Genomic DNA, 241,467 nt, shown 5'->3' with positions numbered 1-241,467 from the left:
ATGGCAATTCAAATATGTTCAAGTAATAACCTGAAGAGTAAAGTTGAGCTGATTTTTATATGTTTCATTTCCAATTAGAAATGTCTTAGGTACACGACATTAAGCTGACGAATAGGCAAAGAAAGGCCTACGTTGTGTATATAATAAAAAGAAGTTGACATTCATGGTGTTCTGTCTTAGTCTAGGCGATATTGTATGGTTTAACCTATCACCATTAAAAATGTGAAAAATGAAACAAAACATTTCATAAGGAGCCTGAGAATTACATCAGAATACATACCTAATCCAGCAATAACCCAGCAATATGACGATAGCGTGTGTTTTAATGGAATCAGGAGCAGAGAATCCACTGATGATGACATGGTGCACATCCATGTGTTAGTCTTACAGTTGACTGACCTTTGTGGCGGTTAGGTGCCTGACGCTGAGGGTATTGGTTCCAATCCCGGACGGGACTCAACCCAACTACAAAAAGAGTCTAGAATCTATAATTTAATAAGAAAGTGTAATCTCAAATATAACATGTTACAGTTAGCAGCCTCTTAAATGGCATTGTGTATTCTTACTTGAAGTCGTAAAGATCGTTTTGAAAATGTAACATTCCCGTATCTTATTTCATTCAACTGACTATTTAAGAACTATTAAGAAATCTGAATATACACAATCTTACGTTTTCCATTCCATATGAGATTGAATAAATATGTAATTTACAATTAGAAAACCTGCATCATGTTGCTACTCAAGCATTCCTACTCATATTTTACACTATGGTTAAAAGTCTCCTCTAACAAAATAAAGAGAACAGTAACAAAAGTAACAGTACTGCAAGATACTATTTATTACTACAGCGACAACCCATCTTACTTGTTCATTTCTAATTCGTTTCAGGGATACAGATACAAAATAACCAGGTACATATGCGACCAGGTATTTCACGGACATATGTATGGAACTTGCAGCGACATGAGTTGGCTCAAGAGAAAACTGTGCCAAGCTTTCGCTATGCTGTATTACAAAGCCGTCAAACGGTTCGGCCTAAGGCGGTATCGCGAGCCATCTAGCTGGTATTGTCATCACCCGTGGGTTCACAAGTGTCTGCCTTTCATCCGTACTTAACACTTGGTTCACACGTGTCTGCTTGTCATCAGTGCTTAACACGTGGCCCACAAGTGTGTGCCTGTCACCAGTACTTAATACTTGGTTCACAGCTGTGTGCCTGTAATCAGTAGTAAACAACTGTATGACTGTCCTCCGTACGTAACACGTGCCTACCTGTCTACCTGTCATCAGTGCTTAACACGTGGCTCTCAAGTGTCTTTACCTGTCATCAGTACTTAAGACGTGGCTCTCAAGTGTCTGCCTTTCGTCAGTACTTAACACGTGGCTCTCAAGGCTCCACTTGTCAAATATAAACACCAAGAAAGAATTTGTTATGAATTTACCAGAGCTGGAAACGTGTATTTTCTCAGGTGGGGAAACATTTGCAAAGTTTAAAAATTCTCTGTTGATCACAGCTGACGGCTGCATGTCCTGTGGAACAATGCAGCTAACGACAGTAGTGCTAACATGGTAGTTTACATCTGGGCCAGGGTGGTCAATATTTCAGGACTGCCAATGTATTGCTGACCTTCATCAGCCGATGAAGATAGTGATTCAGTTCCATGATGCGCTAAGTATTGTCAATTCATAACTTGATAGCATGTCTGACAAGGTTCTTATGCGAAATACTGAAATTGGGAAATGAAACGACAGATGGTGTGGCAGTATTCGAGTGGGCGAGGTCACTCCCTGCTATCAATATGACCTCAAGGTCTTCCGCACAAAATGTAAATCTAATGCATCTAACGTGTCTGCCAACGTCCATACTAACTTCTGTGCATGTATTGAATAGCTCATAGTGATTATATATACATGTAAATGCAACTTGTACTGTGATTTGTGTAGAGTCCTGTTGATACTGGCGACATACACTCTGCTATTTATAACAGCGTTGGGATAGATCTGCCATCCACATCATAAGAATGGCTAAACATTTATACACATTAATCATTCCTACAACTTTACAAATATGGTGGGCAAGTAAAACAATCTGGGTGGAAATTGCTGAACAGCAATTCCGCTTGTCGTAAGAAGGAAATAATGTCATACTTTTTCCGAACGTTCATAGTACTGACAAAATGTTCGTTTATAATTCATATTGTGCAGGGATATCTTTCAGTTGTCCATAAATGTAAGCACTTAATCTTTTGTATTTAAAACAAAATGTTTCTGTTGTAATATGTCTTCATCAAATATTCCTCTGTGATACAGTTGCAAATAAATCAACATTAAATCTTCCCCATGGCTTCAAGCAAATAGTTGTCCTCGCTGATGTACGTTGTCCAGTTTAATGAGCTGTGGCTCGCTCATAGACAGTAACGTGTTAGCGATCGCCTACAAATATAAAACTAGTTAAATGACCGTATAGTTACAATGTATTTAGTTTGCACTGATTATGCATTCATGTCCATACATAGTTTTGAAAGGAAATACAATGCCACACAGCTCTCATGCATGACGGTGTGTATGTAAGTAGATCACGCGTATAGATGCAACTGGATCTCATATGTACGGAACGTGTGCATACCATTTGGATTATACGTTTTACGGATGTGTTTCTGCTTTCTTAAACCACTTGATAAATATCGAATTTGGGGAGAATCCATTTAAGATATTTCTAAAAGATATACACAATACATGATTTAGGTTCTAGTTATGACTTTTATGATCTCTCTATGAAATACAGAAGTATATTTAAACCCAATCTGAATTCGGATATCAAAGTGTCTGCTTCGTAATATCTCATGAAATGTATCTCATTCACATTCACAAGTTCTTTGGATGTCCTTACATACGAAAATCCAGTTTCAAACAATAACATATCAGCAAGAGTTACCCGGTTAAGTGTTCCATCCAAATCAGTCCAACTGGTGTGTGTACACATGGAACTGTCATTCATTTGGTTTGGTGTCGCTACACCTTGGCATGTACAGCACAATACTCCTGTCAAGACACTGGAGGGGTAAGAACACTGATGTAAAGGTGTGGATGTCTTCAACATTTCCACCCACTCCCATACGAAGCATAACTTTGAGAAAATTGTCTACTGACATGCATGTGCATTATCATCAACACCGGCGCCTTATTCCCGTTCGTAGGCACAGGAATTCTCATCTTTGATCCAGTGTGTTAACGGTGGGCTTGAGAAGTTCGTAGGGCTACGAACGTCTCGAGAATAGGTCGCCAGAGCTGTTCCAAACGTCAGAAAATGGGTTTGAAGTACGACTGACTTATCATGTAAAATGGAGACATTTATCACTTTTCATTCACGGTTTATCAAGCTACACAGTCACATTTAGATTCAATTTAGACGTTATTGACGTAGCTGGAAAAATATGACATTACATTTTAGATGCTACTTTTCAATTTGCTCTAACACCTCCTATCATGCTGAATTGTCAGTCGTCATTTTCACGAGAAAACACTGCTTGTATGTGAAAAGGTGCTCTGTGTAAAATAGGAGCTTTGGATGTTTGTAAAACTCGAATGGAACTCAGACTTAGTCTGGTGTGACGGAACACTTTATACAAATATAACACATACAACTTTCATGACGTATCAAAGCCTCAGGTGCTGACGATATATTACCGAACCACAAAACTAAATTATATTTGTCATCATGATAATATTTTAATAATCCATTTACCTATGACCTCGCATTCAGGAGGGTATGGTATACAGAACAAATCAACACAATTTCAAAGCTTTGTAAACTTGTGTCATAACGGCTCACCATTTACAATTATTTTTTTAGAAATATACGTAAATGGTTATATCTATACACATTACAATATTGAGAAAAGCTTTACTCGTCAATAAATTATACTTAACATGTAAGTCCTTGATCAATACAATGACTTCCTGTCGTCATTTTAATCTCAGCACGGTAGTATGTCTTTGTGTATACGAAACGAAACAAGATATAGGGTGTTTTGGCATTTGTTTTGAAAGTATAGCATTGTGCCTACATTGGGACTACCCATTCGGAAATCGGAACTCATAACGCAATGGGTGGTATCGGGCTTCAAGGATTTCTTATCTATGTAGAGTTGTATATAATGATGTATTGATGTATATAATGATCTCACAAAGTAGAGCTGTCCGCTACTAACAAACAACTCGACATGTTACATGAGTATCGTTATGAACAAAACACAACGTGGGTTCTATGTCCGTGAGTGAATTTAGTTTTACGCAGCTATTCAGTCATTTCATCGACGGTGGACACCGGGAAGGCATTCGTCACCACTTGCCCCTTTCCCTAACCTGCTAGAAGGCTCGTGAAGGTCCCGGGATAGAATAGACCTTCAGCAACCCATGCTTGCCAAGGCGACTATGCTTGTCGTAAGAGGTGACTAACGGGATCGGGTGGTCAAGCTCGCTGACTTGATTGACACATGTCATCGGTTCCCAATTGCGCAGATCGATGCTCTTGTTGTTGATCACTGGGTCGACTGGTCCAGACTCGATTATTTACAGTCCGCCGCCATATAGCTGGAATATTGCTGAGTGTGGCGTAAAACTAAACTCACTCACTCACTAGAAGGCTCGCCCCGCTCTCGATGCTTGTTATGAGTGAAAATACGACATACCAATCAGATCGCGGGGAATGGTTGTGGTGCTTTGATAAAAATAATGCTAGGTAATTAAATCGTTTATGGCATTATGTCATTGTTTAATATATTATGAAAACAAATTAAAATAAATGGTCATATTGAAAGTACCAAAAAACCTATTTGAAAGAATTGTGTGTCTGACGATCTTGTGGCTTGTTTTGGAGATTTTACGTGCGCTTCCAAAGAATTTTATGAAATACATGCAAAATTATAGATCGCTACGAATCTCAAAACGACAATATCCATATAACAACTAGTCAGCTTTGATCTTTAATGCTGGGCCTTCATTTCACATCTACACATATGCAAGTGCTTCAGTGATATCGAGTACCACCAGACTCAAACAGCGATAGAGTTATCGTTCCTGTTTGAAGCAGTTCTGATGTTATTGCGCTGAAATGAAAACCTTCGAGAGGTACGTGTCGCTATTCGGTTTGTCCCAGAATAACACGAGTGGCTCACGGATGTAGAAATGGGCTTCGCACATTGTACCAATGTGGGGACTCGTACCCGTGTCTTCGGCGTTACGAGTGGACGCATTAACCACTGGGCTACCCCACCTCGCTGACTTGGTTGACACATGTCATCGTATCCCAGTTGTGTAGATCCATGCTCATGCTGTTGATCACGAGATTGTCCGTTCCAGACTCGATAATTTACAGACCACCGCCTTGTAGTTGGAATATTGCGGAATGCGGGGTAAAACTGAACTCAATCGCTAAGCATGGGTTCCTGAAAATCAATTCCAACTTGGACCTTCACGGGTGGAATGTGTTAAAAACTATCGATACAAAACTTGTTAGTGAACTTGTACATTTATATCCAAGCATCCTATTCTTTAAAACAGAAAAATAATACATTTGCAATTTCAAATTCAATTACTGACTGTGTTGGAACATATTATCTTTCATTTCAGTGTATTGCATGACAATGGAAGGATTCAGCCAGTTCCTGTTAAACTGTTAACAACATCACCAGCAACAACATATGCCCATACAAATAGTAAACATAAAACTAGGGTAAACAATAATCGTATTTACTACATTGAGTTTTACAGCTTGCATAATGTTATCAGTCAACATACCAGGACACAGATAGCATGTCGAGGGGGCCTCGTTATCAGTCCTACATTTAGGTGCGGTAACACAAACATTATGGCCTCCTCTCTCACACCCCACCGGAAGCTGGACATAAGTACACCAGAGGATACAAACCGATCGGACCCCTTTGATGTCATAGTGCTAAATGTCTCGGACATCACCACAGTCGTTGTCTCCGACTACAACAACTCCAGCGTCAAGTCCTTCTTTACACGACACGACAACGACGGTTATAGTGTACTCAAGCTTAGTAACTTCCCATGGCAACTGGCAAAAGTGAGTAACAAAATACTAGCTGTGACCGTCCCGGGGTCAAGGACAATTGTGATTTTTGAGGTGTCCCCTGAACTTGACGAGCAACTCACTTTCCACACGAGTGAGATGTACTGGGGGCTAACCGCTCTGGGGTCGACAACGCTGATAGCTGGAGCGGATTATTCCTCTCGTGTGGATATTCTGGACCTGGAGGGACACGTACTCAGGTCAATTCTGGCTGAAGACATTGGCATGGACCTGCTCCAGGAACCAGACATCCTGTCTTCAACCAGGGACGGCAACATCCTTGTGGTGGATTCCGGCTCCAAATCTTTAATCTGCATGACTCCCGATGGAGCCATTATGTTTGTATACTCCCGTTCTACCGTCACCAACAGGGACAGACCCAGGGGAGTGACGGTCACCGCGTCCGGGATCATCTTCTTTGTAGATGACGAAACTCATACACTGGTTCAGCTGTCAGAGAAAGGAGAGACTGTCATGGAAACAGACATACCAAGTGACCCGAAGGACAACTACTTTGGCCTGTGCTGCAGCGAGGAATATTTCTATATCGCTATTCGCGACAAACATATCCAGGTGTACACCTCTGCTTAGAACATGTGACCTAGCAGTGGACACTGCTGGTAACTGAAACTTTCATGGACAAATAATTGATTGATGCATTGATTCGTAGTTATATTAAACTTGCGTTTCGTGGAATCGGGTTCTGGTCAATGGATGGCACTTGGTGTATATGGTTCGAATCCCGAATATTACAATGTTACTAATCATTTGTCACAACCACCTGTAGGATTTTATTGTATCTAGTATCAAGAAGCACGGATAATGCACCATGACGTGACAGGATTTCAGGTCTATCACTTGATGGTCTGGTCTGATCACGTGCCGTCGTCCCAGGCGTTCTACTGAGCGCTGCACATACTTTTCAAGGAACTTCAGGTGGAAAGCATGGTAGGGCACGACCTGTAGACCCTTTTCGAGAATACCTCCTTTCATCACTGATTTTCACCGCTCTGTGGTCTTCAACGACTGGATAGTCTGGATAGTCTTTGGGTTCGATGTTTAACGGTCAACCAAGCTGGTGATTGATAAAAACAAAATGTAACGGCCCTGATATCATTTGTTTGTCACACATTTATTAATGAAAGATAAATAACTACTTTGTATAACAAATAAGGAGTGTCTTTATTTTTACTGATTACTGAGTTTTTTCTGATTTCTGAGAATGTCGTCATCACGCTGAAGCCACGTTAGACCTGAATATTTCAAGAGGTCATACACAACAGGCTTTACAGGAACAGATCATATGCATCAGTATGTAGGTATATACTCTAAACAGACCATACATATAGGTCATACATCAACAGACGGTCTAGACCATATGGGTGAGTGAGTGAGTGAGTTAACATTTAACGTCACATCTCCAATACTGCAGCCATATAGTGATGAGGAATGTTGTAGATACACAATAACTATGGGTAAGTAAAGAACCAGTCATCGAGGAGTTCAAAATAACTAGAGTGTCACAAATAGAGTTAAAACTAACTAGAATGTATTTTTAAAAGCAGAAAACTTTGTTGGACAATACCATGTAGAAATGGGCTATTGACCACCAACAACTGAAGGTAGATCACCATACTTCAATACCATATAGATTCGACTGCATAAGAAGAGAGAACAGAACAAGGATATCGAAAGTACAGTTAACCCACATCATCATATCTGAATTTACAAGATACATACGCATGATGTCAATCACTGGATTGTCTGTTTCAGACAGGAGGAATTACACATTGCATGCTTATGGCTTATTTCTGAGTGCAGTTTTAAAAAAACAAACAAACACCGGCCTTTATTGTTTGTGGTTTCCAACGTTAATCAGAAAGTCATCTCAACTGACGCGGAAACTGTGTATGTACGCAAAGAGAGCTATGGTACAACATTCATTAATGTGATCACCTTTTTAAACATTATTTGTCATCTGGTAGCAGATGCATATTTAGTGAACGCTTAGCCAGTGAAACGAATGTGAAAGAATGATGTAACAACACAAGTGTAGGGTCAAGTACACATGAGTCATTCGATGGCGAGTCTGTGTATCACATGGTTAAAATGGCACATACATGGTCTGTATCACGTGTTCAAGTACACAGAAGTCATTGGGTGATACATGATACATGGTACTTCCCGTTATTGTGCCTGGTACAGATACACCCCAAGTCGGTTTGTATACTAGGTACATAAAGGCACTGGGCACTGTGCATACAAGAATTTAAAATCTAAATTTACCGAGCCTGTGTAGAGACATAAGGATTAGTGATACGTATCCAACATGCATACACGTGCCACGTTCCGTGACGTGCTATACGATGTTGCACGTGCATTCCGGGAAAGAGAAACACAGCAAATGAATGTCAAGTAATACTGTCACTTTGGAAAGCTCAACCCCTGCCCTTGCGATTGTTCAAAAAATGATATGGCTATTGAAACGCATAGCATGACCAAAGCTGACATCTGCACAACGTCATGAGGCCATTGGGATTGTCCTTGGGGCAATGTCTCAACGACAAGTGGCTGCACATTTCTGCTGCCACCGGAACACCGCCTAGACAAGACAGATGGATAAGGGTGACGCATCTTCGCCACAGGCTTCAGACTGCAGTGATGACTGCCCGGACCATCCCAGAACTTCGTCGTATTCACCCCAACACAGTTCGACAATGTGTACGTCATCATGGGATCAAACCACGACGTTACACCATACGACCTATCCTGACACAACGCCATCGACAAGTTCGCCCAATGTGGTGCCGAAACCATGTCCGCAGACCTTTGTTTTGGTGGAGAACTGTTGCTTTTATAGATGAGTCCAGGTTTAACGCTTCCCATAGTAATGGACGTCACGTTATGCACAGGCCTGTGTCTTGGACAGGAATCGCTTTGGTGGCGATTCCGTGATGATTGGGAAGGGAATAACAGCACGCCGAAGAGTGAGTGAGTGAGATTAGTTTTATGCCGCACTCAGCAATATTCCAGCTATATGGCGGCGGTCTGTAAATAATCGAGTCTGGACCAGACAATCCAGTGATCAACAACACGAGCAACGATCTGCGCAATTGGGAACCGATGACATGTGTCAACCAAGTCAGCGAGCCTGACCACCCGATCCCGTTAGTCACCTCTTACGACAAGCTGAGTCGACTTTTATGGCAAGCATGGGTTGCTGAAGGCCTATTCTACCCCGGGACCTTCACGGGTCGGTGATTGTTCAGCTTTGGGCAACTAAACTATTGTGGGCTAAAAGGATCAGATTCGTCTACCTGTGGCCATTCCCTTTCTGCAACGTCTTGGCTCTGGGTTAACATTCCAACAGGACAATGCCTGCCCTCATACGCCAAAATGTTGCTATGGATTACTACAACGTTGACTTACTGCTTTGGCCTGCTAATTCGCCGGATCTCTAGAGCATGGATCCGATTACTACGCCGTCTTCCCCATCCGCCAGATATCGTCCTTGACCTTGCAATAGAACTTAAGAGAATCTGGCGTGAAATCCCACAAGCCTTCCTTGCACGTTTGATAGGCTCTATGCGTCGTCGATGCTTTGCTGTTCTCAATGCCGATGGTGGACATACCTGTTATGAAATTGTGACATGGTCGTTTGACCCCTGTCCCGCTTGTAGACTCATGACGTCATTGTGATTGACTTTTCAATTGAAATTCCACCGACTTAATTTGGTCTCATAATCCCTCCATTAAAGTTTATACGCACCTTTGACGTTGTTATCGTACTTATCAACTTGGATAACATTTTGACAATGCACAGTTTCTTTATGTGGCTAGCATATGTATTCTCCAGAGAGTCTCGCCATGACAAGAAGGCCTGCCGGAATGACCCGAGTAGTTACGAATGGTCTATGTGGTCTGATTGCACGACTACGCATGGCACTGCTCTATCTGTCAAGAATGCGAAAGACACACTCATTTCTCCAGTGTTCGAAGGCATGAAAATATCTAACCTTCCACGTATCAACAAACGTTCCGTCTTTCTCAACTTTCCCAACTCTTTATCTTAATCACACCTGTCTCTTTTTTGCCAATGATCTCTCGTCATGATCGGATGCTTTTTCATCCTTTCCCTTTTCTTCTAGTTGTCCATGCAGACTGGACCCTAACGACCAGGTTAGGTGCACCGCGGCCAATCGTGCAACCTTCGGCTTTCATTCCGTCCAAAATCACGCGATCGCTTGCAATCCCAATATTGCCGTCACTATCGGCACTCTTCTACGGCAGCTGACGGTTACAGAAAACCAAACAGTACCCAAAACCTCTATAAAAACAGTAAGAAAGATCATCCAAGCTATCAACGGTCATTCCATGTATACATGGGTACAGTCTGGCTGTAATAAAAACTATAATAGAAACACAAATTCCGGTTTAACATAACCTCTTTTCCGAGCAAAGGAAGCCGAAGACATCAACCCCAGTTCCGCACCAAATGTCACCTACTTGAAAATATCTCTGCACACATTCAGCATAGGTATTCGCGTTTAAAACGGCCCCACAATATAGTGAAAATGTCAGTTTTAATTACTTAATGGATGACTTTTTAAGAACATAATTATCATACACAATATCATCAAATCACAGCTGTCACGTGATTCCATCATAATTGAAGTTTACACACGAAACTTACGTACTGATTACTCTCTAGTGTAGCAGAACCTATAGCGTTGATGTCACTACCTGGTTACAAGGGAAATAAAAATAAATAAAAATAATATTTTTACAAGGGTTATAAGTCTTGTCGACGAATTAGATAAGCCATCCATGTCTATTATTCCACCTTCCCGTAGCCAGGTGTGTATTCATGAGGTCCGTGGAAGTGTATAGGATGAATATCTCATAAATATTTGTGGTGATTGCACTAATATGTCTGTGAGTGAAACATCAAAAATCGATAATCAGATCATTTTTTTGTCTTCATGGCAACAACATATACCATATGAAAAACGTAACGGCGCTTAACATAAAACGAAATTAAACTATAAGTTATTTGAAAGACTAGAACAAAATCATGTAACAAAATATTTTGCATGGCATCTGATGGCAGGTGCACAATGAGGTTTTTGACACCTGAAATCTACAGACCTGAAAATGAAATCTGAAGAACGGTTGATCATTCTCGAGTCTCTAAATTTATGGAAACATGATGATTCCAGCCTGAACAGTGCGTACGTCAGGCCGCGACTTACAGTCGAGCAGTGCCTCCGTGCTGTGGGTATGCAAGAGGTTGGAAAGGCCTAAAATAAAGTGACCAGACATTCTATGGTGTCCATGGAAACACGACAACACGATGGAACACGCAAGACTTGCCTCGGCTACGCGTGACGACACGTCAGCAAGACAACCGCATTCGTTAGATCGAAGTCGATTACAGACTGCCAGTTTGCTCGGACCATTCCGACCAGTTCCAGGACATCGTTCCTCAAAATGGTAGCGCTACGGCAATCGTAAGTCTATGCTAAGGTATGGGAGTTACGATCATCTTAGCGCTGCAATCGCTTTGAGGAACGAGGCCAAGGACTGTACGAAACTGACTGAGAAAGCATACCATCCGACCCCGACTGTTCATAGCGCGTCCAATTTCGCTCCAGCGTTACCAACACGACCAACGTCGTGTCTACTGAAGACAGCACCTACAGATGAGAAGATTAGAATCGTGTTTTGTTCACTGACGAGGCGAGATTCCATCTGGACAGCTCAGATGGAAGGTTAAGGGTGTACAGTTGGCAAGGTGAACGATATGCTGACGCATGTGTTTCTGAACGTCGACAGTTTGGTTGCTGAAGCGTTTCAGTATGGGGAACGCAACTTGTCATCGTTGGTCTGACAGGTCTGTGATACAGTGGTGGGATTATTGGATCTAATGTGCAGCCGTTAATTCGGGGACGTAAGTTTACGCTTCAGCAAGATAAAGTCCGTCACTCGGGTTGTCACAGAATTCCTGAGACAGCAGTACATTCCGTTACTCCCTTGACCATTTGTTTCTCCGGATCCCTCCTCTGTGAAGAGCGTTTGAAATGAAATGGGGCAACGTTTACGTCAAGCTCCGAATCAGTCATTGACGTCAACATTCCCCAAGTTTCTTCAGTCACTTAGTGTCGCTTATGAGTCGACGATGTCATCTTGCAATTGGTTTTAATGTACCTTTGACAGTCGGTGCAATCATACGCTACAAGATGCACGTCTCGTTTTTTCTTTCCGGGTATGTAGCTAACACCCCCCAAAATATAACCGGGTAAAAACAGGCTGGAACCCACAAAAGGCACCTGGTATTAGCAAAGGGACATAACTGTGCAGAACGAATTGCACGACTTTAACCACAGCTTCATATGAAATTAAGACACGGAACATGTCGTTAGATATATACCAATGCCACATAATTTATTGAAGAATAACAAAATTGCTAATATCTAAACACAACAAACAGATATGGCTATATATTTAACAATGAGAAACAAATAACATTAACACAAAAATGTAGTCATATATCCTGCAACAACAACAGATGTATTCACCTCGACACAGACTGCTTTTATTCTGGTCTGAAGGAGAACCTTGCAGTGAGCATAATGGACGAATTCAGAGGTCAGATGCTAAGGTGGTTTTCTGTCCGTTTCTAATCGTACATTTGATATAAATTCTCAACAGTATCACATGTAATCTATATCAAGAAATACTAAATAGATCTAATGCATTAATCTTACCTCAATTTCATGCAGGACGCACTTATCCTTTTCCCGAAAACCTGGTGTCACATAATTTTCAAAGCTTGTTTCTCCTTTACAACAAAGAGAATTTATAGCTGGGTTTCGTCAAGACAGAGTATTCTTTTGCACTGATGTTCTGTATTATATGAACTATAGAACATTGCACCCTTACGTGTACAGAATATTAAAATTGCTACTGACTGGCTACTGAAATAATGCAATGTGTGATAGGACGTGTTAGAGTATTTGCATTCCACGCGGTGAATTGTAGAAATGCTATCCAAAGGATTAGATTCATATTAAGAGGTCATGTGACCTTCATGCCACATAGACCTAAGACTTTTCAGCCTCCGGATTTTTATATCAGTACTGAGAGATTGAATGATAATCTGTTTACACAACAAATTGTTGTGAAACTGACACCTATCGCACGTGTTTTCTGTTGATAACAAAGTAATTCAGGCAAGTTCATAGTGGCTTAGCAAGCGTAGATTTCTTCAGTTTGAAGCTGTGCTGAATCTGGTTCCTCGCTATCAGATCTAACCATATACTGAACAGCAAAAGAAACACATAAACATGGACGCTTACTTTTCAGATATAACTTGCGCCTCTTTGCCGTTCAGTGTGTAATGTACAAAATGTCTCGTTGCATGATTTCGTGTGAGAGATTAAACAACGTCCGCATTTCAATTTTCATATCAGAACATTTAACCAACACGGCTTCTGAATCTGGAATTAATTTCACTATGACCAAGTGAATCTGAAAACGACATTGGTAATGCCTATTCAAATTTTGGTTATTCTTGCGTGTTGACTTAAAATTGAAACAATAAATTAACTACGATATATTTGCACAAAAAAGCTCAGTGTGGAACAAATAAACAGCAATTAATGTTATATAGTTAACAGTTGTAGTATGAAATAAACATGGTTTACAACTCAATACACATTACAGCAAAGTAATTGCAGTGACACTACACAATGTAGCAGTGCAACTATGAGTGTAGTACAATACCAACGTACTATTACAATGGAGTTATAAAATATAATGGCAGTGCTAAAGGCAGTAAAGCCTGTGATATTCACCTGGTACCAAATGTTGTCTAAGCCTCCAAAATGTGCCTTGGCTGGATTCACCTACACAATCAGTAGCAATCGTTACCACGCGTCTCTTTCCGTGACCTACAAGAAGACTCGTACCCGTCTCGTACGTCGTCACTGCCAAGAATCGTGGCAAACGAATTAAATCGCGCGTAGTAAAACGCTTTTCAAAACATGATCATGGCAGAACCGTTGAACTTTGCTAAACTATTCAAAGCACAATTTAGTCACGGACTTTGAGCTAAAGGATGAACAACTTTCAACGCTGAAACATATTTGCAAAGGGAATGACAGTATTGCTTTTTTGCTCAAAGGATGTAGGATATTCTCAGAGCCATGTTTGAAAATTCAGAGTTATCAAGTCCTTGATAACAGTGCTAGACTATTTCATCTCCATGCCCGTTTGCGCGTACACAGGGCCCATGTCCACGAGAGGGGTACGAGACGCTATCCGGCTTGCCGGAATGACCAATGTAGTTACGAAAGAAACAGTAGTTTGGATGCAATATGAGATGAAAGATACAATCGTTTTCCCAGTCATAGCCTAAAGCAGCTTCTGGAATATTGTACACCAAGCTGGGTTCATCTGCAGCTGTTCGGACAGATTGCTGATAACAAATGACTTCAAACGCATCAACATATAGTAACTGCCACATAACTGCTAACCTTAAGAAGAGGCACATTCCTGGCAACTAATGATACAGACGTCAAATGATTGTTAACAGAAACACTTACAACAGTGCCAAATAATACATTTCACTACCGTGAATGACACGATTCATATAATTAAAACCGAGTTTGCTTTCATAAAAAAAACCTGGAAATGAAACTACCATCGAAATACTAACAATGTGTTTCATAGTCTAATGCCAGTTGAAAGGTAAATAGTTGATATTAGTCACTGATTGTTTCATGTGATGACTAGAGGATATGCCGAAAATACCTGTAGTTCCCTGTGAGATTTCATTCACGTTTTCCTCTTTCCTAAACTCAGAGAACCTGGGATTTAAATACTTTATTTCGTCAGTTGATTATTAAATGAAACCAAAGTTTCATCGCTTAGTTTCTGTTGGAGTTTTGAAAATATATCGTAGGTTTTCTGAGAAGGTTCGCTTATTGCGAAGAAGGGCTTCCTTGTGTCTTGTTGTAAGTGAATCTTCCGCTGGACGCCATTGCAAGTTTGGTCGGAAGGACAACATCAGTCTCTGGAAAAGTATGTTGTATTTAACTAATTACTTAGGATAGTTAGAATAATGTTATGATCGGTTTCTCCTTCAATGCGTTAGATCCGTGAGAACGCCCCCTGTGGCATTTACCAGTTGACGTGTCTTATGTGTAAAAGTAAAACGTCTTGTATTATGTGTTCTTTTTTACCTGCTGTAATGAGCCACGCTGTTTAAACAAAGCCGTTGTCATGACAATGACCACTGGAGTAATTGGCTGGAGGGCAACCATCCACCCGATCACAGTGGCCACCTCAGGGTAGGTGTACTTCCCGTAGGTAGGAGACTCGTACTGGGAGATTGTCGCAATGAACACAATCTATAGTGAATAAAAGCAAAACTGAAAAATATAATCCTCTTTCTTGTACCTTGTTCTGAAAGATTGTTGCAAATTTGTGAATTGAAAACACCATTCTCACTGAAAGGGGACTCGATTCGGGTCCCAACAAGTCTGACAATGAACGAATAAAACAAATTATGCAACGAATACACAAATCAAACAAAAGACATTCTCTGCCAAGTCTGAAAGCAAATTGGAGTGTCCATGGAAGATATCTAGGTTTTGTGTTTTTGAATTAATGACGATAGGGGAGGAAATGCCGTATATCGCTTCACCGACATACATGCAAAGGTAAGTTGGAATGAATAGACGCAGGAGCATATAGCAACGGAGCAAACAATAAACCAACTATAAAAGGTTTTAAAACCTTTACTTATAACTAACTGACTCTTAGAATAGGGTAGAATTGGTCTTCAGCAACCCATGCTTGCCACAAGAGGCGACCATGCCTGTCGTAAGCGGCGACCAACGCTATCGGCTGGTCAGGCTCGCTGACTTGATTGACACATATGATCGGTTCCCAGTTGCGCAGATTGATGCTCATGCTGTTGATCACAGGAGTGTCTGGACCAGAGTCCATTACTGACAAATTCTTTACAGCGGCGTAAAACTATGCTCACTCACTCACCTTTGACACACACAGGACTGGTAAATCTACTCAGTCAGAGATCAAAAGTTCCGCTTTAACAGTATGTGTGACAGTTCACAAATGTACGAATGTGAATGGAACTTTAAGGAGCCAAAGACATGATTACACAGTGTCGTTGAAAAAAAGCAAAAGTCAAACCCGAAAGCAAGACATTGATCATAGCATCACTGCAAAATAGTAGTAATGCTGTTAAAGATACACTATTATCACTACAACATACTACCTATCCACGTGATATACAATATTATACTTTGAGCCAAGCTCTCTAAAACCAAAAGATTCAAAAGCATTCTGTTTTCAAACTGAATTAGAGTCATTGCACGATCAGGTCTGAACGTCTCTGGCTGTTTCAGAGCAAATAGGAGCAGTTAAGTCGTGTTGACAGGTGATGACACCAAAATGTTGTGTTCTTCATGATAAAGAAGCTGGCATCCATAAAAACCCTTTTCTTTATGAGTATCACATCTAAATACGCATTTAATATATGCCATAAATTGATGTAGCAACAAACAAAACGTGAGTGTTTTGGGTCGAAAATATTACATAGACATTTTTTTATTGGTGCTATCTATTAACGATGGAAACACCACTCTAACACTTGGAGACTTTACATACAACCAGTATTGCTGGGGTGACGATGCCCCACAGGACTTTGACCAGGACAGGAAGAGGACGTCCACTCATCATACCAATGTCCTCATTCAGCTGCTCGATACCTTAAATAAACAATGCCATCTTGTGATGAAGAACACTGAAACGTTATTCTGTTCCCATTGGCATACATAATTTAATCACGGCTTGATAAACATGGATATTCCGAAAGATATAGCGCCTGAAAGGTAGACTTTACGAACTTACGAAGGTGAACAGATCAACACACACACACGTGCACGCACGCACTCAATAACGAAATGGTTGTTTGAAGTACAAAGTCAGGTAAACACTGTATGTGTTTCATTGTGTCGAAGCTATTCATGTCATCAATCACTGATTTATATGACATGCAGTCACATAGTGATGGCGTTATTTTATTTAAACATTAAGAGCATAGCAAGAAATATTCCAGTGTCTAAACCATATGTTCTCATGCCAGGACATCTCTCCTGATTGTCCCGCTGGCAACACACTCATATTTCCTCCTTCAGCTAACGATTTACAAAACACATTACTGCACAGTGCACTTTGTCTTACCGTAAAGCCAGACAGCAGCCACACACTCCACGGTACAGAAGAGGAACAGTGACAGTGCTGCCAGGTACCAGTCCAGCAACTGCATGATGTACGGACCACCCTGGAAATGTTGACCGGAGTGGCATGGAAAGAAGAATTTATCAAAGTGTCAAAATGAAAAAAAAATCCCTTCCTTCGACTGTAAGAAAGGACACATGACTTCAAATTGCTTCTTTTCCAATGTCGCTTTGATTAATATTCCAAACAATATTTCAACGTTTTAATCCCATTTAAACAACTTATGTGGTAGAATGCAGCATGCTCGTTCAACAAACGTTTTCATCATGCGTCTCTTGTTGAAACCTTGTTCGACTCGGCCTACAATACTCCAACACCCAAGGCCTTAGTAAAGTCTTGACACTGGTTTCTGTCAAAGATGCGGAAGATAAGACAATTTTGATACAAAAGACTTCTGCTTTCATTCAACAGAGAAACAAAATATGCTTTGATCCATGAGTAACTGAAAACATACTGAAACAACAGTACCCGTTTCGAAGCAAATTTTATTTTCAGTGCATCATGAGTCTCAAATACATATCTTACCTGTGTACATATGATGATACCTGCAGCAAAGGCGAGGACACATGTCACCAGCGTGACCCAGCCTCGTCTATGTCTGAGTGTTGCGGGGAACTTGTCTATGATCGTTGTTGTCAGAAGCTCAACAAACATAAACTGAAATTGAATAAAACAGAAAAGATGAACAAAGCATTACGAGAATGAAGATTTTAATGGATATCAACTTCTTTATGAGAGAACACAACGTTTCGGAGTTAATGCTTACTCCTTCATCAGGTGATGAAATCTTCATTCTTATGTATTTTCACTTCTAAATGACATTCAAAGACTTGAAGCATTACGAGGCCTCCGTGTACAAGCATCTTCAGGAGCAGGCGAGCCATTGATGTCTCTTTTGTTTGGGTCTTTTATTTTGGACACATACTCTAATGCCATTGTTATGTTAGCAGGCGGTTTTAAAAACATATATCCTCACCTGAGAGTCTAGTCCTACAGTCAGTAACATCAGGAAAAACAGGAAGGACCACAGCTGTGGAAGAGGAAGATGTGACAGGGCTTCTGGGTAGGCAACGAAACCTAATCCTGGTCCTTTGAAAAAGTGATGTTATACTTGTCATTCACAATTACACTGTGTATGTAACCATATTCACCCTTTATGTAGCCTCAGTTAGCACAATGCGAATATTCTTTGTGCAGGCATTTGCATTGTATGGGCATGCAGGCTGGGATTTCCTTGTTACACTTCTCAATACTCTCACCTGATGACACGACTTCAGATATCGGGACCCCGACCCTTTCAGCCATAACACCCAGGATGGCAAACGTGACGAATCCAGCGAATATGCTTGTTCCTTCTGATACAGTACACAGAAAAACAGCATCCCTGAAAACAGGAGAAAATGCTTGGTAAAAAGGCTTACCACACATGTACATGGTAGGTTAGGCATGATTAGGCAGTTAGGCATCACCTTAAAGTGGGCTCCCGGAACTTGTTGTAGCTGGAAGCTGTCATGATAATCCCCCATCCTGGGCCAAGACTGTAAAACACCTGGATACACGCCTCCGACCACACCTGTGTCAATATAGCAGCAACTTTGAATAATTCAGACATGCCTTTGTATTTGTGGCTTGAACCTGTGTTTTCCGATTTTTTTAAGTGCGAGTTCTGATTGTTTTATCTTGCGACCTGTACTCTCATGACAGTGTTTTAAGCAACTTGGCGCATTAAAAGTAAATGCCGCAAAGCGTGCATGGTTAGGTGCAAGAGATTCCAACTCTTCGAAAATGTAACATACATAAACTGAGGGAATGTCGTAGATCCAGCTAGGGCCCATGCAGGCGGCAAATGTACTGTAAGCCCCATTGCTATAAAGGTAACGCTATTTTTCAGGGCATTATCATTTGCAGAAGTCCGAGGCCTTTCTTTAATTGCCCGACGAAGGAGGCTGAGCTACTTGACGTCACCTAACAACGGGTTTGATAATGGCCCGTCGTCAAGCATTTTGCGTGCATTATCAAGTTACAGTGGCCCGCACATTTCTGATAACGTGCGGTCGTTTTAATGATAATTCTATCCATTTTAGCTATAACAGTACGGTAATCTACCGTCAGGTAAGAGGAATATATGGCTTCTTGTATACATTGTATTGTCTTCTATACTATATAGTTATAGATCTACACACCAGTGGTATATTCGTATCTGGCATATTCTAGCTGTTTTACTGTTCTTCTCTGACAGGTTTATATAATTTACCTTTATTTTATTATAACATCATGACTTGGTTTTAATCATGGTATGTCTGAAATACTGCCGATGTGACTTAAAATCTGACTCAGTCGCCTAACAGACATAAGCGTCAAATTTACAGTCATGAGCGACACATCCCTGGTGGGTAACACGCTTCACATTCATGTGGGCAGTGTTCTGGCAAATCCTTTCAAACCGAAAGCGTAATCAAGCAAAAAATAACAAGATTTCCAGATTTCCGGAAACCTATATGAAAGTGGGTAAATGTCAGAATCATATAAATTTCCGTTCACGGAAACTATTATTATTGGTTTCTGGCAGACGTGGAAACTGACAGGAAAATATCATTGTTAGTTTCCATTGCATAAAACAACTGGAAAACATTCTCGATGGTGTCCATTTCCTGAGATCTTGAATTAAACGAGCGTAGAAAAATAGGTATGCATATGTACAGAAGCCTTTGAATTAACCTACATTAAAGCGCCTATGTGCTATGTTCAACTTAGTGATCTCAGTGTTTTTGTACACCGAATTAAAATAGAGGATACTGTCACATAAAATAATTTTAATTTTAGGACAACGGAAACCTACTTGAAAGAATATGGAAACTTAAGATTTTACTCAGTCTCTTTTAGGCTTTCTTTCAGACACTTAAGGAAATCTTAAACTGATGAATTACTGTGTAAGGTTCCACTGGATTTCAGTTTCACCGTATCTAAGTTTATGCCGTGGTGGTTTGCATCATCTATTGTTACTGACTGGTAGCGTTCGGAAAGAAAAGATTCAAACTAGTCTAAAGCTGTGCTGCTTGTTCCCCTCCTTGATTCCAGTAATAGAAGCAAAGTGGAATGATCGATAGTGTCAAAAGCAGGAGACTGATCTAGTAAATCCAATATTGCATCACTCTGTGAATCCACAGCATTTAGAAAGTCTTTCTGATAAGAGCACTGATTCAGTCCTGTATCTGCATTTGTAATGAGACTGCAATGCTTCACCTAAGTTACTGTGCTTCATGTGATCGCTGAGCCTTGGTGCGACAACTCTTTCAATGATCTTGGACGGGAATGACAGACTGGGCACTGGGTGGTAATGCCTTAGATTCACAAGGTCTAAGTTTGGCGTTTTCAGTAAGGAAGGACTAAAGCGTGCCTCCATTCCGAAGCACTTAGAGACTGATTCACAGTCCGTGTAATAACGTGCACTGCCTGAGCCTTGCAGGTTTTCAGCAGCCGAGTGGGAAGAGGATCCAAGGAACATGATTTTGTGGGCGACCTAAGAATAAGTTTGGACCACGTTAGATTACATGTTGTGAGAGGTTGTGTCAAAGTCTGAGATTCACTGACGCTGTGACTGCTGTGATGAGTATCATTAACATCTGTTCCAAGTGAACCTCTGATGGCGATATAAGCATTGAAACTTTCGGCCAGTCGTGTGAAGGCCGATAATTCTTCTTCTTGAAGAGCAAGGCGTTGCAGACCCTGTACATGTCCCACTGTGATTTAGCTTCACCGATGGCTTGTTTGAAATGAGATGTCTTTGCTTCAGCTATCAGTTTATTGACGCAGTCACGTTAATCTGAATGCAAATTGCCAATGTATCGTCAGACCAGTCTTTCCCAATTTTGTCTTTAAACCTGCGGCGATGTTTTTTAGCGTCCCGATTCTGGCCAGAATACCAAGCGGTCTGATGGCGTACGGTCACAGCGCCGTCCTTAGATGGAGCACATTTCTCAAGAACAACAGTGAGTTGTGTGTTAAATAGGTTCACACTGTCAGAAATGTCAGATGTGCAAGCATCGTTGTTTGAAAATGCAGATTCGATGTTTTGGAATCATTGTCGAGTAATCTGAATGGTGTTACCACTTATCATAACTGTTATAAACTTATAAATTTGACTATCAAGTGAATAATCACAAATAAACAGGTGTAGGTTTATGTCACCAAGCACGTGTTAAAGCAATAAAACAGTGATCGCTGTGTTGCATGCAGTTTTAATTGCCTGTCGACGCTGTTTGAGGATATGAACAGAACTTCATTGTTGAATAAGTGAGTAAGTTAATATTTAATATCACATTGGCAATATTTCAAAGGACAGTAAAACAACTAGAATATCACAGTTACAATTAAAACTAGTGTGGAAAGTTAAAACTAGTATAATAATACTCATATAAAATACGGGTTATTGATCATTAACAACTGAAGGTTGATCACCATACTAGGGACCATGGGGATTGTTGCATATGTAACACAGCATGTGCTGCATAGTAAAGTTAAAGTGTGTGTGTACCTAAATGCCTTTTCATCGCCAGTAAATTTTGCAATGGCAAAGTGGGGGTGATGTAGTTTACGGATTCCTATGTATAACATATTGCAGGTATCAGTGGTTCTCTAAAATGGTGAAGGGTAAGCAGACTAGTGGCATGCTAGAATTTTAAAAAGTAATTGAGCACCCATCAGTCTTTGTTTGAAATACCGCCATCTTTGTTCAAACGTACAAGCGCCAGATTGGAAAAACCTCCGTACAATTTTCTTGAGACATGGCAACATATTTCAAAACTCAGGATCTGGGAACTTGAGCGATCGCAACATACACGCAGTGCAGAGAAGCTAAAAGTACCCAGTCGTTGTCCTGTAGGTTTCAGATGAAAGTGGAATTCAGTTTGTATCGCGTGAAACGTTTTCGGTAGTTTCGCTTATTTTGCATGGCTCGCATTTCGACTTGGCTCAGGGTTATTAATGGAGGTATTGCATTTTGGTACGTTGACTCTGAAATGGTAACAATACTAATATGCAGGAAAGCAAGAGGTGAAAAATTGATGAAATAACTAGTTCATGATAATTAGGTGGAAAATATTACCAATCGACATATGTTCACAAGCCAAATGTTTGCCTCTTTTTCTTTCATGTTTTAGGATGTCGTGAGAAGAATCATGGAAAAGTGCTACATATGGACAGATGATATACAGATATTATATCAATATTATGATAATAAACATATGTAGATCAAGAGAACTATGACATCAGGTAAATATGGATACATTTAAATTCATCAAAGTATTTGGAAGAGAGGCACCCATTTATGATTCAAGTGTTCTATTATATTTATCTATTTTGCATATTTGGTTTTCGACAAAAATGTTTCTTTGAAGGTTTTCATAAAGAAAGTCATGATGCATATCCTAATACTATATATGTAAATGTGATATAGTAGTACCAAACCAAACTGTATGTTCTGATAAGTGGAAAAGGCTGAAGTGATAAATTGTTGAGCCAAATTTGTAATTTTTTCCCAGAATTTTTTTTGTGTCAACTGACATTCCCACTGTACTACACATGACACACACTCTCATTTAGATCATTGCAGAAAAAAACGCATACTGCTATCAACGATTTTTTCTTTTAATATCTAGTAGAATTGACATAGCACGTCACAGCTTTGTGTAGTGCATAATTTCTACTTAATCATGTTGATAATCTTAATTATAATAGAAAACTTGTGTTACCCTTTCAGTAATGCATATACCATAATTACTTGATTTGATACATAAATGAATTTGAAAATAATCCAAATAAGGGTTGTGTGATTGTAATAATATATGTTTTTGGACAAATCCGAAAGTACGTCTTTGCTTTTCTTAACAGAAGCTTTCTAGGCAATATGGAGGACCATCGACATGGCAGAATGCAGAAAAGAATGAAAATCAGACGGGGGATGTTGTTTAAAAGAAACAAAAGAATCCGATCTTTACGTTCCTGAAACTGGAATATATAATTCCACTTGTACCGGTTTACATACACTTCCTGACACCAGGGTTTGAAACACCTCGTGCCATTGCTAGGCATCGTCAGATTACAACATAACTAATAAAATAACATTTCTTATCTCAAGTCATTACCCATCATCGCAATTTGCCATTATCTAATTAGACCCAGCACCGCTCCCTATAATAAATGTTGGACATCGCTTGCAAAATGCATGAGTTGTGTTTTATTCCCAGAAACTCCAACAAAGCATGAAGAATCTAGCTACAATTAGAAACTGAGAAAGAAGACAGATGGTGGCTGCAGTCGTAACCACAGAATTGACATCGGCTGTGGAGTTTGACAAAAAGGATTATAACCTGGTCAACTCTGTTGGAGTTTCATGGGAAAGCGAGGAGTTGTTACACTACAAGACTACCAGAATATGAACGGATGGCTTTAGCCTTCTTCTGAGCCAGGGCAAAAATGAAGTCCTTGCCACGCCACCCAAAAAGTTGCATTCAACCTCTGCCACCTGAAGATCTTCCAACCTGGTCATTGTGGGTGGGTGGGTGAGTATTTAACGTCACATCGGCAATATTTCAGCCATATCGTGACGAGAACATTTAATAACGAAAAGGACTATATGTATATTATAAAACTTATCAACGAAGGGGAGGAAGACAACCAGAATATCACAAGTAGCATTAAAACTAGCACGGAAAGTTAAAACTGATATCACTATATGGACAGTACAATATAAAAACAGGCTATAGATCGCCTACAACTGAAGGTAGATCACCATGCTAGGGACCATAGAGACTTACAGTACCTCTGCTACCTGCATGGTCCCTAGCTGGATTTACAACATCCTCTCAGCTGCTGGCGACTGTATGCAAAATTAGCCACACATTACAATGACACATATTGTACAGATAAAAAAGCGGAAGATTAAGTCTGATTCCAAATGTTTTGGTACTTACGTACCCTCTGAGGAGGACAATAATTTTACGGTACTTCAACCCCCTTCGAGGATACAGTCACTAACAATGTTATCTGCTAATTCAACTTCCAATCATAAAATATTTATTTATTTACAAGTCCTGAAAGAGATCTAATTCTCGTATCCTCTCAGGAGGACAATAATTTTACAATACTTCAACCCCCTTTGAGGGTACAGCCACTAACAATTCAAGTTACTAATCTAAACTACCAATAATTAAAATACATCTATTTACAGAACATAGTGCTCACAATTCAACAAAAATTGAATAAATTTCTTCTAAAAAACCAATGAGAACTAACGATGGTAAAAAGATCCTTAACAGTTTTGACAATGAAATATTTATGCCTTGTGATGGAGAATTCAACGTCGCATGATGACCTCTTCAAATCTGGACTGACAAACCAACTAGGTACAACCAATGCAGGGTTTTATTTCATGTAGTTTATTGATACCTACTTGGGGGTCCCACTTCTGCATAAGATCACGGATATAAGATCTAATGGTAGCGTTATAATCAGTGTATGGAATAAGAAGTGGTGTCACAGATTTGTTGAGTGCTGCCTTAGCATCAAGATCGGCGATTGTGTTACCAGAAATGCCTACGTGGCTGGGTAACCAACAAAAGACGATGTCGTATTGGCCAGTAGTGAGATAATTATTGTCATTATTAAAAGTGGATGTTTACAAGAAATATTTTTCAGCTGTAAAAGTAGAGCTGTTATCCGGTAATCTAGAAGATATTGTTCTGGATCCAATGACAGTGGCACAAACCACTGCGCCACCGTCCTTGGATCAATCTGTAAATAAGGATTATAAATGCTATATTTATTTTTTTTGTTGATTATGTTTTTTTATATTGTAATTCATTCGTTTCTGATTTTTTAAATGTAGTTAATGATAGGTCCACTTGGGGCTTAACCATTTGCCAAGAAGGAGAAGAAAGAAGTCGGGAAAGAGCTATATTTTCCAGCTCAATCGAAGAAGCAGCAAGAAATGGCTTCATTCTGAGCCCAAGAGGCAGAACAGGGGAAGACCTTTTGATATACAAATCCTCATCAAGAGGATTATAGACACAATTAAATGGAGGATTAGAAGCTAATTTTGTAATGTATTGTAAAGATATTTTATACGTCGTTGGTTGAGAGAAGGCTCATCAGCTTCGACGTAAAGACTGTCGATAGGAGAGGTTCTAAAAGAACCAAGACCGAGTCTTAGGCCTTGGTGGTACACAGAAGTCACTTCAAAAATGACTTGGTTTCCAGAAACATGGAAACCATCCGTACTGTGGATAATTGCGGAATCCAGTTGGTTTCCGTTCCCTGAAATTCACTGAGTTTCCAACTAGATTCCATTTTGGAATCTGTGATTTTGATATTTCTGTAAATGAAAACCAAAATGAAGCTTAGTTCAGGGGTTTCTTGTTGGTTTTTATATCTGGAATGTGCAATTCTCAGATCTCACTAATGGAAACCAACATAAAAGCACAAAATGTAGTTTCATGTTGGTTTCCATTGCACTGTTTATGTTACTTATTTCAATTGTTTGCCATCCTGACATTAAGATGGTATCCATTCAGTGAAACTGGGTGACCAAGTTTCCAAATAGAATCCATAATGGATACTCTAAGCTCCGAGGACGGAAACTGACACAAAGCTATGGTCATGTGTATACTGTTGGTTTCCATTCCTGACTGAAACCTAGCTTTCACGACGTGTTATAATTCAATCTGAATGTGGCTGGGGAAGGAACAGCAGATTCATATCATTGCTTAGATGACCAAGACAACAAAAGTAAATTCTTGATGCATCATTCGGTGGATATCACAATATTAAATGTGGCTTCAAACTGATGATACAAGAGCAAACGATACTCTTTTTTCCTTCACATTCTTGTTTATTCATGATGTAATGAAGCATCATATTCCACCTACCATGTACACAAACTTCACAATAACCCGACTAAACATGCAAATGGTGAAGTAAAGGACGAATGGCTATAAACGGCCTTTGTCCAGCTACGGGCGCGAGAAACCAGGTTGAAACCTTCAATAAACTCGTACATGGAAACCAACTGGATCCCGCTTGGAGGAGTGGGTAATGAAACTAACTGGAAACCAGCCTCAAATGGTGCAGTTTCAGTTGCATGGAAACCACAAGGAAACTATATGAAACTCCCTGGAAACCAATTGGAAATGTTGGTTTCCATGACGTTTCTTCTCGGTTTCAGTGTTCCGGAAACCAGCTTATTTTTGTAGTGAGTAGTTTTAGGTTGCTTTGACAAGCTCTACCATATACGATGGAGCCGTAGTCAAGTTTAGATCGCAACAGTGATCTATATAAGTGAAGAAGGGTAGTTTGATCCCCTCCCCATTTTGAATTAGAAACAACCTTTAATAAATCGAGTGCCTTCAGGCATTTGGCTTTAAGGGATTTAATATGCGGCAAAAAAGTCAAATGTGAGTCGAAAATAAGTCCCAACACCTTGGCCTCCTTGACCACTTTGAGTGGGGTACCACTTAGAAACAGTTCTGGGTCTTCATGAGGTTTGTATTTACGACAGGTTTTTGATTTAGAAAATTTGAAACCGTTTTCAAGACACCATTTATTTATTTTGTTTAAACAAAGCTGCAGTTGCCGTTCAATGGTATGCATATTTTTACCACGACAAGAAATATTAAAATCATCCACAAATAACGATCCATCAATTGAATCGTTTAAAACTTTTGATAAACTATTTATCTTGATGCTAAAAAGTGTGACAGACAGAATACTGCCTTGTGGAACACCCTGATCCTGATTATAATGATCAGACAGGGTAGAACCCACTCGAAATTGAAACTGTCTGTCATTTAAAAAGTTGGCTATAAATTGAGGTAAACGATCTCGCAAGCCGAAGTCATGTAAGTCTCGTAAAATACCATATTTCCAGGTTGTGTCATATGCTTTTTCGAGATCAAAAAAGATAGACACAGCATGTTGTTTATTAATTAGTGCGTTTTTAACAAATGATTCTAAACGCACTAAATGATCGACAGTACTTCTGTTTTTGCGGAAACCACACTGTATATCAGTTATAAGGTTATTTGTTTCCAAGTACCAAACAAGTCGATTATTTATCATGCGTTCCATGGTTTCGAAAACACAGCTATTTAGTGAAATTGGTAGACTGCGTGATCTTGCAAAATAAAGCTCTTCCTTCTGAAATTTCTAAAATATAACATTTTGTGGAATCACAATGCGAGCTAATTAAGAGGTACTTGAATACGCCTTGACTGTACATTACACTCACTCTAGTCAATCTGACTGCTAAATGAATCGCAGGAAATGTACAACCCATACCTGCCCTGTGAGGAGTTTGCTAAAGTCGGGTTTAAGGTAGTACAGAATCCCATCAACAGCTCCTGGCAGCGAACAGGTTCTGATGAAGATCGCTAGCAGCAATATGTAAGGAAGCAATGCTGTCACATATACAACCTATAACAGAGCAGATGCAATTTGTTTACATAATTTCATATCTTGATATCTATGCAGATATATGACAGATATATGACTGTTGCAACAAGAATATTTTTTAAATCAATTTTGATACCTTTTACATAAGGGATTACACCAAAACGGCAATGATGATCATTATTCTCGTATGTAGACCGATCGAACGAGTCGGAATAACTCGGGCATGCTGCGAAATGTACCTGACTGTCTAAGTAAACTTAGCCCCAGTGTTATTCTTTACACTCCTACACTGGGTCTAACAGCCCCAGTGTTATTCTTTACACTCCTACACTGGGTCTAACAAAACCTAGTAAGAGGTCGCGTCAGGTAACCTTTGAGACTGACCAATCAGAGCACAGCTTACCAAATCGCGAAAGTGGACATTCGCATCTACCTCTTGAACTTTCACTCACGCAAAGGTTTGTACCCGAGCGACTCCGAATGCTGTTTTCACTACGATCGCTTTTGGGTGATGCAGACCGAACACGCCACAACAGCTGCAGTGAATAAACAGTCGCTGAAAATAGCGTTTTAGTTAATGGTAACAATGTCAACAGAAACCAAAAGGCGTATATACTGCCAGTCAAATATTAGTGTTATATGCAGATTTTCGTTTGTTGAGAGATCATTGTCAGTGACCGGTGTATTTTTTAAGTGCCACGAAACTTAAACAGTAGCCGTTGACTGATTGGCTGAATCCGTTTGGTCGTCTCGTATTTGATTGGACGGTCATAGGTCGCTCAAAGGATATCTGACGCCACCTCCTGCCAGGTTTTGTTAGACCTTTACTACGACTGTTAGACCTTTACTAAGACTGCGTCAACTGCGCCACCTGAAATATGAGGATCTTGCAGTTTACAATATGTTTGAGATAAATTTACCACGTGAAGACCACGTGGTGCATGGCATGTTTCAGTTTTATTTATTTGGTGACGATAAGATGTGTTGGGGTACATTTACCGTGTAAAGATCTTGCGGTTCTAGATTGAGACAAATTTATCAGATAAAGATCATGCAATATAATGTATGTTTGAGATACATTTACAATGTGAAGATTCTTTCGTTCAAGGTGTGCTTCATATGTATATATATATATATATATATATATATATATATATATATATATATATATATATATATATATACACACACACATATATATATACAATTTAGTCACATCTCTCTCTCTCTCTCTCTCTCTATATATATATATATATAATATACATTCCAATAGATTGCATGATCTTCACCACACACACATACATACATACATTCATACATACACACACACACGCACACACACACACACACATATATATATATATATATGTATGTGTGTGTGTGTGGTGAAGATCATGCAATTTATTGGAATGTGTGAGTTACATTTACCTTGTAACTCGTTGTACGAATGTGTTGTGAAGATACAGGGAAAATGCCACGTGAACGTCCATTATGTTGTCTTACCTTCCCACTGGCTTTAATTCCAGGAAACAAACTCAGAAAAATCAACACATACGACGCAAATAAACACCCGACGATATGCCACTGAATAGATCCGATTTCGTGTATTCCGCTTGATATATTGAGGACGTTGTACCTGAAAGGGGGCATGTGCGACTCGCGCCATTATTTCGTATTTGAGTCAGTCTTAAATGGAAAGAGCTCTTTGAATACACAACTGTGTTCTATATGCTCTTGAAATATGATAGGTGTCGAAGTCTCCATCATGATTTTGTTGCTAAATGCATCGTAAAACTAAATTCGCTCACTCTCTCTCTTGAAATATGATACACAGCTACTGTTATTTGACAGCTCCAGTTACTTGAAATTACCATTTCGTCTTGTCCCAAACATAGGAAAAGAATTAATATTACGTTTAAAAGTCAAATCAATACACACATCGCGAGTTTCGCAATCATCAATAAGTCCTGCGACAGACTTCCATAAACGTTAGATAAATTCATGGATTGAACACACATAGATTAGTAGTAGGCCGCATGTACATTACATGCTTCAACAGATTGAGATTCTACAGAAAATTAATACACCCACTTTGGGATAATTAGATACCACAGACGTGCACTCAATGGTTCTCTGGGAAATTTACTGAACATGCATACAGTCATTAGCATATATGGTGTATCCCAAACAAATTCAACGCTGCATACTCACTGATAGAACTCCTCTACAGCTGTGTGTGACAAGGTCTTGTTCCTCCACAGTACAGCAACGTCGGTGTCAGTGTCATTGATCCCTGGAGCATCCGTATAGTTCAGGACGTGTGTAGAGTTCATAGAATGTCTTTTTAAAGTAGAGATGTCCTCGACACATAGATCTGTGTTCCACCAGTTAGCACAGGTTGTCCAGGGCAGGACACTTGAACAGGACTTCACCATGTAGTAGATTGGCCAGGCCAGAAGGATTTGATAATATGGCTGGCAAATTGCAACTTGGATGACCGTTCCAATACCAATACCTATAAAGGTGAGTAATCTAGTTGTGAGAATGTTGCAAAACAACTACTGATCAATGAACATTTTAGTGACACCATTACTGACCACGAGTTCAGAAACAGAGATACACTAACACAAATACGTGGTTATTTTGGTGGTTATAAAGATGTAGTTAGTCTCACGTATTCTGCCAATACAATCATATGGCATTGCTCTGCTTGAAAGTAAAACATGAAGATGTACTTTGGGCATCCGCAAACCTCTTTAAACTTTGAGGTACTAATTTTGTAGTTATAGTGGGGCAGACATACAAACCTTTGAGGAGAGGGCAGAAATTCCAGGTTTGTACAGCGCCTTTGCCTGAGAACTGAGCCAGAGAGGCCTCAAGATAAAACACGGGCAAGGCGGCTATAACGATGAACACCAAGAAGGGGATCAGGAAAGCACCTGAAAAGCGTCATGGTTTAAAAAATATACATAATGTTGACACAAGTGTCATCAGGTACTATTTTAGAATTATGCTGTCCACAGCTTGCCAAAGATCTTATTTAGCGATTAGATAGAGACGTTGGTAAAAGTAGGCCACTGAGAATGAAATGATAATAGAGCTTGGTAAATATTAAGAACTGTTACGTTTGTTTTTGTGTGTATTTGCTGTTACGGGAAAGGTGTGATATGAAGTCTGTTGTTAAAGCGTCATCTGGTGTTAAAGAACTGAAATATGTCCCCACTGACATCAATATCCGGTTAGTTTAACAGTTCGTACTAGTAACATGTTTGTGGAACTGTTCATGTGGCAGTGATAAGCAAGATGTGAAACATGTTGCTGCAACTGATGATGTGCCAGTGATAATCAGTATTTGAAACATGTTGCTGCAACTGATGATGTGCCAGTGATAATCAGTATTTGAAACATGTTCTTGTAAATGTTCGTGTGCCATTTATAATCAGTACGTAGTCTCTTTTCGTCACTTTGTCTCAGACGTGAGATGAGATGATGAATTTCAAGTTCCAGACACTAAACACTGTTTTGCTCAGAGTTCGCTCAATATTCTTCGCCATACCCGTCTCACCTCTAGCCTCATGTAAAGGGCATTTTCCTAATAAATGCCAAAATACCTTTATTATTAATAGTAATAATGCAGGTAAATGGATTTTGTAGCATAGATTACAAAGTTATTGAAATCAATGTTTGCCATGTTTGTAAGCAGTGGAAAACATCAGTTTTTTTTATGTTGACAGTCGATTCTGAAATGTACCTTTCATTTTTCGTTGTGGGACATGAGGTCTTACCTCCACCGTTTCTGTTGCAGAGGTAAGGGAATCTCCACAGATTACCAAATCCCACACAGTAGCCTATCATAGACATGATGTAGTCCCATCGAGATGACCAGTGTTCTCTCTTGTGTCTCTCATCGTCACCGGAAGTATCCTCGGCCATCTCCACCAGTCCTACAGCGATGGCTGATGGTGAAGCATCTTTGGGGCCAATATCAGTGAGATCAGAATATGACATCATCTGTAGGTAATATTATTCAGAAATCAGTGAGTGAGTTAATATTTAACTTCACATTCAATTTCAGCCATATCGTGACGAGAACAAAACACCGAAATGGAACATATGTGTATTATAAAAACATGTCGACAAAGGACAGTAAAACAACTACAGTATCACAATTTGAATTACACTAGCATGAAGAGTTAAAACTAATATCAATATGTAGACAATACAATATAAAAAAACAGGCTATAAATCGCCAACAACAGAAGGTAGATCACCATACTAGGGACCATGGGAACTTACAGTACCTTTGCTACCTACATGGACTCTAGTTGGATTTACATCATCCCTTCAGCCGCTGGCAATATCGCAGCCATATCGTGGCGAGAACATACGTGACAAAAAAGAACATCTATGCATATTATGAAGACCCTGTCGACCAAGGACAGTAAAACCACCAAACTATCACAGTTAGTATTAAAACTAGCGTGGAAACTAAAAAAATGATAGTATCACTATTTGTACAGTACAATATTAATACAGGCCATAGATCGCCAACAACAGAGGGTATATCACCATACCAGGGTCCATGGGGACTTACAGTACCTCTGCTACCTGCATGGCCCCTGGTTGGATTTACACCATTCCCTCAGCTGTTGGCGACTGTATGCAGGATTAGCCACAAACTAAAATGACACATATTCTACGATTAAATAAGTGGAAGATTAAATCTGACTTAAACCGTTTTGGGACTTACGTACCCTCTCAGGAGGACAATAATTTTACGGTACCTCAACCCCCTTCGAGGATACAGTCACTAACAATCTTAGCTGCTAATTCAACTTCCAATCATAAAATATTAATCTATTTACAAGTCATGTAATAGGTCTAATTCTTTTAAAAACGCAATGATTAAATGAGCACTAACATTACTAAAAAGATCCTTCATAGTTCTTGATTTTAAATAGCTATCTCTTGTGATGGAATAAGCAACACAGTCAACCAAGACATGCTTGACTGTGATTCTTTCATCACAAGGGATACAAAATGGAGGATCTTCGCCTTTAAACAAATGTTCATGTGTATATCTTGTGTGGCCAATGCGACATCTTCGCATGATGACCTCTTCAAATCTTGACTGACAACCCAAGTAAGTGTAACCAATGTAGGGTTTTATTTCATGTAATCTATTAAAACCTACTTGGGTGTCCCACTTCTTTTGCATCAGAACACGGATGTAAGTTCTAATGCTAGCTTTGTAATCAGTGTATGGTATAAGAAGTGGTGTCACAGATTGTTTGAGAGCTGCCTTAGCAGCAAGGTCAGCCAGTGTAATCCCAGAAATGCCTACGTGGCTGGGTAAGCAACAAAAAACGATGTCGTATTGGCCAGTAGCAAGATCATTATACAATTCAATAATTTCTATTAACTCATTAAGCCCTGGAGCCGCTCCACTGCCCAACACCTGGCACCCCTCGCTGACTGCCTGATTGCTGCGACGAGGTTAATTAGTGCTAATCATGCCTGATTTCCCTGGCAGGTCTCGGATATGACAGGAAACTGTCTAGTCTCACAAACAAGTACTGATTATTTAATTGTGTCGTAAAGATGTAAATAGGAAAGAGGCCGATGTGAATACATATATTACAGCATTTCATGTAATTTATTACCTGTATCTCTCATACCCCTTTGCCAGTGTGTGCTGTATTTTTATCAACACCTACGCGGTGTTTGTACGTACGAGATGAACAAACATACAAATTCCTCCTGTCTCTCTCATCGTATGGACTGAATTATAATATATTATTTGTAATAGTGTTTGAAAAGAGGGGGGGCTTGCATTATAATCGTCTAGATTTTTTGCCAATACATTGCTCGTGCTTACTGACTATTTCAAGGAAAGTATCAATAGGTGTGTAAGTAACATGGAACATATAGAGATTTATAGTTTGTCACTTTGTTCATCTTAACTTAACGCTGCAAACATACATCACCATTCATACACATATATAGTGCATGATACATTTATCAGTACTCGATGCTAAACAAAGCTCCCCGTCACGTGAAGGGATAAAATATCCCGAATGTAACGCATTATATCTCAGTTACTCATTATATTGGCTGATATTTTGACCAATCGTATCGTGAGAACCTGTCACATAGGAAGGGCAAGGTGATGGGGCGTGGCCTAAATTGCTGAAGAGCACGTTTGGACACTCAAAGTGATAGGGTAGAGATTGATTATTGGCTTTATCGTTGACCAATGACTATGTTGTGTTTCGGCTGTATCAACTATCATGCAACAATTTGTGTATTGTAAACATAACATCAGTTACTGTAATGATGCATGAAAGAAACACATAAGACATATGGGAGTAGACTGACACTATGATGAGTGTATTCGTTCTCAGATGGTGAACACACATGTCTTAGTTTTTTGGAAATGTAAAAGAATGACGACTGAAATGCAACAATTGAAGAGAATGAGTGAATTTAGTTTTACAGCGATTTTAGCTATATTCCAGCAGTATCGTGCGGGCTTAACACATTGTGCCTAACAACTGACAAGAATGGTATACGGTACTATTTGTACAACACAACTAGTGCATAAAGCGTTATCGTCCTTGGAACAAGTCTTTATGGTAGACCTCAAAACAGTCAACGCACAAAAACACATCACAGCTTGAACATCTGCATTTGATGTCTCGACGTTTGCCAGTCCGTTTCATTGTATGTAAGACATACTTAAACCAAATGATGTCCCTCTCATATCATTGTGAGAGATTAAATTGTTCAAAACATCTATGTCAATGGCAGTAAAGACGAATTTACGCACATGCCTAATAATCTATGCAAGAAGCGTTTTCGCTGATACATAGCTAGTGTATACTGAATATTTTAAGGAAAGTACTAATAAGCTAGTCTGTGACTTACATATAACAGATTCACAGTTTGTCGCTTTGGTTCATCTAGATTTAACGCAGAAAATATACGAACATACATGCATACATGTTGTATAATGCTATTCCTTGCACATACATAAGACAAAGGGTCATGGGATGGGCGTCATCAAAGTTCCCGAATAGAACTTTTTGTATCTTAACTGTTCAATATCGTCCCTGATTTGTTATCTATGACCAATCGTATCATGAGATACCTGTCACACTGGAAATGACAGGTGATGGGGCGTGGGCTAAATTTCTGAAGAGTACGTTCGGTCACTAGACAGCTTGGATACAGATTGACTATTGGTTAGATCGTTGACCAATCGATATGCTAGATTTCGGCTTTATCAACTCTAGCTATCATGAAAAACTTTGTGTATCGTGAACATACATAATCGTAAGGATGCCTGAAATGTACACGTAGGACTAACAAGCACTTTGACGAGTTTATTTTTTTTCTAAGCGCTCAAAGCGCTACAATCCGACTATTTTTACCCCGGATAACCCAATGCAATCATTGAGTAGAGATAGTATTTATTTGCATATATTTTTTGCGCACACTGCTTGTACATCAAACATAATGGCTTGCTGAACATTTCAATATAATCTGTACATTGTTATGAATAAATATCATAATTCAAGTACATGTATTATAGAATTCAAAAAAGTAACACGATACTGATTTATTGTGATGTATACACTTGTAGTTGAATCTCCCCAAATATTTATGAAGATGGGCATACTTATACTTGTTTTGAAAGGAAACGAGGTTCAGAAGATTGGCAATGGGCGTGACTCCACAAAACAGGTTGTCCAATGATGTAAGAGCGCATAAGTTTGTTTTACATTTGTCACCGGACAAAAGTTTACCTGGACATGCTTTCGACCAGAGGCTAGCGCTGTTATTTTGAGGTTGAAGGAGGTGTTCATATATTTAGTGTTGTCTGATTGATGATTATACGCATCAAATCCATAACTGATATATTCTCCTTTTATTGACGATGGATCTGATACACGTGATCATTACACAGGATAAGATAATTACAGAGATCAAATACAAACGTTTCTTACACAATGCTTATGTAAATTGCATTGAAAAATCACATTTCAAATAAGTATGAAACAGCTTGAACAAAATACCCCAGTTACCTTTGTATGGTTTATGTGTACTATATGTGTGTATTATGAGTAGATGCAAGAGTTATCACTTCATATTCGATTGTGTATTATTCTCAACTTTAAAAATCAATAGTCGCAAATGAATTAGGTCTAAATTAGTAACTTGGTTTATTTCAAATACGATTCATTATATGAACTATTACAATGAATGAATGATTTAATTTAGAAGGTTTCGTAACCTTGTCACCGTTAATTCAATCAATGTGCAAACAGAGTATCTTAGTATTCACTCCCAATGACGAGTAACAAACACGTACCTCCTGTAACAACATCTCATAATCCCTTTTCCCGCAGACATGTGTTCATTTGCCTGTATAAGCCCCCGACATTGCAAGCAATTGTTATCAAAACACATTATAATTAATAGTTCCTCTGATTAACACAGAAAGTAATCTCTCTCGTAAGAAAGGCTAATCTTTGATCATTACTGCTAAATTGATTGAAATTATAGATACAGTACGAATTTAAAATGCAAAACCCCAATACGCGGCTCTCGCTGAATGAGAGGTCCTTTTCATAACCCCCAATATGCGGCTCTCGCTGAATAAGAGGTGCTTTATATTACCCCCAATACGCGGCTCTCGCTGTGAGAAGCTAATTAATTTGCCGCATATATGCGGCTCTCGGCCTTAATGAGTTAAAAGTGGATGTTTGCAAGAAATATTTTAAATAGCCTGAAGGCAAGAAAGAGAGTCTGAATAGATTATATATTGTTTACGTTTGGGGTGTCTTTGAATTGAGTGAGTGAGTTAATTTTTAACGTCACATCGGCAATATTTCAGCCATATCGTGACGGGAACAAACCACTGAAAAGGAATATATGTGTGTTATAAAACCTGTCGACAAAGGACAGTAAAACAACTACAGTATCACAATTTGAATTAAAACTAGCTTGGAAAGTTAAAACTAATATCAATATTCAGACAATACAATATAAAAAACAGGCTATAGATCGCCAGCAACAGAAGGTAGATCACCATACTAGTGACCATGGGGACTTACAGTACCTTTGCTACCTGCATGGGCCCTAGTTGGATTTACAACATCCCTTCAGCCGCTGGCGAGTGTACAATATGCTAGCCAAAATTAAAACAACAGGAATACTACGATTAAAAGCCTGGTAGACTTAAATTTACTATGAATGTTTTTGGACTTACGTACCCTCTCAGGAGGACAATATTTTTACAATACTTCAACCCCCTTTGAGGGTACAGCCACTAACAATTCTAGTTACGAATCCAAACTACCAATTATTAAAATACATCTTTTTACAGAAACATATTGCTCACAATTCAATCAAAAAATCAATTTCTTTTAAAAAACCAATAATTAAATGAAAACTAACGCTGGTAAAAAGATCCTTCATCGTTTTAACTGTAAAATACATATCCTTTGTGATGGAGAATTCGACACAGTCAAGCAGAATATGCTTGACCGTGACTCTCTCATCACAAGGGATACAAAATGGAGGATCCTCACCTTTTAACAGGTATGCATGGGTATATCTAGTGTGGCCAATACGACATCGTCGTAGTATGACCTCTTCAAATCTGGACTGACAACCCAAGTGGGTATAACCAATGTAAGGTTTTATCTCATGTAATTTATTTATACGAACTTGGGTGTCCCACTTCTTCTGCATCAGATCACGGATGTAAGATCTAATTGTAGCTTTATAATCAGTATAGGGAATATGAAGTGGTGTCACAGATTTGTGTAGCGCTGCCTTAGCAGCAAGGTCAGCCAAAGTGTTACCTGAGATTCCAACATGGCTGGGTAACCAACAGAAGACGATGTCGTATTGGCCAGTCGCAAGATAGTTATAAAGTTCAATAATTTCTATTAAAAGTGGATGTTTTCATGCTAGGTGTTTAATAGCCTGAAGGCAAGAAAGAGAGTCTGAATAGATTATGTATTGTTTATGTTTAGGATGTCTTTGGATATATTTAAGAGCTGTTAATATGGCGTTAGCTTCTGCTGTAAAAATAAAACTATTATCTGGTAATCTAGACGATATTGTTCTGGATCCAATTACAGTGGCACAAGCCACTGCGCCACCGTCCTTGGATCCATCTGTAAATAAGGATTTATAATTGCTATATTTATGTTTCAATTGATCATATTCTTGTTTGTATTGTAATTCATTAGTTTCTGATTTTTTAAAGGTAGTTAATGTTAGGTCGACTTGTGGCCTAACCAACTGCCAAGGAGGAGAAGAAAGAAGACGGGAAGGAGCTATGTTTTCCAGCTCAATGCCAGCCGAAGAAAGAAAGGGTTTAATTCGGTGCCCGAGAGGTGGAACAAGAGAAGACTTTTTGTTGTACAAGTCCTCGTAGAGAGGATTGAAAACACAGTTACATGCAGGGTTAGATTCGTTAGAGTATAGCTTTGTTATGTATTGTAAAGATAATTTTATACGGCGTTGTGTAAGAGATGGTTCATCGGCTTCACCATACAGACTGTCAACAGGAGAGGTTCTAAAGGACCCAAGACAAAGTCTTAAACCTTGATGATGAACAGAATCTAATAATTTTAAGTTGCTGTTGCAGGCTCCACCATATACGATGGAGCCATAATCAAGTTTAGAACGCACAAGTGATCGATATAGATGGAGGAGGGTAGTTTGATCACCTCCCCATTTAGAATTTGATACCACTTTCAACAAATCAAGGGCTTTCAGGCATTTAGTTTTCAGAGATCTAATATGAGGCAGAAACGTTAGGTGTGAGTCAAAAATTAATCCCAAGAACTTGGCCTCCTTGACAACTTTAATGGGAGTGCCATCTAGAGATAGTTCAGGGTCTTTATGTGGTTTATATTTACGACAAAAATGTATGCAATTAGTTTTGGATTTAGAAAATTTAAAACCGTTTTCAAGACACCATTTATTTATTTGGTTTAAACACAACTGCAACTGCCGCTCTATGGTATTCATATGTTTACCACGACAAGAAATATTAAAATCATCCACAAATAACCAACCATCAATAGAATCATTTAAAACTTTCGATAAACTATTTATCTTTATACTAAAGAGTGTGACAGACAAAATACTGCCTTGTGGAACACCCTGATCCTGATTGTAATGATCAGACAGGGTAGAGCCCACTCGGACTTGAAATTGTCTATCATTTAAAAAGTTGGCTATGAATTGCGGCAAACGACCTCGCAAACCGAAGTCATGTAAGTCTCTTAAAATACCATGTTTCCAAGTTGTGTCATATGCTTTTTCTAAATCAAAAAAGATAGACACAGCGTGTTGTTTTTTAATTAGTGCGTTTTTAACAAATGATTCTAAACGCACTAGGTGATCGACAGTACTTCTATTTTTACGGAAACCACATTGTATATCAGTGATAAGGTTATTAGTTTCCAAGTACCAAACAAGTCGATTATTTATCATGCGTTCCATGGTCTTGCAAATACAGCTAGTTAGTGAAATAGGTCGATAATTGGACGGATCGGTATGATCACGTCCAGGTTTAGGTATTGGTACTACTATAGCATCACGCCATGAAGACGGAAATTTCCCGGAAGTCCAAATATCATCAAAAATAGAAAAGAGTGCCTCTAAACAGGACTCTGGTAAGTGCTTCAGGAGCTGATAATGAATGTTATCAGCTCCTGTAGCAGTGTCATGAGCTTGGTCAAGAGCAGTATGGAGTTCATGAATAGAAAATGTTTCATTATAATCTTCCCCATTATCTGAGTTGAAATTAATACTTCTTTTCTCTTGTTGTCTTTGATACTGTTGGAATTTAGGTACATAATCAGAAGAGGAATATTGTTTAGCAAGGGTTTCACCCAGTTTATTAGCAATATCTGATTTATCAGTAAGCAATTGGTTTCCATGTCTAAGATGATGGACAGTAGATTTAGTACCTTTACCCTTAATTTTCTGGACCATGTGCCATACCTTGGACATGGGTGTCCGAGAATGTATTTTGGATACATAATTTTGCCAAAATTGGCGTTTGTTCTGTTTAAAAGTACGCCGTGCTTTAGCATTTAAAATTTTAAATTTATTTAAATTATGAACCATAGGATGGCGACGGAAATAATGTTCTGCCTTTTTCCTTGCCTTCCTAGCTTGTTTGCATTCATCACTGAACCATGGTTTTCGGATATGTGGAACTGCAGAGGACTTTGGTATACATTCATCAGCTATGGAGTTCAGTTCATCAGAAAAGCATTTAATAGCATCTGGAACGTCAATGAAAAGTTCAGGTTTAAGGTTTTCAGCACACAGTGTTTCATATAAAGCCCAGTTAGCCTTTTAAAATTCCGCCTTGATGATGGAGGAACATCACATGGAGTTACAGATTTTAGTATAGTAGGAAAATGGTCACTTCCACAGAGGTCATCGTGGACTGACCATTCGAATTCATTTAATAGTTCTGAATTTGTGACTGACAAGTCGAGAGCAGAATAAGTTCCTGTACCAGGATGTAAATATGTATTGGAGCCATCATTATAAATACATAAATCATTATCTGAGCAAAATTCCTCCAGTACTTTACCTTTACCATTTATTGTTGCACTACCCCAGAGTGGGTTGTGTCCATTTAAATCGCCCATAATAATGCAGGGCTATGGGAGTTGATCATATAGAGCTTGAAGATCGAGTTTGTGAAACGTTGAAGACGGAGAAACATACAGAGAACACAATGTAAACGCAACGTGCAAAGTTAGTCGCACTGCAACAGCCTGAAGATTAGTAGTAAGTGTAACTGGGCTATGGATAACGTTCTGTTTAACTAGAATGGAAGACCCTCTAGTGGCCCTGTCACCCTTAGGCGAAAAACAATGGTATGCACTGAACGAACGTAGGTTAAGAACATCTGTCTCTTTCAAATATGTCTCCTGCAGACAAAACGCTGAGGGTGATAAATCTTGGATTAAAAGTTGTAATTCATCGAAATTATTCCTTAGTCCCCTACAGTTCCATTGTATAATAGGATTATGATAATCTATCGCTTGGGAGGATTTATTGGGGATCTTCCCCGTACCTTTTTGGCGGGCGACAAGCTGTGTGCCCTGGAGCGGACGTTTTCAGTCACGTCCATGTCCTCAAGGGATCCATATTTGTTGTATAAATTGATTTTATTGTCTGACCCTTTGGGGGCTCTACCACTAAGTTTTTTCAAAGAATCTGGCTTTGTAACCTTTGCCTTTAGAGAGTTGTTTAGACTTGTAGGCTGAGATGATGCGTTAAGATCAGAGGATGTTTCACATTGGCTTTGAGATGTACTAGGGACTGATTCTGTTGTTTGGGTAGATATTGCAGGTGAGAATATCAGAGGAGATTCCGTTTTAACCCAGGTCAGGTTTGTCTGACAGCATACAGATGACGTTGTTGTTTTAGCGGTTACTGCTTCTGACGATGTTCTGGTGATAGAAGCATAGCTCTCCTTATGTTCTGAGCTTTGAACTAGCTTTTTAGCTTCCGCAAAACTAACGTTTTGAGTGAATTTGATCCTATTTATCTCCATTTGATGTTTCCAAACAGGACAACTTTTAGAGTAGGAGGAGTGGTCACCCGCACAGTTTGTACATTTTTTAACATTACTGTCACAATCTTCTGTTGTATGTGTCTTTTCGCCACAGTGAGCACATACAACAGACAATGTGCAAGTATTGACGCCATGACCGAACTTTTGACATTTAAAACACCGCAAAGGGTTTGGAATGTACATGTCCACATTGATGTTACAATAACCTGCTTTAAGAGATTTTGGAGCAGTTGGTGAGGAAAAGGAGAACAGGTAAGTATTGGTGTTATAGTTACAACATCATTCTTCCGGATTGTGAAACGTTTTACATTGAGTTCACCCTGATCTTTCATCTCAGAGATGATGTCATATCCGCAAACAATCGGTCACGATCTCTGATGATTCCCTTGCTCGTATTGAGTGTTTTATGAGCCGTAACCGTGACTGGAACGCCGACAAACAATTCTGTGCTCATAAGGTTTGTGGCTTGTTGCCTTTTCCCACATTCAACCAACAAAGCACCGGAACGCAAACGTCTAATATTCTTGACATCACCTGCAAGGCCCTGTATACCCTTGGATATGGCAAAAGGGTTAAACTTTAATGGAGTCTTGTCAACAGTTTCAATTACAAGAAATCGTGGCCAGTATTCAATTGACGTGGGCAGTCTTTGATCAGTATCAATTGGGTCAGTGTCTAGTTGTCGTTTGGTTTTTTTAGGAGGGTTTTCATAAGCCATGGTTAATTTCCAATAGTTCGTCATCCGAGCTCCCCACCCACCACGGAGTATCACAAGGACAATGCTAAAAACAAGTGGGTCTCCAACTTGCAGCACCAAGGATACTCGGATGATATACTCCAGCAGAAGAGTCATTAATAACACATCTACCAGATTGGCCCATGAGCCACCGCCTTCTGGCATAAGATTCTAGGCAAAGTGCAAAACATCATACATCAAAATCATAAACATGTTTAGAGAATAATTCTGCCAAGACCACAAGTAACACATTTTCCAAACAGATTAGTGTATTGACAAAAAATTGAGTCCATACACAGGGCTTGGCGTGACCAGCCGATTGATAGAATCGGGCCGATTCAACCACCCGTCTAGGTGAAGTAAGGGCCAAAGTGGTGTGTTGGGCACATGGAACGCAGTTTAAAGCCCAACTGCCCTCAACCACCAGGATCCCGTCCTCCACCGACACGGGACGCAACCCACGGCAAACAGGTTGCCCAATTTAGTCGCCTCTTACGACAAGCAATGGGGTGCTGTGGACACATTCTGCCCCGGGTCCACACGGGAGAAGAGCACTTAGCGTTACCCAGCACCCACCACGAGGAGGTGGCTCTTCATGGGTGCCTTTCGATTTAGAAAATTTAAAGCCGTTTTAAAAAAACCAAAAAAGATAGACACAGCATGTTGTTGATTAATCAGCGCATTTTTCACAAATGATTCTAAACGCACAAAGTGATCGACAGTACTTCTGTTTTTTCGGAAACCACATTGTATGTCTGTGATAAGGTTATTTGTTTCGAAGTACCAAACAAGTCGATTATTTATCATGCGTTCCATGGTCTTGCAAACACAGCTTGTTAGTGAAATAGGTCGATAATTGGACGGATCCGTATGATCACGTCCAGGTTTAGGTATTGGTACTACACGCCATGACGGAGGAAAGTTATTCGATGTCCAAATATCATCAAAAATATTGAGATGAGTTTCTAGGCAGGATTCTGGTAAGTGCTTCAGGAGTTGATAATGAATGTTATCAGCTCCTGTAGCAGTATCATGAGCTTGATCAAGAGCAGTGTGGAGCTCGTGAATAGAACGTTTCATTATAATCTTCTCCATTATCTGAGTTGAAATTAATAGTTTTCTTTTCATGTTCTTGTTGATACTGCTGGAATTTAGGTAAATAATTAGAAGAGGAAGAGTGTCTAGCGAGAGTTTCGCCCAGTTTATTTGCGATATCTGATTTATCAGTAAGTAACTGATCTCTATGTTTAAGATGATGGACAGTAGGTCTAGTACCTTTACCTTTAATTTTTTGGACCATGTTCCATACCTTGGACATGGGTGTCCGAGAATTTATTTTGGATACATAATTTTGCCAAGATTGGCGTTTGTTCTGTTTAAACGTACGCCGGGCTTTAGCATTTAAAATTTATTTAAATTATGCACCATAGGATGGCGACGGAAATAATGTTCTGCTTTTTTCCTTGCCTTCCTAGTTTGTTTGCTCCCATCGTTGAACCATGGTTTTCTTATGTGTGGAACTGCAGAGGACTTTGGTATACATTCATCAGCTATGGAATTCAGTTCATCAGAAAAGCATTTAATAGCATCAGGAACGTCAATAAAACCTTCAGGTTTAAGGTTTTCAGCACACAGTGTTTCATATAAAGCCCAGTTAGCCTTTTAAAATTTCGTTTTGATGATGGAGGAACATCGGATGGAGTTACAGCTTTTAATACAGTAGGAAAATGGTCACTTCCACAGAGGTCATCGTGGACTGACCATTCAAATTCATTCAGTAGTTCTGAATTTGTCAATGACAAGTCAAGAGCAGAACTGGTACCTGACCCAGGGTGTAAATATATGTTGGAACCATCATTATAAATACATAAATCATTGTCAGAACAAAAGTCCTCCAACAATTTCCCTTTAGTGTTTGTAGTTACACTCCCCCTGAGTGGGTTGTGCCCATTTAGATCTCCCATTATAATACAGGGCTTCGGGGTTGGTCATATAGAGCTTGAAGATCAGTTTCGGCAAACAACGAAGACGGTGAAATATAAAGAGAGCATAGCGTAAACGCTACATGTAAAGTAATTCTCACGGCAACAGCCTGTATATTAGTATTAAGTGGAACAGGGCTTTGAATAACGTTTTATCTGACTAGAATGGATGATCCGCCAGTGGCCTTATCACCTGGAGGTGAAAAACAATGATATGCATTAAAATGACGAAGGTCAAATGTATCTGTTTGTTTTAAATATGTCTCTTGGAGACGTAACGCTGAAGGTGCAAAAGCTTGGACTAATAGCTGTAATTCATGTAAATTAGTCCTCAATCCTCTGCAGTTTCACTGTATAATATTATTGGAATAAATGTTTGGGGGATTTATTGGGGATCTACCCCGCACTCTTTAGGAGGGCGACAAGCTATGTGCCCTAGAATGGACGTTTTCAGAAACGTCCATATCTTCAAGAGACCCATATTTATTGAACAATTGAATTTTGTTCTGTGACCCTTTAGGAGCTCTGCCACTTTGTTGTTTTGAAGCATCAGGCTTTAGCTTCGGTTTACTTTTTACCGTTTGTTGACTATCAGCTGTCGATTGAGACTTTGAGTGTGACTGAGATGATGATTTGTTATCACAAGAAGACTTTGATGTACTAGGAAGTGATTCCTCAGTCTGAGATGACATAGTAGGGGATAAAAGCTGTGGAGAATCGCAGTTGACCCAAGTCAAGGTAGTTTGGCAGCCTCTAGATGATTTTGTTATTTTAGATCTGGACTCAGATGGTGGTTTTGCGACTGCAGCATAGCTTTCTGTAAGGTCAGATCTCTTCACCAGTTTTTTTGCTTCAGAAAAAGAGATGTTTTGGGTATACTTTATTCTGTTTATTTCCATTTGCTCTTTCCATATTGGACACTGTTTCGAAGAAGCAGAATGGTCGCCTGAGCAGTTGGTGCATTTTTTAAAGTCACTGTCACAATCTTCTGTTGTGTGTGTCTTCTCACCATATTTCTGGCATTTAAAACACCTGAGCGGGTTGGGGATGTAGGTATCAACCTGAATATTACAGTAGCCTGCCTTCACTGATTTGGGTGCATTTGGAGAGGAAAAAGTAAACAGATACGTATTGGTTTTGATGGTTTCGTTGTTTCTCCGGGTTGAAAAGGGCTTGACGTAGAGTACACCTTCATCCTTCATTTCAGATCCTATATCAAGTTCCGGTATATCATCATCAAACAATCGGTCTCGATCCCTAACAATACCTTTGCTTGTGTTCAGGGTTTTGTGAGCAGACACCGTGACGGGAATGAGTGAGTGAGTGAGTGAGTTAATACTTAACGTCACATTGGCAATATTTCAGCCATATCGTGACGAGAACATTTTGATACTGAAATGAAATATGTATACATTATAAAATCCTGTCGTCAAAGGACAGTAAAACCACTAGAGCATCACATTTACAATTAAAACTAGTGTGGAGAGTTAAAACAATTACCACTATTCGGACAATACAACATAAAATACGGGCTGTAGATCGCCAACAACTGAAGGTAGATCACCATACAAGGGACCATGGGGACTTACAGTACTTCTGCTACCTGCATGGACCCCAGATGGATTTACACCATCCCTTCAGCCGTTGGCGATTATACTGAAAGTTAGCCATTATTAAAAACAACAAATATACTACGATTAAAAGTTTGGTCGTACTAAATTTACATAGAATGTTTTAGACTTACGTACCCTCTCAGGAGGACAATAATTTTACAATACTTCAACCCCCCTCGAGGGCACAGCCACTAACAATCTCAGTTATTAATCTAGACTACCAATAATAAAATATTTATCTATTTACAATTCTGATAACAAATCTAATTCTTTTAAGAAGGCAATAATTAAATGAGAGCTGGTATGAGTAAAAAGATCAATCATATTTCGTGAATTAAAATACTGATCCCTTGTGACGGAATACTCTACACAGTCAAGCAGGATATGCTTGACTGATTCTTTCATCACAAGGGATGCAGAACGGAGGATCCTCACCTTTCAAAAGGTGTTCATGAGTATATCGTGTATGGCCAATACGACATCGCCGCAAAATGACCTCTTCAAATCTGGACTGACAACCCAAGTGGGTATACCCAATATATGGTTTAATTCCATGTAATTTATTTACACCCACTTGGGTGTCCCACTTCTTCTGCATCAGATCACGGGTATAAGATCTAATGGTAGCTTTGTAATCAGTGTAGGGAATAAGAAGTGGTGTCACAGATTTGTTGAGTGCTGCCTTAGCAGCAAGATCGGCCATTGCGTTACCAGAAATGCCTACGTGACTGGGTAACCAACAAAAGACGATGTCGCATTGGCCAGTAGCAAGATTATTATACAATTCAATAATATCAATTAAAAGTGGATGTTTACAAGATAGGTTTTTAATAGCCTGAAGGCAAGAAAGAGAATCTGAATAAATTATATATTGTTTATGTTTAGTGTGTCTTTGAATATGTTTGAGAGCCGATAATATGGCGTTTGCTTCTGCTGTAAAAATAGAACTATTATCTGGTAATCTAGAAGATATTGTTCTGGATCCAATGACAGTGGCACAAGCCACTGCACCACCGTCCTTGGACCCATCTGTAAATAAGGATTTATAATTGCTATATCTATGCTTCAATTGATTAAATTCTTGTTTATATTGTAATTCAGTAGTTTCTGATTTTTTAAATGTGGCTAGTGTTAGGTTGACTTGTGGCCTAACTAACTGCCAAGGAGGAGAAGAAAGAAGACGGGAAGGTGCTATATTGTCCAGCTCAATGCCGGCAGCAGAAATAAACGATTTAATTCTGTGGCCTAAAGGCGGAACAAGAGAAGTTTTTCTGTTGTACCGTTCCTCAAAAAGGGGATTAAAGATGCAGTTATAGGCAGGGTTTGACTGATTGGAATGTAGTTTTGTCACGTACTGTAAGGCTAATTTTAAACGGCGTTGGTCAAGGGATGGCTCATCAGCCTCGACGAAGAGGCTCTCAATGGGTGACGTTCGAAAGGAGCCAAGACAAAGTCTTAGACCTTGATGATGGACTGAATCTAAAAGTTTAAGGTTACTTTTGCAGGCTCCACCATATACAATTGAGCCATAGTCAAGTTTAGAGCGGACAAGTGATCTATGTAAGTGAAGGAGAGTAGTCTGATCCCCTCCCCACTTTGAAATGGATACAACTTTTAACAAATCGAGCGCCTTGAGGCATTTAGCTTTAAGAGATTTAATATGTGGCAGAAATGTTAAATGGGAATCAAAAATTAAGCCCAAGAACTTGGCCTCCTTTACCACCTTGATGGGAGAGCCATTTAAGGTTAGCTCTGGGTCCTTATGAGGTTTATATTTTCTACAGAAGTGTATACAATTAGTTTTGGATTTAGAAAATTTAAATCCGTTTTCAAGACACCAGTTATTTATTTTATTTAAACACAACTGTAATTGCCGTTCAATGGTGCGCATATTTTTACCACGACAAGAGATATTAAAATCATCCACGAATAATGATCCATCAATTGAATCATTTAAAACCTTTGATAAACTGTTGATCTTAATACTAAATAATGTGACAGACAAAATACTGCCTTGAGGGACACCCTGATCCTGATTGTAATGATCAGACAGGGTAGAACCCACTCGGACTTGAAATTGCCTGTCTTGTAAAAACTGTGATATAAAAAGAGGTAAACGACCTCTCAAACCAAAATCATGTAAATCCTTTAAAATGCCATGCTTCCACGTGGTATCATAAGCTTTCTCGAGATCAAAGAAAATTGATACAGCATGTTGTTTATTTACTATAGCATTTTTCACAAAGGATTCTAAACGTACCAAATGATCAATGGTACTGCGATTTTTCCTGAAACCACATTGAATATTTGTAATAAGGTTGTTGGTTTCAAGATACCATGTTAATCTATTATTTACCATTCGCTCCATGGTTTTACATACACAACTCGTTAAGGAGATTGGTCTGTAATTAGATGGATCAGTATGATCTCGACCAGGCTTTGGTATTGGGACTACAATGGCATTACGCCAGGAAGTTGGAAAATTGCCTGTAGTCCAGATATTATCAAATATATTAAGCAGCGTTTCCAAACATGTTTTGGGCAAATGCTTCAGGAGCTGATAATGGATACCATCAGCCCCTGTAGCTGTATCATGAGCCTGTTCAAGGGCGGTATAGAGCTCATGCAGTGAAAATAATTCATTATAATCTTCACCATTGTCCGAGTTAAAATTGATTGTTTTCTTCTCCTGTTGTTTCTGGTGCTTTTGAAATTCAGGGACATAATTGGATGAAGATGAGTGCCTGGCGAGAGTTTCACCAAGCTTATTGGCAATGCCAGCCTTATCCGTTAATAAATTATCACCATCCTTTAAATGTTGAACGGTAGATTTGGAACCTTTGCCCTTTATTCTTTGTATCATATTCCACACCTTTGAAATAGGTGTGCGTGAATTGATCTTGGAAACATATTTTCTCCAAGACTGACGTTTATTCTGCTTAAATGTGCGTCGAGCCTTGGCATTTAAAATTGTAACTTTATCTAAATTGTGAACAGTAGGGTGTCGGCGAAAATAGTCTTCTGCTTTCTTCCTACTTTTCCTGGCCTGTTTACATTCGTTATCAAACCATGGCTTACGAATGTGTGGATTTACAGAGGACTTAGGAATAGTATCATCAGCAATTTGTTTCAGTGTCTCCGAAAATGACTAGATTGCATCATGAGCGTCCATGAAAAATTCTGGTTTTAAGTTTTTAGTACAACTAGTCTGAAATAAAGGCCAATTAGCTTTAGAAAAATTCCATCTTGACGTCGACAGATCATCAGTTGGATTTATAGCAGTGATTACTGTCGGAAAATGGTCACTACCACACAGGTCACCGTGGACTGACCATGAAAATTCATTAAGTATGGTTGGATCTGTGATTGACAAATCTAGTACTGAATATGTACCCGTTGCTGGATGTAGATATGTGTTCGAACCGTCGTTAAATATGCACAAGTCATTATTAGAAACAAAATCTTCAAGAATTTTACCTTTATTGTTCGTATCGTTGCTTCCCCATAGAGGATTATGACCGTTGAGATCTCCCGTTATAACACAGGGTCCAGGCAATTGGGAATGTAAATCCCGAAGTTCTGATAGCTGAAGAGTCGAGGATGGTGGTATGTACAACGAACAGAGTGTGATCGTGACGTGTAAGGTTAGTCGGACAGCAACAGCCTGAAGTTTAGTTGTAAGAGGAACAGGGCTGTGAATGATACCCTGTCTCACCAAAATGGAAGCACCCCCGGTTGCTTTATCCCCCGGAGGTGAAAAACAGTGATACGAGTTGTACTGACGCATTTCAAACTTATCATCACGTTTAAGAAATGTTTCCTGTAGACTAAATGCTGATGGGTTTAAATCTTGAGCTAATAATTGGACTTCGTGAAAATTATTCCTAAGCCCTCTGCAATTCCACTGTACTACATTTGTAGCGTTACTCATGGCGGTTCTATTGGAGACCTCTCACGTGTACGAGAGGAGGGTGTACCGTTATTTCGGTATTGTGAACATGGCGTATCATCCATCTCCAAAGGCTCAAACAAATTGTGAACCTCTACAGGAGTATCAGCAGGAGATTTCTTTGATCTACGATTTAGACGCTTTCTTTGCGATTTTGACATTTCACCTTTTGACGTTTCAACATCTATAGCTGTTTGAACAACTTCACCTGATACATGACTAATAGTCTGAGAGGCAGACGTTGTAAAAAAGCCCTGACTGCCAGAAGTGCTATTCACATGAACAGGTTTCTTAGAAGCCATCCAGGTCAAATCCGTTTGACACGAAGTAGAGATTGTTTCTGGTCGTCGTGAGACTGCAGCAGAGTATGTCACAGTGGGAGAGGGATTATGTTGATTCTGGCTAAGGACTTTGTTTTTAGCCTCCATGAAGGACATATTTGTTTCATACTTTAATTTAAGTATCTTAGATTGCATTTGCCATTCAGGACAACATTTAGAAGAGGAAAGATGACTGCTTCCACAATTGGCACATTTAATATCATTGCTGCAGTCAGAGTCCTGATGATGTTCACTACAACGATGACAACGAGGAGTGTTTCGACAGGACTTAGACCCGTGTCCAAACTTCTGACAGGAATAGCAGCGGAGTGGAGTGGGGATATACACCTCCACTCCGATATTGAAATAGCCGGCTTTGATTGACTTTGGCAGAGTGCACGATGAAAAGGTAAACATGTAAGTGTGGCTAGGTACAATGCTACCATCCTGCTTCTTAACAGGAAAGCGTTTGACGGAAGTTACATTCTGATCCTTAAGTTCAGCCACTATTTCATCCTCGGACATGTCCGCCAGACAATGGGCTCTATCTCTAACAATGCCTCTACTTGAGTTCAGAGTTCTATGAGCTGAGACAGCAACATTGACGTTGGCAAATTGATGTTGTTGCAATAAATTTATGGATTGCTGTCGTCGCGCACACTCAACAAGAAGTGTACCTCCTCTGAGACGTGAAACGTTCTTAACCTCTCCACAAATAGATTGTATTGTCTTTGATACTAGAAATGGATTGATCTTGAGTGGTTCACCATTGGTAGATTCAATAACTATGAATCTTGGCCAAGGTTCTTGGTGTGTTGGACCTGAAACATCTTCATTGCAAGAAAGATCATCAGCCTCTAAACGTCTTTTTTTGTCGTTTCTCGTGGAACCAGAAAGGGTGATTGACATGGTGATGATAATAGATTCAGTACTCCCGCTCCCCACCCGCCACCGAGTGTCAACGAGGACAGTGTTGTACTGCAGTGGAACTCCAGCCTGCAAACACTAAGGATACAGGAGTGGTATACTCCAGTAAATACGACATGAGTAGCTACATTTGTCTACCAATTCAAATGCTAGGCTGGTTCGGCTATTAGCAAGAAATTGGAGACATATAGAACTCAGAGGTCGACATCACCAGATTGGCCCATGAGCCACCGCCTTCTGGCATAGGACTCTAGGCAAGTAGATATAGCAAAAAGGTATTACACACTAGACGTCAAAAATGACCAATGCCCAATAAATCAAACGTGCGAAAATACTTTCTATGCACAGGGCATGGCGTGACCAGCCGATTGATAGAATCGGGCCGATTCTACCACCCGTCTAGGTGAAGTAAGGGCCGAAGTGGTGTGTTGAGCAATAGGAGCAAAATGGTTCAGTCCCCTACTGCCCTCAACCACCAGGATCCCGTCCTCCACCGACACGGGACGCAACCCACGGCAAACAGGTTGCCCAATTTAGTCGCCTCTTACGACAAGCAATGGTGTGCTGTGGACACATTCTGTCCCGGGTCCACACGGGACGTGACGGGAATGCCCACGAAAGATTTCATGTTCATCAGGTTGGTGGATTGTTGGTTTTTACTACATTCAACTAACAGTGCACCCGAACGTAATCGTCTAATGTTTTTCACATCTCCAGCAATACCTTGAATACCTTTGGAGACAGCAAAGGGGATAAGCTTTAAGGGTGTCTTATCAGGAGTCTCAATCACAACGAAACGCGGCCAATACTCAATCAATGCAGACGGTCTATGGTCAGTATCATCAGGGTCAGTTTCAAGTAAACGTTTAGTTTTTTTGGGTGGAATTTCATAAGCCATGGTTAGTTTAATTTGGTTGATCATGCGAGCTCCCCACCCACCAAGGAGTATCACAAGGACAATGCTAAAGCAAGCGGGCCTCCAACCTGCAGCACCAAGGATACCCGGATGATATACTCCAGTAGACGAATTATAAGAAATTAATCTACCAGATTGGCCCTTGAGTCATCGCCTTCTGGCACAAGACTCTAGGCAAAGTTCATATGATTATAATTCACAATACTAAAATCTACAGATTACCAGTAGTGCCAAGACCAAACTTCAAAATAATTCGAAATCAGATTTCTGCAATGACACATATGTAGTCTATTCACAGGGCTTGGCATGACCAGCCGATTGGTTGAATCGGGCCCATTCAACCACCCGTCTAGGTGAAGTAAGGGCCAAAGTGGTATGTTGGGCAAATGGAACGCAGTTAAAAGCCCAACTGCCCTCAACCACCAGACTACCGTCCTCCACCGACACGGGACGCAACCCACGGCAAACAGGTTGCCCAATTTAGTCGCCTCTTACGACAAGCAATGGTGTGCTGTGGACACATTCTGTCCCGGGTCCACACGGGAGAAGAGCACTTCGCGTTACCCAGCACCCACCACGAGGAGGTGGCTCTTCATGGGTGCCTCTACCCTTTGAACCTCACTCTTGTACATGCTTGTTATTTTATAGATGTGAGTGCCGTTCAATTTCACTGTGACTTGATGTATTAAAGTATAATGCAATATATCACAACACCCGTACTTACCAAACCTTCTTTGAGCTGCCAGGTAGAGCGTGCGAGTGAGAGTCACAGCGTACAGCCTGTTAATTCACTCGTTGCCTGTGAATGCACGACCTCATGAGTTATCATTGATAACTTAATGCCTGAGGAATCTAAACGAAATGAATTGCATTCATCAGTGATGACTATCAGTGCATTTCCAGATCGCCTGAAACACAGTAACATCTGGAAAACAACCCTTGCGAATACATATCTCACAAATGTCAAAGGGAAGTCTGTACTAAATGGCATCATGACAAAATCAACGGCAGTCCATTTTATCCCAGGTGTTTTCTTTGGGTGTCTGATCAAAAGATCTTGTGGGTCAAGCATAACGTAAAACATTTTTCTGATAAGGGTAGTGATGAACAAGTAGAGAAACGAGTGGGCTGAGATGTTTGTATTTAAGCGCCACGTACTTTTGCGAAAATGGTGAAGCAGCCAGATCACGTCTTCGTGCCTGACAGCATTCTTATTCCCCTCAGATATAGTCACTGACGTCATGGCGTCAGCTGCTCTCCCATCCCAGATCATAACAGCCTCTACCTTTGGAAAAACGATTCCCTTACAGAACACATGCGAACTTTCGCGTATTCTGTCAACAGCTCGGTGAAGAGGGAACCGGGAGTCACCGGTGAAAAGACCTCGCGTCCCTTCAAGTGCTCTCTATCACAGTTGTTGTCTGTTCCATTTGAGACAACGACGTTGATGTTCTGAATAAGAATTCATTGTTTTGCATGGATGTCATAGACGCATACGCATTACCGGGTATGAAACTGGCTGTAACAGTGTGAGGAACGTGTCGAACATATTCCAAGACGATGAATACAGGTGGTTTTATTTCCTTTCTACCTTTTAAGTAGAAAGATGACTTTGAGTTAAATGGTTCGCATATCGTGCATTCAAAACTACACCTCTTTGTGTGAGTTTCTTCGGCCATTTTAACACACCGTTTCCTTCTTCAAATTAAAAAATAAAATAAAAATTTTAAATTACCAATGAAAACACGCACTTTTGATCATCAGTATATTTTATTTTGCAAATACTTGGTGTCATCACTGAAAATCATAAACGCATGCTGATGACATATATTTAGTTGGGGTCATAAATCGAGCGATATCCTTTGATTGTTGGAATGGGGTTGTATCGTCGTACTGATGTTGTATCATGTCCAAAACTATGGTCACTCAGGCAATGTCTGTGGTCCAACATACACAAAGTCCTCATAAAACGTTCACTGTTCAATCCTAAGCCAACAGTAATGGTGACATAGGTATTTGTTGTATCCTCTCCTCGTGCTGGAAACCAAACGCCGAATGCACATCATTGGAATCCTCTGCCATTCTTCATGAAGAGCCTGGGCTAACTCCTGTACATTTTGAACAGGTGGATCCCTTACTTGAACGTGATGCCCCAGATGGTATAACAAATGCTCAGTTGGATAGAGATCAGGACTTCTCGCAGACCATGGTAATCTGTAAACTGCGTTGTCCTGCAACTACGCGATAACAGCTCTGGAACGATGGGGCCTAGCATTATCTTCCATAAATACTGGCCGACTGGCGAGAGGGTGGTTATCAAAACGCGGGACAACAGCAGCTTCCAGTACTTATTGTTGGTATCCTTGCTCATTGAGTGTCCCTTGAATGGTGAAAACATTCAGCTTACAGTCATAGAGATGCACCCCCACAGCATTACAGATCCACTGCCAAAGGGTTCAGCTGCATGGATCATCCGCTGTTGATAACCCTCATTACTCCTTCTCCAAACTAGTCAGCGGCCATCAGTAACAGGAAAAAGAAAACTGCTTTCATCGGCCCAATGGCGCCTTTTCCTCCGATTCTGGTTTTGCCATTGATTACACCACACCAAACGTTGAGCCTTGTGTCTATAAGTGAGTAAGGGACGTCTGATTGGACGACGTGCATGGAGTCCAGCGGACCTGAGTCTCCTTCGGATGGTGTTGGCTGAGAGACGAACACCCACTCTTCATTGTTCTCTGAGAGTGGTCTTTCTCGGCATTCCTGATCGTGGACGTACCTTGACGTAACCAGTGGCTACATGTTTCCTTACCGGGCGACTGATGACAGAGTGATTGATATTGAATCTGGACCCAATGCTGCGCCGGGACAAATCAGCTTCATGCATACCAGTAATCTGCCACCTGGTATTTTCAGAAGCCTACGCCTTGGCATGTCCCAAAAAAAGTTCAATTCCAGTACTGTTCACTTACTGATGCGTCAATAAGAAAGCAATGAAAATGCCTCACGTAACCTTTTTATACCCCTCAGTCGCATGTAAGATGATAGCACTTTAGCATGAAAGGTATGCATTTGAGTCGACACGTGAATTTCATGCTAACTGCATGTATTTAGCTATAACTGGTTGACTTTTCTGTTTTGATCCCTTTTTGTTACAATCGACATTTATTTTTGGTGGTGCTTAATTATTCCTCATGTGTATATATTCAGTGTGAGTGTTCGATACCGTAACAGTTGTTTGTACCATATATTTAGTTAGTCATAAATGACATCAGGACAATTAAATCGGCGCAGTTTCTGCAGGAGGTTACCTTATTTACCATGTGATAATGATCCATAAACACGGGCTATGAGAGGCGATTTTTTCAAGTATTTTCCTTGTTTTTGTATAATATCAGACGTTACCTTGCTCCTGTTCACGGTCGGTTGAATGTTCATTGTTGTGTGAATTATTACATTTGAAAACATTTGTACATATATTTTCATACTGCATCAGGCTGTAAATTTCTTTAGCATCTACAGCGATCATGTCAGGAACAGAGTATGCTGAATGCAATATGCAGTGTTAACAACCCAAGACTGGTTCAGCTTCATCTTCATTCTATGAACATTTAAAATATATCACGGAATTGTTTTTGTGACACAAATGCGAAATTAGGTCATAGCTTCCAGAATTCTCCGCACCAGCATCCTGAGTGAACGAGTGAGTGAGTGACTGACTGAGTGTTTAGTTTTACGCTGCACTCGGCAATATTCCAGCTACATGACTGCGGTCTGTAAACAATCAAGTCTGGACCAAATTACAGAATTATTGCATTGTATTGCATCTCGATGACAATCGGTTATATGACAAACCCGTTATACCCGGGATATAACCCGTCAATGTAAACACATGTAAAAACGAGAGTTGTGTAGTCGACACACGCCACTGGATGTCATCCACCATTTTGAAGTTGAATGACATGACATATTTCATCATTCTTCTCTTTCCAGGAACTTCTCAAACTTCTTCACTTAACTTCTGAGGTTGGTGAATCCACTGTCCAACTTTCCGATCAATCGTGCAGATTTGTAGTAATCTTTGAGGGAACAACGTTATCCTAGAAACACAGTGGCCTGATCAGCTTCGACTTACCCGAGGTACATTGGAAAATGCCTTTCCACTGGAACCACAAAGTTACTTGCCCACGGCTATGATATCTAGGATAGAGTGCTATTACGTTATGCTGGTTCACGGTGTATCTGCTATCATCCATCTGTAGTGTGTGTACAACAATAAACCAAATCCACAGAACACACCACACCAGTACTACAGTCTCCATTGGTCGTCAGTCAGTCAGCGGATAAGGTTCAAGCTGCTCAACATCTGTTTCAACGCCATTCACGAACCTCAGTACCCACAGTATCTTCAATCTCTGCTTTCATTTCACAAGCCAAGTTACAACCTAAGAATGAAGATTTTTATGGATATCAACTTCTTTATGAGAGAACACAACGTTTCGGAGTTAATGCTTACTCCTTCATCAGGTGATTGAGAAAGGGATACAGAGGTGTATTTATATGTACAGGTAAAACAATAACAAAGTAACAAGTGGAATGAGTTGACGAAAGCTGATAGGAAGCCGATAGTTAAGATAACAATGATGGAAGCCAATGGTGATTGGATATGTTTACATAACACAGATACGGGGTAAGTACGATGTACTTTCACTTCTAAATGACATTCAAAGACAAGTTACAACCTGTGTTCTACCGATCAAAGGTAGTAATCTCTACTAGACACTCAAACAAAATTAGATGAAAGATCTTTCACAGTCACTTTCACACTATATGGAACTCATTACCTCTTTTCATTAGAAACAGCCGTCAACAAACTATGAAATCTTCCACGCTTCACTAAAATACCTCTCAAGAGCAGTCACCTCTACACAATGAAGCTGTATTTAGTTTACTTATTGAGTGCATATACCAGTTTTAAACATGACACGAATGGTCAGTTACAGTTGTTTCAAGAGTGATCATTCGCAAGATCTCGGTAATTTCCGAATGCATCGGGAAAACTTGCCACTACAAGTTTTTGTTTCTACAAACAGGCACCCATGAAGAGCCACCTCCTCGTGGTGGTTGCTGGGTAACGCGAAGTGCTCTTCTCCCGTGTGGACCCGGGACAGAATGTGTCCACAGCACACCATTGCTTGTCGTAAGAGGCGACTAAATTGGGCAACCTGTTTGCCGTGGGTTGCGTCCCGTGTCGGTGGAGGACGGTAGTCTGGTGGTTGAGGGCAGTTGGGCTTTTAACTGCGTTCCATTTGCCCAACACACCACTTCGGCCCTTACTTCACCTAGACTGGTGGTTGAATGGGCCCGATTCAACCAATCGGCTGGTCATACCAAGCCCTGTGTATAGACGACATATGTGTCATTGCAGAAATCTGATTTCGAATTATTTTGAAGTTTGGTCTTGGCACTACTGGTAATCTGTAGATTTTAGTATTGTGAATTATAATCATATGAACTTTGCCTAGAGTCTTGTGCCAGAAGGCGATGACTCAAGGGCCAATCTGGTAGATTAATTTCTTATAATTCTTCTACTGAAGTATATCATCCGGGTATCCTTGGTGCTGCAGGTTGGAGGCCCGCTTGCTTTAGCATTGTCCTTGTGATACTCCTTGGTGGGTGGGGCGCTTGGATGATCAACCAAATTAAACTAACCATGGCTTATGAAATTCCACCCAAAAAAACTAAACGTTTACTTGAAACTGACCCTGATGATACTGACCATAGACCGTCTGCATTGATTGAGTATTGGCCGCGTTTCATTGTGATTGAGACTCCTGACAAGACACCCTTAAAGCTTAACCCCTTTGCTGTCTCCAAAGGTATTCAAGGTATTGCTGGAGATGTGAAAAACATTAGACGATTACGTTCGGGTGCACTGTTAGTTGAATGTAGTAAAAACCAACAATCCACCAACCTGATGAACATGAAATCTTTCGTGGTCATTCCCGTCACGGTGCTGCCAAAACCCTGAACACAAGCAAAGGTATCGTTAGGGATCGAGACCGATTGTTGGACGATATGTCGGAACTTGATATAGGATCTGAAATGAAGGATGAAGGTGTACTCTACGTCAAGCCCTTTTCAACCCGGAGAAACAACGAAACCATCAAAACCAATACGTATCTGTTTACTTTTCCCTCTCCAAATGCACCCAAATCAGTGAAGGCAGGCTACTGTAATATTCAGGTTGATACCTACATCCCCAACCCGCTCAGGTGTTTTAAATGCCAGAAATATGGACACGGTGTATCTACCTGCACATTGTGGTGAGAAGACACACACAACAGAAGATTGTGACAGTGACTTTAAAAAATGCACCAACTGCTCAGGCGACCATTCATCTTCGTCAAAACAGTGTCCAATATGGAAAGAGCAAATGGAAATAAACAGAATAAAGTATACCCAAAACATCTCTTTTTCTGAAGCAAAAAAAAACTGGTGAAGAGATCTGACCTTACAGAAAGTTATGCTGCAGTCGCAAAACCACCATCTGAGTCCAGATCTAAAATAACAAAATCATCTACAGGCTGCCACACTACCTTGACTTGGGTCAACTGCGATTCTCCACAGCTTTTATCCCCTACTATGTCATCTCAGACTGAGGAATCACTTCCTAGTACATCAAAGTCTTCTTCTGATAACAAATCATCATCTCAGACACACTCAAAGTCTCAATCGACAGCTGATAGTCAACAAAGGGTGAAAAGTAAACCGAAGCCTAACCCTGATGCTTCAAAACAACAAAGTAGCAGAGCTCCTAAAGGGTCACAGAACAAAATTCAATTGTTCAATAAATATGGGTCTCTTGAAGACATGGACGTTTCTGAAAACGTCCATTCTAGGGCACATAGCTTGTCGTCCTCCAAAAGAGTGCGGGGTACATCCCCAGTAAATCCCCCCAAAAGATAGTGTATTCCAATAGTATTGTACTGTGGAACTGCTGAGGATTGAGGACTAAATTACATGAATTACAGCTATTAGTCCAAGATTTTGCACCTTCAGCGATATGTCTCCAGGAGACATATCTAAAACAAACAGATACATTTGACCTTCGTCATTTTAATGCATGTCATTCTTTTTCACCTCCGGGTGATAGGGCCACTGGCGGATCATCCATTCCAGTCAAACAAAACGTTATTCAAATCCCTGTTTCACTTAATACTAATATGCAGGCTGTTGCAGTGAGAATTACTTTACATGTAGCGTTTACGCTATGCTCTCTTTATATTTCTACATCTTCAACGTTTGCCGAAACAGATCTTCAAGCTCTATATGACCAACTCCCGAAGCCCTGTATTATAATGGGAGATCTAAATGGGCACAACCCACTCAGGGGGAGTGTAACTACAAACACTAAAGGGAAATTGTTGGAGGACTTTTGTTCTGACAATGATTTATGTATTTATAATGATGGTTCCAGCACATATTTACACCCTGGGTCAGGGACCTATTCTGCTCTTGATTTGTCATTGACAAATTCAGAACTACTAAATGAATTTGAATGGTCAGTCCACGATGACCTCTGTGGAAGTGACCATCATTTTCCTACTGTATTAAAAGCTGTAACTCCATCCGATGTTCCTCCATCATCAAGGCGAAATTTGTAAAAGGCTAACTGGGCTTTATATGAGACATTGTGTGCTGAAAACCTTAAACCTGAAGGTTTTATTGACGTTCCTGATGCTATTAAATGTTTTTCTGATGAACTGAATTCCATAGCTGATGTGTGTATCCCAAAGTCCTCTGCAGTTCCACACATAAGAAAACCATGGTTCAACGATGGGAGCAAACAAACTAAGAAGGCAAGGAAAAAAGCAGAACATTATTTCCGTCGCCATCCTATGGTGCATAATTTAAATAAATTTAATATTTTAAATGCTAAAGCCCGGCGTACGTTTAAACAGAACAAACGCCAATCTTGGCAAAATTATGTATCCAAAACAATCCCGGACACCCATGTCCAAGGTATGGAACATGGTCCAGAAAATTAAAGGTAAAGGTTCTAAATCTACTGTCCATCATCTTAAACATAGAGATCAATTGCTTACTGATAAATCAGATATTGCTAATAAACTGGGTGATACCCTTGCTAAACACTCTTCCTCTTTAAATTATGTACCAAAATTCCAACAATATCAAAAGCAAGAAGAAAAGAAAACTATTAATTTCAATTCTGATAATGGGGAATATTATAATGAAACGTTCTCTATTCATGAACTCCATACTGCTCTTGATCAAGCTCATGACACTGCTACTGGAGCTGATAACATACAGCTCCTGAAGCACTTACCAGAATCCTGCCTAGAAACTCTCCTAAATATTTTTGATGATATTTGGACATCGGGTAACTTTCCTCCCTCATGGCGTGACGCCATAGTAGTACCAATACCTAAACCTGGACGTGATCATACGGATCCATCCAAATATCGTCCGAACTAGCTGTGTTTGCAAGACCATGGAACACATGATAAATAATCGACTAGTTTGGTACTTGGAAACAAATAATCTTATAACTGATATACAGTGTGGTTTCCGAAAAAACAGAAGTACTGTCGATCACTTAGTGCGTTTAGAATCATTTGTTAAGAATGCACTAATTAATAAACAGCATGCTGTGTCTATCTTTTTTGATCTTGAGAAAGCATATGACACTACTTGGAAATATGGCATTTTAAGAGATTTACATGACTTCGTGTTGCGAGGTCGTTTGCCTGAATTTATTGCCAAGTTTTTAAATAACAGACAATTCCAGGTCCATGTGGGTTCTACCCTGTCTGATCATTACAATCAGGATCAGGGTGTTCCACAAGGCAGTATTTTGTCTGTCACTCTTTTTAGCATCAAGATCAACAGTTTATCTAAAGTTTTAAACGATTCAATTGATGGATCGTTGTTTGTGGATGATTTTAATATTTCTTGTCGTGGTAAAAATATGCATACCATTGAACGACAATTGCAGTTGTGTTTAAACAAGATAAATATATTGTCTTTTTAAAACGGCTTTAAATTTTCTAAATCGAAAACTAACTGCATACATTTCTGTCGTACATATAAACAACATAAAGACCCTGAAATGTCTCTAGATGGCGCGCCGATTAAAGTTGTGAAGGAAGCCAAGTTCTTGGGCCTAATCTTTGAATCACACTCACACTCACTTAAAACTAAATGCCTGAAAGCACTTGACTTATTGAAAGTGGTGTCAAATTCTAAATGGGGAGGGGATCAAGCTACCCTTCTCCATCTATATCGATCTCTCGTACGTTCTAAACTTGATTATGGCTCCATCGTCTATGGTGGAGTCTGCAAAAGCAACCTTAAACTTCTTGATTCTGTCCACCACCAAGGTTTAAGACTTTGTCTTTGGTCTTTCCGAACTTCACCTATTGACAGTCTTTACGTTGAGGCCGATGAACCATCTCTTGAGCAACGCCGTATCAAATTATCTTTACAATATATCACAAAACTTACTCCAACGAATCTAACCCTGTATTTAACTGTGTCTTCAATCCTCTTTACGAGGATTTGTATAGCAAAAGCCTTCTCTTGTTCCACCTCTTGGGCTCAGAATAAAGCCGCTTGTTGTTGCTGCTGGTACGAGGGTTGGCTGAAAAGTTCTCAGCCTGAGTGGTTTTTCCCCACCAGGCAGAAACAGGTGTTTCCCACCAATGAGGACAATCAATTAGTGAATCATAGACACAAGAACTACAAACGTACTAATAGTTTTATGTCAACTACAGCTCTTTTGGTAAACCTACCCTCTGAAATCATCAGAAATGGACAAAACTGAATACAGGGCAGTCATCAAGAACTTGCAAAAGAAAGGGATGTCCCCAACACAGATACGTGCTGACATGGTCTCCACTCTAGGGGATGATGCTCATTCATTTTCCACAGTAAAGAAGTGGGCTGCAGAATTTAAGCTTGGCAGACAAAGCCTTGATGATGACCCACGCTCAGGAAGGCCTTCAACAGCAACCACTCCAGAAAACATCACGCGAGTGCTCGATATGTTGATGGATGATCGACGATTGACTACACGACATATTGCTAGTGTAGTGGGCATCTCTCATGAGAGGGTTGAGCATATTATCACCAACGAATTAGGAATGACGAAAGTTTCTGCAAGATGGGTGCCAAAGCTCTTGACAGCAGAACAGAAACGTGTCAGGTTCCAGACGTCCCTTGACAATTTGCGTCGTTTTGAAGCAGATCCCGATGATTTTGTGGCATGATTTGTAACCATGGATGACACCTGGATACATCACTTTCAACCAGAAACAAAACTACAGTCAAAACAGTGGAAGCATCCTGATTCACCAGCTGCGAAGAAAGCCAAGTGTGTTCCTTCAGCTGGAAAAGGTGATGGCATCAGTCTTTTGGGATTCCAGGGGTATTCTGCTCATTGATTATCTTGAAAAAGGTCAAACTATCAACGGCAGATACTATGCTGATCTACTGAACCAGTTGCGAGAAGCAATCAAAGCCAAACGACGAGGGATGATCGCTAAAGGTGTCCTCTTCCACCAAGACAATGCGCCTGTTCACAAATCGGTGGTGGCCATGTCAACAATCCGCGAGTGTGGCTTTGAACTCATTGACCATCCTCCTTATTCACCTGATTTGGCTCCTTCTGACTTCCACCTGTTCCCCAAAATGAAAAAGGAACTCGCCGGTCGCCATTTTGCAAGTAATGATGACGTCATTTCCGCTGTGACTGATTTTTTAGGGTAGCTGAAGAAGATTTCTTCCTGACCGGGATTCGGGCCTTGCAGCATCGCTGGCAAAAGTGTGTGAACTTGGAAGGGGACTATGTAGAAAAATACATTACAAACGTGGACTTTGTAACTTTTTTTCACAGTGAGGCTTAGAACTTTTCAGCCAACCCTCGTATTGAGCTGGAAAATATAGCTCCTTTCCGTCTTCTTCCCTCTCCCCCTTGGCAGTTGGTTAGGCCACAGGTTGACCTAACATGAACTACTTTTAAAAAAACTGAAACGAATGAATTGCATTATAAGCAAGAATATAATCAATTGAAACATACATATAACAATTACAAATCCTTATTTACAGATGGGTCCAAGGATGGTGGCGCAGTTGCTTGTGCTACTGTCATTGGATCCAGAACAATATCTTCTAGACTACCAGACAATAGTTCTATTTTTACAGCAGAACTTAACGCCATATCAACAGCTCTTAAATATATTCAAAGAGACCCTAAACGTAAACAGTATACAATCTAGTCCGACTTTCTTTCTTGCCTTCAAACCTGTGAAGGTCCCGGGGTAGAATAGGCCTTCAGCAACCCATGCTTGCCAGAAAAGGCGACTCAGCTTGTCGTAAGAGGCGACTAACGGGATCGGGTGGTCAGACTCGCTGACTTGGTTGACGCATGTCATCGGTTCCCAATTGCGCAGATCGATGCTCATGTTGTTGATCACTGGATTGTCTGGTCCAGACTCGATTATTTACAGACCGCCACCATATAGCTGTAATATTGCTGAGTGTGGCGTAAAACTCAACTCATTCACTCACTCTTGTCTTCAGGCTATTAAAAATATTTCTTGTAAACATCCACTTTTAATTGAAATTCTTGAATTGTATAATAATCTTGCTACTGGCCAGTGCGACATCGTCTTTTGTTGGTTACCCAGCCATGTTGGAATCTCTGGTAATACTTTGGCTGACCTTGCTGCTACAGCAGTGCTCACAAAAATCTGTATCACCAGTTCTTATTCCTTACAGTGATTATAAAGCCACCATTAGATGTTACATCCGTGATCTGATGCAGAAGAAGTGGGACACCCAAGTAGGTATCAATAAATTACATGCAATAAAACCATTTGTTGGTTACACCTACTTGAGATGTCGGTCCAGATTTGAAGAGGTCATTATACGACGATGTCGTATTGGCCACACTAGGTATACGCATGAATATCTCTTAAAATGTGAGGATCCTCCGTTCTGCATCCCTTGTGATGAAATGATCACGGTCAAGCATGTCTTGGTTGACTGTGTTGAATATTCCATCACAAGGGACAATTATTTTGAATCAAGAACTATGAAGGACCTTTTTAGTAACGTAAGTTCTCATTTAATTATTGCATTTTAAAAAGAATTGAATTTATTGACTGACATGTAAATAGATAAGTATTTGATGATTGGAAGTGAATTAGCAGCTAAGATTGTTAGTGGCTGTATCCTCGGAGGGGGTTGAAGTACCGTAAAATTATTGTCCTCTTGAGAGGGTACGTAAGTCCCAAAACGATTTAAGTCAAATTGAATCTTCCACTTTTTAATCGTAGAATATGTGTCATTTTAATTTGTGGCTAATTTTGCATACAGTCGCCAACAGCTGAGGGGATTGTGTAAATCCAGCCAGGGACCATGCAGGTAGCAGAGGTACTGTAAGTCCCCATGGTCCCTGGTGTGGTGATCTACCCTCTGTTGTTGGCGATCCATGGCCTGTTTTTTTTATTGTATTGTCCAAATAGTCATACTATATTTTTTTTAAGTTTCCACGCTAGTTTTAATACTAACTGTGATAGTCTACTGGTTTTACTGTCCTTCGTAGACAGGGTCTTCATAATATGCATATATACTGTATTCTTTTTTGTCATGTTTGTTCTCGTCACGATATGGCTGCAATATTGCCGATGTGACGTTAAATATTAACTCACTCACTCATTCTACAAACACATCATGGCGATTGATCCCTGCACTCTCTATTGCCAGTTTCTGATTTTCAGTAAACATGAAATACCGAATGTTTCCTTCGCACGTTGACGAACCAACTCCATGGGACCCACCATATTGGAGTTAAGTCTATTTAACGCTTGTTCTGATTTGATAGTAACAAGGGAGATAATTCGTGTTGCGATTTTTTTGCCGCAAGGGGATTTCTCGTTGTCCGGGAAATATGGCCGTATTAGGACAGAAGTTACGTAGGAAGATATGACAGGAGTAACCTCTGTGGGAAGAGAATGCATTGTTGCATATATTAGGCAATTTCTTTGAGGTGAAGGTCGGTTGAACAGGAGTAATGAGGATCTTATCATTCCGATTACACTTTCAGTATTGTTCACATGTACTTTTCATGAAACTAACTTTAGTATCTACATTAGCCTTGTTCAACATCATATTATACGTGCATATTGGGTATGCGTTTTTATTCTTTGAACTGATTGTTTGAATAGCATTTACATAAGAAACTGACACATTTAGTGTAGTATGCCACATTCTACGCCTTTACACAAGTGTTAGAAGACTGCACGTAGCCATTACTGCAACGTGTGCTTTAGTTCCTGTGATGTACAATATTCAATACGTTGGGACTAACATTTCAGTTCCATGTGAACAGGCCAATGAACAGTGAATTATTTTAACCTTATAAGTTAAACTGATAATATTAATGAAAATGATTTATACATTTTATGTAATGTATGGACAGACACATTTAAAGGAATTGTATTGATCATTGAAATAATTTGTGTCGTTTTATAGACAAAACAATTATGAATATCGATTGACTAGGAGCGAGTGTGTCAAAAACGTTTTCAACGTTTTCGATAATATATACAATCTGTTCAAATTTAATTATAAACACATTGTGATGGCAGGACATTTAAGTCAAACAATATTATACGAAAATTGGTTTAAAATATATAAACCAAGTCATGTCTTAATTTAGACATTCTAAGAAAGCGATGCTACATAATAAAAAGAAGGAAAACGTATATACTAAATCAATATTCACTGAGTATTCAGGTGCTGTGAAATATTTTTCATTTGCGTTAAAAATATTCCAAACAGGTGCGTGTGTTGCTCACAATAACATACGCATCAAACGTCTAATTGTTGATATATTCAGGACACTATTTCAATAGTAAAACCATTATTTTTATGTTTTGTGAAAAGAGTGTGGAATTCTACCATAGCAGCCGGGACCCTTAAACAGTTGATAGGAATTAATAGGAATTAACAGGAGAATATGGGAATCTAAGAACTAAATTATGTATCGGATAGGGTCATCCAAATCGCTATTACTTGCTTTTCCTTATGTAGTGCATTGGCATTTTTTCACTTTTCTTATAAATAACCAAAGGTAACACGGGGGAATTTGTACTGGAACAGTTTGGTTCACCGTGAACAATACACTACGAAAACATAGTGTCCGTATCCACAACAAATTCTCTCCATGTGATCTGAGTTACCTTAAGCTTGGCTTAGTGTTAAGTACATCGGAGTTACACCCCCTTATCGTTCTGTACACATGCATGGCCTCTCTGTCGACTTTTGACGTCATTGATAAAAATCCATTTTTGACACTCATCGAGGGTAATTTTTGATGTTGTGCGTATAACGTTATGCATTAGCACATGAATCCACTTCATTTACACGTACGTTGTTCAGATATAAGGCTGCTCACCCTTTCCGTAAAGATGCCAAATTGTTGCAGAGTGCTTTTATCGGTGCACGATAAAAAACGGAGAAATTTACTGTTTTTCAACGCATACATAATTTTGGGACAGCATTTAGCAGGGTCTGTTTCTCAAAGCGCTGAGGTAGGCGCACTTATATTTATACCAACATAGAAGAAATTTAATATTCTACATTCAATACTCAAAGACGAATTTCAGTCAATTACAAGTCAAAATGACGACAGGTGGCTCAACAGTGCGATCTGAACATTAATAAAGTATGTGGCCTCCTTGAGCTTTAGCAAAAGTGCTGCATTGTCTGTACATGGAGTGGATGAGACGGTTTATGAAGACCATAGGAACTTCTTCTGAATCTCGTCCCACAAGTGTTCTATCGAGTTTCAGTCTGGACTGAGGCAATGCCATTAAAAGGTTTGTATGCCGGTGATGACGGAGAAAGTCTCTTGTTGCTCTGGCAGTATTGGCACGCGCGTTGTCCTGCTGGAAGACGTGGTTCTCATGACGACCAAACGGTGCCACGACGAAGGGTCTCTGCGCCTGAATAACGTAACGGGCAGATGTTAAACCATTTCCTCTACCAGGAGCAATACTATGACACAACTATGTCGAACAGACGGGATAAGACCCCGGTAAGACTGCGACATCTGACATTTCTCTGCCTAAAACGCCTCCTCGCTGTGTCGGCCCTGTAAGGTCTCTGGTGACTGCCAATGGTAGTCTGTGCAATTTCCGTAGACCTTGCGAAACGATTTGACAGGTGATGACGCACAGTCTGCCGACTTTGCCTCAACATTGTCACACTCTTCCACTGCTAGGACGGTCGGCGGTGCTTCCACTGCTACGACTGTCGGCGGTCCTTCCACTGCCAGGACGGTCGGCGGTCCTTCCACTGCCAGGACGGTCGGCGGTCCTTCCACTGCTACGACTGTCGGCGGTGCTTCCACTGCTAGGACTGTCGGCGGTGCTTCCACTGCTAGGACGGTCGGCGGTCCTTCCACTGCTAGGACGGTCGGCGGTGCTTCCACTGCTAGGACTGTCGGCGGTCCTTCCACTGCTAGGACGGTCGGCGGTGCTTCCACTGCTAGGACTGTCGGCGGTCCTTCCACTGCTAGGACGGTCGGCGGTGCTTCCACTGCTAGGACTGTCGGCGGTCCTTCCACTGCTAGGACGGTCGGCGGTTCTTCCACTGCTAGGACGGTCGGCGGTGCTTCCACTGCTAGGACGGTCGGCGGTGCTTCCACTGCTAGGACGGTCGGCGGTCCTTCCACTGCTAGGACGGTCGGCGGTTCTTCCACTGCTAGGACGGTCGGCGGTGCTTCCACTGCTAGGACGGTCGGCGGTCCTTCCACTGCTACGACTGTCGGCGGTGCTTCCACGGGCTTAGACTCGTTGCTTCAGACGGTAAATTCAGATGTTAGATTTTATTCATACTTTTTATGATATTCCCAGTTTACTCATTTTCTTTTTTTCATTTGTTTTATTCATTATGTGTGGCCTCCAGCTCATATACAGATGATACAGCAGCAGGTTGGACGTTGTATGTTACACACCTGGATATCTCAGACATAGTGCGTAGTAAACATGATGTTCTAGCTTAATAATAACGTTTGTGTTTATATGTTTATATCATGGGGTTTGTAGGCAAACGGTATCGTTTGAGATCATACATGAAGTTCATCTTCAATAATGGCTAGCTTACAAACTTTCCACACGTGTGGTGCTCTTATTACATTACAATACCACCCATATACAGATGACATAACCAGCAGGTTGAGATTTGCATGTTACAACGACTGACATCTAAGACGTAGTGCATGGTGTACATAAAGTTGAAGCTTTATAATAACGCTTGTGTCACTAGATGCCATTAAGTTAATAAAACTAGATTTTATATGTTACAAACAAACGGTGGGTATTTAGATGTTAAGCTTTCATAAGCTAGGCATATCAAAACAAAATGGAGTTCACCTTCACCCCTGACTAAGTTACACATTTTACACAGACGCAGTGTTCTCATTACGTTATGATATTGCCCATGTTCAACTTGTAAACTAGCCATGCCAATACGCACTTCCGTCAAGTCGCGATGATGTAAGGAACAGTCACCATGTGTTACATACACTTCCGGTTGTAAGTTCAATTGGAAAAAAGCATAAGTTGCTACACTGAAAACTAGATTTCCATTGCTGAGTTGATATCTCAGTAACGCGTTCTCTGAATTCTGATCAAAATACTTCAACACTGCCAACACCCTGAAACACCAGAACGTAACCAAATCCGTAACTATATATGACTTACCTCACCAATGATGCGCATGTATGGCGATCGACATTATCCAATGAATACAGCATTTCATAGGCTTTACATGAATACCTATGAAAGGCATACGTGTAACTCTCAGCCAGAATTTGACACATTTCAACAGAGATGACAAATAAACTGTCAATCTGCCACATTCGTCCATAACATTCGGAGCCTTTGCGCTAATGTTAAGAGACCGTTTGATCGCTAAATGGTGTGTTCTTTCTAAACACTGTAGACGCTGACGCCCCACAACTCGGAACCGTATAACAACATTGGCATGATCTGGGAGTCAAACATTGTAAAGAAATCCTTGTAGGTAAATTGCCGTCGGGAATACATCGTTCTCAAAACTTCAAAAAAGGCTTTCTTGGCCTTTATAGCAAGGACACTGCAGCTCTGTGAAAAACGTAATTGGATTGTAAGAACTAAGCCCAATAGTTATAGTTATAAACTACATCCACATTAATACCACGGTAGGTCTACTTTTCCACACGTGATAGTTTTCCATCTTCTCTGAAAACCATCATTTTAGTTTTAGACATATGAACCGTCTTGCATTTAGTCTTCCTAAAGATTGTTCACCCTGTTCCCTTGATAATCGTGGATTGTCACTACTGTCAAACAGCGAATGGTTCGGTGCATGTTCGGTAGTTCTTCTTTTGAGGATGGCACCTTATACGGATGCACGTGCATTGTCATTTTCATGAAATACGCAAAAACAAACAAAACATTGTCCCATCATAGATTACTAACTGTGTGTAACTGACGTGTTTTGGGGGGGTTTTTTTGCCGCACATACAGAATCTGAAACGATATTTCTTGAACGTAAGCTACGGACCAGGTCTAGCTATCATAGAAAATGTGAAAAAATAGTTACATTAAGATTAATTATTTCTAGCAAACTTTTCGGTAGGGTGACGTTTACGTTTTTATTGCGGTTCAATATAGTCTGTATACACGCGAACGTCCCTTAGTACGTTTGAGAAGAAACAGAGACAAACTGAGAACACCCCCATCTTGCCCGCAACCATCTCATTTGTTGTCTGTACTATTGCAGACGTTGCCCAGTGACGGCAAGATGTTACCTAAAACTAGTCTTCTGGGAAAAGTTTTGCTTCCCGTACCCGATCGCCCTCTGTCTGGTCGGAGAATCGGCGCAGGGATCTGACTTGTCGTTGATGTTGCGGTCGTGGTATGTGAAAGAAGATGTCTCAACCGATGTCGTCATCCTGAGAGGCGGTATTTGACCTTAGCTTTGTCCTTCTTTAACATCCCCAGTGTTGGTGAAAAGGCTCCAAAGGTTTGAGATGGTCTCTCTGGACACGCCGAAGTGCTTTGTACCCTCATGCTGTGATGTCCCTGCTTTTCAACGGCCGATATTGTGTCGTTGAACTTTCAGTCTTGCCATTCTTTTGTCGTCTATAATGACTTATTGCACTGCATGTGGAATACCGGTGATGTGGATTTGTAAAGCTTACAGTCATAGACTTTAGCTTGGAGTAATGTACAGTTTCATGGTGCTCGTGCATTTCACGCTGTGTGCGTTTTAGCGATTCTCAACAAACGTGACTGTGACGTTACGTTTGTGTTCAATGTTTCTTTTTGCAAACGTTTTGTCTTTGGCTACCATTCCCCCACATATTGATATTCAGCATGGACAGGTTTGTGTCCAATATGTTTCTTAAATGCAAATGGTTTCTATGTTAAGTTTATGTTATTACGATGATTTTTGCTTACCCTTGCTGGCAGTGGGGTAGCCTAGTGGTTAAAGCGTTGGCTAGTCATGACGAAGACCCGGGTTCGAATCCCCATGTGGGAACAATGTGTGAAGCTTTCTTCAGATGTCCCCAGCCGTGATGTTGCTGGAATGTTGCTGGAATATTGCTGCAAGTGGAGTAAAAGCAAACTTAGTCAGCCTGCTCGAACATGAAAAGTGGAATGTTGTCTGTTGTAAGCACTGTAACTGTTAATCATTGGTAATCTACCTTCTATATACAAAGCATGAACTGGTCACATAAATATATTTTATATTCACGTTCACTGAAGATTTATCTATCAATAAATATATAACACGCACTCTACATCTACATCATCGCATGCTGATCATGTGCAAAATGACAGAAACAGATGACATTGTAACAGTAGGTGCCATGAATCAGAATAGTGATAATATGAAACAGTTCCATGTATTCATAACAGAATGAATGCATTTAATGTACTTAGTTACATACAAGTTGGATTTAGAAATCGAAATGGTTGTGCGTCAACTCTTGGTTTGAAAGTTAAACATACAGCGTTATTACTTACAAATAATTAAACATCTGTTGGTTTGGGGATGTTGATATATAACCTGAGTTCTAGACGTCTGAAATATATTGACAATGTTAGTATACAATGTAATTTGATGGTATACCACTGTGCCAAATGAATTTCCAAGTGGTGATAGGGGAAAAGTGGAAACTTTAAGGAATTGAAGCTTTGGATTAACAATTGTTTCCTTCCATTGGACATAATAAAAGTAAAACTTATCACGCACCACCTGGGCAGGATATGATCACCTCTTCGCGAACACCTTGTATCATAACTTATTCATACTGATTCATAAACACATGTGCTGTCAACGTCTCGCATGGTGACAATCACTGGATCGTCTGGTTCACACTTGATTTGTTTAAAAACAACATCATAAACCCTCAGTACTCCATGCGTGTCGTAAGAGGCGACTAGCGGGATCGGGTTGTCAGACTCGCTGACTTGGTTGACACATGTGATCGGTTCCCAATTACACAGGTCGATGCTCATGCTCTTGATCGCTGGATTGTCTGGTCCAGGCTCGATTACTTACAGAACACCGTCATATAGCTGAAATATTGCTTAGTGCGGTTTAAAAGTTAAATCACTCAGTCGGGACCTGGGTGGGGATTTCTAAAGGCTATGCCCACATTTGACGTGCCAGTTACAGAACTGTGAGATGAAATTCTCCTTTGTGAGTTGAACGAGTATTTTTTTCGGGTACACAATGGTACCGTGTCGTCACTGTTGGCAAAATCGTCTTTCATGGGAGGTTGGAAGCGTGCAGTTTGGTAGATATTTATTATAATTTATTAGGAGTTGAACTACACTTGTAAGTATATTCAGTACACAATTAGCTTGCCATGGCCTGCGTTTGTCCAGGCGTCGCCTGGTCAACTCGGCCTCCCTCGAGCACCCATGTCATCACTCTGTGAAGGTGGTTCGGCACTCGAGAAGAGCCACCTCCACGTGGTGGGTGGTGGGTGATGGGTAACGCTAAAAGCTCGTCAAAGCCTCGTTGTGGAGCCGGCAGCATATTTAGTCCACCAACCAACACGTACGTCACTCAAGTAACAACAACACAGTATTTCTTTGGATTCCTATTCACACAAATATTACAGGAAACGACATAACCATCAAACTCATACATCACCAAACTACTTCTTAAATCACATATTAGAACACCAATAAACAACACACATTAACACTAACGAATAAATTCACCCACTCCGGACAAATACAGATACATCACCAGAATCAGTAAAGGTCAAACAAACCTCAATCACAACCTTCATGAACATGTTGATCTTCCCAATACAGTGCAAACGCCAGATTTTACTGCCATGATCTTATACACAGGCCCGCAAGTTGCTCTACAGCCAGGAACTTCTGCTCAGGCCCGTACGTCGCTCTACAACCAGGATCTGATTACACAGGCCCGCAAGTCGCTCTACAGCCAGGATCTGATACACAGACACGTAAGTCGCTTCACCCTGCCCCCTTTGCCCTGGATCACTCAGCCAAACCTTATAAATATTAGTTACATGGTCAAACCCGTTGATATTCTCTACTTACTCTGTAGTCTTATAATACACTAAACTACCCTCTCTACCCTCACACTTGCGTGAATAAAATTTACATATAAATAGCAACTCGAACAAATACACACACCATTTAGGACCTTCCATGATTATATTAGAATCCTTTGTCTGACCAGAAATTCCGTAAACCTGTCGATCTTCCTGCACAAGAAACCGGGGCTCGATGATGCACGACATCCATGCATGAAAAGCAGTTGAATATGAGAGAACTTGACTCTGAGATCACCCATGCAAGATATTCACTGTCGCTGAGGGGAAGGTAAAATGCTAGCTGCCTATCACGATGAGATAAATCAGATCTTTGTTTTAACATGGGAAGGTACACCTCACTGCACTGACCAGCCATTCTGGTAAATGATGACACTCACTGAAACCCAAATCATCTACGTAATAATATCATTCACTCCTGGAGGCCAAGGTTAAATCATGACTCTCTGCCAGGAAATAGAATTTTTTCAAAGAACCTTATTAAAATTCATGAATGTGCATTGGAGAACAAACCTAATTTTCATAGAGACTCAAAGGCAAATGGCCCAAGCCACGCTATTACCGGAGAGTGCCAAAGGTGTAAGGTGACAAAAACAAATTGCTGCTTTTTCATCCTGTTTCTGGATATATCTAAATGAATGTAAATATCGGTTACAACATGGATATAGACTCATTGATAAATCACATATACAACGTTTTGAACCCATGAAGATTTGCAATTCGAATTCCTGAATTCGTGAGTGTCAATTCGAGAGCAGAATAGGTCCCTGTACCAGGGTGCAAATGTGTCCTGGAACCGTCATTATAAATACATAAATCATTATGATTTGTTTGATTGGCATTACTAGAAGCTGGTAAGTGATAAGAGGGTAAGATTCTTTATGGATAACAATTTCTTTATTGCATATGATGCGTATGATTGCATATGTCAAATCAAAGAACACTTATCATCTACAACCAAATCAGATCGGAAATCTGCTATATCCGACCACATCATCAAATGTCCCAATCACAGCATAATTTGGGACAGTGTAGAGATATTATCCAAAACCCACAAGGACTTCACCCAAAGAAAACTGGCAGAGGCAGTTCAAATCAGGAGACACAAGCCCTCAATCAACAGAGATCAGGGATATCTCATCCCAACTGCATACAATGAACTCATAAAAATAACAGATTAGAGCTCACCAATTACCCTATCAGCCATGCATACTTTGTCACAGCTACAACCACTATTGGCTTCCTCTTATTGTCTCATCATTACTACCACCCATTGTTGTTGTTGTTAATCCCCCGCCTTTGATTCATACCTACGTGTTGTTATTACTTTATCCCTGTCCATGTATATAAGTCTGTTCTGTGATGTATTACCCCACTCTTGCTTGACAACGGTATAAGGATCCATACCGAAACGTCGCATAATATGCAATAAAGAACTTGTTATCCATAAAGAATCTTACCCTCTTACATCAATCATTGTCAGAACAAAAGTGAGTGAGTGAGTGAGTTAAATGTTTACATCGCATCGGCAATATTACAGCCATATAGCGATGAAAACAAGGTAATCAATCTAAAATATCCGTCGACAAAGGACAGTAAAACTAACTAGATTATCACAGATATATTGATGTTAAAACTAGTCATGAAATCTAAAACACTTAAACTAGAGAGGACGATACAGAGAATAAAAACAGGCTATAGGTCGCCAACAACTGAAGGTAGGTCACCATACTAGGGACCATGGGGACTCACAGTACTTTTGCTACCTGCACGAGCCCTAGCTGGATTTATATCATCCCTTCAGCTGCAAGCGATGAAGTGAATTTTAGCCAAAATTAAAATGACAGGGATACTACAATTAAAATAGACGGTCAATATAAATTACCTTTGAATGCCTTGGGACTTACGCACCTTCTCAGGAGGACAATAATTTTACTCTACTTCAACCCCCCCTTGAAAGTACAGCCACTAACAATCCCAGTTACTAATCCAAATGACCACTTATAAAATATTTATCTATTCACAAATCGGATAACAAATCTAATTCTTTTAAATATGCGATAATTAAATGATGATTAACATTACTAAAAAGATCCTTCATGGTTCGTGTTTTGAAATACTTATCCCTTGTGATGGAATATTCAACACAGTCAAGCAAGACATGCTTGACTGTGATTCTTTCATCACAAGGGATACAAAACGGAGGATCCTCATCTTTCAATAGATATTCATGAGTATATCTAGTGTGGCCAATACGACATCGCCTTATGATGACCTCATCAAATCTAGACTGACAACCCAAGTAGGTGTAACCAATGTGGGGTTTAATTTCATGTAATTTATTGATACCTACTTGGGTGTCCCACTTTTTCTGCATAAGATCCCGGATGTAAGATCGGGTGACATCTTTATAATCAGAGTATGGAATAAGAAGTGGTGTCATAGATTTGGTGAGTGCTGCTTTGGCAGCAAAATCGGCAAGTGTGTTCCCAGAAATGCCAACGTGGCTGGGTAACCAACAAAAGACGACGTCGTATTGGCCAGTAGCAAGATCATTGTACAATTCAATAATCTCTCCTAAAAGTGGATGTTTGGTAGAAAGACCCTTAATAGCTTGAAGGCACGAAAGAGAGTCTGAAAAGATTATATACTGCTTATATTTGGAATGCTTATTGATATATTTCAAGGCTGTTAGTATAGCTGTGAAAATTGAGGTATGATCTGGCAGTCGAGAAGATACTGTTTTGAATCCAACGACAGTGGCACAAGCCACTGCCCCACCATACTTGGACCCATCTGTAAATATGGATTTATTTGTGTTATACTTACTTTGTAATTGATTATATTCTTGTTTATATTGTAACTCATTCGTTTCTGATTTCTTAAATATAGTCAAGGTTAGGTGGACTTGTGGCCTAACCAATTGCCAAGGAGGAGAAGACAGCAGACGAGAAGGAGAAATAGTTTCTAGGTCAATGCCAGCAGCAGAAAGGAAAGGGTTAATCCTTATCCCTAGAGGTGGAACAAGAGAAGATTTTTTGTTGTACAGATCCTCATTGAGGGGATGGAATACACAGTTATATGCAGGGTTCGTCTGATTCGAATATAGTTTAGTAGTGTACTGTAAAGCTGATTTAATACGTCTTTGGGTTAAAGAAGGCTCATCAGCTTCAACATAAATGCTGTCAATAGGAGAAGTGCGGAAAGATCCAAGACAAAGTCTTAAACCCTGGTGATGGATAGAATCAAGCAGTTTCAAGCTGCTTCGACAGGCCCCGCCATACACGATGGAACCATAATCAAGCTTTGATCGGATGAGTGATCTGTACAAATGAAGGAGGGTAGTTTGATACCCTCCCCACTTTAAATTGGACACCACTTTTAGGAGATCTAATGCTTTCAGGCATTTGGTCTTCAAATACTTAATATGTGGTAAAAAGGCCAATGTTTGTCGAAAATCAGTCCAAGGAACTTGGCTTCCATTACAACGGTAATTGGAGAGCCATCTAAAAACAGTTCAGGATCTTTATGAGGCTTATATTTCCGACAAAAATGTATACATTTGGTTTTTATCTGTGAAAACTTAAATCCATTCTCAAGTGACCATTTATGAATTTTATTTAAACACATCTGTAATTGTCTCTCAATGGTATGCATATTTTTTTATGAAACATTAAAATCATCCACAAACAATGACTATTGATTTTTATGCTAAACAAAGTAACAGACAAAATACTGCCTTGTGGAACCCCCTGATCCTGATTATAATGGTCAGACAGGGATGATCCGACACGAACTTGAAATTGTCTGCCTGCTAAAAATTGTGATATAAAATGAGGCAAACGGCCTCTCAAACCAAAATCATGTAAATCTCTTAAGATACCATATTTCCATGTTGTATCATAAGCTTTTTCAAGGTCGAAAAAGATTGATACAGCATGCTGGTTATGGACAATGGAATTTTTAACAAATGATTCTAGTCGAACCAAATGGTCAATAGTGCTTCTATTTTTGCGAAAAACATTGGATATTAGTAATAAGATTATTGGATTCTCAAAACCACACTAATCTATTATTGACCATGCGTTCCATGGTCTTGCAAACGCAGTTAGTTAGTGAAATAGGTCTGTAGTTTGATGGATCTGTATGATCCCGACCAGGCTTAGGTATAGGTACAACAATGGCTTGACGCCACGACGGAGGAAAATGGCCTGTTGTCCAAATATGATAAAAAATGTTCAGAAGAGTTTCAAGACATGTATTAGGTAAATGTTTCACGAGCTGATAGTGGATATTATCAGCACCTGTTGCCGTATCGTGAGCTTGCGATAGGGCAGTATTCAGCTCATGTAGTGAAAAGAGTTCATTATAATCTTCACCATTATCAGAATGAAAGTTATTTTTTCGTTTTTCTTGTTGATCTTTATATTTCTGAAACTTTGTACTATAGTTTGAGGAAGAAGAATGCCTAGCTAAAGTTTCACCCAACTTGTTTGCAATGTCAATTTTATCTGTTAAAACCTCGGGTCCATCTTTTAGATGATGAACACTAGAATTTCTACCTTTACCCTTGATTCTCTGTACCATGTTCCACACCTTTGTCATTGTTGTACGTGAATTAATATTTGATACAAAGGTCTTCCAAGACTGACGTTTACTTTGTTTAAAAGTACGTCGAGCCTTAGCATTATTTACTTTGAAATGATTAAAATTGTGAACAGTAGGATGGCGGCGAAAGTATTTCTCTGCCTTTTTCCTACACTTTCTAGCTTGTTTGCAATCATCAGTAAACCACGGTTTTTTTCAGAGAACAACTGAATCGGATCTGGGTCATTGAGAAAAGAGTCAGGTTGTAAGTTGTCAGCACACAGTGTCTGGAATAATGGCCAGTTAGCTTTATCAAAATTCCACCTTGTTGCAGGGGGTTCATCATTCGGATTTATAGCTGCAAGTATTGTGGGAAAATGGTCACTTCCACAAAGATCGTCGTGGACAGATCATTCGAATTCGTTATATATGTTTGCATCTGTGAGCGACAGATCGAGTGCAGAATAGGTTCCAAAACCAGGGTTTAAATATGTGACAGATCCATCATTAAATATGCACAAATTATTATTTGCAATGAAATCTTCAAGAATGTTACCTTTATCGTTCGTATCGGCACTTCCCCACAAAGGGTTATGGGCATTAAGATCACCCATGATTATGCATGGTTTAGGAAGCTGGTCGAATAGATCCTGAAGATCGGACTGCTAAAGAGCTGAAGAAGGAGAGATGTATAAAGAACAAAGCGTAAAGGTTATCTGCAAAGTAAGCCGGACCGCAACAGCCTGAAGGTTACTTTTAAGGGGAACTGAGCTATGGATTACATCATGCCTCACAAGAATAGAAGCACCGCCAGTGGCTTTATCACCTTCAGGTGAGAATGAATGAAATGAATTATACTGGTGCAATTCAAATTTATCAGTACTTTTCAGATAAGTCTCTTGTAAACTAAACGCCGATGGTGTATAATCTTGTGATAATAATTGTAGGTCGTTAAAATTGTTCCTAAGGCCTCTGCTATTCCATTGTACTAATGTCATAAAAATATCTAGGGAGGTTCAACTGGAGACCGTGCGTGTTTGGTAGCGCCACTCCTGCACCCTGTTTTTGAAGGAGTGATCTCCATGTCAAGCGCTTCAAACTGATTTTGAACCGTCACTGATGGTGACTCTTCTAAATGTTGAAGAGCTCTGGTCTCTATGATCAACGCCTTTTGTCGCCTGTGTTGAATTCATGGCTTCTGGCTGAGATTCTGTCTGGGACGATGAGGAGCGTTGAGACTCATGTGATATTGGAGGATTGTCATCCAAGGTTATCGGAGTTGCATTCACCCAAGATATTAAAGTTTGACAGGATGTTGAAACTGATTTCTTACCAGATGTTGGAGCAGACGAAGAAACTGTAGCTGAATATGTTTGACCAGTAGAAGATTTAGATGGAGTATTTACTAATTTCTTTGCCTCAAAAAAAGAGATGTTATTTGTGTATTTGATTTTTAGAACTTGGCTTTCATATTCAAACTTTGGGCAAGATTTAGACGAAGCCAGATGTTCACCACTGCAGTTGGCGCACTTGATGGTATCAGTGCAATCAGTACTCTCATGAAGTCCACTGCAACGTGAGCATACAGACTGGCCTGTGCAAGATCTTGCACCGTGTCCAAACTTTTGGCATTTGTAACACCGGAGTGGATTTGGTACATAGACTTCCACTCCGATATTACAGTATCCTGGTTTAACAGATTTAGGGAGTACTGTCATACAAAAAGTGAAAAGGTAGGTGTTAGTTTTGACCACATTTGAATCCTGTTTCCTGATGAAACGCTTCACAGAAGTAACACCTTGGTCTTTCAACTCGGCCACAATTTCTTCTTCCGACATGTCTGACAAACAATGAGACCTGTCTCTAACAATGCCTTTACAAGTATTCAGTGTCTTATGAACGGAGACAACAACCTGTTTGTTAACAAAATGCTGCAAGCCCAGCAGAGTGACAGATTGTTGTCGTCGTATACATTCTACCAAGAGGGAACCATTTCTGAGGCGAGTGACATTCTTTACCTCTCCGCGGACACCCTGGATGCCCTTGGAAACAGCAAAAGGGTTTATATTAAGTGGACTCCCATCATCAGTTGCAATAACCAAAAACCTTGGCCAAGAATCATTCACTGAAGGGGATACCTCCTCATCGGATGACGAAGAAAGATGTCTCCGCTTGTACGTCTTTGATGAACCAGAATACATATTTTGAGCCATGGTATTAGAATATTATTCGACAACCCTGCTCCCCACCCGCCATCGAGTGTCAACATGGACGATGCTGCAGCGGAAACCAGACTGCAACACCAGGGTTACAGGGATGTTATACTCCAGAAATAAGGACATAAATAGCTAAGAAATCTAAAAGATCAAATGCCAGGCTGGTTCGGCCCATGACATAAGAATATGAGAAAAGAAACTCAGAATTTAGAGGTCCATACCACCAGATTGACCCATGAGCCACCGCCCTCTGGCATTAGACTCTAGGCAATTAAATGTAACAAAGATTTTTATATTGAAATTGATAATCACAAGAACCAATACCCAATATGTTGAATGTGCAAAAAGTGAGCTATGAACAGGGCTTGGCATGACCAGCCGATTGATAGAACCGGGCCCATTCTACCACCCGTCTAGGTGAAGTCAGGGCCAAAGTGGTGTGTTAGGCAATAGGAACACGGTTCCAGGCCCCTATTGCCCTCAACCACCAGGATCCCATTCTCCGCCGACACAGGGCCGCAACCCACGGCTAACAGGTTGGTGGACCAAATATACCCCGGGTCCACAACGGGGGTGTTGGCTCGCCACGGGTGCCGTCAGAACAAAAGTCCTCCAACAATTTACCTTTAGTGTTTGTAGTTACACTACCCCAGAGTGGGTTGTGTCCGTTTAAATCTCCCATTATAATACAGGGCTTGGAAAAGATCAGCTTGAAGATCAGTTTTGGCAAACGTCGAAGACGGCGAAATGTAAAGAGAGCATAGTGTAAACGCTACATGTAAAGTAATTCTCACTGCAACAGCCTGCATATTAGTAATAAGTGAACAAGGGCTTTGAACAACGTTTTGTCTGACTAGAATGGATGATCCGCCAGTGGCTCTATGAACCGGAGGTGAAAAACAATGATATGCATTAAAATGACGAAGGTCAAATGTATCTGTTTGTTTTAAATATGTCTCTTCGAGACATATCGCTGAAGGTGTAAATTCTTGGACTAATAGCTGCAATTTATATAAATTAGTCCTCAATCCTCTGCAGTTCCACTGTACAAGATTATTGGAATAAATTATCTTTTGTCGGGATTCATTGGGATCTACCCCTTGCCTTTCTAGAGGGCGACATGCTATGTGCCCTTTGGGGGATTTTTTCGGACACATCATGTCCTCCAACGATCCAAATTTGTTAAACAGCTGGATTTTGTTTATTGAACCTTTCGATTCTCTGCCACTTTGACATTTTTGTGATGAAGATACATTTCTTGATTTCACCTGGTGTTTTGCAATGTCTTTCACATTTATTTGAGAATCAGATTTAGATTGTGAGTGGGATTTAGATGCCTTAGATACAGATGCACCGTGAATACGGGATGAGTCTGGAAGTACTTCCGCAGTCTGAGTGGATATTTCAGGTGACAGAATCTGAGGGGAATCAGTATTTATCCATGTCCAGTTGGTTTGACAGCTTATAGCTATTTTGGTTATTTTGGCTGTATCAGACGGTGATCGAGCTACGGAAGCATAAGTTTCAGATTTTTGCACTTGTTTTTTGGCTTCAGGAAAACTAATGTCTTATGTAAATTTTATTTTGTTGATTTCCATTTGCTGTTTCCAAATGGGACACTCCTTTGAGAAAGATGAACGATTTCCTTCACAACTAGTACATTTTTTGAAAGTGCTGTTGCAGTCATCCGTCGTGTGAGTTGTTTCGCTACAGTGAGCACATGTAACAGCTGATTTACATGTATTGACACAATGGCCGTATCTTTGGCATTTAAAGCATCTTAAAGGATTAGGAATGTAAGTATCCACATTGATGTTACAGTAGCCAGCCTTTATTGATTTTGGAGCAATTGCACACGAAAAGGAAAACAGGTATGTGTTTGTCGTAAGGGTTTCATTATTTCTACGAGTTTTGAATCGCTTAACAAAAGTGTCTCCTTGATCCTTCATCTCTGCCGCGATATCAAATTCTGTCATATCAGCAAACAAGTGATCACGGTCTTGCACTATTCCTTTACTGGTGTTCAAGGTTCTGTGTGCTGAGACCAACACAGGAATGTTCACAAACGATTCAGTCGCCATCAGCTTCGTGGCTTGCTGCCGTTTACTACATTCAACAAGTAAAGCACCTGAACGTAAGCGTATGATGTTTTTGACTTCACTCGCAATTCCTTGCATTCCCTTGGATACCGCAAAAAAGTTCAATTTCAATGGTGTCTTATCCAGAGTCTCAATTACGATAAAGCGAGGCCAGTAGTCAAATGCTGTCGTGGATCTGTGTTTAGTATTATCAAGATCAATGTCAAGTGGACCTTTTGTCTCTTTGGTAGGGGTTTGGTATTCCATGGTTAGTATATATTGGTTCATCACCCGAGCTCCCCACCCTCCACGGAGTATCACAAGGACAATGCTAAAAACAACATCTCCAGCTTGCAGCACCAAGGATACCCGGATGATATACTCCAGCAGAAAAATTAAAGTTTAATCATTCCACCAGATTGGCCCATAAGCCACCGCCTTCTGGGCATAGGACTCTAGGCAAAAACATGAAAGTGTATATTTGAAATTACGAGGGTGAAAAATTCGGCAAAACTTACAAGGATAAAATTTTCAAATGTTTACATTACATAATGTAACACTCAGAGCTTGGCGTGACTGGCCGATTGGTTGAACCGGGCCCATTCAACCACCCATCTAGGTGAATTAAGGGTCGAAGGGGTGTGCTGACCAAAGGGAACGCAGTCACAGGTCCCAAGTGCCCTCAACCCCCAGACTCCAGTCCTCCACCGACACAGGGCCGCAACCCACTGCAAACGGGTTGGTGGACCAAATATCCCCCGGGTCCACAAACGGCTCTCAGCGTTACCCAGCACCCACCACGAGGAGGTGGCCGTTCACGGGTGCCCCCTATGGGGAATCAAACCCGGATCTTCAGCACGACGAACAGAAACATTAACCATTAGACTACCCCACCGGTTCGCATTAGGAGGACGAAACAAAGACCAGTCCTCTCAGAGTCAATGTAATGTATGTACATTCTGCTAGCATTATCAAAGTTGCATTTGTACACACAGCATCAGAATCAGGTTGGTGGCTTAACACTTGACGTGTGTTTCATTGTTATGACCATATATTATCACGAAGAGGACGGTGGGGTAGCATAGTGGCTGAAACGTTTTCTCGTCACGCTGAAGGGGGGAATATTACAAAAATGAGTTTTTTTCACAAAATGCATTCTAATAATTGATTTGAAGGCTCATTAATTAGTTGGAGGCACAGGAAGACTTTAACTTTGAAAAACTGCATTGTGTTTTTCTGCATTAGCTGTTTTCTACACTTTCTAATTGCCAATTGCTTCACGAAGGTTTTCTTGCTTTAATAGTTAAAAAATGACCCATATTTATGTTACAGCTATACATAAAGCATGAAAAAAACTTTGAGATGGTTTATTGCAGTCTGGGTGCAGGGGATTTCTCTAGCCTCATTTACAGTGTTTGTGACTTGACCATATATATTGTTATTTGAAAGGAAAGTCAGCGATTTTGACATGCAGCGAAGAAAGGCAGATGATCCAGCTAGTCATTCAGATACAGAATTCACAAGTCAGGAGAAGTTCCAAGGTGGACGGGATGGTTGTCAAGTGTGAGTCAGAATGTCGACAAGAAGCAGTCAGTTGTGGATTACAGGGCATCAGTGAAAGCTCCAGTTACTGACAATGCAACAGTTCTCCTGGAAATATCTCAAAAAGCAAGCGGCCAACTTAATCAAAGCTACACTATTGGTACCTTTGATCTTACAGTTGCAAAGAAAGCTCTGTCCTTAGTCTGGCAAAATAGATGCTTTGAGAATGTTATAGTACGACTTTGAGTCTTTCATATCATTTGTGCTAGAGAGTGGAAAGGAGTGGATTTTGGCAAAACAACATAATTTGTATTGCTTATCATCTGGGATTCCAGCTCCTGAGCCTGTAGCACAAGATATAATGATGGCTGACCAGCTCGTACAAGAAGTCATGGATGAGTTTGTGTAAGAGGGACTTGTTGAGAAAAAGAAGAGTTTCCATGTAGCAATCCATCGACAGAAATTGAAAAACATTTCCATCAATATCAGAAACAAAGAAAATTAAGAGTTCTCACAAGAGACTCATTCAAGTGAAAGCTGAGAGAAATGTAAATGCTCAAATGGTTCTCTTGAGTGAGCAACTGTGTTGAGTATTCCATCACAAGGGATCAGTATTTTAATTCACAAACTATGAAGGATCTTTTTAGCAATATTAGCCCTCATTTAAGTATTGCATTTTTAAAGGGATTAGATTTATTAATTGAAGTGTAAATAGATAAATATTTTAAAATTGGAAGATTAAATTAGTAGCTCAAATCGTTTGTGGCTGTACCCTCAAAGGGGGTTGAAGTACCGTAAAATAATTGTCCTCCTGAGAGGGTACATAAGTCCAAAAACATTTGAGGTAAAGTTCAGTTTTCCAGGTTTTTAATCGTAGAATAAGTGTGTTTTTACTTTATGGCTAGATTTGTCTAAATTACTAACAGCTGAGGGGATGATGTAAATCCAACTAAGGTCCATGCAGGAAGCAAATGTAACGTAAGTCCCCATGGTCCTTAGTATGGTGATCTACCTTCAGTTGTTGGCAACCTATAGCTCATTTGTATATTGTACTGTCCTCTATAGATACATTGTTTTAGGTCTATTCACTAGTTTTACATTCTACTCTGTGATATCCTAGTTAGTTTTACTGTTCTTCGTCGACAGGGTTTTACAATGTATGTGCTATTAATTCATTTGTATTATCATAATTACTCTTTCTCGTCACGATATGGCTGCAATATTGCCGATGTGACGTTAAATATTAACTCACCCACTAACTCACTCACTTACTTGAGTGAGCAACATGACATTGCTCTAAAAAGAGCAATGTCATTCCCATTATCACCTGTTCCATGGGCCTTAGCAACAGCTGATGGCTATCCAGTGAATACCGACAAAGCCAAACTTCTGCACTACTTGGAGACTGATGCAAAGAAGCATGATAGTATCGCTGATGATGCTGTGCATATAGTAGATGGTAATGCCCTACTCCGGTCCCTCACTAGCATCCCTGATACGTTTGAGGAGCTAGCTGTGAGGGTTTTTGTGATATTTCCACGCTCAGCAAGAGTGGACTTTGTTACAGATTCATACCATGAAGACTCTATCAAAAGGATTGGAGAGACAGAAAAGGATAGAGAATATTTGGGTCTGGGTCCAAAAACTAAAACCCCATCTGACTGGAAGTCTTTCATGTCCAATTCAAAGAACAAAAGGCAATTGATACAACTGATCTTTGATGAATGGTGTACTTACAAATACATAATTTGACTTCAGGGAAGAAAAGTCTTGTTTGTGAAAGGTAAAGAATGTTTGTTGTTGACGGCCACAGATGGTGAATCAGTATCTGCCACTTCAGAGAATGCTTTGTGTTCGTCACGGGAAGAAGCAGACACAAGAATCACTCTTCGTATTTTGCATGTTGATGCTTAGAATACTTCTCCAGGACAAGTTGTGATACGATCACCTGATACAGATGTGTTGATTCTCTTCTGAAGTTAGTTCGAAAGCTGAAAGCGTCAGTCGTCTGTTCTGTTTGACACAGGCACTGGTGACAAACGAAGACTTTCGGATGTATAAAGTGTTATTGATCTGAAAGGGTCCACTCTTTGCAATGTCTTTCCAGCCCCTGGACTATAACCTACAACAACTTGACTCTGTTCATCATCAAGGACTAAGACTTTGTCTTGGATCCTTCAAAATCTCACTTTCTGGCAGTCTCTATGGTGAGGCCCATGAGCCATCCCTTCATCAACGTCGTATAACATTATCCTTGCAGCATCTGACAAAACTATATTCTAACGAATCAAGAACAATATGTTCCAGAATACCTGATCATAACTGAATTTGTACAGTCGGAGCAAACGCAATATTAACTGCTTTAAATTATGTTAATAAACACCTCAAATATAAACAGTATATAATTTGCTCAGATTCTCTTTCGGGTCTTCAGATCATTGAAATCTTTCTTACAAACATCCAATTTTAATACAAGATATTGTACAGTCAAGTATTTATAATTAAATTACATGAAATCAACCCCGTATTGGGTTATCAGTCTAGAGCTTTGAAGAAGTCATGCGACGATGTCGTATTGGCCATACAGGATATACTCATGTATGCTTGTTGAAAAGTGAGGATCCTCCGTTCAGCGTCCCTTGTGATTACAGAATCACGGTCACACATGTCTTGCTTGACTCTGTTGAATATTTCATAACAAGGGATAACTATTTTCAATACAAACAGTGAGGGATCTTCTTACTAAAGCTAGTTCTCATTTAATTATTGCATTTTGTAAAATGATTAGATCTATTTAATGATTTGTAAATAGATAAATGTAATAATTTTATGCTTGGAAGTTTGCATTAGTGACTAAGTATGTTAGTGGCTGTATCCTCGAATGGAGTTAAAGCATTGTAAAATTATTTTCCTCATGAGAGGATATGTAAGTCCCCAAACTTTCAAGTTAAATTTACGCATATCAGGTGTGTAGAGGTAGCATTTCCGATCTTTTATACCTCAACTAAGTTATTCCTCCAATCGCCAGCAGCTGAAGGAATGGTGTCATTTCATCTAGGGTCCATGCAGGTGGTAAAGGCACCGAAAGGGTGCCAAGTATGGTGATCTACTGTCAGTCGTTGCCTTGTCATATCTGGTTAAACTTTATTGCTAGTTTTACAATTATATATGCGATATATGTGATAGTTTAGTTGTTTTACTGTTCTTTGTTGACAGGTTCCATACTTTACCTATGATTATTGTTCATATATACATTGATGCAGTCACGACATGGCTGAAATACTGCCAACAGAACTTAAAATTTTATCTCACGTCAAGAGTTATCTCCCTTGTCGTAGGTGACGGCTTCCTGTGCTGGCATGGCTGATTTGGCAGCAGGAGAGGAAAGAAAGCTGGTGATTTTGAAAGGGGTGTGACTAATGCAAAAAGAGATAGTTGGTAGAAATGACATGCCTGTCTACAATATAGAGAATATGAAGTGGGATATCATCACGTGGAGTGACACCATTGTGTATGTATTTTCATAAACTTTGATGAAGGAACGATATGTCGAAATCTTATGTGGTCATCTCCGCCGTACAGCTTGAACGCAGTGTGAAGATGTTTTTGTATGACCAACTCCCAAAGCCCTGTATTATAATGGGAGATGTAAATTGGGCACAACCCACTCTGGGGTAGTGTAACTACAAACACTAAAGGCAAATTGTTGGAGGACTTTTGTTCTGACAATGATTTATGTATATATAATGATGGTTCCAGCACATATTTACACCCTGGTACAGGGACCTATTCGGCTACTTGACTTGTCATTGACAAATTCTGAACTACTAAATGAATTTGAATGGTCAGTCCACGATGACCCCTGTGGAAGTGACCATTTTCCTACTGTATTAAAAGCTGTAACTCCATCTGATGTTCCTCCATCATCAAGACGAAATTTTAAAAAGGCTAACTGGGTTTTTTATGAAACACTGTGTACGGAGAAACCTAAGCCTGAAGGTTTTATTGACGTTCCAGATGCTGTTAAATGCTTTTCTGATGAACTGAACTCCATAGCTGATGAGTGTATACCAAATTCCTCTGCAGGTGAACACATAAGAAAACCATGGTTCAGCGATGAGTGCAAACAAGCTAGGAAGGCAAGGAAAAAGGCAGAACATTATTTCCGTCGCCATCCCATGGTGCATAATTTAAATAAATTTAAAATTTTAAATGCTAAAGCACGGCGTACTTTTAAACAGAACAAACGCCAATTTTGGCAAAATTATGTATCCAAAATAAATTCTCGGACACCCATGTCCAAGGTATGAAACATGGTCCAGAAAATTAAAAGTAAAGGTACTAAATCTACTGTCCATCATCTTAAACATGGAGATCAATTGCTTACTGATAAATCAATTATTGCGAATAAACTAAGTGAAGCCCTTGCTAAACACTCTTCCTCTTCTAATTATGTACCAAAATTCCAGCAATACCAAAAACAAGAAGAAAAGAAAACTATTAATTTCAGTTCTGATAATGGGGAAGATTATAATAAACGTTTTCTATTCATGAACTCCATACTGCTCTTGATCAAGCTCACGTACATTATCAACTCCTGAAGCACTTACCACAATTCTGCATAGAAACTCTTCTGAATATTTTTGATGATATTTGGACATCGGGTAACTTTCCTCCTTCATGGCGTGACGCCATAGTAGTACCCATACCTAAACCTGGACGTGATCATACGGATCCATCCAATTATCGGCCGATTTCGTTAACTAGCTGTGTTTGCAAAACCATGGAACGCATGATAAATAATCGACTAGTTTGGTACTTGGAAACAAATAACCTTTAACTGATATACAGTGTGGTTTCCGTAAAAACAGAAGTACTGTCGATCACTTAGTGCGTTTAGAATCATTTGTTAAAAATGCACTAATTAATAAACAACATGCTGTTTCTATCTTTTTTGATCTAGAAAAAGCATATGACACAACCTGGAAATATGTTATTTTATTAAGAGACTTACATAACTTCGGCTTGCGAGGTCGTTTACCTCAATTTATTGCCAACTTTTTAAATGACAGACAGTTTCAAGTTCGAGTGGGCTCTACCCTGTCTGATCATTACAATCAGGATCAGGGTGTTCCACAAGGCAATATTTTGTCTGTCACTCTTTTTAGCATAAAGATAAATAGTTTATCAAAGTTTTAAACGATTCAATTGATGGATCCTTATTTGTGGATGATTTCTTGTCGTGGGAAAAATATGCATACTATTGAAGGGCAACTGCAGCTTTGTTTAAACAAAATAGATAAATGGTGTCTTGAAAACGGCTTTAAATTTTCTAAATACAAAACTAATTGTAAACATTTTTGCAGAAAATATAAACCACATAAGGACCCTGAACTATCTCTAGATGGCACTCCCATCAAAGTTGTAAAGGAGGCCAAGTTCTTGGGCCTAATCTTTGACTCACATATAACACTTCTGCCTCATATCAAGTCCCTTAAAACTAAATGCCTGAAGGCTCTTGACTTGTTGAAAGTTGTTTCCAACTCAAAGTGGGGAGGGGATCAAGCAACCCTTACACCTATATCGATCACTGGTCCGTTCTAAACTTGATTATGGCTCCATCGTATATGGTGGAGCCTGCAAAAGCAACCTTAACCTTCTTGATTCTGTCCACCATCAAGGCTTAAGACTTTGTGTTGGGTCTTTCAGAACTTCACCTATTGATAGTCTCTACGCTGGGGCCGATGAACCATCTCTTACTCAAGGTCGTATAAAATTGTCTTTACAATACATTACTAAATTATATTCTAATGAATCTAACCCTGCCTATAACTGTGTGTCCAATCCCCTTTATGAGGATTTGTATAACAAAAAGGCTTCTCTTGTTCCACCTCTTGGGCACAGAATTAAACCATTTATTTCTTCTGCCGGTATTGAGCTGGAACCTATATCGCCTTCCCGTCTTCTTTCTTCTCCTCCTTGGGAATTGGTTAGGCTACAAGTTGACTTAACATTAACATCATTTAAAAAATCAGAAATAAACGACTTACAATATAAACAAGAATATCATCAATTAAAACATAAATAGAGCAATTACAAACCCTTATTTACAGATGGGTCCAAGGACGGTGGCTTTTGCTTGTGCCACTGTCATTGAAACCAGAACAATATCTTCCAGATTACCAGATAATAGTTCTATTTTTACAGCAGAAGCTAACGCCATATTAACAGCTCTCAAATATATTCAAAGACACCCTAAACGTAAACAATATATAATCTATTCCGATTCTCTTTCTTGCTTTCAGGCTATTAAAAATAGTTCTTGCAAACATCCACTTTTAATAGAAATTATTGAATTGTATAATGATCTTGCAACTGGCCAATACGAAATCGTCTTCTGTTGGTTACCCAGCCATGTAGGGATCTCTGGTAACACATTGGCTGACCTTGCTGCTAAAGCAGCACTCAACAAATCTGTGACAGCACTGCTTATTCCTTACAGTGATTACAAAGCGAGCATTAGATCTTATATCCGTGATCTGATGCAGAAGAAGTGGGACACCCAAGTGGGTATAAATAAATTACATGAGATAAAACCTTACATTGGTTATACCCACTTGGGTTGTCAGTCCAGATTTGAAGAGGTTATTCTACGACGATGTCGTATTGGTCACACTAGATATACTCATGCATACCTGTTTAAAGGTGAGGATCCTCCATTTTGTATCCCTTGTGATGAGAGAGTCACAGTTAAGCATATTCTGCTTGACTGTGTTGAATTCTCCATCACAAGGGATAAGTATTTTACAGTTAAATCAATGAAGGATCTTTTTACCACGTTAGTTTTCATTTAATTATTGGTTTTTGAGCAATATGTTCCTGTAAAAAGATGTATATTCATAATTGGTAGTTTGGATTCGTAACTAGAATTACTAGAATGGCTGTACCCTCAAAGGGGATTGAAGTATTGTAAAATTATTGTCCTCCTGAGAGGGTACGTAAGTCCAAAAACATTCAAAGTAAATTTAAGTCTACCAGGCTTTTAATCGTAGTATTCCTGTTGTTTTAATTTTGGCTAGCTCGCCAGCAGCTGAAGGGATGGTGTAAATCCAACTAGGGTCCATGCAGGTAGCAAAGGTACTGTAAGTCCCCATGGTCCCTAGTATGGTGATCTACCTTCTGTTGTTGGCGATCTATAGCCTGTTTTTATGTTGTATTGTCTAAATATTGCTATTAGTTTTAACTCTTCATGCTAGTTTTAATTGAAATTGTGATACTGTAGTTGTTTTACTGTCCTTTGTCGACAGGTTTTCATAACACTCATATATGCCATTTCAGTGTTTTGTTCCCGTCACGATATGGCTGAAATATTGCCGATGTGACGTTAAATATTAACTCACTCACTCACTCACTCATTCCCATGAGCTTGTAAGCGTGGAGTCCGGCAGCTGTCTGTTATGCAAATGCTTTCGTTAACTGCTGAGAATGAGACAATGTGACCAGACATGCCAAATCAAATTCATGGAAATGTGTCACTGCCCCTACCCCTACCCCGACGTCACTGTGCTCTACCAACCATGCAGCAAAAACAGTATTTGATGTGCAGTAGAGCCATTTAATATGACTATCTTTGGATGTTCGATCACCTCATCTTTAACAGAAACTTTTAAGATGAGAGAAGCGGCAGGAACAGACGGGCGAGGCTATGAGCATTATAAAAATATGACTGCATCTGTAACCAAGACTACTAGCCAGGAATTATCTTGGCATGAATAGTAAGGTAGATGGTAAGCACAATCACACGGAATTGTTTTGTCACCTCTATACTTCATGAACGAATGCCGATGATACAGTCGCAGTCATAAACCGAGCTATTGCTTTTTGAATATAGAAACCATCTTGAAGTTTTTATTTTCGTACTGACATTGGTCTACAAGTACTCCAATTCCATAAGAATTTATTCGATTTCAATTATTGTTGAATAAATACTCTGAAAGATAATTGGTCTTAGTGGTCTTTAGTGTAAATTGGTCTTTCCAGTATGAATATATGATACTGCAACAGTTGCTCGTACCATATATTTTGTTATTCATAATACGCTGATGGTATAAACGGAATCATAGATATTGAAGCAAGGTTGTCGCTTATATTTGTGTACTGCCATTGATGTACACTTGCTTGTTCCATTTGAATTTACCCGTCTTCTATTACACAACTGACCCTAACTAAAAACATTCAGAATGAGTAGGAACAGTTAATCTAATATGTGACATCACTGTCAGTAACAGGCAATCCTTTTTTTCTTCATCGGAGAAAAGAAGACGTCATTTCTTTCGATATCACTGAAACAATATTCAGCACAGTTATTTCCGACTCTAATACTTTTTATTCAAAGGTAGGCATGTAAATGATATTAGTACAAAATCAAAAAGGCTTATCAATACGTGATGCCTAATGAAATATGCTGATACGAGGATAGACTAAGTGATTATGAAAGATAAAATAATATGTTTTAGATATTTCGGAAAGCATTGGGTGCCGGTTTCAGTGCAGTCGGAACTGCCAATGGGATTTGAAAACGATTGTCTCTGCTGAAGTCACTATCAAGGTTCACGTTTAATCCAGGCCTTAGTATACAACTGATGCATAAACACGTTTGGTCATCGTATCGCAAGGTGACAATCACTGGATGGTCCGGTCCAGACTCGTTTTGTTTACAAACAACATCATTCAGCTGTAATGATGTTAAAAACAAATATATACTAATGAAATATTCAATAGTATAAGAGACTTTGCATTTAACAGAAATTTCTGTGTTTGTGTTTAAACATATTTTATTCGGAAATGAAATGGACTGGGCACAAGTTATCCAAATTAGGAACGCCCTGTCAAAGAAGTTGCATATGTCATGTTTACAATATAAAAACATTGACAGGAGGGATTTGTTGCAATAATATATACAAGAATAAACTACAAAAATCTTTCAGTTAGCTTAATACATCTATGTGCATGTTCAACTAATAATTCGTGTTCATGAAGTGACAGTGTAGCATGACCAAACAACAATAAATCTAAATTAATGGGTATGCGGTGGTATTCACATTTACAATCAATCTTTACGCTGTGTTGTATATAAAGAACATTCTAAAATGTAATGCCATCAGTTTTCACAAGAACAGCCACAAGTACAAGAAGCATCTGATCTTAAAATAATTCTGAATGAATCGTAATTTAGCGGACTTCTATTGTACCTTAGTTTTGTGTGGAGAATGTTCAGTTTCCTTGAACGAGACGAAAAGAAACATAGGGCTACAGTTATTTTACACTGAATTTTGAGTTTAAAGCCTGTTAAAGAGCCTATTTGTCTTATTTCTATGGTAATATTGTTCCACATTCGTGTCGTGGAAGGAAAAAAAGATGATGAGGAAAGCATCATTAATGTGATGAGACCAGCCTCCATTTGAAGATAATATTACACCAAGATGTTTATGAAAAGGTACAGTTTCAATGTTACAGCCGTCAAGAAGTAAATTGTCTAGCTTGTCACTTACTATTGTCGAGAACAATACAGCTTCAGTCTTATCAGGGTTATATTTGAGTAATCACTTGTTTGTCCAATCATTTAACGCGCTTAAGTTTTCGTTCATAGTTATCTGTAATGACTGCATGTTATTGGAAGGTGCACCGAGTGATGTATTCTTGTTGAATACATCAGCTATTTCGATCACATACACAATGAAAAGAAAGGGACCCAAGACTGAACCCTGTGGGACTCCGGTTTGTAGTGTTCTCGAATGAGATAATGTGCCATTCACAAAAACATATTTCGTACGTGTGCTTATGTAACTAGCAAGCCAAGCTAGTAAGTCACCTTTATCATCATACATATCCAATTTCAATTTTGGCCCTCTATGCCAGACACGATCAAAAGCTTTAGAAAGATCACAAAATACCATACAGTAGTTTTCTTTGTTATCAAGTGATGTACATACATTGTGGTAAATTTCTATAAGTTGGTGTACAGTAGAGTGACCATGCTGAAATCCAAACTGATATTTGTGCAATAATTGTCAAGAAAGTAGTTATTTAGATGTTTAAATACAACCCTTTCAAACATTTTGCCGACACAACTGATGAGTGATATTGGCCTATAATTAAATATATCTAAATAGCGGCATAACGTTTGGGAAAGTAGTCGATCGAAGAGAAAGATTGAGTAACAAACAGAGAACTCTACTAATGGAGTTGACAGTCGACTATCTTCAACAATTTATGACTAATTTTCTCTGGCCCGGTTGCTTTCTTGGAAGGAATTAAATTAATGATATCAGCGATTTTTCCCACTTTCATAGTTATCATATCAATTGATGCATTAGTTCTTTGACAAAATTTAGGAAGTTCTATGCATTCATCATTTAGGTTTGAAATTGACTGAAAATAATCATTGAGCTTGTTAGCTTTACCCAAATCAGAAAAAATAGATGGGTGCTAACCTTTATTGTTCTCTTTTAAACCTGGAATGTTTGAACAGGAACCGGAAGATTTCACAATGTAACGTAAAGCTTTCTAATAAGAAGATTTACTTTCTGCATACATTTCAAATAACAGTTCATCCAAGTTTGAGTAAAATATTTCTTTGGCATAGGTTTTCATGTTATTAACTTTGTTACGTTGCTTCCTATATTTTGTAAAGTGAACAACTTTCCTTGTTCGTAAAGCTTTTTCTCTTAATCTATCTCTTTTCCTGCTTTCCCTTCTTAATTTTGAATCATACCAGATTTTATCATCAGGGCTGATGGTTACCATCTTTGTTGGGATGCATTGTTTTGTGATAAAACTAAAACGTTAAAACGTCGCTTCGTTTATATCACTGCATTTATAAAACATGGAAAACCAGTCTTGTGAATTTATCAGTTGATTTAATTTCTCTTTCTAATAGCACCATACGTCTCTAGTGTAAGTCAGTATATGAGCATTGATACTAACGTAGGTACCATTATGATCACTAATGTTTCTACCGTAATCTATTACGTCTATATGAAGCCTATGACTTCACCATCATCGCTGACAATAACAGGATCTAATAAAAAGTTGACTTGTTCTGTAACTCTAGTCGGTTCACTAATAACATTTAGCATATTTTCCCTACCCAGAATGTCATGGACAGCATGAGTCATGTCAGACAACATGTTTACATTTATGTCACCAGTAACAATAACTGTACTAGATATGTCTGGGGCGGCTTCGATAGAGTTGGCAAGTCTACCCCAAACCGTTCTTTATTATATTCTGGTCTCTAGATTGCACACATAATTAATGGTTTCTTGGGAAGAAATACTTCAATCCAGATTGATTCGTCGTTTATATTTTCTAGTTCAACAAGTCTTTTAAAGTTAACATTGTTTCTAACGTATATCATAACACCGCCACCGAAAGCATTTCTATTGTTTGTAATAGGTTATGAAAATCATCCCATATTAGATTTTCATCAGAAACAGATTCATCAAGGTGAGTTTCAGTCAAACATACAACATCGTAATATGACAACATTTCAGACAAATACCTTTGCTTGAGACTTCTAACATTTAAGTGAAATATAGTGATTGATTGATCTGGGCTTACACTGGGAGGTCCGGGGTGCGACTCGATATCACCGGCAAGCTCAAGTAACATTAGGATAATCACCGCAGCATATAGATTGTTGAAACTTGATTGAAGTAAGCACAGAACAAGAATGACATTGCATGTTTTCCATTCAATAAGTAACAATTCGAAAGCTAGTTGAATTTCTTGTGAAGGTATATGTCTCCAGTTGTGTCAAATCGTAGAAAGTAGGTCAGGTCTGATTTCAAAGTGTCTATGTTTGTAGTAACAACGCACACCTTGATATAACCCGATAGGCGCACGATACTGTGTTATCTCATTACCCACATGGTTGATTGAGTTTACTTAAGAAATGAAAGAAAAAGATAAAGCGGATACATGATCGGACTTGTCTGATGTTATTCACAGTACTTTCATAATCTAACAATTTGGATGCCACGTGTGTTCTGAGCTTGTACTTTTGAATAAGTTTGAACATGGAAAGGTTTACAGTAAAACAGTTCGATAGAATATTTATGCACATAGCTTGGATAATAGTGAGTATATACACAGTGAATAGATGCAAACAAAAACATGAATTAACAGGTATCTTGAATAGTATGAAAGCGTAGTGTATATAATACCATACGTATAACAGTATAAGGCATGCATACTCACTGACTGGTGTAGATGTAACTGAACGATTAATAAGGACACATATTATATCTCAAGTCTTAACACATTTTAGCGACAGTACTTGTCCAGATCCGAATCGGCATGAATTACTCTGATTCGTCCATCACGAGTCCATGCCGAGTAGATTCGTCCTTGACGTTTCAGATCTCTTACCATCTTGGATAATCGGTTACGATGCCGAGTTAGATCCTCGTTTATGAAAACTGGTGTTCTCTTGTGTTGTAACTTTCTCCTGTTAGTAATCACTTTGTTACGACCCCAGTAACTGACAAACTTACCAATGATCCCCCTATTTTTACCTGGAGATGGTGGACCCACACGATAACACCTACCGATTTCAGTACTTGATATATCTGGGTGCACATCCTTAAGAACATCAATGACAGTATCTTCAATATTCTCTTTCTCTTCTCCCTGTCGTTCCTTAATTCCCGTGATCCTAACTGAGTTGCGTCGGCTATACTGTTCCAGTTCGTCAGTCTTGAGCTGCAGTTGATTCTTCAACTCGCTGAACTAATGTTTCAGTGGTATCACAATTTCCTGAATAACGTCGCTCACCGCTTCCTTGGCAACAGTAATAAACGACTTCCTGAATTTTCTTTGTAGATCTGGTAACATTAGAGCAGCAGATAACTTAGTGGTTATCAGATCCATTGAAGCTTCGTTGATGAAATCGAACAGCGTTGATGGGAAAGACTTGTCTGGGGTGGTGGCCTTGTTGTCTGGCTGACTGGCCGCCATCTTGTCATTTGTCTTTTCCTGTGTAGATGACGAGTTTGGAGTACTGCAAGATCCAAATGTGAAGACATCAGGTAACTCCATATTCAGGGTGGACTGTACCAAGGGCTTTAATGTTTTCGGTGGCACTGAATCAAGTTGCGATCCGGACGGCTTCCGCTTTTCACTGCTGCTTCTGGGTGTTGGTACATGGCTGATTGAACTCTTCTTTCTTCTTTTCTCACGGGACGGCATTTTGGCGATAAACTCTCAATTTTTGGATCACGAAAATGCTTACACACGTTGTTGCTGTATAGTGTGTATGTGGCTGTCCTATTTCAGCCTTGCATTAAGATAAGTTGCTACACTACGCGGGAGCTGTGTCGCTCATGTCTTACCCCTGTCGCCATCTTGAATCTGACCAAATTTCTTATGTGAGTTTTAAAGGTTCTGTGAATGAAGCAGGGAAGAGTGAGTGAGTGAGTGAGTTAATATGTAACGTCACATCGGCAATATTTCAGCTATATCGTGACGAGAAATTTTCATACTGAAATGAAATATGTATACATTATAAACAGCTGTCGTCAAAGGACAGTAAAACAACTAGAATATCACAGTTACAATTAAAACTAGTGGAGAGTTAAAACAAATACCACTGTTTGGACAATACAGTATATAATACGGGCTGTAGATCGCCAACAACCGAAGGCAGATCACCATACTAGGGAGCATGGGGACTTACATTACTTTTGCTACCTGCATGGGCCCTAGCTGGATTTACACCATCCCCTCAGCCGTTGGTGATTGTAGGAAAATGTAGCCGAAATTTAAAATGACAAAAATATTACGTTTAAACAATTGGTCAGTTTAGATTTCACTTTGAAAGTTTGGGGACTTACGTATCCTCTCAGGGGGACAATAATTTTACGCTAATTTAACCCCCTTTGAGGACACAGCCACTAACAATCGCAGTTGACAATTCTTACCACCATGGTTAAAATATCAACTTTCTATTTGCAAAACATATTATTCAAAATTCATCTAATAATTCTATTTCCTTTAAAAATTCAATGATTAAATGATAATTAACATTAAAAAGATCCTTCATTGTTTTGACATTAAAATATTTCTCCCTTGTGATGGCAAAATCAATACAGTCAAGCAAGATATGCTTGACCGTGATTCCTTCATCACAAGGGATACAAAACGGAGGATCCTCACCTTTAAGTATATATTCGTGAGTGTATCTAGTATGGCCAATACGACATCGTCGCATAACAACCTCCTCATATCTGGACTGACAACCCAAGTAGGTGTAACCAATATAGGGTTTTATTTCATGTAATCTATTAATACTCACTTCGGGGTCCCACTTCTTCTGCATTAAATCTCGGATATAAGATCTAATTGTAGCTTTATAGTCTGAGTATGGATCAGAAGTGGTGTCACAGATTTGTTGAGTGCTGCCTTAGCAGAAAGATCAGCCATTGTGTTGCCAGAAATGCCAACGTGGCTTGGTAACCAACAAAAGACGATATCGTATTGGTCAGTAGCAAGATCATTATATAACTCCATAATTTCTATTAAAAGTGGATGTTTACAAGATACGTTTTTAATTGCCTTGAGGCAAGAAAGAGAGTCAGAAAAGAGTATATACTGTTTATATTTAGGATGTCTTTGAATATATTTAAGAGCTGTTAGTATTGCGTTTGCTTCTACTGTAAAAATAGAGCTATCATTGGGTAATCTAGAAGAGATCTGGAGATACTGCGCCACCATCCTTGGACCCATCTGTAAATAAGGATTTGTCTGTATCATATTTATGTTTTAACTGAATAAATTCTTGTTTATATTGTAGTTCATTAGTATCTGATTTTTTAAACATTGTCAGTGTTAGGTCAACTTGAGGCCTCACCAATTGCCAAGGGGGAGAAGAAAAAACGCCGAGAAGGAGAAATATTCTTCAGCTCAATGCCAGCAGCAGTAATGACTTGCTGAATTCTTATTCCAAGAGGTGGAACAAGTGAAGGTTTGTTATTATACAAATCCTCATAAAGAGGATTAAAAACGCAGTTATGAGCAGGATTGGATTCATTAGAATATAACTTTGTGATGTATTGTAAAGACAATTTGATACAGCGAAGTTTTAAAGATGGTTCATCGGCCTCAACGTAGAGACTGTCAATGGGAGATGTTCTGAAAGATCCAAGACATAGCCTCAGACCTTGGTGATGTACAGAATCTAATAGCTTTAGGTTGCTTTTGCACACAATGGAACCGGAATCAAGTTTCGATCGAACCAGAGATCTATATAAATGAAGGAGGTTAGTTTGGTCCCCTCCCCACTTTGAATTAGAAACAACTTTTAACAAATCGAGTGCCTTCAGACATTTGGCTTTGAGGTACTTAATGTGGGGCAGAAAGGTTAGATGCGAGTCAAAGATGAGACCAAGAAATTTAGCCTCCTTCACAACTTTGATGGGTGTACCATTTAATGATAATCCGGGTCTTTATGGGGTTTGTATTTCTTACAAAAATGTATACAATTGGTTTTAGTTTTAGAAAATTTAAACCCGTTTTCCAGACACCATTTATGAATTTTGTTTAGACAAATGTGTAGCTGTCTCTCTATAGTGCGCATATTTTTTACCACGGCAAGAAATATTAAAATCATCCACAAATAATGATCCATCAATTGAATCACTTAAAACCTTTGAAAGACTATTTATTTTAATACTAAATAGCGTGACCGACAAAATACTGCCTTGTGGGACACCCTGATCCTGATTATAATGAGCAGACAGGGTTGAACCCACTCGGACTTGAAATTGCCTGTCGGTTAAAAACTGTGATATAAAGAGAGGCAAACGACCTCGCAAACCAAAATCATATAAATCCTTTAAAATGCCATGCTTCCACGTAGTATCGTATGCTTTCTCAAGATATAAAAATACAGATACTGTGTGTTGTTTGGTGATAATAGCATTTTTTACTAAATTAGGATTCTAAACGTACTAAATGATCAATAGTACTTCGATTCTTCCTAAAACCACATTGAATATTTGTAATGAGGTTATTAGTTTCCAAATACCAAATTAATCTGTTATTTACCATTCGTTCCATGGTTAAAGATATCGGTCTGTAATTTGATGGATCCGTGTGATCCCGACCAGGTTTTGGTATTGGCACTACATTGGCATTACGCCACGAAGGGAAAGAAAAATTCCAGACGTCCATATTTTGTCAAATATATCCAAATGTGTGACCAGACATGGTTCAGGCAACTGTTTCAATAGCTGGTAATGAATATTGTCATCGCCTGCTGCAGTATCATGAGCTTGATCAAGAGCCGTGTGGAGTTCATGTAACGAAAACACTTCATTATAGTCCTCACCATTATTGGAATCGAAATTAACTTTTGCCTCTTCCTGGTGTTTCTGATACCTCTGAAACTCAGGAACATAATTTGCTGATGATGAGTTTTTGGAAAGAGTTTCGCCAATTTTATTTGCAATGTCAGCTTTCTTTGTTACTAATTTGTCACCATCTTTAAGATGATGAACTGCAGATTTTGAACCTTTGCCTTTTATTCGCTGAACCATGTTCCACACCTTAGACATGGGTGTACGTGAATTAATTTTTGAAACATAGTTCCTCCAAGATTGGCGCTTGTTTTGCTTATACGTACGTCGTGCCTTAGCACTAGTAATTTCAACATTGTTGAAGTTATGAACAGTAGGATGTCTGCGAAAATATTTTTCTGCTTTCTTCCCACGTTTCCTTGCCTGTTTGCATTCGTCAGTAAACCATGGTTTACGAATATAAGGAGTTGCAGAGGACTTAGGAATGGTTTGATCAGCAATTTCATTCAGTTGTGTTGAGAACATCAAGATGGGATCTGGTACATTACTGAAGTGATCAGGTGTTAATGTTTCAACGCATAATTGTTCACATAGAGGCCGATTTGCCTTAGTGAAGGTGGATTGTCACCTGTTGTTATAGATTTCAGGAGCGTAGGGAAGTGATCGCTTCCGCAAAGGTCATCATGTACAGACCATTCAAATTCATGGAGAATGTTCGCCTCTGTGAGGGTTAGATCAAGCGCTGAATACCTTCCAGTGGCTGGATGCAAGTAAGTATTGGAATCATCATTAAAAACACATAAATTATTATCGGAAATAAAATCTTCAATTACCTTCCCTTTGATGTTTGTATTTGTACTACCCCATAGAGGGTTGTGCCCATTTAAGTCGCCCATAATGATGCATGGCTTTGGGAGCTGATCATACAAACTTTGAAGGTCAGCTTGACGAAGAACAGATGAAGGTGGTACATACAGTGAGCACAAAGTAAGAGCAATGTGCAAGGTCAGCCGAATAGCAACAGCTTGAAGATTAGTATTCAGCGGAACGGCACTATGAATCATGTCCTGTCTGACCATGATACTAGATCCTCCAGTAGCTTTGTCCCCATGGGGAGAAAATGAATGATAACAACTATATTGTCTTAAGTCAAAAACATCAGTATGTTTAAGATACGTCTCCTGGAGACACAATGCTGAAGGTTTAAAGTCCTGTAACAATAGAAGAATCTCATTATAATTCTTCCTAAGTCCTCTGCAATTCCATTGTATTAGTGTATCCGTCATTTAGGATGTGTTATCGGTGAAAGTTCACGACCCTTTTTCTTAGGAGATTGGCTCCGAGAGCGGGTTGTCAGATGAGGTGACACCTCCATGTCATCTAAAAGATCAAATCTGTTTAAAATTGACACAGGGCCTCTTTGTCCTTTAGGAAGACGGTCATTTGTATTTTGCTTCTTAGAGTAATCTACATTTACATTCTTCTTTTTGATAAGCGGTGTAGTTTGAGTTTCAGAGGATTGTGACGTTTTTCGTGAGGAAGAAACGGAAGGAAGATCCTGAATACTCATAGGTGTCTGAGCTGTCAGCCAAGTCAGGTCTGTTTGGCAATCAATAGATTTAGTGGAAGGTCTCATCACCTCTGCATATGTTGACTTACCTCTCAATACAGTGCTACCAGATGGTGTAACTGCAGTTGCCAACTTCCTTGCTTCTGAAAAGCTTATGTTCTTTTCAGTTTTAAAACGTTGGACACTCATTTCAAACTGATATACCGGACACTCTTTAGAAGACGACACGTGAGATCCAGAACAATTTACACATTTGATTTCAGACGAACATGTGCTGCTGTCGTGATCTTTACCAGCACAGCGTGAACAAGAAGGCTGATTCTTACAAGTGTTCTGCCCATGGCCAAACTTCTGACAGTGAAAACATCTCAGTGGATTTGGAACATACATGTCAATTTTCATAAAGAAGCATCCCACTTTAATTGATTGAGGTAAACTGGGTACATCGCTTAGCCTCGACCACTCCTTGCATACGCAACTAACAATGTCATCGGTTGACAGATGAGCAAGACTCTTATCTCTGTCTCGGATGAGTCCCTTGCTAAGATTTAAAGATTTGTGAGCATAGCATTTTACAGAGATATTTGCGAATGATTTTGCTTCCAGAAGATTGACCGCTTGCTCTCTCTTTAGACATTCTATGAGAATTGAACCAGATCGAGTTTTTGTAACATTCTTGACAGTCCCAGCAATTCCTTGAACTGCTTTCTCTAGCAGAAAGGGAGAACAAGATGTTAACTTTTTCTCACTTGATTCAGCGACAATGAATCGAGGCCATGTGTTACGTTCAGAGTAACAGAGTCTGGTAATGACGTCATCCTCATCATCAGTATCATCAAAGTGACAACGTTTTTGCTTTTTGGGGTTTTGATTTGCCATGGTAATAGATTTGTGTTTCATCCTCCCGGCTCCCCACCCACCACGGAGTGTCAACAAGGACGATGCCTGTGGGCCTCCAACAGGCGACACCAAGGATACCAAGAGGATATACTCAAGCAGTAGCATTATAGATATGCACCACAAGATTGGCCCATGAGCCACCGCCCTCTGGGTATAAGACTCTAGGCAAAGTTCAGGTAAACAAAATTATAGTTAAATAATATTATTTAAACCAAGGGCGCCAAGATCAAATTTTAAACAATTCCAAATCACAGTGTGCATATTTAAACATAAATTCCATGCACAGGGCTTGGCATGACCAGCCGATTGGTTGAACCGGGCTCATTCAACCTCCCGTCTAGGTGAAGTAAGGGTCGAAGGGGTGTGTTGAGCAACAGGAACATGGTTGCAAGCCCATATTGCCCTCAACCACCAGGATCCCCTCCTTCGCCGACACAGTGCCGCAACCCACGGCAAACGGGTTGGTGGACCAAATATTCCCCCGGGTCCACTACGGGGGTGTCGGCGAGCTCTTGGCATTACCCAGCACCCACCACGAGGAGGTGGCTCGCCACGGGTGCCATGAAGCAGGGAAGACCCATAATTCTGATCTCTTAATCAGCATTTCAACATCTCGGGTTAAAATCTGTACCTTACCGTCGACAACAATATCACAGACACACAGACACAATTGCACATGAGAAACCCCTGCAAAACACGTACATTTGCCTTTGACATTCAATTTGGTCCTTGCTAAAGAGCGGTGTGTGTTTAAGGTTGGAATGTCGTTTATTTCAACAAGTTCACTTAAGGTTCCTGCTCCATCCATCACCTGATTGTCTGGTTTTGGGGAAGCAGGGGTAGGCGTCGGGCAGCAAAATATAAGGTTTGTGCAGGGTGTGCGAGCACCTGACAGGCGAGAACCTGACAGTTGTTATTCTCTGTCGATTTGTAACTACTCAGATTCTAAACAAGTAGGTAATTGTTTGGTAGGAATAGTATACAAAGAGACATATAACACTGATCCAGAGTCTTCTACCAAGGATGAGTGAGTGAGTAATTGAACATTCCTGCAATTGCAAAAGTACTCTCAAAATAGCTACAACCTGGATATGTTGTAAGGCTGGTATTTGTATCTGAGGATCGCATCTAGACAGTCACTGAAACATCTTAATTCAGTATTCGTCTCTCCTGACTATCGGGGGCCACTCATGAATGCGCTAGCTCGCAGCGCTCACTCAACAGCCAGGATGCGTGTAATATCTGTTGGCAAGGACTAAGGCCGCTACTGCTGTGTATATACAGTCAGAGAACGTAAACTAGTGGTAAAATAAAGACATTATTCCAAAACCAGTACATGCACATGTCCTACACGTTTCCTGAACAGAAACAATTCTGCCAATGTTATGATTACATCAGAGTACACCAAACAAATTGTGGCATTAACCATACTAAAAATGCCCTGTTATTCTCTAAAACCACATACATTACAACATAATAAATGAGTGAGTGAGTGAAAACATATTTGACATTAAAATGAAAGATGTGTATAATATAATATAAATTGAATATAATAAAATAGCTGTCGTCAAAGAACTGTAAAATAACTAGGATATCACAATTCCAATTAAAACTAGCATGGAAAGTTAACACCAATAGCACTATTTGTACAGCACTGGCTATAGATCGCCAACAACTGAAGGTGAGTGAGTGAGGTAAAATGAGGTAAAGTCACTTTGGTTATATTTCAGCCATATCGTGACTAAAACAATGCATAGCTTAACAATAATTAGAGGGTGGCTATACAATCCTGTCAATGAAGGACAGTAAAATAATTAGAATATCACAGATATACAGGTAAAACTAGTAATTAAATCTTAAACATTTTAACTGTACCACCACACTAGGGACCATGGGGAACTTTCCTTTGTTACCTGCATGGACCTTTGCTGGGTTTACACCATCTCTTTACAACACAATAAGACACTCTGCAAGGTATACCAATGTACATGCTACTGACGACAAGCTCTTTAAACTAATGCACAATTACATACTGATAACAGCAGAACAATTGAGGTGGGGCATAACCCTTAGTCAACATCCAACCAACAATGAATATTTCAGTTTTATATGTAGTCTAAAAAGGTGAGAATACAACCCACAATATATCTTCGAGATCGAGACGGACCAGTTCCAAAGTGTCAGACACAGGGAACTGCATTTGTACTTGCATGTCTAACATTTATAATTAAAACATGGCATTTCGTGAAAAAACACTTGCTTGAATAATTGAATCTGTCAGTTTACCCGGGTTAATTACAACCATATGAATAAATCATGCATGGGCTTTGATTACTGCATACATCTGTTGCCATGCAATATTATATTGCAGTCACATGTTAGTGAAACACTCAACCAAATCGACTTGGAGTAAGTTTGGAGGAAATGTTTCTGTTAAAGAATACCCATATAATAATTCCTCGTTAGCGTCTGGCGTGTGTAGGTGATGGTACACGATTGACATCATGGTATTGTCGAGACTTTGTTGATAGTGGTATCGGTCAAGCAGTTCCTGTTTGCTTCCATGCAAGGTGCAAAACTCCCTTACAAACCAGAGTAGCCTAACCTGCAACGTCATGTTTGGGAAGGGTAACGGCGGTTGCTATCTATATCATGCGTGAATATACTTTGAATGAGTTGGCCTTACGTAGTCATACAGACATATAACATACCTAATGTGCACTTCCAAATTTATAAATGAAATCTATTTCTTCAAAAAAAAAGCAAAACGAGACAAATGACCCTGTGCCGTTTTCACATCTCTGCTATCATCCGAGCGACAATCGCCCCTCCAATCCCACGCACGGTAGTGAGGATGCCATCCTATGCCACACCAACGTTTCGTTCTGCTTCCAGCAAACTCGCCATTGAGCCACCTGTCAGGACTCGATATGTTTCAGTTCTACTACACCATGGCCGCTTGTAGATCCATCGCTAGAACGAATAATGAATAGTATGAGCAACGTTGCGCGCCGTAACCCACGCTAACCACCACGTCAACCAAGTGCTTGATCATGGTGGAGGTTGGAATTGTCCCCCTATGCACAACCTTGGGCCTTCCATTTTTCCAACCTCCGTGGGCAGATGTAGAGGGAAGCGTCGCAGTATCCGCATCGCCGTGTCCGTCTCATCGTCGTGCCAGGGGAACGTAGGCATTTTCCGAGTTTTCCGAGCAGTGGCCAAACTGGCGCAGGTTCCCCTTATATAGAAAACTACGTCAATAAATAGAATAAGTGTATATGGATGACAACTTCTTTTATACGAGAACACGACATTTCAATGCAGGTTATTATATCGTTTTCAAGTGTAAATGATACAGGTAGAGAATAGGCGATATATATATATATATATATATCGGAAAGCTAATTAACAAGTAACAAAAAGGGGGGTAACATTAGATACAGGGCTAAACAAGAAGCCAGTGGTGCACAGAGCCTAGTATGAATATAACTTAACAATCTGGTGATAACTAAGTAAGCCAGTGAGGTACACAGAGTGTGTTGTTTGTACAGGAGGCTAGAGTGGTTTGATGTGGGGGTGGGGTAGCCTTGGTCTCTGTTAATCAGGGGTCGGCATCGTTTGATGTTGATAGCTTCATTTAGTTGGTTCTTTGAGAGGATGGTGTAGTTAGTCCAGTTGGTGATCGGGATGGGCCGCTATATGATCTGAAATGGCTGATTTCTGGTCTGATTTGACGGTTGATGTCTGATGTTCTTTGATTCTGGTGTAGACAGGCCTGGGTGTTTCTCCTATGTATGAGTGCCCACAATTGCAGTCAGTTTTGTAGATTACATCATGGGGTTGGCTTGCGGGTGTTTTCTCTCATTGGCTTGTAGGAGTTGTTGATAGTGACAGAAGTAGTAAAGGTGGTGTCTATTCCTGCTTGTTGCCTAAGCAGCCTGTTGATCGGGTGGGAAGGTTTTCCCATGTATGGGATGGAAATCTTTATTGGAACCGATTCAGGTCAAGGAGGTTTGGTAGTAGGTGCCGATAAAGTTGCTGCAATTGTCCTGTTCACTAACTGGATTGGCTAATCATTATGGTTGACAAAAAACATCTCTCAGGTGGTTGATTTCCTCTTGCAGCTTTATAGATACGTCAATGAGTTTGTTAGTTAAACTTTCACCTACGGTAGTACACATTTTAAAAAGTTTATAAACGCTTTATTTGAAAAGATAGAGCAACGAAATTTTGCATGTACCTCCGCCATTGAATGGGCTTTGTGGCAATACCATCCAATTTGACATCTTAGAAAGGACGTTATATGGTATTTTCCAAAAAGGTACAACAAAAACCGACTATTATTCGAACAAATTGTGCAATATACTTTATAATTTTCAGAATAGATGAAATCTGCTTACACCATCGTTGCCGCCGCTAGATGAGTTTTGTAATGATACCAAAAACTGTATGCTGCAGACCAGAATACTGCAGTTAAAAGCAAAAAAAAAGACGCAATAAGGCAATGCGTGAGCAAATGCGCCATTGAAAGGCTGCCGACTCATAAAGCGGCGGTATATACGGACGTGTGCCATACATGATATTAAAAGTCGCATCAGGCATGTAGACATTATTAACCAACGAAACATGCGACGCATAGGATATGCGGCATGATGTCCTATGCGCAGACGTTTGTAGCTTGACATGCAAGTGCACATGGGCATGTTATACATCGTCTTGAAGCGCATTTGAATGGGCTTTCATATGCACTATAGATGTTAAGGATCCCACAATTATAAGGGGGGTATTTTCGGAGTCAAATTAAGTCGGCGGCGGAAGTGAAGCGGGATAGAAAAGCGGCACTAGCTATGCACAACGTTGCAGATGTGCATGTTATACATCGCAAGAAACCCCATGGAAAGACTCAAAAGGCAGCGGTATATACGGACGTGTGTAGCGTCTCCAGAAAGCATTGTATATGTACATGTTATACGTCGTTAGAAGCGGAACTGAAAGGGCATTCATATGCATTATGGGCATTTAGGATCGCAAAAATTATATACAAATTATCAACGAACTTACCGTCCGCTTACAGCGCCGTTGACACGGAAATAACATGCGCCCTTACATAAAGAGAGCTATGCACAGCATTGCAGGTGTGCATGTTATGCATCGCTAGAAGCCCCACGGAAAGACCTTTCAAATGCATTGTAGATATTAAAAATCCCAAGATGGATAATGAATTTCAGTGTACTCCTTTTGAACAACGGAAATGGGCGGCGGTTGTCTGGTGTCATCTTTGAATTCTGTAACAGATTCACGGGCCTCTTCGCGTTTATACTGGGTACTGACACATGTATATGAGTGAGTGAGTGAGTTAATATTTAACGGCACATTGGCAATATTTCAACCATATCGTGACGAAATCATTTTGGATACTGAAATGAAATATGTATACATTATAAAGACCTGTCGTAACATGTATATGAACAATGTGTAGCACTTGTAAACCTACGCAAATTATCGAAAACCCTTGGTGACATTTTAACATAGTTATTACGTTTGACAGTAACTGAGAAAGGATTTGACAGCTGACATGTAATTCTTAGTACCACCCGCAGGCACCCTATTTTGTGAAACGACAGTGTTAACAAAAATGAAATTCATCTACGTGCTCAAATAGATACAAGCCATATTACTATTTGGGAAAACATGTTTTTGGATGTGATAGAAAAACTTAGAAGAAACGCGGCGACACGTGTCACCAACATTGCGCCCTGCTTGATGAAACCTTGAAAGTGTGGGCTCACTTTCAGGGAACCTATCGTATAAGCCAGTGTTTTTTAGGTTAGCATAGTAGACTGTGTTTTTTTTTGTAATTATACCGAGTACCACTTCTGGTAGACCCAGTTAAACCAGCACTGGTACTCGGCATTGGATCAATAGTTGAAGGAGAAGCTGCAGGTGCGTCCTCCCCTGGAACTGTGTGCCCAAAGTGTTTAAGTACCCTGATTACACTGTATGTGCCACAAAATGCCAACAGAGCCGACATTGACACAAGCTGTGCAGCAGTATAGGACTCACTACGGCGACAATTTTGGGCTTGTATGGCGTGTAGAGCAGGAATAGAGCTACCAGGATAACAGCGTTTTAAATGCGCCACGCCCTTGTAATATGTTTTACACATTTGACAAGCGACCGATACGTTTGTGGACGGCATACTCTACTATGTTCCTGGGACACTTACTTTCTGCGAGTAACTAGGCGCTACAGAAGAGGGTCTGGATGTCACACTTTTGGACAAGTTAAGAAATAAACTGCTTATACAATATTTTGGGGTGTAAGTCTACTTGATATTCAGGGAATAAACCTAGTAATGTTATGTATCAGTTTGATAAAGTGAGCAACGTAAATGACTGAAAAATACAGAAATTAAGAACAAACGAGAAGAAATAAAAGTAAAGTTCACTTGCCAATGGTGATTGCCAACGCTGATTGGTAGTCATCCACTAAGATACTTGGTCTGTGATGATGAAATTGCAGTGAAATGCATTCCTTTATATTACCACGTCGCGTTCAGACAACCAATGGAATGGTTTAGATGAAGTTCACGTGGCCAAGCCGGATGTTTCTAAGGGGGAGGGGATGTTTCTAAGGGGAAAGTGCAGTTACATAATGACTCTCCGACACGACTCGAATGCACATTACACCTTGGCAGAACCACACTTTCAAGGGCATTCCACCACAGTAAACGTTTATATATTAAGACTACAGGTATTGCTTTTATGGCTTTATTCCAATTTATTGCAACTTCAGCTATGTCAAGTACATTGATTCCTGTGTAGCTCGAATGTCTAATGCTGCACACCAGCATGTTACATATTTCCAGTATCCCACATGGATGATCTTGCAAATGCTTTATAGTTGTAAATATTAACTACGCCGGTATAACCGGTGTACATATTCATCTAAATTATGCCAATCTATATCACCTCCGGTATTTGTTGCATTTCGCACATTAATACCTATATAAGCTCCACCACTAAACGCGCAACATGTGCGTTTTATACATTGTCTGACACACGCTTTAAATGGCTTTCAAACGCAGTATAGAATTGTATTTTCTGAGATGATCCGAAACCGTGGTTGCCATTACATCATGACCGGATGATGATGGCATGTTGACTGCTGTGATATAGAAGAATTGAAGTTCAACAAAATTACACAAACAATCATGTCGGAGATTCAATATGGACTGGTTACCAGGGGCAGCATTAGAATCATGTGTGCATTTTTGGAGAGAGCGTTTCCTCGGGTTTCCAGCCATGTATAACATGCATAGATATGACAAAGCAAAAGGCTTAAAACATACAATGGCGAGAGCGACTTCCACCGGAGGCTGAGTGGAAGAAAGGTCTTCTACAGAGACTTCCGTGGAAGAAAGTCAGACCGACTAAAATCACAGCAACCTTAATTGCTCGGCTATAAATTTGCCAAAAAACAAACGAAAAAATTCTCCGTGAGGCGCCAGGGTCCCACTATCCAACGACCTGCAGCATGCGCGTGTAAGGCGCGGATCCAGCTTCCAAGGGAGCCGAGCTGAAATAGGTGATACAATCAGGGTGTTATATTTCAGTGGCAGTGCCGACTCTGACGTACGTATGGGTTACCTGATATTACAATTATTGTATACCATGCTACTACATATTTGTCTTGCTCCGATATCCAGTTGGGTCGACTGCTCAAGAGCGCCCTGTTTTTTCCCTTGATCATTGGTGTCCATCCCAAAGGCACATAGTACTTGTAATCTCAACTCCCTGGGGTTCATACAACTCTTGCAATTTACCAGGACCACCGAGCTAATGTGACTTTCCCATCCTTACGAGGTACCCATTCACAGCTGGGTGGACTGGGACAGATAGTCACAGTACTTTGTCCATGTTTACTCCACGTCGCTGTACCCGCAACTAGGTGTTTGCACGTATTCGTGTGGCCACCATCTGATCATCTACCAACGGATTCGTTGGTTCTTTTAAGTGCACGGTGTTGTGTACTGCACATTAGGGGTATCTAACGTAGCGACAAAAAAGGAGAACATGTTCATGTTGTAGCTTTTCCGGGACACGTGTGAGCTACTTCTTTTTCTAAAAAAAGGTTACCCATGTTATCCTTTTTCAGCTGTTCCGGGACAAACGCTCGTGCGCGCACACACACACACACACGTCTCATTGATAATGAAGCAGTATATGTCATGGTCTTCATGTATTCCACGGTTAGATAATACCTCACTCTCCTGTAATGAGTGGCTGCATGTCTGTTACAACAGGGGCCGGAGTGATATGTAGGCAGTTTTACCTACACGTATACCTTGCATTAAGAGTAAGTTAACATTTAACGTCACATCGGCAATATTTCAACCATATCGTGACGAGAACTTTCAACAATGAAAAGGACTATGCGTACATTATAAAACCTGTCAACGAAGGACAGTAAAACGCCTAGAATATCTGATATCATTATATGGACAATACAGTATATTTAGTTTTTAATTGATTACATTCTTGTTTATATTGTAATTCATTAGTTTCTGATTTTCTAAACGATGTTAATGTTAGGTCGAATTGTGGCCTAAGCAACTGCCAAGGAGGAGAAGAAAGAAGATGGGACGGAACTATGTTTTCCAGCTCAATGCCGGCAGAAGAAAGAAAGGGTTTAATTCTGTGGCCTAGAGGCGGAACAAGAGAAGACTTCTTGTCGTACAAATCCTCATAAAGTGGATTGAACACACAGTTATAGGCAGGGTTAGATTCATTAGAGTATAATTTAGTAATGTATTGTAAAGACAATTTTATACGACGTTGAGTAAGAGATGGATCTTCGGCCTCAACGTAAAGACTGTCAATAGGTGAAGTTCTGAATGACCCAAGACAAAGTCTCAAGCCTTGATGGTGGACAGAATCAAGAAGTTTAAGGTTGCTTTTGCAGGCTCCACCATATACGATGGAGCAATAATCGAGTTTTGAACGGACCAGTGATCGATATAGGTATAAGAGAGTATTTTGATCCCCTCACCACTTTGCGTTTGAACCAACTTTCAACAAATCTTGTGCCTTCAGGGATTTCATGTGCGGTACGAAGGTTAAGTGAGAATCGAAAATTAAACCCAAGAACTTGGCCTCCTTTTCAACTTTGATGGGCGTGACGTTTAAAGGTAGTTCAAGGTCCTTATGCGGCTTATGTTTTGTACAAACGTGTATTCAATTAATTTGGACTTGAAACATTTGAAACCGTTTTCAAGACACCAGTTATTTATTTTGTTTAAACACAACTGTAATTGCCGTTCAATAGTATGCATATTTCTACCACGACAGGAAATATTAAAATCATCCACAAAAAGTTTCCAGACGTCCATATTTTATCAAATATGTCTAAAAATGTGACCAGGCATGGCTCAGGTAAGTGTTTCAGTAACTGGTAATGTATATTATCATCACCCGTTGCAGTGTCAAGAGCTTGCTCAAGAGCAGAATGTAGCTCACGTAATGAAAACACTTCATTATAATCTTCACCGTTATTTGACTCAAAGTTAAGTTTTGTCTTTTCCTGTTGTTTCTGATATCTCTGAAAGTCAAGGAGATAATTTGCTGATGATGAATTTTTGGCAAGTGTTTCGCCAAATTTACTTGCAATTTTACTTTTATCCATAACTAAATTTCCCCCATCTTTAAGAAGGTGAACAGCCGATTTTGAGCATTTGCCTTCTATTCTCTGAATCATGTTCCATACTTTGGACATAGGGGTCCGTGAATTAATTTTGGAAATATAATTCCTCTAGAATTGCCGTTTGTTTTGCTTGGGGGCACGACGTGCCTTCGCATTTAATATTTTAGATTTATTTAAGTTATGGACAGTTGGACGATTTATCTGCCTTTTCCCTTGCTTTCCTGGCATTTTTGCAGTCTGCATTAAACCATAGCTTTCGTACATGTGGAGCTGTAGAGGATCTTGGTATACACTCATCACGAATTATATTTCAGTCATCAGAAACATCTGAGTAGGATCAGTAATATCGAAGAAACATTCGTGTCCTAGTCTAGATGTGCATAAGGTTTGAAATAAGGACCAATCTGCTTTGGAAAAATTCCATCGTGTGTGAGATGGAGAATCAGTCGGAGAAGTTCCTGATAGTATCGTTTGAAAGTGATCACTTCCACAAAGGTCATTGTGGACTGACCATTCAAATTCATTAAGTACAGTAGGGACTGCAAGAGACAAATCCAGAGAAGAGTAGGTGTCGGTTGCAGAATGCAGGTAAGTACTCGAACCATCGTTGTATGTACACAAATCGTTATTGGAGATAAAATCTTCCAGTGTTTTACCTTTAGTGTTGGTTTTTGTACCACCCCAGAGTGGATTATGGCCATTACTATCACCTATTATAATGCAGGGTTTCGGAAGTTGATCACAGAGAGCTTGAAGATGAGACAAATGAAGTGTGAAAGAAAACAGATTATACAGCGAGCATATTGTAAAGGCAAATATAAAGAGTTAGTCTCACTGCAACGGCTTGAAGGTTAGTTTTTAGCGTTACTGTGCTGTGAATAACATTCTGCTTAACAAGGATCGATGATCCACCAGTGGCCATATCACCCGGAGGTGAGAAAGAATGATATGCTTCGAGCTTTTTGTAAAAATATCTGTCTGTTTCAGATAAGTTTCTTGCAGACAGAGAGCTGATGGTGCCAGATCCTGAACTAATATTTGTAACTCATTACTATTTGTCCTTAATCCTCTACAATTCCTCTGTACTACATTGTTGGAAGACATTACCTTTTAGGTGGGTTGATTGGGGATCTACCCCGTACTTTTTTTGAGGGCGACAAGCTGTGGACCCTAGAATGAACGTTTTCAGAGACGTCCATGTCCTCGTGACATCCATATTTGCTATATATCTGAATTCTATTTCCCGACCCTTTGGGGACTCTGCCACGTTGTTTTTTGGGAGCATCGTACTTCAGTTTAGTTTTGTTTTTAACAGCTGGCTGACTACCAGATGATGATTGAAACTGTGAACGTGACTGAGAAGACAAAATATGATTAGATGATGGTTGTGACACCTCCTCTGACATACTAGGTATTGATTCCGTAGTTTGAGGTGGTGATGTAGCAGGATATAAATGCTGTGGTGAGTTGCCTTTTACCCAAGTCAAGTTTGCTTGGCAGCTTGCGGTTGATTTAGATCAGAAAACTGATGTTCTGGGTAAATTTGATCTTGTTGATCTGCATTTGTTCTTTCCAAATTGGACATTCTTTAGAAAAAGATGAATGATCACCTGGACAGTTGGTGCATTTCTTAAAAGTACTTGTACAATCTTCAGTTGTGTGTGTCTTCTCACCACAATGAGTACACACAACACACAATGTGCAAGTATTTACACTATGGCCATACTTCTGACATTTAAAGCATCTCAGCGGATTGGGAATGTAGGTGTCAACAGTGATATTACAGTAACCTGCCTTCAAGAACTTGGGAGCAGTTGTTGATAAAAAGGAAAATAGGTAACTATTTGTTAGAACGGTTTCATTGTTTTTACGTGTTTACGCCTAAGCGTTTTACATAGAGCACACCTTGGTCTTTCATTTCAGTCACGATGTCAAGTTCTGACATGTCAGAAAACAACCGTTCACGATTTCTGATGATACATTTGCTCGTGTTTAACGTCTTGTGAGCAGAAACAGTAACCGGAATCCCAACAAACGATTCTGTACTCATCACATTGATTGATTGCTGCCGTTTCCCGCACTCAACCTGCAGTGCACCTGAACTTAACCGTTTAATGTTCTTAACTTCTGCAGCAATACCTTGAATACCTTTGGCAACTGCGAATGGGTTCAATTTTAATGGTGTTTTGTCAACTGTTTCAATCACAAGAAAGTGTGGCCAAACGTCAGTTGATCTGGACGGTCGTAAGTCATCAATATCAACATCATTTTCAAGAGAACGTTTTTCCGGGTGGGGATTTCATAAGCCATATTTTGGGTTGAGATTTCCTCATCCGAGCTCCCCACCCACCACGGAGCATCACAAGGACAATGCTAAAAGCAAGCGGACCTCCAACTTGCAGCACCAAGGATACCCGGATGATATACTCCAGCAGAAAAATTAAAAGGTTAATGATTCCACCAGACTGGTCGATGAGCCACCGCCTGCTGGCATACAACTCTAGGCAAAAACAGACAAATTGAATTTCTGAGATAAAAAATCCGCCAAGTCTTTAAACATTTTATAATTTCCAAATATTCTTGCAATAGTACATAAATGTAGCACAGGGCTTGGCGGGACCAGCCGACCGGTTGAACCGAGCCCACTCAACCACCCGTCTAAGTGAATCCAGGGCCAAAGTGGTGTCTTGAGCAACAGGAACACGGTTGCATGCTCCCACCGCCCTCAACCACCAGGATCCCTTCCTCCACCGACACAGGGCCGCAACCCACGGCAAACGGGTTGGTGGACCAAATATTCCCGGGGTCCACAACGGCGCTGCTGGCGAGCTCTTGGCGTTACCCAGCACCCACCACGAGGAGGTGGCTCGCCACGGGTGCCAGTTGCATTAAGAATAGTGTCTTCTACTTGAATACATATACATATCTAGGCGACTGTGCTCCACAATGTGTCGTTTTATGTTCAGCATTTGTTTCTTGTTTCTGGTGGTTGTGGGCAGTCATCCCGTTGTGGTTAGATTGGTGGTTGTGGGCGGTCATCCCTTGGTTCTTAGATTGGTGGTTGTGGGCGGTCATCCCTTGGTTCTTAGATTGGTGGTTGTGGGCAATCATCCCTTGGTTCTTAGATTGGTGGTTGTGGGCAATCATCCCTTTGTTCTTAGATAGGTGGCTTTGACTTCACCTTCTGTTTGCACAAGCCGAGTTGTTGTTGAACGCCACTCTCAGCAATGTTCCAGCTACACAGCGGCGGTCTGTAAATAACTGACCAGACAATCCAACAAGAAAATATGCTACCAGCCTCAAACAGTTTATTGTGTGTCAACTACCTGTCTTTCGATACATATTAATTAGAAGAAAATGATAATAAACGGTTGTATTCTGTTTGTCTATTCCCGATGTGCGGTTCTTATACTTAAATCCAATCAGCCAAATAAAAGGCATTGCCAACAGTTAATAGTCTACATACAGTCACACCAGATAGTCCACCATTTGATTATCTCACTATGAGTGAGTGAGTGAGTTAATATTTAACGTCACATCGGCAATATCGCAGCCATATCGTGACGAGAACATATATGACAAAAAAGAATACATATGGATATTATGAAGAACCTGTCTACGAAGGACAGTAAAACCACTAGATTATCACAGTTAGTATTAAAACTAGCGTGGAAACTTAAAAAATGATACTATCACTATTTGGACAGTACAATATAAAAACAGGCTATAGATCGCCAACAACAAAGGGTAGATCACCATACCAGGGACCATGGGGACTTACAGTACCTCTGCTCCCTGCATGGTCCCCGGCTGGATTTACACCATCCCCTCAGCTGTTGGCGAATGTATGCAAGATTAGCCACAAATTAAAATGACACATTTTCTACAATTAAAAAAAGTGGAAGATTCAATCTGACTTAAACCGTTTTGGGACTTACGTACCCTCTCAGGAGGACAATAATTTTACGTTACTTCAACCCCCTTCGAGGATACAGCCACTAACAATCTTAGCTGCTAATTCAACTTCCAATCATAAAATATTTATTTATTTACATGTCAGTCAATGAATTCAATTCTTTTAAAAATGCAATAATTAAATGAGAACATACGTTAAGACATGCTTGACCGTGATGATTTCATCACAAGGGATGCAGAACGGAGGAGCCTCACCTTTCAAAAGATATTCATGCGTATACCTAGTGTGGCCAATACGACATCGTCGTAGTATGACCTCTTCAAATCTGGACTGACAACCCATGTAGGTGTAACCAACATATGGTTTTATTGCATGTAATTTATTGATACCTACTTGGGTGTCCCACTTCTGCATCAGATCACGGATGTAAGATCTAATTGTAGCTTTATAATCAGTATAGGGAATATGAAGTGGTGTCACAGATTTGTTGAGCGCTGCCTTAGCAGCAAGGTCAGCCAAAGTGTTACCAGAGATTCCAACATGGCTGGGTAACCAACAGAAGACGATGTCGTATTGGCTAGTCGCAAGATAGTTATAAAGTTCAATAATTTCTATTAAAAGTGGATGTTTACATGCTAAAATGTTTAATAGCCTGAAGGCAACAAAGAGAGTCTGAATAGATTATGTACTGTTTATGTTTAGGATGTCTTTGAATATATTTAAGAGCTGTTAATATGGCGTTAGCTTCTGCTGTAAAAATAGAACTATTATCTGGTAATCTGGAAGATATTGTTCTTGATCCAATGACAGTGGCACAAGCCACTGCGCCACCGTCCTTGGACCCATCTGTAAATAAGGATTTATAATTGCTATATTTATGTTTCAATTGATGATATTCTTGTTTGTATTGTAATTCATTAGTTTCTGATTTTTTAAATGTAGTTAATGTTAGATCGACTTGTGGCCTAACCATCTGCCAAGGAGGAGAAGAAAGAAGACGGGAAGGAGCTATGTTTTCCAGCTCAATGCCAGCCGAAGAAAGAAAGGGTTTAATTCTGTGCCCGAGAGGTGGAACAAGAGAAGACTTTTTGTTGTACAAGTCCTCGTAGAGAGGATTGAAAACACAGTTATATGCAGGGTTAGATTCGTTACAGTATAGCTTTGTTATATATTGTAAAGACAATTTTATACGGCGTTGTGTAAGAGATGGTTCATCGGCTTCAACATACAGACTGTCAACAAAGTCTTAGACCTTGATGATGAACAGAATCTAATAATTTTAAGTTGCTGTTGCAGGCTCCACCATATACGATGGAGCCATAATCAAGTTTAGAACGGACAAGTGATCGATATGGATGGAGGAGGGTAGCTTGATCACCTCCCCATTTAGAATTTGATACCACTTTCAACAAATCAAGTGCTTTCAGGCATTTAGTTTTCAGAGATTTAATATGAGGCAGAAACGTTAGGTGTGAGTCAAAAATTAATCCCAAGAACTTGGCCTCCTTGACAACTTTAATGGGAGTGCCATCTAGAGACAGTTCAGGGTCTTTATGTGGCTTATATTTACGACAAAAATGTATGCAATTAGTTTTCGATTTAGAAAATTTAAAGCCGTTTTCAAGACACCATTTATGTATTTTGTTTAAGCACAAATGCAACTGCCGCTCCATGGTATTCATATTTTTACCACGACAAGAAATATTAAAATCATCCACAAATAACGAACCATCAATAGAATCATTTAAAACTCTCGATAAACTATTTATCTTTATACTAAAAAGTGTGACAGATAAAATACTGCCTTGTGGAACACCCTGATCCTGATTGTAATGATCAGACAGGGTAGAACCCACGCGGACCTGAAATTGTCTATCATTTAAAAAGTTGGCTATGAATTGCCGCAAACGACCTCGCAAACCGGAGTCATGTAAGTCTCTTAAAATACCATGTTTCCAGGTTGTGTCATATGCTTTTTCTAAATCAAATCAATTTTTAATTAGTGCGTTTTGAACAAATGATTCCAAACGCAATAGGTGATCGACAGTACTTCTATTTTTACGGAAACCACATTGTATATCAGTGATAAGGTTATTAGTGTCCAAGTACCAAACAAGTCGATTATTTATCATGCGTTCCATGGTCTTGCAAACACAGCTAGTCAGTGATATAGGTCGATAATTAGACGGATCAGTATGATCACGTCCAGGTTTAGGTATTGGTACTACTATAGCGTCACGCCATGAAGACGGAAATTTACCTGAAGTCCAAATATCGTCAAAAATAGATAAGAGTGCCTCTAAACAGGACTCTGGTAAGTGCTTCAGGAGCTGATAATGTATGTTATCAGCTCCAGTAGCAGTGTCATGAGCTTGATCAAGAGCAGAATGGAGTTCATGAATAGAAAATGTTTCATTATAATCTTCCCCATTATCTGAGTTGAAATTAATACTTCTTTTTTTCTTGTTGTCTTTGATACGTTTGGAATTTAGGTACATAATTTGAAGAGGAAGAGTGTTTAGCGAGGGTCTCACCCAGTTTATTAGCAATATCTGATTCATCAGTAAGCAATTGGTTTCCATGTCTAAGATGATGGACAGTAGATTTAGTACCTTTACCCTTAATTTTCTGGACCATGTTCCATACCTTGGACACGGGTGTCCGAGAATTTATTTTGGATACATAATTTTGCCAAGATTGGCGTTTGTTCTGTTTAAAAGTACGCCGTGCTTTAGCATTTAAAATTTTAAATTTATTTAAATTATGAACCATAGGATGGCGACGGAAATAATGTTCTGCTTTTTTCCTTGCCTTCCTAGCTTGTTTGCATTCATCACTGAACCATGGTTTCCGTATATGTGGAACTGCAGGGGACTTTGGTATACATTCATCAGCTATGGAGTTCAGTTCATCAGAAAAGCATTTAATAGCATCTGAAACGTCAATGAAAAGTTCAGGTTTAAGTTTTTCAGCACACAGTGTTTCATATAAAGCCCAGTTAGCCTTTTTAAAATTCCGCCTTGATGATGGAGGAACATCAGATGGAGTTACAGATTTTAGTATAGTAGGAAAATGGTCACTTCCACAGAGGTCATCGTGGACTGACCATTCGAATTCATTTAGTAGTTCTGAATTTGTGACTGACAAGTCGAGAGCAGAATAAGTTCCTGTACCAGGATGTAAATATGTATTGGAGCCATCATTATAAATACATAAATCATTATCTGAACAAAATTCCTCCAATACTTTACCTTTACCATTTATTGTTGCACTACCCCAGAGTGGGTTGGTGTCCATTTAAATCTCCCATAATAATGCAGTGCTTTGGGAGTTGATCATATAGAGCTTGAAGATCGAGTTTGTGAAACGTTGAAGACGGAGAAACATACAGAGAACATAATGTAAACGCAACGTGCAAAGTTAGTCGCACTGCAACAGCCTGAAGATTAGTAGTAAGTGTAACTGGGCTATGGATAACGTTCTGTTTAACTAAAATGGAAGACCCTCCAGTGGCCCTGTCACCCTTAGGCGAAAAACAATGGTATGCACTGAACGAACGTAGGTTAAGAACATCTGTCTCTTTCAAATATGTCTCCTGCAGACAAAACGCTGAGGGTGATAAATTTTGGATTAAAAGTTTCATGGAAATTCATGGAAATTATTCCTTAGTCCCCTACAGTTCCATTGTATAATAGGATTGTGGTAATCTATCGTTTGGGAGGATTTATTGGGGATCTTCCCCGTACCTTTTTGGCGGGCGACAAGCTGTGTGCCCTGGAGCGGACGTTTTCAGTCACGTCCATGTCCTCAAGGGATCCATATTTGTAGTATAAATTGATTTTATTGTCTGACCCTTTGGGTGCTCTACCACTAAGTTTTTTCAAAGAATCTGGCTTTGTACCTTTGCCTTTAGAGAGTTGTTTAGACTTTGTAGGCTGAGATGATGCGTTAAGATCAGAGGATGTTTCACATTGGCTTTGAGATGTACTAGGAACTGCTTCTGTTGTTTGGGTCGATATTGCAGGTGAGAATATCAGAGGAGATTTCGTTTTAACCCAGGTCAGGTTTGTCTGACAGCATGCAGATGACGTTGTTGTTTTAGCGGTTACTGTGTCTGACGATGTTCTGGTGATAGAAGCATAGCTCTCCTTATGTTCTGAGCTTTGAACTAGCTTTTTAGCTTCCGCAAAACTAACGTTTTGAGTGAATTTTATCCTATTTATCTCCATTTGATGTTTCCAAACAGGACAACTTTTAGAGTAGGAGGAGTGGTCACCCGCACAGTTTGTACATTTTTTTAACATTACTGTCACAATCTTCTGTTGTATGTGTCTTTTCGCCACAGTGAGCACATACAACAGACAATGTGCAAGTATTGACGCCATGACCGAACTTTTGACATTTAAAACACCGCCAAGGGTTTGGAATGTACATGTCCACATTGATGTTACAATAACCTGCTTTAAGAGATTTTGGAGCAGTTGGTGAGGAAAAGGAGAACAGGTAAGTATTGGTATTAGTTACAACATCATTCTTCCGGATTGTGAAACGTTTTACATTGCGTACACCCTGATCTTTCATCTCAGAGATGATGTCAAGCTCTGTCATATCCGCAAACAATTGGTCACGATCTCTGATGATTCCCTTGCTCGTATTCAGTGTTTTATGAGCCGTAACCGTGACTGGAACGCCGACAAACAATTCTGTGTTCATAAGGTTTGTGGCTTGTTGCCTTTTCCCACATTCAACCAACAAAGCACCGGAACGCAAACGTCTAATATTCTTGACATCACCTGCAAGGCCCTGTATACCCTTGGATATGGCAAAAGGGTTCAACTTTAATGGAGTCTTGTCAACAGTTTCAATTACAAGAAATCGTGGCCAGTATTCAATTGACGTGGGCAGTCTTTGATCAGTATCAATTGGATCAGTGTCTAGTTGTCGTTTGGTTTTTTAAGGAGGGTTTTCATAAGCCATGGTTAATTTCCAATAGTTCGTCATCCGAGCTCCCCACCCACCACGGAGTATCACAAGGACAATGCTAAAAACAAGTGGGTCTCCAACTTGCAGCATCAAGGATACTCGGATGATATACTCCAGCAGAAGAGTTATAAATAACACATCCACCAGATTGGCCCATGAGCCACCGCCTTCTGGCATAAGACTCTAGGCAAAGTGCAAAACATCAAACATCAAAATCATAAACATGTTTAGAGAACAATACTGCCAAGACCACAAGTAACACATTTTCCAAACAGATTAGTGTATTGACAAAAAATTAAGTCCATACACAGGGCTTGGCGTGACCAGCCGATTGATAGAATCGGGCCGATTCTACCACCCGTCTAGGTGAAGTAAGGGCCAAAGTGGTGTGTTGGGCAAATGGAACCCCGTTTAAAGCCCATCTGCCCTCAACCACCAGGATCCCGTCCTCCACCGACACGGGACGCAACCCACGGCAAACAGGTTGCCCAATTTAGTCCCCTCTTACGACAAGCAATGGGGTGCTGTGGACACATTCTGTCCCGGGTCCACACGGGATTATCCCACTATGAGTTTCACAAGATCAATTGGTGGATATGTATAGTCTCAATCCCCGTGCGAGCGAGCCTGACCACCTCATTCCGTTAGACGCCTCTTACGTCAAGCCTCGGTTGTCAAGTCCAACCCGGATCTCCACGGGTAAAATCGATTTTGGATACATGAGTGGGTGAGTGAGTTTAGTTTTACGACACTTTCAGCAATAATCTAGCTATATGACGGCAGTTTGTAAATAAGTGAAACTGGACCAGACAATCCAGTGATCAACATGAGCATCTGCACGATTGGGAACCAGCGAGCCTGACCACCCGATCCCGTTAGTCGCCTTTTACAGGCATGGACGCCTTTGGTGGCAAGTCTGGGATGCTGAAGGCCTATTCTACCCCGGATGTTCACTGTCACTGGGTAGATACGATGTTGTTGAGCTTATTATCTCATTGACTATATGCTATATCGCTCTCAGTTTTGTAAGGTCTTCAGGCCACATAACACAACACAGATATAACTCAAGACGTTTACTGGACGAAGACAAAGACAAGACTGACTACAATCGAAAAACGATCTCGCATCACAGTTTATGAGTCCACGTGCAGGCGCACGCTACTGTTGATCATTGTTGCGTTTGGGCGATCATGTCCAATTACCGGGAACAACCTCAAAGTTTATTGTGTTTAACCTGTGGCAAAACATTTTCAGTAAAAAGTTCCAATATTAGTTTTCAACGTTCGTAGATGAATTTCAGTAATAGTTACGATTCGAATGATTTTACGAGCCTTTGCCACAACCATGGATGTGTGTGTGTTCTTGATCGTGATAATGCCGGAACATACAATTACCTTCATACAGTGATCTGGCCGGTATAAGGCACGTGACAATTTAAGGTGCCAACATATCGTGCCTTTGTTAAATTACCAGTGACAATACACAAAGTGTCACCCCACGTGATGTTATCCCTTCTGTGTAAATTACACACACACACACACACACACACACACACACACACACACACACACACACACACACACACACACACACACACACACACACACATGACATAAGTGCCTTTTACTATTAACTATTCTGACAATATAAGTGTCTTATACCGACATTGTATGTGATGTCAGAGTAAGAGGTAGAGTCAGGTTGTGTTCTTGGTCGCTGTCCAGTTTTCTCATTTTCTATTGTGGATATAGCCATGAAAGATGGGTTGATGGAATTCATTTATTTTCTGATATTATAAGACAATTCCCTTATTCCCTTTGAGTGATGGCAGTTCAATGATTTCTGATACTACAAATACTCTGTAAATATGCTCTGTAGATGTGTTTTAATGATTGGTAGCGTTGATTAGCAACTTAAATTGTTAGTGGCTGTACCATCAAAGGGGGTTTCGTAAAATGATTGCGCCCCTGAGAGGGTACGTAAGGCCCAAAACTTTCAAAGTAAAATTTAAATTTTTGAATGTAGCATTTTTGTTATTTTGATTTTCGGCAGCATCTTCCTACAGTCACCAGTGGCTGAGGAGATGGTGTAAATCCAACTAGGGACCATGTAGGTAGCAAAGGTACTGTAAGTACCCATGGTCCCTAGTATAGTGATCTATCCTCATTTGTTGGACATCTATAACTCATTTTTGGGTTTATTGTCCAAAATGCTTTTCTGCTTTTAAAGATATTTGTTAGCTAGTTTTAACTTAATCTGTGATAATCTACTGGTTTTACTGTCCTTCGTCGACATGATTTTATATATTATATAATATGTATGATGAATTTAAAACCAGTTTTAGCTGACATATTGCCGATGTGACTTTACATCGTAACAACAAAATTCACTCACTCTTTCACAGATGTGAACATGAAAATACTCAAAAGTTTTGTTTTTAAAAATGTTCTGAAAACACACACTTACGTGTGTATTTCTTCTGTGAAATGTCTTGGAATTTCACATTAACACACACGCCTACCAACAGTTATGAAAAAAGAACAAGTGAATGATGGCATACGTGGGGGTTTCAGAAACATGTTTAATGAACTGATTTGAGGGTAGGTATGGTAATGCCAAAACGTCAAAACGTAGAATGTGCTGAGCGATATATACATATATTGACCCAGAGGACACGTATGTGCAGAAAAGAACACTTTCACAATAACTTCAGTACTGAGTAATGTTGAAACCGAAAGGTATCTCTCATAGAAAAACCTCTCAAATTTGAAAATGCCAACCGAAGATACGCATTGGTAACAACAGAATGAAAACAAGTCGTTTTAGTCCAAACATGCAAGTCAACATTCGCCTGTAGTTAAATATCCTTGTGTGAAAGTACATGTAGCATCACGGTTCCCGTTTTAAATGTGAATCCAGTTTACCTAACCGTAATGATCCAACCACTGGCCAGTGCCATGCGTTTAATTCCTGGTGGACGGTTATTCAAATATACACAAAATAATTCTTAATGACTGTTATATAACACAATCTCGGTTTACATTGTAGAAAAATATAATTCCTCCTCGCAGTTTAGAAAGAATGTGGAACACACTGGTCACTAGATAAAACCGGCTTTGATTTGATCTTTTCTCAATGATTAAAGTAATAATCCATGATGCAACTTCTATATTTTTCGGAACACAACATCTCGGAATATATTTTATCCCGGTAAATGTTGACATTGTAACAAAGGTACAGAGAATTCTAATATCTAACGAAAACTGTTTCCAAACACATGGCAGAATTACTGTACAGAAATAACATTATTACCGTGTATTCTATTCAGTACATGAAAACAACAAAATGGTATTCAAATTGTATTATCAATATTACAACTACTGAACACAAAGTAATTTTGGATTCCAACGGCACAAGAGGAAAACAAAAATAAAACCAAAACAAATACATATATTTGTTGTTACCTTTAGTATTTCATCATGGATGTCCTGGTAACTAAACAAAGATTTTCCTGTTAACTAAACAATAATTTCACAGAACTTAGGATTTCAGGATTTGAATACATCAACTGAATCTCCACTGAATGCATTGTTTGGTCTTTTAGATTGTGTTTTAGTTTTGAAAATATATCGCATGTTTTCTGAGAGGGCTTGTTTATTGTAAACAAGGGCTTCCTTGTGTCTTTCTGTAAGCAAATTGTCAGCTGGACGCCACTGAGAATTTGGTCGAAGGGACAACATCAGTCTCTGGAACAGTAAAATCAGGATAATATTCAAAAATATAGTTGAGTGAGAGAGTGGTTAATATTTAATGTCATATCGGCAATATTTCAGCCATATCGTGACAAGAACATGTTTGACATTGAAATGAAAATATGTGCAATTTAAAAACCTCTCATCAAGGGACAGTGGAACAACTAGAATATCACAATTAGAACTAAAAATAGCCTGTAAAGTTACACCCAATAGCATTTGGACAGTGTAAAAAAAAACAACCACAAAAACAACAGGGTACAGATCGCCAACAACAGAACATATAGCACCCATCCAGGGACCAGATGTCATCTGAAACACTGCAAGCAGTTGTGTTCTGAACATCTGCAGTTTCAAAAGCTGGGAATTGTTGATACCTGTAAGTCCATTACAGTGATCTAATCATGAATTATTTACCCCATCACGCTGCATCTTTGGTCTTCCGTCTGTGTTTGAGTTCCGTGTTCATACTTGTACCATCAAGAGTGTAAATCCTACCTGTTGTAATGAACCATGCCGTTTCAGCAAAGATTTTATGATGACAATGGTGACTGGAGCAACTGGAATGAGGGCAATCATCCATCCAACTGTAGCAACCTCGGCAGGGTAGATGTACTTTCCGTAGGTGGGAGAATCGTACTGTGAAACTGTTGCGATGAACACGACCTGTGATGAGAAAAGGAAAGATAGAAAAAGAAAGAAAGGGAAGAAAGAAGTGAAAACAAAAGTAAAAACTATTATCCGATTTGGTACTTTACACAGTTTTTTAACATCATTAGGAGTAATCTGAAATCACAGTTCTCACGTAATGGGACTGCCATTACGTTTCTGTGCCAATTACCTAAACCATATGTAATGTGATAATATGTTTCATTTTTGAATAACTTAGTAACGATTCCAAGAGTTGTCGGCGACAATACCAGCAGAAGAAAAGTGAAATGTATGCTCCCTCGACTAAGGCAACCTCCACATGTACACACATGTAAAGACTAGCCAGTTGTTGAACACATAGCAAAGGAAAAAAGGGACATGTCCGCTAAATGCAAACCACAAAGGGTTTAGAATCCGTACCAGCTACAAACGGAATCTCATGAGACACATGACTGGTAATCTTAATCCCACAGCAATGTCGCGTGTTCTGGTAACGTGCACTGTTTATGTAGTAACACACCCAGGAAACCACTAGATATGCAAATGAGACCCCCAAACACCAGTCAGCACCATGTGTCCCGGCAATGTATACTTGGGGGATTTTGGCCCCATTGATTTAAAAGGCAAATTTAGATGTGTGGACACCCACACAATGTTTGTCAAAAGTAGATTCAAGCAATTAAAAGAAAAACGTTCTGAATACTTTTGCTCTGTTACTTGGAAACATGCTGGTGTTCTTGTGGGTTCATCCAGGGTGTCTGTGAAAGGACATGAAACCAAGTTGACCAAGGCATCTATTAACATCTAGGAACATCAAGCCATTAATTGGTGGCGTATTAGTTGGGTAATGATTCTACTTACAATCAGTATTGCTGGGGTGATGATGGCCCAAAGGACTTTGACCAGAATAGGAAGAGGGCGTCCACTCATCATATGAATGTCCTCATTCAGCTGCTTGATACCTTGAATGACAATGTCATATCATTATCATGTCTCAATTTAGTGAACCTCCCGTTAATAGACGGGTGCAAGGATACTGCACTCCTTATTAACCATAGATGTTCCGAAACATATCGTCCATAAGTTTAACTTCTGTACGAACTGAAGTTGAATCCTTCAACATGTACATATACCTTAACAACATGCGTGTTTGTTCATGACACCAATAAATGATGTATATTGAATATGTAGTCAATATACTATCGCTGTTATATTGCTTTGATGTAAAACGGTATATTTACTTAAATATCTAAACCATGTATTGCTCTGTGAGGACAACTCTCCTGGATGTCCCATTGACAACACGCAGACATTTACTTCTTCAAGAGACAAGATCGATTTACAGTGTACTGCACAGTGCACTTTGTCTTACCATAAAGCCAGACAGCAGCCACACACTCCAAGGTACAGAAGAGGAACAGTGACAGTGCAGCCAGGTACCAGTCCAGCAGCTGCATGATGTACGGGCCACCCTGGAAATGTTGACGTGAGCAGAATGTGCTTATGTGTTCATCAACCTTATCAAAGTTTCAAACGTCCCTTTGATACAAATGTATGATGGGACTGATGACTTACTGATGACACTTTTACACTTGTTTATCAGTATCCCGTTGCTAAATACATTCAAATATGCACGTCCTACAAAGATTCCAAAGCATTTCATGCCTCTCAAACGTTGTTTGATGAGGGTTACAACTGTTAAGGCTTCAGGAAAGAGAGATGTGCAACTCTACACATATGAATGAATGGAGGCAAAATTGCAGCCACTGACGACTCGTTTCTTTCATTAAAGAAGTGTTTTCTTTCCGTCCTCTCCATTTGTTTATTATTAAGACTTATTCACATGAAACACGAACAGTTTTAAAGCAGGGTCGATTTTGATGAGTCAATAGTGCTCTGTGTCGAACATGTATTGTTTATCTTACCTGTGTACATATGGGGACACCAGCAGCAAAGGCGATGACACATATCACCCCTGTAACCAAGCCATGTCTGTGCCTGAGTGCAGTGGGGAACTGATCTATCACCGTCGTAGAGATGATCTCAACAAACAGAAACTGAAATCAAATAAAATGTATTCTTTCGTCAGTCGTCAGCCTATTCAGGTTTTGTTGAGGTATCATTGGTCAACACAACTCACCAGGAATAGATGAACCAGTTTGTTTCTCTTGTATTTGGAGTTTTGTCTTGGAAACGAGCTCTATAAACTCTATAAATCATGGTTATCTTGACAGGTGGTTTTAATGACACATTGGCTCACCAGAGAGTCTAATCCTACAGTCAGTAACATCAGGAAAAACAGGAAGGACCACAGCTGTGGAAGTGGAAGATGTGACAGGGCTTCTGGGTAGGCGACGAATCCTAATCCTGGTCCTTTTAAAAATGCTGTTATACATGTCATTCAAAGATACAGTGTGTATTAAACCACATTCAACCATTAAGTAGCCCCAGGTACCAAAATGAGAACTCTATTTGCATTGTAAGGGCATGCAGACTGGGATTCAGTTGTTACACTTCTCAGTACTCTCACCTGATGACACGACTTCAGATATCGGGACTCCGACCCTTTCAGCCATAACACCCAGGATGGCAAACGTGACGAATCCAGCGAACATGCTTGTTCCCTCAGATACTGTGCACAGAATAATAGAATCCCTAAATAGCAAGAACAATCGTTTAGTTGAGACAGATACAGTCAGTCAGTTCCATGGGTGTATATGGAAGGTTACTTAGTATGACTATGTATTATGAAAGTGTATATGGCTTGGTGTTTGCTTAATGACACTGTGAACGTTGATGACTTGGGAACTCGTGTATTATCCGATGTCAATTTAGGACATTCCTTCACGTGTACCCATGTGATAGATTAGTCTTTCCAGACTCGAGACACATCACCTTAAGGTGGGTTCCCGGAACTTGTTGTAGCTGGATGCTGTCATGATAATCCCCCAGCCTGGTCCAAGACTGTAAAACACCTGGATACACGCCTCTACCCAAACCTGTGCCAATACAGCAAGTGACGAATTACCTTTGCATTGTGGCATGACGATATGGTTTCCGACAGTAGCGACAGGCCAGTGAGAATGAGTTTCAAATCTGTGTTCATGCGCAACTTAGCTTCTAAGGAAAGGTTTACAGGTTGTTCAGCTTGACCTGAGCTACTCTACATAAGCATGATCCGTTAGGTCAAATGGCACAAACGGCTGATCGAGTTAACTTCGTTAAATAAGGAACAAAGTATATTATAACTGTTGCATCCGTGCGAACCATATATACAAGGATTCGTTACAGAATTTGACTCGGAAAACAACTCTTTTTGACAAAAGAACCCAACCATTTCGTGTTTTAATTGAACTGTTTTGACAGTCATAAGCTATCTAGTTTGGTTTACAAACTAAGTTACAACCCGATTCACTGTTGCTTTTGCTGTCTAAAACCCCGAATAGGAAGGATAAAAAGACCTGTAGCTTCTTTTTTAAAGGAAGAAGACATCGCTGACGATATCTCGACACTGAGATGTCAAACGGCGACCTTGTCTCGGCTTTTTGGACATGCTGCCAATCATCACCTGACAAAGGCGCACCTCTTGACAGTAATAGACCCTACCAGTTGTGACATGGTCACGCAATGCATTAGTATTCACTTGATCAGGTCAAGCTGAACAACCTGTAGTTTCACTTCGCATTAATCATTGTGATAGATAAATATATATGACAGAGTGGCAGTAGTGACAGACAATGACCGTGACCGACATGTAAACTGCATGTATAAAAAATTGTCTGCCACCTCAGTCCCACAGACTTCTCCTCACAGAGAATGGAGGAAAAAGATGGCAAATCACAACTTTATACCCTCGAACGGAAGTGTAGAGATACGACATTTTCATGATATGAGTGGGTAACTTGCTTTAGATGCATGGTCTGCATTTTGTAAAACGCTTTCAAACTGAAATGTAAACAACATCACAATAATGCATGATATTAAAGGGGTGCTTAATTAATCATGTGTATTAAATGAGTCTTCTTGAAACTGATGTATAATCTAGCAAAAACGTGACCCAAGTGACAAAACATAACATTTTGTCAAATCACAATTAAAGATGACAATTTGTATTTGTATAGGCATTATATAGCGTGTATAGCGTTAAATTGGTACATGGTACCTACATGATACCTACAGGACCTTGTGAATTTTCAAATGTGTCCTGTCTGTATGTTGTTGGATGGTATAAACAATTCATACCTGCCCTGTGAGGAGTTTGCTAAAATCAGGTTTAAGGTAGTACAGAATCCCGTCAAGAGCCCCTGGCAGCGAGCAGGTTCTGATGAAGATCGCTAGCAGCAGTATGTAGGGAAGCAGTGCTGTCACATAAACAACCTACCAAAACCAAATGAAACGTTCATGTCTTCTATCGTTACAACAGCAAAATATATCTATACACAAATATGACAAGATAACTACATAAAGACTTTTAAAAATCGACCTTTATACTTTACGCTTATGTGAATTCACCAGGATTGTAATAATGATCTCATATTTGCACCCATCTTTAATATTTTATGTTTGCTGTATTTTATATTACATACTGAGAAATATAGCTGCAATTTAAGACATGTGTGAACTACATTTACCATGTAGTTCAAGGTGTCTAAATTGTCAGAACGTTTAGCCATTTGGAGACTAACATGTATTGTCGGAGAGACAAGGCTGCTAGTTGAACATAATGCTATTAACCTCGTCGCTGTGGACGTGTACCCGTTGGAAACATTCTTAGCGGCATTGATATGAAACCTGGGAAGAGTAATTTCCCTTGAGAGGGATCATCTGTTGTTGTGTTGGTATGGAGGCAACGTTTTTGATTGATTTGGAAGGAAAACTGTGTCCCATGGTGTTTTACAGAGCAAAGCGATATGTTCATGTCAGTAAAATGGAAAGCGATGAACTTGGAAAAAATACTCTTGTCACAAATACCGCGTCAGCAATTAGTTTGGAAGAACATGGACTGCAATTGTTTAGGAGAGGGACAAGGACACTTACCGGAGGGAACATGCACTTTAATGTCACTCACTAAGTCAGTAGTCTGTTAACAGTTGAGTCCAGAGCAAATAATTCACCAATGAATGTCATGTGTATTACTCAACACAACTGAGAATCAATGACACGCTGTCAATCAGCCGATGCATTTTGTCGCTTCTTACAACAAGCATAGGTTGTCGCTTACATCTGTTCTTACTCGTGATACTGCTGGGATGTAATGTGAACCCAAAACCAACCAGATTATGGTACTTTAATCTCACCTTCCCACTGGCTTTGATTCCCCGAAACAAACTCAGAAAAATCAACACATACGACGCAAATAAACATCCTACGATATGCCACTGAATAGATCCGATTTCGTGTATTCCGCTTGATATATTGAGGACGTTGTACCTGAAAGAGGGCATTTCAGTTTCAAACTATAGATTCAGATTATGTGGTACTCTGGGAGATTATTTCGATTTTCAGTAATTTGCAATTGAATTATTTCTATATTTCAATCATAAATAATATCTTGATGCTGAGTTGAATCTAGGTGAGCGTTCTTTCAGTGTCAACGTCATTTATCAGAGCAATAGTCTATACGCTCTTGGAATATGATACAATATTATTAGCATTTAACAGTTCCAGTTATCTGCATTTACCAATTCGTATTCATTTATGTATGGAACATGTCTTTAGCAGCACTAAAATGTGCCATTGTTAAGAGTCGAATTAATATACACATACCGCAGCTTGTATGAATATCAGAACGAACATCGATTTACGTTAGATAAAGTCGCGAATTAGAAACGCGAGGCCTGAGGACATATATTACGCAAATGAACTCAAGGGCATACAACATGTTTCAACTGAATATCATTTGACAACATTAAGACACCGGCCTTGGTTTACACAGCCTGTTGAGAACAAAGACCCCCATGAAATGTAATGCTCTCAAAATAGTTTACTGATCATGCAGAACTGAGGGGGCTGTCATTGGTTTATGTGGTTGATTACGAGCAAATTCTACAAGGCATAACTCACTGGTAGAACTCCTCTACAGCTGTGTGTGACAAGGTCTTGTTCCTCCACATTTCAGCAACGTTGGAGCCAGTGCCATTGATCCCTGCAGCGTCCGTATAGTTCAGGATGTCTGTAGAGTTCATAGAATGTCTTTTTAAAGTGGAGATGTCCTCCACACATAGATCTGTGTTCCACCAGTTACCACAAGTTGTCCAGGGCAGCACACTTGAGCAGGATTTCACCATGTAGTAGATCGGCCAGGCCAGAAGGATTTGATAATATGGCTGACAAATTGCAACTTGGATGACCGTTCCAATACCGATACCTACAAAGGCGAATAATCTAGATGTGATAATGTTGCAAAACAAGTATTGAACAAAGATTATCATTTTAAACACTTGTCAATACCTTTCGAATGGTAATGATACCAACTGTTCGTGAAACGGTGGAGGTATATTACCCCATTGGTGACACCTGTCACAAATAAGTACAAGAGAAAGTCAACGGTTAAACAGAAAAAAACTTGTGAGCAAGTCAAACTGAAATCTTTGAATGGCATTTATAAGTGGAATGTATAAGTAAAGATAGATTTATGGATGTCATCTTCTTTACTGTGAATAGCACGAAGTTCGGGGTGTTGGCTTGCTCTGGTGATGAAGAAGCCGGCATACGCTCCGAGACGTCGTGTTATTCAATAGAGAGGTTGAACAAAGACATCCATAACCCTGGATTTTCTGAATATTTATAACTGTTGCGTCAAATTTGCAAATGTTTCCACATACCACCACGCACCTTTTAAAACATATACCCTCGTATGGAGTGTTAAATGAATATTATAGCCTTGATGAAAACACCTTTAATCAAAGAGTTGTCTGCTACACTTTGAAAACTTCATTGCCCGATGGTTGCAGCTCAAAGAGAAATCTAACAAGTCTATAGCGCATAGGTAATTGTTCGACGTATATGTTGGACGCTGTCTGACAGTTGCTATTGCCAACTGTAAATGACCAGTATGTTGGTATGAGCTACCATGTCTACGTTCACTCGTTCCCATAATTGTAGGACTGGGGTGAAATGGTATCTGTATATTCACTTGTCCCTGTGACACGCTGTTGGCACCATTCCATAGTTAGCAAATATCTTGCTCTTACTTTCTTCGTTGACGTCATTGGGATGGCCGAAACAAATGCACTGACGTTTCCATTTCGTTGGTTAAGGAGATGTAGTAAGCAACCCGTATTTTGTCATTACAACCATATGACATTGATTGGTATAATTGTCAAGAACAGAAGACTCGATTTGTTCACAAATACATTGTACAGCTGTTATGCTACTGAAACATAGATATGCTATTGATATAGACTAAATTGTATAATCGAATCAGATTTTAGGAGAGATTTTTGATGAATGTGGAAAGAGTTGTGACGTTTCGTTTAAACGCATGTGAAACGTTATATATTCACGGGTACTGACGTTGTAGTAATAAATGGGACAAACATACACACCTTTGAGGATAGGGCAGAAATTCCATATCTGTACAGGGCCTTTGGCTGAGAACTGAGCCAGAGAGGCCTCAAGATAAAACACTGGCAAGGCGGCGATGACTATGAATACAAGGAAGGGGATCAGGAAAGCACCTGCACAGAAAATTAACCCCCAAGTCATGGTTTGTTAGCGAGCTGTAGAGAGATATATAATGTTAACGCAATGCTCAAGGACCAGACAAACTCAAGATGGGAAATATGTTACTCATGGTCGGTCACTATTATTTCAGACGTGTGGCATGTGACAAAAACAGCCATGAACAAATGAAATGTGCAAATTCAAAAGGCAATATATTGTGTTTGATTCATGTTTCGGCGCAATGTATGTCATATTGCAGCATGTTAGTGTTGCGAGCATATTTCAGGTTCAACCTTAATATTCACATATCCACACGTTATGACATTGGATGTCGAATTCTTTCATTTGAAATCGCCGTTTGGAACATTGCCGGCGAAGTAGCATATGAGAGGGCCTAGTGTCTATTATGACTAAATGGATCGGGTGGTCAGGCTGGCTGACTTGGTTGACACATGTCATCGGTTCCCAATTGCGCATATCGAACCTCATGCGGTGGATCACTGGATTGTCTGGCCCAGACTCGATTATTTACTGACCGCCACCATATAGCTGGAATATTCCTGAGTACGACGTAAAACTAAACTCACTCACTCACTACCATGAGGAACGAGTCGTTTCTTTTGCTTATATCGAGTATATTCCGTAACGTTCCTCCTTTCGATAAAGGAATTGACATCCATAATATATCTCCGATATGTTTATAAAAAGATTGTAATATTTGGATTTTCAATAAAGGCCATGTCACAAGTTCTTCAACAAGGAATTTCTACAGTTCCATTCCTCTTCGTTTCTTATATTTAAGCGTCAACGTGTAGTTCCACAAATTAACACTGTGGCCAGAATGTTTTCTGTTATTGTTATGGTCTTCAGTCGAATGAACTGCTGTCAGTTGGGCTAAGAAATGTCACAGTCTTATCTGGCACCTAAACTTGATGTGGTACGAGACCCTCCCGAAAGGACGCGTTTGGTCGAAGTTTTGAAAGAAATATTAATCGATTGGGTTAATGCTTTGTATTTCAGTAATTTGAATGGCCTTCCGGGACCATGATCAGTATTTCAGTCTTATCTAAGCTTAATGTACTGATAAATTGGAGGTTTCCCATGCACCGTGCAACATTATGAGAATTTTGCACTTGGCAGGAAAAAAATGCTGAAGATCTTTAGAGGTTTAGAATTGAATATACATGCATAAATATAATTTTAATGGGACCTTTTTAAAACTGCGAAATTTCGTTTCAGTGTCAGTTAAGTCATATCGATAATTTATGTTGGCTAATACCGGAAGTCACGAAAAGCATCTTTATTGTTCCCTGTCGCTGTAGTCAGTAGGTTTTTATGTAGGGCGACTGTCATGAAATCTTACCTCCACCGTTTCTGTTGCAGAGGTAAGGGAATCTCCACAGATTACCAAATCCCACACAGTAGCCTATCATGGACATAATGTAGTCCCATCGAGATGACCAATGTTCTCTCTTGTGTCTCTCATCGCTACCGGAAGTGTCCTCGGTCATCTCCACCAGGCCTACAACGCTGGGTGATGATGAAGTATCTTTGGGGCCATTATTGGTTACCTTAGAGTCTGACATCTGCAGAAAGGTAATTTTACCCAGAAGTTCAAACGACATTGTGCAATATACAGATTACAAGACCTCTGCTACTAATCACTGCCTCAAAGCGAAATAATAGCGAAAATGTCAGTTACGACACTGAGTATGCACTGTAGATGACAGTAATGACATCAGAAATCCACAGCAAATATTCATTGTACACAGGACCAATGCCTAAATCCCATATCACAAACATTCGTAATATAGTTGGGAAACTTAGTTTGCTATACTACTGTGTGTTCTCGTAGTGTTACAAAACATCCTGCTACAATCACAATCATTGCACAGGCAGTAACGCAATTAAAGTTAACCTAACTGCCTGTGTCAAACAAAATACGTCTTGAACATAATCAGACACTAATGAATTAGGTTGTTTAGGGTTAAATAAAGGTCATTTGACTTACCTCAGGATTGTGATTGCTCACGGTCACCAGCAGTATTAAGTCGTTCACTCGCTATTGAACTAACGATGGCTCTCTTTCTTGCGTTTCTTCCTCCACTGTGAATCGACTGCAGTAAAACGACAAAATAGAGCACTTATTGTGTAGCAGGACATGACGCCTTGCACAGGCGATCGTACTTTACATGAGACAATGTGTCGCCGAGAGAGTTCACTCTTGCAGCAGTTATCGGCTCTACTGAAAATACTAAGACAGAAGTAATCATCCACGGTATTCCTCATTATTATTAATATAAATCATCCATTCTATTGCAGCTTACAGTGCTACAGTCGACATGTGAAGGATCTGACATTACTGTATGTAGTCTATTAATTGTAACAGAGGGGTTTGATTTGCATAATCATATTGGAATACCTGGAACAGCCGGTGCTACAAAACAGTCACACGAACGTCACGTAATTGTCCATCTTATATATGCAGACAAGAAACCAAGTTAAGGAACGTCCATGTTGTTATTCGTTGTTCCAGTGCTGCTGTCTAAAACTCTTCTTAAAATTCCTAGATGTACAAACATAAGGTGAAGTCAGAGTTCCCGATCTCGGACGCAGTCAGTGATTATGAAATAGCTGTGACTTTTAATCTTTGAATCAGTAAGAGAAAAGTTCATACAGATGACAAGGCTTATGTCAAGTGATGAAAATCAATATCGGGTGTCTCGTGTGTCTTTTGAGAACTGCTTGGCATCGTCGTTGCAAATGAGTGTACGGATGGTACCAATCGGAATTCAACGCCATTTTTCCTGGAGAGCCACGAAAAGTTCATCCAAATTGTTGGGTTGAACAGGTCTGTCCCGAACATTGTGGTCAAGAACACCCCAAAGATGTTCGATGGGGTTAAGGTCATGACATTTAGCCGACCATTGCAACACCCGGACACCTGCAGGACTCATTCTGTCCCGACAAACATAAGCGAACATTCGACCTGCTGTACGCACTAAGGGGATCACAATCGGGTTAAAGATCTCGTCACGATATCGTGCACCCGTTATCCTGCCATCAACACACACAAGATCTGTTTTGTGGTTAAAGGTAAACCCGCCCCACACCATAACAGAGCCCCTCCAAAACGATCATGCTGTTTGATGGTGCAGGCACTGTGACGTTCCCAAACACGTCTCCAAACTCGAATTCGACCGTCATTATGATCTAGTGTGTACCTGCTCTCGTCACTAAACATGGTGTTTCTCCATTGACGTACGGTTCTTCCACCATGGTTCCGTGCCCACTGCAGTATCAAGCGCTTGTGTTGTACAGTCATGTTGATTCCAACCAATGGACTGCGGCTTTTTAGACCAGCCGATTTAAGACGATTACGCACTGTACGTGAACAAATTCTGACGTTTGTTCTTCGCCTGAATTCCGTATTGATTTTGGAGGATTTGAACTCGTCTCGCAGAGCAATAAGGCGTAGGGTCCGGTCATCCCGTGGGGTGGTTTTCTTTTTCCGTCCCTGACCACGCCTCATTTTGACGTCACCAGTCCCTCTATAGAGATTCCAAAGTCTGGATATCACGCTAACAGACTTGTGAAAAGTTGTTGCACTCTGTCGTAATGAGCTTCCACCATTAACCATGCCAATTGCCTCCCATTTCGGTGCTGTCTCGCCATTTTAACAATGTTTATAACCGTTGTATTTGACAGTGCACATACATGTAACGTGTACATCTAAGTGCATGTAACTTCAGGAGCAAGTAGTGCACGTGCATGGAAAACATTATGGTGAGTGTGAGTGAACTGCTCTTCACGAAAACGATAATACACGGTGCTAAAGTTAGTAAACAGAAATTTTGAGCGAGTGAGTGAGTTAAAATTTAACGTCAAATCGGCAATATCTCAGCCATATCGTGACAAGAACCTTTAAATGAAATATATGCATGTGTTAAAATCTGTCAACAAAGGACAGTAAAACAACTAGAATATCACAATTTCAACTAAAACTAGCATGGAAAGTTAAAATTTATATCACTATTTGGACAGTACAATATAAAAACAGGCCATAGATCGCCAACAACAGAAGGTAGATCACCATACTAGGGACCGTGGGGACTTACAGTACCTCTGCTACCTGCATGGTCCCTTGCTGGATTTACACCATCCCCTCAGCTGCTGGTGATTGTACGAAATGTTAGCCAAAATTAAAAGAACATGAATACTACGATTAAAAACCTTAAGTACCCTCTCAGGAGGACAATAATTTTACAATACTTCAACCCCCTTTGAGGGCACAGCCACCAACAATTCAAGTTACTAATTCAAACTACCAATCATTATAATACATCTATTTACAGAACATACTATCCAAAATCAACCAAGAAATCAATTTCTTTAAAAAAAAAAACTATAATTAGATGAGAATTAACGCTGGTAAAACGATCCTTCATTGTTTTAACTGTATAACACTTATCCCTTGTGATGGAGAATTCAACACAGTCAAGCAGAATATGCTTGACCGTGACTCTCTCATCACCAGGGATACAAAACGGAGGATCCTCCCCTTTTAACAGGTGCACATGAGCATATCTAGTATGGCCAGTACGACATCGTCGTAAAATAACTTCTTCAAATCTGAACTGATAGCGCAAGTAGATGTAACCAATATGCGATTTTATTTCATGTAATTTATGTATACCTACTCGGGTGTCCCACTTCTTCTGCATCAGATCACGGATGTAAATTCTAATGCTAACTTTAGAATCAGAGTATGGAATAAGAAGTGGTGTCACAGATGTGTTGAGTGCTGCCTTGGATGCAAGATCGGCCATTGCGTTACCGGAAATGCTTACGTGGCTGGGTAACCAACAAAAGACGATGTTGTATTGGCCAATTAAAAGTAGATGTTTACAAGACAATTTTTTAATAGCCTGAAGGCAAGAAAGGAAAGAGAGTCGGAATAGATTATATATTGTTTACGTTTAGGGTGTCTTTGAATATATTTAAGAGCTGTTAATATGGCGTTAGCTTCTGCTGCAAAATAGAACTGTTATCTGGTAATCTAGACGATATTGTTCTGGGTCCAATGACAGTGGAACAAGCCACTGCGCCACCATCCTTGGACCCATCTGTAAATAAGGATTTATTATTGCTATCTTTATGTTTCAATTGATTATATTCTTGTGTATACTGTAATTCATTCGTTTCTGATGTTTTAAATGTCGTTAATGTTGGGTCAACTTGTGACCCAACCATTTGCCAAGGAGGAGAAGAAAGAAGACGGAAAGGTGCTATATAATCCAGCTCAATGCCGGAAGCAGAAATAAGTGGTTTTATTCTTAAACCAAGAGGCGATACAAGAGAAGATTTCTTATTGTATAAATCCTCATACAGAGGATTGAAAACACAGTTATATGCACGATTTGACTCATTTGAATATAGTTTTGTTACATACTGTAAAGCTAATTTTATACGTCGCTGCTCACGAGATGGCTCATCTGCCTCGACATACAGGCTGTCAACAGGTGAAGTTCTAAAGGAGCCAAGACAAAGTCTTAGACCTTGATGATGGACTGAATCTAATAGTTTTAAGTTGCTTTTGCAGGCTCCACCGTAGACGACGGAGCCATAATCAAGTTTAGAACGAACGAGTGATCGATATAGACGGAGAAGGGTAGCTTGATCCCCTCCCCATTCAGCATTTGAAACCACTTTCAACAAGTCAAGTGCTTTCAGGCATTTAGTTTCAAGTGACTTAATATGCGGTAAAAACGTTAAATATGAGTCAAAAAGGAGACCCAAGAACTTAGCTTCCTTCACAACTTTAATTGTTGTGCCATCTAGAGATATTTCAGGGTCTTTATGTGGTTTATATCTACTACAAAAATGTATGCAGTTAGTTTTACATTTAGAAAAATGAAAGACACCATTTATTAATCTTGTTTAAACACAACTGTAGTTGCCGTTCAATAGTATGCATATTTTTACCACGACAAGAAATATCAAAATCATCCACAAATAACGACCCATCAATTGAATTGTTTAAAACTTTAGATAAACTGTTGATCTTTATACTAAAAAGTGTGACTGACGAAATACTGCCGTGTGGAACACCCTGATCCTGATTGTAATGCTCAGACAGGGTAGAACCCACGCGGACTTGAAATTGTCTGTTATTTAAAATGTTGCCTATGAATTCAGGCAAACGACCTCGCAAACCGAAATCATGTAAATCTCCCAAAATGCCATACTTCCAGTTTGTGTCATATGCCTTCTCAAGATTAAAAAAGATAGACACAGCATGTTTTTTATTAATCAGCGCGTTTTTCACAAATGATTCTAAACGCACTAAGTGATCGACAGTACTTCTGCTTTTACGGAAACCACATTTTATATCTGTGATAAGGTTATTTGTTTCCAAATACCAAACAAGCCGATTATTTATCATGCGTTCCATGGTCTTGTAAACACAGCTAGTTAATGAAATCGGACGATATATAATTGGATGGATCCGTATGATCACGTCCAGGTTTAGGTATTGGTACTACTATAGCATCACGCCATGAAGAAGGAAATTTCCCGGAAGTCCAAATATCATCAAACATTGATACGAGCGTCTGTAAACAGGATTTTGGTAATTGCTTCAGGAGTTGATAATGTATGTTATCAGCTCCCGTAGCAGTGTCATGAGCTTGATCAATTGCAAGGGCAGTATGGAGTTCATGAATGGAAAACGTTTCATTATAATCTTCCCCATTATCAGAATTGAAATTGATAGTTTTCTTTTCTTCTTGTTTTTGATATTTAGGTATATAATTAGAAGAGGAAGAATGTTTAGCGACAGTTTCGCCCAGTTTATTCGCAATATCTGATTTATCAGTAAGTAATTGATCTCCATGTTTAAGATGATGGACAGTAGATTTAGTACCTTTACCTTTAAATTTCTGGACCATGTTCCATACCTTGGACATGGGTGTCCGAGAATTTATTTTGGATACATAATTTTGCCAAGATTGGCGTTTGTTCTGTTTAAAAGTACGCCGTGCTTTACCATTTGAAATTTAAAATTTATTTAAATTATGCACCATAGGATGGCGACGGAAATAATGTTCTGCTTTTTTCCTTGACTTCCTAGCTTGTTTCCATTCATCGCTGAACCATGGTTTTCTTATGTGTGGAACTGCAGAGGACTTTGGTATAAACTCATCAGCTATGGAATTCAGTTCCTCAGAAAAACAATTAATAGCATCGGGAACGTCAATAAAACGTTCAGGTTTACGTTTCTCCGTACACATTGTTTCATATAAAGCCCAGTTAGCCTTTTTAAAATTCCGCCTTGATGATGGAGGAACATCAGATGGAGTTACAGATTTTAGTATAGTAATAAAATGGTCACTTCCACAGAGGTCATCGTGGACTGACCATTCGAATTCATTTAATAGTTCTGAATTTGTCAATGACAAGTCGAGAGCAGAATAGGTCCCTGTACAAGGGTGTAAATATGTGTTGGAACCATCATTATAAATACATAAATCATTGTCAGAACAAAACTCCACCAACAATTTACCTTTACTGTTTGTAGTTACACTACCCCAAAGTGGGTTGTGCCCATTTAAATCTCCCATTGTAATACAGGGCTTCGGGAGTTGGTCATATAGAGCTTGAAGATCAGTTTTGGCAAACGTCGAAGACGGCGAAATAAAAAGAGAGCATAGCGTAAACGCTACATGTAACGTAATTCTCACTGCAACAGCCTGCATGTTAGTATTAAGTGGAACAGGGCTTTGAATAATGTTCTGTTTGACTAGAATGGATGATCTGCCAGTGGCTCTCTCACCCGGAGGTGAAAAACAATGACATGCATTAAATTGACGAAGGTCAAATGTATATGTTTGTTTTAGATATATCTCTTGGAGACATATTGCTGAAGGTGTAAAATCTTGGACTACTAGCTGTAATTCATGTAAATTAGTCCTCAATCCTCTGCAGTTCCACTGTACAATATTACTGGAATAAACTACCTTTTTGGGGGCACCAATGAAGAGCCACCTCCTCGTGTTGGGTGCTGGGTAACGCTAAGTGCTCTTCTCCCGTGTGGACCCGGGACAGAATGTGTTCAAAGCACCCAATTGCTGGTCGTAAGAGGCGACCGAATTGGGCTACCTGTTTGCCGTGGGTTGCGTCCCGTGTCGGTGGAGGACGGTAGTCTGGTGGTTGAGGGCACTGGGAGCCTGAATCGTGTTCCCTTTGCTCAACACACCACTTCGACCCTTACTTCACCTAGACGGGTGGTAGAATCGGCCCGATTCTATCAATCGGCTGGTCACGCCAAGCCCTGTGTGTATGGCCTATATTTTATTTGTCATTACACGAATTGGATTTGTAAATGTTCACCTTTTGGTCTTGACAAAATTGTTCATATTCGATGTTTATAATTTTGAACTATGAAATTTTGCACTTTGCCTAGAGTCCTATGCCAGAGGGCGGTGGCTCATGGGCCAATCTGGTGGATGCGTTATTTGTAACTCTTCTGCTGGAGTATATCATCCGAGTATCCTTGGTGCTGCAAGTTGGAGACCCACTTGCTTTTAGCATTGTCCTTGTGATACTCCGTGGTGGGTGGGGAGCTCGGATGATGAATTCTAAACTATAAACCATGGCTTATGAAACCCCAAACAAAAAAACTAAACGTCCTCTCTAAATTGACCATGCTGACAACGATCTCAGAATGTCCAAACCAATTGATTACTGGCCTCGATTTGTTGTCATGGAGACAAAGGATTTGACACCATTAAAACTGAACCCGTTTGCTGTGTCTAAGGGTATCCAAGGCATTGCCGGCGAGGTGAAGAATATTAGAAGATTGCGTTCAGGTGCCCTGTTGATTGAGTGTGCCAAGAGACAACAGTCAACTAAGCTTTTGAACACAAAAACGTTTGTTGGCATTTCTGTTAACGTCTCAGCTCACAAGACCCTCAATACGAGCAAGGGAATTGTTAGAGATCGTGAGCGATTGCTGGCTGACATGTCGGAACTAGATATTGTTTCCGAGATGAAGGATCAGGGTGTACTTTATGTAAAACGTTTCTCTACCCGTAAAAATGGCACAACCATCCAAACTAATACTTATCTGTTTTCCTTTTCTCTACCTAATGCACCAAAATCTCTGAAGGCAGGTTATTGTAACCTCAATGTTGAGACATACATTCCTAACCCTCTTAGGTGTTTCAAATGTCAAAAGTTTGGGCACGGTGTAAATACTTGCACATTGTCTGTTGTGTGTGCTCACTGCAGTGAAAAGACACACACAACAGAAGATTGTGACAGTAATGTCAAAAAATGTGCTAACTGCAAAGGGGAACACCCATCATTCTCAAAAGACTGTCCTGTTTGGAAAGAGCACATGGCCATCAATCGAATAAAATTTACACAGAATGTTAGCTTTGCAGACGCAAAGAAACTGGTTCACAGCTCAGAACAAACACAAAGTTATGCTTCCATTGCCGGAACGTCAGCAGCCACCCCTACAGTTACCAAATTGTCTGTAAGTTGTCAGACCAACTTAACATGGATGACAACAGATACTCCTCAACTTATTTCACCTGCCATATCCTCTCAGACAGCAGAGCCACTTCCCAGTACATCCCAAATCCAATCACAGGCATCCTCTGATCACGAACCATCTTCTCAGTCAACAGTTAAGTCTCAACAAATTACTACCAACAAAAGTAAAAAGCCAGATTCCTCGAAAAGGCTCAGTGGCAGAACCCCTAAAGGATCAGAAAACAAAATTCAGTTGTTCAACAAATATGGATCACTTGAAGACATGGACGTGTCTGAAAACGTCCGCTCTAGGGCACACAGCTTGTCGCCCACCAAAAAAGTGCGGGGTAGATCCCCAATAAATCCTCCCAAAAGATAAGTTATCAGAATAATATTATTCAGTGGAATTGCAGAGGACTAAGGACTAATTTTAATGAATTGCAGCTTTTAATCCAGGATTTTACACCGTCAGCAATCTGTCTACAGGAAACATATTTAAAACACACAGATACTCTTGACCTCCGTCATTTCAATGCATATCATTATTTTTCACCTCCGGGTGATAGGGCAAGTGGAGGATCGTCAATCTTGGTACGGCAAAATGTTATACATAGTTCAATAGGGCTTAAAACAAATCTCCAAGCCGTAGCTGTGCGACTTACATTGCAAGTTGCATTTACACTTTGTTCATTGTATATTCCACCTTCATCTACTGTCCAGTCAACTGATCTAAAAGCTCTTTACAATGAACTTCCCAAACCCTGTATAATCATGGGCGATTTAAATGCCCACAACCCACTCTGGGGTGGTACTACTACGAACACCAAAGGTAAATTACTTGAGGATTTTCTTTCAAACAACGATCTCTGCATTTTCAATGACGGGTCACATACATATTTACATCCTGGCACAGGAACATATTCAGCTCTTGATTTATCAGTTACTGACTCTCGTCTTTGCAATGAATTTGAATAGTTGGTTCACGATGACCTGTGTGGGAGCGACCATTTCCCTACAATACTAAAGCCTGTGAGCCCATCTGATGTACCTCCATCATCACGATGGAATTTTAAAAAGGCCAACTGGACTTTATATGAATCTCTCTGTACTGGCAAACTTAAACTTGAACGTTTTATTACTGTTCCTGATGCTATTAAATGTTTTTCAGATGTACTCAATGACATTGCTGACGAGTGTATACCAAAGTCTTCTGCAGTTCCACACATAAGAAAACCATGGTTCAATGATGAGTGCAAACAAGCTAGGAAGGCAAGGAAAAAAGCAGAACATTATTTCCGTCGCCATCCTATGGTGCATAATTTAAATAAATTTTAAATTTTAAATGCTAAAGTGCGACGTACTTTTAAACAGAATAAACGTCAATCTTGGCAAAATTATGTATCCAAAATAAATTCTCGGACACCCATGTCCAAGGTATGGAACATGGTCCGGAAAATTAAAGGTAAAGGTACTAAATCTAGTATCCAACATCTTAAACATGGAGATCAATTACTTACCGAGGAATCTGATATTGCAAATAAACTGGGTGAAAATTTGGCTAAACACTCTTCCTCTTCTAATTACGTGCCTAAATTCCAACAGTATCAAAAACAACAAGAAAAGAAAACTATTAATTTTAATTCAGATAATGGGGAAGATTATAATGAACTATTTTCTATTCATGAACTCCATTCTGCTCTTGATCAAGCTCATGATACTGCTACAGGAGCTGATAACATACATTATCAGCACCTGAAGCACTTACCAGAATCCTGCCTCGAAACTCTTCTAAATATTTTTGATAATATTTGGACATCGGGTAACTTTCCTCCCTCATGGCGTGACGCCATAGTAGTACCAATACCTAAACCTGGACGTGATCATACGGATCCGTCCAATTATAGACCTATTTCACTAACTAGCTGTGTTTGCAAGACCATGGAACGCATGATAAATAATCGACTTGTTTGGTACTTGGAAACCAATAACCTTATAACAGATATACAGTGTGGTTTCCGTAAAAGCAGAAGTACTGTCGATCACTTAGTGCGTTTAGAATCATTTGTAAAAAACGCCCTGATTAATAAACAACACGCTGTGTCTATCTTTTTTGATCTTGAAAAAGCATATGACACAACCTGGAAATATGGCATTCTGAGAGATTTACATGATTTCGGTTTCCGAGGTCGTTTGCCTGAATTCATAGCCAACTTTTTAAATAACAGACAATTTCAAGTCCGTGTGGGTTCTACCCTGTCTGATCCTTACAATCAGGATCAGGGTGTTCCACAAGGCAGTATTTTGTCTGTCACACTTTTTAGTATAAAGATCAACAGTTTATCTAAAGTTTTAAACGATTCAATTGATGGATCGTTATTTGTGGATGATTTTAATATTTCTTGCCGTGGGAAAAATATGCTTACTATTGAACGGCAACTGCAGCTGTGTTTAAACAAAATAATATTTCTTGTCGTGGTAAAAATATGAATACCATAGAGCGGCAGTTGCAGTTGTGCTTAAACAAAATACATAAATGGTGTCTTGAAAACGGCTTTAAGTTTTCTAAATCCAAAACTAATTGTATACATTTTTGTAGAAAATATAAGCCACATAAGGACCCAGAATTATCTTTAGATGGCACTCCCATCAGAGTTGTAAGTTCTTGGGCCTAATCTTTGACTCCCATTTAACATTTCTGCCTCATATTAAGTTCCTTAAAACTAAATGCCTGAAGGCTCTTGACTTGTTGAAAGTTGTTTCCAACTCAAAGTGGGGAGGGGATCAAGCAACCCTCTTACACCTATATCGATCACTCGTCCGTTCAAAACTTGATTATGGCTCCATCGTATATGGTGGAGCCTGCAAAAGCAACCTTAAACTTCTTGATTCTGTCCACCACCAAGGCCTAAGACTTTGTCTTGGGTCCTTCAGAACTCACCTATTGACAGTCTCTACGTTGAGGCTGATGAGCCATCTCTTGAGTAGCGGCGTATAAAGTTAGCTTTACAGTACATTACTAAGTCATACTCTGATGAACCTAATCCTGCCTATAACTCTGTTTTCAATCCCCTTTATAGAGATTTATACAAGATATCTTCGCTTGTCCCCCCTCTAGGACATAGAATTAAACCCTTTGTTTCTTCTGCCGGCATTGAGCTGGAAAACATAGCTCCCTCCCGTCTTCTTTCTTCTCCTCCTTGGCAGATAGTTAGGCCACAAGTCGACCTAACATTAACTTCGTTTAAAAAATCAGAAACGAATGAATTACAATATAAACAAGAATATAATCACTTAAAACATAAATATAGCAATTATAAATCCTTATTTACAGATGGGTCCAAGGACGGTGGCGCAGTGGCTTGTGCCACTGTCATTGGATCCAGAACAATATCTTCTAGATTACCAGACAACAGTTCTATTTTTACAGCTGAAGCTAATGCCATACTTACGGCTCTTAAATATCTTCAAAGACACCCTGAACATAAACACTATATAATCTTTTCAGACTCTCTTTCTTGCCTTCAGGCTATTAAAAATATTTCTTGTAAACATCCACTTTTAACTGAAATAATTGAATTGTATAATGATCTTGCTACTGGCCAATACGACATCGTCTTCTGTTGGTTACCCAGCCACGTGGGCATTTCTGGGAACACATTGGCTGACCTTGCTGCTAAGGCAGCACTAAACAAATCTGTGACACCACTTCTTATTCCATACACTGATTATAAGGCTACCATTAGATCGTATATCCGTGATCTGATGCAGACGAAGTGGGACACCCAAGTGGGCATAAATAAATTACATGCAATAAAACCTTCTGTTGGTTATACCTACTTGGGTTGTCAGTCCAGATTTGAAGAGGTCATCATGCGGCGATGTCGTATTGGCCACACGAGATATACTCATGAATGCCTATTGAAAGGTGAGGATCCTCCGTTCTGCATCCCTTGTGATGAAAAAATCACGGTCAAGCATGTCTTGCTTGACTGTGTCGAATATTCCATCACAAGGGATACCTATTTCAAATCACGAACAATGAAGGATCTTTTTAATATTATAAGTTCTCATTTTATCATTCAGTTTTTAAAAGAATTAGATTCGTTAAATGACTTGTAAATAGATAAATATTTTAGTACTGGAAGTTTAAATTCGTAACTGTGCTTGTTAGTGTCTGTATCCTCGAGGGGGGTTAAAGTACTGTAAAATTATTGTCCTCCTGAGAGGGTACGTAAGCCCACAAACATTCAAAGTCAATTCAAACTGTCCATATTTTTAATCGTAGAATAAGTGTATTTTTAATATATGGCTAGATTTCCTAAATTGCTAACAACCGAAGGGATGATGTAAATCCAGCTAGGGTCCATGCAGGAAGCAAATGTACAGTAAATCCCCATGGTCCGTAGTGTGGTGATCTGCCTTCAGAGGTTGGTGATATATAGCCCGTATTTTATGTTGTATTGTCCAAAAAGTGATATTAGTTTTAACCTTCTACCTTAAATGATAACTGTGATATTCTAGCTATTTTACTGTCCTTTGACGACAGGTTTTTATAGTATATGCACATTTCATTTCAATATCAAACATGTTCTCGTCACGATATGGCTGGAATATTGCCGATGTGACGTTAACTACGTACTCACTCACTCACTCACCTTTTTGGGGGATTTATTGGGGATCTACCTCTTTTGGAGGGCAACATGCTATGTGCCCTAGAATGGACGTTTTCAGAAACGTCCATGTCTTCAAGAGACCCGTATTTATTGAACAATTGAATTTTGTTTTGTGACCCTTTGGGAGCTCTGTCACTTTGTTGTTTTGAAGCATCAGGCTTTGGCTTCGGTTTACTTTTCATCATTTGTTGACTATCAGCTGTCGATTGAGACTTTGAGTGAGACTGAGATGATGATTTGTGATCGGAAGAAGACTTTGAGGTACTAGGAAGTGATTCCTCAGTCTGTGATGATATACCAGAATACAAAAGCTGTGAAGAATCGCAATTTACCAAAGTCAAGGTAGTTTGGCAGCCTGTGGTTGATGTTGTTTTAGAGCTGGACCCCGAAGATGTTTTTGCTACTGTAGCATAACCTTCTGGAAGGTCAGATCTCTTTACCAGTTTTTTGGCCTCAGAAAAAGAGATATTTTAAGTGAATTTTATTTTATTGATCTCCATTTCCTCTTTCTAAATTGGACACTGTTTAGAAAATGAAGAATGGTCGCCTGAGCAATTGGTGCATTTTTTATAATCACTGTCACAATATTCTGTTGTGTGTGTCTTCTCAACACAGTGAGAACACACAACAGACAATGTGCAAGTATTTACACCGTGTCCATATTTCTGGCATTTAAAACACCTCAACGGGTTGGGGATGTAGCCTGCCTTCACTGATTTCGGAGCATTTGGAAATGAGAAAGTAAACAGATACGTATTTGTTTTGATGGTTTCGTTTTTTCTGCAAGTTGAAAAGCGCTTGACATAGAGTACACCTTGATCCTTCATTTCAGATCCTATATCAAGGTCCGACATGTCATCAAACAATCGATCTCTCACGATACCTTTACTTGTATTCAAGGTCTTGTGTGCAGAGACCGTGACCGGAATGCTCACGAAAGATTTAATGTTCATCAGATTTGTTGCTTGCTGCTTTTCCCCACACTCGACTAGCAGGGCACCCGAACGTAAGCGTCTTATGTTCTTCACATCCCCTGAATACGTTTGGATACAGCAAAGGGGTTCAACCTTAAAGGTGTCTTGTCAGGAGTCTCAATCACAATGAAACATGGCCAATACTCAATCGATGCAGACGGTCTATGGTCAGTATCAACAGGGTCAATATCAAGTGGGCGTTTTGTTTTTTTCTTGGAGTTTCATAAGCCATGGTTAGTGTAATATGGTTCATCATCCGAGCTCCCCACACACCACAGAGTATCACAAGGACAATGCTAAAGCAAGCGGGCCTCCAACTTGCAGCACCAAGGATACCCGGATGATATACTCCAGCAGAAGAATTAGAAATAATGAATCTACCAGATTGGCCCATGACATATATATATATATATATATGTCATGGGCCAATCTGGTAGATTCATTATTTCTAATTCTTTATTTCTAATTCTTCTGCTGGAGTATATCATCCGGGTATCCTTGGTGCTGTATATATATATACGCCATGCACAGGGCTTGGCATGACCACCCGACTGGTCGAACCGGGCCCATTCGACCACTCATCTAGGCGAAGTCAGGGCCAAAGTGGTGTATTGAGCAACAGGAACACGTTTGCAAGGCCCTATTGCCCTCAACCACCAGGATCCCTTCCTCAGCTGACACAGGGCCGCAACCCACGGCAAACGGGTTGGTGGACCAAATATCCCCCCGGGTCCACTATGGGGGTGTCGGCGAGCTCTTAGCATTACCCAGCACCCACCACGAGGAGGTGGCTCGCCACGGGTGCCGACAACCCAAGTGTGTGTAACCAATGTATGGTTTTATTTCATGTAATTTGCTGATACCTACTTCAGTGTCCCACCTCTTCTGCATCAGATCACGAATGTAAGACCTAATGATAGCTTTATAATCAGTGTATGGAGTAAGAAGTGGCGTCGCAGATTTGTTGAGTGCTGCTTTTGGAGCATGGTCAACCAGTGTGTTCCCAGAAATGCCTACGTGGCTGGGTAACCAAGAAAAGACGATGTTGTATTGGCCAGCAGCAAGATCATTATAGAATTCAATAATGTCTATTAAAAGTGGATGTTTACAAGAAATATTTTTAATTGCCTGAAGGCAACAAAGAGAGTCTGAACAGATTATATATTGTTTACGTTTAGGGTGTCTTTGAATATATTTGAGAGCTGTTAATATGGCATTAGCTTCTGCAGTAAAAATAGAGCTGTTATCTGGAATTCTAGAAGATATTGTTCTGGATCCAGTGACAAGGGCACAAGCTACTGCACCATCGTTCTTGGAACCATCTGTGAATAAGGGCTTGTAATTGCTATATTTAGTTTTTAATTGATTATATTCTTGTTTATATTGTAATTCGTTAGTTTCTGATTTTTTAAATGTAGTTAGTGTTTGATGTTCATCAGGTCAGTTGATTGCTTTTTACTACATTCAACTAACAGCACGCCCGAACGTAAGCGTCTAATATTTTTCACATCTCCAGCAATTACCTTGAATACCTTTGGAGACAGCAATGGGGTTAAGCTTTAACAGTGTCGTGTCAGGAGTCTCAATCACAACGAAACATGGCCAATACTCAATCAATGCAGACGGTCTGTGGTCAGTATCATCAGGCTCAGTTTCAAGTAAACGTTTTGTATTTTTTTTGGGTGGAATTTCATAAGCCATGGTTAGTTTAATCTGGTTCATCATCCGAGCTCCCCACCCATCACGGAGTATCACAAGGACAATGCCAAAGTAAGCGGGCCTCCAGCTTACAGCACCAAGGATACCCAGATGACGTACTTCAGCAGAAAAATTAAAAGATTAATAATTCCACCAGATTGGCCCATGAGCCACCGCCTTCTGGGCAAATCAGCTCTAGGGAAAAACATGAATTTGTAAAACTGAAATTCAGAAAGTCAAAAAATCGGCCAAGACCTGATAAAATACATATAACAATTATCAAAATTTTTGCAACATCACATAAAGTAATGCTCAGAGCTTGGCGTGACCAGCCGATTGGTTGAACCGGGCCCATTCAACTACTCGTCTAGGTGAAGTAAGGGTCGAAGGGGTGTGTTGAGGAAGAAGGGGTGTGTTGAGGAAAGGGAACACGATTACAGGCCCCCAGTGCCCTCAACACCCAGACTCCCGTCCCCCACCGACACAGGGCCAGAACCCACGGCAAACGGGTTGGTGGACCAAATATCGACACCGGGTCCACAACGGGGATGAACAGCTCTCAGCGTTACCCAGCACCCACCACGAGGAGGTGGCCGTTCACGGGTGCCCTTGACAAAGTTGATGAGAAAACACTTATTTGGTAATGATATAGATTCGGTCCAGACTGCACGTAGATGTCTTTTAATTCGTGTAACCACTCGACGTGCACAAAGTACCTTCAATGCTGAGGTTGTTCTTGGTTTCTCATGTTTAAAGACAACCATGTCATGTCAATTGATTATTCCTCCCAAATCACATAAGGTCGTACAAACAGTGCTCTGGGTTTTTCTTACCATAGACTACGTATTGTGCTGCATAGATATATTCATTCATCACATTGAATCAACATGCATGAAATACTTGCTTGATAACAACATCGATAAAAAATAGATTTAGTATGTGCATAATTCAATTACTTCACAGCAGAAATTAAACAATGTTATGCTCTGAATATACATATATATTGATGTTGACAACTCTTTCACAACTTTTTTTTATGAATACCATTAGCTAAGCTCATATTAAGGACATTACTAGCAGTTAAGGTTACATCAAGGACATTAACAGAGTGACGTACGATGCACTGTCCCAAATTACAACACTATTATCTATGAGAAGACCGCTTTGTACATAGATCGAAAAGTACAGTACCAGAAGATATTATGTAGTGTTATGACTCGACTGAACGATGAGCATATCAAAGACGGCTACCAGAATTCACTTAATGACTAAAGAGTAAATTGTCACGAGGTTTCACATTCACTGACTAGCCTTCATCAGCTCTTTTATAATGTTACGGTTAAAAATGTGCCGTGACAAAAGATGTAAGAAGTCACATGTGACCCATCAAAACAGACAAAGACAGGGCTAAATATTCAAATATTGCATTATTAAGCAAAGAGAACAAGATATACAAAGTCACAAGTCAATTTCAAATACAATACAAATGAGACAACATCTACGGCAATGGGTGACAAAACATATAGCAAACTCACCAAACTCTTGATCTACACAGAGTGAGAAACAGTTATGCAGAATGTAACACAGCGAGCGGTCCAACAGCAGCTATGTAGATCAGGCGTTGATGGATACTGATGATGTATGTATACTCCACTAAATGTGCCTATGTCCGTCCCAACACGGCAACTACCATTTATAAATACTGTCATAGTTTCAAGAACTTTCGAGCAATTACAACCATCGCCACCAAAGTGGAAAGCCCTAGAGCAATCGTAGTTAAATGTTTTTTTAAAGGGAAGTAACTCTAAAGTGCTGCCTCAGAGGCGTGCCGCTTAAATAATTCTCTGTAGAAAATGTGACCAATAATATCTAACACTAAAACCTTAAATATTGTGACCCAATTACAACTACCGCAGTAATAATTAATAACAACTCAAATCACGGAAAATACACTCTCGTAACATTCTCCCCCTTGTGGAAAAGAAAGTTACAATCATAACAATAATAACATAATAACATGACATGTAATAATATGAGTAATGACAAACTTCTTGCAGAATTACTATAACAAAATGTAGATACATATACAGCATCATCAAGTCATCATACATTTACACCCTGTGCATCAGTACAATTATTGCCTTTGCCTTTAATGTTTTTGATCTCAAGATTGAACCCTTCCAAGGTCAAGCTCCACCTCATAAGTCTTTGGTTCTTGTTCTTCATTTTATGAAGAAAAGTCAATGCACTGAGCTCACTAAAAACTGCAATTGGCAAAGTGGTGGTACCAAGGTACACTTCAAAATGCTGTAAAGCTAACAAATGACCTAATGTCTCTTTCCCAATGGTAGAATAATTTCTTTGGTGTTTGTCAAATTTCTTTGAAAAATAACAAACTGGATGATCAATTCCTGAATCATCCTCTTGAATCAGGACAGCACCTGCACCAACATCACTTGCATCAATTTGCTACTTAAATGCTCTCTCAAAATTTGGTGCCTGTAATACTGGAGAATTCATGAGTATGGCTTTGACTTTTTCAAATGCAGTCTGACAACTGCCGTCCCACTTGAATTTTACCTTTTTCCCCTAAAAGTTGGTAAGTGGAGATACAACATCTGAAAAGTTTTGACAAAACTTTCTGTAATAGCTAGCCATACCCAAGAGTCTCATGCGTTCTCTCTTAGATTGAGGTACTGGAAAATGTACAATTGCTTCAACTTTAGCATGAACTGCCCCAAAATTTCAATTTGTGCCTTCCTGAATTCACACATGGCTAGATTCACAGTCAACTTTGGCTCAGACAGTCTTTAGAAGAAAGCACAAGTCCTTTTCAGATGGTCATCCCACACCATGTCATAATCGATGACATCATCCATGTAAGCCTCGACACAGTCAAGGCCTGATGTGACATGGCTGACGAGTCTCTGGAACGCCAATGGCGCGTTCATCAGACTACCTTGTATCAGATCACCTTGTATTGATACAGTCCATGTGGCGTAGCGAATACTAATATTTTCTTTGCATGGTCTGTGAGTGGAATGTGCCAGAAGCCCTTCAGTAAGTCAAACTTACTTAAAAATTTAGTTTGACCAATGCGATCAATACAATCGTCCACTCTCAAAACAGGATAGAAATCAGTTCGTGTGAGTGCATTGACAGCTTTCATGTCAGCACAGCAGCACCAACCACCTCCACTAGGTGGTGAACATGGTGAACTCCATGGACTGTCACTGGGTTCAATAATGCCATTGTCCACCATGTATTTCACCTCTTTCAGCAGAATGTCACGTTTTACTGGGTTCATCCAATATGGATGTTGTTTTACAGGCACAGCATCACCTACATCTATATCATGGCTAGCAACATCAGTTTGACCAGGCACATCAGGAAATAAGTGAGAGAACTCATGAATCAAATCTGACATTTGAACTTTTTGCTCAGGGGATAAATGTGATAGTTTCAAAGTGAGCTAAGACATCAACATTTCTCGACTTTGGTAGAACATTATCACTACGATCATCAAACGTCACATTACTAACACTATCATCAATGACGTCAACATTTTCACAATTGTCTTTAGTACAAGCAGCAACTGGGGAGAGTGTGGCAATACAACTGACATGTTTGGTTTCTAAACTGGCATGACATTTCTTAATCATTTTGTCATGACACAATATCTTCTATAGTAAGTCCCAAAACGTTCATAGAAAATTTAAACTTTCCACTGTTCTTAATCATAGCATGTGTGTCTTTTTAATTTTTGGCTGTTTGTGCCTAAATTGCTAACAGCTGAGGGGATGAGGTAAATCCAACTAGGGTCCATGCAGGTAGCAAAGGTACTGTAAGTCCCCATGGTCCCTAGTATGGTGATCTACCGTCAGTTGTTGGCAATCTATAGCCCATTTTCATATTGTTTTGTCCTCTATAGTTAAACTGTTTTAGATTTAATTACTAGTCTTGAATGGATATCTGTGATATATACCAGTGGTTTTACTGTTCTCCGTCAACAGGGTTTTAGTTTCTCATATTTATTCATTCTATAACTACTTCTCATTATTACTTGTTCTCGTCACGATATGGCTGCAATATTGCTGATGTGACAATAAATATTTACTCACTCACTCACTCACTCAATCTCTTCTGTTTACGACGACCAGGCGTCAGGACGACATAGTCTGTGTCACTAACCTTTTTGTCAACAACATATGGATCTTGATATATTGCTCTCAGTGGTTGACCAGGAATGGGAAGCAAAACTAACACTTTCTCACAAGTACAATTTCTCTCTTTTGACTGACTGTCATAATTTAGCTTCATTTTTTCTTGCTGGCCAACTCACTTGCTTTTGATAGTCTATCCCCCAATGTAGACACAAAGTCTAAGAGATTGATCTCTGGTCTGTCATTCAGCCGTTCTTCTTGTAAGTGTTTTAGTGGCCCATGCACACTGTGACCAAATACAAATTCAAAGGGGCTAAACCGTAAGCTTTCCTGAACTGACTCTCTGACAGCAAACAACAACAAATGCACACCGCTCATCCCTATCTCTGTCTCAAAACAATATGGCTTGATCATATTTTTTCAAAGTTTGATGAAAGCTTCTAAAGCTCCCTGTGACGCTGGATGATAAGCACTAGACTTAACTTGCTTAATACCTAACCGGTACATAGCTTGTTGAAACACTTTAGGCATACAATTTGAGCCCTGATCAGATTTAACAACATCTGGTAAACCAACTAATCCTGCGAAGTGGAATTGCAAATCTGGTAGCAGCACACATGATTGTGAATAAATATTGATTACCAGACTTAGTCTTAGGTAGTGAACCAACACAATCAATAATAACTCTACTGAAAGGTTCCTCAAAAGCCACAGCCACATCTCAAACTGGGCCGAAAGAAATGTTCCAAAATTATCTCACAAGTTATGTTTATGCCCAGATGACCTGCCTTGTGCCAATGAAAGTACATGTTTTCAAAATAATTTTGGTACCACAATTTCATGGTACAATTTCCATTCAAACCCCTCAGGAACATCCGGCGACCTATATTTCCTCATCAGAACACCATCCTTGTAGTAATAACAAACTGGAACCTTGCTAATCTCCTCAAAAGAAACAGCCTTACTAGCCAACTTCTGCACTTCAACATCCTCACCCTGTGCACTAATAAGCTGCTCTCTGGAAAGAACATGTTCACCACCTGACAAACTATCTGACTTATCAAGAAGACCTGAAGAGCTGCTACTCTTTGAAGATAAGTCATCAGTCTCTACCGAACACAAAGAATGATCCATAACTGTACCTGACAAATCATAAATGGTATCATTCTGCAAAGAAGTCGTGGAAGAAATGTCTTTTGACATTGAACGAGTCACTTCACAAGAAGAAAAAATACCCGGAAATTTATTCTCCAACATGTTGAAATCAAATGACAATATGCACAAACAGAACCAGAACCATTGGTAGTCTTAGGCTTAGACTTTAAAGTATTTGGCTGCTTGCCACTAGGATTTGAACCCGTTGTAACATCACTGTAACCTGCATGTCCTGAAGTCTTAAGTGGGAGAAGCCACTTTTCGCCAGAAAACGTTGCATTACCCAGAGATCTAAAAGAACTCTTTTGAATCCAACAATAATCATCTGTCAACATTGCTGCCATATGTAAGTCGTCAACCTTTTGTTCATCCAAATAAGTCTTAAGGTCAGCATGAACACTCTGCTTGAAATCTTCCATCAAAACTAGTGAGTGAGTGAGTTAAAATTTAACGTCACATCGGCAATATTTCAGCCATATCGTGACGAGAACATTTTGATACTGAAATGAAATATGTATACATTATAAAAACCTGTCGTCAAAGGACAGTAAAACCACTAGAGCATCACATTTACAATTAAAACTAGTGTGGAGAGTTAAAACGAATACCACTATTCGGACAATACAACATAAAATACGGGCTGTAGATCGCCAACAACTGAAGGTAGATCACCATACTAGGGACCATGGGGACTTACAGTACCTTTGCTACCTGCGTGGACCCCAGATGGATTTACACCATCCCCTCAGCCGTTGGCGATTATACTCAAAGTTAGTCATTATTAAAAACAACAAATATACTACGATTAAAAGTTTGGTCGTACTAAATTTACATAGAATGTTTTGGACTTACGTACCCTCTCAGGAGGACAATAATTTTACAATACTTCAACCCCCCTCGAGGGCACAGCCACTAACAATCTCAGTTATTAATCTAGACTACCAATAATAAAATATTTATCTATTTACAATTCTGATAACAAATCTAATTCTTTTAAAAATGCAATAATTAAATGAGAGCTGGTATGAGTAAAAAGATCCTTCATACTTCGTGAATTGAAATACTGATCCCTTGTGATGGAATACTCTACACAGTCAAGCAGGATATGCTTGACAGTGATTCTTTCCTCACAAGGGATGCAGAACGGAGGATCCTCACCTTTCAAAAGGTATTCATGAGTATATCGTGTATGGCCAATACGACATCGTCGTAGTATGACCTCTTCAAATCTGGACTGACAACCCAAGTGTGTATACCCAATTATATGGTTCAATTCCATGTAATTTATTTACACCCACTTGGGTGTCCCACTTTTCTGCATCAGATCACGGATATACGATCTAATGGTAGCTTTGTAATCAGTGAAGGGAATATGAAGTGGTGTCACAGATTTGTTGAGTGCTGCCTTAGCAGCAAGATCGGCCATTGCGTTACCAGAAATGCCTACATGACTGGGTAACCAGCAAAAGACGATGTCGTACTGGCCAGTAGCAAGATCATTATACAATTCAATAATTTCTATTAAAAGTGGATGTTTACAAGATAGGTTTTTAATAGCCTATTTTAAAAGAAAGAGAATCTGAATAGATTATATATTGTTTATGTTTAGTGTGTCTTTGAATATATTTGAGAGCCGATAATATGGCGTTTGCTTCTGCAGTAAAAATAGAGCTGTTATATGGTAATCTAGAAGATATTGTTCTGGATCCTATGACAGTGGCAGAAGCCACTGCACCACCGTCCTTGGACCCATCTGTAAATAAAGCTTTATAATTGCTATATTTATGTTTTAAGTGATTATATTCTTGTTTGTATTGTAATTCATTAGTTCCTGATTTTTTAAATGTGGCTAATGCTAGGTCAACTTGTGGCCTAACCAATTGCCAAGGAGGAGAAGAAAGAAGACGGGAAGGCGCTATATTGTCCAGCTCAATGCTGGCAGCAGAAATAAACGGTTTAATTCTGTGGCCTAAAGGCGGAACAAGAGAAGTTTTTCTGTTGTACAGTTCCTCAAAAAGGGGATTAAAGATGCAGCTATAGGCAGGGTTTGACTGATTGGAATGTAGTTTTGTTACGTACTGTAAGGCTAATTTTATACGGCGTTGATCAAGAGATGGCTCATCAGCTTCGACGTAGAGGCTCTCAATGGGTGACGTACGAAAGGAGCCAAGACAAAGTCTTAGACCTTGATGGTGGACTGAATCTAAAAGTTTAAGGTTACTTTTGCAGGCTCCACCATATACAATTGAGCCATAGTCAAGTTTAGAGCGGACAAGTGATCTATATAAGTGGAGCAGAGTAGTCTGATCCCCTCCCCACTTTGAACTGGATATAACTTTTAACAAATCGAGCGCCTTGAGGCATTTAGCTTTAAGAGATTTAATATGAGGCAGAAATGTTAAATGGGAATCAAAAATTAAGCCCAGGAACTTGGCCTCCTTTACCACCTTGATGGGAGAGCCATTTAAGGTTAGCTCTGGATCCTTATGAGGTTTATATTTTCTACAGAAGTGTATACAATTAGTTTTGGATTTAGAAAATTTAAATCCGTTTTCAAGACACCATTTATTTATTTTATTTAAACATAACTGCAGTTGTCGTTCAATAGTATGCATATTTTTACCACGACAAGAGATATTAAAATCATCCACAAATAATGATCCATCAACTGAATCATTTAAAACCTTTGATAAACTGTTGATCTTAATACTAAATAATGTGACAGACAAAATACTGCCTTGAGGGACGCCCTGATCCTGATTGTAATGATCAGACAGGGTAGAACCCACTCGGACTTGAAATTGCCTGTCTTGTAAAAACTGCGATATAAAAAGAGGTAAACGACCTCTCAAACCAAAATCATGTAAATCCTTTAAAATGCCATGCTTCCACGTGGTATCATAAGCTTTCTCGAGATCAAAGAAAATTGATACAGCATGTTGTTTATTTACTATAGCATTTTTCACAAAGGATTCTAAACGTACCAAATGGTCAATGGTACTGCGATTTTTCCTGAAACCACATTGAATATTTGTAATAAGGTTGTTGATTTCAAGATACCATGTTAATCTATTATTTACCATTCGCTCCATGGTTTTACATACACAACTCGTTAAAGAGATTGGTCTGTAATTAGATGGATCAGTATGATCTCGACCAGGCTTTGGTATTGGGACTACAATGGCATTACGCCAGGAAGTTGGAAAATTGCCTGTAGCCCAGATATTATCAAATATATTAAGCAGCGTTTCCAAACATGTTTTGGGCAAATGCTTCAGGAGCTGATAATGGATACCATCAGCCCCTGTAGCTGTAGCATGAGCCTGTTCAAGGGCGGTATAGAGCTCATGCAGTGAAAATAATTCATTATAATCTTCACCATTTTCCGAGGTAAAATTGATTGTTTTCTTCTCCGGTTGTTTCTGGTGTTTTTGAAACTCAGGGACATAATTGGATGAAGATGAGTGCCTGGCGAGAGTTTCACCAAGCTTATTGGCAATGTCAGCCTTATCCGTTAATAAATTATCACCATCCTTTAAATGTTGAACGGTAGATTTGGAACCTTTGCCCTTTATTCTTTGTATCATATTCCACACCTTTGAAATAGGTGTGCGTGAATTGATCTTGGAAACATATTTTCTCCAAGACTGACGTTTATTCTGCTTAAATGTGCGTCGAGCCTTGGCATTTAAAATTGTAACTTTATCTAAATTGTGAACAGTAGGGTGTCGGCGAAAATAGTCTTCTGCTTTCTTCCTACTTTTCCTGGCCTGTTTACATTCGTTATCAAACCATGGCTTACGAATGTGTGGACTTACAGAGGACTTAGGAATAGTATCATCAGCAATTTGTTTCAGTGTCTCCGAAAATGACTGGATTGCATCATGAGCGTCCATGAAAAATTCTGGTTTTAAGTTTTTAGTACAACTAGTCTGAAATAAAGGCCAATTAGCTTTAGAAAAATTCCATCTTGACGTCGTCAGATCATCAGTTGGATTTATAGCAGTGATTACTGTCGGAAAATGGTCACTACCACACAGGTCACCGTGGACTGACCATGAAAATTCATTAAGTATGGTTGGATCTGTGATTGACAAATCTAGTACTGAATATGTGCCCGATGCTGGATGTAGATATGTGTTCGAACCGTCGTTAAATATGCACAAGTCATTATTAGAAACAAAATCTTCAAGAATTTTACCTTTATTGTTCGTATCGTTGCTTCCCCACAGAGGATTATGTCCGTTGAGATCTCCCGTTATAACACAGGGTCCTGGCAATTGGGAATATAAATCCTGAAGTTCTGATAGCTGAAGAGTCGAGGATGGTGGTATGTACAAGGAACAGAGTGTGATCGTGACGTGTAAAGTTAGTCGGACAGCAACAGCCTGAAGTTTAGTTTTAAGAGGAACAGGGCTGTGAATGATCCCCTGCCTCACCAAAATCGAAGCGCCCCCGGTTGCTTTATCCCCCGGAGGTGAAAAACAGTGATACGAGTTGTACTGACGCATTTCAAACTTATCATCAGGTTTAAGAAATGTTTCCTGTAGACTAAATGCTGATGGGTTTAAATCTTGAGCTAATAATTGGACTTCGTGAAAATTATTCCTAAGCCCTCTGCAATTCCACTGTACTACATTTGTAGCGTTACTCATGGCGGTTCTATTGGAGACCTCTCACGTGTACGAGAGGAGGGTGTACCGTTATTTCGGTTTTGTGAAGATGGCGTATCATCCATCTCCAAAGGCTCAAACAAATTGTGAACCTCTACAGGAGTATCAGCAGGAGATTTCTTTGATCTACGATTTAGACGTTTTCTTTGCGATTTTGACATTTCACCTTTTGACGTTTCAACATCGATAGCTGTTTGAACAACTTCACCTGATACGTGACTAATAGTCTGAGAGGCAGACGCTGTAAAAAAGCCCTGACTGCCAGAAGTACTATTCACATGAACAGGTTTCTCAGAAGCCATCCAGGTCAAATCCGTTTGACACGAAGAAGAGGTTGTTTCTGGTCGTCGTGAGACAGCAGCAGAGTATGTCACAGTGGGAGAGGGATTATGTTGATTCTGGCTAAGGACTTTGTTTTTAGCCTCCCTGAAGGAAATATTTGTTTCATACTTTAATTTAAGTATCTTAGATTGCATTTGCCATTCAGGACAACATTTAGAAGATGAAAGATGACTGCTTCCACAATTGGCACATTTAATATCATTGCTGCAGTCAGAGTCCTGATGATGTTCACTACAACGATGACAACGAGGAGTGTTTCGACAGGACTTAGACCCGTGTCCAAACTTCTGACAGGAATAGCAGCGGAGTGGAGTGGGGATATACACCTCCACTCCGATATTGAAATAGCCGGCTTTGATTGATTTTGGCAGAGTGCACGATGAAAAGGTAAACATGTAAGTGTGGCCAGGTGCAATGCTACCATCCTGCTTCTTAAAAGGAAAGCGTTGCACGGAAGTTACATTCTGATCCTTACGTTCAGCCACTATTTCATCCTCGGACATGTCCGCCAGACAATGGGCTCTATCCCTAACAATGCCTCTACTTGAGTTCAGAGTTCTATGAGCTGAGACAGCACTATGATGTTGGCAAATTGATGTTGTTGCAATAAATTTATGGATTGCTGTTGTCGCGCACACTCAACAAGAAGTGTACCTCCTCTGAGACGTGAAACGTTCTTAACCTCTCCACAAACAGCTTGTATTGTCTTTGATACTAGAAATGGATTGATCTTGAGTGGTTCACCATTGGTAGATTCAATAACTATGAACTTTGGCCAAGGTTCTTGGTGTGTTGGACCTGAAACATCTTCATTACAAGAAAGATGATCAGCCTCTAAACGTCTTTTTTTGTCGTTTCTCGTGGAACCAGAAAGGGAGATTGACATGGTGATGATAATAGATTCAGCACTCCCGCTCCCCACCCGCCACCGAGTGTCAACGAGGACAGTGTTGTAATGCAGTGGAACTCCAGCCTGCAAACACTAGGGATACAGGAGTGGTATACTCCAGTAAATACGACATGAGTAGCTAAATTTGTCTACCAATTCAAATGCTAGGCTGGTTCGGCTATTAGCAAGAAATTGGAGACATAGAGAACACAGAGGTCGACATCACCAGATTGGCCCATGAGCCACCGCCTTCTGGCATAGGACTCTAGGCAAGTAGGTATAGGAAAAAGGTATTACACACTACACATCAAAAAATGACCAATGCCCAATAAATCAAATGTGCGAAAATACTTTCTATGCACAGGGCATGGCGTGACCAGCCGGTTGATAGAATCGGTTTTAATGCTTTATTATACATGACTGGGAATAGTGCACTTTACCAAGGGCTAAGGATCTAGAATGGGGGTGCCCTAGGGCCAAGGATACAGCAGCGCGGTACAGTGAGACAGATCAGTAGCCCTACAGAGCGCTCTCGCTATAGCGCGCTCATTAGCAAACGCTCAGCAGTCCCCGGGTCGCGCGCCCGGTAAACTGCACTCCAACCACATGACTCACCATGATACTGTTTTACCCAAGGGTACAATTGTCATACCAGTTATCATTGCTGCTGCTGCTGAATGTAATAAGTGTTGTGTATGTCATGTGTAAATACTGTGTTGTTCTTCATTCATATCTTTTAAAAGGTGAGGATCCTCCATTTTGTATCCCTTGTGGTGACATAGTCACGGTCAAGCATATTCTGTTTGACTGTGTCGAATTCTCTATCACAAGGGATAAACATTTCAATGTCAAAACTGTAAAGGATCTTTTTACAAACGTTAATTCTCATTTAATTATTGTTTTTTTAAAAAAGAAATTGATTTTATGGTTGAATTTTGAATAACATGTTCTGTAAATAGATGTATTTGAATTATTGGTAGTTTAGATTTGTAACTAGAATTGTTAGTGGCTGTACCCTCAAAGGGGGTTGAAGTATTGTAAAATTATTGTCCTCCTGAGAGGGTACGTAAGTCCACAAACATTCAAAGTAAATTCTAAATTTCCAGGTTTTTAATCGTAGAATAAATGTCTTTTTATTGTATGGCTAGATTTCTGAGGGGATAACCTGAGGGGATGGTGTAAATCCAGCTAGGATCCATGCAGGTAGCAAAAGTACTGTAAGTCCCCATGGTCCCTAGTTTGGTGGTCTACCTTCAGTTGTTAGCAATCTATAGCCCATTTTTACATTGTATTGTCCTGTATAGATGAATTGTTTTAGGTATAGTTACTAGTTTATATTCTACTCTGTGATATCCTAGTTGTTTTACTGTCCTTCGCTGACAGGTTTTATAATAGACATATATTTCATTTTAGTATTAAATGTTCTCGTCACGATATGGCTGAGATATTGCCGATGTGACGTTGAATATTAACTCACTCACTCACTCACTGTGTTGTTCTTGTGATCCTGACTATGTTATATGTACTATCTACTGTTCTACAGGACACAGCAGCGAATACAATATTATTACGAGAACGCGATCTCGCCATCATGTGTTTGTGGTGCATACCGGTTTTTTGTCAAAAGTCGACAAAGTGAGAATGCAAAATTTGTACATGTCAAATCTGACAACCTCGACTTGTCAAATGAGTGAGTGAGTTTAGTTTTCCGCCGCACGCAGGAATATTCTAGCTGTACGGCGGCGGTCTGGACCAGATAACCATGTGTTCAACAGCATGAGCATCAAATACGGCTGCAAAAACACGAAACCCACTAGTCGGATGCTACAAACAGGTCGGTGAGAATTTTGTTTGAATAAACATGCCAGTCGCATACGGGTTGTTCAGCTTGAGCTGAGCTACTCTACATATGCATGACCCGTTAGGTCAAATGGCACAAACGGCTGGTCGAGTTAACCTCATTAAAATGGAGACACAATGTTATAATTGTTGCATCCATGCGAACCATGCATACGGGGATTCGTTACAGAACTTGTCCCGGAAAACAACTCATTTGAAAAGAAGCCAATCATTTCATGTTTTAATTTAATGGTTATTACAATTCATAACTGTATAGTCATAAGGTGTCTGATTTGGTTTACAAACTAAAAAGTCAGTCACTTTCAGAATCCGGTTCACTGCTACTGTTCACCGTCTAAAAGCCTGAATAAAAAACATAAACAAATGCATATTCTTGTTTAAAGAAAGTTAGGACATCACAGACGGTATCTCAACACTGAGATGTCAAACGACGACCTTGTAACAGGTATTTGGACACGTCCATAATTACCTGACACAGACGCACCCCTTCACAGTAATAGACCCAACCAGTTGTGACACACAATGCATTAGTATTCACTTGATCAGGTCATGTTGAACAACCTGTATGATATTGCACCATTGAAAACCTCACTTCAGACTTCAGTCATTCAGATGTCTATTCTTTGTAAGCGTTGTAAGAATGACAGTTAAGATTTTTTTCCTCCCTGTTACATATAGTTTTTCCCCTTACAGAATTACACACAGAAATATACAAGTCATGACTTTGAAGTAAAGAATTTTGGGTAAAATATGTTATGTACGATTTCCAACTGGCACTGTCATTCGGAAAACAGTTTGCATATAATGCACCAATCAAAAGAGAGTAAAGCTTTGTATTTTAGAAGTTGGTGAGTAATAAGAAAGTATGACTTCTATATTATATGTGATGCGTGTTTCGGTATGGATTTTTATACTGTTGTCAAGCAGGGATGCGCACCAGATCATTACAGAAACCTTTTGTGATGAGGGAAGCGGCAGGCCAAGTCTGGGGTGCTTATGAACTTTTTAGAAAATCCAGGCATAAATAGCCCAGAAGGTGATAAGTGATGGAAACACAGTCGATACAGCAGCCTAGCGCTTGATACTGTTTCCTATTTCGTCATTCATAAAGGAGTAAGAATACACTCCCAAACGTCCTGTTCCTCAAAACAGAGTAGTTAACATCCATCAGTTTTTTAACTTTCAGATGTATTTACAGTTGACTAAACGTAATTTCGCCACCGACTAATAACCTATGAGAAGAAATGTGTTGCAAGTTCCCACACTGAAATGGCCCTTAATATAAGCGGTATGTAATGACCGATAACTCACCTGAATTTCAAAACGAGAGTAGTTTTTCCGTAAATGAAGTGCGTCTCTTCACTGACATCACTTCTATGTCACCCTAGCATGGGCAGCATCATAACAAACTGATCTGTAATGTCAAGCAACCTACATATATACCTGTTTGGTTGTGACACTTGACGTGTATTCCAAAACCGTGACGTCGTCAAGTGGTTGAATGAACAGAGACTCCACTCCTCGCAATGATAGAGGAAAATTGCGTGTGGAGAACACTGATATACTGTTTGAATGTATACTCCACTTCTCGCTATGTTATATGTAGACTGTGGGGTTGATATTACTCAGACTTAGCTCAGCCACACACATCACCGACGTTTGATGAAAAAATTAAAGATGAAATGTGTCAGAGTGATCAGGGTATTGAAGACATTGGATGATTATTTGATTGATGAAGGGCTGGAAAGGGATTTAACAGACAACGAGGTACGGGATACTGCCAAATCTCTCTGCGAGGACAAATCTCCTATAGACTTGATATGGTCATTCCAATATATAAAGGTAAAATGGGAAAATCCGATCCCTGAAACTATAGGGGAATTACTGAGACGCCATGTCTTGAAAACGCTTTGAGAAGCTATTACTTTAACACTTAGAAACTATGTTACTTGCAAATAATCCGTATGTCACTGATATATTCCAATTCGGTTTTAGAAAGGAACATGGGGCAGTTATGAGCGCTTTTGCTCTTATTGAAAGTATCCAATATCACATTTAGGGAAACTCTACAGTATGTGCAGCTTTTTTAGATAACGAACAAGCATTTGACAGAATACAAGTTACATTAACTGGGCATCCAGGGAAACACCTGGAAACTACCGCAGTTATACAAATAGGTATGCCTTTGTAAGATATACGGGTGAAAACTCTGTATCCTGTTAAGCAAGGTGTTGGCCAAGGCAGAGTGTTACGGTTAAAAATTTGCCTTGACAAAAGGTTTAAGAAGTAACCTCAGAAACAGCAAAATGCAACACTGAGAATATCGTGTTGATATTTTCAATAATTTGTATTAATCAACAGCAAGATACAACAGTTACACAATAAAGGTTTCATATACAATGCAAATGAGTCAATTCTAATATAATGGGTTACAATATAATGTCAACTCACCGAAGTCTTGATATGAGAGCGTACTTTCACAGACAAGTAATGTATTGAATTAAGAATCGAATGAACTTAATGGTAACGCCAGTTAAAATACAGAGGCTGTCGCGTTCATACCGTATTCAACCTAATATAAGTAATGTTTACTAGTACCTCAAATACGTCCGCTATTATGAAAGCTTTATCCTCACATTTTACGATAGGTTGTGGAAGTCTAATATTTGTTTATTCATTGCAACGTAAATTAGATAATAATTGTCATGTATGTGTGTCCAACCATGCATATTATTGTATGTGTGTTTATATAGAAGGTTATAAGAACGCATGAATAATGCATGTACACGTATTAGTATGATTTCATTAATCCAATCAACCATTGCTTGCACTTCAAGCGTTATGATGTGTATAAACTCATAGCAGTTTGTTATGAATAGAGTTCCATCGTCTCACTGTTGCTCTAGTTTCTACAAATGCAGGTTATGTCAGAGCAAAGAAATCTGTAACTATTCCCCCCAACTGTGAAGCTGATATTCCTGTCAAAATCTCTCGAACCCATCCAGGTGAAATTCTTCTCCTTGAACCCTCTCCTAGCCTTTCCTAACCAAATCTGCAAGGTGCCAGACGTTTAGTAGTAAAACTGTTTCCATGTGTATCTTAAATGCAGCAGATTAAAATATTAGGCTTAGGGGCACACAAGTGCATGCCCTTGCAGCAGAGGTGAATACTCAAAATATTTATGTGCTCCCTGGCCACCCCATACCCCACCCACCCATGTCAACTCATGTCAATAATTTAGATACTTCCAATCAACCGTCCCACAACACAGGCAATCTTCCTTCATCCCCTCACAACTCACCTTTAGGTCTGGAGTTTGATCTTAGCGAATCAGACCTTCACTCACATGAGAAACAACTGTTGACATTCCTCAGAGCAAATCATGATGCTTTCACTCAGAACTGGTTGCAATTAGGAAAGACATAATTGTACCAACATGTAATAGACAATGGCGATGCTGGACCTGTTAGACTGCCGTTCTATAGAGAAAACGCAGAACTTAAAAAAGAGAGCTCCCGCGAAATTCAAGAATGAATGAATGAATGAATGAATGAATGAATGTCTTTATTTCCTCCAGATAGGTCCGAAGATCCAGAAAACATGGTCATGCAATTATATAACTAGGTAACAGAGTATTCAACAAGCGTACATACACACACACACGCATATATATATACATATATGTACAAGCATAGGATATGGGAATATTTCTCCAAATATATACAGGTCACCAACCGTCAGGTCTTGGCTAGATTATTACCACAAGTGATTGAGGATATCTTTTAGTTTATACAAATATTTTGAGAACTCTATAATAGTAAAATGCCGTGTTGTTTCATCAATATCACTGTTATTGGCCCCTAGAAAGAATGCTAGCATGTCATTCTCTTCCATCATCTCTATTTTGACATACATTTCAACATCAAGATTATCTATTAGAGTTGAGAAGAATACATCCCTCTCTGAAAGCAAGCATCCACAGTTTAGGATAACATGGAGATAGTAATCATTAGCAAAAGTGTTACAGTTTTTACATTCTTTTGATATTTTGGTTCCGGATCCAATTCTTATTACATACTGCAGTTCTTCTCTCAGTTCTGGATATAACAATGTCATGCTGTATAACATATGAGGTGAAAGTGCTGTGTGTATTTTAAAATATCGAGACAGGTCAGCTCTGCATGATAGTTTGTATTTCCATGCTTTTTCCTCGTGGATACTTATTTCATTTACTACAATCTTTCTCCAGTTATTTTTCGTCGGGAATTGTCCGGTGCAGATATAGTGAAATACATGGTGCATTAGGTTATATTTCTTAGCTGTTGATAGCAACACGCCACATAAACTGTCTAAGTTCTTAGAATGAGAGTAATAGAGTGAGGTAGATGCACAAAATATTGTTTTACAGATTGGGACACATGATATATTACAAAGACGCCCAAGCAGCTGTAGTCTGCATTTATCGATGTAGCCAACCATTGTCCAGAGTCCTAGATCAGCAATAGTGGCATCAGTGGGAGAGCGTTTATCAAAACCTTGTACAATTCTGGCAAAGTAGCGCTGTATACTTTCAGTTAGTTCAAGATCTTTACCATAAAGAGTGGGTAATAATTCACAGCCATAGAAACTCGTTGTTAATATCATTCTTTTCCATATCTTAACACTTGCATACTGATGTAGATCCCTGCTGTTTAGACCAACAGAGATGAGGGAACTAACAGTGCGCCTTGCTTTAGTACAGCTGTCCTCAATATAAAGCTTAAAAGAAAGATTACTTTGGAGAAGGACACCCGCGTATTTTACACGATCAGACATAGGTATGTCATGATCTCCAAGGTGATAAGCATGCGTACGGATTAGTTGCTTCTTTTTATGAAACACCACAATGTTACTTTTTGATGCATTATAGGTTAGTCGCCATTTGGATGCATAATTAGCAACTGTGTTTAGAGCTAATTGTAGACTTTTAGGACTGTAACTAATAAGTGTAGTATCATCAGCAAGTAATACACATGGCAACCTGATATTATATAAGCATATTCCAGTGTCTAGCTGCCTGAGTTCAGTTATGAGGTCATTTATATACACAAGAAATAACCAAGCTGAAATGACTCTACCCTGACCGATGCCTTGTCTAACAGCAAAAGTGTTTGACTGTTCACCCTTATACTGAACGCACGCATACATGGAAGTATAGCAGTGACGTAACAGAGACCACATTTTACCTCTTATACCTAGGTGATAGAGTTTAACAAAGAGACCTGATTGCCATATTCGGTCAAAGGCCTTCTCATTATCTAGGAATGCGGTGTAGATACACGACCCCCTATTAAGATAGGTTTGCACACATTCAATAAGGGTAAATAGCGCCATGACTGCGCCATGTTCTTTCCTAAATCCGAATTGTAGCACATCGGGAAAATTACAAGTATTTTGGGAGGTCCACTTTTCTAGTCTTTCTAAAAGAATTTTCTCAAAAATCTCTCCAGTCTTACATTGTGCAAGTGGATTTTGGCAGATCCCACTGCATGAATCTACAAAACATAAATCAGCATTCATCACAACTGACAGCGTTTTTCAATGGAACCATCTTCATCTTCCATCTACCATTAAAAAATTCTCCTGCTGCATTTCAACGAACTATTTCACACGCTCTCCAGGAAATGAACTGGAAGTATGTTTTGATTTATGTCGGTGATATTATTGTCTTTCCCCAAACTTTTAAAGAGCGTCTCAACCATCTTAAATGTGTGTTTCAAAAACTCAAAGAAGCAGCTGCAGGTTTACCTCTAAAACCCAGTAAATGTAGATTTGCTGCAAAACAAGTAACATATTTAGGCCACATTTTCAATAAAGAGAGCATATCAGTCTACATGGGAAAACTTGAGGCTGTAAATTGAATTGCCCCACCTACAAATATTCATGATGTAAGGCACTTATTGGGTTTAGCAGCATATTACAGGAAATTTGTCTCAAACTTCTCTCGCATAGCATCACCAATAACCTATTGAAAATGGATGTCTCCTTCAAATGGTGTGATGAATGTCAACCAGCTGACCTCACCCTCAAAGTGAAACTCCAATTCTAGCATACCCTGACCCAGATAAACCCTTTATCCTGACCACTGATGCCTCCCTTATGGCTACATTCTCAGTTAGTGTGATGCTCAAGACCTCGAACACATCATTTTGTACAGTGGTCTGTCACAACACAATGCTGAGAAAAACTGGGGAGTTACAGAGCTATAATGATTTACCATCTTTGAAGGTATTAGAGCATACACGGTTTACCTTGCTGGTACCAAATTCAAGATATACACTGACCATAAAATGCTAACCTGGCTCAAAATATGAAGGCTGAAACATGGCGTCTTGGTCGATGGACACTCATGCTCCAGGAATATGACTTTGACACAGAGCATATGTCCGGTAAGTGAAATGCCAATGCTGATGCTCTATCTCGTACTCAGTACCCTCCACAGACTTCCCTCCCTGACACTGAGGAGATACCTACTCCACCAATCCCCAGTGCTCATGTTCCCACATCCAAGCATACATATGCACAAGTTGCACCACAATCCGAAACCCACGCCTCCACAGGCAAACCAACTCAAGCCTCTCGAGGTCCAACCCCCGATGGTAATACAAGGTCCTCATCCTTCCCTACCAAATCCAACCCATCCATGCACACCAACCAATCAAATCCATCCATGCATGCCAGTCAGTGCAACCCTTCAAGTCCAACCAATCCCTTTTGTGAGGAAGTATCCTCTTCATCACAGATCTATATCGACAAGCTACCCAAAGCCTCATCAGATCCATCCACCTCAACCCATCATGTTGTATGTTTGACTATGACCCCATCCTCCTCTCCAGACATACCACACGCCCACCACAAACAACCCACTCCTCTCCTCTACCCTCCAGCCCCATGCCACACACTGATCCAAACCAGGATCAGTTGTATGATATTGCGTTATCAGTCAACTTTGTCTACAGCAGTCACTCACACATTTGTATTGTCTGTAGATGTAGAACTCAGTGCAGAAGATTTAGCAGACAAACAACCTAAAAGTCATGATCAGCCAGTCACTGATTACATGTCCAAAGGTGAAATTCCACCGAACTACACTGATGCCCAAGTTTAAGGTCTCAAAGGTCATGCTCTAGAGTATGAACTACTAGATGGTATTTTGTACCATTTCTAACAGGCTAAACACAGAGGCAATGCAAACTGCATCCCAGCTACTATCATACAGATGGCAGTTCCCCTGTGTTCCAGATCTGTGTTCATGATTCTAATGCAGGTGGTTGCCATTTCGATTGATGTGCTGTCCGGCAAGTATTATAGGACAGGCATGTACCACGACATAGAGAATTACCTCAAATCATGCCACCATGTGTCGGCTTCCTAAACGTTCTCACAACAAGAAAACCCCAATGGTTCCTTTACCAATTGGTGACACATTCTCTAGGCTACATGTACACATTTTAGGCCCTCTTCCAGAAACCAAAGAAGGCTACAAATACATTCTACTTGCAGTGGATTCTTTCTCATGTTGGAATAAAGGTTTTCAAGTGCACACTGAAGAAGCTGGTGAGGTAACTCGTTTACTATTCAATAGAGTTTTCTCATGCTATGGTGCACGTCGCACTCTGCTCACTGACAGAGGCCGTCAGTATACATCTAATGCACTATGCGAACTCCTGAATATCAAACATTCTATATACCACCAGCTATCATTCACAAACTAATGGTATGTGTGACCACAGGAATAGTTCAACAGAAGAGGCAGAGTTACAGAGAAAATGTTACTCGCTTGTGAGCGGGGTACATTGAAAATAATAGTTAAGAGTGGGTGGAAAGTACCCAGTCATACACAAACAATAGCATTCCTAAGCCAAACACAATAACATTCCACAACTATGAATGACATTCCAGTATCAAACAAAGACATTCCTACAGGCACAACCTGAAAAAATGTATGAATGGTTCAAGAATGACAATACACATTCCTTCAGACATTCCTGCAGGTGCTCTCAGGTGCATACAGTCTCAGTAACCTACATTCCATAGGTTTAACAGTAGCTTTGGAATGTAAGGCTTCAAGTCACGTGGATAATTTCAAATGTGTGGAATGTGATAAGACATGTGAATAATTTCACAGACTCAGTAACGGATACAATTCACATTTGTAGGCTCACAGGTTCGCGAACGCATGCAATACACATTCCACTGGTGTGGGAAATGTTTTATCCATCCTTCACTCATATAAAAGAATTGTTTACATTCCTCAATGGAACAATGACATAGCTTTTTAAATTTGCATCTATTTCAATCATTTGAAGCAAAATTCCCATCATTCCATATCTCTTATCCAATCAAACAAAATGTGTATGACTCAGCATCCAATCAAAACCTCCTTCCACACATTCCTATCTTACACTCAAACGTTTTAGCTATTTCAAATCAGTTTCGTCAGTAGCTACGAGCAGGAAGGTGTTGAAAATCGTCTATCTCTTACATATTCGTCATTTTGCAGAAAAGTGTGGATGTGTGTTACTTTTCGACAGTGGAGAGATTTGGCAATACATTTCTGAAAGTGAAGGATATTCTGGATAGTCAAGTTTAACTACATGAAATTATGATGAGATCGAGTGTGTTGTACAGAACCATTTATACGGACATGCTGGAGAAGACTAAAGAACTAGAAGGGAAGCTGCAACCAATGTCGCCTGCTTTCTTGAAATGGTTGACAGATTACACTGATCTCATACAGTCTTTCTCCTCTGCTGCTACTGAGGACCAAACTTCTGAGAGCGGAACAGCACAGAAAACAGTTGCTCCTAAGGAAAAATAGAGAAGCAGAAAAACAATGGAGGATGATCTGTTTCAACATGATGTAAAGAAACCAAAGAAGAAGATTTCAAAGGAGCAGAGTATAAAGAAAGCAAAGTCAGTATATATTTGTGTTACATGCGACTGTGTTCTACCTATTTAATTTGTAACATCAATCATGTTTTTATATTGTTATCTTTTTTCCTGGCACCCGTGGCGAGCCACCTCCTCGTGGTGGGTGCTAGGTAACGCGAAGAGCTCGCCGACACCCCCGTTGTGGACCCGGGGGAATATTTGGTCCACCAACCCGTTTGCCGTGGGTTGCGGCCCTGTGTCGGCTGAGGACGGGAGTCTGGGGGTTGAGGGCACGGGGGGCCTGTAATCGTGTTCCCTTTGCCCAACATACCCCTTCGACCCTTACTTCACCTAGACGGGTGGTTGAATGGGCCCGGTTCAACCAATCGGCTGGTCATGCCAAGCCCTGTGTATGGACTATATATATGTCAATGCACAAATTTTATTTGAAATTGTTTGATTTTCGGACTTGGCCTTATTATTACAGTGACATTATTTGGATTTTGCAATATGATAATATGTACTTGAATTTTGCCTAGAGTCTTATGCCCAGAAGGCGGTGGCTCATGGGCCAATCTGGTGGATTAGTTATTCATAATTCTTCCGCTAGAGTATATCATCTGAGTATCCTTGGTGCTGCAAGTCGGAGACCCACTTGCGTTTAGCACTGTCCTTGTGATACTCCGTGGTGGGTGGGGAGCTCAAAACATGGCTTACGAAACCCCTCAAAAAAAGAGCAAACGTCAACTTGATACTGATCCCGTTGAAACTGACCACAGACTGCCCAACTCAATTGATTACTGGCCACGTTTTCTTGTTGTTGAGACTATTGACAAGACCCCTTTAAAGTTGAATCCTTTTGCCGTAGCTAAAGGTATACAAGACATCGCTGGTGATGTTAAAAACATTAGGCGATTACGTTCCGGTGCCCTTCTGGTTGAGTGTGCAAAAAGACAGCAAGCCACTAATCTTATGTGCACAAAATCTTTTGTCGGCATTCCAGTTACGATCTCGGCTCACAACACACTAAACACGAGCAAAGGAATTGTCAGGGACCGTGAACGTTTGTTTGCTGACATGTCAGAACTTGACATCGCCTCAGAGATGAAGGAGCAAGGTGTCCTTTTTGTCAAACGTTTTACAACCCGTAGAAATGACGCTACTGTCAACACAAACACATATTTGTTTTCTTTCTCTTCTCCAAATGTTCCAAAATCACTGAAAGCAGGATACTGTAACATCCAGGTTGAAATGTACATTCCAAACCCTCTTCGATGTTTCAAATGCCAAAAGTTCGGCCATGGGGTTAATAACTACACATTGTCTGTTGTTTGTGCTCACTGTGGTGAAAAGACACATACAACAGAAGATTGTGACAGTAACGTTAAGAAATGTACAAACTGCACTGGTGCCCATTCATCCTTTTCTAAAGAATGTCCTGTCTGGAAGTTTCACATGGAGATCAACAAACTAAAATTCACCCGAAACATTAGTTTTGCAGATGCCAGAAAATGGTCCAAAGTTCTGAACCTAAAGAAAGCTATGCTTCTATAACTAAAACACCGTCGGAAGCAAGGATTACAAAATCAACCACAAGCTGTCAAACTGACTTGACGTGGATTACATCAGAAGCTCCTCTGATTACTTCAGGGACAATATCAACCCAAACGCCAGAGTCACATTCGTCCCAAATCCAATCAGTGGCATCCTCTGATCATGAGGCATCTTCTCAGTCAACTCCAAAATCTTCGGAAACCGTTAAAACTAAACCTAAAAGGCCAGATCCTTTGAAAAAACTAAGTGGCAGGGCCCCGAAAGGGTCACAAAACAAGATTCAGTTGTTTAATAAATATGGGTCACTTGAAGACATGGACGTTTCTGAAAACGTCCATTCTAGGGCACATAGCTTGTCGCCCTCCAAAAGAGTGCGGGGGAGATCCCCAATAAATGCCCCTAAAAGATAGTTTATTCCAATAATATTGTACAGTGGAACTGCAGAGGATTGAGGACTAATTTACATAAATTACAGCTATTAGTCCAAGATTTTACACCTTCAGCGATATGTCTCCAAGAGACATATTTAAAACAAACAGATACATTTGACCTTCGTCATTTTAATGCATATCATTGTTTTTCCCCTCCGGGTGATAGGGCCACTGGAGGATCATCCATTCTAGTGAGACAAAACGTTATTCAAAGCCCTGTTTCACTTAATGCTAATATGCAGGCTGTTGCTGTGAGAATTACTTTACATGTAGCATTTACGCTATGCTCTCTTTATATTTCGCCGTCTTCGACGTTTGCTAAAACCGATCTTCAAGCTCTATATGACCAGCTCCCGAAGCCCTGTATTATAATGGGAGATTTAAATGGGCACAACCCACTCTGGGGTAGTGTAAATACAAACACTAAAGGTAAGTTGTTGGGGGACTTTTGTTCTGACAATGACTTATGTATTTATAATGATGGTTCCAACACATATTTACACCCTGGTACAGGGACTTATTCTGCTCTCGACTTGTCACTTTCAAATTCAGAACTACTAAATGAATTCGAATGGTCAGTCCACGATGACCTGTGTGGAAGTGACCATTTTCCTACTATATTAAAAGCTGTAACTCCATCCGATGTTCCTCCATCATCAAGACGAAATTTTAAAAAGGCTAACTGGGCATTATATGAAATACTGTGTCCTGAAAATCTTAAACCCGAACGTTTTATTGACGTTCCTGATGCTATTAATTGTTTTTCTGAGGAACTGAATTCCATAGCTGATGAGTGTATACCAAAGTCCTCTCCAGTTCCACATATTCGAAAACCATGGTTCAGCGATGAATGCAAACAAGCTAGGAAGGCAAGGAAAAAAGCAGAACATTATTTCCGTCGCCATCCTATGGTGCATAATTTAAATAGATTTAAAATTTTAAATGCTAAAGCACGGCGTACTTTTAAACAGAATAAACGCCAATCTTGGCAAAATTATGTATCCAAACTAAATTCTCGGACACCCATGTCCAAGGTATGGAACATGGTCCAGAAAATTAAAGGTAAGGGTACTAAATCTACTGTCCATCATCTTAAACATGGAGATCAGTTACTTACAGATAAATCAGATATTGCGAATAAACTGGGTGAAACCCTCGCTAAACACTCTTCCTCTTCTAATTATGTACCTAAATTCCAGCAGTATAAAAAACAAGAAGAAAAGAAAACTATTAATTTCAATTCTGATAATGGGGAAGATTATAATGAAACATTTTCTATTCATGAACTCCATACTGCTCTTGATCAAGCTCATGACACTGCTACAGGAGCTGATAACATGCATTATCAACTCCTGAAGCATTTACCAGACTCCTCACAAGAAAAAAATGGTGATTTACAAAAATTTACAATATGTAAATGTCATATTTACAAACATTTACAATGATTGTAAAGGTGATGTTTACAAGGCTTGTAAACTTTTGTAAATTTAGGAAGGATTTTACCACTACTTCTTTCAATTTTGCCATTTCTCAAGAATCCCCATGACTCTGTATACTTACTAATTTATTATTTTTTTTGTGTTCTGTTAAGAGTTCTTACTGTTGATATGCATAATAGACCTTGCATGTGACATATCTATTCATGAAAACTGAATGGAATAATGGAAAGGAATAAGCCATAATTTGTATAGTCCAGTTGTGCTTTATATCAATGCAACTGCGTCTGGTGCATGAAAACATGAAAGTTGATGTGTCTCAGTCTGGGTGGATTTAACGTCGGCTTCTAACACCTAGCCAATGTCGCCGACGGGGTAGGTGGGGGTGATTAAATAATGAAAAGTGGGAATATGTTTAAACCACCTACCCTAAAAAATGATAAATGTAGGGAGTAAACCTATTGAATTTTAGTGGACCGTAAAGGTGGGTTGCCGAAATAAGGGAAGGGGGGGAGGGTATTTATATTTGGTATAGATTAGAAAGTATGGAGAGTAGATAGTGGGTTATAAGGTTGGGATGGGGCGGGGAGGGGGGTGGAGGAGCAGTATAGGGGGTGGGGGGTGGGAGTGGTATAGCATAAGGGGAGAGTTGAGTTATACAGTTAAGCTGTATGAAATTAGTTAAGGGGTATAAAAGAAAAAAAAGAGGAAACGTTGGTAGTAAGGGGGTAGGGGGGTGGGGGTGGGGGTGGGGGGTAAGAAGGACGGTAAGGCCTGGGCCTGTAGTGTTGATGATTGTGGCGATAAGGTTGGTGACCTGGCTAAAAATTTTGTGGTGTGGGGATTAAAAATGTTTTGGATATAAATATGTGTATATGATAAGATAAGGTATAGTGGGGGGGAGGGGTTGGGGTTTAGGGTGGTAAATGTACAGTGGTTGGTGGTGGTGGGGGTGGGGGGGTGGTGAGATTGTGAACATTTATGGTGTGAACTAAAATGTGTTTTTGGTATAATTAATTTATTTAAAAGAAAAAAATGTTGTTTTGGTATAATTATATTGAATGTATATAATAAAATAGTTTAAAACATAGTGTTTTGCTGGGTGAGAGGTTAAAAACTGAGCTGGAGTGTTGGGAGGCTGCGAGAGGGGAAGGGAGATTAACGGCAGAAGAGTTTGAGTGAGGCAGAGAGCGTGTGGCCGGGCGCGGACGTCGGAGAAGACGACCGCGCACCGGCTTATGGGACCGTTAGGTGGCTCACGGTACAGGCGAGATGTAAAATGGCGGTCGTTGGTGAGGAATATTGTAGAGAAGGATTTTTGGTTTTAAATTTTGTGAGCTATGGAGGAGTTGAGGATGAAGGTTGCTATTGCTGTGAAGATGGATTTTGGATTAGCCGGGTTGAGTAGTTGATGTGTGTCATAGTGGTATTTTGGTGGGATTGAGTTGTGAAGTTGTGTGATGTTGGTGTGTTGTTGTTTACATTTGGTGAGTATGTGTGTTATTGTTTCTTTTGTTTTGCAATGTGGGCAGAGTCCATCTGGGTGTCTGTTTTGTCTGAATAGATTGTAGTTAAGGTTGGTGTTGCCGGTGATAAGTCGTGTGATGAGTGTGTCTAGGTAGGGGGTGTCTGAGAATGTGGGTGTTTTGGTAATGGGTTTGGTAATGATGGATTTGACCCAGATAGACTTGCTTGAGTTTATGTTGAGATTGTAGTTAAGAGTAGATGTGTATGATTTGATGAGTTGTTTTGTTTCTGTTTTTGATGTGTGAAAGGGTATATGTGGGGATGGGTGGGTAGTTGCTAGTTTGGCTGTTAAATATGCTGTGTGGTTGCCTGTATTGTGTGTGTGTGCAGGTATCCAGAGAAGTGTTGTGTTTTTGTTATGTTGCTGTAGTTGGTTGATTTGTAGGGTGATTTGGTGGATAAGGTCAGGACGGGACTTTGAGGATTTGTTTTGGAGTTGTTTAATAGCTGGGAGGGAGTCGGTTATGATGAGGAGGTGGGAGGCCGGGAGGGTGGGGATAGTATGGAGGGCTGTAAGGATTGCTAGTAGTTCTGCTGTGGTGTTGTTTATGTGGTTTGTGATATGGAAGTTAGTGGTGATGGGTGGGATTGTTTGGACATGTATGCCTATTCCTGTTTTTTTGTTTGGTGAGATAGATGCGTCTGTGTAAATGTGAGTGTGGTTGGGGTAATGGGTGTTTAGATGAGTTTGAATAATGTTTGTTTTAGTGTGAGTGTCAGGTGTAGGGGTTGTGTTTAGTATGTGGTGTTGTAGTGTGGTATCTGTTTTGGGTGGTGGGAGGTGGTGAATGTAGCTTGCTATGGGAGGTGAGTGTTGTATTGTGTTGAGGTGTTGTGCATGTAGCAGACTGGATAGGTGGAAGTAGAAAGGAGCAATAGTTTTATTGTTTTTGAATTTTTTTAGGGTGGATTTCTTAGTGTTGGTGAATTTTGTTTTTATGGTGTTGTAGATTGGGTTGTGTTGGGCCCCAGCCCAGTAATTGAGTGCGGTTTGTTTTATTCGTGTACTGACTGAAGAGATGCCTGTAAGTAGGAGGAGTGTGGATAATGGGGTGCCAGTCCTGACCCCTAGGGCTAGCTTTAGGGCCTTGTATTGTAGGGAGGTTAGTTTCTGGAGGTTGGTGGGGGAGAGGGAATGCAGGACCGGAGCGGCGTAGTCCAGTTTCGACTGAATAAGGCAGTGATAGATGTTGATAAGTGTTTGTTTGTCTGCTCCCCATGTGGTGCCTCGAATACATTTCATTAAATTTAGATCTTTTTGACAATTGTTGACCAGATTATTAATATGCGGAGTCCATGTTAGGTGTTGGTCGAAAGTTACTCCTAGAAATTTTGCTTCTTTTTCGAACTTGATTTTTTGATTGTTTAGGTGTAGTTTGGGTGTATAATTTTGCATATGCTGTTTTTTGAAGAGAATGCCCACGGTTTTGTTGACATTTATATGGAACCCCCACTTACGGGCCCAGTTTTGGAGGTGATTTAGCATTCGTTGAGCTTTGGAAGTGGCTTGCGTTATTGAGGTGGAGGAGATCCAAAAGGAGATGTCATCTGCGAATTTAGCTGTGGTAATTTCGGGCCATTTTTGAGGAAAGATGTCATTGATCATGAAATTAAAAAGGGTTGGTGATAGGATGCTGCCCTGGGGGGTACCGTTTTCTAGAGGATAAGGGTCCGAGAGGGTGTTGTGACTTTTGACTATTATTTGTCTGTCTTTTAGGAAATGGTGGATGAAATTTAGAATATTACCGTGTATGGCATTTTGCTGTAGTTTTTTAATGAGGCCGTTGTGCCAAACCATGTCAAATGCTTTACTAAAATCTATGAAAATGGCCAGTGTGTATTGTTTCTGTGCTTGTGCGATTCTAACATCATGCTCCAAATGCAATATATGGTCTAAAGTTTGTCGATTTGGAGTGAAGCCGCTCTGGTCCTGTTTAATGAGATTGTGGGCTTGGATATGGTGTTTTAATCTGTTGTTTACTATAGTTTCCAGCCTTTTGCAAAGGTGGGACGTTAATGAAATGGGTCGAAATGAGTCTGGGGAGTTGGCGGGTTTCCCTGGTTTCAGGATTGGCACCACCTTTGCTGTTTTCCAAGACTGGGGTAGTGTTCCTAGGGTCCAGATTTTGTTGAACAGTGTGAGGGTGAGAGAGAGCATGTTGGGGGGGAGTTTGTTGATGATTGTGTAGGTGATGTGATCTGGACCCGGGGCTGAGGCTGTTTTCTTGTGTCTAAGTGATGCCTTGAGCTCGTGGATGTTAATGGGTTTGTTGAAAGGTAGGTGTGAGTGGGGTGGTTCGGGGGTGTAGGTGTTGTGGTTTGCAATCTGTAGTTGGAATGTGGGTGGGTAGTTGGTGGAGCTGCTTGTTTCCGAAAAGTGGGCTGCCATCGCGTTTGCCTTATCTTTGTTTGTGGGGTGGTCCGAAAGGTGGGGTTGAATGAGTTTTTTGGAATTTCCCTGTATGGCTTTAAATTTGTTCCACAGTTTCCCTGAATTTGTTGGATCGAGCCTGAGGGATGAGCAAAATTTTCTCCAGTGGTTTATTTTGGCAGCCCTAATTACTTTTTTGGTATTATTTCTGAGTTTTTTAGCCAAATGTATTTTGGAACGGTCCCTCTTTGCTTGGTTGAGGGCCTTTTTTCTAGCCTTTCTGGCGTTGATAATTTCGTTGCTCCACCAGGGGACTGTTTTTAGTGCAGGGGTGGGCCGAAAGGTGGGGATGCATTTGTTTGTGATATCTATTATAGTGGTTATGTATAATATCTATTATAGTCTGTTATATTTAGCTGAGTGCATAGGTTATGGAATTTATTCCAGTCTGCTTTTTTGATGTTGTATTTTAGTTCTGTGGGTGCATGTGTAGTGGTGTCAGGTTGTTGCTGTGTCTGTAGGTGATTTATTGTTATTTTGATGGGGCAGTGGTCGCTGCCCCAGGTGTCTTGGTGCGCTTCCCATATGCAAGCTTTTGCTAGTGTTGGGGTGGTGATTGTAAGGTCTATTGCGGACGGGAGTTGGAAATGTGATAGTGGAATTCTAGTGGGTTGATTGTCGTTTAGTGTGATGAGATTATTTTTGTCAAGCCAGTCTGATAGAATGAGTCCATTTCTACAAGTGAAGGGTTTGGTGCCCCATGATGGGTGGTGAGCATTGAGGTCTCCGAGGATAAAGGTGTTTGGGGTGATAAATTTGGAGATAGTGTCTAAATCTATTGTGTTTAATTTAACTGATGGTCTTCTGTATACATTTATAAATGTGAGTTCTTTATTTTTAATAGTGGTTTTGATGGCCAGGACTTCAAGGTCTAAAGTTGGTATATCTAATTCTGTGAAATTTAATTTATCAGTTATGAATATGCCCAGTCCTCCTGCTGGGGGACCGGGGTTATTTACGGGCCGAGGGCGGTCTTTCCGAATGTAAACATAGCCTGGTATTTTGAAGGCATTTCTGGGGGATAATTTTGTTTCTTGGAGAAAGATTAATTCGGGGGCAATTTTATTTTGGGCAATGAGTGCCTTAAGCTCATGCCCGTTTGCTCGGAGGCTATTGCAATTCCACTGTATCAGAGCCATGACTGCGGTAATTTGGAATAGAATTTTATAAAAGGTCATGGATGGGGCACATAATTTTGATAGATGGGGTGGGTTGGCTAGAGCAGCTTAGTTGGGTTAAGTTAAGAGAGGGATTTAACAGCTATAAGAAGACTGGCTAGGGGTTTGTGGTAAAGGTTGAGTTTGCGTGCTACGGTATGTATTTTTTTGGCAGTTGGGTTGGGTAGGAGGGCTATGGCAGTGATGAATTCTATTAGTATGTTTAAGTTTTGGTTGAGTTTTTGAGGGGTGAGTGTGATGTTGGAGTTGGATGCGGGGGTGGTGGGGGTTTTGTGTTTGAGTGTGCGGTGTTTGATGTTTGCTGGGAATGTGGGTTTGGCAGAGGTTGGGCGAGGGTTGGTTTTGGGGGCGGTTTTTTTGGGGGGAGGGGCGGTTTTGGGGGTTTTTTTTGGGGAGGTGGTGGTTGGGGTGGGGAGTAGGGGGCGTTTGGGTGGTCTGGGTTGGGTGGGTGGTTGGGGCTTGGGGTTTGGTTTGGGTTGGGGGGGTTTTGGTTGTTGGGGGTGGGTAGGGTTTTGGTGTTTGTTGGGGGGTTGGGTGAGACGGATGGGGGAGAGGTTTGGGGTGACGCTTGGGGAGGGGGGGCGGGTTTGGCGGGAGGTTTTGGGTGGACGAGAGGGGACTTGATACGGGGAGAGTGAGGAGGTAGAGGATGTGGATGTGTTTGAGGGGGTTTGTGATGAGAGTGATAGTAGAGAGTAGTGTGTGATGTGGCGGGGGGCAGGTTTTGGCAGATCAGTGTGTCTGAGGTGCTTGTTGAGTTTAAGTATTTGTGTCTGTTTTATGGGGCACGTGTTTTGGTTAGCAGTGTGTCCTTGTGTTTTACAGTGTATGCAGTATGTATTGTATGTGCATTCTGTGATGTCGTGAGTGTCTGATCCGCATTTTGGGCATAGGGGGAGGTTTTTGCATGTGTCTGTGGTGTGGTTGTATTGGTGACAGTGTTTGCATTGTTGGGGGTTTTTGATAACTGGGTGTACTTTGTAGTTGAGTGCTCCGAATGTAATGTATTGTGGTAGGGTGGTGGTTTGGAAGGTTAGGAATGTGATTTGTGTGTTTGGATTTGTAGTTGTAGGTTGCTTTGTGTTGATGTGTACGGCCAGCATTGATCTATATACCAAGTACTTGTGGCTGTTAAAACAGATGTCTTGGCTTTGTTCGAGATCATCATCCCAAGCTCATTCCGGTGATTTTACCACTCTACTCCGTGGGAACTATATGCATTCTCTAAATAACACCTGTCACTAGACCTTTAATGTTGGTGCTCATTAACGGTGTTATGTAATTGGCGTATTCAAGAAATCTCATAAACATGTCAATAGATAATTGATTGTGATGTCAGTACGTGTGGATTGGAGCAAATACTCAAATGAATTAATACAAATCATTGTGTAACAAGATTTATATAATCATTTACAAGAAGTATGTTACAGAATACTTAAATGGTGCGTGCCGGTCTATCATTTGTTTGTTTATGTTCGGCGTACATAATTTTTTAATTTATCATTCATACATAAAACATAACTTACATAACTGTACACTCTGTTTTGCATTTGGTAACTTTCGCAAATATAAGAAATTCTTAAAGTGCTACACAATCATACATCATCAGTGTCAACAGTGATAGTTCACTTTATACACAACTGATTCAACAAGATGGGAAAAAACTTTTGCATAATCTGTCATGGTCTTCCTTTCTGCTTGAAGATGTTTTTTGTCTTTAGTCTATGGTTACTTCGGTGAGCATCCATAATTTTACTATCAAGACACCAAAAATAATTATCTTACCAACAACATTCTCATAAATGCTCTATATTAATACAATTAGTTTGTATGTGTGGAATGCACAACGGTAATTAAACCAAAATTCTAATACAAGATTATCATATGACGAACGAGGTTTATTCTTCAATCATATTTAGTATCAAATCTAAAAGAAGAAGTGACGAAGAGGTAGGCAGATCTTAAGATGGACAGATTATTAAGATCAGATAATTCACTATTTCCATATAAGATTGTCTTCAAGCTTTACCCATGTTTGTAATTCAAATTTATATACATACGTGACAACACATGCTGCATTTAAATTTTGTATTGTATGTTGTATGGTACCGGTGTCGATATAAACTGTAAAGCTGTTCACAATCCCATTTCATTTTGTTTCAATAAAAAACAAACACAATAATTAAGCACAAAAAATGAGATGTGTAAATCATTCCCTCTGCTGGTGATGGCTGTGTGGGATTAGTAAACTACCAAACCCAGTTGAGCATGCCTTATAATCCTCTTACTCTTCAAATAAATTAAACAACTTCAGTCCAAAGAGGATATCACTCGTGGGATTATTTGGCTGATTTGAGTTAGTGTTTTGATAACGCTTAGTCTTGATGAACAATAGTCCCTTTCAACAACATGGTCAATTGGTAAACTTCATATTAAAGTGACATACCTTTATTTACATGTTTCACAAACCGTTGTGTACACGTGCACTGACCATGGTATTTCTTGGCTGGAGAAGTTACAGGGAGTGAAGAGTAACTCAAAGTAATTTGATGACCTTTTGAGATCTAAATAAATGTATGAACACCCGTTTGGAAAATGCAGTTGATTATTGCACACCAACATACGGACATTTTTGCTGTCGTGAATTTGAGACTTTACATCTACAAAGCCGACCAGAATGTCTGTCAGCGATATTTCTTCAGAGGGCACATTCAGCTCAGGTGAGTATATTGCAGATGACGCAAGTATATTATTTGTAAAATCAGTAAGGCAATCCTGATGACGCCATGTGTTCCTTCAGCAGCATGGTTGTTGAGAAATCTTACACTCAAGACTACCATATCATTTAGCAGGGAGCTCAATACACAGAGTCGTAGAGTATCCCTGCCATTCAGTAAGTGTTTAGTATATTGAATCACGATATGAGAACAACGGCCCGACTAATTGGCTGATCAAAGGTTTACTACATGTCATAAATATCCTTCCTGGGACTTAATCAGGCTATGGGGGTGGAATATATTCCCCAGGTAACACCAGCTGTTTTTTGTGGTTGAGCTGAAGGATTACCTGTTGCATGTAACTTCAATTATAATGTATAATTAGTATAAGACTGATTTTGGACGTATTCTTACAGACGTAAAACATTCTGTTTTAACGTTTCAAGACATAGGTTTCATCAAACACAACAATGAAGAAGCAATACAGACTAATCCCAGTATTCATGCTTATACGTATTTTGGGTTCCAATATCACACGTCATTATATGGATGGAATAGTGACCTTAATAGATATATCCTTTTCAAAATCGCTGAGGCATTTCAAAATCAAATTTAACACAAATATATTTTAAAAACTAAATTGATTGTATATCTCTTTGTAAATGTTTGTAACGTTTTCAGACAGGAAATTCTTATACGATGTTGTATTAGCAGTAATTCGACTTTATTTAAGACTTTAGTTGTAATGCCTGCTAGTCATTTTGTTAGGTTTTTCAAAATGCTAATTGCATTTTTCCCATGAATTTACTTTCACAGACAACTGTGAGGCAGGCTTTATGGAATGCTGAGTCTGTAAGAGGAATGACCCTAAATCCACAACAGAGGTAAGAATATAATTTAATATGATTTAAATACAGTAAGTGCAAGAGTTTCAATGCATTAAACCATTCAACAAGTAAAACTTCTGGTGTTTCTACAATAACCTCGACATGAATTTATCTTCATTGTGCTGGCAATAAATTTTGAATTGTATTTTTTCAGGTTGGAAACAGGACAGAATAAGGACGCTAAGGCAGCTCTCCCTGTTATTCCGCACGCTGAGTTTCAAGGTATTGCAGTTCTGCTTAATGCTCTGTCCTATATGCTTCAGTGCACATAAAAAAATGAGCACAACCTACTGTCATATAAATAAGAATGTTCATTTCTTGAGCTCCAAACGTGACTTTTGTTGCACAATAAAATTATGCGACAAAATGTAATGTTCATGGGCGATTTTGTTCAATCGTTTGAATCGGTTGCATGTGTTTGGTGACGACTTCTTGTTATAATTCTGTAATCACTCTATAATATACGTCAGTTTTATTGAAACATAAAGTTTCCGTCAGGGTATTGTATCTTGTTTGTTGCAGTGGCTATGACAAGATGTTTGCAGACCGTCTCAAGAAAGAAAAACAACCTAAACAAACACAGTGATGTCATGAGAAAATGTTCCAGAAAAACTACAGTAAGTAAACATGAAAACCAATCTAACTAGCTTTTGGGAATCAAGAATTAGATGAAACTATTTTAAGAGGATGCACTACGTAACTTAGCTTACCATCAAGTAACAAGGAAGAAGGCATGTTAATTGATGAATCTCAACTGAGATGATATCAAGGCATTAGGCCTTGTTAATTAATGAACCCTTACTGGCATGACTTGCTCATCAATGAACAAGGGATTAGGCCTTGTTATGTGTTGAGGCTTTGTTCAAGGCTGGGAGATACAGTAACAATCACCCCACAGTATTAATCCTAGTCTGTCGTACAGACCCTGAAGTATATATATCCAAGAAAGCCCACGCAAGTCTAGAAAATGTGGCAAGTCTAGATTTCCTTAGCTTCAGAAAATGAAGAAAGTCTCAGGGCTCCATTTCATTATTTTTTTCACTATGAACGTTTTTTCAGTAAAATATGTTCATTTCAGAGACTAGCTGTTAGTCTATATTAATCCGTGTGATCTTTCAAAGGAGAAAAAAGGTTGTACCATACAACACCTGTGTTCTAATGCACTAAATACACAAGTGTCAATAATACCTGCTATGAGATTATGAGAATAACCATTGATTCTATTTTCACATTGGTTTACCATTCACTTAATGCAAGTATAATCATATTGACTGTTTTCTTCAGAAATCGAGTCGAAGGGATGCGACAGGCAGACCTCCCGAGCCATAAGAAAGCAAAATATGAACCAGTATTAAAGAATGCACAACTACAATGCTACCCCATTGTTTTTTATTGTATGTTTGATAATAATGTGTAACATATTTTCCGTAAATTTGTAAATGGAATGTTTTTGTATGAAATTTAATCTTCCTCTTTCTTGTTGTAATCTGTAAATAAACATCTAGTGTATGCTTGACACTGTCTATTTGTTTTGGGGTAATTTAATTCGCATGAGTATTATAAAAGTGAAACAAATTCCGCATTATAGAATACCATTTCCATCAACACTGCAGTATTGACCACGGAGCACTATCAAGCGAACACCAAATTTATTTCAATGTTATGATATGCTAAATTCCTTGTTCACGCGTCATGAAACAAATTCAGCACATTACAACTTTCACCACCTAAACAACCCACTCCCCGGCGCATTATCGCGATGATGACACCGCAAGATGTCAAACCAGCCTACCACTCAGCAGAAACAATTTCAAAATTTTTTTTTATCCAATTTTGTATCTAAGAAAGATGCAGTAGAGTTGCTACCACTATAAGTACTAGTAACATATATTCCATTATATCAGTTCTGCCGTTTGTAAGAAAATAAATAAAATTACAAGGGTACAACCGCGATTCAGAAGTGCAATATGTTGTACCAGGGAGCCTATATAGAGTATTGTAGAGTATCCCTGGTTGTACTTGGACTTTCGTCCCTCGTAAGGAAGCCTGCGGGAGACCAAACACAGTCGTAGCTGGTGCATGTGCACTCAAGTGTAACGACGGCAACCGATTGTCTGCTTCATTTGCTGATACGCCGAGCGCTCATAAGGTGGGGCCCATAGTGTGTTCAGAAAGATGTATTTGATGGGCATTTTAGAAGTATGGCGAGTCACAAGAAAGTAAGATTCTTTGTGGATATCAACTTTTTGTATTGTATATGATGCATCGTTTCAGTATGGATTGATATACCGTTGTCAAACAAAATCATATACACTATGTTGTTATCCATAAAGAATGTATGTAGAGATGTTGGATTTTGTAAATCTCTGAATTTGCGTTCAATCCAATCAAAAATCATCTCAGTAGAGATGGTGAACTACTGGAAACTGTCATTCGTCCAAGTACAAAGCAGGACTTGAAACTGACAAGCGTTTGCACCAGTTTCCGTGAGATCCAGTCATCCATGAAAAACGGATGTAGTTTGTTTGCAACCCAGAGACATAAAAAACATGTAGTATGTACAAGTATCACACCTGCTTTATTAGCATAATGTGGCTGAGACAGGACTCGGGTGCATGAGTCATCAATCAATTTATTTTGTTTATGGCGTATAGCCTGATAGGTGTTAAGTTTAAATGGCATGTGGTCAATGATTGAAGCTGTGTATTTCATATTGTCTTTAGTAGACAGGCAGCCATACATATAGGTGTCAATAAACCAGACATTAAGCTTTCTCTGTGATAGAGGCTGCTTCTTACAATCAACATGGTTTTTTTTATGTAACGAGTAGATTATTTACTTGTTTAACCAAGATTAGACTACTGCTCACGACCTCATACTCCGGGCATGCATACTGTTTCAAGCTCCGCGAACCTATTCACTGCGCATGCGTTATGGGCGCAGCGCAGCACAACTGTTGAAACAAATTCTTCCCCCAGCGCTGGGTGAAATTCAGTGAATCGCTTGAACTCCGTATTCGAGGATTTTTTTTCCATCGCATTTTTTTTCTTTATAGGTTGAATTGGCATTTTCTATGATTTGTTTCGGTAACTGCATACCGAAAGGTATCAGAATCTGCAAAGTTGTGTTTTCCTTTTTTATGTGACCTTTTAGAAAGTTTCGTTCCATGAGATAACCTGTCAAAATAATACAACATATCAATAATGCCCTATGCTCCAGGGTGGGCAGTTCTCTCTCATGAGGTCTTGATGTTTCTTTTTCTTTGGGACAGTGTCTGGCCAGCACTATGTTGCACCATGTTCAGTTTATTAATTTGCGTCCCCAGTCCAACATGAAATTTATCGCCTCGAAAACGTTGGGATGGGTTTTTCGAACAAGTTACTTTAACCTCCCATGCCAACCTCTTACCTGTTATTTGTCCAGGGCACATTTCTGTCATGGAGTTCCATTCCTGAAGGTTGTTGTTTAGTTATGTTAAATATAGCAGTATGTGTTAACTGCAACTAGCCCGTGTACAACAGGTGTAGTCCCACGAAGCCTAAAATTATTCAGTTAGGTACAGTTCACTCGGCTTATTGGACTTCACGCCTCAATGATTTTATGGGATTATGGTGGATTGTTGCTTGGCTGACCACAGAAAGGAAGAATCAACAGAAACAACAGAAATCAAATATGATTGTAAAGTATTTCAAAAGGTGACCTATCCCATCTGTATCACTGGTACTATTGGTAAAGGTTGGATCGACCACATGATTCACAGCAACATATACTGTCATGTGTTATGTTATCACAACTCAATCTCTATCATTTAGCATATTATCACAGGTGACAAGGTAATATTGTTTATGGTATTATTATTCACTGTTCCCAAACACAAAATAAGTGGGATACTGAGTCAGAATTCTTTTCTAAACAGCTTGCACATAGTGAAAGAAACACCCATGCATCTTCACTCCACCGAACACTGTGGTAAGAGCATCAGTATCCTACCCCCAACAGAGTGACCACTCTCCACTGAACAGTGGTCTGTCCCACTCTCATTTCACGCTCCAATTACCTCATTAATTATGTCCAGGGGTCAAACTGTAATTAGCCTTTGGGATTTATTAGGTGTGAATTTGAGTCCTTGCGGACTGTTTTACCATCACCCACCAGTTATCTACCCTTGTGGATCTTTACAAGTTGTAAATGTCTTATAAACATCATCTTTCCAAGCTTGTAAATGTCTTGTAAACATCATCTTTACAAGAGATTTACAAGTTTGTAAAGGTGCACTTTTTTCCAGTGCCTGTTTAGAGACGCTCTTATCAATATTTGATGATATTTGGACATCGGGGAAATTTCCTTCTTCATGGCGTGATGCTATAGTGGTACCAATACCTAAACCTGGACATGATCATACGGATCCATCCATTTATCGTCCGATTTCATTAACTAGCTGTGTTTGCAAGACTATGGAACGCATGATAAATAATCGACTTGTTTGGTACTTGGAAACAAATAACCTTATCACAGATATACAATGTGGTTTCCGTAAAAACAGAAGTACAGTCGATCACTTAGTGCGTTTAGAATCATTTGTGAAAAACGCGCTGATTATTAAGCAACATGCTGTGTCTATCATTTTTGATCTTGAGAAGGCATATGACACAACCTGGAAGTATGGCATTCTGAGAGATCTACATGATTTCGGTTTGCGTGGTCGTTTGCCTCAATTCATAGGCAAATTTTTAAATAACAGACAATTTCAAGTCCGCGTGGGTTCTACCCTGTCTGATCATTACAATCAGGATCAGGGTGTTCCACAAGGGCAGTATTTTGTCAGTCACACTTTTTAGTATAAAGATAAACAGTTTATCTAAAGTTTTAAACGATTTTATTGATGGATCCTTATTTGTGGATGATGTTAATATTTCTTGTCGTGGTAAAAATATGCATACCATAAAGCGGCAGTTCCAGTTGTGTTTAAACAAAATAAATAAATGGTGTCTTGAAAACGGCTTTAAATTTTCTAAATCCAAAACTAATTGCATACATTTTTGTCGTAAGTACAAACTCATAAAGACCCTGAACTATCTCTAGATGGCACTCCCATTAAAGTTGTCAAGGAAGCCAAGTTCTTGGGATTAATTTTTGACTCACTCCTTACGTTTCTGCCTCATATTAAATCTCTGAAAACAAAATGCCTGAAAGCACTTGATTTGTTGAAAGTGGTATCAAATTCTAAATGGGGAGGTGATCAAGCTACCCTCCTCCATCTATATCGATCACTTGTCCGTTCTAAACTTGATTATGGATCCATCGTATATGGTGGAGCCTGCAACAGCAACTTAAAATTATTAGATTCTGTTCATCAAGGTCTAAGACTTTGTCTTGGGTCCTTTAGAACCTCTCCTGTTGACAGTCTATATGTTGAAGCCGATGAACCATCTCTTACACAACGTCGTATAAAATTATCTTTGCAATATATAACAAAGATATACTCTAACGAATCTAACCCTGCATATAACTGTGTTTTCAATCCTCTCTACGAGGACTTGTACAACAAAAAGTCTTCTCTTGTTCCACCTCTCGGGCTCAGAATTAAACCCTTTCTTTCTTCGGCCCGCATTGAGCTGGAAAACATAGCTCCCTCCCGTCTTCTTTCTACTCCTCCTTGGCAATTGGTTAGGCCACAAGTCGACCTAACATTAACTACATTTAAAAAATCAGAAACTAATGAATTACAATACAAGAATATAATCAGTTGAAACATAAATATAGCAATTATAAATCCTTATTTACAGATGGGTCTAAGGATGGTGGCGCAGTGGCTTGTGCCACTGTCATTGGATCCAGAACAATATCTTCTAGACTACCAGATAATAGTTCTATTTTTACAGCAGAAGCAAACGCCATATTAACAGCTCTTAAATATATCCAAAGACATCCTAAACATAAACAGTACATAATCTATTCAGACTCTCTTTCTTGCCTTCAGGCTATTAAAAACCTAGCATGTAAACATCCACTTTTAATATAAATTATTGAACTTTATAACTATCTTGCAACTGGCCAATATGACATCGTCTTTTGTTGGTTACCCAGTCACGTAGGTATTTCTGGGAATGTGATGGCCGATCTTGCTGCAAAAGCAGCACTCAACAAATCTGTGACACCACTTCATATTCCATTTTCAGATTACAAAGCTTGCATTAGAACGTATATCCGTGATCTGATGCAGAAGAAGTGGGGCACCCAAGTAGGTATCAATAAATTACATGAAATAAAACCGTATATTGGTTACACCTACTTGGGTTGTCAGTCCAGATTTGAAGAGGTCATCATGCGACGATGTCGTATTGGCCACACAAGATATACACATAAGTATTTGCTTAAATGTGAGGATCCTCCGTTTTGTATCCCTTGTGATGGAAGAATCACAGTCAAGCATATAATGCTTGACTGTGTTGAGTATTCCATCACAAGAGATCAGTTATTTAATTCACGAACTCTGAAGGATCTTTTTAATAACACAAGCCCTCATTTAATCGTTGCATTTTAAAAAGAATTAGATTTATTGACTGAATTGTAAATAGATAAATATTTTATTATTGGAAGTTTAAATTCATAACTGTGCTTGTTAGTGGCTGTATCCTCAAAGGGGGTTGAAGTACTGTAAAACTATTGTCCCCCTGAGAGGGTACGTAAGTCCACAGACATTCAAAGTAAATTCAAACTTTCCACTTTTTTAATCGTAGCATAAGTGTCTTTTTATATGCATGGCTAGATGTTCCCAAATTGCTGACGGCTGAGGGGATGATGTAAATCCGGCTAGGGTCCATGCAGGTAGCAAAGGTAATGTAAGTCCCCATGGTCCCTAGTATGGTGATCTACCTTCAGTTGTTGGCAATCTATAGCCCATTTTTATCTTGTATTGTCCTCTGTAGATAAATTGTTTCAGGTATAGTTACTAGTTTTATATTCTCACCTGTCATATTCTAGTTATTTTACTGTCCTTCGTTGACAGGTTTTATAATAGACATATATTTCATTTCAGTATTAAATGTTCTCGTCACGATATGGCTGAGATATTGCCGATGTTACGTAAACTGTTAACTCACTCACTCACTCACTCACTCTTTTTTCCTTTCTTTTTGTTGGTTGGGTAATGGATAACAACTCAACTCTACCATCACTTGATATAGAACCTATTACACTCCAAAATGAAGCTAACTTAGATGTCTCCAGTGAAGTCAACTTGCCAGCGGATGAAGACACCTTTGTAGCTTACTGTCAACCTGTAGAATCTACCCTAAACGACTGGTGGCAGGATTACAATCAACTCATGAAAGATATTGAGCAACAAGAGTCAACAAATGCAGTAGAGGATGATCCATATGAAGAACATAAACTGACTCCTCTTCAAAAGAATTGTAGTGTATGCTGCCATAATATTACGAGGGGATGTCAATAAGTTTTGAGCCTTGAGCATGTTTCATACCCAGGTATCACAGCCTATGGTACGACATTGAACCTTGGGGTGTAGCTGATGTGATATATAAGTTTTGGTATCCTACTTTCAGAAGTTATTGAACAGCTCACATTGGCAGAAAGAGACCCCCCTCACGGCAGTGAAAATGAATAAAATTGAGTATAGAGCAATAATTAAGTTTTTAGTTCTTGAAGGAAACTCGGTGAAGAACATGGAAGAAAGGCTTTCAACAGTTTATGAGAAGTCTTCCCCTTCATCTGCTACCATCAAACGATAGGTCAATGAATTTAAGCATGGTAGAGAGAGTCTTGAAGATGAACCCCGTCCAGGTCGCCCAAAAACAAGCACTAGTCAGGAAAACATTGACAAAGTGCATAGGTTTGCGCGGGAAAATCGTCGAATCACGAGTTAGAGGAGACCAAAGGCATTTCACACGGATCCATCGAGACAATTCTTCATGAACATCTCGTCATGTCTAAGGTGTGCGCAAGATGGGTGCCAAGAATGCTTACAGATGAAATGAAGCAAACAAGGGTCACCACAAGCAACACCATGATAACCAGCGATCAATAAAATAAAATTACTCATAATATCTCTTTTTCCGGGGCCAAAAAACTAGTAAAGAGATCTGATCTTCCAGAAGGTTATGCAAAAACCGTGGCAAAAAAATGCAGTGGCAAAAACATCATCGGGGTGTAGCTCTAAAACAACATCAAACACAGGCTGCCAAACTTCCTTGACTTGGGTAAATTGCGATTCTCAACAGCTTTTGTACCCTGCCATAGCATCATAGACTGAGGAATCACTTCCTAGTACCTCAAAGTCTTCTTCTGATCACAAATCATCATCTCAGTCACACTCAAAGTCTCAATCGACAGCTGATAGTCAACAAACGGTGAAAAGTAAACCGAAGCCAAAGACTGATGCTTCAAAACAACACAGTGGCAGAGATCCTAAAGAGTCACAAAACAAAATTCAATTGTTCAATAAATACGGGTCTCTTGAAGACATGGAAGTTTCTGAAAACGTCCATTCTAGGACACATAGCTTGTCGCCTTCCAAAAGAGTGTGGGGTAGATCCCCAATAAATGCCCCCAAAAGATAGTTTATTCCAATAATTTTGCAGAGGATTGAGGACTAATTTACATGAATTACAGCTATTAGTCCAAGATTTTACGCCTTCAGCGTTATGTTTCCAAGAGATTTTTAAAACATATACATTTGACCTTCATCAATTTAATCCATATCATTGTTATTGTTTTCAGAAATCCCAAGTATCGAAAGGCATCTCAACACCACCATACCTATCCAGGAGAGACGTTTTGAGAAGATAGATTGAACGACGCAGTGACGAACTGAGTCCAAAATAACACACCACCCAAAGGGAAGGTGCAGGGGATAATGCAACGCAAGTTGTGGGCATCAAAGTAGGTACACGGCGTCAGTAGAGAATGTGTACACCATTTGTATTGATGCAGGTTTTACACGATTCGGGGAACATACATACAATGTATGTGTACGTGACTAGACTTCCTGGGTAACTGCTATTTCAAAAGCGTTGTAAACATGTCACGTCTGTGATAAGATAATGGTTGCTCCTTCTTGGGCAGTCATTCAAGAGTTGAAGAGGTCATCATGCGGCGATGGCGCATTGTCCACACTAATACACTCTCAAAACATTTATGAAATGGTGAGGATCCTCCGTACACCACCCCTTCTGATGAGATTTTAATTATTTTTGACTCACGCTTCCATGTTGGGCATTGCTTTGAAGACGACATATGATCACCGCCGCAGTTAACACATGAAGGATCTTTCGTACACACGTTACTGTCTGCACAACTACCACCACAACAATTTTCAAGCAGCTGGAAATATCCCATCGTCATGGCGAAACTCCATTGTCATTCCTATTCCTAAACCTGGCCGGGATCACTCAGATCCAACTAATTACAGACCAATATCCTTAATTAGCTGTGTGTGTAAGGCAATGGAACGTATGGTTAATAATCGTTTGATCTGGTACCTGGAAACCAACAACCTTATCACTGACATTCAATGTGGTTTCCGCAAAAATCGAAGTACCATTTTCAGAAACTGACCATTTAGTACGTTTAGAGTCTTTCATTAAAAATTCCATGATAAATAAACAACATGCTGTGTCCATATTTTTCGACCTAGAAAAGGCATACGATACGATTACAAGAAACATATAAAGTACGGTATTTTGAAAGAGCTTCATCATTTTGGTTTAAGGGGTCGTCTACCCCAATACATATCACAGTTTTTAGAAGACAGACAGTTTCAAGTCCGAGTGGGTACAATTCTGTCTGATCATTATAATCAGGATCAGGGAGTTCCACAAGGCAGTATATTGTCTGTCACCTTATTTAGTATCATGATCAACAGTTTATCTAAGGTTTTACATGATTCAATCGATGGATCACGTTTTGTGGATGGTTTTAATATTTCTTGTCGCGGTAAGAATATGCATACTATCGAACGGCAACTGCAGTTGTGCTTAAACAAAATAGATAAATGGCGTCTTGAAAACGGCTTTAAATTTTCTATATTCAAAACTAATTGCATACATTTCTGCCGAAAATATAAACCTCATAAAGACCCAGAACTGTTTTAAGATGGCACTCCCATAAAAGTTGTCAGGAAGGCCAAATTCTTAGGTCTGATTTTCGACTCCCATTTAACCTTTCTTCTTCATATCAAATCCTTAAAAACTAAATGCCTGAAGGCACTTGATTTATTGAAAGTCGTGCCTAATTCAAAGCAGGGAGGGGACCAAGCTACCCTCCTACACCTATATAGATCTCTTGTCCGCTCGAAACTTGATTATGGCTCAGTTGTATATGGTGGAGCCTGCAAAAGTAACCTGAAACTATTAGATTCTGTCCATCATCAAGGTCTAAGACTTTGTCTTGGGTCCTTTCGAACTTCACCTGTTGACAGCCTCTATGTCGAGGATGATGAACCATCTCTTGAACAACGCCGTATAAAATTAGCTCTACAGTATACGACAAAACTATATTCCAGCGAGTCAAACCCTGCATATATCTGTGTCTTCAATCCTCTCAACGAGGATTTGTACAATAGGAGATCTTCTTTTGTTCCGCCTCTCGTTTTAAGAATAAAACCACTTATTTCTGCTTCCGGCATTGAGCTGGGTAGTATAGCTCCTTCTCCTCCTTGACAATTGGTTAGGCCCCAACTGGACCTAACCTTGACCACTTTAATAAAATCAGAAACTAATGAACTAAAATATTAACAAAAATTTAGCCAATTACGTACTAAATATAATACATATAAATCCTTATTTACAGATGGATCCAAGGATGGTGGCACTGTAGCTTGTGCCAATGTCATTGGATTCAAAAGAATTACCTATCTTCCCGATTACCTGATAACAGCTCTATTTTCACGGCGGAAGCAAACGCCATATTAACAGCCTTAAAACATCCTAATTGTAAACAATATATCAACTTTTCTTTCTTGCCTTCAGGTAATTAAACACATATCATGCTTAACATCCACTTTTAATAGAAATTATTGAAATGTGTAATGATCTTGCGACTGGCCAGTACGACATCGTATTCTGTTGGAATCTCTGGTAACACTTTGGCTGACCTCGCTGCTAAGGCAGCACTCAACAAATCTGTGACACCACTTCTTATTCCCTATACTGATTATAAAGCTAGCATTAGATCTTACATCCGTGATCTGATGCAGCAGAAAGGGGACACCCAGGTAGGTATCAATAAATTAAATGCAATAAAACCATATGTCGGTTACACCTACTTGGGTTGTCGGTCCAGATATGAAGAGGTCATTATATGACGATGTCGTATTGGGCACACCAGGTATACGCATGAATATCTTTTCAAAGGTGAAGATCCTCCGTTCTGCATCCCTTGTGATAAGATAATCACGGTCAAGCATGTCTTGTTTGATTGTGTTGAATATTCCATCACAAGGGACACTTATATCAAATCAAGAACTAAGAAGGACCTTTTTAGTAACATAAGTTCTCATTTAATTATTGCATTTTTAAAAGAATTAGATTTGTTGACTGACATGTACATAAATAAGTATTTTATGATTGGAAGTTGATCAGTAACTGAGATTGTTAGTGGCTGTATCCTCGAGGGGGGGTTGAAGTACCGTAAAACTATTGTCCTCCTGAAAGGGTACGTAAGTCCCAAAACATATGACGTTAAATTTAGTCTTCCATTTTTTTAGCCTTAGTATTTCTGTCATTTTAATTTGTGGCTAATCTTGCATACGATCGCCAGCAGCGAGCAGTAGATGGTTTAAATCCAGCTAGGGACCATGCAGGTAGCAGAAGTACTGTAAGTCCCCATGGCCTCTAGAATGGTGATCTACCTTCAGTTGTTGGTGATCTTTAGCCTGTTTTTATATGGTATTGTCTGAATAGTGATATTAGTTTTAACTTTTCACGCTAGTTTTAATTCTTATTGTGATACTCTAGTTGTTTACTGTCCTTTGTTGACATTTTTTAAAACCATATACATAAATTTCTTTCTTCAAGAATGTTCTCGTCACGCTATGGTTGCAATATTGCCGATGTGACGTTAAATGTTAACTCACTCACTCACTCTATCAAGTTCCCAGCGTGGACACCTGAATGGACAAAAAGCTAGCCAAGGGAGGTAATAGATCTGTTGGGTTTAGCAGTAGATGCATCCACAGTATAGTGGAGACTTATTGGAGCGTATACCTTAGAGATATCGAGGATGCGACAAATGTAGCAATACTAAATAATACAGTTAAAGACAGTGGCAGATCTAAATGTACTTGGATTGTTTCAGGATATGAGTACCTCTCAGGAGGTCAATAATTTTACGACACTTAAACCCTTATGATGATACAGACACTAACATAACAGTTTTAAATTGTTATTAACAATTATATGCAGTCTACATATAAACATATAAATCATGATTTATCAAGGAGTTCTCCGTCTCTTAAAATATCAACAGTTAAGCTACAGTTCATATTGTAAGCTTTGGTACAGTGAAATAGTTATCCCTTGTACTGGAAAAATCAATACAGACCGTGACTCTCTCGTCAGAAGGGGTGGTGTACGGAGTATCCTCACCATTTCATAAATGTTTTGAGAGTGTATTAGTGTGGACAATGCGCCATCGCCGCATGATGACCTCTTCAACTCTTGAATGACTGCCCAAGAAGGAGTAACCATTATCTTATCACAGACGTGACATGTTTACAACGCTCTTGAAATAGCAGTTACCCAGGAAGTCTAGTCACGTACACATACATTGTATGTATGTTCCCCGAATCGTGTAAAACCTGCATCAATACAAATGGTGTACACATTCTCTACTGACGCCGTGTACCTACTTTGATGCCCACAACTTGCATTGTATTATCCCCTGCACCTCCCCATTGGGTGGTGTGTTATTTTGGACTCAGATTGAACGACGCACTGACGAACTATCTTCTCAAAACGTCTCTCCTGGATAGGTATGGTGGTGTAGATACTTGGGATTTCTGAATACACCATGTATTGTGTTTCCATGGCAACAACGTTGATTGAAATTAGTGTTGGTGCCCTATTTGGGAGCAGAACGTGAAAACCGTTCAATAAGTCTTCATCAAACTTCTCACACAGATAGGTATGGCAGTGTACTGAACCTTTTTGTTAGCTTAGTATTTCAGAGTAAATTATGTTTTGCATTCCCTTGGCAACAACTTTGACTAAAGTGGGTGTTAGTGCTCCTTTCTAGAGCAGAATTTGAAAACTGTTCAATATTCCTCTTCCAGTGTGCTGTAACTTTCAATACTGTATACACGCCAAAAAAACTGACATATTCATAAAGTACATTTTCCTAATTGAGGGGGATATTGATGACTTTTCCTCCTTGTTGACGCACAGTTACTCGAATTCCCGCACAAGTTACTTGAATTTCATTAGTGTTGAATCTGTATCAACATCAAACATAACTAATTCTAACTGAAAATATTCATCATGAGTAAGTATCAGATACAGTAACAGTTGTTCATACCATATAAAATGATATTCATAATTGACAGCAGGACGCGAAAATCGACCATTTCTAAAGGCGTTAATGCAGTTTAGTGATTGATTAATCATAGGAAGAACATTGAATAGGGGATACTATGTTTAAGACACGAGTGCCTGAATATTGGTATTTCCCAAGCGAGAGCATAAACATAATATGATATGGGCACAAATACTCTGTTCTGTTTCTTACAGTCAAATTGAGGAAATTTGCGCAAATGTCTTTTAAAACTATGGGTATCTAGCCACCTTCGCTGCTTGCAGACCGCAACGTCATAAAAGAAACGTGACAAGCTTTGTTCATAACGTCACGTCATCATGCCAAATTGTTATTATCCTCAGAAGCATCGTATGAAAAATATGAACATTTTGCACAACAACATTTGTGTCACACACGAACAGGATTGAAAGAGAAATGACTTGGCAATATCATACGGCAAAGAGTAACCGAAACACACCTATTGTCACACAGACAATATAGCATACGTGTCGATACATTGAACAGAAAAAGCAACGCAAGTGTCAAAAAAATGAAATCGCATAAAAATAAGCGTCTATGTTTATGTCTTCTATGACCGTTGCCAGTTAACTACTGACTTCCTTTGTTGTTATCTGATTTCAGTTGTCGTGTCAAATGTACCATGTCTTTCCTAATTTTACGAGTATACTCAGAAACATCTCGTTTCTGCAAATAGAGACCTTATGCATCTATCCATAAATTATCGCCCTCCTTTAAAGGTATCTTGTTTCTTTTGAATAAGGACATTTCGCAATAGGACCGAGAAGCTAGCCACAAGAAAAATGCCACCCCCACCCTCCTATGCCACTATTATGAAATACGAATGTTAATTTGAGCGAAAACTTACCTAAACGAGCAAGCAGGAGTTTGACCTTCCCTGAAGCTATTCACTGAAATCGGTTCGTTGTCACAATCACACGTAGGATGAAAGCGACCTACATATATACCTATGCAGGTGGTGACACGTGACGGTGCTTTGATATACAAAAGCTCCAGTTCTCGCAATGGTAGGCTAAAATGACTACAAAATATTGATGTACTGTTTGAATATAAACTAAAGTTTACGCCCAGTCTGCTGACAGCTTGGTGTAATGTTTGTAATGTTTATTAGGATCGTCGCTAACACGGCAGTGAGACACATTTGATAATAATGTATTGTCGTTCATGCTCGAAATTATCATTAGAAGAATCATCGTCTGAGATTCAGAAAGGAGGATATGAATTCCATTCTTTTCTGATGTTTAGTGTTTTTGACGTATATCCTGACTAATCGATCAGTTGTCGACAGGAAGTTTCGTCTGTTGGGGATGAGATCACTAGCTAGTCATGTTCATTTACTGCAGGTTGTCCAGATGTCAAGCTGGCTGAGTGAGTGAGTGAGTGAGTGAGTGAGTGAGTGAGTGAGTCCAGATGTCAAGCCGGCCGAGACGAAAACAGGAAGTGATGTAGAGTCGGTACATGTGTCAACCTCACGGTTGTCGATAGTGTTTTAAGGCTCAGCCCGAAGTGAGTGAGTTAATATTTAACGTCACATCGGCAATATCTCAGCCACATCGTGACGAGAACATTTAATACTAAAATGAAATATATGTCTATTATAAAATCTGTCAGCGAAGCTCTCAGCCCGAAGTGATTCAGGTCAGATTTACATATCTTCTTCACGGTTCCTCATATGCAGATGGTATTTGCTATCGTGATAACGATTCGAGCTCAGTGAAAGACTTTGTTCATGTTGTAGATAGCATGAGCAAATGTTCAGGAAAAATCTTTGCAGATAAGACCTCAGATCAGCAAGAAACACCTTCCTTTCGGGACCTTGACAGAAAACACAATAACTTTCAGCAAGGACTTTTAGGACTCCAGCACTTAAAAAGGAAAAATTAGAAAGCGTCGGCTTTGAGAACTTCTTAATACTATTGAATTCGGCAATATTGTACATTACCTTTGTGTTAGATATATGCACATTTATACGGAGCTGAATCAGCCATTGCAGGAAAGCTGCACAATGATTGTGTAGAAGACGAATGTTCGCCTCTACGTGTGTTACTGCCAGAGTGAGTGAGTGATCCAGCGAGGTTGAGGTGTAGGGATCGAGCCCACTTGTGGCCGGCTGTAAAAACCTTAGAGACAACTTTGTGTGGAGACTCTTTCCGTGCTGTCACAACCAGCAGTGTACAATACACAACCCTGTGCACTTAAAAGAACCACAGTTCCGTTGGTATACGACCAGACGGTGCCACATGAATACGTGCAAACACCTAGTTGCGGGTACAGGAACGTGCAGTAAACTTGGACGAAGTACTGTGATTATGTGTCCCAGTTCACTCCGCTGTGAATGGGTACCTCGATAGGGTTGACAGCTACAAATAACTCGGTGGACCTTTAGGCAGCAAGAGTTGTATACTCCCCAGGGAGTTATTGACATCCAATTATCGAGGAAAATATTTGTCTGCACCTTGAGCAAGGACTATTTGCCTGGACATGTGCGCTATATAAATATCCTGCAATATTCCCCACCATTCACCTGATGATGGAGTAAGCATACTCTCGGAAATGTCGTTATATTCACAAAATAAAGTAGTTGACAGCCATAAATTTTGCTTTTCGTATGCCTTTCATTTCTTAATGCCCTTCAAAGACTTAACTTGACTGTGTTTGACAACAATTGCTAGCAGTACTGCAGTTGCACCAGAACATGAGTCTCAGCGATTCGTTTGACATATCATTGGTGATGCGTTTCTACGGTAGTTAAGTACATACCATTCAAAGTAATATTTTTATTTGCAGAATCTTGCATTCTCTCTTGATTGTTATGTTGGTCCTCGTATGCTGTAAGTATAAAATGTTCAGATTTATCATGTCAGTTTCTTTGTTTTGTGTTTTTCATAGGGAAGTATAATTTACAAACAGAGATCGCCAAAAATTAGTTGTTTCAGGGGTCCCATACTTTTCTCGTCAAATCTGTCTAAGTGAAATAAAACCCTTAGTCTAAGTACTTTTCGTTACTCTCCGCTACCGAGTCTAACAAAACCTATTAGGAGTTCGCGTCAGGTAACCTTTGACCGACCTATGACCGTCCAATCAAATGCGAAAAGGCCGAACAGATCTAACGAATTAGACAACGGCAGCTGTTTAGAGTTTGGCTGGACAAATTCGCTAGTCTCTGACACTGATCCCACAATAAACAAAAATCCTCAAAAAACACAGATATTTGACCTGCAGTATATACTTATGCTCAGGGCTTTCTGGTGACATGGTTACCATTAGCTAAAATTTGCGCAAGCTGACATCCTTGAATATTGCCAAAACGCTATTTTCAGCTACCGTTTACTCACTGTTGACTGGTACTTAAGTCCATCAACATTAGTATGGTGATCTACCTTCAGTTGTTGGCAACCTATAGCTCATTTTTATATCGTATTGTCCTCTATAGATACATTGTTTTAGGTCTATTCACTAGTTTTACATTCTACTCTGTGATATTCTGGTCAGTTTTACTGTCCTTCGTTGAGAGGGTTTTAGAATGTATGTGCTATTAATTCATTTGTATTTTTATAATTAATCCTTCTCGTCACGATATGACTGCAATATTGCCGATGTGACGTTAAATATTAACTCACTCACTCACAGTATTGTAGCATGCTCCATGTGCATTACCCCGTACCGGTCGTGTGGAAAATAGCATTCAGAATAATTCGTATGGAAACTCTTTCTAGATCCTTTCAGTTCAAACGGTATGTGCGAATGTCCATTTTCTCGATTTGGTAAGCTGTGTTCTCATTGGTCAATCTCAAAGGTTACCTGACGCGACCTCCTACAAGGTTTTGTTAATATCAGAAGTGGAGTGTAATGAAAAGAACTGAGACAAAGTTTACCTAGACGGCTGGTCAAACCAACATGTATTTCCATGAACCTGATGATTATATGATTGGTTAGATATGATGAAACCATCGCTTACACAAAAATAAGAAAACACATTTTGGATATGATCATGAATATTGGTTTCGACAAGCTATTTTGTTGCGCCACAAAGGTTTCGTAGCAGCAACTGCTGGTGTACAGGATGGAATGTTAAAGAACCATGGAATTTGGCCTTTAGATACAGCGCAGACTGGTAACATGTTTATCAGAACTTGGCTCTTCGATTGGTGTGTTGCTTTGTTTCTGTTAACACGTCACAATTTAATTCTGGACTCACAAAAGTCCAGAAACTCTCAGCACTGTGGCCACTCTCTCACAAGGGATTTGACAAAATTAAACAGGCAGCTGTTATGTATATGTGCTAAGGATGAAAAAATGAAAAAAATTTTTTTCGAAAACCCAAAATTTAAACTCGCTCGCCCATCGGCCCATGGGCGAACAGTGGCCAATGTATAGGCCCATGGGCAGGCCCATGGGCGAAAATGTTTACTTTCATCCAGAATAAATGTTTTGGAGGTTGCAAATGAATGACAAAATGTTAATAAGTATCATGACACAAATTTCAGCTTGTTGTGACTTGACTCTGCTAACTGACAGCGATTTTAAAAAATCTCGCCCATGGGTGAAAAACATATTGGCCCATTGGACGAGAATGATTAATTTCATTGAAACTTCATGCTTTTTTCCAGGCTTTGTGGCTTTTCAATAAATGAACGTGTATTTATTATTGTCTTGACACGAAACTAAGCTTATTTTGACTTAATTCGGCTAATTTAGAGTGATTTTTCACAACACCTCGCCCACGGGCGAAAACCATTTGGCCCATGGGTGAGAATATTTACTTTTACTCAAAATACACCTTTTCCCATGTTTTGGAGGTTGTGAATGGATGAAAGTATGTTCATAAGTATCATGTTACAAAATTGAACTCATTTTGAATGAATTCCGTTAATTTAGAGCTATTTAACAAAATCTCACCCATGGGCGAAAACAGTTTGGCCCATGGGCGAGAATATTTCCTTTTACCCCAAACACATCTTTTCCAATATTTGGAGGATGTAAATGAATGAAAGTACATTTATGAGTTTGACATTTTGGCCCATGAGCGAGAATATTTGCCTTCACTCAAAATACATCTTTTCCTGTGGTTTGGAGGTTGTAAATAAATGAGGATATATTAATGAGTATCGTGGCACAAAATCCAACTCATTTTGACTTAATTCTGCTAATTGAGAAAAAAAACAAAAAACATCTCGCCCATGGGCGAAAAACATTCGGCCCATGAGCGAGAATATTTCCTTTTCACTCCAAATACATCTTTTCTAATGTTTTGGAGGATGTAAATGAATGAAAGTGCCATTGTGAGTATCATGTCACCAAATTCAACTGATTTTGACTTAGTTTTGCGAATTAAGGAAGATTTTTTAAAAATATGCCAGAATAATCACTTTTACTCAAAATACATCTTTTCCTGTGTTTTGGAGATTGTAAATGAATGAGGATTTATTTATATGTATCATGGCACAAAATTCAACTCATTTTGACTTAATTCTGCTAATTTGTAACAAGTACAAGAATCTGGACTTCCACTTAAGTTTGCGTAGTTTTTTTTTATTGTCTTGGGGGTTGTAAATATATGAATGAAAGTCTGGTCATAAGTATCACGACAAAAAAAATGAAATCAGTCCGGTCTAAATTCGACTAATCTCGCTCGTGAACGAAAATATTTCCGTTTGCTTGTTTTCTTTGTTTTGCAAACATATGGTTTAAAAATAGATGAAATTCTAATGACAATTCAGTTTAATTTCGTGAGTTTAGTTTTATGTCGCACTCAGTAATATCCCAGCAATATGGCGGCGGTTTGTAGATAACCGAGTTTGGATCAGACAATCCAGTGATCAACAGCATGAGCATCGGCCTGCACAATTGGGAACTGATGACATGTGTCAACCAAGTCAGCGAGCCTGACCACCCGATACCGTTAGTCGCCTCTTACGACACGCATAGTCGCCTTTTATGGCAAGCATGGGTTGTTGAACCCCTCTTCTACTCCAGATCTTCACGGGTCACGAACACAGAGCTTTACTTCCAGCAACATATACAGTACACTTAGAATACTAAGCCTTGAGGTTCTTTTGAATTTAGGTATTCTATAAATACAACAAAATTCAACCTATATCTATGAAGTTGAAGTTATTTGTGAAAGCCCTAATCAAGAGTGACCAAACTCCAGTGACTATTCTGGGACACATTAATAAACGGTGTTGTGAGATCTCTAAACTGTATTGAAATATTGTCTTGTCAATTCCACTGACATTCGCCAAATGTACCTACCTAGTAGTTTTAAGTGTACCTACCCAGTTTAGCATGTTTCGTTTTAATAGTGTGGTCTCCATTTTTAGTAATTCCCGTTTGCCCGTCCCGGCTTTTCTTAGTCCGAGGTTTTATGGGGTATTCTCCTATTTGTCAGACCAGAAATAATCTACAACAGGGGTAGGTCACTCGCTTGTTTTCTTTACCATTTGCACTAATTAGTATGCGCCTCGTCATGCTCCAATAGACACAGTGACCTGATTCATTTCCATCGCAACTTAGGCTGCGTTTAACAGTACTTCAGCCAGTTTACTGTATCAGTCGAAATCTTACAATGAATGAATGAATGAATGAATGAATGAATGAAGAGCAAAAAGTATATGTGAATGAATGAAAGAAATGATAAAAGAAAGAAATACATATGTGAATGAAAGAAAGAATAAACGATACACCACGGCCATCCCTTCCAAAACATGCTAAAGAACGCAAAACTATCGTTAGATCACATGTGTTAACATCAGCTTGTTATTGTCTCCCTGGTCAGACGTAACAATTGTCAGACAGGTTAAAACAAAAAACTATCTGGTTGACTGCACAGCTGCCTGTTGACGTAGTATACCTACATCACCTACTTTTCCTGCGTAACCTTCATCTACATCACCATCCTTAATACATTGAGCAGAGAGCACAGAAGGCCGTTTAGATGTAACCACTGAACCGTGGCGTCTCTCTGCTCCCAAGTTCCCAAGTGGGGGTGTCCTTTTCTACCTCTTCCATTAATCTTTAAAACATCTAACAAGCTCAACGCATGCAACTTTTTACTCAAATGTGATGTTATACATATCAGAAGAGTATTTTTAATGTACTATTCAGTTGATAAATTATTATTTCATGATACATATATGTACAATATTTTGCTTTGTTTCTGTAACTACCCACATTATGACATTGAGACCATTCTGATTTATCGAGTAAAATACGATTGTATAGTTTTGAGTTTGAATCTTGGCATATATTACTGGTTTGCCACTTTTGCACTCTACCTTTTTAAAGGGGGCGTGCATATTTTGGTGGTTTTTAGTATTCCATCTATTCATTTTGATTTATTAATTTATTTGTTGTTGTTTTTTTGTTTTGTTTTGTTTTTTACTGCTAGTGGGCCTGTTAGTCTGCTTTGATAACTGTAAATTTATTCTGACGTTTGACGAGCGGAACATGAAGTGTTGTTATCATGTATGTTATGTAATTATATTATTGGTATGGAGCGGCATTGATATGCATGTTTATGTTTGCCAATCTAGTCCCGATTACTTAAGGAGATTAGTTTAAGCTATAGATTAACGTGTCCATACTATTAATGATTATATCGGGCTATGAGGAATACGTAATATAATCAAGACTGATAATTAATCAATTTTCACTATTTTTGCTACATTCGAAAAGATTTACTTTGGCTTTCGTGATTGTGGTCTCTAAGTATTTTAGAAATTATGTTGTTGAGACAACTGGAACTGTTGATCTGCAGTCTTTCAAAATTCATTTTCACGAGATATATTCTCCCTTTTTACCATTTCTCAAAATGAACATATAACCGTTTACACAAAGGTATCTTCCCGTAAAATAAGTAGGACGAAACGTGAAGCATAGCAGCGCATTTGCCATAACTGAAGTTATTAAAATGATCCTGAAAACTGTCATGTCCAACATTCACCTTGCAAGCAATTTTAACAAGAAACTAAATAACTCATTACTAATGGAAGGAGTGAACTGAAAGCCCATTTTATTAACTGAAGTCACTGATTGAAATCGCTAACATCGATTCACTTACATTCTGGTACACGTGTCTTGTTTCGTTTCCTGAGGACACACATTTTATTTTTTTTAATAGAAAATCCGTGTCTAATCCCATAAACAACACCGTTGTCACTACACCAAACGATTTTGACCTCGACCCAAAACAAAGGTTTAACTTACAGGTCTACCCCGTATCCCTTTCTTGATAACGAGTGTAACAGCTACGCCGAAATGCTGCTTACCTTATAAGAAGTTGTATATCCATAGAACGTTCGGGTTTTTTTCCAAATGATCCTGAACAGATATTATTTTGTCAGAGACTTCATAAGTGATTTTCAAGTTCTAATCCACACACTGATTTCCACGTTTTCATCATTGTGACTTTTATCTCAGTTTGTTGAGTATTTCAGCATAACTCGCAAAGACAATGGGAACTGAGCGGAACAATGACGCTTTCTGTTTCTTCCGCGTTCACTTACGTAATTTCCGTAAAGCGCCTACGACAATTTGCGCCGAAAAAGTCATGTCTCGTCCGCTGGTCTTGTCTGTTGGAGTAAAACAGCTGCCGCTTTCAAGTGTATTTTACTTGTCATATACAAAATTCATCCATGGATCACATTAGGTCATTAGCTTTTAAATGAACAGGTGTTCGTGAGTGTATATGGATGAAAAAGACTGATTGCGCAAGACGCGCAGCCAAATATCTCACATTCAAAGGAAATCTCGAATTGATTGTTTTATAAGGCGTCGAGCTGACCAGTTGGTTTTGGTGTTGTGTATAAACCTCCTTTGCAAGAACTTTGTCAAGCATACCTGCTTTGTCCTTTTGCAAGACCTGCACATGTTAGTCTTTGAAAGATATTGACATTTATGTGCATGTGCTCTGAAAAAACCTTGTCCGGCACGTTATTCCTTCCAATTTAGTTATTGTGTGCATGCTGCATTTCAATTTTGGAAATGTGCTTAAAACATATTTTGATTCTCAAAGAATGTGGTTCGTTTAGCAAGCAAAATATTGCTTTGATTAACACTTCACCAGTACTATGCAATATTACAGAATACACAAAACCGGATACACAAAAACGACAAATTATAGCATTGTGATTAGGGGTATATGGGGTTATAGGAGTCCCTTTTTATCCACCGAGACAAGTCCTACACGCCCTGGTTGGCTATGGTTTGGGGGAGGGGGTAACGGAGAAGATGATCACGACACACGTACTCCATACGCTATCATGGTCTTCCTTGGTGCTTGAAGATCGACCTTTTCTCACTGTCTATGATGACTTTGGCGGACGGAAAAAAAGAGCTTATTCACTGTGAAAACCAGAAAATAGTTGAATCCGTCCACGATTTTATCATAAAACACAAAGCTTGATTTTTATTTTTTAACAGGAAACTAATTAACTTGTCAAAAACCTTCTCACAAATGTTCAGTGTTTCTACAAAGAGCTAGTCAGACACAACGAACCATAACTCTATTTTTCATGTTTACTTATATGATAATTGTATTTGATGTAATGATATGTATGCATATGTAATTATATGATAGTTCATATGGATGACGACACATGCTTCATTTATATTTGGTATTATATGCTGTATGGGTGAGGTACTGTAAAGCTTGTTCACCAGTCCTAATCAGAGTTACAAAACACACAAATATACAACAACATGGAGATGTGTGGAGAAAATAAAGACCTATGGAGAACATAAATGTCATAACTGAACACAAATCATTCCCTCTATAGGTGAAGGCCGTGTGAGCTTAGTTAAACAAAGAAATCTAGTCGACCATGCCTCCTCATCCTCTTACTCCTGCCTGGGCTGTCTAAAATTGAATTGAAAATTGTGTAAATTCGATGTTTCGGGTATTACGTAAGGGGGTAATCAGGTATCAACACTATGGCGTTCGACGCTCCGGACATGAAGGAAAACCAAATACGTTATAAAGTACAGTAATGTGGTCATAATGAGCGAGGCAGACAGTCTGATGAGCACAGCGCATTACGGAAATCTCTTGTCTTTGGAGTTGTTCGTTGAGACGCTGAAGCCTTCTGTCAAGTTCTTCTTTATTCTTTATTGTGGCCACTGTGTCACAATATGCAGTTTACATTCCTCACAGACCCTCGATTCACGATGACGCCAACTTTCTCGACTACTGTTCGTGCGACGACTATCATTCAGGAATTGGTTCCACAGCTCATTCTTTCACCGATGTCTTTGTGTATGTGTTTTAGCTCGTTAATTAGCGTAGAGACGAGTCTTCAGCTATTCTCGGGCACAAGTTCTCCAAGGCAGTCGACGCTCTGGGTGTCATTAGAACAGTGTTGAGCACTCTCGCACTCCACTGCTTTTCGACAGTCCTGTTGTGTATTTGATAAAACATTCGACAATCCTGGTGTGACCCAAAAGAGGATACCACCATTCTCATCGGTGGATGAAATGGGATGAAGAAAACCCGCATACTCTTCATCACATTGCTACACCGTATTTACCATAACGAATGTTTAAATATCACTTTATGTAAATAGAGCATCAAAACAAGCTGAAACCATGTATTATATTAACATGGTTCTAACTATAGTCGATTCGAACCACTGCTTTACAGTTCACTGACTGCCGTGGATGCAGGCTTTTCCCACGTGGCGGGGTAAAACTTAACGATCTGTTCTCCCTCGCAAGGCCACGTGAACCATTCAGAAATGGACATTCTTAAATGGGGTAGGAGAAATGTGCCCTGTACGTTCTTATGAACCTTGATCTTTCAGGTACATTTCATCAGTTGTGTACAAATACTGGTCTAGAATAATGTTTCAAACACTTTAATACGTATTGATGCAGGGGCTCCATATATGCTCTTGTTTACGTCCCGCTCGTCAAACGTCAGAATGAATTTACAGGTATCAAAGCAGACTCACTCGCTGGGCCACTAGCAGTAAAAAAAACAAACAAAGCAGAAACAGATAAATCAATTAATGTAAACAAATAGATGGAATACTAAAAACCACCTAAATATTAGTATGCACGCTAAGATAGAGCGCTAAAGTGGCAAGATTCAAACTCAAAACTATTCAATCGTATTTTACTTGATAAATCAAAATGGTCTCAATGTCATAATGTGGGTAGTTACAAAATCAAAGCAAAATATTTTACATGTTTATGTACGATTTATTTAGCAAAGCCAGAAAAATCCCCGACAAACACGGCCGCTTCTCCTCAATATGTGGGTTTGTGAGAGTGAGGGTACTCCCTACACGGCTCACTCCCAATAGTTAACAAGGCGTCCTCCCATTGTACGTATTTTTTACTCGATAGGTACGGAAAATTAATTAGGCGATGTGGGTGTGTCATGACTGGTTGATTTCTCAGGATTAGGTGAATTGGGTATGGGAGAGTCGATATACTATGATCATAGGGGATTAAGCAACCATGTTGGAGTGAAGGAATGGCAGAACTCTGTGATAGATTAATGAGTGTCTTTTTAAGTATTATGAAAATGGGAATGGTAAATTAACACAAAATGCCTGTCCAGCGTGTCATACATATATGTATCATAAAATAATAATTTATCAACTGAACAATACATAAAAATACTCTTATGATTATGTATAACATCACATTTTAATAAAAAGATGCATGCGTTGAGCTTGTTAGATGTTTTAAAGATTAATGGAAGAGGTAGAGAAGGACACCCCCACTTGGGAACTTGGGAGCACAGAGACGCCACGGTTCAGTGGTTACATCTAAACGGCCTTCTGTGCTCTCGGCTTAATATATTAAGGGTGGGGCACCCGTGGCGAGCCACCTCCTCGTGGTGGGTGCTGGGTCGCAAAGAGCTCGCAGACACCCCCGTAGTGGACCCGGGTGTATATTTGGTCCACCAACCCGTTTGCCGTGGGTTGCGTCCCTGGGTCGGTGGAGGAGGGGATCCTGGTGGTTGAGGGCAATGCGAGCAGGACCAGTGTTCCTGTTGCTCAACACACCACTTCGGCCCTGACTTCACCTAGACGGGTGGTAGAATCGGCCCGATTCTATCAATCGGCTGGTCACGCCAAGCCCTGTGTATGGACTTTTGTCATTACACAGTTTTAATTTGGAAAAGAGTTACTTTTGGACTTGGCACATTTGTTTATATAAAATGTTAAAGATCTTCATTATGATGTTTGGAGCTTTGCCTAGAGTCTTTTACCCAGAAGGCGGTGGCTCATGGGCCAATCTGGTGGATGTGTTATTTATAACTCTTCTGCTGGAGTATATCATCCGAGTATCCTTGGTGCTGCAAGTTGGAGACCCACTTGTTTTTAGCATTGTCCTTGTGATACTCCGTGGTGGGTGGGGAGCTCGGGTGATGAAAATATAAACATTAAACATGGCTTACGAAACCCCAACTAAGAAAACCACACGTCCTCTTGAAACTGATCCCATTGATGATGACATCCGACCGTCCAAATCAATTGATTTTTGGCCACGTTTTCTAGTGATAGAAACTATTGACAAGACACCTTTCAAGCTGAATCCTTTTGCAATATCTAAGGGTATTCAGGGTATTGCTGGAGAAGTAAAAAACATACGAAAGTTACGTTCAGGTGCGCTGCTGGTTGAATGCTCTAAAAGACAGCAATCAGCCAACCTTATGAGTACCGAAACATTCGTTGGCGTTCCAGTTACGGTCTGTGCTCATAAGACCTTAAATACAAGCAAAGGCATCATCAGGGACCGCGATCGACTATTTGCTGAAATGTCAGAAATTGACATTGCATATGAGATGAAAGATCAAGGTGTGCTCTATGTCAAACGCTTTTCGACCCGTAAAAACAATGAAAGTCCTCCCACCAATATTTATCTCTTCTCCTTTTCGTCTCCGACAGCTCCAAAATCATTGAAGGCTGGTTACTGCAACATCACGGTTGACGTGTACATTCCCAATCCACTCAGATGTTTTAAATACCAGAAGTACGGCCATGGCGTAAATACTTGTACATTGTCCGTTGTGTGTGCTCACTGTGGTGAGAAGTCACACACAACGGAAGATTGTACAAGTACCTTTAAAAAGTGCACCAACTGTTCAGGAAACCATTCATCTTTTTCAAAAGAATGCCCGATTTGGAAAGAACACATGGAAATTAACAAGATTAAATTTACACAAAACATCAGTTTCTCGGATGCCAAAAAACTTGTCAAGAGATCTGAGCTTCCAGACAGTTATGCTTCTGTAATCAAAACATCAACTGAATCCAGCCATAAACTATCTACTTTATCCACAAGCTGTCAAACAAATTTGACTTGGGTCAAATGTGATTCTCCCCAGATGTTATATCCTACCACATCGTCTCAAACTACGGAGTCACTTCCTAGTCATTCACAAAAGCAGTCAGAGTCTTCATCTGATCTTAAGCGATCCTCTCAGTCGCGTTCACAATCTAAATCGTCATGTGATACTCAGTCAGCTGTATCAAGCAAAAGTAAACTGAAGCATGAGGCCTACAAAAAACAAAGTGGAAGAGCCCCGAAAGGGTCGGAAAATAAAATACAGCTACACAACAGATATGGATCTCTGGAGGACATGGACTTATCTGAAAACGTCCATTCTAGGGCACATAGCCTGTCACCCTCCAAAAAGGTGCGGGGTAGATCCCCAATAAATCCCCCCAAAAGATAGTTTCTTCTTATAATATCATACAGTGGAACTGCAGAGGGCTAAACATAATTTCAATGATTTACAGCTATTGATCCAGGACTTTATTCCATCAGCAGTCTGTCTGCAGGAGACATATTTAAAGCAGACTGATACTTTTGACCTACGCCATTTCAATGCTTACCATTCTTTTTCACCCCGGGCGAGAGGGCCACTGGATGAGCTTCTATCCTTATAAACCAGAATATTATTCAGAGCCCTATTATTCTTAATACTGGTCTCCAGGCTGTTGCCGTGAGACTTACTTTACACGTTGCACTCACACTATGCTCTTTATATATCTCACCGTCTTCAACACTTCAGAAGACCGAACTTCAAAATTTGTATAAACAACTCCCGAAACCCTGTGTTATTATGGGAGACGTAAATGGCCACAACCCACTCTGGGGTGGTACAACTACAAATACTAAAGGTAAAATACTAGAGGAGTTCTGTTCCGAAAATGATTTATGTATTTTCAGTGATGGGTCGAACACATATCTACATCCTGGCACAGGAGCATATTCAGCCCTTGATTTATCAGTTTGTGATTCAAGCCTTCTAAATGAATTTGAATGGTCAGTTCATGATGACCTCTGTGGGAGTGACCATTTCCAAACATTACTAAAACCTGTGAATCCATCTGATGTTCCTCCATCATCAAGATGGAACTTCAAAAAGGCTAACTGGCGTTGACAGGCTTAAACCTGAACTTTTTGATAATGTTCCTGATGCTATTCAACGTTTTTGTGATGAAATGAATGTTATTGCTCATGAGTGTATACCAAAGTCCTCTGCAGTTCCACATATTCGCAAACCATGGTTCAATGATCAATGTAAACAAGCTAGAAAGGAACGGAAAAAAGGCAGAACACTATTTAACACCCCATGGTGCATAATTTGAATAAATTTAAGATTGTAAATGCTAAAGCACGGCGTACTTTTAAACAAAGCAAACGCCAATCTTGGCAACGATATGTATCAAACATTACTTCACGTACACCAATATCTAAAGTCTGGAATATGATCCAAAAATTCAAAGGTAAGGGCTCCAAATCTAGTATTCACCACCTTAAATATGGAAACCAGTTATTAACTAATGAAACCGATATTGCTAATAAACTTGGTGAAACTTTGGCAAAACAGTCTTCCTCGTCAAATTATGAACCTAAGTTCCAAACATATCAAAAACAGCAAGAAATGAAAACTATTAACTTTAATTCAGATAATGGGGAAGACTATAATGAAACTTTTTCGTTACATGAGCTTCATACTGCTCTTGATCAGGCTCATGATACTGCTTCAGGAGCTGATAACATACATTATCAACTCCTGAAGCACTTGCCAGATACATGCTTAGAGACGCTGTTACATATTTTTGATAATATTTGGACATCTGGACAATTTCCTCAGTCGTGGCGTGATGCTATCGTTGTTCCCCTTCCTAAACCTGGACGTGATCATACGGACCCTTCCAATTATAGGCCAATTTCACTTACTAGCTGTGTTTGCAAGACCATGAAACGCATGATAAATAATCGACTTGTCTGGTACTTGGAAACAAATAACCGAATAACAGATATTCAGTGTGGTTTCCGCAAAAACAGAAGTACAGTCGATCACTTAGTACGTTTAGAATCTTTTGTTAAGAATGCCATAATTAATAAACAGCATGCAGTGTCGATCTTTTTTGATCTAGAAAAAGCATATGACACCACTTGGAAACATGGGATTTTAAAAGATTTACATGACTTCGGATTGCGAGGCCGATTGCCTCAATTTATAGCCAACTTTTTACATGATAGACAATTTCAAGTCCGTGTGGGTTCTACCCTGTCTGATCATTACAGTCAGGATCAGGGTGTACCACAAGGCAGTATTTTGTCTGTTACACTTTTTAGCATCAAGATAAACAGTTTATCAAAGGTTTTAACCGATTCAATTGATGGATCACTTTTTGTGGATGATTTTAACATTTCATGTCGAGGTAAAAACATGCATACTATTGAACGGCAAATGCAGTTGTGTCTGAACAAGATAAATAAATGGTGTTTGGAAAACGGCTTTAAATTTTCTAAGTCTAAAACTAACTGTATACAGTTCTGCCGTAAATACAAACCACATAAGGACCCTGAACTGTATCTAAACGGCACACCTATTAAAGTTGTTAAAGAGGCCAAGTTTCTGGGTCTTATATTTGACTCCCACTTGACGTTCTTGCCACATATTAAATCCCTTAAAGTTAAATGTTTGAAGGCACTGGACTTGTTAAAAGTTGTTTCCAATTCAAAATGGGGAGGCGATCAAACCACCCTACTTCACTTATACAGATCAATCATTCGCTCCAAACTTGACTATGGTTCCATTGTATATGGTGGAGCCTGTAAAAGCAGTCTCAAAATGTTAGATTCTATCCATCATCAAGGTCTAAGATTATGTCTTGGATCTTTTCGAACTTCTCCCATTGACAGTCTCTATGTCGAGGCAGATGAGCCATCTCTCACTCAACGACGTATAAAATTATCTTTACAATATTCTACAAAACTATACTCTAACAAATCTAACCCGGCTATAACTGTGTTTTCAATCCTCTCTACGAGGATTTATACAACAAAAAGTGTTCTCTTGTTCCACATCTCGGACACAGAATTAAACCCTTTCTTTCTTCGGCCGGCATTGAGCTGGAAACCATAGCTCCTTCCCGTCTTCTTTCTTCTCCTCCTTGGCAATTGGTTAGGCCACAAGTTGACCTAACATTAACATCATTTAAAAAATCAGAAACAAATGACTTACAATATAAACAAGAATATCATCAATTAAAACAGAAATATAGCAATTACAAATCCTTATTTACGGATGGATCCAAGGACGGTGGCGCAGTGGCTTGTGGATCCAGAACAATATCTTCTAGAATTCCAGATAACAGTTCTATTTTTACTGCAGAAGCAAACGCCATATTGACAGCTCTTAGGTATATTCAGAGACACCCTAAACGTAAACAATATTTAATCTATTCAGACTCTCTTTCTTGCCTTCAGGCGATTAAACATATTTCTTGTAAACATCCACTTTTAATAGAAATTAGTGAATTGTATAATAATCTTGCTACTGGCCAATACGACATCGTATTCTGTTGGTTACCCAGCCACGTAGGTATTTCCGGTAACGCAATGGCTGATCTTGCTGCCAAGGCAGCACTCAACAAATCTATGACACCACTTCTTATTCCTTACACTGATTACAAAGCTAGCATTAGAACTTACATCCGTGATCTGATGCAGAAGAAGTGGGACACCCAAGTAGGTATAAATAAATTACATGAAATAAAACCGTATATTGGTTACACCTACTTGGGCTGTCAGTCCAGATTTGAAGAGGTTATTTTAAGACGATGTCGTATTGGCCACACACGATATACTCATGCATACCTAGTGAAAGGTGAGGATCGTCCGTTTTGTATCCCTTGTGATGAGAGAGTCACGGTCAAGCATATTCTGCTTGACTGTGTCGAATTCTCCACCACAAGGGATAAATATGTTAATGTCAAAACTGTAAAGGATCTTTTTACTAACATTAATTCTCATTTAATCGTTGGTTTTTTAAAAGAAATTGATTTTTCTGTAAATAGATGTATTTTAATGATTGGTTGTTTAGATTTGTAACTAGAATTGTTGGTGGCTGTACCCTCAAAGGGGGTTGAAGTATTGTAAAATTATTGTCCTCCTGAGAGGGTACGTAAGTCCTCAAACAGTCAAAGTCAATTCTAAATTTCCAGGTTTTTAATCGTAGAATATGCGTCTTTTTATTGTATGGCTAGATTTCACAAATTGCTGACGGCTGAGGGAATGATGTAAATCCAGCTAGGGTCAATGCAGGTAGCAAAAGTACTGTAAGTCCCCATGGTCCCTAGTATGGTGATCTACCTTCAGTTGTTAGCAATCTATAGCCCATTTTTACATTGTATTGTCCTGTATAGATAAATTTTTTTGGGTATAGTTACTAGTTTGATATTCTACTCTGTGATATCCTAGTTGTTTTACTGTCCTTCGCTGACAGGTTGTATAGTAGACATATATTTCATTTTAGTATTAAATGTTCTCGTCACGATATGGCTGAGATATTGCCGATGAGACGTTAAATTTTAACTCACTCACTCACTATTAAGGGTGGTGATTTAGATGAAGGTTACGCAGGAAAAGTAGGTGATGTGGGTATACTACGTCAACAGGCAGCTGTGCAGTCAACCAGATAGGTTGTTGTTTTAACCTGTGTGACAATAGTTACGTCTGACCAGGGAGACAATAACAAGCTGATGTTAACACATGTGATCTAACGATAGTTTTGCGTTCTTTAGCATGTTTTGGAAGGGATGGCCGTGGTGTATCATTTATTCTTTCTTTTATCATTTCTTTCATTCATTCACATATACTTCTTGCTCTTCATTCATTCATTCATTCATTCATTGTAAGATTTCGACTGATACAGTAAACTGGCTGAAGTACTGTTAAACGCAGCCTAAGTTGCGATGGAAATGAATCAGGTCACTGTGTCTATTGGAGCATGACGAGGCGCATACTAATTAGTGCAAATGGTAAAGAAAACAAGCGAGTGACCTACCCCTGTTGTAGATTATTTCTGGTCTGACAAATAGGAGAATACCCCATAAAACCTCGGACTAAGAAAAGCCGGGACGGGCAAACGGGAATTACTAAAAATGGAGACCACACTATTAAAACGAAACATGCTAAACTGGGTAGGTACACTTAAAACTACTAGGTAGGTACATTTGGCGAATGTCAGTGGAATTGACAAGACATATTTCAATACAGTTTAAAGATCTCACAACACCGTTTATTAATGTGTCCCAGAATAGTCACTGGAGTTTGGTCACTCTTGATTAGGGCTTTCACAAATAACTTCAACTTCATACATATAGGTTGAATTTTGTTATATTTATAGAATACCTAAATTCAAAAGAATCTCAAGGCTTAGTATTCTAAGTGTACTGTATATGTTGCTGGAAGTAAAGGGCTTCAACAACCCATGCTTGCCATAAAAGGCGACTATGCGTGTCGTAAGAGGCGACTAACGGGATCGGGTGGTCAGGCTCGCTGACATGGTTGACACATGTCATCAGTTCCCAGTTGTGCAGGTCGATGCTCATGCTGTTGATCACTGGATGGTCTGATCCAAACTCGATTATCTACAAACCGCCGCCATATTGCTGGGATATTACTGAGTGCGACATAAAACTAAACTCACGAAATTAAACTGAATTGTCATTAGAATTTCATCTATTTTTAAACCATATGTTTGCAAAATAAAGAAAACAAGCAAACGGAAATATTTTCGTCCACGAGCGAGATTAGTCGAATTTAGACCGGACTGATTTCATTTTTTTTGTCGTGATACTTATGACCAGACTTTCATTCATATATTTACAACCCCCAAGACAATAAAAAAAAACTACGCAAACTTAAGTGGAAGTCCAGATTCTTGTACTTGTTACAAATTAGCAGAATTAAGTCAAAATGAGTTGAATTTTGTGCCATGATACATATAAATAAATCCTCATTCATTTACAATCTCCAAAACACAGGAAAAGATGTATTTTGAGTAAAAGTGATTATTCTGGCATATTTTTAAAAAATCTTCCTGAACTCGCAAAATTAAGTCAAAATCAGTTGAATTTGGTGACATGATACTCACAATGGCACTTTCATTCATTTACATCCTCCAAAACATTAGAAAAGATGTATTTGGAGTGAAAAGGAAATATTCTCGCTCATGGGCCGAATGTTTTTCGCCCATGGGCGAAATGTTTTTGAAAATCGGTCTCAATTAGCAGAATTAAGTCAAAATGAGTTGGATTTTGTGCCATGATACTCATAAATATATCCTCATTTATTTACAACAGGAAAAGATGTATTTTGAGTGAAGGCAAATATTCTCGCTCATGGGCCAAAATGTCAAACTCATAAATGTACTTTCATTCATTTACATCCTCCAAATATTGGAAAAGATGTGTTTGGGGTAAAAGGAAATATTCTCTATAAAAAATATAAAAACCGCATTTTGAACTTTCTTTGTTTACGAATTAGAGCATAATGTCACCACACAGTTACCAATGAGACGAAGACTTCTGACAGACAAAGGCAAACGAAGACACCCATGTCTGCTGAGGAACAAGAGTATTGCTGCTCTTTCTGACAGTGTTATCCATCAAGTTGGGTTGAATGAAACTAATAGTTTCAGAAATGTGGATGTAATTTGGACCCAACGTGCACGAACGTATATTCTCTGATCGAGTTAACTGAGAATCCTTTCCTACTCAGTGAACTATTCAAGCGTGATGAACCATGCGAGAGATCAGATATTCACTCGTGCGGAGCTGAAGTCTTCCTTCACTCTGTGGGTAGTGCTGATTAGATCTGGCAGCACCGTCTTGAACCATCTGCTTCATATCGTCAGCAACTCAACGAGGAAACGTTTCTTTGAGAGATAGAATTTAAGACCTCTTACTCCAGTTTTTGTCATCCGAACTCAGACCAAATGACCTTCTCATGAAAATATGAAATGTTTTCGTTCTCCCACCTGGTGAATGATGATTATGGTTGTTTATCTGTGGGAAGGCACTCAACATTTAACACATGTCTTAGCTCACGTTCGAAAAGAATGTACCAATTACGCCTTGTCACAAATGGCACACTCGAAAGTGCTATTTATGGTTTATTTCCTTTAAAAGACACTTCCCTGAAAGTGTTCAGTCAGTGGGTGATGTTACCAGAATTGAGCCTGATGGAAGTGGACATCTCGGGAGCGTCATCTTAAAACAAAAAGTCTGTGAACTGCAAAAACATATGTTCGTAGTCAGCCACCTTACCCGAACAACCATCGCGACTTCCACAAAAGTGAAAGTCGGACAATTGGTAGTGTAGACTGCGGGCTTTGTGTACAACTCTGATAAGGGTTACTTTCTTTTCTGGTGAAGTCGCGGTGGGTTAGCGGGCTGGGTTGCTGACTTTGTGTATTGGCGATTAAGTGCCTGACTATGAGGGTGTGGGTTTGAATCCCGTATGGGATTCAACTAAAACAAGTAATAGAATGTGTACTTTACTAAGGAAGTGTAATCCCAAATACAACATGTTACATTTGACCACGTTCTAAATGTGTAATCATGCAAAAACATGATCACAGACTTGATTTATTTTTTGGCTCAAACAACATTAATTGAAATATTTGTTTAACGGCTTTGTAATATTATGTGTTACAATTTTATAAGGTTGGGATTTTGTGCTATGCACACTCTTAGATTCCCTTATATAAATTTCAATGGATGTACTGCTGGAAATGAAATTGTAAGCTATTTATCACAACTAGTTTTAAGTATTTCATCCATGTCGGCCCAATAATCAAATTATGCTTTTGTTATTTTAAAGTTCTGAAGTTCAAATCCCATGTAGTCTTTATTAACTCTGCGATGTGTGTGAAGAATATTTGCACGTGCTATGTAAGTTTCATAATGTAATGTCTAAACTCACAGATCACGCCATGATCATTTCAGAGTTTGAAGCACCTGATTCCCAGTGTATTTTGGACTTCAGTGATGCAATAGCTGGCTGTAATCTCAACTATATGAAGACACAAATGTAAGTACCTTACTCTTTCACTGCTCTGTTGTACATATGGGAAAATAGTAATTGGTGATTGTGAAGTGTTTACACATATGTCAACACTTGTTACATATTTTTAAAACGCAGTCATTATATTCATGTGGATCATATATGGAATGTACTAAAGTCACTTAGTACAATGGATAATGTTGAACATTTTCTAAAGAATTCTTCTTGTAGTTATCTGAACCTCAACAACTCAGCATAACAGCTCTTGACGTCTTCGCATCTTTTCATCAAATGCCATTGCACTATTAACTCTCATGCCAAAAGTCATTATATATACAAAACATACTGATAAAAATACTAGTTTTGTGTTGTTGCATCCATATTTGTATTGCTAAAGTCCATCTGAAGGCACGCTCTATCAGTGGAAGTTTCCAATACCCCTTCAACTCAAACTTGCTGATGTACCTAGGCCAACCGGTTTTGTCAATGCCGTCATTCATGGTTTGTACTGTGTAAGAGTTCACATGTTTCATGTCGGTTTCATGTTTTATGTCGGTATAACATCTATACTTTCCCCGGGCTGCATCCCAAGAATACAAGGACACTGTGACTTACTACAATGATGTCATTGTCCAGGAGGTATTCAAAATCATTCTTTGAAACGCCTGATTGAACCTACATAATGTATATCTTCATCACAACGCACTAAATCTGCGCAGTCAGATATATTTGGAAACAGTTAGACACTGGAATTAAGTATGATTCTTTACCTCTTTGCTCAGTGCAAAAAAAATCAGAGCCAGAGCCAGAACATCAATGACAGTTGCTGACCACATTCACATGACACAGTTGGATCTCCTTACAGCCATACCCATTACCATCACTGACTTCCATTAACATGATTTGAAACAGATAGTGTTTTTGTCAATTCCTGATCAACCACTATAACCTTACCTCTGGTACTGACACTTCCGTCTTCACATTTTTGTCATTATATACCTTCATCTTCTGCCATTTTTGTGAATCATCACAAGTAAGATTACAACCCTTTGAAAATTAATGACAAAACATAGTTCATCAAAAGCATTTCGAACGTATCATTCTCTTTTGAGTATTTAAAGGTACACAAAGAGAATATGCTCTTCAGTTCTGTAATTTTCTCGGCCTAAGGTAAGTATCTTTAACATCTAAGTATCTTCAACTGATACTACAAATTATCACAAATAAAAATATATAATCGAAGTGAGCAGGAAATAATTGAAATTCGAGTGTGTGAGAATTGAAATAAAACTTCAAAAAGACTCAAATCTGTATGCTAATTGTCGACATCATATCAGCCTACGTCTCACAACAGTTGCATTCCAGTTTGAACGTTATCCAAGATGGACACAACACTTCAGTGGTAAAGCAACAAAATAACAAAATACCATAGTACAATTTACAGATGCATTTCGAAATAATCAAGGTTTCTCGAACAATACAAATTACTACAAAGTAATTATATAGCCAGTACACAATAGAGTAGTAGTTCAAGATCGAATATCGATATAAAAAAACCCGAAAACTATAGCGGTGTTAATTATTGGCAAATTATGAGTGTTGAGTATATACATTTAGGAGCAGCAGGTTTTCAAGCTTTCAAAACATATATCCAGACAACGTGATCTTCACACAGCTGATGGTCTTTAGGTAATGTGAAATCACATATACATGGCATTTCCATTCGTAACTTCTGAACATCTGTATAAACCCTGTACCAACCAGACAAATCAGCTGCCCTTCAAACATATACCTGATTACAAGTTGCTCTATATGCAGATGTTAACCGATGAATTCTAAAGCATTCCATCACTGCCAAACAATAAATATCATTGTCACATAAAACAAACACATTGTAGAATACATTATGGCACTGGTTTCGTTTTTAACTAGTCCCAAACGTGAACCTAATAATGCCGGTGAAATGTGCATATGTGAACTTCAGGATTTTTGTGGACAAACAACGTTTCAGACATTTGTGAATATTGCATGAAATTTACAACGAAAACTGTTTGCAAATAAACAGCTATATATATATATTTGTGTGTGTGTGTGTGTGTGTGTTGAAATGTGTGTGTATATATAGATAGATAGACAGATAGATAGAAATCTATCTATCTATCTATATCTTTATCAACTAATATATCTATCTATCTATATCTATATGAACTAATATATACATATTAGTTGATATAGATATAGATAGATATATTTCTATCTATCTATCTATCTATATATATATACACACATTTCAGCACACACCCACACACAAACACACACACACACATATATATATATATATATGTATATATATATACTTATAATAGTTGATAGATAGATGGATAGATAGATCTTTCTATCTATCTATCTATCTATCTATATGTTTATCTATCTATCTATTTCATATAAACATTCAGACCTTATTCAACATGAAGATTGAAACTACTGAAAAGATGGATGGTTTGGATTTTCCGCGGCAGTTCCAAGGAATCCCAGTCTGTTGTAGAATACATATGTTATTCTTTGTTATTTTATTGTAGTTCGTCTCTTAGATAAATAGATATAGTGATTTCATAGAACTTAGGACCTCAAGATGTGATTTCGTCAACTGATTATTAACTGAAACCAATGTTTGATCTCTTTGATTGTCTTTGAGTTTTGAAAATGTATCTGAAGCTCTCTGAGAATGTTCGTCTATTGCGCAGAAGGGCTTCCTTGTGTTTTTTTTCAAGTGAATAGTCTGCTGGACGCCACTCAGAATTTGGTCGAAGGGACAACATCAGTCTCTGGAACAGTATGATCCATGAATATAACATGACTATACCTAATATGTAAGAGATGACATGGCCTTTGACCAGTTAGAAATATATAAGATGGAAGAACAGATATATTCAGGAACAACTACCCATTACGTCACCCTTCGGCTACTATTCTTGTAAACGTTGGAAGTCGTACCTGCTGTAGTGATCCAGGCTGCTTCAGTAAAGTCCTTATTATAACAATGATCACTGGAACAACTGAAAGTAGGGCAATCAGCCATCCAATCGCAGTGGCTTCCACAGGGTAGGTATACTTCCCGTAGGTGGGAGAATCGTAGTGGGAAATCGTCACGATGAACACAACCTGTGGGATGTAGAATAAAAGCAAAAGTGGAATACATTTACCACCACTCAAAGTGTTGGTACAAATTGTATGAACTAAAACACCTTAAATGGAAGTCGATTTGAGGCACAACAAATCCATTTCATAAAAGGGAAACACGATTATGTTTCCTGTTGATAACGTCTTTTTACGGCAATAACGTATACGGTTTAAGGTACGTATGTGTTCATTAATCACTGCCAAAAAGTAACACTGCCAAGAAAGCTAAGTGCATAAAAGAGTTACCCTGACCGTGGTGTAGGAACTTCATGTAAACGCTTGGTGTTTGGTAATGATTCTGGTGACAACGGTTATTGACGGGGTTGCAACATCCACAACCCCTTGACACCGGTATTTATTATTGGTAGAAACATTACACCAACGCTGGGGTCGTGCTAGTTTGGTAACGATTCTACTTACAATCAGTATTGCTGGGGTGACGATGCCCCACAGGACTTTAGTCAGAACAGGAAGAGGACGTCCACTCATCATATAAATGTCCTCATTCAGCTGCTCGATACCTTAAATAATCAATAATTTTGTGTCGATAACAGGTATACAATGAAATACTCGGTGCTCAATTCAAATGACCCTATACCAGATAAAGAATCAGTCATAGATGTTTCAAACAATAGCCCAAAAGGTTAGATGAGGATCATGCCACGTCATCAGTAAACGAGATGATACAGCTGTCAGGAGCTGGCTGACTATGCATCTAGAATGAGTTGTTCATAGCTGTTCATACCAACGCCTGCTATGACAGCACCTTTCAGTAACTACAAGTTAAGTGAGCGTATTTCCGTGCAGGGGCCACCGGCAAATTATACAGTTATAAAGGTAACAATGTAATCCAGTGCCATACATAACAGAAGCTCTATCCGAACATGTACAATGTCTCACTTAGTGTTTTACTCTATATTTTGTTACGAGTGTGTATTTTATGTATATTTTGTTATTAATTAAGTAATAATCATTATTGGGTCACAATGTTTGCTGTTATGAATAATAAATATGGTGGGACACACACTGGAGTTACGTCAACGTCTGAAACTGCTGTCAGACCGCTCGCCGTGTTTCATTCTACATAACTGTTTCTCTCACGCTAAGAGTTTGAGTTTGCTATATTATATTTTTGTGACCCATTGTCTTAGATTTTGTCTCATTTGTATTGTATTGAAGTCGGTATTGTGACTTGTGACTTTGTATAACGTGCTCTCTTTGCCTAAATAATACAGAATTTGAACGTTGTAGACTTGTATTTGTTCTGTTTGCTGGTTCACAGGGGATTTATTACATTGTTTGTCACTGTAAATTCTTAACCGTAACAATTTGAAAAAGACTTCGCTCTTTTTTCAAACCAAGAAATATAAACTTAGTGAGATTATTGGCATTTGTAGAACTAAATAACAATAACAGGCTAATACATTTAGTTTCATGTGGTTTATTTATGTAGTATTGTGGGAGCAGGGTGTTTCTGAGATCACAGTAAAATGCACATTCAATGAAAAAGTGGTACTCGGATTCAATGAGAGGTACAATGCACAGAGGGCAGAATCGCTCATGTTGTTTTATATTTACTCTCCTCCCAGAACATTAAAGCATGGTCTGAACTATGAAACGTACTCAAGAGAAAAAAAACCCATTAACCTTAACCAGTGACAGATACTCCTCAGAATCTTGCAATTTTATACAACTTCAGCTTAGAATTAATTATATTAGGTGAGGGATGAAAGGTTCGGCCTTCACAACCATAAAACATGATGGGTAAACCTTTAACAGCAAACATTTGTAGGGTTAGAGATAAGGGAAGAATATGATTATTTTTCAATGACATCTGAACACAATGGAGAGCCTTCCATGTTTTTTTTTTGTTTTTTGGTTTTTTTTTTGTAGTTTATGAGTATAACAGAAAGAAACAGAGCCTGGATACCTAGATATGCATATGTAGAAACAATTTCTTCGTAAACATGACTTAAGAAGGGTAAACATTGACAACTTGTCTTATGCCATGCAGACAGTCCAATCTGGTGTACAACCTATTTGCGTTGATACACAAGACCTTAATTTTAGTACATATTTTTAAGAGCCTGTACAGTTTACCTTTAATATTCCCCAGGCAAATTAAACACTGTCTTCTATATTAAACTATTCCCCAGGCAAATTAAACACTGTCTTCTATATTAAACTATGTCTAATAACAGTGTCAAAAGCAGATTTTAAGTCAATAAAACAAAAGTGCAGTCTTCCTTCCTACAGTAATGTCAAAGATGAATATATGAGTCTACTGTCTGGAAGCCAGATCTAAATCCTGCTTGTTCTGAAGTAATAGAATGATCGTGTTCTGCCCACACTGTCAGTCTCATGGCAATGGACACACTTCCATGAGTGTGATAGGTCCACAAATTGGCCGGGTCATTTATACTACTCGTTTTATGCAATGGAATTATTACCCCTGGTGTCCACTGCTTTGGATAAATTACCGTGGTTAGAATTTAATAATTTCACAAGCATGTTTAAACACTTTGGAAGAATTCCACAGAAACGCGACAGTATCCTGGAGCGTTGCCAGGGGAGATACTGTTTAGAGCACTTACGATTTCCTGCAGAGATATTACTCTCACCTCCAATTTCATCGTAGGTAGTGTCAATGAGATTATCACTCAATATAATGAATCAATGAAACTCTGAGTAGATACCTGAACTTGACACCATAAGTTTTTATACCTTGTTTTACACCTTGGAAATGTTTCTCGCAATGTAGGTTCCAATCAGATGCTATGGTAGTGTAATCATTTTGTGAAGAACGTACCTTGAGAAGTTTCTAGAAAGTTTGGTGTCTCTATTTGACAATGCTTCTTGAAGTCAAAATGTCAACTCCTCTTGCGAGACGTGCTCCTATAGCTCGCACATGTATGTATTTAGTCCATGCTTCTAGCCATCGACTCATTTGAGTCAAGCACACGTAAAAGCCTCATGACCGCAGTTCTAGACTGGTCACAGTCGTCATCAAACCAGTGATTATTACCACTCTTTCTCTTTGACAGACAGTTCTCTTACAGGTGTTTGCACAAGATTAAAGAATTGAATGGCCTAATCGAGTAGCTTCACTATCATCACCACAATGTATTTGGTCATTATACTAGGTTATTAGCTCGATACTGATATCCGGCAGGCAAAACCACCTTTTGGGCACAGCGTTGCTTTGATCTCTATAGTTGTTTATTTTTGGGTGAATTTTGCTTCTACAGACCATCCATTTAGAAAATATTCCCACTGGACCTGCATCAGTCGCGACTCACCACCAAAAGAATCGCTAATAGTGTTAAATTATGATATTGACAATGAGTGAAAACATGGCGTTTTCCTACTAACTGTAACTTGGAACAAAGCCCTCAGTGTCAATATGGAATGCACATAACGAATGAGGCTTAGGTATTGTCCCTTATAGGGAAACAAACATTAACGTCAATAACTGTTGTGACCTCCATTGGCATCAGTAACAGCACATCTCTTCTCCATGCTGTTGATAAGACGTTGTATTAACCTCCTGGGGATGTTGGTGTAAGCGGCAATGAAACTCGGATGCAATTCTTACCACTTAACTGGACATACTCGCTGTTGGTGAACTTGTCTTTCCATCTCATCCCAGACGTGTTCGATGGGATTTAAATCTGGGCTTAAAGCTGGGCAATCCGGACATGATGTTGGCATCACATTCGGCGAGTTTGTCGATGACGTGTCAGATTAGGTGATGACATAAATGTTGTTGAACTGTGTTGGGGTGAATATAGCAAAGTTCTTGGATGGTCCGGTTATTGATTACTGCCGTCTGAAACCTGTGGCGAGGATGGGTCACCCTTATCCATCTGTTTTGTCTTGGCGTTGTCACACGTGGACGGCCAGAATGTAGTCGATCGATGACGTCATTTGTGTTCTTGCAGCTCCTCCAACGCGCAGGAATGGTTTTCCGATGGCAGTGAAATGTGCAGCCTCTTGTCGTTGACATTCCCTCAGGGACCGTTAAAATGGCCTCATGACGTTGTGCAGACGTCAGCCTTGGCATGCTATGCATTTCAATAGCCGTTTCAATGTTTGAACGATTGCAAGGGCAGGGGTTGATGAAACCACTGATGTCACAGAACGTGGCAAGTGCTTGCATGCTGGATACATGTCACTAATCTCTGAGTTCAAATCCTTATGATTCTACACAGAATTGATAAATTTAGATTTTAAAGATGGGTTGTTCACAAAATCAGTCCTCATAATTATGTTGTATGTAAGGGCGGGTTTGCCTCTTCACCTGCAGGCAGTGAAAGATTTCGGCAGCATTCAAGCAGATGGGTCTGATGTGATAGCACAAGCGACCAGATTCACCGCTGGATGTTATGGACTGCCAATGAATACTTCCATGTCAGAAGCAAGAGTTAGTGTATGGACAGCTGAAAGCCTGAGCTAATACGTATTCCCAAGTTTGCCCCACTGCCACCAGCTACTAAGAATTCACTGAGAATGTCAAGAGACCTTTGTAAACCTTTCTTTGGAAGAAGCACTGCAACTTGATCCTCAGAATTTGCAAGCCACAGTCTATGAATGGATGCAGTAGAAGTATGAAGTAATTGCGGCACGCAACAGTACCTGCAGACATTCTCAATAAGATTTTATAGATTATCAGGTGTTCCTGCTCAAGTGAAACTTCAACATGTGAATGCAACCATGCAAAACTAGCATGCGCAAGGTTCTGTGCTTGCAAGACGTATTACAATGCATATTACAATGAACAAACAGTAACATGACATTAATAACATTTGCCAGTTATTGCGAATGAAGTTTCATATTTCACGTTTTAGAGAGTATTATATTGCCATCACTTTAACTAAAGGTGGCCATTTTCTATATTAAACTGATGAACAAAAGAAAGTACACAGGTTGTGTTTCTTCCAGTAAGATATAAATAACAAAACTTTTAGATGAAATGGAAAATGCACGTTGAAGCACACTGCAGTGCACGTGTTTTGTTAGTAAAATGACATTGCAACAATAAACATTGACGTAGTGATGACCACTGTAGATGATACATACGATGCTGGATGGTCTGGGCTATTCAACTTAGCGGTCGGTTGGCCCAAATACCAACAGCACGAAATCGTCTTGTCACTGTGAATCGGCTAATGTCACGACCCAGTCGTGTGACAGCTAATGACATGTGTCACCGTCAGCATCTGATTGTGTAGGTGAATAACTCGCTAATAGCGACCTTCTGGGGGTGTTGTGACTCTGCGACGTTTACCTCTCGGTCGATCATATGTCTGCCCTGTCATGTGGAAACGGTTAAACAGCCGAATTGTGTTTTGTCTTGAGCAGTCCAATGTCCTGGTGACATTCCTGTGGCCCGTGATCGTTCCAGTACTGGAATTTTCTCGTGCGATGTTCGTCCGCGACTATTCAGTCTTCACGACAAACATGTTTTATACCCTCTGTACAAACATTGCCCGTGCATGGAAGAATATTCACAATTTTGCGAAACCTCGTACAAAACACGTACAAATGTTTGTGGCTGCACTCTGACAAAGGAAACATGCTGGTTGCATTCTATAGAATCAATGTTCTTCAATAATTTTACTCGTGAGAACGCATGTTTGGGATTGCAGTGCAGCGTGATCTAGTTATTTTAGGTGTTTGTGGGTTTTCTTTTTACGTTAGAACGTTTTAAGGATTGACAGTGTATTTCTTTCGTTGCATTGAAGTATAAAACTAAAAACCAATGTAGCGTAGCGGATTCTTACAAAAGTTTGCACATTGGTTTTTAGTTTCATACTTCAATGCAACGCAAGAAATACACAGTCAATCCTTATAATTAAATTCAGCAACAAATACTATACCCTTTCAACAATACTTTCTTTAAACACAATCAAATTCATCGAAACAGATATCTTTGTTACCACCGATTAACATTTCCGGTGTAAGAATTCGGTAATGGCGTGACATGACTCAGGTGACTCATTTACATAAAATGACACGCCTACCAAACCATTAGCCAATCAGCATAGAGCATCCCCAAACAGCTGTCAATCAACCAAGCTAACATCGGTCGGCGAATCAGAGTGGAACAACTCAACGTGACGCGTCCCGGTATCGGCAAACGTTTGCATTACTACCTGCCAACTGAAAGAGACAGTTTGAAAAGTGAGAATTGAAAATGAAGGCCCATGATATGAAGTTAGTGGAACTGAGATTGTGGTATTTGTAGCAGAAAGAGGTTGTGATGTGACTGGGATTGCGATACCTTGAACTGATGTTCCAACGTGCGCATGCTCTTGTCGAGGCGTTGCAACGCTATTAACGTTCACGGATAATTTTGAGTTGTTTGTTTATGTTAACCACAATGTATCACTTCAATGTTTACCCAAAGTTCATTAAGGTACCCGAGTGCAAGGTAATTCCCTCGCTGTGTAAAGGTATTCCCCGACATTCCTCAGGTCCGAAAGTAGTCCGGTTCGGTGGGCGTGGCTTATTTTTTTCAGATTCATTGGGAAATGAACTCAAAAGAAATGTTCCCAGTTAACCAATCACATTAATGAACACAATAAAAATTTAATTATAATAACTTAACGCTATCGCGTAAATAAGGAGCGCGTGACAGGTATTTATTTTGTCTGAGTTGGAGACACGCAAGGATAGGTGAGCTCTTGTTTCGAGAATTGGTTCCGAGAAGGACTAGCCATTGTTTCGTGATGAAACAGATGACCATCCTCTCAGAGCGGGGGTGGACATAGGTATAGATAGATGGGCGGGGAATAAAGATATTTAGTGTTTGGATATATTTAGCAGTATGATTTCCGTCAGGCCTGTATTGGTTTGGGAATGCGTTTGAGTTGCTGATAATGTCCTCTGAATTTTGCAATACACTTCCCAAGTAATGTATTTTGTATTGTTTAGCTTGAGCTTTGTTTTCTTTCTCAATAAAATGGTGAAATGTAATACCTTGTATGTCCTGAATCACAAGGCCACATCCAGAAACAGGGACGAAACAGTGTGGAAAAGAATTCTGTTGATGGATGAATAGGGTTACATCCGGAGTGACACTCTTGTGGTAACCATATCCAACGGTACAGGAAAATACACAACGAAAAACAGGAAAACACACATATAGTGAAGGTTACACAAGCGATACATAACCACGCCTGTTGCAGCAGCAACAATTACACCTGTGTACTTTCTTTTGCTCGTTGGTTTACTTACCTAAGATTGGTAGGACTGACGGATCTCCAGTAACCTTACCCTTGATATCGGTGGTCTTAACGTGCATAATCTACCAGAAAACCTACTACTGCCGGACTAGATGTATATAGTGTTACCGTAGAACCAGACAGCAGCAACACACTCCAGGGTACAGAAGAGGAACAGCGACACCGCTACCAGGTACCAGTCGATCAGTTGCATGATGTACGGGCCACCCTGAAAATATTGATAAGACTAGCTTGTACAAATGTGTTCCTCAAACTTATCAAAGTGAAAAGAGTGATGATGTAGCTTTCCTACTGTAATTTTGGTCTTTGATGCCTACTTTTCACATATTTTGAAGTACAATCGAACGTCCTTCCTGTACAGAAATCTTAAAATCAAATCATACATTTTCAGCTTAATTACTGCTTGATCAGGGTTACAAATCCAAGACCTTAGTAAAGCCCGGACATGCATGTATGGTATAGATGTGGATGACACATTAGTGCAAAAGGTTCTGCTTTACAGGGAAAATATGTTGCTTTCCCACCTCAGATTCCAGTCAAACGTAAATTCGATCTCGCTATGGATTGACAGCAAAATTTTGTCAAAGTTATTCATACCGCTTGTAGACCATTTGCTCTGTGGAAATGTTGCTGACATTGCAAGTAGCTGACGTACATAACCAAGTCCAACTCGCAATAATGTTATAGGAAACATGACTTTATGCGCATGCATTAACTGTGTTCTTGTTCTGGTAAACCTATGAGAAGAAAACAGATTAATACATATCATTTTGCCCTAAACATATACTTTGACTGGATGGAAATAGATTTGCTGGTCACTGTGAAACATTTCCGCCTCATGTTTTTTCCTTTTCATGGTCAATAATTCTCACGATGCACATAAAACATCGCCAAGTCTGTGTATCTTACCTGTGTACATATGATGATACCTGCAGCAAAGGTGAGGACACATGTCACCAGCGTGACCCAGCCTCGTCTATGTCTGAGTGTTGCGGGGAACTGGTCTATGACCGTTGTTGTTAGAAGCTCAACAAACATGAACTGCAAATCAAAATGATAGATTACTTCACCAGTTTTCAGTTGCGACAATACAATACAATACAGCCTTCACTAGTCTTTCGTCTAAACTCCATGAACAGTGTGATGTTATCTTTTAACTGAGTCACCTAGTCCAGAAACAGGTGAACCAGTTATGTCTCCTGTATTTGGAATTTTTATAATAAAGGTGTGGTAGTTTAGGATATTTAGGGTTGGATATTTCAATATGGGCTATTTGTGTGTTCCCGGCTATGCTGATATGCATAGCCACATCACTGGTCTGTTTTGCATGTGCAATCCATGCACTGCCTGTCTCTTGCCCTATGAAAGGAGTAGCTTCATAGCACTCTATGTCTTTAGGCCACTGGTCCGCCAGAGGTGAGGACATTCATTTTAAGTTGTTTGAGTCCTGGTAATCCAGACCAAGTAGACACGTTTTTCTTAGTTTACCACAGGAAATTAATCTATTTATTTGTTTTGGGCATAGGCTTTGAAATCAGAGCCATGTCTTGGTAGGATTTGGGGTCAGTTCAGGTTGTTAAGTATCGGTTAGGTTAGGTGGTTAGATAAGGTATAGAATAGGTTAGGGTGGTGGGTAAGGATAGGTGTAGGAATTTGGTTATGACTAAATTATTGACTTTCCCTTGTCTATTTGTTATGTTTTACCAGCAATAAGGCCTGATTCATAGAGCCTACATGAAGTTGGCTAAGTTGTCATCACCGCATAAAAAGAATACACTACGCAAGGTCCAAAAACCGAGGTTAGCCAACGTCAGCTGTCACTGGGCTGAAAAGCCTAGTACAGAGGCATAAATGACATGGTTAAGCTGTCATGTGTATTTCACATCCATATTGTCTCACCTGACCGTCCAGTCCTACAGTCAGTAACATCAGGAAAAACATGAAGGACCACAGCTGTGGAAGTGGAAGATGTGACAGGGCTTCTGGGTAGGCGACGAACCCTAATCCTGGTCCTTCGAAAAATGATGTTTTCTTGTTATTCACAGACACATTGTATATGTAACCATATTCAACCTTTAAGTAACCTCGATTAGCACAGTCAAGGCATTGCTCTATTCTTTGTGCAGTCCACAAAAGCATGTTAAAGTTGCAGAGAAATGCAAAGTGGGAATCACAGTAACACTTCTTAAAACTCACCGGATGACACGACTTCAGATATTGGGACCCCGACCCTTTCAGCCATAACACCCAGAATGGCAAACGTGACAAATCCAGCGAATATGCTCGTTCCCTCTGACACTGTGCATAAGATGATGGAATCCCTGAATATCAAGAGCAATTGTTAAGTTCAAAGGAGAATGGTAGCACATACATAAACAAAATATGGTAGGTATTATGATTCCACCCATGGCATATGTATCCACGGTACAAGAGCGAATGAGTTTGTTTTTAGACAGTGTGAACAGTGATGACACGGGCTTTCGTTATAGGGTAACCCTTAAGATTCGAGACTCATCACCTTAAGGTGGGCTCCCGGAACGTGTTGTAGCTGGATGCTGTCATGATAATCCCCCAGCCTGGGCCAAGACTGTAAAACACCTGGATACACGCCTCCGACCACACCTGTGTAAATGACGTATTTGCGAAATACAGCTGTGCTCTGAGACAATACCTACAAACGTTTCAGTAGAATACTTCTCTCGAATGTTTGTCTGATGTGCTGTGTGGATTGCAAAACTGGATTCATCTATATGGTAAATGCTTTATGAAGTTCCTATCTCGCAGCACCATTCTATCACTTTTCGTGTAGTACCGTTATCACAGCGAAAGATGATTAATAATGTATGCACTGTATATATACACTACACATGTTAGCTAATCCAATTGTTTAATACATTTAAGCCAAGTCCTGGATTTAACATCGTGAACTGACGACACTACGTGACTGATGGTATAACAATTCACACCTGCCCTGTGAGAAGTTTGCTGAAATCAGGTTGAAGGTAGTGAAGGATCCCATCAACAGCTCCTGGCAGCGTACAGGTCCTAATGAAGATCGCCACCAGCAGTATGTAGGGAAGCAAGGCCGTTACATATACAACCTTTAAAAAGTCAAAATTAATGTTCATGTCTTCTCAATATGAATCTTGGAAGTTAATTATGGAGCAGTATGACCTGGTAAATATAACCAAAGACTAATTATTCATTAAACATGCCTTCCAAACTTTACGGGATACAATAAGTAACTTGATAAAGATGACATCATGGATCTGTACTTCAGGAATGTTGTGTGACAGGGAATAAAGTGAGATATACCATACTCCTAAAATGTCGTCCTGCTAAGATCAAGCATGATGATATCATGTAATGTTTGAATTGAAATGTGGCCATGTGAATACGATGCAGTATATGTAATGTTTGAAGTACGCATGTAAAGATCATGCAATGTTTCAGATCATTCAATGTGAAATGTCTTCTTTGAGAGAATGTGGCGGCATTAGGAAGGAAGTGTGCAGGTTAAAATGTGTCTATTTATAGAACACGTTGTCGATATGAGACCGCAACCATAGGAATATCCACCGGAATATCCATTGGTAAAAATTCCCACCAGCAACATGATTATGGTGCTTTCGTCTTACCTTCCCACTAGCTTTGATTCCACGAAACAGGCTCAGGAAAATTAACACATACGACGCAAATAGACAGCCCAGGATGTGCCACTGAATGGATCCAATTTCGCGTATTCCATGTGATATGTTAAGGACGTGGTATCTGAAGAACAGTATGTTATATGTAGATATGGTATGTGCGACGGACATAATTTCGGTTTTCATTAACTGTTTTGCTATATTTTCACAACTGCATGTCTTAGTTTAAGCGAAAAGAGTTCTTTCTCTACTGTTGAAGTTTATCTTACAGACGTTAAATACTCGGTTTTAATTACCACAGGAGCCCCTGGAAGAGCATCTTCTACATTGCTCTTGAAATACGATAAAGCACCATGGTTATTCAACAGTTCCAGTTAAGTCATATAAATTCACCCATTTCATGTTTGCTTCAATATGACAGACGTGTTTACGAAATTATGGTTTTCAACATGACGACCCGCTGTATGCTTATACCAAAAGAACAGTAGAGTAGTTGTGAGTGAGTTTAGTTTTACGCCGCACCCAGCAATGTTCAAGGTGTATTTCGGCAGTCTGGAGCAGACAATCCAGTGATCAACAGCATCATAGAGTATGTAACTACAGTCAGAAGAGCACATAGATACTCATCACATTCAATTATAACGGATTTAAATACACATTGATTTACTGAACTGAAGTTCGAAAAGTTCGTATTTGTAAAGAAAGTTCCACATTTTGTACACTTTATACTTTCGGGGTTTGTAATGTTTTGGGTAAATTCATTAATGATTTCTTCCGTTCTCTGTGATCAGCTTGGATCGAGTTCTGTAAATTTAGTATAACTTTACTCAATCTGCAATTAGCTGACTGCATCAGGCCATACATGTATACTCACTCACCAGATGCATTTGTTAGACAAAAACAGACACTCATTTCCTCTGCCAATATCATTTCAAGGGGAGTATGTTATCCCGCTAACACCATGTAGCACTCATGGTTAAATTTCAGTTATGTTACATGCAACTACAGATCACACAGAAATGTCATGACATAGCAATTATCTCCTTAATCAGTACTTACGGAATTGTGAATGCTTGTAAATGTAGATATTTTTTGCAGTAATATCTATATGGACATACGATGATTACACAAATTCTACACAGCATAACTCACTGGTAGAACTCCTCCACAGCTGTGTGTGACAAGGTCTTGTTCCTCCACAGTTCTGCAACGCTGGTGCGAGTGCCATTGATCCCAACAACGTCCGAGTAATTCAGGACATGCGTATTGTTCATAGAAAGTCCTTTCAAAGTGGAAATGTCCTCCACACACAGGTCTGTGTTCCACCAGTTACCACATGTTGTCCAGGGCAGGACACTTGAGCATGACTTCGCCATGTAGTAGATTGGCCAGGCCAGAAGGATTTGAAAATAAGGTTGACAAAGTGCTACTACGATGACCGTTCCAACACCGATACCTACAAAGGCGGATAATCTAGATGTGAGAATGTTGCAAAACAAGAACAAATTGCTGAATGGTTTAGCGAGTGCATTACCATGGCTTAAGTCTGAGACGCGCGGTCGTTCGGAAACATATATATGCTCATGTTAAGGTAACTTTGTTTCAGAAACACTTATACATCCCACATAATAATGATTCAAATATGTCGCATTGAAAAGGGCGAAATCGTCCATTCCAGTCATGTCTTAGAATAGATTACATATTCATATATACCCATGCCAGTAATGGAACTCCCTTCAAATTTATCACTAGGATTGGGGTGACAACCTTTGAGCATATGTATTCTAAGACATGACTGGAATGTACGATTCCGACCTTTTCAATGCGACATATTTGAATCATTATTATGTGGGATGTATAAGTGGTTGTGAAACAAAGTTACCTGACCGCTGGCACCCATGACCACTGCTTGACAAGTATTAGATGAGCGAGTCCAGTGAACGTGTTTGTAACAAGCAGGGGGTAGGGGCAAGGAATCTGGACGAATACACGTGGTTGCTTCAGACAGATTGACGATTAAGTACGTGCAATATATGCTGACCGTGGCGTGAAATCAATACCGCTACTGTTTAAGACGTGTCTCATAGAACGATTTTGTTGAGGATTTTGTCAAGAAATTTAACTTTTCAATATTTAGCCTGTTTTACTCTTGTTTCAAATAGAATGTTCGGGGCGGGGGGAGGGGGGGGGGCGCGTTCAGATATATACAAAGTGGGATCACTTGTCAGGTCGTGACTCATCTAATACTTGGCAAGCAGTAGTACATGCAAAGCAAAGTCTGCCATGTTGAAATGGCATGGTGTCGCCAGTGTTGTGTCAAATTTGAAAATTTCACACGTTTTGACAGCGTTTACTGACTAATGTAACCCCGTTCTAACATTTCTTCCTCAAGAGGTGTGCGGTGCTCAACAGATTCATAAAACAGAGACACCAAAGGTAGAAGCCGATAGAGTGTTGCTCTACATAGCAGAAAGGTTTTTGGAAAAGTGAGGTAATCCTTTTTCTCAATTGCAGTCGTGTGGAGAGTCAAAATCTGATCTTTTGCGTGGATCTAAGTATGATACTGGGGTTGCAAATATCGTTTTGTTTCTTAGTCAGACAGGCAGGACAGTGGATGGGACTTGATTATTTGTTCGTATCTGGAGGATGTCAGACACTGATTTCACCTTGTTTAAGAGCTGGACCAGACATCTTTATTTTGATTTTCCCAATCCGAGAAACAGATCAACAAGGACATGTCCGTCGGTGCCAACTTTTTTTCCAAACTGCATAAGTGACGAATTCATTTGTGATAGTGATGTTTAGAGTGTTGACAAATTGAATTAGAACTGTGTTTCCTGCAGGCTGTAGGGTGCTCATGTGACTTTTGATCATATTTGGTCACAGTACATTGTCCAAATACATTCGTACTTATGGGGATAAATTACTAGTATGAAACGCAGTGTCATGAAAGACAGACTCTTCCTATCTCAGTAAAAACAACACACATACCTTTCAGGAGGGGACAGAAATGCCACGTCTGTACAGCACCTTTTCCGGAAAACTGAGCCAGAGAGGCCTCAAGGTAAAATACGGGCAAGGCAGCGATGATGATGAATGTCATAAAGGGAATCACGAATGCACCTGTATGGAAGAATAATGGCAAGTTACCGTTGAGAAAATAGGAATAATGATTGTTATTTTATGATGATATGGTGCTATTAGTGAAACCAATGTGACTAAGCCATTTTAACTACAAGCAGTGGGGCTTGGAAGTTGATGGTGATAAAACTAAAATGGTTGTTTTAAGAAAGGATGGTGAAGATATTGCCTAAAGGGAAGAAAATGGATTTACAATGGAAAACAATTAATTGTAAGTAATACATTTAAATATTTAGGAGTTGGTTTTTTTCATCGTTGGGCACAAAGAACATTATCTAATCAGGGAAGGAAGGCATCGCATGCTATGTAAGTGCTGTCTTGATCTCATCCTAATGTACTAAAGCCGAGTGGCTTCAATTATGGATACCCTGAATAAGTATGGATTTGGATACCTGTGTAATACTCAAGTAGTTGTTGATAAACTAGTATTTCTTAAATCATTTACTCTCAGAATTAGGGATACATATGAACAACGTGGATAATTTAACAAACTTAATTTAGCCTCATTAAGTGACACAAGGTTATACTTGTTATCAAGTAAAGTCTATGTTTTGAAAGATGCTTGGTAGATATTGATATCGTTAAATGTAAAACTGCATTAAGTGAATTTAGACTAAGTTCTCATAATTTAGTTGTTGAAAAGCTTAACTCCCAAACTAGTGAGTGAGTTGAGGTTTACGTCGAACTCAGCAATATTCCAGCTATATGGCGGCGGTATGTAAATAATCGACTCTGGACCAGACAATCCAGTGATCAACAGAATGACCATCGATTGGGAACCGATGACATGTGTCAACCAAATCAGCGAGTCTGACCAACCGATCCCTTCAGTCGCCTCTTACGACAAGGTTAGTCGCTTTTTATGGCAAGCGTGGGTTACTGAGGGCCTATTCTACACTTCACGGGTAATTCCCAAACTACAATTCAGTGAAAGATTATGTCCATTCTGCTCTAAAGACATTGAAGATTACTACCATGTTGTATGGTTTGTACTGAATATTAAATTTATTGAGAAAGATCTATATCAAGATATGTTTACAAATATCGAAGTATGGTTACATTTGTTGTGCAGTTGAATTTGTTTGAATATGTATGCATCTTGTACGGGTCTGCCACCGTGAGTGGAGTGTGAGAAATGTTACGCACATGTGCAGATATATTGTTGCATTTGTCTAATTTTACAGTTATCAATTCAGTTTGCAGATATGTTTTTGTTCTCCGTTCTATCACAAGATGCTTATCCACTTCTTGTGTAACATTAGACATTCAATTTGGCATCGGTGGCTACGCCAGTGACCTCCAGACAAACGGTAATAATGATTGTTTCTGCCTGGTGTGAAGCTAGCTAACCCTGTAAAGTTTACATTGACCCTGCTAAATGCTGTTTGTAATTGCTTCGTCATGTAGTTTACAAAACATGTCTATCATGCCTGTCGACCTGTCCAGTAATTTCTGAACAATTGAAGTGACTTGTTCCGTGTCATTTCAACACCTGATTACAAACCCCGTTAGTCGGTTACCGCGTCCAGCATATCCTCACTTTGTTGTCTTTGTCGATGTGATCGTCTTCGTTGGATACCTATTACTGACAACTGGATCCCTACGCATTCACGCATTTAAGTCATACGGGGGCCTTGTAGCAGCCTAGTTGTTGAAATGAATCCCATGTCTCTAAGCAAAGGCCCACATCCGGCTAATATAGGAATTCAGTTTGTGGCGAAATATCTCTCTTTATTGCATCCTGCATCTGTAACCCCTCGTAGGTTACAGTAAAATTAATGTCTTCCTGAGAGGATACGTAAGTTCCAAAACAATTAAAGTAAATTTAAACATACAACTTCTTTTACTAGCAGTGTATATGTTATTTTACATTATGGCTAGATTGTCAACTATTGCCGACATCTGAAGGGATGGTGTACACCCAGCCAGTGTCCATGCAGGAAGCAATAGTGCAGTAAGTCCCTATGGTATTTGGTATGGTGATCTACCTTCGGTTAACGTTGTTGGTAATATATAGCCTGTTTATATAGGACAAAAATAGTTAGTAATATTTGTAAATTTTGAAATAGTGAATAATGATGTATTTATTCCTTATACTGATAGAACATGAACCATAAATAATAGCAATATCCCTACCTTATTTTGTCCAGTATATGTTATTGTCACCTATAGTTACATGTTTTAGATTTAATTGCTCGTTTTCTTTGAAACCTGTGATGGTGTAGTTGTTTACTGCCCTTAATTTCTTTAACTGCAGAGGAAGTTGTCTAAACCGGCACTCATCGGGACTGAAGAAATACTCCGGTCAGGACAGAGTGCTGGATTGTAGAGGTGGTGAAACATGTACAAGCCACGGGTGGAACTGAGACTGTATGCTGGTGTTGACAACTTGCCGGATTGGACAGAGGCCGATTTTGACAGATTCCACTGTATTATGATACTGTAATTTGTTTTCCGTCACATTATGGCTAAAATATTGCTGATGTGCCTAAAACTTTTAATATTCATTGCAGTTGTAGTCAGTAGTGGCTAAAAATATGTAGGGCGACTTTCATGAGGTCTTACCTCCACCATTTCTGTTGCAGAGGTAAGGAAATCTCCACAGATTACCAAATCCCACACAGTAACCTATCATGGACATGATGTAGTCCCATCGAGATGACCAGTGTTCTCTCTTGTGTCTCTCATCGCCACCGGAAGTGTCCTCGGTCATCTCCACTAGCCCTACAGCGCTGGTTGATGTCGAAGTATCTTTGGGGCCATTATTGGTTGCCTTAGAGTCTGACATCTGCAGAAAGGTAATTTTACCCAGAAGTCCAAACTAACATTATTCAGTGTTCAAACGACATTGTGCAATATACAGATTACAAGATCTCTACTACTAATCTCTGTCTCAAAGCGAAATAATGCCTAAATCCCATATCACAAATATTCGTAATATATTTGGGAAACTCAGTTTGCTATACTACTGTGTGTAGTCGTATTGTTACAAAACATTCTCCTACAATCATATTTATAGCACAGGCAGGAAGGCAATTAAATTTAACCTAACTGCCTGTGTCAAACAAAATACACTATCAGACACTAATGAATTAGGTTGGTTAAATAAATTGACTTACCTCAGGATTGTGATTGCTCACGGTCACCAGCAGTATTAAGTCGTTCACTGGCTATTGACCTAACGATGGGTCTCTTTCGTAAAAGTCGGCACTTGCGTTTCTTCCTCCACTGTGAATCGACTGCAGTAAAACGGCAAACGCTTTTCTCCTGAAAACAGAGCACATGACGCCTTGCACAGTCGATCGTACTTTACATGAGACAACGTGTCGCCGAGTGAGTTCACTCTTGCAGCAGTTATCGGCCCTACTGAAAATACAAAGACAGAGGTAATCATCCACGGTATTCCTCATTATTATTAATATAAATCATCCATTCTATTGCAGCTTACAGAGCTACAGTCGACGTGTGACGGATCTGACATTACTGTATGTAGTCTATTAATTGTAACAGAGGCGTTTGATTTGCATAATCATATTGGAATACCTGGAACAGCCGGTGCTACAAAGCAAACAGCCACAAGAGTGAGTGAACGAGTTTAGTTTTACGCCGCACTCAGCAATATTCCACCTGTATGGCGGCGATCTGTAAATAATCGAGTCTGGGCCAGACAATCCAATGATCAACAACATGCGCATCGATGTGCGCAATTTGGAACCGATGACATGTGTCAACCAAGTCAGCGAGCCTGACCACCCGATCCCGTTAGTCGCCTCTTACGACAAGCTGAGTCGCTTTTTATGGCAAGCATGGGTTGCTGAAGGTCTATTCTACCTCGGGACCTTCACGGGTCAATCACAAGAACGTCGCGTAATTGTCCATCTGATATATTCAGACAAGAAACCAAGTTAAGGAACGTCGATGTTGTTATTCGTTGTTCCAGTGCTGCTGTCTGAAACTCTTCTTAAAATTCCTAGATGTACAAACATAAGGTGAAGTCAGAGTTCCCGATCTCGGATGCAGTCAGTGATTATCCGAAACCACTAAATGCAAGTTCTAAGGATTTGCTGAAAACAGACGATACACTGTCGAGCAATGCCAACCCTGTCATCTTGAATAATGCATGTCTTTATGTGGAATACCTCACCTGTACTGTAACTGGCACATACATCTTTGAAGTACATTGTATAAATGGTATTTACTAGATTACGCCGAGACTGTATGAGTCAGCCATTCTTCTTTGAACTGAAATACCCTTGCCTGGTAGAGCTGATTGAATAGTGAGTGAGTTAATATTTAACGTCACATCGGCAATATCTCAGCCATATCGGGACGAGAACACTTAATACTTAAATGAAATATGTCTTTTATAAAACCTCTCAGCGAAGGAGAGTAAAACAACTAGGATATCACAGAGTAGAATATAAAACTAGTAACTATACCTAAAACAATTTATCTATACAGGAAAATACAGTGTAAAAATGGGCTATAGATTGCCAAAAATTGAAGGTAGATCGCCATTCTAGGGACCATGGGGTCCTACAGTACTTTTGCTACCTGCATTGACCCTAGCTGGATTTACATCATCCCCTCAACCGTCAGCAATTTGTGACATCTAGCCATACAATAAAAAGACATTTATTCTACGATTAAAAACCTGGAAATTTAGAATTTACTTTGTTTGTGGAGTTACGTACCCTCTCAGGAGGACAATAATTTTACAATACTTCATTCCCCTTTGAGGGTACAGCCACTAACAATTCTAGTTACAAATCTAAACAACCAATAATTAAAATACATCTATTTACAGAACATGTTATTCAAAATTAAACCAAAAAATAAATTTCTTTTAAAAAAACAATAATTAAATGAGAATTAACGTTTGTAAAAAGATCCTTTACAGCTTTGACATTGAAATATTTATTCCTTGCGATGGAGAATTCGACACAGTCAAGCAGAATATGCTTGACCGTGACTCTCTCATCACAAGGGATACAAAATGGAGGATCCTCACCTTTTAAAAGATATGAATGAGTATATCTAGTATGGCCAATACGACATCGTCTTAAAATAACCTCTTCAAATCTGGACTGACAGCCCAAGTAGGTGTAACCAATATACGGTTTTATTTCGTGTAATTTATTTATAAGTGCTTGGGTGTCCCACTTCTTCTGCATCAGATCACGGATGTAAGATCTAATGCTAGCTTTGTAATTGGTGTATGGGATAAGAAGTGGTGTCACAGACTTGTTGAGCCATTGTGTTACTGGAAATGCCAACGTGACTGGGTAACCAACAGAATACAATGTCGTATTGGCCAGTAGCAAGATTATTATACAATTCAATAATTTCTATTAAAAGTGGATGTTTACAAGAAATATTTGTAATCGATTGAAGGGAAGAAAGAGAGACTGAATAAATTATATATTGTTTACGTTTAGGGTGTCTTTGAATATATTTAAGAGCTGTTATATATATATATAATGGCGTTTGCTTCTGCAGTAAAAATAGAGCTGTTATCTGGAATTCTAGAAGATATTGTTCTGCAGCCAATGACAGTGGCACAAGCTACTGCACCACCGTCCTTGGAACCATCTGTAAATAAGGATTTGTACTTGCTATATTTATTTTTTAATTGATTATATTCTTGTCTATGTTGTAATTCATTCGTTTCTGATTTTTTTAAATGTGGTCAATGGTAGGTCAACGTGTGGCCTAACCAATTGCCAAGGAGGAGAGGAAAGAAGTCTGGAAGGAGCTATATTTTC

The 241,467-nt window shown here is 39.5% G+C and overlaps 5 protein-coding genes across 5 annotated transcripts; 2 read left to right on the top strand and 3 right to left on the bottom strand.

The window, feature by feature from the left end:
- Positions 1–5,836: 5,836 nt before the first annotated feature.
- On the top strand, positions 5,837–7,261 carry LOC137258841 (uncharacterized). Its single transcript, XM_067796536.1, has one exon. The coding sequence runs from the start codon at positions 5,870–5,872 to the stop codon at positions 6,686–6,688; it is 819 nt and encodes a 272-aa protein (XP_067652637.1). The 5' UTR covers positions 5,837–5,869; the 3' UTR covers positions 6,689–7,261.
- A 5,254-nt stretch (positions 7,262–12,515) lies between these two features.
- On the bottom strand, positions 12,516–108,390 carry LOC137257813 (sodium- and chloride-dependent betaine transporter-like). The gene is made up of 15 exons (XM_067795263.1): positions 108,334–108,390; positions 70,487–70,633; positions 31,660–31,885; positions 30,682–30,813; positions 30,086–30,389; positions 29,378–29,510; positions 27,761–27,895; positions 18,898–19,001; positions 18,688–18,812; positions 18,405–18,517; positions 17,954–18,085; positions 17,372–17,471; positions 16,796–16,896; positions 15,343–15,510; positions 12,516–15,173 (listed from the first exon to the last, which is right to left on the bottom strand). Exons 3-15 carry the CDS (start codon positions 31,883–31,885, stop codon positions 15,021–15,023), a joined length of 1,926 nt encoding a protein of 641 aa, XP_067651364.1. The 5' UTR covers positions 70,487–70,633; positions 108,334–108,390; the 3' UTR covers positions 12,516–15,020.
- A 15,640-nt stretch (positions 108,391–124,030) lies between these two features.
- On the bottom strand, positions 124,031–134,136 carry LOC137258679 (sodium-dependent proline transporter-like). The gene is made up of 13 exons (XM_067796373.1): positions 133,914–134,136; positions 132,433–132,564; positions 130,949–131,252; positions 130,183–130,315; positions 129,128–129,262; positions 127,781–127,884; positions 127,416–127,540; positions 127,146–127,258; positions 126,811–126,942; positions 126,258–126,357; positions 125,747–125,847; positions 124,733–124,900; positions 124,031–124,228 (listed from the first exon to the last, which is right to left on the bottom strand). The coding sequence occupies exons 1-13, from the start codon at positions 134,134–134,136 to the stop codon at positions 124,031–124,033; spliced, it is 1,968 nt and encodes a 655-aa protein (XP_067652474.1).
- Positions 134,137–180,609: 46,473 nt separating this feature from the next.
- On the top strand, positions 180,610–186,780 carry LOC137258152 (uncharacterized). The gene is made up of 5 exons (XM_067795720.1): positions 180,610–182,707; positions 183,521–183,588; positions 183,746–183,813; positions 184,114–184,208; positions 184,876–186,780. Exons 1-5 carry the CDS (start codon positions 182,564–182,566, stop codon positions 184,918–184,920), a joined length of 420 nt encoding a protein of 139 aa, XP_067651821.1. The 5' UTR covers positions 180,610–182,563; the 3' UTR covers positions 184,921–186,780.
- Positions 186,781–221,070: 34,290 nt separating this feature from the next.
- On the bottom strand, positions 221,071–239,030 carry LOC137258148 (sodium-dependent proline transporter-like). The gene is made up of 14 exons (XM_067795715.1): positions 238,822–239,030; positions 238,268–238,490; positions 235,553–235,684; positions 233,714–234,017; positions 232,553–232,685; positions 231,881–232,015; positions 231,433–231,536; positions 231,111–231,235; positions 230,814–230,926; positions 229,824–229,955; positions 229,023–229,122; positions 222,088–222,188; positions 221,482–221,649; positions 221,071–221,312 (listed from the first exon to the last, which is right to left on the bottom strand). Exons 2-14 carry the CDS (start codon positions 238,488–238,490, stop codon positions 221,142–221,144), a joined length of 1,941 nt encoding a protein of 646 aa, XP_067651816.1. The 5' UTR covers positions 238,822–239,030; the 3' UTR covers positions 221,071–221,141.
- Between the last annotated feature and the right edge of the window lie 2,437 nt (positions 239,031–241,467).

This window comes from Haliotis asinina, chromosome 12, assembly GCF_037392515.1.
Source record: "Haliotis asinina isolate JCU_RB_2024 chromosome 12, JCU_Hal_asi_v2, whole genome shotgun sequence".
Taxonomy (NCBI): domain Eukaryota; kingdom Metazoa; phylum Mollusca; class Gastropoda; order Lepetellida; family Haliotidae; genus Haliotis; species Haliotis asinina.
This window is presented reverse-complemented; position numbering and strand designations above follow the sequence as displayed.

Coding starts and splice junctions, on each gene's coding strand:
- LOC137258841 (XM_067796536.1), top strand. CDS start 5,870: ATGGCCTCCTCTCTCACACCCCACCGGAAGCTGGACATAAGTACACCA.
- LOC137257813 (XM_067795263.1), bottom strand. CDS start 31,885: ATGATGTCATATTCTGATCTCACTGATATTGGCCCCAAAGATGCTTCA. Junction 30,814..31,659: donor CTGCAACAGAAACGGTGGAG/GTAAGACCTCAT, acceptor GACGCTTTTCAG/GTGCTTTCCTGATCCCCTTC. Junction 19,002..27,760: donor GCAAACTCCTCACAGGGCAG/GTATGGGTTGTA, acceptor ATATTGACACAG/GTGTGGTCGGAGGCGTGTAT.
- LOC137258679 (XM_067796373.1), bottom strand. CDS start 134,136: ATGTCAGACTCTAAGGTAACCAATAATGGCCCCAAAGATACTTCATCA. Junction 132,565..133,913: donor CTGCAACAGAAACGGTGGAG/GTAAGATTTCAT, acceptor TTTTCTGTGCAG/GTGCTTTCCTGATCCCCTTC. Junction 126,358..126,810: donor GTGTCCCCATATGTACACAG/GTAAGATAAACA, acceptor CAACATTTCCAG/GGTGGCCCGTACATCATGCA.
- LOC137258152 (XM_067795720.1), top strand. CDS start 182,564: ATGAACACCCGTTTGGAAAATGCAGTTGATTATTGCACACCAACATAC. Junction 182,708..183,520: donor AGAGGGCACATTCAGCTCAG/GTGAGTATATTG, acceptor TTACTTTCACAG/ACAACTGTGAGGCAGGCTTT. Junction 183,814..184,113: donor TCCGCACGCTGAGTTTCAAG/GTATTGCAGTTC, acceptor TGTTTGTTGCAG/TGGCTATGACAAGATGTTTG.
- LOC137258148 (XM_067795715.1), bottom strand. CDS start 238,490: ATGTCAGACTCTAAGGCAACCAATAATGGCCCCAAAGATACTTCGACA. Junction 234,018..235,552: donor TTTCTGTCCCCTCCTGAAAG/GTATGTGTGTTG, acceptor CCGCCTTTGTAG/GTATCGGTGTTGGAACGGTC. Junction 230,927..231,110: donor ATCTGAAGTCGTGTCATCCG/GTGAGTTTTAAG, acceptor CATTTTTCGAAG/GACCAGGATTAGGGTTCGTC.